The sequence below is a fragment of the Pelmatolapia mariae genome, linkage group LG20 (genome assembly GCF_036321145.2).
Source record: "Pelmatolapia mariae isolate MD_Pm_ZW linkage group LG20, Pm_UMD_F_2, whole genome shotgun sequence".
NCBI lineage: Eukaryota > Metazoa > Chordata > Actinopteri > Cichliformes > Cichlidae > Pelmatolapia > Pelmatolapia mariae.
In genome coordinates this window covers 5,597,506-5,885,863 of record NC_086244.1, presented here as the reverse complement: position 1 = coordinate 5,885,863, position 288,358 = coordinate 5,597,506, and the positions used below count along the sequence as shown (strand labels likewise).

The 288,358-nt window shown below is 40.2% G+C and overlaps 5 protein-coding genes and 3 long non-coding RNA genes across 10 annotated transcripts; 5 read left to right on the top strand and 3 right to left on the bottom strand.

Annotated features, from left to right (window-relative positions):
• Positions 1-39,505: 39,505 nt before the first annotated feature.
• On the top strand, positions 39,506-40,170 carry LOC134619004 (uncharacterized). The gene is made up of 3 exons (XR_010091950.1): positions 39,506-39,578; positions 39,973-39,998; positions 40,081-40,170. It is a non-coding gene; the product is annotated as an uncharacterized LOC134619004 (long non-coding RNA).
• A 4,202-nt stretch (positions 40,171-44,372) lies between these two features.
• LOC134618358 (uncharacterized) lies at positions 44,373-46,883 on the top strand. Its single transcript, XM_063463723.1, has 6 exons — positions 44,373-44,487; positions 44,715-44,861; positions 45,251-45,352; positions 45,768-45,793; positions 45,876-46,031; positions 46,704-46,883. Exons 1-6 carry the CDS (start codon positions 44,373-44,375, stop codon positions 46,881-46,883), a joined length of 726 nt encoding a protein of 241 aa, XP_063319793.1.
• A 1,939-nt stretch (positions 46,884-48,822) lies between these two features.
• LOC134619600 (uncharacterized) lies at positions 48,823-54,586 on the top strand. Of its 2 annotated transcripts, none has more exons than XM_063465538.2 (7): positions 48,823-48,907; positions 49,914-50,261; positions 50,489-50,635; positions 51,025-51,126; positions 51,636-51,661; positions 51,744-51,899; positions 52,030-54,586. In XM_063465538.2, exons 1-7 carry the CDS (start codon positions 48,874-48,876, stop codon positions 52,213-52,215), a joined length of 999 nt encoding a protein of 332 aa, XP_063321608.1. In that variant the 5' UTR covers positions 48,823-48,873; the 3' UTR covers positions 52,216-54,586. The 2 variants fall into 2 exon arrangements, with proteins under 2 accessions (XP_063321608.1, XP_063321607.1); XM_063465537.2 differs by having other exon boundaries at positions 48,850-48,907; positions 49,911-50,261.
• Positions 54,587-54,589: 3 nt separating this feature from the next.
• cables2b (Cdk5 and Abl enzyme substrate 2b) lies at positions 54,590-106,049 on the bottom strand. Its single transcript, XM_063465536.1, has 10 exons — positions 105,328-106,049; positions 77,051-77,146; positions 71,553-71,630; positions 68,721-68,829; positions 68,435-68,603; positions 65,878-65,975; positions 61,887-61,993; positions 61,526-61,645; positions 60,618-60,702; positions 54,590-58,441 (listed from the first exon to the last, which is right to left on the bottom strand). The coding sequence occupies exons 1-10, from the start codon at positions 105,933-105,935 to the stop codon at positions 58,295-58,297; spliced, it is 1,617 nt and encodes a 538-aa protein (XP_063321606.1). The 5' UTR covers positions 105,936-106,049; the 3' UTR covers positions 54,590-58,294.
• A 4,168-nt stretch (positions 106,050-110,217) lies between these two features.
• ccm2l (CCM2 like scaffold protein) lies at positions 110,218-123,179 on the bottom strand. Of its 2 annotated transcripts, none has more exons than XM_063463998.1 (11): positions 122,916-123,179; positions 119,664-119,831; positions 119,477-119,560; positions 119,164-119,347; positions 117,758-118,386; positions 115,048-115,177; positions 114,699-114,762; positions 113,672-113,828; positions 113,080-113,218; positions 110,983-111,130; positions 110,218-110,859 (listed from the first exon to the last, which is right to left on the bottom strand). In XM_063463998.1, the coding sequence occupies exons 1-11, from the start codon at positions 122,943-122,945 to the stop codon at positions 110,724-110,726; spliced, it is 1,869 nt and encodes a 622-aa protein (XP_063320068.1). In that variant the 5' UTR covers positions 122,946-123,179; the 3' UTR covers positions 110,218-110,723. The 2 variants fall into 2 exon arrangements, with proteins under 2 accessions (XP_063320068.1, XP_063320069.1); XM_063463999.1 differs by having other exon boundaries at positions 110,218-110,856.
• Positions 123,180-131,427: 8,248 nt separating this feature from the next.
• Positions 131,428-237,008, bottom strand: LOC134618878 (XK-related protein 7-like). The gene is made up of 4 exons (XM_063464478.1): positions 236,410-237,008; positions 147,501-147,700; positions 139,523-139,742; positions 131,428-136,960 (listed from the first exon to the last, which is right to left on the bottom strand). The coding sequence occupies exons 1-4, from the start codon at positions 237,006-237,008 to the stop codon at positions 136,147-136,149; spliced, it is 1,833 nt and encodes a 610-aa protein (XP_063320548.1). The 3' UTR covers positions 131,428-136,146.
• Positions 237,009-281,275: 44,267 nt separating this feature from the next.
• On the top strand, positions 281,276-282,660 carry LOC134619362 (uncharacterized). The gene is made up of 3 exons (XR_010091969.1): positions 281,276-281,525; positions 282,346-282,393; positions 282,555-282,660. It is a non-coding gene; the product is annotated as an uncharacterized LOC134619362 (long non-coding RNA).
• Positions 282,661-282,805: 145 nt separating this feature from the next.
• Positions 282,806-284,541, top strand: LOC134618997 (uncharacterized). The gene is made up of 4 exons (XR_010091949.2): positions 282,806-283,055; positions 283,876-283,923; positions 284,085-284,147; positions 284,529-284,541. It is a non-coding gene; the product is annotated as an uncharacterized LOC134618997 (long non-coding RNA).
• Positions 284,542-288,358: the final 3,817 nt, after the last annotated feature.

Sequence of the window (288,358 nt, the reverse complement as noted above, 5' to 3'; positions counted from 1 at the left end):
TACTGATGAAACAAACACTCTGTGTTTCATTTCTTTTTGAACTGAAACGTTTGGATGTTTAGCAGCAGATCTAAAACACTCATTTCACATGCAAACATAGAAACAGATGATGATGATGTCATCAAAGATTAACAATAATAAATAATAACAAATCTTTTCCACAACCTTAAACTCTGAATCTTCCACATCAGATGCTTTGTGTTTGTGTATAAAACAGGAAGTTTGATGTTTGCAAATAAAAACAGAAAAGTGAAGTTAACTGAACTTCTGTGATCAGTTCAAATTAATAATCATCTGTCACATTTAATCTATAGAGCCAGTTATGTAGCTATTTGGTGGTTACGTGTTTTGATATTTACATGTTTACACATTTGAATGTTTACACATGCATGTTCAAAGCAGTAATAAGTGTTATATCTACCTAGTTGTTTTCCCTGCATTGATCTGAGTATAAGATTTCCTGGCTTCTGAGGGGCCAGTGAAGTATTCATGAGGGTGGTACACAGGAAGTGTTGGTTTTTGTTGGGGCTGTGTGCTGAGGGTAAAGAGGCTGCTAAGAAAGTTATGTCTCCATGTTGCTGTTCCTAATTATTCAGAGAGATTCCAACAATCTAGTGAACCCTCACGTTACATCTTTTTCACAACCTTAAACTCTGAATCTTCCCCATCAGATGCTTTGTGTTCACATATAAAACAGGAAGTTTGCTGTAAAATGAAAACAGAAAAGTGAAGTTAACTGAACTTCTGTGATCAGTTAAAATTAAAAATCATAATTAAAATTTTTAAAAAACATTTAATCTACAGTAAGATTGTAACTAATAATTGTTCATCCTTTCAGCCGCACTTCAGGATGGAAACACTGGTTTGGTAAAAGCACAAACTCTCACCCACAGAGCAGAGGAAGGAGGAAACATCACAGTTAAATGCAGGTTTGATTCCTCAGGAAGGAGGAAACTCTTCTGTAAGAAAAAATGTGAAAAAGGAAACATTCTTGTTGAAACATCTGATGATGCAGCTCAGAACAGCAGATACAGCATTAAATATGAAAACAAAGGCTTTAACCCATTTACTCTGTATGTGAGCATCACACAGCTGAAACAGTCTGACTCAGGACGGTACAGGTGCTCTTTGGACAGAGCCTGGAGGCTAGATCCAAACTATGATTTTGAGCTGATTGTCACAGAAGGTGAGTTTCTGCTAACAGTCGTGTTTGTCTTTGAAGGTGTGACAGAAGTTTCACGTCTCAAAGGCAGCTACTTTTCTTTCAAATCACCTACAGATGTTATATTTATCTGAAACATCAAGTTTCATCAGTTCTGCTGTCAAACAGCTCATAACCACGTCAGTCACATGCAGATATATAAACTGCTTCAAGTGGTCTTATTATGACTCTGATGCTTTCATTGTTCACAGCTTCAACCACTTCAACACCAAACGGGACTCTGAGACCTTTTTCAGCTTCAGTGTTTCTCTCATCAGCCTCCACACCACCAACAACAAAGAGTTTAAGCTCAACTTCAGGAAGCTCCACACCTTCATCAGCCTCCTCTGGAAGTTCAGGTACATTATAGATTTTTATATACACCATATTCCAAATTTTTATGCAAATTGTGTTTAAGTGTCATAAAGATTAAATAAGTTGTTTTTCAATTAAACCCATGGATGGAATTGTGTCTCAGGGCTCTTTGCATGACTGAAATCAATCTCGGACACCTATGATCATTAGTTTGCCAGGTGAGCCCAATTAAAGGAAAAACTACTAAAGAAGGATGTTCCGCATTATTAGCACACCACCATTTTCAAGCAATATAGGAAGGAAAAATGATCTCTGCTGCTGAGAAGCATGAAATAGTTGAATGCCTTGGACATGTAATGAAAAACTCAGCTATTTCACAAAAACTTAAGCGTGATCACCATGTTAAGAGATTTTTGGCTTAGTCAGAGCACACACGTGTTTGTGCAGATAAAGGTACAATGATGAAGGTTTCTACCAGACAAATACATCCGATTAAGAGAGCAGCTGCTAAAAGGCCATTAAAAAGCAGCAAACACATATATGAAGCTGCTGGTGCCTCTGGAGCCCTGCGAACATCAAGGTGTAGGATCCTCCAGAGACTTGCAGTTGTGCATAAACCTTATATTCGGCCACCCCTAACCAATGCTCACAAGCAGAAACGGCTGCAGTGGGCCCAGAACTATATGAAGACTAATTTTCAAACAGTCCTGTTCACTGATGAGTGCAGTGCAACCCTGGATGGTCCAGATGGATGCAGTGGTGGATGGTTGGTGGACGGACACCATGTCCCAACAAGGCTGCAACGTCAGCAGGGAGGTGGTGGAGTCATGTTTTGAGCTGGAATCACGGGGAAGGAGCTGGTCAGTCCCTTTAGGGTCCCTGAAGGTGTGAAAATGACCTCTGCAAAGTATGTGGAGTTTCTGACTGGCCACTTTCTTCCATGGTACAAAGAGAAGAATGGTGCCTTCCACAACAAAACCATCTTAATGCAAGACAATGCACCATCTCATGCTACAAGGAATACCTCTGCATCATTGGCTGCTATCGGCATAAAAGGAGAGGAACTCATGGTGTGGGTCCCATTCTTCCCTGACTTCAATCCTATTGAGAACCTTTGGAGCATCCTCAAGCAAAAAATATGAGGTTGGAAGGCAGATCACATCCAAACAGCAGCTCTGGGAGGCTATTCTGACATCCTGCAAAAACATTCAAGTAGAAACTTTCCAAGTTCCATGGATACAAGAATTGTAAAACTGCTATCAAATAAGGGCTCCTATGTTAATATTTAACTTGACCTGTTAAGATGTTTTTGATTAAATAGCTTTTGATTTCAGTAAAATTGATCTACTAGTGCTGCAAATTCTACAAATGACCATTTAGAGTTCTTTACAACATATAAAACTTTTGAAACTCTGTCTGCGTAATAATTTGGAACAGTGCGTTTTAAGTTTTTTATTTTTGAAAAAGATACTGTTTTCATGGGAGTTTTGTTCAGTAACATTTTAATGATACTCTAATGGTTGCCGACTGTCATTTGAATCGACTACTTGGGAAAATTAGAGGAAAATGTAATTTGCATAATAATTTGGAACGCGGTGTATATGTACATTTATATGTGTTGAAGATCCATTAATGAGTGAACGATACAAGAATGACACATTAAGAGCTGTGGAAGAATCACTCTGATCTTTTAGTGACGCAAAAGAGAAAAACTGTAGAAATAAATGACAAATAAGTTTCCACCACAGCAGCTGAGAGAGAACATGGCTGACTTCCTCAGAGCAGCACTACATGAGATCTGTGCTAGATGACAGATATAGACTGTGATCAGCACATTTCTGCCTTCTGCAGCACAACTTGTTACTCTGTATGTGCACAACTTTACTGCTACATGAACAGACCTGGAGGCCACATGTTTACACTGTGAGTAAAAGAAATCTTCTCTGTTAAACTCCTGCAGAAGTGCTGATTTATGTGGGTCTGATTCTGGTCGTTATGATCGTCGTCTTATCAGCAGCTCTGCTGATTTTCTACACGAAGAGCAGGACCACTAAACCCAGAGGTAAGGCACAGATTTAATATTCTGTCAAACAATAGAAATGTCAACACTCAGCATGTACGCTATAATCTGCTGCCTTATTCAGTGTGTTGGTAAAAAATCTGCCTTTAAAAGGTGTTTATGATGACAAAGTATTAATTTTTTTTATCACCATTTAAACAAAACAACCAAATAGAAAAGATTTTTTCTCTTCCACAGTTTTCCACCTTTTGTTGTATAAAATCAGTGTAACTCTGATCCAGTCACCACGATGAGAGTGTGTCTACGTCATGTTAACACCAGATAATCTCAGAGCTGCTGTGAAAACAGACCGTTGGACTGAACGGTGTTACTGATCTGATGGTGACGATCACCAAGACAGAGTCTCACTTGGATATGTTCAAAAATAATCCTTCAAAATTACAGTTTTATCAAATAACCATAAAACACACAGGAAAACATGGCACCATGGTTGATCTGTCTCAGCTCAGAATGTCCCAGTTTGCATGAATTAAGTCAGGTGTGACGTTTCTGTCGCGCTGTTTCCACCTTTGAAGTTCAGTCTGTTTGTAAAAAGAGCACCGAATGTTTATTTATGACAACAGAATCTGACTGATATAGTTTTGATTCTTTATCAGTCATGTGTCTTATCTAACTGTAGTTCATGTGTAGTTCTTCATATTGTTCCTGAGTTTAGTTCCTCAGGTTCTTCTTCCTGTAATGTGTCTTAAAGACAGACGTTTATTTTCTGACCTGCATGTTTTTCAGGACCTCCTGTGGAAACAGACACAGAGGTGAGTTTTAGGACCTGTGACACACATCAGCTTCATTATTGTTTGCTTTGTATCTGTCAGCTGGTTTGTTCTCCTGCTGCAGGTCAACAGGTTGTATGAAGAGATCAGAGAGTGTGACATAGCGAGCAGGTCACCTCCTGTAGAAGTGTCTTCAGTTTATGATCACCCCAAAGGCCCCCGTTCAGGTGAAGATGAAAGCGGAGGCATCTACAGCCTCGTCACCTCTGCTCAGAACAACGTGAGTAAAACTGTGGTGTGATTCTAAGCTGAGGTCATAAACCAGGTAACTGTTTGTGTAGTGAAGTAATTCATCTGTTCTCAGACACAAAGATCAGTTTTGAAAGTTTTTAAATGTTCCACCGACAGACCGAAGAAATAAAAGTTCTTCTTTTGTTTAAAATAAAATATTTTAAAGGGAGAAAAAGACTTATCAGGTCCTTTTCAATACTTAATTTTGTATTTCTTTCATAAATATGAGCTTAAAAAAACCCAAAAGAAAAATCACATTTATGGTGGAAAGTTGATCAAAATTTAATATTCATCTAGATTTATTTATAATGCCGTTTCATTTCTACCTGTCAGCCAATAGTAATGCTCAGAAGTGCTGGATAGTGATAACCTGCTCTTGTTCCACTGTATTAGGTACAGCAAGTTAACACAGTCCAGTAAATGGACTGGTTCCTACAGAGTGCTTTTCTACTAAAGTGCTTTACACAACTTCCCTGTACCTGTGCCGGAGTTCTGACAGGCAGGCCAATGATTTTAGAGCACACTGATGCAGTGTGCTGCAGTCTGTTCTTGTTCTGAAGGCTGGAACCACCAGGTGATGGAGGTCATGATGCTTTTCAGGAAGGCATAGTAAAAAGTCATCATGATGGGTGTGCTGACTCCAAAGGAGTTGAGTTTCCTAAGGAGGTATAGCCGTTGCTGACACCTCCTGAGAATCTCCTCTGTGTTGGCAGAGAATTTCAGGAGGTTGTCAAAGGTGGTTCCCAGGTATTTGTACTCCTCAACTACCTCCACTGGCTTCCCGTGGATGGTGGTGGTGACTGAAGCAGCCAGATCCCTCTGCCTACTGGAGAAGTTCATCTCTTTGGTTTTGCTCATGTTCAATTCAAGTTTGGAGCTGTCATACCACTGTACAAACTCCTGAAGAGTGGACCCGTGGTGTTGTGAGGGGCCTGACAGCAGTGACAGGAGAAGTGTGCCATCAGCATATTTAACCAGGTGACAGTTGGGCTGTGTGGATCTGCAGTCATCAGTGTAGAGGATGAAGAGCAGGGGGGAGAGCACACAGCCCTGGGGGGAGCCAGTGGAGGAGGAACAGAGACCAGAGAGAGAGTTGTTGACCCGAACTTTCTGAGTCCTGTTGGTTAAAAAGTCCAATATCCACAGGATTAGCTGATCATCCAGGTGAAATTGGGAGGAAAGTTTAGTGGCCAGTATATGAGGCTGCAGAGTGTTGAACGCTGATGAGCAATCAGCAAACAGAAGTCTGGCAGAGGAGTCAGGGAGCTCCAGATGTTTGTGGATGGAGTCCAAGATGAAGATTATTGCATCATCGACACCTCTGTGTGCATGGTAAGCAAACTGGAGTGGGTCCATCAGGGGGTCAGTTGCTCTTACGATGTGCTGTTTTATGATCTTCTCCATGGCCTTCATCACCAGGGAGGTGAGGGCCACAGGACAAAGATCATTCAGAGACTTTGGGTTGTTTCTTTTGGGGATGGGGATGACTGTGGAGTGTTTCCATAGCTGGGGGACGGTGTGACTGTCAACTGAGTGTTGAAATAGAGTCCGGAACACACTTCCTAGTTGCCCTGCACAGTGCCTCAGAACTCGACTGCTGATGTTGTCAGGGCCGGGTGAGCTCCTCTCCCTGGTCCTCCTGAAGGCTCTCACCACGTCCTCAGTCCTGAAGGTGAGTGCAGAGCTGCCAGGTTTGAGTGAGGATCTGGACACCTCAAGCTGGACCATGTTGTCCGTCTCAAACCTGGTGTAGAAAGCATTGAGGTCGTCAGGGAGGGAGGAGGGGTTGCTGCCCTCCACCTGGATGGTTCTGGGGGTGGTTTGATTGATATACCTTTATTAGTCCCACAAGGGGAAATTTCATGTTATGGCTGCCGACCTATTGCACGCAATGCCGGCGCCATCTTACCCTCCGACCATACATACATTACACAAAAACATCACATGGGGAAGACAGGTCAGAGGGGTATAACAATGGAAAAAGCACCACATGAGGAAAGATAAGGAGAAAAAAAAAAACTCCCCCCAGACTGAGCTCCAGCAGGGAGATCAGTTTGAGAACAGAAAAAAACACCTCTGCACATAGCACATGAAAAAACTCTTAATACACCAAAGAAACACATGACAAGCAACAGGGATGGGTAAAGGGTGAGAGACAGCCAATGTAGACAGTACATCCGGGCCTGCAGCCTATGTGCTGGTCTCCATGATCCACCGTCAGCATCGGAAGGGAATAAGCGTCGAAGGCGTTTGGAGGGGGGAGGGGGGATGAGTGTATATCTGCATGTGTATATGTCTGTGTGCGTGTATGTGTGTATGTGTCCAGAGTTCAGCTGAGACAGTGTCCTTCGCCCTGCCAGGCTAAGTAAACAGTCTTCCAGCCAACCCAGGTGGCCTTGACAGAATGGGAAGAACAGTCTCAACACAGTCATTATCAGGGTGTTTTGTTCAGCTCCAGCCTTGAGACCGCAGCTGGCGCCGAAGGGGTCTCCGCATGAAGTGATGGTGGTTTTAACTTTACTGCGAACAACTCATATGAATTTCAAAGCTGTTCTAACAGTCCAACACTGGTCTCTCAATCTCCCATTGGAGAGCCGCGAGCTTCTCCATGATGTTATCAGACTTACGCTCCGTGATGTTGTCATTCTTGTGCTCAAAGAGCCGATTTCTGAGAACTCACGACCGCAGTGCGCTTCCCAAGATGTGATCCAATTTGCGCTCAGAGGTGTTATTCCGAGCGAGCCCCTCCAAGATGTAATCCAGAGGTCTTGTTCTGAGTATTCACGGCAGCCGTAAGCTTCTCCAAGATCTTATCCGTGCTGCACTCAATGAGCCCATTTCGAGAAACTCACGCCTCGTCCCATCGTTTCAATCCCAGCCGGGGAGCCTTTGTGGGGGTTTGAACAGCCGGTTCCGCTTCCTTAATTCTTCGATAAGCCAGGGCCAAGCCAGCTCCGATCAGCAAGAACCCTGTTATCATGGTTCCGAATAGGTAGATATCTTCAGCACTCAGGCTCACCCGAGCCCAAACTTCTCGTTGAGAAAGGGGTGTCAATTGCATTCAGAGACCAGTTGATCAAATCCATAATTCCTCTTTTAGGTTTTAGAGAACAGACTGTGAGAGAGTGTTCCAGGGAAAAGTAATACAAAAAACACGAGACTAGACAAGGACACAAGAGGCTAAGCAGGGAAGCTAAGGGAGGAGAGGAGAGGAGAAAAGTGCGACCGCCTTCGTCAAGAGCAAGAGCATTAAATGTGACCGCAGTATTCACAGAGGCCATGGTTTTGAGGCCCTGCCAGGCTGAGTGGAGTTCCCCTGTGGTGAATTTTTTTTCAACTGTGTTTTTATACTCCAGTTTAGCAGTTTCTATGGCCCTCTTCACCTCCCTGTTGACCTCCTTTTTGTCCAGTGCAGAGCCGGTGAAGAAAATCCTCTTTTTTTATTAAGGATTTTCTTAAGTTCCTTGGTGATAAAGGGTTTGTTGTTGGGGTAGATGGAGACTGTTTTTGAGGGGATAATGTTGTCAACGCAGAAGGAGATGTACGATGTGACCGTGTTGACTTGTTCGTCAATGTCATCAGAAGGAGAAAGAAGGCTGTCCCAGTCAGTGGCTTTGAAACATCCTTGTAGGGTGAGGATACTTTCCTCTGTCCACTCCTTGATGTTTTTGGTGACCTTTTTAATCCTCTTGATGACTGCATTTAAAGCGAGGGCTTTAAATGCTTCTGGTACAGAGCCATAGCATTTATCCAGAGTCTTCCCCTGACGTGTGCTGCATGTAACATACTGTTGGTATCCTTTAAGTAACTTGTCAGGGGTTGAAATCACCCAGGATGAACTTGGGAGAGTCCGATGATAATTGTTCCAGTTTGTACAGAGTGTTGGTGAAGTACCCTGTGGCTTTAGCTGCATCAGCTCTGGGGTGATGTAAACCAAGATGATGAAAAGCTGTGGGAATTCCCTGGGGAGGTAGTAGGGGCTTCCTGGTGCGTTCGCGGTCTCTGTCCAGACGAAGAGGTGGTGAAAAGCCATCAATGTGCAGCGTGCTGTCGTCGTCGCTGTTGTTTTTCCACGATTCCTTGAATGCCGGAACGGAGGCAGTTCTGTACTCATCCAGGTGGTTGACGCAGGCTTGCAGCTCGTCCAGCGTGGAGCAGAGAGACCGCACGTTAGCGAGGATAATGGACAGGAGCGCTCGTTGTTTGTCTCCCTCTTGAGTCTGGCTCTCACCCCACTCTTCTTTAATTCCCTTCCTGGTTACCTTGTTATTGTGAGTTTTTCGATTTCCGTTTCCACAGAGTATTTCCTTGGGAAAGTAGTCCATGGAAGCAGAGCGGAAAAGCCGGAGGCCGGGCTGCAGCTGCGGCCGCAGCTGGATGAGGGAGTCCCTGGTGTAGGTGAGCCTTGGGGTCATGTCGAGTGTCGGAAACAAGTCCAAAAAATCACAAAAATGAGGAAAAGGAAAAGAATACAAATATACCGAGTAGATGATGAAATACAACAACGAAAAGAGCATTAAAGTTAGAAAAAGAACGCAAAACTGCTCAGCTGACTGGCCGGTCGACCGCACGAGCAGCTACCCGGAACCGGATAACCTGTGCCAGAGTCTGGCACAAGTTTTCAGCCAACAGGCCCTTAGACAGGCAGCCAAAATCATCAACGACCCCTCTCACATTCTTCACCCCGCATTTCAATGGCTCCCCTCTGGATGACGCCTCCGCTGCATTTCCTGCAGGACTGAGAGGAGGAGAGCCACCTTTGTCCCCAAAGCCACTCTGCACCAGCCGATAAGACCATTTCCCACACCCATAAACATAAACTACACTCTTTTTATACTACCGAAACTTTATTCACCTTTCAGTCACTTTAATTTTAAAACTGTGTAATTTTAAAACTGTATATACTGTATATTCTGTGTATTTATTATTCTCACTCTTATTGCCTGTTCTTATTGTCCTTATCTTCAAAGTTATGCTGCTCTGTTGTATGTTAATTGCCCCTTGGGGATAAATAAAGTCTTCTGATTCTGATACTGATTCCCTCATTTACCCTCTAACACCCATTCATACAAGCACTCTTATTCTTTGCTTCTTCTACACAAGTGCTTTCACTGTCACACATTTGTGCTCTGATGAATGCATCAGAGAGCAACTTGGGGTTTGTATGTTGCTCAAGGATATTTGGCACACAGAGTGGAGCAGACAGGCATCAGAGTCTAAAGTTTGATCTCACTTTTTATCTCAGGTTGAAGACAACTCACTTAGTCTCTGTTACTCTGAGGTGGATTTTTCCCACAGTCCTGACACAAACGGCGCCCCCTGTGGTAACTCAGCTGATGCTGTCTACTCCACGTCTTCAGCAGACCTCAGCACCACCAACCACACCAAAGATGCTTCACCTCCTCTGTACTCTACTGTTACTTAAGCTATGGATGAAATCTTAACTCTCTCAGTGAACAACAGCTACAGCTGAAAATGGTGCATTTTTAAAAGACTTGCAGCCTCCTGTACTCGTCTCTGGAGTCGTCCATCATTGCATTAAACAGCTAACTTGGCAGAAAGTTATTGTACAGACTGCTGTGTGAGGATGAATGTGCAGAGTGATTATTTCAGTCTGGAAGTTTCACCTCTTTCAGATGACATTTAGCTGAGAAAAGCCACAGCATTCAGTCACATGCAGATAAATAAACTGCTTCATGTGGTGTTATTATGAGAGACAAATAGAATCAGGCAAAAGATAATTTAACATTGAAATAATTTCTGTGAAGATAAACACTTGGTAAATGTTTCCCTTCACAGCTCAAGTGTCAGAAGAGACTGGATGAAGGTCTGAAAACCAAAAGATTCAAGTTGTGATCAGAATAAATTTAAAAGAAGTCTGAAATATTTTATTTGTCAGAAAAAAATGATAAATATTTGATACAATAACGTAAATATAATGTCAATGAGAGCTGGGTTTGGCCTGTGGTCATGATTGTTTAGTTATTCTGGATTTATCAGTTCTGCTCTTTTATTGTGTCAACAAAAGCTTAATATTTGCTTATGATCAAATCTTTTTTGTGAATTTATATCTTGAACCAATAAAATCTTCCATTAAAACAGGAACTGTTTCTTTGTGTTCCTGTGATCACAGACAGTCTCCCATCCCCGAGTCTTCCTTTGTTGCTGCTGAATTTTAATTTCAAAAACACATCATGATGAACTTTTTATCTGTTTCTCACTTTTTCTGCAAATATCTGATTAATTAATCCAATCCAACTTTATTTATAGAGCACTTTAAAAACAACATGGTTGACGAAAGTGCTTTCCAATAAAAAACAGAGATAAAAGTTTAGAAACCATACATTAAACAGACAAAGAAAGTTAAATAACAATAAAATAAATACAGAAATGAAAAAATCAGTCAATATTATAATGATTATAATACAACATGAGTATTTTATTTATACAATAAATGAAATTAACAAAGTAAAAAAGATTGAGAGAGGCCAAAGCAAACTAAAACTTACTACAAGCTGACTCGTAAAACACCTTGGACAAAAGGTACATTTTTAAAAGAAATGTAAATATTTCAAGTGTTGGGGCCAGCCTAATATGGAGGGGCAGCTGATTCCATAAATTGGGGGCCACAACAGCTAAAGCTCGCAGGACTGACAGCCATTGTATTATAACTAACACCTCTTATAACCATGCTGGTCTATACATACTGGTCTTCGAAAAACAATTTTATCTGCACTAGATGGATCCTTCCAGCGTGACCTCCAGGATCCAGACCTGCACACACACTCAGACTGCGGGGATGTATCTGCCTTGTAGGAGGATCGCATCACTCACCCCGACTGGTGAGAGAGCAGGAGTGTGTGTGTGTGTGTGTGTGTGTGTGTGTGGTTTGAAGGCGTGACCTCATCATTAAGAGAAGTAAGAAGTTCCTGGTTTGAAGTGAAGAAGAAGAGAAGCAGCATTAAACCATCAGAGCTCTGAGATGAAACACACTTTGGTCTGCTTCATCTTCCTCACTGAGTAAATTCTCTTCTTATTTCTGTCACTTTCTCTCTTCTAAGTTGTATTTGTCTCCATTTTATTTTCATTGTAGGTAATCACTCAGTTTTACAACTCGCTTCTTTATTTCTTTGTTCTCTCTCATAGTTAATGGTAAATGGCCTTTACTAGTCCCTAAGGACCCCAAAGTGCTTTACACAACCAGTCATCCACCCATTCACACACACATTCACACGCTGGTGATGGCAAGCTACATTGTAGCCACAGCCACCCTGGGGCGCACTGACAGAGGCGAGGCTGCCGGACACTGGCGCCACCGGGCCCTCTGACCACCACCAGTAGGCAACGGGTGAAGCGTCTTGCCCAAGGACACAACGACCGAGACTGTCCAAGCCGGGGCTCGAACCGGCAACCTTCCGATTACAAGGCGAACTCCCAACTCTTGAGACATTCATTTCCTGGAGTCTAATACTCAATGAACAAGTTTTAATAGTAAACATTTAGGAATACACATTGTAGGAAATTACTCATAATGTCACAGTGGAAACAGATTTATGTGCCAACAACGGGAGTCTGACAAGAAAAATGCAAAGAAAATGCCTGAAATCAGCTTCTGTCTGTCAACAGATGCAGTTTATTTAGTAGGAAAAATATCATTATGATCAGATTATTTACAGAAAAGCCAAACAGAGCATGGCACAGAGATTCTTCCTCAACAAAATAATCACAGTTTGTATAAAGTTTGTCTAATTCTCCTGTAACAGACAACCTGATAAAAGTCTGTCCATCAAGATTATGAGAGCTAACTAAAACTAAACTAAAAGCTTAAACTAGTGAACTCTGAAAAAGTGAAATTAACTAAAATGATATTTAATAAAGTCAAATAAAAATATACAGGAACTGTTCTTAGTTTGCTGTTATTGTGGTTCATATTGGCGGCACATACATCAGTAACTGATTACTGCCAGTTATCATCGTTGATCCTGAGTTTCATCCTCAGGTTCTACTTGGTGGAACACGTCTTAAAGACAGATGTTTATCTTCTGATCTGCATGTTTTTCAGGACCTCCTGTGGAATCTGAGCGTGCTGACATCACACAGGTGAGTTTTAGGAATTGTGAGACACCTGAGCTTCATCACAGCTTGATTTGTATCAATCAGCTGGTTTGATCTCCTTCTGCAGGACAACCAGTTGTATGAAGAGATCAGAGAAGAGGACAGACAGAGCAGCTCACCTCCTGCAGGAGTGTCTTCAGTGTACGCTACACCAAAAGCCTCCAACCAGATGGAGATGAAATCATAGACCTCTGCAGCCTCTCCACCTCTGCTCACAACAAAGTAAAACTGTGGTCTGATTTTAAGCTCTTTGATTTTTACTATAGCATCTCTTTCTACCAGCTATTATTAATGATGAGGAATGCACAAAGTCAATGTGGACTCTCTGGTTCCAGTTTATTAGGTACAGATAGTTAAAAACAGTCCAATAATAAAATCTTTAATTTGTTATTAAGTATTATTTTTAGAGATGATGATGATGATGATTGTTATTTGTGGTACAGTTGATTTGCTTTGCATTAGTGTTTTGGATATTTTCATTATTTTGTTCATTTCTGCTTCATGCACAGGCTGAGGGAAACTTTATCATTTAATTTAGAGTCTGAAGTTTGATGTCAGGCTAATACAGAGCCCCTCTGATGACATGGTCCAAAAAATAAATAAATTGTGGCCACAAAATACTACTTTGTGCGCACGAAATGCTAATTTGTGGGCACGAAACACTTGACCATTAACCGTGATCCTTCCCAGGCCCTTGCAGTTGTTTGACAATAAAATCTATCCCGGTGTCCAGGTCATACTTACGGCTGTAAAGCAACTGGGCTCTCAATATCCTGTTTAAATGTCTCTCCGTAATAATGGTTCCTTGCATTGCCAGGCTTTTCAAAATGCATTTGTAGCTCATTTCCAGCCTAAAATAAAACTCAGTCATACTGTCTGTCCATGGTGTATAGGTTTAGCCTACTCTTATGCTTATGTCTCTACGCAGCTGTCCGGGAATTGTATCAATATGATGTGCGCACGTTATCTATTTCGTTGCCACAAATGCGTAATTCGTTGCCACGTTATACCCAATTCGTGCCCACAAAATGTGGGCACGTTATACTATTTCGAGGGCACGAAGTAGTATTTTGTGGCCACAATTTATTTATTTTTTGGACCATGTCATCAGAGGGGCTCCGTAGTACGGCTATCGATGACATGAATGAAGTTGATGACACTGAAGTGGACTTCCCATATTCCCACCACCAACAGCGCCCCCCAGTGGTGATGCAGCTGATGTCGTCTCCTCCAGGCTTTCAGGCACATGCCAGCCCTGCCAACTGGGGCTGGGTATCGTCACTGATTTATAGAACCGATTAGATTCCGATTCACAAGGTCCTGAATCGATTTGATCCACGATTCGATTCAATTTGATTCGATTCAATTAAATTTGAATCTGGGAAATTTTGCCTCAGACAGTCAGAAATATTATAATTCAGATCAGTACATTTACATATTTTTGTATCTATAAAAAGGAAGCTGACACTCGCAAGACTTTATCAAAGGTGTGAGCGTCACAGCAGATGCCTTTGTGTCAAAGTAGCTGAAGATAAAACACAGAAGAACATGAAGGTTTTCCTGGCCTGGGATTTTATAAAAAATATTCTGCAGTACATCAAAAACGAAAGAAAACCATTAATCAACATATAAACATTACTTCTGAAGTTACAGAGGTTTTATTAGAGACACAGCTAAGCGTTTTGCATTTTGCATAATTTAAAAAGTTTAAATTTGTTCAGTAGCCTATTGAACGGCAGAAATTAGGTTTTCTGTTCAGAAGTAAGTAAAAGGGGAAAAAAACAGCGGCCGACAGCGCTGTAAACAACAGTAGACTTGTGCGTAACAAGCAAGCGAATAATGCAGAAAACAGATTTTTAGACGGGAAACTGTTCTTGAAGTACAGAGAGAGAGAGAGAGAGAGAGAGAGAGAGAGAGCTGTGCATGAAATGTGATTGTATCCTGTAGGAAGCAAAACAGCGAAAGTCAGAGGGAATTCATGACGACGTTTATGTTAAGCGTAGTTTGGATTTTCTTTTGCTGCTGCTTCAGTCAATATTGTTTGGAGAGAGATAAAACTAACAGCTTTAGAATCAGCGCAAGAAGGACTAAACACAAAGCGCGGACCCGCCGAAACATCAGAATCAGCGAGCTGTCGGCTTTCAGCCCCGACCGTGTCCGTGCCGTCGGGTGAGAAAGGCGACATCTCACTGATTCTGTTCCGCTGTGTGTTTACGTCTTTGTGCAGAATCCGTGTACCTGCTCTCATTTACTGTCTAAGCTGTTTGGTGGTTGTTGATATTTTGTGAGGTTTAACCTGAGATTCTGGCGTTTTGGGCAAAATAAATTTATATTAAAAAATCGATTCAGGATTTTAATGAATCGATATCACGTTTTCCAAGCCAGAATCGATTTTAATCGATAAATCTATTATCAAAACCCAGCCCTGCCAACCACACCACAGATCTCCTCTGCTGCTGAAAAACATCAGCAGTGATGCTGTTGATGGAACCTCAGTGACTAAAACAGTTTATGACATTTATCACATACAGACAAACAATTAGCCTCAGTTTAAAGCTTTTTTATTACAGCTACTTATAATTTAGTTTAACAGATAATTGATTCTGTTTTTCATTTTCTCAAACTGGAATATTTCCCAGTTTGAAAAACTATTCTTGCTATTGTGATTCTGTCGGACAGATTCAGAGCTGCACAAAATGATGCATATAGGAGGGAGTATGGAGAGTTATTAGATCAGCCAGCAGGTAGGCTGTTCTTGGAGGGAGGTCCTTAGATGTAGTCATCAAAAACGCTCCAGGTGGCTGACTTTGCATGAGCTCAACTATTTATGATGATGTGTATTTAAACTAAACCACTGGAACTCAGCTAACTGCTGTGTCACCTGTCTGTGTTGTCAAATCAGACACAAAGAATTTAACATGGAAATAATTTCTAATATAAAAACAATAAAGTGAAGATAAACACTTGGTAAATGTTTCCCTTCACAGCTCAAGTGTCAGAAGAGACTGGATGAAGGTCTGAAAACCAAAAGATTCAAGTTGTGATCAGAATAAATTTAAAAGAAGTCTGAAACATTTTACTTGCCAGAAAAAAAATATAAATATTTGATACAATAAAGTAAATATAATATGAACGAGAGCTGGGTTTGGCCTGTGGTCATGATTGTTTAGTTATTCTGGATTTATCAGTTCTGCTCTTTTATTGTGTCAACAAAAGCTTAATATTTGCTTATGATCAAATCTTTTTTGTGAATTTATATCTTGAACCAATAAAATCTTCCATTAAAACAGGAACTGTTTCTTTGTGTTCCTGTGATCACAGACAGTCTCCCATCCCCGAGTCTTCATTTGTTGCTGCTCAGTTTTAATTTCAAAAGCACATCATGATGGACTTTTCATCTGTTTCTCACTTTTCCTACAAATATCTGATTAATTAATCCAATCCAACTTTATTTATAGAGCACTTTAAAAACAACATGGTTGACGAAAGTGCTTTCCAATAAAAAACAGAGATAAAAGTTTAGAAACCATACATGAAACAGACAAAGAAAGTTAAATAACAATAAAATAAATACAGAAATGAAAAAATCAGTCAATATTAAAATGATTATAATACAACATGAGTATTTTATTTATACAATAAATGAAATTAACAAAGTAAAAAAGATTGAGAGAGGCCAAAGCAAACTAAAACTTACTACAAGCTGACTCGTAAAACACCTTGGAGAAAAGGTACATTTTTAAAAGAAATGTAAATATTTCAAGTGTTGGGGCCAGCCTAATATGGAGGGGCAGCTTATTCCATAAATTGGGGGCCACAATAGCGAAAGCTCGGTCCCCCCCAGTGTTTCAGTCTCCACATGGGGACAGCTAGGAGTGACTGGTCAGTTGATCTGAGAGACCTTTGTGGAGTGTTTGGGTGTAGAAGGTCTGACAGGTAAATAGGAGCCAGGCCAGCAAACAATAACATTTTTTGCTTTTCTACATTTAATAAAACAAATGTAGGTGAAGAACTTTTATGTTGATTTTTAGAAAAGTTCCAGAAATAACTGTAAAACAACTTTTTGAAGATCAGATGTAGAAAATAGTCTTTAGTAGGATTGTAGTGTTCTGTTTGATCTGCAGGACTGGAAACAGGCTGGCTTAAATAAATAGTTATTCGTTAATTCCATTTATTTCCATTTAAATATACATACTGGTCTTCTAAAAAGAGTTTTATCTAGTGCACTTCCTGCAAAATCAAACAGGAGCCTTTATTTTGGAAATTTATAGGAAGTTCTGCGTCACGTTGTTCCAAGTAACTTGACATGCTCGCGATTAGAGACAGAAACTGTCTCGTCTGCTGCAGTTTAGCTCCATCAAAGTTGTCCTTGAGTCAGAGCTGTTGAAGTTTATCAGCTGGCCCCTAACAGTCAGATGAATGTTCGGGAGAAGCCGCTAAAATCGCACAAGTTCCGGTTTCATGAGATCAACGATGCTCCGTGTCTCTGTCAGCTGTTTTACTGAACCATGAGCTCCATGAAGAGAGTCCAGTGGTCCCACTAGATCAGGGGTGTCAAACTCAAATACACAGTGGGCCAAAATTCAAAACTGGAACAAAGTCCCGGGCTAACATTAATATTTATTGAAAAAAAAATCTTCCTCCAGATATAAGAATTAATCTTTTCTTATGGACTCAAACAAGTTTTGCTGAAAAACTGAATATGGAACAAGCAAAGCTTAATACTAAACGATATATATATTAGCTGTATAATACCAGTAGGCCAGCTCTAATAGGAATTTGGTATGGCTTCGCGGGCCAGAGTTTGACACCTATGCACTAGATGGATCCTTCCAGCGTGACCTCCAGGATCCAGACCTGCACACACACTCAGACTGCGGGGATTTAGGATCACATCACTCACCCTCGACTGGTGAGAGAGGATGTGTGTGTGTGTGTGTGTGTGTGTGTGTGTGTGTGTGTGTGTGTGTGTGTGTGCGTGTGTGTGTGTGTGGTTTGAAGGCGTGACCTCATCATTAAGAGAAGTAAGAAGTTCCTGGTTTGAAGTGAAGAAGAAGAGAAGCAGCATTAAACCATCAGAGCTCTGAGATGAAACACACTTTGGTCTGCTTCATCTTCCTCAGTGAGTAAATTCTCTTCTTATTTCTGTCACTTTCTCTCTTCTAAGTCTTATTTGTCTCCATTTTATTTTTTTTAATTTTGCAACTTCCTTCTTCATTTCTTTGTTCTCTCTCATAGTTACTGGTTTCTGTGGTTAATCATAGTGTGAAGTTTGGAAATGAGTCACTCAAACATGCAGGTTATTGAAAGCATAAGAAAATCTGTGAAATATATCCAGTTTGAAATATATAAACCTGTGTGGAATTTAAATCTTTTCACAAACTTTTTTGTAATTTGCAAATTATTTTTAGTTTCAAACCAGTTTGATCCCCAGAAAATTTCTACTTTTTATTGGACACTGAATCTGTAATCAAATACTTTTCCTCTACTCTTCTTTGAGAGACAAACTTATAATAGTAGAGCTGATGAAACAACACTCTGTGTTTCCTCTCTTAATGAGCTGAAGAACAACAGCAGAGTGAGCGGTGTCAAAGTGAGAACTGGATCTTTAGCAGCACGTCTAAAACGCTCATTTCACATACAAATATATAAATAGTTGCTGCCGATGATGATGATGATGATGATGTCATCAAAGATACAAAAATGAATTTTGACATTTATTTATCTTTTTCACAACCTTAAACTCTGAATCTTCCACATCAGATGCTTTGTGTTTGTGTATAAAACAGGAAGTTTGCTGTTTGCAAAGTCAAATAAAAACAGAAAAATAAAGTTAACTGAACTTCTGTGATCAGTTCAAATTAATAATCACCTGTCACATTTAAACTATAGTAAGATTGTAACTAATGATTGTTCATCCTTTCAGCAGCACTTCAGGATGGAAACACTGGTTTGGTCAAAGTACAAACTCTCACCCACAGAGCAGAGGAAGCAGGAAACATCACAGTTGCATGCAGGTTTTATTTGTCTGGAAGCAGGAAACTCTTCTGTAAGGAAAAATGTGAAAAAGGAAACATTCTTGTTGAAACATCTGATGATGCAGCTCAGAACGGCAGATACAGCATTAAATATGTAAAAACATATATTGCCTCATATCCTGTTCTGTTTGTGAGCATCACACAGCTGAAACAGTCTGACTCAGGACGGTACAGGTGCTCTTTGGACAGAGCCTGGAGGCTAGATCCAAACTATGATTTTGAGCTGATTGTCACAGAAGGTGAGTTTCTGCTAACAGTCGTGTTTGTCTTTGAAGGTGTGACAGAAGTTTCACGTCTCAAAGGCAGCTACTTTTCTTTCAAATCACCTACTGATGTTATATTTATCTGAAACATCAAGTTTCATCAGTTCTGCTGTCAAACAGCCCATAACCACGTCAGTCACATGCAGATATATAAACTGCTTCAAGTGGTCTTATTATGACTCTGATGCTTTCATTGTTCACTGCTTCAACCACTTCAACACCAAACGGGACTCTGAGACCTTTTTCAGCTTCAGTGTTTCTCTCATCAGCCTCCACACCACCAACAACACAGAGTTTAAGCTCAACTTCAGGAAGCTCCACACCTTCATCAGCCTCCTCTGGAAGTTCAGGTACGTTATAGATTTTTATATGTATGCAGATTTACATGTGGTGAAGATCCATTAATGAGTGAACTACACAAGAATAACAAAGTAAGAGCTGTGGAAGAATCACTCTGATCTGTTAGTGAAGGAAAACAGAGAAACTGTAGAAATAAAGAAAAATAAGTTTCCATCACAGCAGGTCAGCAGCTGAGAGAAAACATGGCTGACTTCCTCAGAGCAGCACTACATGAGATCTGTGCTAGATGACAGATATAGACTGTGATTAGTCACTGTTTGGTTTCAGAGCTTTTTCACAAGTGTCAGTGTAACAGACACAGAGAGAGTAAAGCATTGTGGGAGCTGTAGTTGTTACTGAGTGTTTGAAGCAGAAAGAGGAGCTGCTCAAGTTTTACCAGAAAGTACAACAGCAAACTTGGTGAAACTATAAATAATTTCTATGCTTCTGAGTAACTACTTCATTCAATAATTTCATGCACAATAAAAAATTAAAAAGACAACAACTCAGTACTCAACAGCAGTGACACGATGATGACCGCGCACACTGCCTCAAATGGCCCAACAGCCCAGCTTTTCCTCTTTATATGCCCCGCCCACAATTATGAGAGGAAACACCTGAGGTCAGAGTGAGGAGGACAAATCCTGTAGAGGAGGAGGAGCCACACACACACTCACACCATCACTGCTGTAACAGCTGTTTACACTGTGAGTAAAAGAAATCTTCTCTGTTAAGCTCTTGCAGATGTGCTGCTTTATGTGTGTCTGAGTCTGGTCGTTGTCATCAGCATCTTTTTGGCATCTTTGCTGATGAAGAGGAGAGCCATTAAACCCAGAGGTGAGGCTACAGGAAACACATGACAACAAATGGCCTGGTAAATGGCCTGTATTTGTATAGCGCTTTGCTAATCCCTAAGGACCCCAAAGCGCTTTACACATCCAGTCATCCACCCATTCACGCACACATTCACACACTGGTGATGGCTACATTGTAGCCACAGCCACCCTGGGGCGCACTGACAGAGGCGAGGCTGCCGGACACTGGCGCCACCGGGCCCTCTGACCACCACCAGTAGGCAATGGGTGAAGTGTCTTGCCCAAGGACACAACGACAGAGACTGTCCAAGCCGGGGCTCGAACCGGCAATCTTCCGATTACAAGGCGAGCTCCCAACTCTTGAGCCACGATCGACAACAGTGTTTTCATCACTTCAGAGCTCATCACACTAATGCACATTCATTTCCTGAGGACTAAACCTGATTAAACAAGTTTTAATAGTAAACATTTAGGAGTACACATTGTAGGAAATTACTCATAATGTCACAGTGGAAACAGATTTATGTGCCAACAACGGGAGTCAGTCAAGAAAAATGCAAAGAAAATGCCTGAAATCAGCTTCTGTCTGTCAACAGATGCAGTTTATTTAGTAGGAAAAATCTCATTTTCATCAGATTATTTACAGAAAAGCCAAACAGAGCATGGCACAGAGATTCTTCCTCAACAAAATAATCACAGTTTGTACAAAGTTAGTCTAATTCTCCTGTAACAGACAACCTGATAGAAGTGTGTCCATCAAGGTTATGAGAGCTAACTAAAACTCAACTAAAAGCTTAAACTAGTGAACTTTGAAAAAGTGAAATTAACTAAAATTATATTTAATAAGATCAAATAAAAATATACAGGAACTGTTCTTAGTTTGCTGTTATTGTGATTCATATTGGCGGCACATACGTCAGTAACTGATTACTGCCAGTTATCATCGTTGATCCTGAGTTTACTTCCTCACGTTCTGCTTGGTGGAACACGTCTTAAAGACAGATGTTTATCTTCTGATCTTCATGTTTTTCAGGACCTCCTGTGGAATCTGAGCGTGCTGACATCACACAGGTGAGTTTTAGGAATTGTGAGACACCTGAGCTTCATCACAGCTTGATTTGTATCAATCAGCTGGTTTGATCTCCTTCTGCAGGACAACCAGTTGTATGAAGAGATCAGAGAGGAGGACAGACAGAGCAGTTCACCTCCTGCGGGAGTGTCTTCAGTGTACGCTACACCAAAAGCCTCCAACCAGATGGAGATGTAAACACAGACGTCTGCAGCCTCTCCACCTCTGCTCACAACAAAGTAAAACTGTGGTCTGATTTTAAGCTCTTTGATTTTTACTATAGCATCTCTTTCTACCAGCTATTATTAATGATGAGGAATGCACAAAGTCAATGTGGACTCTCTGGTTCCAGTTTATTAGGTACAGCTAGTTTGGAACAGTCCAGTAATACATTTTTCATTTGTTATTAAGCAATATTTTTAGAGATTATTATTATTATTATTATTTGTGTCCAAAAGTTGATTCTGTTCATCTGGACGTAGCGTTTTGAGGAAGAAACGTTTCGTCACTCATCCAGGTGACTTCTTCAGTCTCAGCTGACTGCAGGTTTCAATCTTATAAACAGTACATTTGCATAATGACTGAAACCAGCCCACTGAAGGAACAATGGGCTGGGAGGTCAGTTCCTTCATCACGATTATGCAAATTCTCATGGCCATTGATCAACAACCACTGATCAATAGCCATGAGTACCATTCACAGAGAGTTGGGGAATGGCTGCAATCACAGCATTGTAAGATGGTGAAAGATGTACCCTTAGGCCCCCTCCTCGATTCAGAGATGGTCTTTCCCTTTTCATGTAAATGGCCTCCTTGACTCCGCGCTCAAACCAGTGTTCCTCCCTGTCCAGGATGTGTACATCCTCATCCTTGAAAGATTGTCCACTGGCCTGTAGGTGTAAATAGACTGCAGAGTCCTGGCCTGACGAGGTAGCTCTTCTGTGTTGTGCCATCCTCGTAGCCAGACTCATTTTTGGTGCATTGGTTTTGAAGTTTAAAAGCCACAGAGACGCGGTGTTTAGAAAAAATGCGTCTCAACTGCTCAGATACTCCTGACAGATACAGGATCACTATGGGTTTTCGCTTAGTCAGCGGTTGTCCTTCTCTCCTGGATCGGCTGGAGCTTATTTTGGCGCCTTCCCAGCTTTGACAAATGTCCAGCTGGGATAACCACATTTACTCACCACCTTCTTGATGTGCTGTTCTTCTGCTTCCCTGGCTGCTGTGTCTGTGGGGATGGTGTTCGCTCTGTGTTGTAGCTTCCTGATGACACCCATTTTATGCTGCAGTGGATGATGAGAGTCAAACCTTAAATACTGATCCGTTTGCGTAGGTTTCTGGTACACATAGCTTTTAGATGTCCCCCATTACCAGTGTTGGGCAAGTTACTTTGAAAAAGTAATTAATTATAGTTACTAGTTACTTCTTCAAAAAAGTAACTGAGTTAGTAACTGAGTTACAATATTCTAAAAGTAATTAATTACTTGAAAAGTAACTATTGCATTACTTAAAAAAAAAAAGTTTAACCCTCTGGGGTCCAGGGTATAATTGGCCATTTTTCACTGTTTTTGATTTTCCCTCCACATTTCACCTTTAAAAACTAAATCAGACAAAAAACATAAAATCACAGTAGAAAAAGTTATATTTTTACTGTAACAACCACAAACATGTTTAATGAATCATGTTTCATAACTTTAAATGCAAATATTAATTGTCAGTTTTAAAATCATATGCACAAGTTTTGCAAACAATAAAGTTATTTGCATCCATTTACCTTTTACCCTTTTTTAAAATAACCATTTCAAACTATTTACAGAACAATCAGCTGTTCTTCAATAAGATGCCACAAATTATTTGTGCCACTCCAAAAACATAATGTCTGTCCACTATAAAGGAGAACATCACAGCCTGATACCTGCAGGTCTGACAGCAGCAGGTGTATCACTGCTGTTTCTACCTGGAGACAGCAGTCGCCTCATTGTTCTGACACACAACACAAAACTATCCACAACACTACACACTAACTACACAAGACAACACATTAACTACACACTCCAAACACGCTAAACGTCACAAATCTCTCACATCTCAAAACTCGCTCTCTCTCTTTTTCTGCTCTCTCTCTCTCTCTCTCTCTCGCCGTCACTCTTATCATGACTCTGGTTTTACGTGGCCTATCAACACAATTTAAAAACTTCTTGCTTTGTCTTTAAGTGGTCATGTGATTCTTCCTCAGTCAAACAGCAGCACTCATGCGATTGTTTTGCCCCCTTAGCTCCAGGTGTTGTGCTAGACAGTGATCGTGATTACCGTCCACGGGAGCGCGCAGCTGCTTAAAGCTGTAGCGTCCAGATTACTTACGTAGTCAGCTACTTCCGTGCAACTGATATAAGATGCAGTAAGCTGAACACAGCTTCAACCGTCTGTTTGTTGAAAAATAGTAACGGACCGTGTTTTCTTGTTAGTAACTGTAATGGTAACGATAGGAATAGTAATTAGTTAGATTACTCGTTACTGAAAAAAGTAACGCCGTTAGTAACGCCGTTATTCCCATCACTGCTCATTACTGATGGAAATCTCACAGAAGGCAAACCTGCCACTTTTCATATACTCCTGGTGAATTCAATGTGTCGGTCCACCGAGTTAATGTGATCAGTGAATTGTGGTACATCCTGAGATTTGATTTTCACCCAGGTGTCATCCACATATCTGAACCAGTGACTTGGAAGAAGTGGAAAAGAGGTCTTTGTTATCCTACCCTGGAACAACACCATGTACAAAGTGGTTCTCATGGCCATTGATCAGTGGTCTTTAATCAACTGTCATGAGAATTTGCATAATCGTGATGAAGGAACTGACCTCCCAGCCCATTGTTCCTTCAGTGGGCTGGTTTCAGTCATTATGCAAATGTACTGTTTATAAGGTTTGGGGAAACCTGCAGTCAGCTGAGACTGAAGAAGTCACTTGGATGAGTGACGAAACGTTTCTCCCACAAAACGCTACGTCCAGATGAACAGAATCAACTTTTGGAGATTTACTTACCTGGATGATTGAGAATGCATCAAGATATTACAATTTGTGCTGCTGTTGATTTGTTTTGCATTAGTGTTTTAATTTTTTTTTTTTAGAAATTTTAATTATTTTGTTCATTTCTGCTTCATCAACACACTGAGGGTAACTTTATCATTTAATTTAAGAGTCTGAAGTTTGACGTCACTTTTCTTTCAGTCTAAAGATGACATGAATGGAGTTGATTACGCTGAAGTGAATTTCCCATATCCCCACCACCAACAGCGCCCCCCAGTGGTGATGCAGCTGATATCGTCTCCTCCAGGCTTCAGGCACATGCCAGCCCTGCCAACCACACCACAGATCTCCTCTGCTGCTGAAAAACATCAGCAGTGATGCTGTTGATGGAACCTCAGTGACTAACAGATGAACACCGTTCATAAAACAGTTTATGACATTTATCACATACAGACAAACAATTAGCCTCAGTTTAAAGCTTTTTTATTACAGCTACTTATAATTTAGTTTAACAGATAATTGATTCTGTTTTTCATTTTCTCAAACTGGAATATTTCCCAGTTTGAAAAACTATTCTTGCTATTGTGATTCTGTCGGACAGATTCAGAGCTGCACAAAATGATGCATATAGGAGGGAGTATGGAGAGTTATTAGATCAGCCAGCAGGTAGGCGGTTCTTGGAGGGAGGTCCTTAGATGTAGTCATCAAAAAGGCTCCAGGTGGCTGACTTTGCATGAGCTCAACTATTTATGATGATGTGTATTTAAACTTAAACACTGGAACTCAGCTAAACTGCTGTGTCACCTGTCTGTGTTGTCAAATCAGACACAAAGAATTTAACATGGAAATAATTTCTAATGTAAAAACAATAAAGTGAAGATAAACACTTGGTAAATGTTTCCCTTCACAGCTCAAGTGTCAGAAGAGACTGGATGAAGGTCTGAAAACCAAAAGATTCAACTTATGATCAGAATAAATGTAAAAGAAGTCTGAAACATTTTACTTGCCACAAAAGATAAATTGATAAATATTTGATACAATAACGTAAATATAATGTGAATGAGAGCTGGGATAGGCCTGTGGTCATGAATGTTTATACTTATTCTGGATTTATCAGTTTTGCTCTTTTATTGTGTCGACAAAAGCTTAATATTTGCTTATGATCAAATGTTTTTTGTTAAATAATATCTTGAAGCAATAAAACCTTCCATTAAAACAGGAACTGTTTCTTTGTCTTCCTGTGATCACAGACAGTCTCCCATCCCCGACTCTGCCTTTATTGCTGCTCAGTTTTAATTTCAAAAGCACGTCATGATGGACTTTTCATCTGTTTGTCACTGTTTCTACAAATATCTGATTAATACAGTTTTCTCAGGAAAACTGTACAAACTCTAGTAATACAGAAGATATTTACAGGGATCTGTTTTTTCTTGAAAAACAAAACAAAACAAAAAAAACAAAGAGAGTGAGCACTGTAGTAAGAGCAATGGATCAAGTCCAGCGTTGGCACGCCTCTAAATGTCAGGGTCTACGCTTCCATCAAGTACTTTAACGGTGTAACTCCACAGTCCTGCAGGATGTTGGGATGACATCACTGCTTCCATGTTTGGTCGTCTCAGATCGTCTCATGGTGGTCGGTGACTCAACAGTCAGTGATGCACATCAACCATCAATCTTACTTTATTTATAGAGCACTTTAAAAACAACATGGTTGACCAAAATGCCTTCTGATAAAAAACAGAGATAAAAGTTTCAAAACCATACGTTAAACAGACGAAGAAAGTTAAAAGATTAAAACAATAAAAATCAGTAAATATTAAATATTAAAACATTAGTAAAATACAACATGAGTATTTATTATTTATACAATAAACAACATTAACAAAGTAAAAAAGAATTAAACTTACTACAAGCTGACTCTGGTAATACTCCTAAAACACCTTGGAGAAAATGTGTTTTTAAAAGAGATTTAAAAATGTCAAGTGTTGGGGCCAGCCTAATATGGAGGGGAGGCTTATTCCATAAATTGGGGGCCACAATAGCGAAAACTCGGTCCCCCCCCAGTGTTTCGGTCTCCACATGGGGACAGCAAGGAGTGACTGGTGAGTTGATCTGAGAGACCTTTGTGGAGTGTATGGGTGTAGAAGGTCTGACATATAGAGCCAAGCCATTTAAGACTTTAAAAGCAAACAATAACATTTTTACTTTTCTACATTTAATAAAACAAATGTAGGTGAAGAACTTTTATGTTGATTTTTAGAAAAGTTCCAGAATAACTTTAAAAGAACTTTTTGAAGATCAGATGTAGAAAATAGTCTTTAGTAGGATTGTAGTGTTCTGTTTGATCTGCAGGACTGACGGCCATTGTATTATAACTAACACCTCTTATAACCATGCTGGTCTATACATACTGGTCTTCGAAAAACAATTTTATCTGCTCCACTTCCTAAATCGAGCAGGAACCTTTATTTTGGAAATTTACAGGAAGTACTGTGTAACTTGACATGCTCGTGATTAGAGACAGAAACTGTCTCGTCTGCTGCAGTTTAGCTCCATCAAAGTTGTCCTTGAGTCAGAGCTGTTGAAGTTTATCAGCTGGCCCCTAACAGTCAGATGAATGTTCGGGAGAAGCCGCTAAAATCGCACAATTTCCGGTTTCATGTGATCAACGATGCTCCGTGTCTCTGTCAGCTGTTTTACTGAGCCATGAGCTCCATGAAGAGAGTCCAGTGATTCCACTAGATGGATCCTTCCAGCGTGACCTCCAGGATCCAGACCTGCACACACACTCAGACTGCGGGGATTTAAGATCGCATCACTCACCCCGACTGGTGAGAGAGCATGAGCGTGTGTGTGTGTGTGTGTGTGTGTGTGTGTGGTTTGAAGGCGTGACGTCATCATTAAGAGAAGTAAGAAGTTCCTGGTTTGAAGTGAAGAAGAAGAGAAGCAGCATTAAACCATCAGAGCTCTGAGATGAAACACACTTTGGTCTGCTTCATCTTCCTCAGTGAGTAAATTCTCTTCTTATTTCTGTCACTTTCTCTCTTCTAAGTTTTATTTGTCTCCATTTTATTTTTTTTAATTTTGCAACTTCCTTCTTCATTTCTTTGTTCTCTCTCATAGTTACTGGTTTCTGTGGTTAATCATAGTGTGAAGTTTGGAAATGAGTCACTCAAACATGCAGGTTATTAAAAGCATAAGAAAATCTGTGAAATATATCCAGTTTGAAATATATAAACCTGTGTGGAATTTAAATCTTTTCACAAACTTTTTTGTAATTTGCAAATTATTTTTAGTTTCAAACCAGTTTGATCCCCAGAAAATTTCTACTTTTTATTGGACACTGAATCTGTAATCAAATACTTTTCCTCTACTCTTCTTTGAGAGACAAACTTATAATAGTAGAGCTGATGAAACAACACTCTGTGTTTCCTCTCTTAATGAGCTGAAAAGCAACAGCAGAGTGAGCGGTGTCAAAGTGAGAACTGGATCTTTAGCAGCACGTCTAAAACGCTCATTTCACATACAAATATATAAATAGTTGCTGCCGATGATGATGATGATGATGTCATCAAAGATACAAAAATGAATTTTGACTTTTATTTATCTTTTTCACAACCTTAAACTCTGAATCTTCCACATCAGATGCTTTGTGTTCGTGTATAAAACAGGAAGTTTGCTGTTTGCAAAGTCAAATAAAAACAGAAAAATGAAGTTAACTGAACTTCTGTGATCAGTTCAAATTAATAATCACCTGTCACATTTAAACTATAGTAAGATTGTAACTAATGATTGTTCATCCTTTCAGCCGCACTTCAGGATGGAAACACTGGTTTGGTCAAAGCACAAACTCTCACCCACAGAGCAGAGGAAGGAGGAAACATCACAGTTGCATGCAGGTTTTATTTCTCTGGAAGCAGGAAACTCTTCTGTAAGGAAAAATGTGAAAATGGAAACATTCTTGTTGAAACATCTGATGATGCAGCTCAGAACGGCAGATACAGCATTAAATATGAAAACAAAGGTGTTACCTATGATATTATGTATGTGAGCATCACACAGCTGAAACAGTCTGACTCAGGACGGTACAGGTGCTCTTTGGACAGAGCCTGGAGGCTAGAGCCAAACGATGATTTTGAGCTGATTGTCACAGAAGGTGAGTTTCTGCTAACAGTCGTGTTTGTCTTTGAAGGTGTGACAGAAGTTTCACGTCTCAAAGGCAGCTACTTTTCTTTCAAATCACCTACAGATGTTATATTTATCTGAAACATCAAGTTTCATCAGTTCTGCTGTCAAACAGCCCATAACCACGTCAGTCACATGCAGATATATAAACTGCTTCAAGTGGTCTTATTATGACTCTGATGCTTTCATTGTTCACTGCTTCAACCACTTCAACACCAAACGGGACTCTGAGACCTTTTTCAGCTTCAGTGTTTCTCTCATCAGCCTCCACACCACCAACAACACAGAGTTTAAGCTCAACTTCAGGAAGCTCCACACCTTCATCAGCCTCCTCTGGAAGTTCAGGTACATTATAGATTTTTATATGTATGCAGATTTACATGTGGTGAAGATCCATTAATGAGTGAACTACACAAGAATGACACATTAAGAGCTGTGGAAGAATCACTCTGATCTTTTAGTGAAGTAAAACCGAAAAACTGTAGAAATAAAGAAAAATAAGTTTCCACCACAGCAGGTCAGCAGCTGAGAGAGAACATGGCTGACTTCCTCAGAGCAGCACTACATGAGATCTGTGCTAGATGACAGATATAGACTGTGGTCAGGACATTTCTGCCTTCTGCAGCACAACTTGTTACTCTGTATGTGCACAACTTTACTGCTAAATGAACAGACCTGGAGGCCACATGTTTACACTGTGAGTAAAAGAAATCTTCTCTGTTAAACTCCTGCAGATGTGCTGATTTATGTGCGTCTGATTCTGGTCGTTGTCATCAGCATCTTTTTAGCAACTTTACTGATTTTCTGTATGAGGAAGAGGACTGCTAAACCCAGAGGTGAGGCTACAGAAACACACACGATGGTGTTTTTAATTATTTAGATGACTCATCTCATTAAACAGTAAAATTTAGAAGTGCATATCATAAGGAACTGATTTCTGTCCAGAAAATATTAATGTGCTGACAACACTGATACAATTCATCAGATTTTAAACACAAACTTTAAATAGAACACATAGATTACATCAAATGTTTAAGCTGAGAAAATGTACCATTTACAGAAAACTATTAGCTTATCCTTAATTTGATGGCGCACCGTGTAGCGTCCCCTCGTCTTTAACAACATCTGGAAACATCTGGAGACTGAGGAGACTAGCTGTTAGGAATGTCGTCCTGTTCTTGTCTGTTAGAGGATTCTTGCTGCTCAGCAGTCCTGGGTCTTCTCTGTCATGTTTTTGGTTTCATGATGCTCCAAACAGCTGGTCAAAGGTCTGGACTGCAGGCAGTGAAGCCAGGCTGTTGTAGTAGATACAGAATGCAGTTTAATATTGTGTTGATGAAATATACCTATATATAAGAGCTTCCCTTAAAAAGACGTCTGGATGGGAGTACACCTTCCAGCATTGATGGCGCCTTTTCAGGTGTTTAAGCTTCCAATTCCACAGATACTGATGCACCCCCGTACCATCAGAGGTGCAGATGAGTCCAGCAGATGCAACATTGAAGAGAATATCAGCTTTCAATTCATCTCACCACAGAAGAGTTTTCCACTTTGCTTCAGTCCATTTAACTCTTTAACCGAGAGAAGACGGCTGCGTTTCTGGATAATGTTCAGACTCGACTTCTTCTTTGCACGATGGACTTTTAACCTGCATTTGTGGGTGGCACGATGAACTGTGTCTGCACAGTGATTTCTGGAGGTGTTCCTGAGCCCATGCTGTGATTTCTATGACAGAATCATTCCTGTTTTTAATGCAGTTCCTCCTGAACTCATAAGATCATCCAGGCATCCAGTACTGATATTCAGCTTTCCCATGGACAGAGATTTCTCCAGATTGTTGAAATCTTTTGATATTATTTTCTGTAGACAATGAAATATTCAAACTCTTTGCAATTTTACTGTTTTGTTGCCCTAATACCAACTTTTTTGAGACAGTTTTCTGACATCAAATTCAAAATGAGCTTTCATGACATTGTAAAAAAATTTCAAATTTTTAAAAATGTTTTTTTTTTCTGTTTTCTAATGAAGAAAATATCAGTTTAAGAGATTTGCAAATCATTACAATTTACACATGCCAACCATTATTGATATTGCTTTTGAAAACTAAATTGAAAATAGAATTTAAAACAGAGTCTATCCAGTCTAATCAGTCTACCCTTCCTTCTTTGTCAACACCGTCAGTTCTTCATTAGAAACTAAGAACAATGACTTGTTGAATTGTCATTATTGATAGGCATGCTCCATTTTCTTTAGTATTAATCCCTCGTTGGTCCTCTTTGTCTGATCCTTTCAGTTGTTCAGATGTAGTTCCTCTGGTTAATGACAGATGTTTATCTTCTGATGTTTTTCAGGACCTCCTGTAGAATCTGAGCGTGCTGACATCACACAGGTGAGTTTTAGGAATTGTGAGACACCTGAGCTTCATCACAGCTTGATTTGTATCAGTCAGCTGTTTTGTTTTTTGTTTTTTGCAGGACAACCAGATGTGTGAAGAGATCAGAGAGGAGGACAGACAGAGCAGCTCACCTCCTGCAGGAGTGTCTTCAGTGTACGCTACACCAAACGCCTCCAACCAGATGGAGATGAAAACAATAGATCTCTAAAACAAGGAAAACAATAGAGCTCTACAGCCTCTCCAACTCTCCGACAAAGTAGTTTATCAGTTATCCTTGATAGATATTTTATGCCATTGCCAGTATTGATGCTTAAAATGCTGCTATTGATTTCTTGATGCATTCTCAATCCTCCAGGTAAATAAATCTCCAAAGGTTGATTCTGTTCATCTGGACGTAGCATTTTCAGTGGGAGAAACGTTTCATCACTCATCCACCAACATCAACAACCACTGATCAAAGCCCACTGATCAATAGCCATGAGTACCATTCACAGAGAGTTGGGGAATGGCTGCAATCACAGCATTGTAAGATGGTGAAAGATGTACCCTTAGGCCCCCTCCTCGAGTCAGAGATGGTCTTTCCCTTTTCACGTAAATGGCCTCCTTGACTCCGCGCTCAAACCAGCGTTCCTCCCTGTCCAGGATGTGTACATCCTCATCCTTGAAAGATTGTCCACTGGCCTGTAGGTGTAAATAGACTGCAGAGTCCTGGCCTGACGAGGTAGCTCTTCTGTGTTGTGCCATCCTCTTCACCAGAGGTTGTTTGGTTTCCCTGATGTATAATCGGGGATCAGTGGTTGTTGGTCAATGGTCATGAGAATTTGCATAATCATGATGAAGGAACTGACCTCCCAGCCCATTGTTCATTCACTGGGCTGGTTTCAGTCATTATGCAAATGTACTGTTTATAAGATTTGGGGAAACCTGCAGTCAGCTGAGACTGAAGAAGTCACTTGGATGAGTGACGAAACGTTTCTCCCACTGAAAATGCTACGAACAGATGAACAGAATCAACTTTTGGAGCTGCTATTGATTTTATTTTATTTTTTTTAATTTTTGTGCTTTTGTTCAACAGATATTTTAGTTATTATGTTAACTCTTAATTTATTAACAAGCGGAGGGCAACTGTTTTTCCCCTTTTTTTTAAGATTTCATACATAAATTTTTCTTGTAAACACATTTTATCTTCTCTCATTGTGTATCTGTATTTTTTTCATTTACATGATATTTTCAGAGACTGAAGTTTGATTCCTTTAGGACTGAAGATGACATAAATGCAGTTGATTACACTGAAGTGGATTTCTCCCACTATCAGTCCACCAACAGCGCCCCCTGTGATAATGCAGTTAATGTTTGTACTTCATCCCCAGGTACATGCCAGCCCTGCCGACCACACCACAGATGCTTCACCTCCTCATCTGTCCAAAAACATCAGTAGTGATGCTGCTGATGAAAACTCGGTGGCTAACAGATGAACAGAATCCATACAACAGTATATTTCTGTTTATGACCATCTTTATAACTTGCTGTCAAACAGTTACGCTGAAAGTTGTCTTCATTACAGTTACTTTTACTTTAACAGATAAATGATTAGGCTGTTTCAAAACTTCACTGTGTCCCATTAATGTTCCTGTTTTGATTTTATGGGACAGATTCAATGAAAAAGTTGCATAAAATGATGCCTTCTGAAATGACTCTGCCATGTTTGTCAACTTGGTAGTAAGCCAGTGCATCTAGGGCAGTCAGTGTGGGAGCTTGCAGTTACTAGATCATCCAGGTGGTAGGCTGTTCCTGGAGCAAAAAGGCTCCAGGTGGCAAACTTCATCTATTTTATGTTAAAAAACAGAAAAGAAATTTAAAAATACCTACACTTGTTAATATTTAACTTTACAGCATTACAGTGCTCAAGTTTCAACAGAGACTGGATGAAGGTCTGAACACCAGTTTGAAGTTATGATGCACAATATAAAAGAAAAGTCTTAAACATTTTATCCATTCATTCCCTTCCATTTAACTAAATCAGGGTCACAAGAGGGCTGGAGCCTTTTTCTTGGCTGCCGTAAAGTGTGAGGCAGAGCACAACCTGGACAGGTCACCAGCCTGTCGCAGGGCTGACACCGAGAGACAGACAACCATTCACACGTCTGTGTAGCTTCTCAGCCATGCAGGTCATTATGATCTAAGGAGCTCTGAAAGAAAGCAAGTGGACTTATTTAAGTTTGGTGAAGACGGTTCATCTCTCATCCGAGAGGCTTGTTCAGTTCTACAATCAGATGGTGAAGAGCCCCAGGTATTTAAATCCTGGTGGGCGTTGTTGCTTAATGGGATTGTCCGATAAGACAGCGGTCCCCAACCTTTTTTGCGCCACGGACCGGTTTATGTCCGACAATATTTTCACAGACCGCCCTTTAAGGTGTCGCGGATAAATACAACAAAATAAAACCAGTACGGTACCAAAAAAAAAAAAAAAAACGTTTAAAAAGCGATTAAAAACCCTGAGAACCAGCAACTTCACACTCGAGCCTCAACTCTCGCGGCCCGGTACCAAACAACTCACGTACCGGTCCGTGGCCTGGGGGTTGGGGACCGCTGCTATAAGATATATTACATAAAGTAAAGTCAATATGATGTGAGTGACAGCTGACATGACAGGCTTGTGCTCATGATTGTTTGTAGTTTCAATTTTGTCCTTTTATTGTCTTTGTCTGTGTCTATGAAAGCTTAAAATTCACTTATAATAAAATCTGTTTTGTAAATTAATATCTTGAACCAATAAAACTTTTTATTTAATGAAGAATTTTGTTTTTCTGTGTATTCACAAGCATGATTTGTACATGTTTTGTACATGGATTGTGCAAAACATGTATGTGGATTCTCCTTCAGTCAAAAAGCTACAGTTCACAAACAGTTAGCTGTAGCCAACAGCTGAAAGAAAATGACCCTCACTTAACATTACACAGGATTATATATGGAATTGTGCTTCTATCTGATTGGTCAAAACTGTTAGGGAGAGGCTGTGGTTTAGACTTGGCCTCCCCTCATTGGTGGACAGGCTGGTCACAACCTCTTTGCAAACCTCTTTCCCTCCTGTGACATCAGGTCACATCTGGGTTAGCAACCTGCCTCTGCTATTTCTGTATGATGACTTTTACCCTGGTTACACGTCCCCGTCTCTGTTCTCAATCTGACCCTCCCCCAGTCTTTACTTCCCCATTTCTATACCGCCCTGCACTCTGGTCTGCACAAAAAACTAGCATGGCCAAATATGTGTATGCAAGCTTTATACTCGTGATATGTGCAAAACCATAATATGCATAACCTTCAAAGATGTGTGAAATCTAACTATGTGTATGTGCAGAATCAAACTATGAGCAACGGTAACAGTGGCCTGCACACCTTCTTTGAGGCTTCATCACTGCTCATCAAGCTGCAGGCAAAATCTCAAAAATCCACATAAAGTAAGATTTATAAAAATGCTCGACCTCACAGATCGCATCACTCACTCTGACTGGTTACAGAGCAGGTCGGTCGGTCGGCGTGACCTCATCATTAAGGTGGTTTAAAGAGAAGCAGCATTAAACCATCAGAGCTCTGAGATGAAACACACTTTGGTCTGCTTCATCTTCCTCAGTGAGTAAATTCTCTTCTTATTTCTGTCACTTTCTCTCATCTAAGTCTTATTTGTCTCCATTTTATTTTCATTTGTAGCTTGTTATTGTACGCTGAATCTGTAATCAAATGCTTTTCCTCTACTCTTCTTTGAAAGACAAACTTATAATAGTAGAGCTGATGAAACAATACTCTGTGTTTCATTTCATCTTTTAAAAACTGGATGAGTAACAGCACAGTGAGCGGTGACAACCTGAAAACTGAACTAAAAATGGAAACATTCTTGTTGAAACGTCTGATGATGCAGCACAGGGCGGCAGATACATGTGGGTCTGATTCTGGTCGTTATGATCGTCGTCTTATCAGCAGCTCTGCTGATTTTCTACATGAAGAGCAGGACCACTAAACCCAGAGATGAGGCTACAGGAAACAAACACACGGTGTTTTCATCACATTCTTTAGTCTAAAATTAAAAATTATTTTTTCAAGGTGTGTTTTTAAAAGAGATTTAAAAATTTCAAGTGTTTTGGCCAGCCTAATATGGAGGGGGCAGCTTATTCCATAATCTGGGGCCCACAACAGCGAAAAGCTCGGTCCCCCCAGTGTTTCAGTGTGGAGTGTACAGGTCCTTCTCAAAAAATTAGCATATTGTGATAAAGTTCATTATTTCCTGTAATGTACTGATAAACATTAGACTTTCATATATTTTAGATTCATTACACACAACTGAAGTAGTTCAAGCCTTTCATTGTTTTAATATTGATGATTTTGGCATACATAACTCATGAAAACCCAAAATTCCTGTCTCAAAAAATTAGCGTATTTCATCCGACCAATAAAAGAAAAGTGTTTTTAATACAAAAAAAGTCAGCCTTCAAATAATTATGTTCAGTTATGCACTCAATACATGGTCGGGAATCCTTTTGCAGAAATGACTGCTTCAATGCGGCGTGGCATGGAGGCAATCAGCCTGTGGCACTGCTGAGGTGTTATGGAGGCCCAGGATGCTTCGATAGCGGCCTTAAGCTCATCCAGAGTGTTGGGTCTTGCGTCTCTCAACTTTCTCTTCACAATATCCCACAGATTCTCTATGGGGTTCAGGTCAGGAGAGTTGGCAGGCCAATTGAGCACAGTAATACCATGGTCAGTAAACCATTTACCAGTGGTTTTGGCACTGTGAGCAGGTGCCAGGTCGTGCTGAAAAATGAAATCCCCATCTCCATAAAGCTTTTCAGCAGATGGAAGCATGAAGTGCTCCAAAATCTCCTGATAGCTAGCTGCATTGACCCTGCCCTTGATAAAACACAGTGGACCAACACCAGCAGCTGACATGGCACCCCAGACCATCACTGACTGTGGGTACTTGACACTGGACTTCAGGCATTTTGGCATTTCCCTCTCCCCAGTCTTCCTGGCACCTTGATTTCCGAATGACATGCAAAAGTTGCTTTCATCCGAAAAAAGTACTTTGGACCACTGAGCAACAGTCCAGTGCTGCTTCTCTGTAGCCCAGGTCAGGCGCTTCTGCCGCTGTTTCTGGTTCAAAAGTGGCTTGACCTGGGGAATGCGGCACCTGTAGCCCATTTCCTGCACACGCCTGTACACGGTGGCTCTGGATGTTTCTACTCCAGACTCAGTCCACTTCTTCCACAGGTCCCCCAAGGTCTGGAATCGGTTCTTCTCCACAATCTTCCTCAGGGTCCGGTCACATCTTCTCGTTGTGCAGCGTTTTCTGCCACACTTTTTCCTTCCCACAGACTTCCCACTGAGGTGCCTTGATACAGCACTCTGGGAACAGCCTATTCGTTCAGAAATTTCTTTCTGTGTCTTACCCTCTTGCTTGAGGGTGTCAATGATGGCCTTCTGGACAGCAGTCAGGTCGGCAGTCTTACCCATGATTGCGGTTTTGAGTAATGAACCAGGCTGGGAGTTTTTAAAAGCCTCAGGAACCTTTTGCAGGTGTTTAGAGTTAATTCGTTGATTCAGATGGTTAGGTTAATAGCTCGTTTAGAGAACCTTTTCATGATATGCTAATTTTTTGAGATAGGAATTTTGGGTTTTCATGAGTTATGTATGCCAAAATCATCAATATTAAAACAATGAAAGGCTTGAACTACTTCAGTTGTGTGTAATGAATCTAAAATGTATGAAAGTCTAATGTTTATCAGTAAATTACAGGAAATAATGAACTTTATCACAATATGCTAATTTTTTGAGAAGGACCTGTATAGGTGTAGAAGGTCTGACAGGTCAATAGGAGCCAGGCCATTTAAGACTTTAAACGCAAACAACATTTTTCTTGCTTTTCTACATTTAGTTGAACAAATGTAGGTGAAGAACTTTTATGTCGATTTTTAGAAAAGTTCCAGAAAAATCTTTAAAACAACTTTTTGAAGATCAGATGTAGAAAATAGTCTTTAGTAGGATTGTAGTGTTCTGTTTGATCTGCAGGACTGAAAGTCATTGTATTATAACTAAAACCTCTTATAACCATGCTGGAAACAGGCTGGCTTAAATAACTATTTATTCTTTTTTTTTCATTTATTTCCATTTAAATATACATACTGGTAATCTACAAATAATTTTATTTGTTACACTTCCGGTTAAATCGAACAGGAGCCTTTATTTCTGAATATTTACAGGAAGTTCTGTGTCACGTTGTTCCAAGTAACTTGACATGCTCGTGATTAGAGACAGAAACTGTCTCGTCTGCTGAAGTTTAGCTCCATCAAAGTTGTCCTTGAGTCAGAGCTGTTGAAGTTTATCAGCTGGCCCCTAACAGTCAGATGAATGTTCGGGAGAAGCCGCTAAAATCGCACAAGTTCCGGTTTCATGTGATCAACGATGCTCCGTGTCTCTGTCAGCTGTTTTACTGAGCCATGAGCTCCATGAAGAGAGTCCAGTGATTCCACTAGATGGATCCTTCCAGCGTGACCTCCAGGATCCAGACCTGCACACACACTCAGACTGCGGGGATGTATCTGCCTTGTAGGAGGATCGCATCACTCACCCGACTGGTGAGAGAGCAGGAGTGTGTGTGTGTGTGTGTGTGTGTGTGTGTGGTTTCAAGGCGTGACCTCATCATTAAGAGAAGTAAGAAGTTCCTGGTTTAAAGTGAAGAAGAAGAGAAGCAGCATTAAACCATCAGAGCTCTGAGATGAAACACACTTTGGTCTGCTTCATCTTCCTCAGTGAGTAAATTCTCTTCTTATTATCTTATTTTTCTCCATGTTATTTTCATTGTAGGTAATCACTCAGTTTTACAACTCCCTTCTTTATTTCTTTGTTCTCTCTCATAGTTACTGGTTTCTGTGGTTAAACATAGTGTGAAGTTTGGAAATGAGTCACTCAAACATGCAGCTTATTGAAAGCATAAGAAAACTCCTTGAAATATATCAACATGAGTGGAACTTAAATGTTTCTGCAAACTTGTTTCTTGCAGTTTGCAAAGTATTTTTTGTTTCACATCAGTTTGATCCCCAAAATTTCTACTTTTTATTGTATATTGAATCTGTAATCAAATACTTTTCCTCTGTTCTTCTTTGAAAAACAAACTTGAGCTGAACAAACAACGCTCTGTGTTTCATTTCTTTTTGAACTGAAAGTTTTGGATGTTTAGCAGCAGATCTAAAACACTCATTTCACATGCAAAAACATAGAAACAGGTGATGATAATGTCACCAAATAAAAATAAAAGTCAAAACTAATTTTTGTATCTTTTTCACATCTTTAAACTCTGAATCTTCCACATCAGATGTTTTGTGTTCGTGTATAAAACAGGAAGTTTGATGTTTGCAAATAAAAACAAAAAAATGAAGTTAACTGAACTTCTGTGATCAGTTCAAATTAATAATCACCTGTCACATTTAATCTATAGTAAGATTGTAACTAATGATTGTTTATCCTTTCAGCAGCACTTCAGGATGGAAACACTGGTTTGGTCAAAGCACAAACTCTCACCCACAGAGCAGAGGAAGGAGGAAACATCACAGTTGCATGCAGGTTTTATTTCTCTGGAAGCAGGAAACTCTTCTGTAAGGAAAAATGTGAAAATGGAAACATTCTTGTTGAAACATCTGATGATGCAGCTCAGAACAGCAGATACAGCATTAAATATGAACAAACATATATTACCTCATATCCTACTCTGTATGTGAGCATCACACAGCTGAATCAGTCTGACTCAGGACGGTACAGGTGCTCTTTGGACAGAGCCTGGAGGCTAGATCCAAACGATGATTTTGAGCTGATTGTCACAGAAGGTGAGTTTCTGTTAACAGTCGTGTTTGTCTTTGAAGGTGTGACAGAAGTTTCACGTCTCAAAGGCAGCTACTTTTCTTTCAAATCACCTACAGATGTTATATTTATCTGAAACATCAAGTTTCATCAGTTCTGCTGTCAAACAGCCCAGAACCACGTCAGTCACATGCAGATATATAAACTGCTTCAAGTGGTCTTATTATGACTCTGATGCTTTCATTGTTCACAGCTTCAACCACTTCAACACCAAACGGGACTCTGAGACCTTTTTCAGCTTCAGTGTTTCTCTCATCAGCCTCCACACCACCAACAACACAGAGTTTAAGCTCAACTTCAGGAAGCTCCACACCTTCATCAGCCTCCTCTGGAAGTTCAGGTACGTTATAGATTTTTATATGTATGCAGATTTACATGTGGTGAAGATCCATTAATGAGTGAACTACACAAGAATGTCACATTAAGAGCTGTGGAAGAATCACTCTGATCTTTTAGTGACGTAAAACAGAAAAACTGTAGAAATAAAGAAAAATAAGTTTCCATCACAGCAGGTCAGCAGCTGAGAGAGAACATGGCTGACTTCCTCAGAGCAGCACTACATGAGATCTGTGCTAGATGACAGATATAGACTGTGATCAGCACATTTCTGCCTTCTGCAGCACAACTTGTTACTCTGTATGTGCACAACTTTACTGCTACATGAACAGACCTGGAGGCCACAAGTTTAAACTGTGATCAAAAGAAATCTTCTCTGTTAAACTCCTGCAGATGTGCTGATTTATGTGGGTCTGTTTCTGGTCGTTATGATCGTCGTCTTATCAGCAGCTCTGCTGATTTTCTACATGAAGAGCAGGACCACTAAACCCAGAGGTGAGGCACAGATTTAATATTCTGTCAAAGAACAGAAATTTAAACCCTCAGCATGTACAGTATAATATACTCCCTTATTCAGTGTATTGCCTACATAAACAGCTCAGCTCAGAATGTCCCAGTTTGCATGAATTAAGTCAGGTGTGACGTTTCTGTCGCGCTGTTTTCACCTTTGAAGTTCAGTCTGTTTGTAAAAAGAGCACCGAATGTTCATTCATGAGTCACAACAGAAACTGATTGTAGCAGATTTGATTGATATGATTTTGATTCTTTATCAGTCATGTGTCTAACTGTATAGTTCTTCATATTGTTCCTGAGTTTAGTTCCTCAGGTTCTTCTTCCTGTAATGTGTCTTAAAGACAGACGTTTATTTTCTGACCTGCATGTTTTTCAGGACCTCCTGTGGAAACAGACACAGAGGTGAGTTTTAGGACCTGTGACACACATCAGCTTCATTATTGTTTGCTTTGTATCTGTCAGCTGGTTTGTTCTCCTGCTGCAGGTCAACAGGTTGTATGAAGAGATCAGAGAGTGTGACATAGCGAGCAGGTCACCTCCTGTAGAAGTGTCTTCAGTTTATGATCACCCCAAAGGTCCCCGTTCAGGTGGAGATGAAAGCGGAGGCATCTACAGCCTCGTCACATCTGCTCAGAACAACGTGAGTAAAACTGTGGTGTGATTCTAAGCTGAGGTCATAAACCAGGTAACTGTTTGTGTAGTGAAGTAATTCATCTGTTCTCAGACACAAAGATCAAAGTTTGGAAAGTTTTTAAATGTTCCACTGACAGACCGAAGAAATAAAAGTTCTTCTTTTGTTTAAAATAAAATATTTTAAAGGGAGAAAAAGACTGTTAAGAATCTTTTCATTAATTAAATTTATATTTCTTTCACTAATATGAGTTTAAAAAAACAAAAGAAAAATCACCTTTATGGTGGAACATTGATTAAAATTTAATATTCATCCAGATCTATTTATAATGCTGTTTCATTTCTACCTGTCAGCCAATAGTAATGCTCAGAAGTGCTGGATAGTGATACAGCTGCTCTTGTTCCACATTATTAGGTAAAGCAAGTTAACACAGTAAGTGGACTGGTTCATACAAAGTGCTTTTGTACTCAAAGTGCTTTACACAACTTCCCTCATTTACCCTCTAACACCCATTCATACAAGCACTCTTATTCTGTGCTTCTTCTACACAAGTGCTTTCAATGTCACACATTTGTGCTCTGACGAATGCATCAGAGAGCAACTTGGGGTTGGTATGTTGCTCAAGGATATTTGGCACACAGAGTGGAGCAGACAGGCATCAGAGTCTAAAGTTTGATCTCACTTTTGTATCTCAGGTTGAAGACAACTCACTTTGTCTCTGTTACTCTGAGGTGGATTTTTCCCACAGTCCTGACACAAACGGCGCCCCCTGTGGTAACTCAGCTGATGCTGTCCACTCCACGTCTTCAGAGGACCTCAGCACCACCAACCACACCAAAGATGCTTCACCTCCTCTGTACTCTACTGTTACTTAAGCTATGGATGAAATCTTAACTCTAAATGGTAAATAAAAAGTGAACAACAGCTACAGGAGAAAGTGGTGCCTTTTGAAAAGACTCGCAGCCTCCTGTACTCGTCTCTGGAGTCGTCCATCATTGCATTCAGCAGCTGACTTGGCAGAAAGTTATTGTACAGACTGCTGTGTGAGGATGAATGTGCAGAGTGATTATTTCAGTCTGGAAGTTTCACCTCTTTCAGATGACATTTAGCTGAGAAAACCCACAACATGTCAGTCACAAACAGATAAATAAACTGCTTCAGGTGGTGTTATTATGAGAGACAAATAGAATCAGGCAAAAATAATTTAACATTGAAATAATATCTAATGTAAAAACAATAAAGTGAAGATAAACACTTGGTAAATATTTCCCTTCACAGCTCAAGTGTCAGAAGAGACTGGATGAAGGTCTGAATGTCAAAAGATTCAAGTTATGATCAGAATACATTTAAAAGAAGTCTGAAACATTTTACTCGCCAGAAAAAAAATAAGTGAATAAATATTTGATATAATACAGTAAATATAATGTGAATGAGAGCTGGGATTGGCCTGTGGTCATGATTGTTTAGTTATTCAGGATTTATCAGTTCTGCTCTTTTATTGTGTCGACAAAAGCTTAATATTTGCTTATGATCAAATCTGTTTGGTGAATTAATATCTTGAAGCAATAAAACCTTCCATTAAAACAGAAACTGTTTCTTTGTCTTCCTATCTGATTAATAAAAATTAATTAATTAATCCAATCCAACTTTATTTATAGAGCACTTTAAAAACAACATGGTTGAGGTAGAAGATTAAAAACCATACATTAAACAGACAAAGAAAGTTAAATAACAATAAAATAAATAAATGAAAAAACATCAGTAAATATTAAAATGATTAAAATACAAAATGAGTATTTCATTTATATAATAAATAAAATTAACAAAGTAAAAAAGATTGAGAGAGTCTAAAAGCGAACTATAGCTAAAGCTCAGTCCCCCCCAGTGTTTCAGTCTCGACATGGGGACAGCAAGGAGTGACTGGTCAGTTGATCTGAGAGACCTTTGTGGAGTGTTTGGGTGTAGAAGGTCTGACAGGTAAATAGGAGCCAAGCCAGCAAACAATAACATTTTTTTTGTTTTTCTACATTTAATTAAACAAATGTAGGTGAAGAACTTTTATGTTGATTTTTAGAAAGGTTCCAGAAAAAACTTTAAAACAACTTTTTGAAGATCAGATGTAGAAAATAGTCTTTAGTAGGATTGTAGTGTTCTGTTTGATCTGCAGGACTGACGGCCATTGTATTATAACTAATACCTCTTATAACCATGCTGGAAACAGGCTGGCTTAAATGACTAGCTATTCTTTATTTCCATTTAAATATACATACTGTTCTTCTAAAAAGAGTTTTATCAGCTCCACTTCCTGCTTAATCGTACAGGAGCCTTTATTTTGGAAATTTACAGGAAGTTCTGTGTCACGTTGTTCCAAGTAACTTGACACGGTCGTGATTAGAGACAGAAACTGTCTCGTCTGCTGAAGTTTAGCTCCATCAAAGTTGTCCTTGAGTCAGAGCTGTTGAAGTTTATCAGCTGGCCCCTAACAGTCAGATGAATGTTCGGGAGAAGCCGCTAAAATCGCACAAGTTCCGGTTTCATGTGATCAACGATGCTCCGTGTCTCTGTCAGCTGTTTTACTGAGCCATGAGCTCCATGAAGAGAGTCCAGTGGTTCCACTAGATGGATCCTTCCAGCGTGACCTCCAGGATCCAGACCTGCACACACACTCAGACTGCGGGGATTTATCTGCCTTGTAGTAGGATCGCATCCCTCACCCCGACTGGTGAGAGAGCAGGAGTGTGTGTGTGTGTGTGTGTGTGTGTGTGTGTGTGTGTGGTTTGAAGGCGTGACCTCATCATTAAGAGAAGTAAGAAGTTCCTGGTTTGAAGTGAAGAAGAAGAGAAGCAGCATTAAACCATCAGAGCTCTGAGATGAAACACACTTTGGTCTGCTTCATCTTCCTCAGTGAGTAAATTCTCTTCTTATTTCTGTCACTTTCTCTCTTCTAAGTCTTATTTGTCTCCATTTTATTTTCATTTGTAGGTAATCACTCAGTTTTTGCTACTTCCTTCTTCATTTCTTTGTTCTCTCTCATGGTCACTGATTAGGGAAGGGGAGGGATAGCTCAGTAGGTAGAGTGGTGGCCACATGATCAGAAGGTCGGGGGTTCGATTCTCCTGAACAGCTATCCTGAGGTACCCCCGAGCAAGGTACCGTCCCTACACACTGCTCCCTGGGCGCCCAATGGCTGCCCACTGCTTCACTGAGTGAATGGGTTAAATGCAGAGAGGAATTTCCCCACAGGGATCAATAAAGTACACTTTCTTTCTTTCTGTAGTTAAAGATTGTGTGAAGTTTGGAAATGAGTCACTCAAACATGCAGCTTATTGAAAGCATAAGAAAACTCCTTGAAATAGATAAATATATGTGGAATTTAAATGTTTATACAAACCTTTTTTTTTCACAACTGCAGTTTGCAAATTAATTGGAGATTCACATCAGTTTGAATGCCCATAGATTTCTACTTTTTGTTGTACACTGAACCTGTAATCAAATACTTTTCCTCTACTCTTCTTTGAAAGCAAAACTTATAACAGTAGAGCTGATGAAACAAACACTCTGTGTTTAATTTCTTCTCTTAATCACCTGAAGAGCAACAGCACAGTGAGCGGTGACAAAGTGAGAACTAGCTCATTTCACATGATAGCACAGAAACAGATGATGATGATGATGATGTCATCAAAGATAAATAAAAGTCAAATTTCATTTTTGTATCTTTTTCACAACCTTAAACTCTGAATCTTCCACATCAGATGCTTTGTGTTTGTGTATAAAACAGGAAGTTTGCTGTTTGCAAATAAAAACAGAAAAATAAAGTTAACTGAACTTCTGTGATCAGTTCAAATTAATAATCACCTGTCACATTTAATCTATAGTAAGATTGTAACTAATGATTGTTCATCCTTTCAGCAGCACTTCAGGATGGAAACACTGGTTTGGTCAAAGCACAAACTCTCACCCACAGAGCAGAGGAAGCAGGAAACATCACAGTTAAATGCAGGTTTAAATCCTCAGGAAGGAGAAAACTCTTCTGTAAGGAAAAATGTGAAAATGGAAACATTCTTGTTGAAACATCTGATGATGCAGCTCAGAACAGCAGATACAGCATTAAATATGAAAACAAAGGTGTTACCTCATATGATATTATGTATGTGAGCATCACACAGCTGAAACAGTCTGACTCAGGACGGTACAGGTGCTCTTTGGACAGAGCCTGGAGGCTAGATCCAAACGATGATTTTGAGCTGATTGTCACAGAAGGTGAGTTTCTGCTAACAGTCGTGTTTGTCTTTGAAGGTGTGACAGAAGTTTCACGTCTCAAAGGCAGCTACTTTTCTTTCAAATCACCTACAGATGTTATATTTATCTGAAACATCAAGTTTCATCAGTTCTGCTGTCAAACAGCCCATAACCACGTCAGTCACATGCAGATATATAAACTGCTTCAAGTGGTCTTATTATGACTCTGATGCTTTCATTGTTCACAGCTTCAACCACTTCAACACCAAACGGGACTCTGAGACCTTTTTCAGCTTCAGTGTTTCTCTCATCAGCCTCCACACCACCAACAACACAGAGTTTAAGCTCAACTTCAGGAAGCTCCACACCTTCATCAGCCTCCTCTGGAAGTTCAGGTACGTTATAGATTTTTATATGTATGTAGATTTACATGTGGTGAAGATCCATTAATGAGTGAACTACACAAGAATGTCACATTAAGAGCTGTGGAAGAATCACTCTGATCTTTGAGTGACGTAAAATAGAAAAACTGTAGAAATAAAGAAAAATAAGTTTCCACCACAGCAGGTCAGCAGCTGAGAGAGAACATGGCTGACTTCCTCAGAGCAGCACTACATGAGATCTGTGCTAGATGACAGATATAGACTGTGATCAGCACATTTCTGCCTTCTGCAGCACAACTTGTTACTCTGTATGTGCACAACTTTACTGCTAAATGAACAGACCTGGAGGCCACATGTTTACACTGTGAGTAAAAGAAATCTTCTCTGTTAAACTCCTGCAGATGTGCTGATTTATGTGGGTCTGATTCTGGTCGTTATGATCGTCGTCTTATCAGCAGCTCTGCTGATTTTCTACATGAAGAGCAGGACCACTAAACCCAGAGGTGAGGCTGCAGGCACAGATTTAATATTCTGTCAAAGAACGGAAATTTAAACCCTCAGCATGTACAGTATAATATACTCCCTTATTCAGTGTATTGCCTACATAAACAGCTCAGCTCAGAATGTCCCAGTTTGCATGAATTAAGTCAGGTGTGACGTTTCTGTCGCGCTGTTTTCACCTTTGAAGTTCAGTCTGTTTGTAAAAAGAGCACCGAATGTTCATTCATGAGTCACAACAGAAACTGATTGTAGCAGATTTGATTGATCTGGTTTTGATTCTTTATCAGTCATGTGTCTTATCTAACTGTAGTTCATTTGTAGTTCTTCATATTGTTCCTGAGTTTAGTTCCTCAGGTTCTTCTTCCTGTAATATGTCTTAAAGACAGACGTTTATTTTCTGACCTGCATGTTTTTCAGGACCTCCTGTGGAAACAGACACAGAGGTGAGTTTTAGGACCTGTGACACACATCAGCTTCATTATTGTTTGCTTTGTATCTGTCAGCTGGTTTGTTCTCCTGCTGCAGGTCAACAGGTTGTATGAAGAGATCAGAGAGTGTGACATAGCGAGCAGGTCACCTCCTGTAGAAGTGTCTTCAGTTTATGATCACCCCAAAGGTCCCCGTTCAGGTGGAGATGAAAGCGGAGGCATCTACAGCCTCGTCACCTCTGCTCAGAACAACGTGAGTAAAACTGTGGTGTGATTCTAAGCTGAGGTCATAAACCAGGTAACTGTTTGTGTAGTGAAGTAATTCATCTGTTCTCAGACACAAAGATCAAAGATTTGGAAAGTTTTTAAATGTTCCACTGATAGACCGAAGAAATAAAAGTTCTTCTTTTGTTTAGAGCAGAGAAAAAATTTTAAAGGGAGAAAAAGACTGTTAAGAATCCTGTCATTAATTAAATTTATATTTCTTTCACTAATATGAGTTTAAAAAAACAAAAGAAAAATCACCTTTATGGTGGAAAGTTTATCATAATTTAATATTCATGCAGGTCTATGTATAATGCTGTTTCATTTCTACCTGTCAGCCAATAGTAATGCTCAGAAGTGCTGGATAGTGATACAGCTGCTGTTGTTCCACATTATTAGGTACAGCTAGTTAACACAGTAAATGGACTGGTTCCTACAAAGTGCTTTTGTACTCAAAGTGCTTTACACAACTTCCCTCATTTACCCTCTAACACCCATTCATTGTTTGGGTGCTTTCTATCTAACACTCAGACACATTTGTGCTCTGACGAATGCATCAGAGAGCAACTTGGGGTTGGTATGTTGCTCAAGGCTGTTTGGCACACAGAGTGGAGCAGACAGGCATCAGAGTCTAAAGTTTGATCTCACTTTTGTATCTCAGGTTGAAGACAACTCACTTTGTCTCTGTTACTCTGAGGTGGATTTTTCCCACAGTCCTGACACAAACGGCGCCCCCTGTGGTAACTCAGCTGATGCTGTCCACTCCACGTCTTCAGAGGACCTCAGCACCACCAACCACACCAAAGATGCTTCACCTCCTCTGTACTCTACTGTTACTTAAGCTATGGATGAAATCTTAACTCTAAATGGTAAATAAAAAGTGAACAACAGCTACAGGAGAAAGTGGTGCCTTTTGAAAAGACTCGCAGCCTCCTGTACTCGTCTCTGGAGTCGTCCATCATTGCATTCAGCAGCTGACTTGGCAGAAAGTTATTGTACAGACTGCTGTGTGAGGATGAATGTGCAGAGTGATTATTTCAGTCTGGAAGTTTCACCTCTTTCAGATGACATTTAGCTGAGAAAACCCACAACATGTCAGTCACAAACAGATAAATAAACTGCTTCAGGTGGTGTTATTATGAGAGACAAATAGAATCAGGCAAAAATAATTTAACATGGAAATAATATCTAATGTAAAAACAATAAAGTGAAGATAAACACTTGGTAAATATTTCCCTTCACAGCTCAAGTGTCAGAAGAGACTGGATGAAGGTCTGAATGTCAAAAGATTCAAGTTATGATCAGAATACATTTAAAAGAAGTCTGAAACATTTTACTCGCCAGAAAAAAAATAAGTGAATAAATATTTGATATAATACGGTAAATATAATGTGAATGAGAGCTGGGATTGGCCTGTGGTCATGATTGTTTAGTTATTCAGGATTTATCAGTTCTGCTCTTTTATTGTGTCGACAAAAGCTTAATATTTGCTTATGATCAAATCTGTTTGGTGAATTAATATCTTGAAGCAATAAAACCTTCCATTAAAACAGAAACTGTTTCTTTGTCTTCCTATCTGATTAATAAAAATTAATTAATTAATCCAATCCAACTTTATTTATAGAGCACTTTAAAAACAACATGGTTGAGGTAGAAGATTAAAAACCATACATTAAACAGACAAAGAAAGTTAAATAACAATAAAATAAATAAATGAAAAAAACAGTAAATATTAAAATGATTAAAATACAACATGAGTATTTCATTTATATAATAAATAAAATTAACAAAGTAAAAAAGATTGAGAGAGTCTAAAAGCGAACTATAGCTAAAGCTCGGTCCCCCCCAGTGTTTCAGTCTCAACATGGGGACAGCAAGGAGTGACTGGTCAGTTGATCTGAGAGACCTTTGTGGAGTGTTTGGGTGTAGAAGGTCTGACAGGTAAATAGGAGCCAGGCCAGCAAACAATAACATTTTTTTTGTTTTTCTACATTTAATAAAACAAATGTAGGTGAAGAACTTTTATGTTGATTTTTAGAAAGGTTCCAGAAAAAACTTTAAAACAACTTTTTGAAGATCAGATGTAGAAAATAGTCTTTAGTAAGATCGTAGTGTTCTGTTTGATCTGCAGGACTGACGGCCATTGTATTATAACTAATACCTCTTATAACCATGCTGGAAACAGGCTGGCTTAAATGACTAGCTATTCTTTATTTCCATTTAAATATACATACTGGTCTTCTAAAAAGAGTTTTATCAGCTCCACTTCCTGCTAAATCGAACAGGAGCCTTTATTTTGGAAATGTACAGGAAGTTCTGTGTCACGTTGTTCCAAGTAACTTGACATGCTCGTGATTAGAGACAGAAACGGTCTCGTCTGCTGCAGTTTAGCTCCATCAAAGTTGTCCTTGAGTCAGAGCTGTTGAAGTTTATCAGCTGGCCCCTAACAGTCAGATGAATGTTCGGGAGAAGCCGCTAAAATCGCACAAGTTCCGGTTTCATGTGATCAACGATGCTCCGTGTCTCTGTCAGCTGTTTTACTGAGCCATGAGCTCCATGAAGAGAGTCCAGTGGTCCCACTAGATGGATCCTTCCAGCGTGACCTCCAGGATCCAGACCTGCACACACACTCAGACTGCGGGGATTTATCTGCCTTGTAGGAGGATCGCATCACTCACCCGACTGGTGAGAGAGCAGGAGTGTGTGTGTGTGTGTGTGTGTGTGTGTGTGTGTGTGGTTTGAGGGCGTGACCTCATCATTAAGAGAAGTAAGAATTTCCTGGTTTGAAGTGAAGAAGAAGAGAAGCAGCATTAAACCATCAGAGCTCTGAGATGAAACACACTTTGTTCTGCTTCATCTTCCTCAGTGAGTAAATTCTCTTCTTATTTCTGTCACTTTCTCTCTTCTAAGTCTTATTTGTCTCCATTTTATTTTCATTTGTAGGTAATCACTCAGTTTTTGCTACTTCCTTCTTCATTTCTTTGTTCTCTCTCATGGTCACTGATTAGGGAAGGGGAGGGATAGCTCAGTAGGTAGAGTGGTGGCCACATGATCAGAAGGTCGGGGGTTCGATTCTCCTGAACAGCTATCCTGAGGTACCCCCGAGCAAGGTACCGTCCCTACACACTGCTCCCCGGGCGCCCAATGGCTGCCCACTGCTTCACTGAGTGAATGGGTTAAATGCAGAGAGGAATTTCCCCACAGGGATCAATAAAGTACACTTTCTTTCTTTCTGTAGTTAAAGATTGTGTGAAGTTTGGAAATGAGTCACTCAAACATGCAGCTTATTGAAAGCATAAGAAAACTCCTTGAAATAGATAAATATATGTGGAATTTAAATGTTTATACAAACCTTTTTTTCACAACTGCAGTTTGCAAATTAATTGGAGATTCACATCAGTTTGAATGCCCATAGATTTCTACTTTTTATTGTACACTGAATCTGTAATCAAATACTTTTCCTCTACTCTTCTTTGAAAGCAAAACTTATAACAGTAGAGCTGATGAAACAAACACTCTGTGTTTAATTTCTTCTCTTAATCACCTGAAGAGCAACAGCACAGTGAGCGGTGACAAAGTGAGAACTAGCTCATTTCACATGATAGCACAGAAACAGATGATGATGATGATGATGTCATCAAAGATAAATAAAAGTCAAAACTCATTTTTGTATCTTTTTCACATCTTTAAACTCTGAATCTTCCACATCAGATGGTTTGTGTTCGTGTATAAAACAGGAAGTTTGCTGTTTGCAAATAAAAACAGAAAAATGAAGTTAACTGAACTTCTGTGATCAGTTCAAATTAATAATCACCTGTCACATTTAATCTATAGTAAGATTGTAACTAATGATTGTTCATCCTTTCAGCAGCACTTCAGGATGGAAACACTGGTTTGGTCAAAGCACAAACTCTCCTTCGTACAGAAAAGGAAGGAGGAAACATCACAGTTGCATGCAACTTTTATTTGTCTGGAAGCAGGAAACTCTTCTGTAAGGAAAAATGTGAAAATGGAAACATTCTTGTGGAAACATCTGATGATGCAGCTCAGAACGGCAGATACAGCATTAAATATGAAAACAAAGGTGTTACCTCATCTGATATTATGTATGTGAGCATCACACAGCTGAAACAGTCTGACTCAGGACGGTACAGGTGCTCTTTGGACAGAGTCTTGTTGACAGATGGAAACGATGATTTTGAGCTGATTGTCACAGAAGGTGAGTTTCTGCTAACAGTCGTGTTTGTCTTTGAAGGTGTGACAGAAGTTTCACGTCTCAAAGGCAGCTACTTTTCTTTCAAATCACCTACAGATGTTATATTTATCTGAAACATCAAGTTTCATCAGTTCTGCTGTCAAACAGCCCAGAACCACGTCAGTCACATGCAGATATATAAACTGCTTCAAGTGGTCTTATTATGACTCTGATGGTTTCATTGTTCACAGCTTCAACCACTTCAACACCAAACGGGACTCTGAGACCTTTTTCAGCTTCAGTGTTTCTCTCATCAGCCTCCACACCACCAACAACACAGAGTTTAAGCTCAACTTCAGGAAGCTCCACACCTTCATCAGCCTCCTCTGGAAGTTCAGGTACGTTATAGATTTTTATATGTATGCAGATTTACATGTGGTGAAGATCCATTAATGAGTGAACGATACAAGAATGAGACATTAAGAGCTGTGGAAGAATCACTCTGATCTTTGAGTGAAGTAAAAGAGAAAAACTGTAGAAATAAAGAAAAATAAGTTTCCACCACAGCAGGTCAGCAGCTGAGAGAGAACATGACTGACTTCCTCAGAGCAGCACTACATGAGATCTGTGCTAGATGACAGATATAGACTGTGATCAGCACATTTCTGCTTTCTGCAGCACAACTTGTTACTCTGTATGTGCACAACTTTACTGCTACATGAACAGACCTGGAGGCCACATGTTTACACTGTGAGTAAAAGAAATCTTCTCTGTTAAACTCCTGCAGATGTGCTGATTTATGTGGGTCTGATTCTGGTCGTTATGATCATCGTCTTATCAGCAGCTCTGCTGATTTTCTACATGAAGAGCAGGACCACTAAACCCAGAGGTGAGTCTTAAAGCAGATTATTGATGTAAGTGTAATTCTCATTTAGATTTTTACAGGAAGACCAAATAGAAAAGATTGTTTCTCTTCCACAGTTTTCCACCTTTTGTTGTATAAAATCAGTGTAACTCTGATCCAGTCACCACGATGAGAGTGTGTCTACGTCATGTTAACACCAGATAATCTCAGACTGACAGAGCTGCTGTGAAAACAGACCGTTGGACTGAAAGGTGTTACTGATCTGATGGTGACGATCACCAAGACAGAGTCTCACTTGGATATGTTCAAAAATAATCCTTCAAAATTACAGTTTTATCAAATAACCATAAAACACACAGGAAAACATGGCACCATGGTTGATCTGGTTTTGATTCTTTATCAGTCATGTGTCTTATCTAACTGTAGTTCATTTGTAGTTCTTCATATTGTTCCTGAGTTTAGTTCCTCAGGTTCTTCTTCCTGTAATGTGTCTTAAAGACAGACGTTTATTTTCTGACCTGCATGTTTTTCAGGACCTCCTGTGGAAACAGACACAGAGGTGAGTTTTAGGACCTGTGACACACATCAGCTTCATTATTGTTTGCTTTGTATCTGTCAGCTGGTTTGTTCTCCTGCTGCAGGTCAACAGGTTGTATGAAGAGATCAGAGAGTGTGACATAGCGAGCAGGTCACCTCCTGTAGAAGTGTCTTCAGTTTATGATCACCCCAAAGGCCCCCGTTCAGGTGGAGATGAAAGCGGAGGCATCTACAGCCTCGTCACCTCTGCTCAGAACAACGTGAGTAAAACTGTGGTGTGATTCTAAGCTGAGGCCATAAACCAGGTAACTGTTTGTGTAGTGAAGTAATTCATCTGTTCTCAGACAGCAAACTCAGATTCTAAAGTTTGATCTTACCTTTTTATCTCAGGTTGAAGACAGCTCACAAAGTCTCTGTTACTCTGAGGTGGATTTTTCCCACAGTCCTGACACAAACGGCGCCCCCTGTGGTAAGACAGCTGATGTTGTCTACTCCACGTCTTCAGAGGACCTCAGCACCACCAACCACACCGAAGATGCTTCACCTCCTCTGTACTCTACTGTTACATCAGTATGAACTACATCAGTACTTAAGCTATGGATGAAGTCTTAACTCTCTCAGTGGACAACAGCTCAACACAACTGATACAAAAGCTTATTTATTTTTCTGCTTTTGACATATTTTTAAGTTAAACGTGGAGTCAGCTCAGGATAAAGTGACTTTTATTTTAGCTTAACATTCAACTAAAGAATGTTGCAATACCACAGTTAAAATAGCAGATGTTAGCATTATGGTATGATGCTACAGCACAGATTCAGTAAAAAGAGAACTGTGCATTTTGGAAAGACTTCCAGCCTCCTGTACTCGTCTCTGGAGTATTCCATCATTGCATTTAGCAGTTGACTTGGCAGAAAGTTATTGTACAGACCGCTGTGTGAGGATTAATGTGCAGAGTGATTAGGTCAGCCCGGAAGTTTCACCTCTTTCAGATGACGTTTAGCTGAGAAAAACCACAGCATGCAGATAAATAAACTACTTCATGTGGTGTTATTATGACTGATTGTTTCACTCTTCACAAGTCAATCATAGCAGACCCAAATATAGCAGAAATAGATTTTCAGCCTTCTGTACAGAGGACAAAAATGGGTTATTATAGCTAATTTTTCATGCATGACAGAATAGTTTTATATTGTGCCCTCATTTCCATTCCGAAGCTTAAAAATCACACAAAGTTGAAAAAACAACTGGATATACGGCGGGCGGTCCTCTACCAGAGGCCTCGGAGCTTGAGGGTCCTACGCAGATCCATCTTTGCTGTTTCAGGACCGCGCTCTTCTGGACAGAGATCTCAGATGTTGTTCCTGGGATCTGGTGGAGCCACTCCTAGCTTGGGAGTCACTGCACAGAGCGCTCCGATTACCACTGGGACCACTGTTACCTTCACCCGCCACATCTTCTCGAGCTCTTCTCTGAGCCCTTAATACTTCTCCAGCTTTTTGTGTTCCTTCTTCCTGATGTTGCTGTGATATTGCTATATCACTATGGCCGTCTTTCTCTGCTTGTCCACCACTTTTCTGTCCGGCCATCCCCATTTGTCTGTCTGTATCTGGAAATCCCACAGGATCTTAGCTCGGTCATTCTCCACCACCCTAGGGGGGCATCTTCCATTTTGACCTCAGGACTTTCAGGCCATACAGATGTTCCTGTATACTATTCCGGTCACTTGGTTATGGCATTCCATGTATTCCCTTCCTGCTAGCATCTTGCACCCTGCTGTTATGTGCTGGATTGTCTCAGGGGCATCTTTACACAGCCTGCACCTGGGCTCTTGCCTGGTGTGATTGTTCCTGTGCTGCTCTAGTGCCTCTGTGCTGTCTTTCAGTCCAGCTTTGTCCAGCCACTGGTTGCATGTCAGCCACTTCCTCTATCTGCTGGTGGTACATACCGTGCAGGGCCCTATCCTGCCAAGATGGTCCCTCCTGTTCCTTGGGTTTCTGCTGCCTGAGGTGTTCACTGAGCATGTGGTCAGTTGGCTCCTTTGGCCAGCTTATTATACCAGCTGGGTACCTGATCACGGGCAGGGCGTAGGTGTTGATAGCCCGGATCTTGTTCTTACCGTTCAGCTGACTCCTCAGGACTTGCCCGACCCTCTGCAGGTACCTGGTGGTTGCAGCTTCCCTAGCGGCCTCTCCATTGTATCCATTTGGTTGTGGGATTCCCAAATACTTGTAGCTGTCCTCGATGTTTGCAGTGTTGCCCTCTGGTAGTGCTTCAGTGAATCGATGTCTCATCCACTCATACAGCTTGATGTTATCCAGGTAGAGGATGTGCTGACGATTGCTCCATTCTGTAGTCGGTATCCGTAGCCAGTCTTGTCAATGATCTCACTGAGGGGGTTCAGGCCTATGCAGAACAGCAGTGGGGACAGAGTATTTCCTTGGTAGACCCCACACTTGATGGTGACATGCTATTGGCTTGAAGTAGGCCTCCAGTGTTGTACGCCACATCCCCACTGAGTTCCTGTTGATCTTGTACAATTCTAGGCATTCCAGGATCCAGGTGTGGGGCATCCAGTCATAGGCCTTCTTGTAGTTAATGGGGGCAGTGCACAGGTTGGTGAGCCTGGTCTTGCAGTCTTGGGCGACTGTTCTGTCTACCAGTAACTGCTGTTTCACTTCTCTGGTATACTTGCCAAGTCATTTCTGTGCCCCGCTCATGTTAGCCACTGTGACGCCTGACAGGAGCTTCCATGTAGTAGTCGGAGATATATACTGAAATATTTAGCTGCCGTGGAATCACAATGTATATAGTTATTGTGTCACATGTATCAGAGTGTTTTGATTGTTTTTCCTTTACATACTTGTTGTTTAAATATTAAACTGCAACAAACTAGCATTCACTTTATTCCCCAACCCAACCCCCCCCCAAAAAAAACAAAAAAGAAGAGATGCAGTAATTTACATATTTTAATGAAAATAAACATAAACATTGGCATTTTAACAGTGTATGGTCTTTATCTTTTACAAAATATCTTATAAATATTACAATACACACATTTCCTTCACTTGTGCAGTGGAAGTATTTGAGCTCAGCTTCCTCATACAAAGAATATTTACCTTAGTTGCAAATTAATTCAATGCAACACGTCTTAACTAGTTTCGCCTCTTTATTTCAACTGTGTTGGATCATTAAATGTATTTATGCAAAAGTAGCAACAGAAATATTTCTGTGGCTTTAACTTATGTGACACTCCGACTGCAACGCTGCTGAACTGCTGCGTGCTTCGTCTGTGTTGTCAACAAAAATTAACATTTTTTTAAGTTAACAGAGAACTTAGAAGGTAAAAAAGGTAAGTATAAACCAAAAACAAACACTTGGTAAATATTTCCCTTTACAGCACTGCAGTGCTCAAAGAATAATAAAATAATAGTAAGCACTCGATACAACAAACTAAATACAAAATGTTAATGTGACATTCAAATAACAGTGACAGGTAAAAAATTAAATTGTGGCACATTACAGGTAAACACACGGAGGAGGAGGAGGATGAAGGTCAGCTGACAGAATAAAAGCTGCATAGAGTCAATATCACAAATCTCTAATGTAGAGAAGACGATTTTGGAAGCTCGCGTGCCGTTTCTACTCTCAAGCAGATTCTTATCTTTAAGTTGACCGAAGTTTTGAAATTTTTCTGACTTTATCAGTGCTGCGTTTACTGCTGTGTTCCACATCCTGTTAGGTACGTATGAAGAATTGAAGCATGTCAGAGCAAATCACTGAGTGTAGATTCTTCCTCACTGTCTGTAAAACATCATGTAAAACACGTCTTCACTGGAGCAGTCCAATGTTAAATTATACATCTTAATGCTTTTGCTGGTTAAACTCAATGAGCAGACTGATTTTATTTGTGTAGTTTGTCACAGTGAACGTCACATTGGTTCCATGTTGGTCTAAGTTGACTCCAGGCTCATGTGTGAAATAATTCTTCATATAAAAATAAACACATTTAACCCTCACTTGATGCTACTCCAGATTTCAAAGTGTTGTTTACATCCTGTTTGTAAATTAATTAAAATATGATGGATTGAAATGTAAAATGTAAAATACTCAAAGATTTCAAATTGAATTAACAAGCAGCATTCACTGCTTCTTCTTTGTTACAATAACGCAGCACACTGGCTGTGCAGTCTGTCTGCCCACAGCTCTTCACATGTGTACTAAACACACACACGACATGCACGGCTGCAGTGACACACCTCACTTACACATGATATTAACATGAAGCCTCTGGGATCAGATCAATCTTATTAGAAAAATAACATTTAAAGGTGAACGCAGTCTTAAAAGCACATGAACTTCGAGTTAGAAAGACAAACTTTGGCTAATTCAGGACAACAAGAGCTACGGGTAGAAGCAGATAACGTTTTAGGCTTTTCCAAAAACCAAACGGATCATATCCAAAGTCTGAGAAGTTCACTGGGACTCTTTGGGGTCTTATAGCAGAACCCTGGTCCAAACTCATTCGGCTCTCCTGCTCTGGCATCTACAAAACTCGAGTCCATAAACACACAAAGGAAAATAAGATAAGTGGAAGAACGTGGAAGTCAAATCTCAGGATGAACAATCATGTTTCCAACGTTATCTGGTGAGAGGATAAAACACCTGCAGGTTCAAAACTCAAAGAGGAGACATGATTCTTCATCCACAGGATTATTAGTAATAAATTATTATCAGGCAGTTTTTAAATACACATCATTACAATAAGTTACTTTAAAAGTAGAAAAATATTATATACCGTTGGTACTTGGTGATAAAGTCTGAGGACTGTGATGCTAAAAGGCAAAGTGCAAAAACAACTGAGGCTCAACAGGAAGTGTTTCTGAAGCCTCCTTTCAACAAAGGCTGGAAAAGGGACATGAAGTCCACATGAATGACTCTCCTATAAATCTTCCACTGGTGTCCTGACACCAGACACAAACGTCCTGTTGGAGGCCTCAGTTTGGTTAAATATCTGTCCCTTTATGATACAATGAAAAGAAAACTACTGAGCGATGTGTGTTTCTAAGGTATTTCATAAGCAGAAACTCAGGAGCTGCAGTGTTAATAGTGCAGAAAAAGGAAGTCGGTAGCCACAGCGAGTTCCTTCTGTTAACATCATGAATGTGTTTGCACTTCACTTTAAACAGACGCTCAAGTTTCAGTTTCCAGAAATATCTGTGCTAAAAATGTAAATGATCATTGCAGAACTGCAACTTAACAACATTTTAAGTATCTGTTAATGCTCCATGTTTAGTGTGACAGAAAAATTCTGATGTCCTTTCTGTAAACTGCAGTCTTACACTCAGCGCTTCATGTTTCTTCCTATTATTAACCAGATCAGTGTCGTCTGTGGTTTGTAGTTGTGTTGCTGCTCGTTTCAGATAATGCAGCCCATGAACATGCAGAGCGTGCATAAGAGATAAAGTGTTTTCCTTTCTGACACGTTTTATTCCAAAAACTGGAGCGAATGCAAAAACTGCAATCCTCAGAGTGAGACAGCCTTTAACTGCAGTCATAACAAACAGAAGCAAACCAGCTGGAGATGAGTGAGCATCACAGCAGTGTTTGTCTCATATGTTATAGAGGCTCTGTGTACCAACACTAACCCCCATCACAGCTTCGTTTAAAAGGACGTCTGCACTCTCTGAATGGCATGAAGTCAAATTAGAGATCGCTGCATGTAAAGCTGGCTGATGCTTAGAAACTACACAGAAACTGAGAGTGTGAGAGCAAATATCCTGGTAACAGGGCAGGATAAACCTTACAAAGCAAATGCAGGCTGATAACTCGAAAGCAGCCAGATGTTCAGGCTTGAAGAAAAATTTTGACTTCATGAAATAAATTTATTGCATGAAGTCATGAGCATAAAGGATAAAGCAGAAGCAAAGCAGAAAAGAAACCACAGTGCTGCTCTTCTTAAAAACAGAACTCACAGCCTGTTTCAGTCACTGGCAGCGTCCTCGTAACGGTTTGTATCTGAGCTACAGTCGCTGAAAACACTCAGCACTATTTTCAGGCATAAAAAATATGATTATCTGATGCATGTGTGTCAGTGTTACTCGTAATATTTCTAATAAAGCTAAAATAAAGAACCTAAAAAACAGAGTTTAGAGAAAGACTTCTTCAAAGTCAGACAGTTCTGGTTTTGTTTAAAGTAAATTTCTCCCTCTGCCTTTTTTTTGTTTTTCATCTTTTGGTTTTTGTTTTTCAAGGTGCACAGTCCAGTTTTTCTTTTTCTTTTTACATGTACAAGTTTTGCACATTTTTAAAACCCACAGTTATGATGGCCTACACTATAAAAATAATGCTGGAGGAAGAAAACCTGAATTTTCCTGATTTTGATTTGACCTCCAGTGATTGAACTGTCAGTCACAGTGTGTGATCACTTTGGTTTTTCACGGAGGAAAGGAAGTGAACTTTTTCTCTGAAGTGACGTCTTTGAGCCGTTTGCTGCCACGACAGCATGGCTGAAGTCTGATGTAGTGCGCAGGGAGGAGGAGGAGGATTTCTGGGTGGCGTCTGAGCCTTTGAGCCAGGCATCATGAGAACTGATCCATCACAGTGCTGGAGCTCGAAGGTGCTGAGGTGTGCTGCAGTGCTGCTGAGCCAGGCACTGCTATACCTGCTGCTGCTGCACCAACCGTCTGTAATGTGGCATGACTTTGCTCTCTGGGAGGTACAGCGCCATCTCCAGGGCGACCAGGATGGTGAACTCGAATGATATGAGCTCCCTCCTGCTGATCCTGAAACGCTCCTCCAGCTTCTGCAGAATCAGACAAACCAGCATGTGAGAGAGAACAAATACTTTCTGACGACACAAACGGTTTCATGTCTGACTCCACGTCTGTGGGAGTTTTAAATCTTGAAATTAAAATAAACATGGTATCTTTTGACATTTTTATATTGGCTGTTCTTTTTAACTAAACTTCTGTAAAAAAAAGTATTTACCCCATTTCCTGATTTATTTATTTTTTAATTTACTAGCCAAAGAGAACCCAATTAAATAAAAACTGCAGTTTTTAAATCATTATTTTAATCTATTGAGGGTTCTTGGCAGCAAGAATTGCAATCAAGTGTTTGCATAAGTGCCAATGAGTCTTTCACATTGCTGTGGAGGATTTTTGTCGCGCTGTTCTTTACAGAATTGTTTTAATTCAGCCACATGGAGGGTTTCTGAGCAGGAACAGCCTGTTTAAGGTCACAGCATCTCAATCCTATTTGAGTCTGGACTTTAATGAGGCCACTTCAAAACTTTCACTTTTTGAAGCGGCAAAGCAGCCCCAGAGCTTCCACACCGCCACCACCATGTTTGATTACTGGTTTGATGTTCTTTCTGAAATGCTTTGTTACTTTTTAACGGGTCTCGGGTCTTTCAGAAAGTTCAGCTTTTGTCCACAGAACATTTCCCTCAAAGTCGTGGGAATCATCAAGATGTTGTTTGGCAAATGTGTGATGAGTGTGATTTTTGGTCACAGTGGTTTTCTCTTTAGAGCTGACCAATGGCCATGCCATGAACTCTGACCTTAACTGAGGCAAGTGAAGCCTGCAGTTCTTTAGATGTTGTTCTAAGGTCTTTTGTCACCTCCTGGATGAGTTGTTCATGTGTTCTTGGAGTATTTTTGGTCGGCCGGCCACTCCTGAGAACTGTTCACAGTTTTCTCCATTTGTGGGTATTCATACTCTCCCCATGCCTTAGAAATGGCTTCGTAATCCTTTCATTGATAGATGTCAATGACTGTTAAAATCACAGTTCTAAACCCTTTTCCAACTTCACTCCACCAGCATGCATCGTATCCTGTCAATTTGTGGGGCACATCCAGCTTTTTTTTTTTTTTTTTTTTTTTACCTCATTACCAACAAGCTGAGAACAAAGTACCTGTGAGTTAGGACGACTCGCTTATCGTAATTTTAGGAGCATGATAACACCGTGAGTTAGTTTGGTCCATAACTATGATTGTTGGTTCTTATTTAAATGTATATAAAAAAAAATCATCCATCCATTAATCCACGCATTCACCCTCCATCTGTTAAATCTACTAAATCAGCATTATTGTAATAAACCACATCAGATGTTCTGTGAGCCACATCACAAACTTCAGTGTCATTTTTTCTGACCACTTCTCAGCTGTTTCTTTAGATCGTGGCATGATGTGTCGCTTTATGAGATCTTTTAATTTGTTTCACTTTGTCAGACAACTTCTATTTTAGTGATTTCTTGATTAAACATGTATAACAGTAATAAGGCCCAAGTGCGTTTAGTGTAACTGAACTCAGCTTTATAAAAACTGTCGTTAATCACATTTAATAATTTAACAAGGGGGGAATTACTCTTTCACACAGGGCCAGGTATGTAAATACATTTAATCACCAGTTTAGTTACTCAGGTTATCTTTGCCTTTTTTTGATTATCTGAAAAATAAAGTGTGACAAATGAGCAAAAATAAATAAAGAAATCAGGAAAAGGGACAAATAGTTTTTCACAGCACTGTATTTGTAATCAGTGTTTCATTAGATATGTTAATGAGGTAAAACTAAAAAGATCCATAACTCCATAAAAACTAAAGAAATGTGCAACGTTCGTCTGCTTGGTAGTAATATGCAGGGCTTTTGTTTTGGTGGTCACAGAACTGAAACAATTAAAATAAATATTTTTGAGCCATGAAAAAAGTGAATATGCAGCATAAAAACAGTACACTGATAATGCAGGACTCAATCAGACCTCAGGGATTCTCTCCTACATGGTCTCAACACACGACTATAAAGGACATTAACAGCCTCTAGTCCTGCAGCTCGAACACTCAGCAGGTCGTTTTCCACCTGCTCAGGTAGATCAGCCTCAGAGGCTCTGAGCAAGAGGAACATGATCTGACTGACAAGGCAGATTTTTTCACTGACACTGACACTGTGCGTGTGTGTGTGTGTGTGTGTGTGTTACATACGTCAATTAGATGTTTGACTTCCTGTTTCTTGAGGTCACTGCTGATCTTAGCTGCCAATAGGATGCATGCAGCTGAGACCAACTTCCTGTGAACAACATCAACAGTTACGTAAGTGACAGGACATCAGGCCACAGAGTAAAAGCAGAGTAACAGTCGTACTTTGGTCATTAGAGCTCCTCATAACAATGCAGACTGCTCACTCTCCGGACAACATTTATTCTTAAAGGAATTATTGTCTTAGTTTGAAATAATGTATCAAGTCTTTATGTGGTGTTTTCTATGCGTTAACAATCAGTTTCTAATTATAAGACTTGTTGTCAGTTTTTGACTGAATCATTACATCAGTCATCAGTTAGATATTAAAGACCTTGAGTTGGACGTAGACATACTCTATAAAATAACTATAAATGTCACTGTGATGATGCACACACTTCAATAATAATTTTCCAGGCAGTTAACAGAGACAGAGAGACAGGAGCTTTCCTTCATGTGGTTTATGGGACAGTGAGGACTTCAGTGCATCACAATCAAAGAATACAAACCATCAGCAACAGTGAAAAGTTTTTCTTTTAAACTGAGCTTACTGAAAATAAACACAAGGGGGAGCCACTTCCACATCTCACACTGTGGACTCGACACAGAAAACTGCAGCACATCCACCTTTTAAGCTATCAAACAAATCTTGTTTTACGCTTTCTAACAGGAACACAACGTGATGAAGTCTTCAACCAATCAGATTTTTGACCTGAGACTAATTATGGTGCAGAATTACTTATGATAACAGTAAACAGAGCTAAACAGTCACACGCGAGCCATAGTCGTCATTAACCAGCACTTCAAGCAGAGTGTGAAGCCTATGAACGAAACCGATGACGAGCTGTTTACATGTGGACGACAGTCGAACAAACCTGTTCTGCTTGTTGAGGCGCCCCTGCAGCACCAGCTTTTCAAAGTAGACGTATGCCATCGCAAGGGTGACGGGCTGCAGGCCGCAGTCCTCCCCGACTATTCTCATCTCTCTCTTTAGGCTGGAAAAGAAATAAAGCATGTTCTAATCATTTAATACTCCCTTTTAATATATCTGTGTAGGTTCTTAGTCATCCAGGTCTTGGTAATCTAAGGAGCGACTGGACTTCTTTAAGTTTCTTTAAGATGTTTCATGTCTCATCCCATGAGCTTCTTCAGCTCTAAGACCAAGTGGTGATCCAGTCGCCCCTTTTCACATTACTGTGCTGAAATCCTTTCGTTAGCTGAAATGAGAAACTTTACCTTCGGATTTTGCTGAGGGTGAGTTTAATGTGAGGAAACTTTTCCTTAAAAGTCTCGTTCATATCTTTCTTCAGATCAGACGGTTTGACATATTCTATAACTGTCGTCTGCAGGATAAAAGAACAAAGAGGAAAACAGCATAAGAAAATGAACCAAACCAGAACAAAAAGGAGTAGAAGAATGCATAAACAGAGCACAGAACACATTTAACTGTAAGCAGAGACAATGAGAAGTCAAACAGTTGTCAGTGAATGTAAATAATCTGATGAGGATGTAAACACCGACGGGTAAATATTTCTCTCTGTGACTCATTTATTGTTGCAAAGATCACACTATTTCTCTCGCAGGGAAACTCATTCATGCTTTAGTTTACAATCTTTCCAGGTATTGTGATGACTGTTCGCAGGAGTATCCAATAACCTCATCAAATCTGTTTCAAAAAAGCTGCACTGACTTTACACACTAAATAAAGTCAAACTCCCCTGCTGATTATTTTTAAATCTAACAATGACGCGGGCTTTGGTTCCACCGAGTCGGTCCGTCTCTGTGTCTGTCCTGTTATGGACAGATCACCTGGTAGTGTGTAGCCTAAATCGACAGTCTGCAGCCCCACCCCAGCTGATTTGTTTAAGCAGTTAAGAAAATGGATTGACGGCTCAATAGTTTAGGTATTAGATCACATTGATCTTATAGAAATCTAATATTGCCACAACATCCCTGCTCATTGATCTGCTAAATTTTTCCCTAATAGTCTCAAACACTCAAAGGCAGCTCTGCTCTTTCTCCAATGGGTTTGTTTTATTTTGCAAACTTAAGACGGCCGCCTTCATTTGCATTGAGATCTCCTTTAACCACATGTTGCAGGTTTACAACACAACTCTAACCTTTCACCTGCAAAACTTAAGTGAAGAAACAGACACACCTTTCTGTGAAACAGCCTTTAAGTCACCAGCATTAGGCCATGAAAGAGGAGGTGACAGTGAAGAGCTGCAGGTTCCTCAACAGTTTCTTTACAGCTCAACTCAGTTTAGGCCTTAATCCTGATATTTAGTCACATACACGCTCATGTCAACACTTCCAAGGCCTAATTTAATGGAGAGAAGCCTGCGAGATAATCCTGGTAGACAGTCTGATCTAAACCTTATCATATGCAGGTAACATGCACCGTTTCCATGTAAAGCACCAAACTGGTGTGGGTGGGGGGGTGGGGGGTGTTTTGTAGTTTAGGCGACACTGACAGTAGGTGGTGAAATCACACTGTGTAATACTAACACACACACACACGTTTGCTCACAGTAAGCTCAGTGAAAAGCAGCCCACCTCAGCTGTAATCGTCTCATGAATTAAACACTGTGATACAGTGTGTGTTTGTACCTGTTTAGACATCTTTGTGGGACCAAAAATTGGAATATTATACTTGTGGGGACCAACAGTCACTTATGAGGACAAAAGTGCCGTCCTCACAAGTTTGAAGGCATTTCTCAGGCTCAAAATGTGGTCTTAGTGTCAGGGTTACAATTAGGTTATGGTAGGTTTAGGCTGAGGGTCACGATTAGGCAGTCATTTTTAATGGTTGGGGTTAGGGTGAGCGGCTAGGGAATGCATTAAACGAGAATGTGTGTGTGTGTTTGTCTATAGAGGGATCAAACTAAGCCGCAGCCTATAGGACAGTGAAAAAGAAAAGAGAATGTGTGCTCTGATTACTCTTAGTTCTCGGAGATTTACAATCATCTGTTTTATTCACCCTGTTTGTCTCTCCTTCAGTTTTATTCCTGTTTATTAGAACATGGGAAATTAAAATTCGGGTTTAATGTGATCAATTTACACTTTTAATCTCCCCAAAGCACAGATGTTATTGTCTGACTCAACATTATAATTAAAATGTGTAAAAAAAAAATAGCCAAATACAGAAATCCTGCCAGTCACCAGAGATTAGTGAGTATCTGACTTGGATGATGCATTAATTCATGTGATGATATTAAATGGATTAGATACCACCTACTGGTGTGATCAGCATAGTTTTTACTGAACCTGTTATTCATATGAGTCACACACCAGTGAGCCAAAAACACTATGACCCTGTACATGGTGAATAAGGTTGATTATTTCTCATCAGTGTTGTTGTCACCACTATAAGACAGTAAATGCAGAGCTGAGTGTTGCAGTCATCCTAAAAACAGCAGCAGGGTCAGGTGTAAAGTCACGGGTGTTACAGCCAGATGAGTCTGAGTCAGAGCCGCCCCGAAACATCGAGGCTTGTTGGACGCTTCCTGTGAGCTGACGATTACCTTCAAACAGTCATCTGAGGAGGGACCAACAGTGAAACACCAAGAGGGTGTTGGAGGATGTGCTGGAATAACTATGATGCACAGTGGCTCCAAATCTTACAGGACTAATAGGATCTGCTCTTAATGTCTTGGAGCCTTCAGACATCCTGCTGAATCCCCGCTGTGGCAGGTCGGAGCTTGTTTTGGTGGTACAAGAACCACCGAGAGCAAATTAGATCAGAGTGGTCGTGTTGTTTTGGCTGTCGTTATGATGAATTCTTTTAATTAATTTAGAAACCACAGCTCTTTAATAGCTCACATGTGTTTCAGTAAGATTTCTGCTCGTGTTCAGAGAGGCGCTGGACCCAGCTGAAATCTGATTGGCCTCTGAGATGCGCCATCCCGTCACTAATCACTGGACGGAGTGTGCAGGACTTCACTGGTTGGATCTTTACAGATGCATAAACATCACAGACATCAAACACTTGTGGTAAGCATGATGTTGATGTCGATTTCATGGGGGAGGGCTGGTGATGACAGGAAAGATTACAATGTTTACAAGTTCAAAGAAGCGTATTTATAAGATGGAAATTGGTCATCAGTATAAGTTTGATGGGACTTGAACGTAGCATGAGCGTGCTGCGATGCACAGACAGCTCAACAGTGGTGCTTAGCATTTCATGGCCACAAAGCTTCATCGTAACTCGTTATTCTGGACTTTAGTTTGTGTTAATCTGTGAATCTGTGAATGACTGCTTATTTTAAGCATTAGTTAGCAGCTAGTTCACAACTATAGTGGAATTAAACTAGCATCTTGTGTGTGAAATAATATTTTAGTCATGCTACTCTCATTGCTCGCAAATGAAAGTGATGCAGTTACAAACATTTCTTATTCTATTTTCCTTCATATTCATTCACATTTTAAATCTTATTTACAGAATTGATCGATGCAGATGTGAACTCAGGAGTTACATTACAAACAAGAGGTGTGCTCAACCCTGAAACACTCCATCTGCTGCAGAGTCCTAAGAAATATGAAAACAACAGAATCTGAATGGAAATCTTCCAACGCCAAAGCTTTCAGTGCAGATCTCCTGAGATTTGAACTTTTCTTTTTCATGTTATTGTTTTTTTACTAAACTTGATTTATTTAACTCAACATTAACATTTTTGGTCAACAGACTGAGGCAAGCTACAAATATTAGACCTAATAAGAGCAGCTCCTCAGAATAAGCCCATATTAGATCTGTTCTTGTTATCAGGCAGGAAAATTTGGGAATGCTGTCTCTAAATCGCTGCCATACCAGGCCGCAGCTTTATGATGAAGGCTGTTAATCCTGATGATGCAGAAGAAAGAAAATCTGATTTAGATTAAGGCTGGAGGCTCCGAATTCAGGAAGTTACTGCCAAAATGACTGATTAAAATCTGTCTTGCTGAGGTCACTTAAACCCAAAAATGTGCCCATTTTTAGAACTTCGATAAGATAACACACAAACACAGCCTAGTGAGGGCCACAGCACCAGGTTCGCAGTGCTACAGACCCCAAAGTGTATTAGTTTACTGAAACCATCTGTCCTCTCACAAAGCTCATTAAAGGTGTCAAACAGCCTGCGGAGCTCTGGACGTGGTGTGAAGGAGACGCACAGCTGTCAGCGATTTGCTCCGTGTGGGCGTCCTCAAAAGTAAACAACTATATTTCAAACCATCTGCAGTGTTTTCTTACCATGTAAGAGGCGAAGATCAGCACTCGTTTGTGTTTGCCGCAAGGCCACTGGGGGTCACTGAGCAGGTTGGGGTCATAATCCATCACATCCTCCACACCTGGACAACAATACACATCGATTCAGAAATAATGTCAAAAGAGCAAAACTGAGGTGAGGCGAGCAACACGAGGTGTGATCAACAAGTTCTCTGACTCACAACAAAAACATTTAGTGCATCTAAGCACGATCTGTCTGCATACAGTTAAGGAAAAGAGAATTTTATCCATTTTCCTGTTACTCAGATCAAGTCCCAATAATTTGTCTTTGAGGGAAAGGGAAACCTCTTTGATGCAACATTACCAGCTTGAAATGTGGCTTCTATCCTACTCCAGCTCACTCCTTTGTGCACCTCTTAACTGCTTTCAGCTCAACCACTACTTTTTTTTTTTAACCCCCAGGACATTTGCCCTTCTGCCATGAACCTCACAGAGACTACAGACATCAACTTTAGACTGACAGGGTCCCACTCAGTGATCATTATTGGTGACAACAGTTAGGTTCACGTAAAGAGGAAACAGCAGTTTATGCTGAGAAGTCCACGGTGTCACAGCCTGAAAGTGGACATCAGGTCAGGAGCGTGTGACTGTGAGACTGCGGTTGTGGTGTTATTCAACATTTGAGGGACTGAACTGTGAATTCATTCCCTCAGGTTCAGGATGTCAATGCAGAGCTCTACTACAACATCCTGAGACATTTAACATTCGTTTCAAACCGTTAAGGTAGAGGTGTCGAACTTAGTTTAGCTCATGGGACACGGGAGTTGATTTTAAGAGGGCCATTAAAATAAATTTATTGCACAAAAACTTATAAAAGCTAATTTATTAAACTGTTAACAAAGTTTATGCACAGTTGGGAGACATTCACATTCAGAATAAATCTCAGTTTTTCCTCATTCGGTCAGTGTAAAGTCATTACAAACAAACTGTACCATTAGAAAATTACAGAATCCCATCAGCATGGCTCCTGGGGCTCCACCTTATTCTGGTTCTTTATCAGTGAAAGTGACTCAGTACAAACAACCACACTTATGGCAGGACTGATTCTTAAGGAGCTGCAATACAGTGCTTCCTGTTGAAAAGTCTAAATTGTTTGTCCTTCATCTCAGCAAGTCTGAACTCTGCAAAGTCATCCAGCTGGCTGGATTGAAACTCCTGGGCATCTATGCACATTTGGCATCCCAACTATGGCACAGAGTATTGTGCTTTTCTTTTTTTTTGGCTACGCCAAACACATTGCTCCCTAACAACCTCCCCGATCATCAGAATTCAAAGAGATTTTTGTCCTCTTTCCCCAAAATGAAATTGCAGTGGTGGAGATCCAGCCCATAACCGCCGCTGTGCAGGTTCTAGTGATCGAAAAAGAGCTTACTTGGTGTGATCTGAAAATGGCAGCAGCACCAAAATCTATCATTCTGACATCTGCAGAGATTGTCTTGTTTTTTTTTCCTCTGGAATCAAAAGACAAAATGGATTTGAGAACCACCTGTGCACTTTACCAAGCCTTCATCTGGTTTCATATTATGGACTAAAGAGCATTTCATCATTAAATCACCATTTCGTCCAGTGTTGTTAGTGTTGTCACCAACTGTGAATCAACAGAAGGCGCCCAGGCTTTCTTTCATAGTGCTACCAGTGGTCCAAGCATCTATGCACAGGTACAAGAGCAGCTCTGTACTAATCAACAGCTAAAAACATTATGCCATTTATAACTCTGAGTAAACGAGTCTTTGGTGTTTCTGTCACTACTTAACAAATAAGGTGCAATTATGTCAGTCTTAAGAGCTGCGAGTCTAAAGAAAAACGTCACAAGAGGACTAAAAATATCGAACCTGCTGCGCACGGCCTCGCGCTCACACGCAGCTGTATTGTGTTAATGAAAGGTTGTGGATTAGAAAGAGGGGTTTAGAGGCTAATTCAGGGCTCTGTCACTGTGGATGTGTGTGTTTACAGACGCAGGATGTGAGGACATGCTCATACACATGTGTTTAAAATATAAAGAGGATGATGCTCCAGCACAGCTGCAGCAACTCTCGTTTGCTCTCTTCATCCCGGCATCCTGTGTTTGTTTTCTCTTCCTCACGTTACAGCCTTCTTTAGCATTTCAATCCAGAATTGTTTGAGCAGTTACAGTTCAGCGTCTTTGCCTCGAATTTCTTGATTAACCTTTTCTGAAATCCCATAATTCAAGGAAACAGATCAGTCATATCACTCAGAGTCCTAATGCACCATGACTGTGGTCAGAGGGTTAAATTTACAGCTTTCACAGTTTGAACCATAAACAGACTGTATTTTTGTTGTTCCCTGTAACATGATAAAATCCTTTAACTGTATCTGTGGCTTAATGTCAGTAATTATCTACATTACATCTAATAAATGGCCACATCTTTGGTGAAATTTATTTTTAACAGTTTTAAACTGTTGTTTTTGAAAAACTGTAAAAGACAGAAAAAAAGAATCATTATTATTTTTAGGAGAAGAAAACGTGCACACTGTGACTGAGCTCGGTTCCATTTCTTACCCAGATCCAGTCCCACGGTGCTGCTCAGCCGGCTGGGCGGGTAGCTCCTGCCCGGAATGCTGTGTGTGCTCCTGGAAACGGGAATCTGCAGCGTCAGGTCGCTGGCAGACGACGGCTTCTGCCTCACCAGCGCGTTAGTGGGGTACAGGAACTGTGCGTATGACACAGACTGACACAGAAAGAGAAAGATTTTTTTAAACTGAGATATGATATGAGATCTGACCACAAGAAACTGTTTTGGATCATAAAATGACGTATCCATGTGAAGTAGGTCCACATTTTCTACCCTGCCATAGGTGTCCAGGTGAAAACCCTCTAGCCCCGGCAGCATTTCCAGGGTGGTAGAGATGTTTCCAGACGAGTGTCTCCTCCTGGGGTGATTTAACGTAGGATCACTGGAAAAAAAAGGCATCAAGAAAACAAAGAGAGAGAGAATTATTGACAAAATGTTGGTAAACAGCCTGCCTGTAAACACACAGCAGACGGCTGCACTGTCATACAGTAGGAATATTTGGTTCCCAGTTCTTCCAACTCGTGTCCTAGCTGAAACCAATCCAAACATCTGCTGCATCTGGAGCAGAAACCCCTCAGTGCAGCCGGTTTACCTACAGGAAATTAAATTAAGGGCAACAGCAATCAAGGATTTACAACACCAAAAAACAGATTCAGAAGACAGCAGCAGCTTCAGTTTGCCACAAGCCATCAGCTAGCATCGTAAAAAAACTGCGTTTCAGACGGGTCACGCTGTGGTTTTGTTTCTCTAATAATCACAGTTCAGCCTCGTATCGCTCCAAGACACGACAGACACTGAAAATGAATCAATGAATTAATCATTTATGACAGAGCAGTTCATCACAGCCTGAGCACAACTGAAATTACACAAAAATACAACTTTGTTTTGCAATTATCACTTTTTTACTGCAGACTTAATTTCAAACTGATGGATTTTCATGATTTATGGAAAATGAATCCAAATAAATTTCTTTCTGGAACCGTTACAACAAAACATCTTTATTCACACTGAAAAACCTACCTCATTAAATCTAATCTTACCCTTTGTGTAATACTAGATGTACACAGTATACCCTTTCACTGTACATTACCAGTTCATTTCACAGGTTTAATTTTTTCCTTTTCCTTCTATGATCTGACTGTACTTTAACCTCAGAGTTGTATATGATCCACCCAGCGCAGGTCTTCATTTCATAGTGATTGTGTGCTTTCCAGATGCAACACCTAATTCCCAGACTTCCTGGATTTAGTTTTTTATATTTTAACGTGTCCCACAGAGAACCACCTGCGTGATAAGGAGCCATGCAGTGCTTCCCTCCTCCTCTGCAGAATCGCATGTTGGCCTGAATAAGATTTCAAACTAAACAGATAATCGTTTACGGGATGAACGACACAAAAATGCTGAAACTCTGAAGTATAACACGTTGCTTTTTACAAACTCTAATTTTAAAAAACAACATTGATTCAATTAAAATGGTTGATATTTAATATATTTTCCATTGATTTTTTCTTACCTAATTTGTCTGTAATTCAGTAAGTTTCCTCTGGCACCATCTGAAATGGTTTTTTGAATTGTTCTGCTTTTTTATATCTAGGCACTGCTTTTGGAGCCATCTATAAATTTTCTGACTATTTATATTTTATTGCTGCAAGCACTGATAAATAAGCATTATTCAGCTTTTGGTTCACAGGCGTTTGCTAGAAGGGTCAAAAAGGTCAGCGATCACCATGACGCCATGCACTGAGCTTCACAGCTTTTACCATCAGCTGCTTGTAAAAATGAGAGTTTTGAGCTCACTTTCGGGTGAAAATTACTCATTCTGCCTCATAGCATATGGTGTGTGTGTGTAGGTGTGTAGGTGTGTGTAGGTGTGTGTGTGTAGGTGTGTGTGTGTGTATGTGTGTGTGTATCCAACACCGAAACAAAGAGGGAACTGAGAATGTGTTTATGTGCGTACATTACATGCGCCATGGTGCGAGTGTGACATGACACAACATGCACTCAGACTTCTCAGAATTTCAGCTGAGAAAAAAATGTGTGTTTGTGTGAACACAAAGAGAAAAAGGAGATTAGGATAACTTGTCTATTGGAGAGAACAGCACAGGTGTGTGTTCTGCTCCCTGCTTATCCATTATTGTTTCTTCTTGTTGTTACTGTGAGATGTTTGTGTGTGATCATGGTGTTTGTATGAGTCATCAGCCACTCAGACCTAAGGTCAGGTCAGAGGGCTCTGATGCACATGGGAAAAATCAACCCCCTCCGAACAAACAGCTCTTCCCCTCATACTCCTCCGCATCATCCCCTCTTCTACTCTCATGTTCCTTTGTCTCACAATGAAGAAACGAGACCTCAACTACTTCTACTTTCCTACCTCTACTTCTCGTAAGTGTCCAAGCATTGTTCCCTCTAGTGATTTTCTGGGCCCCTTGTACATTTCCTAGAAACTTGTGTATTTATTGTCTTTGTTGCTGTGCAGGATGAACCAGCAGTGTATGGGAACAGCTGAAAAGCTCACGCTTCTTCATGTTTAAAAGTCCATCTAATAAAGGTCTCTGATTTTTACAGTGATGAGAGCTGCAGGACAAACATTTCCTTTCACTCCACTTGGTTAACTCTCTTAGTTACGGTGAACAGCGACAGGGGTAGTTACTGGTCATACTTGGTTACTGATCGTTTTGTTGAGAAAAACAGAAGCTGCTTGGGCTAAATCTCTGAAAACTTTTTATTCACATGCTTCTAAATTCATTTGACGGTCTCCATGCACCTATTTTTGCCATCACCAGCATCACCTGCCAGTAGAACAGCCTCTTTATCTCAGCAACCTCAAACATTTCCTTTCATGTGAAAACAGCTACTGGCAGGAAGAAGATAACTATTTACTTGTAAGGGTTTCCTTCAGCCAGCTTGCTTCAGGTGAACTTAGGCCAGCGATGACCAGTTCAGTCAATAACAGTGTTAAATAAGCCAGCAGTGTTTAAATCAACTTTCCACAAATACTTTTTCCCCCTGCCATCAGCCCATTGGCTATGTCGAACCCTGTCTCTTGATTTCATCATGAGAGGCAGAAGATGGGAGTACATAAGCAGATGTGTCTGTACGGATTACCTGAGGTAGAAGCTCTCTCCGTAGGGAAGAACAGAAAAGGCAGCACACAGAGACCTCTTAGCACAGATGAGCACGATTCTGAAACACAAACAAAAACACACATCAGTGGTTATCGTGTTTTGACATCTGTCCAGCTGAATTACTTTTCTCCATCTGAGGCATTTTGCTGACTAAACACACACAAAAACAGACAAAGTTTCAAACTGAAGACGCTAACTCTGCATCTTTGTGGTGAAATGAAGAGATCCACACATGAAGCTAAATCCCAGGGTAAAAGTTAAAATTTAAGGATTGAAAGTTTAAAGGATCATATTGCTCCTCAGCATGGCGTAATATTTACTCACTGTTAAAGAGCAAAACACACAAAACCACACTTGACACTAACTTAATTGAGTTAGAGGCTCTAGCTGCGTCCTTACCCTCAATTCTGCTCAACTATGACATGATATAATAGAGTTTCATTATGGAGAACACAGTGTGTGCGTGCACGTGCATGTCCGTGTTTGTTTTTTTATTGCAGCTCCTCTGAGTATAAACCCATCTGGAGCAGAGTCTACAGCTTGCTGGCCTGGTTTTGGTCTCAAGAGGAAAATGTTTGCAGTCATTATATTTGGCTCAGGAACCAAGAGACTAAAAGATTATTCACTATGTGTGAAAACATAAACACACTTAGCTCCGAGCTGAACAGATACTTGTCCAATATGCAGCTTCTTGGACAGTTAGAACAACTTTGTCTGTCAAGGCAACACAAGGTCAGCGTTTCAAGGTCTCCGAGTAACTGAAGCAAATGTTCCCAATTTAGCCAAGGCACGAACCGGCTCTATAGTTCATCAGGATGCTGGCAGACGGAGCAGTAAATTTATCAAAGTAGTTATATAACCTGGATTAAACAATATTGGCAAGCCAGCAGCACCGGCAAAGAGTCGAGCACACACACACACACACACACACACACACACACACACTCATAGCCACATGCTAGCATGTCATTAGCATGTCATTAGCCCGTTGCCAGAATAAACTGTTGAGGGGGGCGGTACCATGAATACATTTGTAGTAACAAACTTAATCATACATTTAAATCACCTTCATCCAACCAAACATGGATATTTTGAAAAAAAACAACAAAGTGGCTAAAGCTAAACCTATCCAGAGCTCAGATCCAGCCAGAAGTCCGCGGCCTTGGTATGAGCAAAGGATCAAAGCAGTTATGACGAAAATTTTGGAAACGTATGAAAAAGAGAAAAGGGTGGATGTTCTATTATATGATGAATTTATAAACATACTGGAGAATAACATAAGTGTCTGATTTATCTTGTTATATAAATCTGCTGCACCTACTTTTCTTTGGTAAGAGAGCACAATCATTTTCATTTAATTACTCTCCAGTAGCAGAGCACTTTATTTTCAGCTGTTTAATCGAGAGCAGATCCTGTAACTTAGTGCAGTTTGGGGGAAGCTGTGAAGTTTAATAATTTATTTTTATTATGACCGTAATATTTAGGTTTAGGAGTGTTTATGAGAATTTTTGACCATTCTTCCAGAAAAACATTTGTAAGGTCAGACAGCGATGTTGGACGAGAAGGCCTGGCTCACAGTCTCTGCTCTAATTCCAATAGGTGTTTTATCGGGTTGAGGTCAGGACTCTGTGCAGGCCAGTCAACTTCTTCCACACCAAACTCGCCCATGTCTTTATGGACCTTGCTTTGTGCACTGGTGTGCAGTTGGAACAGGAAGAGGCCATCCCCAAACTGTTCCAATAAAGTTGGGAGCATGAAATTATCCAAAGTTATAAAGCATTAGAGTTCCTTTCACTGGACATTGCTTTGCACCTGTACACTTGACAAATGCAGCGTGCTCACTATGCTTACTAGAATTATCACTCCACCATCTGATGTAACTGCGATCACTTTTGGCTTCAAAACAAAACAAAAAAAACCAAACAAACAAACAAAAAAAGCTCACGGTAGCCAAAATGCTGATGTGCAGAAGCCAGAGGGCAATATCACGTAGCTACACATATACACTTCACACTGACCGTTTCATCTGACTCCAGGCTTGAATCACAGATTATATAAATGATGCCAGTCTAGAAAACTGTTACCAAACAATATAAATTTATCTTTAATTATCCATTTAATTTATGATGTGTAGTAACTCGTTTTTATTTCTCTTCACATTGGTCTTTGGCATCAGACTGAGGAACTGTTATGTAGTGGACTTGTATACACTGTTCTTTGTTTAGAAAGTCACTGTGGGATAAACATATGAAGAAGGAAGCCAGTTAATCCAAACACTGTGGTTTTTCTTACAGAGAAGACATGATCCCGGTCAAACACTCAGCACATCTTAATGAGGATCCAACTGGGTAAATAATTCAGTAGACTTTAACCTTAGGATCAATAGAGACACGCAGTTTTAACCCATGTTTGCTAATTATGGTTTGGGATGTAAAACTGTATTACAGTACTAAGTGATTTATCATTTAAAGGGGATGAAAACAGACTAAAGGGAGCCCAGCAGTTCAAAGTTTAATTCTTTAGGAAGCTAAATACGCAGCAGCGTGATGGAAAATTCAACATTAAAGGTCATTAAAGCATGAATCATTACTCGTTCAATTTAGACACGAGGCTGCTCCTCCTTCCCTTCTGATCATCCCTCGAGACAGATTATGAGTTTGAATTTGTCGTTGTTGGTTGTGTGAGCCGGAGACACAAAAATACACACAGGCAGCGTACACAAAGCTCGTTCCCTGTGATGCATGGGAAAGTCAAGAGCAGGAAGTCACCAGGGAGCTCAGTGGAAACAGCAGAGACATCGCAACACAGCTGCTGGAAACGTGACTGTGCTGGGGAGTCTGTCCCCTGCACCCATCCATTTATTACGACACATTTCACAACACTGGGGGCACATTATTCCATAATCACCTTCAAGAAAAACAGACAATGTTCCCACTGAGGACCGAACCACTGACCCAGAGCTTTGTCTATGTAGCTACACCGACAACAGAAAAACAAAGGGAATTTATAGATAAAAAAAATAAAACGACAAAACATTTAGCATTTTTTTGTATGTTTCAAATCAAATGTAGACAGCAGTATGTTCAAATTAAGCTTCATCAATGAAATGTATGCGTAGTGGAAGGTTTAATGTCATTTACAATTATGCTTTTTAATAAATGATATGCAACAGCAGAAAATTTTCATCTTGCTGGGAACTAACTAGAGCAGAGAGCTCTCCATTTCATCATTTTCCCCAAAAACAAAACAAAAAATAAACTAAAAAAAATTATAAATATAATTAGTTAACAAATTTGATTTTAAAAACCATAACAAGAACTTTTACAATTCTTGGCTGGATCTTGGTGGATATTCTACACTGTAAAAGGTCACCTACTTTGCTCACCTGTCACTTAAACTAATTACTAATATTTTACTGTTTAAGTACAAAAACCTAAGTACCTGCTGGTTCAAAGATATCATGACACCGAGCACCACTGACTGGAGCTGCACCCAGGCGGCTGCGCCCCTCTTTTCATCTGACTTAAAGTTGTAAACAAGTGAGGTGGAAAACAAGCAGATGACATCTGTTTGATTTCCATCACTTTGATGTGCAAAATGAGAGTTGACATGTCAGCAGTATCAGAGTAAACTGATATATAAACAATCGACTGAAGCAGCATCTAACCACATTCTGCACACGCGTAGCTGCTAGCTTGCGGTATGATAAAAGTACCACACTCCCCCTGCACTCAGTTAATTCTCTGCAGTAGTTTATGTTTTGTCCATTTTCTTTATGCTTTCTTTTGGTCTCTTCACTTTCCACTCATCACTCAACTTGTTGCAAGAAATGGCTTGTCCCTCCCTGAGGTCTCGTCCTGTTAAAAGGGAGGTCTTTCTCCCCACTCTCACCAAATTCAAGGTTTAAAAACTGGTTTAAATAAAAATCAAGAAAATCATCTAGGACATCAAAATGATATAATGACAGTATATATCAGGAGAAATTGCACGCAGCTGGAAGTAAACAAGCAATTTTTACAGGTGACCTCAAGGTGAACCATTTAAAGTCTCCCAGGACGACCCAAACAAGGATCATGGGACACAACAGCCCATTCTGAGGGAAGACAGCTCTAACATTTCCTGTTCTCTGTGACAACATGGTGACTTAGCTGAATTACAAACAGCACTGGTGCTCTTTACTGGATCTATTTTAAAACAATTACCCCTCAGTCAGTCTGTTATTATCTGATGAGCAGCCCTGTGGGCCCTTTTGACCCAGAGTTCTAATTTATACACTCCACAAGGAAGGACACGAATAGAATACAATAGAAGACTTAAGCAGAACAGAATGACACTGTCCAGGCTTCTCTGGTTCCTCTCCTGCTGTAAAGGCGACACACTTCTGCAAGTCAGCAGCGTATGTAGGGCTTAGTTCTGACAGAGACTTAACAATAACGGAAAGATCAGTGTTGTGACCTCTGTACACTGTCACAAAGGACTGCCCCAATGAGAAAGAAGCAGGAAAGCCTCAACCAGTCCTCGAGTTATGCGCTACAAAACGTACCACACAGTTTTCATTGCGATTCCTGAGCGGTCAATGTAGGAGGAACTGTTTGAAAAAGAGCCAGAGTACTTGCCATTGTAGCCTCTCCTGATAGCGGACCTCTACATAAAGCTTTCAGAGACCTCCACAAGCCTCAACCCGCTGCCCCGACCTTGTTCCACATGCTGGGGGACATTAGGGATCAACATGCCTCTAAATACAGTCTACACCTTGGCTGAAGCAGCTGAATGACGTGTGCTATGTTTTCATTTTTACATTCAAACTCAAATATAGTTAAGGGAACAACTTCAGACTCACTGTGGAGCCAAACCTGGGCAAAACATTTTTTTAATTTGAAGATTTGTTGTTTTTCAGAGTTCAAGACCAAAGATTCTGCTGAAGATGCTTTGATAATTCAAAAAGCTAAATTAAAAGACACCAAATATAAAATGTATACAAAAATGGGATATAAACATCACCAGCACTTTATACAGACCTTACAAGAAAAATAAGACTTATATTTAACGATAGAATTATAACATAATGATACATTATACACACTGAGAAACTTTTTTTTTAAGGGGGTAGTAGATGTTTATATTCCTCAAAAAGGTTATTTTATCCTGTTGCTAGGGAACTCGATGGCATCATACCATGTCCTGTATAATTAAACCTTTGTAGATAGAAATGAGATGTGATTGTCATTAAATTAAAATGATGGGATACTTTTATTAGGTGTTATAGATGCTTATATGCTAAAACCTGATTATTTCAGCTCTTTGCTTGGTGATTGCTAGGCAACATAATGACATCATAATATTTGATATAGATATGAACCTTGAGGGTCCTGGTATGTACCTGTGTATTACAGATTCTGTGTATTAAAGTAAGTAGTTTGTATTACTGCTCATTGTTAAATCTGATGGTACAGGATTGTGGGAGTCTGTGTGGCTCACCTGCTGCCTCTTGTGTCGTACTGTTTCATATTTTTGATGAAGTGAATCTTCTTGGTGTGTCGAGGTCTGGGAGAACCACCGGAGAGGTTACGAGTTCTGCAGAGAGAGAGCGAGACAGAAAAAAAACATGAATATTAATAAGGGCATTTGCTCTCAAATCTGTAAACAAGAAAGAGGTTGCCAGTAGACACAGTTTCCACTTAAAAGACACGCACACACACTCTCACAGAGTCACAGAATTAAGCCTAAAAATGCCTCAAGATGGAACGTTACCAAAGCTTCTTGAGCAAAACACATATTTTTTCCATCTTTACAACAAATTAAAACATTCAAAATAAATATACAGCACAGGTTTAGGGGTCACAAAAATAAATAAATTCTTCTTACAGTTCACATCTCTGAGTTCTAAAAACCTCCCGAGTTTGTGTGTCTGCCTGGTGAAGGTCAAGTTCTGAGCCAGGTTGTATCACTGTGCCGACCTCATGGATTAAAACAACAGATCTCGACATGAAAGCGGGCCAAGAAGCTCAGCTCCGTGACATCACAGCAGTTACATAACGTTACTGACATCAGCATTAGTCTCACACACGTACGGCACCTACACGAGCTGAAACTGCATGTTATTGCACCGCGGTCATTTACGTCGTCTCATGATGAACATCATGTCACGATGCAGCACATTCTCCACACGGGCCCTTCAGCACAATCATGCACATACATTTCTGCAAACACATACAGAAACTTCTTCAGTCAGGGTTGCTCCTCATCTTACATCTTAAATGTAAGAAAAAACAAGAAAAAGTCCCATATTTCATTTATACTCAGAGGACCAGCATGCAGTGCTGCAGTCAGATCAGGTCACACAATGCTTTGAACAAAGCCAATAAACTGGCCACAAATAGAAACTCACATTTATAATGCTCTTGCTATTATTGGTTGGTGATGAATATTTCTCCTATAACTCTACACTAGATCATAAATACAGGATTATGCAACTGGATAAATACATCTGCCTCTCGGGTTGGTTTCTGTTCTTTTCTTCGGGGGGAGTTTGTTGTTTTTTCTTGTTATATTTTGCTGATTTAGTGTTCTGTGTTCTTGAGAATTGAAAACTACTGCTGTGTCCAAAATCCTCCACTCATTCACAATAGATAATATAAAATATAATAAATACTTAGTGACCACAGTAAAATTAAACAGGTGGAGGATCAACTAATAATGTTTGAACCTCTACATGTTTCTCAGAAGTTAAAACGGGCAGAAGTTTACCTAACTGGAAAAAAATATGCCTACATATTGTTTCAGAATAATGTTCCATAAAATAAAACATTGCATCTGCAGTGCATAATGTTTTCCAAAAACTTCCAGGAATCTGGAGAAATCTCTGTGCGCAAAAAACAAAGCCAATAAAATCAACATTGGATGCCTTTGACTTTTGGGCTCTCATGATTCTGTCATGGAAAACACTGCCTGAGCTCGGGAGCACTTTCAGAAATCACTGTGCATGAACACAGTTCAAAGTCCCATCCACAAAATGCAGGTTAAATATCACATCTTTGGAAGAAGAGAAGATTGTATTAGTGCATTAGAATAGACAGCTTACACATCTTGAAAAGCGCCATCAATGCTTAAAGGTATTTACAGATTTCAGAGCAACACATGCGCCCATCCAGATGACTTCTTTTCAAGGAAGGAATTGTATAATTTTTAAACAGCATAGCTTTACAGAAGAGTCTGCGTGCTGAACCGGCCTGTCTGTAGTCCAGGTAGACCATCCATCCATCCTCTTCTGCTAAAACAATCCAGGGTCAGTGGCCCAGCCACAATAAAGCATGAGGCTGGGTATACCTCAGACAGGTTGCCGTCCTGCCGCAGGGACAACACATACAGACAGACAACCATTCACACACACAGAATTACCAATTAAATTAACGCCACTAAGTGCACGTCTTTGGATTGTGGGTTGAAGCAAGAGGACCCAGAGAGAGAGAACCCACGCAAACATAGGAAGATCATGCAAACTCCACACAGAAAGGCCTCGGCTACATGGTGGATTTGAAGCTTCTTGCAGTAAGAGGAGTTAGGATGCTGCACTGGCCTGTCTGTGGTCCGGACCTTTTACCAACTGAAAACATGTGAAGCACCATGAAATTAAATATATAGCAAGGGAGACCCAAGACGGCCGAGCAGCCAAATTTTTAGCAACTGGTCTCCTCATGTTAAAGAGCAAATATTAGCACATATTATTCTAAAATGGTACAGTTTCTCACTTTAAATATTTTATACATACTATTGTACTTTAAATAAAGATGATATTTATAAAATATGCAAACCATTGCATTCAGTTTCTATTTGCAACCCAAGCTGGTTTGTAAAAACAATTTATATCGTGATGTGGCTCCGTACTTCCTATCGTTCATTTGTCAGTTTTTACAATAGTTGGTTAGCGACTTTCCTAAACAGGTGATTTTAAATGGGTTCTCCACCAAGTAACAGTGTGCATGACTATAATCAGGAGTCATTGGTAGGAAACATAGAAGCCAACCTTACTGTGCATTTTATAAATGCCTTTTGTTTCATACATCAATCATTTTTATTTTGAGAAACAACATTACAAAAAGTCTGAAGAAAATGATAAACATGTTATAAACACATGCAGAAAAAATATCCAATCTCTTCCTACAATTTTAAAGCCATCATTCAATACAGTCCCTAACATTTGCGTGAAGGACAATATAACATATTTTTAAGCAGAACATTTTATAAACACTCTCACAGGAGCCAATGGAGATTTGATCTGCAAGCCCATAGAGAGATGGCTGTCTGCTGGGAAACATAACGCTTACACAACTATGAATTCACATACATACATGAACACACACCCTCACACAGACACACACACACACACACACACACACACAGCATCTGCTACTGTTTTTTTATGGTCGGCTTGCTGATCCCACACCACATGGAGTCTAAATCACTGTTATCACTGCTGCTCACTGTCTGACTCAGTAATACATGACTGGGAGATGAGAGCTGCTGTGTGTGTGTGCATGTGTGTGTTTGTGTGCATGTGTGTTATGCAGTTATAACATCTGGGTTGTGACATCTGAATGTGAGGCTTTAAGAGGATTTTTGCCTTCTGCTGGTCAACAAATACCCGACCAAAAACACAATTCACATATTGACAAAGGAATTTAAATTGATTCAAACAGCAGTGTATCACCTCCTAAATAATTTCTGGCCACATTTATTGGTTGAACACTTCATTAAAATGATATTATGATGGTGCAGCGGTGCTGTGATTCATTACATTTTTATGTCCCTGAAAACCTATTAAATGTTTCACTCTTTTCCCATGAATCGTTTTTGACTGCCTGCCTGGTGCCATTTCAGAACCACTGCGGCACTTCGTTTACAATACTTTGGTCACGTCTGCAACAGAGTTTTAATAATAAGCATCCTTCTTTTCTTTAACTTCATTGGCTCATTAATTAATTAGTTAGTTCTATGTCAGATCCACTGGAGTCAGTATCTTCCCCAACATGCTACTTCAACGTGCAGACTGAACTTGAACTCGGCACCGCCAACCTCAAACACATCACGTCACTAGCTGCACAGTACAGAAGTTCACAATTTCATTTAGCCTTATGGATCGTTTTCCTCCTGTGGATATAAATAAAGATTTAAAATAAAAATAGCCACGAAAGCCCTCTAAGCTGTCACGCCTCATTTATTATCAATCCCAAACATTCTATCTTTGGTAGCCAAACTCACGTGACGGAATCTTCTCAGGATTCCATTTCCAAGGGAACCATCAGTGAGCGGCATACTGGAATGTTGTGGAATGTTTCCATTGTGTGGGAAGGGAAAGAGCCCACTGGATGAAGTTAATGGTAAGGAATATGACGAAGATGATGGTGCTCAGTGTTTAAGATAAAGACAAATAAAGACATATCTGCTTTTACAAGAGCAAACACTTGCTCTACTTAAGTGTCTTTGAGCAGGACACTACTCCACTTGGATGGTTGTCATGGGGACAAGTTGATGTTTGGAAGCAAAAGTAAAACAAAGAAAGATGACAAAGTTATCATAAAATGAAATGAAAGCCAGTCAAATACTCATTCAGACACGTTTGGGGATGCTAGATAAAATGAGGTTTTTCTTTTAGTCCTTCAGACAGAAGAAGGCCTTTTAGGTTCCAATCCATCCCAAACAAGTGTAAATAAAAATGAAAAAAAAATAAATAAATTTTTACATGATACATGAAATTTCATATAAAAGTATCGACAACGCTAGTCAAAACAACACGTAACAACACTCTCCGTTTACGGTCCACAGTGCGTGCAATAACTAGAGCGACAGCTTCAGATGATGATTTAGTCTCTATACAGGGAGATAATTTAACAACCTTCAACAAAGCACAACACTTTTGCCTTAATCAGCTGCTGAAAAAGCTCAACCCAAGATGCAACTTTCTAAAAAGAAAAGAATTTGAAATTACATGTTAGGACACGTGAAAATACTGTCCTGAAGAGTTACAATGTTAATCACTTTAGTTAACATTAAACTAAAGTGTTAAGCAGTTATTTTATACTTTCACTTATCATTTCGGGGATAATTCTACCTAGGCTACTTTTGTAGTCACATTTGACTTAGGAAAAGGATGAAAAACACCCTTTATTTACACGTATACCTTATAAATGCTACTGCCTGAAAGCGCTAAGAAAACTGTATTTTTTTTCTATATGGTCAGAAATATCATTATTAATATCATTACTGCAAATTTTCTTTATATTTCCCATCCTTAAACCCACACAGAGCATTTTCAGTTATTGGGACATATCCAATATGGATAATCTCCTGAGAAAGGCCAACTTACCTGGACCTTTTTCTTCCAACATCATCTACAGATGGAAGTCATACAGAATATGTTCCAATATGAGGCTAAGCTAAATTAGCAAGAACAAGTAAAGAAAGTCCGTGCTACTTTTGGTACTCAGACTTTGACTTTATGACACTGACAAAAAAAGATTTGAGGTTTGTCGCCCAGCCCTTCTTACTAACGTGGGTGAATAATATGCAGCGCACTGCAGTAATGACAGTAACTCATCTCATGAGTGGCAGCTACAAATAACAATTTGGCTTTAACAACCTGTTTGGATAGACCACAATCAGACACCCAAACACAATTATCATAAAATTCCTCAGCTGGAGTGTGACTGACATTTAACAGAATGGCTTTATTGCACTGTCATGATAAACAGCCCTGTCAGTTATCTTGAAATTATTTTCTCAGCTTGGAGGGTTCAGTGAGGAAACGCTGTAGGAATAAACATCAACAATATCTGCAAAGAGAGAGATAGCTGACGCCACCACTCTCCCAGTCTAAATCTGTCCCAGTGTCTGAGCTGTGGATCAGCAGGCTCGTGATTACAACGCTCTGACCAGCAGCCCATTTTCATGAGAACCAGCCAGCTTCATCTGTCTGGGATGCTGTGGAAAATTCCCATTCCGTGGGAACGGAAAGATCCAGTGATAATTCCCTTGCTGCTACTAAGGAAGATGATTGCTGGTGATCAGATAAAGACATACTGGTGGCAATATCCTGAGGGTACAACCACGTGAGGTGCTATTATCTTGTTTACCACTGATATTGTTTTTCATAACTTCCTTCTTACAGAGGATGTTTAGCCAAAAGCAAACTCTAATGTCGTCTTTCGCTTATATTCAAATACAAATCAGAAATGTTAAAACTAATTTTACATCACGGGCCACACTTTGATTTTAAGTGGGCTGAACTGGTGAAAATCCCTTTTCTCTCAGTGTAAAGAAGTTTAACTGCATAGTTAATGCTGTATCTCACTATAAGAAGAAGAGCAATTTCAATAGTATGTCTCAGTTTTTCTACATGATAAAGAAATGCTGCTGTAGCAAAAGAAGTCAGTCGGCACAGTTCACTGCACTTCAATCATAGGAAATAAATGCACAACATTACAGAAAGTGTTCTGGTAACTCGTTGCACAAACTGTTAAGTTTTGTTAATTAATTTAGTATGAATGACTCTGGCAAAGTAGGACAAGATGTAAACTTTATGAAAATACAATTAAAAGTCCAAAAGTTATTACCACCACAATCACATTTTCCAAAGACATCCAGTGGGCCGGATTGGGCTGACTCTGGCCCCCGAGGCCTTATTTGTGACACCCCTGCTTTACATCGATTTCTTTGCCAATTTGATATACCAGAACTTTTACAACTGATATTATGACATTAATGGAGGCCACAGTTTTAACTGAATGATAGATACAGTGACACTATACTGCAGAATAAGTAGAATAATAATAAACATATCCTTCCTACTTTTAAGTGGTATTTTTTCTCCTTCAGTAATACAGATATAATGATGTATTTCATGTTGTAGATTATTGTTTGTACTGACTGTCACATTATTACTATATCATAATTGCTGTGTGAAATGATCTACTGTGGGTGCATCCTGTTGTGATTTACTTGAAAGTTGGAAATGGACTGGTTTTAATGGTTATTCTACCCTACAGAGACATATTCATGCATTCACACACAGCTTTGTTCTGTACACTTTTTACCTGTCAGGCAGACATTCACACTCTGATGGTTACATTGGGGGAAATTTTGATTTCAAGGACATACGTACCTTTGGAGGGGGCAGTCAGCACACTCAAATGGCAGTTTGTGGAACAGTCACAGCCTCCAATGTATTGATTTGTGGTTTTGGAAATTAAATTAAGCTTCTTTTCGTGTTCCTCGATACAAATTTTCAACTCCAAATTTCATGTCACTGAACGTGACTCTTTATCTGTCCCACATGAACAGTACTGATTCATGTCCATGTGCACAAAATGAACATTTTCTTATTTTGAAAAGCCAAAAACAGTTTGCATTTCAAGGTTGGGAGTTGATGGTTTTTCACTTACACCACATATCACAGTTCCAGTTAACGTTATTAATTAGATTTAGACATTCACACCGATTGGCTTCAGTTAATACAGCAGCTGCCATTTTTTAAGGCTCATAAGTACTACAGACACTAAATATATTGGTTTCAAAGTTGTGCTGAGTGTCACAGAAAAACACAACAATTTGTGACTTTGGTGATTATTTTACAATTTTTTCTAATACTGTCCGGAATTAGAAGATGACCTGAGCCATAGCTACTCACTGCAGCTGTAAGAAAGGTGATTTAGGGTCATTTTATTGGGGGTTTGAACATTTGAGCTCCCAGGTTGTTCTCTATACTCACACTAAGCCAAACCAAACACTTTGTTGCTGCAGAGTACATTAATGAAAAACTATGATTTTACAAACAAAACCATTAAACTGAGTGAAACTCAAATGATGATTCAAGTTAATAATATTTATGTCGACCCATTAGGATTTGAATGAATAGTGTTTAAGTGCATTTTTTAGAAATAAAATAACCTTCAGGAAACAGCGAGTGAGCAGTGAGCAGGTCCGGTTCTGGAGTCAGTTCTACTCCTGTTTTTAGGAACCGCAGTGATGAATTTGTCTGGGTCGGAGTCATTTTGTTTAGTTTGAGTCATGATCACCAGAGTCACACTAATAATAGCTCGAGTTGTTTTAGCCTAAAATAAACTGGTACAAGCCAGCTGGATATGATTATTGGATATTTTTACACTGCACTTTATTGACCTGATCTCCACATCCATTTGTCTACCTCACTGAAACGTGTTTTCTTTTCTTCAGTCACTCGCTTTATTTTCTCCCAGCTTAGTCACATACAGTCACTGCATCCCCTTCTCACACACCCTGTCACACAAAAGAAGCTTTTATTATTATTACTATTATTACTTGTGAAATGGGAATGTGTATTTTTTACTTACTGTCATATTTTAGTCAGTTGGTCTTTGCATTCTTTGGGTTGAGGTTTGAACCTCCTCTTTAAGTATAGGCCATGTGGTGACAGGCTGTTTTCTGAAGGTGGCCGGTTTCACTATAATTTTTTTCTCACTTAGACTGCCATTATCATAGATCCTGTAGAAGCTCCTGTCATAGACTGATGGTTACACTTACACTCAAGTTATCATAAAAAAACCAAACGCTTCCTAACATTTAAGATACAGACACCAACATATCTCAGACAAGATACTGTCATAATAATTTAGTTATGGAGCTATTTGGAGGTCTCTTCATTTAAGTGTCTGGACAAAAACAATGACTAACATGTAGTTGAAGTTAAACTGAGCACCGACACTCTTTTTTCTACATGCTTTCACCTCTTTCTCTCGTTGTGCGATGAGAGCTATTGAGACCAGACAGATCCATTGAAAAGTCAGTCACAGCACAACAAAGGAGATGTCACGTTATCCATGAAGCCTGAAAAACAGCTATAATCTTCTCCTCTACACCAGAGCTACTTTTAGCTCCTCACTACTTTTCGTTGCCTTCATCTCTCTCAGTCCTTTATGCTGGTCCAAAAATATCCGCTTTCATTCTAATATTACACTTCAGTTCATCACAGTACATTTAAGAGTAACTTCATACACTCAAACACCAGGACACAATTATTTGGTATTCTTTGGTGATAAACTGAGGCTGGATGAAAACTGAAAAATGACCTGTACTACTGGTTTACCACATCAGTACATGCATTCAGGGCTAATAATGCACTTTTAATGAAGCTAATTAATTAGGAAGCAGGCTGTTTGGTTATGGAAAAAAAAAATCATAATCACAATTACTTTGTTTAATAATTATTGTCATAATTTTCTAACAATATTAAATGTTAATGCCCTATGATTCTCATCTGTGATAGAGCTGCAAGATCATGTCAAAAATCAATCACAATCAACTGGATTGATGTTTAACAATTATTTATCAGGATGATCCATCGATTTTGGTGACACTGCTTGTGTTGCGCTGTCATGTAAACATGTAAACACTGCAGCAAAATAAAACTGGTCCTCGTTATTCACATAAATTCTGTGCTTTAACACACTGAAAATGTTTTTTTTCAAGATTTAGATTGAATATCTGTCTGAACTGGACTGGATGAGCTGAACAGGGTGTTCAAAACAGGCAAATCTGTTCAGTCAGTTTTTATTCTTAGTTTCTTTACATTTTATATGACAAAGTCATGAGACTCCTAGTCTAAGTAAAAATGAAGAAACGTGATAATAACTCCACACTGGTGTCAGAGCACTATTTAGTATCAGCAGATACCCAAACCCAAGTACCAAGTATCAACTCAGGAGTGGAAAAGTTGTTCATGTTAGGAGCTAAAATCATAATTAAAATTACAAATCTAATTAGGTGCAGCCAACATTCGAACATTTGGTTTTGGACAAAGTCAAAATTCCTCTCATGAGAAAAACAAGTTGTTAAAAAGGCAACACAGATAATAGGTACCTACATCAACTATTATAAGAAACCTGTAAGGCCTATTATAGTCCATTTCTCCCGTATGTCTTACTCTGCACAGATGATTTTTGTTCATAGTTTCATGTTGGGAAAAACTTATTTTTTAAGTCTTATTTTAAATATGGACGCACCAATACTGACCTTGTTAAAGTCATCTCATATCAGCCAGAAAGAACCAAACCACAAGCAGCTCATTACTCTGAACCATCTGTTTGTATGTCTGCACGTCTACTACTAAATCAACACAATTAAAAAATACACAAACCAGAGAAGGATGTCATGATTGACCTCACTTAGAGTTAGGTCAGTTAACATAGTTAGGTTTAGGAAACCTGCATCTGTCACTCTAATTCCATCCATTCTCTTCTGCTTATCCAATTGAGGGTCGCGGGTGGAGGTGGGGGGCTGGAGCCTATCCCAGCTGTCATAGGGCAAGAGGCAGGGCACACCCCAGACAGGTCGAAAGTCTGCCGCAGGACTAACATTCGCAACCACTCGCACTAACATTCACACCTATGGGCAATTTGGAATCATTAATCAGCCTGACCCTGTGGGAGGAAGTTGGAGTACCCAGAGACAACCCACGCAAACACGGGAAGAACATGTGAAGTCCACACAGAAAGACCCTGGAATGATGGTGGAAGTGAACTTAGGACCTATGTGCTATGAGGCAACAGTCATTAATAATAATAATAATAACAATAATAATAATAATAATAATAATACCTGTCTCAGTCATTAATAATGATTATTTGCATCATTACCTTTATAGGTTCACTGGTGACGTTCAAAGATACGCTTTGCTGCACATCAGTGTAACTGGTTTGAATAAGGCGGGGACTATGGACTAAAATAAGAACAGTCATGTAAAAAAAAAAAAAAGAAAAAAAAAAGGAAGTAAATGGCAAGTGAAATTCTAAACACTCTGCTCTCATACCATCACTTTGTCTTTACTTGTCTGCATGAGCGTGTGTGAATGCTTTAAAGTGTCCCTCCCTCTCTCTGTCTGTCTCACACACACACACACACACACACACACACACACACAGCATTACTTAAATGCTAAATCCTGAGCAAACATTCACATTTTAGCACTAAAAAAACCAAACAAACCACAAACCATAGATTAAATGTTGTTCTTAAATCTCCATCCTACACACAAACAGACACACACAGCAGTGTATAAGGACAGTGTCCACACTTCTGACACTGACTGACAGACAGCGGACACCACACGGATTACACTGCATGGACGTCTGACTGAGCAACACACACACACAAGACTACCCAGCAGGCCTGCTGTGCATCTTACGTCACCGGATTAACAAACGCCTTCTGCTTCGCCTTCAGCCTGATCCCCCGGGTCCAAAAAACAAAAACTTTATTTCTTATCATTCTTCTCTCACTCCTCTTTTTTCTCAAAAAACCCAAAACGTAACATTTCTTGGTTATCTTTTGGATTCCTAGAAAAATGTTTCCTGTCCTCTCGTTTCTTACAAATCTTTCAAAATCAAAGGTGTTTTTGTTAAAGTGTTTAACAAATCTGTGGTTACTGATTCTCCCTGTGCAGTATGTCTGTGTCCAGACCAGACCAGGGTTGTGATGCTCATGTCAGGGATCAACAATGGTAAAAGGTTATGGCAATAACTCGCTGTGATTTTTAACCAATATCCTCATGACGCATTACATTACATTGTCATTGGGCTGATATTCATAATAAACAGAATCTGCAAAGTCATTGTTTCATCCAAATATGACTGACACATGCAGCACAGATGTCTCTGGGCACGCACAGGCAAGTTTATATATGTAAGTTCATGCATGTGTGTTTGTGTAGCAGCTATAAGGAGCCATAATAATCATCACCAAACGAGAGAAAACAGGAGGAGGGTTTTTCTGACTGCTGGATTGATTTTTAAATCCAAGCACGATTGTATCTGCGGAAATGCTCATTTATCTCGTCTCTGTAACCTTGTTCCAGCGCGCATTTTTCCCTGTGAAAAACTCTGCTGTGAGGGAGAGGTGACCCGTGAAGAGCACAACAAAAACATTTATTATTATTGTTGTTGTTATTGTCGTCTTTGTCATCGTCCTTGTCGTCGCTGTTGTTGTTATTATTATCGTTAGTATTAAACTATGAAGCAAATCACCCAATCCTAACACAGGCAGCTACAAAACAAAATAAACTAAGATTTTGGGCAGTCTGAAGCCAGACATGTTGGCTGACAGGTTTCTTACATATACACTGGCCTAACTATTTGGCTATGTTTAGTACAAACATTCAGAACAATCACAGAAACAAAAATAAATGAATGAGAAAATAGAAAAATAAGTATAAGAGGTCTACTTTCAGAGACATAAAACTAAGCTGTGGTTGTTTTGAGGGTTTTTGTTTTAGATACTCTGACATTACTAACAAGGCTTTAACAGCACAAAGTAAACAGTAAAGCAGAAGCATGTGAGAGGAAATGACCCTTTATCAGCCTACTGAGGAGCCTAAACTGTTGCAGAACTTTGTTCTCTAGAAAACTGGATGTGACTGATAAGACTCGGTGGGTTTGTGGGAGGAGTGCACTGATGAGCATCTCTCCTCTAATCTAAGCATGAATGACACATTATTATTAGCAGAAGAATTTGTCCCCACATGTGGGCATGTGTGAGATTTCACTTTTACATTTTCTGCAAACAAAGTAACAAGTCATGTGTAACATATCACTTTGTTAAGAAAAGATTTAAAATACTCTGAAGTAGCATGAGTGAGTCATGGTAGGCTGATACAAATAAGAGTACATGGTTATATTTTTATGGTGCAGAGAGTGTAAAAAAATAAGAACCCAGATGCCAAGGGAGTATATTTCAATGTCAAAGTAAGTAATTTATGCAGCTACTGATAGGTGAGTGTGGTAAATAAGAGACATGTAGGACGTCTTCCTCATTCTTCTACAAGAGAAGTCACCCACACAAAGAGCTAATTCAAAATGCTTCCTCTATAAAGCTTACTAGTCAGTACTATGCCTCACCTCGCCTAGTTCCTACCATCCAATAATCCTTTTTAAACTAAGCGTCCTGCCAATCAGCATCCTACTAAATGATCTGTTATGATACATGAAGGGAAATGTATGCAGAGTTGGTGAAAGTGCCAGTGAGTGAAGGCAATAAGCAGAATGACCGTGGAAATGAGGCACACTGTTCATGGGAATGTCGCTCTGGATCGTTTTTCCTCGGAAGTATTTCTAAAATTTCTGATCTGTGACTTCAGAGTTTGTATCAGAACCATCTGAATAGTTAGGCTGATGTGAAAGGAAAAACTCATCTCCTAATTGGCAGAAGATATAATTGACTATGTGCACGTTAGCATATGCTACTTCCGGTGCGGAAACTCCTGTGGGGAGCTTTGTTTCCGGTGTCCTATTCGCGCCCTGTTTACGGTCCAAAACAAGTTAAGCAAATGAATAAATCAAGCGGCGATTTACATTTCTATAGATGTCTTGGGCATTTACCCAATATATCTGTAAATGATGTTCATCGACTTGTCGATATTTTTTCCCCAGCGCCTCTCTTTTTCTCAAAAGAGAAAAGGGATTCAAATGTTATATTTCTCAGTATCTGTAAACAGCGGTCCCTCGTTTATCGCGGGTGCTATGTTCTAAAAATAACCAGCGATAGGTGAAATCAAGTAGCCAGTTTTATTATTTGAGGCATGGACATCGTGGACATACAGTACTGCACTTCAGAGTCACACTGCTAGCGATAGATGCAGCGATTGTGTACTGTACAGGAGAGACGTCACGGAGGAGATCGTCTGCAGCGATCAGGACGCAGGACACAATGTGATGTTAAAAAAAAAAAAAAAAAAAAGCATGCAAACTTGCACTAAAAAAAATCTGCAAAACAGCGAGGTGAAAGGTGAACTGCGTTATAGCGAGGGACCACTGTAATTCTGAAGGTAAGTCACAACATACCCTTCGTAAATACTAATGTATAGAAACCCTTACCAGCAATCATTCATTTTTTGTGTGGCTTTTTTTCACGGTTTGTTAACATGCTGTGTAGGTGTGTACTTGACTAGCTGATATCGACATAAAGGGGAAACGTCTGGTTTGACTATTCTTCACCTGTAGTTTGAATGCTGAACATTTGCCTGTTTAAATCATAAGACCAGTCACTATACAGAGATGTGCTTCTGAATGTGGACGATGTGTCTTCTGATTCTGTAATGCAGTTCTGCTTGTGTTGAGTGATGTAAACAACTGATCGATCTAAACTCTTTAAACGTCAAAATTGATCATTAGATTTTTTATGACACAACAGTGGTGAGTGTTCCCACCTTCTGCTCTTTGTAACTTAACGCGATCTTTCCGTTTTCGAGTTTTGGACATGATTTTGGAGCATATCTTCGCAGTAGCAATTGACCGCAAAGTAAAGCTACCGGAAATGTACAACCCCACATCCGGTCTCAAACCAGGAAGTTAGCATTTTCTCGTGCACATAGTCAATTTACCACAGGGTTAAAAGTTACTGTCATTTCCAGTGCTGGAGAATAGTGTAGACCGAAGCGAGAAAGTGTGTTTGTGCGTTGCGTGTGCTAAGGGTGTGGATGGGAGTGGGGTTTCATTTGGTTTCATTGGACAGGTGTGCATGTTTAGACAAACACAAACACTGTAAGACACACAGATGTTGTCAGTCAGATTCCAGGTCCCTTTGTTTATTCTCACAGTTCAGTGTGTGTGTGTGTGTGTGTGTGTGTGTGTGTGTGTGTGTGTGTGTGTGTGTGTGTGTGTGTGTGTGTGTGTGTCAGAGTCTGTACTAATCAGCTTTCCAGTTGAATCTGATAAGTTTACTCCTTCAGGCAACAAATTCTGCAACACTTTTGGTATGTGCAGACAGAGAGCGAGAGGCAGGGAAAATATCCAACATATCCAAAATATATCAGTTGCCTGAGTGCTGACTGATATTCCACACTGATTTTGCTTTTACGGTACAAAACATATCTCCTTCACAGTAAGCAGACAGGTACTGTAGTAGAGGCAGAAGCAGCAACAGTTATTTTTGGGTAGTTTAAAGTTATTTTAGGATGAAAAGTGTTCAGTTTTGTTGATAAGGAGATTTTCAACGGATTCTGACATTTCTCTGAAACCACACTTAGTTCATATCTCAGTTTTCCTTGAAGGAGGTGAATAAAAATGCTCAGTCTTTTGCACATTTCTATTGCACTGTTGTGCCTGCATCGTTCTGTTCTGTCTGCTGTTGCACTGTCTTTGTTTTGGTTTTTGCAATTTTTTCACATTGCACTTTATGTAGTCCTGTGTAGATTGTCTGCTATATGTCATATGTAGCACCACGGTCTTGGAGAAACGTTGTCTCGCTTCACTGTGTAGTGTACCAGTGCACATGTTTGGAATGACAAAGCCAACTGACTTGACTAAAAAAATAACAGTAAACAAACTCTATTAGTCTGAATCATTTCCAGCTAATTTATTACATGAACAGTCTTTAAACCTTGCTGCTTTCACCACACTAACATGCAATAACTACGTGTTAAGAGCCACATACAGGCATCACGAAACAGGAACATGGAATTGCAACATGACACCATGTATGTCTGGCAACATACAAACAACCACAAAAAATATAGTATGACGAGAAAAAACAAAACAAAAACAAAAACAGGAAGATAAAGTGAAGAAAAAGAAACTCAAAACAATCAACTCCTAAAGAAAATGGACTTCGAAAAATGATACAGTTATCTTCCATTCGACCCCCATCATAGCTTTTTCCTAATGTTGAAACGACTGCTGTGACTGTGCCTTTTATGGCCATTTAAAAGCTATAAAGAATTAAATAAGGGTGTAACTGTCCAATATATTTGGATATCAGTCCAATCGTGACCCAAAAAGCCTGTTTGGATAACGGTAATGGGCCGATGTATTCAATTAAATGTTATATTTTTCTGTCTTTACTACACCACAGCAGCAGCAGCCTGCAGGAAGCTAATAGCAAAGACTCAACAGTTTGGAGGTATGTCTTATCTGCTGTTTGTTTGTTTAGAGTAGGTTTTCATTTAACCGCAAAGTTTGGACAAGTGAGCTGACATGACTAAATGCCTCACCCTCGCTTTCTCATTTTCATAATGTGCGGCCTAACACATGCTAGGCAGCTTTTATTGTAGTCAGGGTAACATTAACGTTATCTCCTCTTTGTCTGTGCCTCGTCCAACCCACTTCCTTGCCCATAAATGGCAACTCAAAAACGTTCTCATGAGAACAAATGAAAAGTAGAATAAATAATTAGGCCAATGACTAACATACATATTTTTTTATTTATCTTTGCCCTGTTATGTATTATGTTACTAATAAATACAAGTATAGTAACTTTATATAGTTAGATGTATTGTTAACATGTTTATTTTGCAAAGTTCAACCTTGATGTCTTCCACATAAAAGCAAGAACACCAACACTGGTATCAAACTCGTACTCGGTATCGGGAGCAAACTAAAGCAAAGGAATCTGTACCAGTATCAGAAGAGAAACGTTTGATTGGTCCATTTTAAAGCCGCACTTATTTGGCGACTGTTGGGATGTTCAGAGATTTAAGTGCCTCCTTTCAATTCTGAGGTCATAAAATGCACATTAATCATTCAAGGACTGCTGTTCCTGGTATTTTACATCATTAAAGTGATGCTGGATCTATATTGGTGTCTCACAGCCAGTAAAAGGTAATGATCTGGTTTAAAAGGATGCGATTAAATTAACACGAATGTCCTGATAATTACACCCAGATCACAGCTTCCTCTGTAAAACAGCGCTTGTGTGAACACCACTTCACTCTTTCATGCGGTTCCACTGAGAAGATTAGTGTTGACCTTCAGTGGCTCTTCCTCTTCTGTATTCCAGTTTTCTCAGCCACTAACTGCTTACAAACTCCTGGCAATAAAAGACTGTTTAATGAACACTGATGCAATGATCCTAAAACATATCCATGCAAATGAGCTCAGCGAGTCTTTTCAGCCTGATGTCACAAGTGGAAAATCTCCATTTAAACAAGGAACCACCCTCTTTAGTCAGTCTGAATTAGATGTCAGTGACTCCATGAAGTCATTCAGGGAACACCTGAACCTCCAGGGGAAGTTCAGCCAAAGAGGCCTGACTGAGTGGCTGCCTAATAGGTAGGTCAGGAGAGATTTAGTGTTTCCCCTGGCACAAAAACTGATCTGCTGTGTCAGTCTTGGAAGAAAAAAGAAAAAAGAAAGAAAGAAAACTAAAAGTCTTCAGGTGTTTTCTGCTAAGGCTAAAAAATACTGCGTTTGGCACAAACATGTTTTTTCTTGATGTTAGACCTACACTGTGCACTAAATGCATACATTTACAATCAGATGTTCCATTCCCTACATTTTCCAGTTCCTCCTGTGGGAATTCCAAGGGAAGAGCAGATAAATAATGTCTCCAGCAAATTTTAGGTCTGCCTGAGGTTGTTATTATTGCTAAGCATGCCTCAAAAACCTCTAAAGGGAGGCATCAAGGAGGCATCCTGATCAGATGCCCAAACAACTTCATCTCCTCCACCGAGTTCGCTCCGGATGTTTTAGTTCTTCTCTCGAAGGCCATGTTACAGAGGAAACTCATGTCAGCTGCTTGCATCCACAGCCTTGTTCTGTCAGTCATGACCCAGAGTTCATGACCATAGGTGAGGGTTAAAATGTAGGTCAACTCACACCTGAGCTTTGCTTTCCGGCTCAGCTCTCTCTTCACCACAACAGTCCTTCAAAACTTTAATTGAATTCAAGTCAGAAAGGAGGAGAATGAAGCCGAGTGTGTCTCAGCATGTGACTGACAATTCAGTAAGCCACAAACATGCAGCATTTATGGACTTTTCAGTCAAATCTGGCCCTTGCTCTACTGTCGAACAGCTGGATGGAAACAACTCAGCTTGAAGGTTCAAAATGGGACTTACTAACCAAGTATGATGTCAGCGGTGGCTGTACTTAAAAACAGAGTCAGCGGCAGTAGTCACAATCAGATATAAGCATTGACATTTGCCCACATACAGCCACAGCATGTATAGATATGCAGGGTATTCCCCTGTATATTTAGCTGAGGCGATAAGGCACACAGACATCAACATATTTCCTTTGGGTTGATTTTTTTTTTGCAGAGTTCCTAGAAGTATCACTATTAAATTTTCATATCTATGAATTGAGGGCAGCCAAGATCCTGTTAAGTAACCTAGAAAAGCAGCGTGCACTGATGAGACTGCTCACAGGTGTGATTAATCCTGCAAAGTTCACACACAGGCTGATTACTGTGAACACGGCTTGACTCAACTTAATTAGTGGCTGTCTGCAAAGCAAAGCCTGATCAGCAGGTACAAGAAGACTGAAAAAGACAAGACCTTGTGACCTCGACCTTGAGATCAGGGCGGGGTGGTGACAATATCATCAGACTTTTACAGCTGAGGGGTGAAAAGTAGGACACGAAGGCTGATTCTGAGACAAACTGACAGCTGAGTTTAAGGATTTGGTAGCAACTCCTCATCAGTGCAACATCAACCTAAAAGATTGGTTTGTTTGTTTTTTTCATTTTGAGTCTGCTGTAGAAGTACGACGCTGAATTGGTGGAGTACTTTTGAATCTTGTGGAAAAATGCAGAAAAAAAATCATAACCAGTCCCTAAGTGACAAGGCACCTCTCCCTGCAAAATGAGCCAATAGTTAAAAGGTGAAACATAAAAGCACTTGTTATTATGTAGATCTGCTATCAAAGTAAAGGATTAGAAACCAAATCCAGGTTGATATTAAAAGTAAATGCTTCAGTTGTAGTCATTCAGCGATGACACCTACTTAGTTTTTACTGCCAAAGAACCTCTAACAATGTGTGTATGTGTAGGTAATTAGGCCTGTCACAATAAGTCCTTATGCTGGATGATCTCTTTCCCCCAACATAATTATTATAAACAATATTGTTGTAATATTAGGTCCATTTCATGCCACTGATTTAATAATAACCTACATTTTTTGACATTAGGCAACATTAAGATCAGGAAAAATGGTTGAGGTCATGTCCAAATATCACGGAGTGTGCTGATAATATAATTACTGTGACAGGCCTTTAGATACGCAAACACATGCACCCACACAACATAACTGACACCCAGCCAAACTCGCACAGACAGGATACTCCAGCACCCTACGAAAAAGCACCATCACCTCGTTTTTAATGCTCCTCAGCAGCACAAAATTCTAGGTAGGCTGACACGCTCACTTTAAATTACCTACAAAAACCCTTTGGTGACTTTGCTCAGTCAGTGCTCTGTAAGTCTCTGCTCCTTTTTTCTCCTTCAGACAGAGGAATTCTTCCAGGACAGCTGGAGAGCGATATAAAGAAATGTAAAACCTAAGGTTTAGATTAGAGCTCAGTTAAATTTAAGCATGAATTAGATTATATCATTACGTGCTTTACGCCCTTTCAGGCTGTGTCCTGATAACTGTTGTTTTGGTTTAGTTTAGTTGAAACATCACACTGTCCTAAATTCCAAAAAAAGAAGCAATAAAACTGTAAAAAAAAAAAAAAAAAAATCCTTTATGCCTTCTGAACTGAATTATCTTGTTTCATTTTCAAGCTCAAACATAAAATCATTATGTAATATAATCAAAACTAAGAAGCTGGATATCAGCTGAACTGTTTTCGTGCTCTGTTGTGCAGTAAATGCATTATTCAAAAACTGATTGATGCATCCAATTTCAAAATATCACATACATGCATTTATTCATCCATCTGTCATACGCTCATAAAAGAGCAACAAGCATTTTCATAATACTGCAAAATTACAGCTACTAGAACAGAGAAGATCCACAAGGAGAGCATCAAGTAGGGTTGACTGATCTGATCCATAATTACATGGATCAAAACCACGATATGTTCACACACTGGATGCAGTACACATCCTCATTTTGCCATTTATTTCGTAAACAGAAACCAGCATGGTGCTCTTTTCTGATCAGAAATTTCACAATCGAATCAGAGTGAAAACAATGCAAGACGGGTCCTTTAGGCTGAAAAAACATGGTTTGTACCCAGAAACTAGAAGAATATACAAACATCCATACCAGAACAGGGACACCTGCTGAACCAGAAACAAGCAGACCACAAGCATTAAAAAGGCTTACACAAAGCTCCTCTCCAATTCTGTCCATTTCTTGCACCGCAATTGAGTAACTGTGCCGAAAACCTTGTGGTGAAATGAGTAAGTAAAATTGGAGCTGTGTGAGTGGCAATTATTAACCATTTGTTACTTCGTTTTAACTAAATTTGTGGAGAGATTTGAGATACAGACAATGAAGTGTAATTCTGCCCTAAAAGTAGGGCTGCACGATTTTGCATAAAATGAGAATCACGATTTTTTTTCTTAGAATTGAGATCACGATTCTCTCACGATTTTCTTTTCCAATATAAATATTTATTGCACTTATTAACTGCACATCAACTTCGTAACAGTTGAAACTGAACATAAAAACAATAAATAAACATAAAAACAATAAATGCCTCACATTTTGTTGTTGCCGCAAAATGTTGTACTGCTTGAAATTCCGTCTCCACCGTTGCTCGACACTGCGTGTACAGAGCAGGTAGTGCAACAACAGAAAAATAGTTGCGGGACGGCACTGTGTAGCGTTTGTCTAGGGCAGGGGTCAGCAACCTTTAACACCCAAAGAGCCATTTGGACGCGATTTCCACGCAAAAGCAAACTCTGGGAGCCGCAAATACTTTTTGACATCTAAAATGAACATAACACTGTATATATTGTTTGTTTTTTTTTTACCTTTATGCTTTGTGTGAACAACTAAGGTGTGTTGCCTAAATGCATGAAGTGCTACAGAGAAAATTACATTTTATTTATGTAATTAACACATTTTGAACTTTGCAAAATTCCGCCTAAGTATGTATTTTACCTGGTTAATGTGTGTGGCGGGGCGTGGACTGCAGCGCCGCTGCAGGGGAGGCGGACGCACCTTAGCGGTACCCGCAATCACGCCTCGCCGCCTTAACATCTGTGCCACCTATGCTGTTGTGTTGGTGTGTGTCGGGCTGCGAGCTTTAACACCGGCTGTATGCGTAAAGCAACCGTGTGTGAAAAGTGGTCAATAAAAAGATGCTGAAAAGCGTGTTCATGGAACCATAGTCGGGTCTGCCGTGATATGTTTACAATGGGACTTCCGCTCCTGAACCTCTGCGCACAGCGTCTGCTGTACGATCGGGGTCACTTTCATCTTTACGCAGGACTGTAAGCTGTCGTCTGTGAGGCGTGAACGTGTTTGTTTTTGGAGAACAGCTGCTGACATAATGTGGATCCGAAGATCCATAATTGGCCTTCCTGGGGTTGAAAGTCTCGCACGGCGTTTCGGCGGGTATATCGGCTTCCGCAAGTGTGACGTTTATTTTGATCGATCAAAAACTAATACAATATAATTTTATATTTATATTTCAATATCACAATAATCTTCCAATTTAGAACTACGAGTTAAAAAAGAACTAACATAAATAAAGTAGACTTTAGCTAATTACTTACAAAAAATTATTTATTTCCCCAAACCACGCGGAGCCGTAGAAGGACTAAAGATCCGCATGCGGCTCCGGAGCCGCAGGTTGCCGACCCCTGGTCTAGGGTGTTGATCATTTTCCTAAATCCCTTGTTTTGCACAGTGTTGATGGGAGCCATATCTTTGGTCAGGTGATAAGTAAGTAATTTCTTTGTGCCTGCGGGAGTTCGACGTGTATAGGGAAGCGCTGTATAAGGTTCCCGTTATTGATGTTTGGGTGGTTGACCGGGACAGATTTTCTCCTGTCACTTTCTCGTCACCCCTGACGTGCTCTCCGTTGTTTTTTTCCTGCCAATTTGAGCATCACGGCACAGCTTCTGTATCACGTGGTATAAGGCTCCGCCCTTGTCATTTGTTGAGCAGGAAGAGTGAGCGCTTGTTTTCATGCAGATTACGTCCCGGATCAAAATGCGATACAATCGTCGTCGTCTTTCTTTCTTTCTTTTTTTTTTTTAAATCGTTGTCATTTGGAAATGAGATCGCACATAAGTATGAATCGAGATCGCGATTTTCTAACGATTAATCGTGCAGCCCTACCTAAAAGACTGTCATATAATCTCAAGATATTGCCCACTGCTGACCCAATGTTAATTTTTTTCTGTGTATTTTATTTCCTCCCAGAAACCCTTAGTTTCCACATAAAAATAGGTGTATTGCATGTATTACACATCACAAAGCAACCACTCCAGATATAGACATCATAAACCAGAGCTTGTTACTTCTGTTTGTGTTTGTTATGCACCATTTCCTGACCAAAAACAGGCAAACGGCTGTTGATATAACAACTGCAGTGCGATAAACTGCATACTACCAAGTACAGTGGGAGTATAACAAACCTTGCCACTTACTTGCAATGGAGACACCGGCAAAACGGAGGACAAAGCGACAGTGACAGGCAGTCGCATGAAATTAGCTGCGGGAGCAGACAGTTTGAGAAAAGCAAAAGTGCTAGTGAGTGCACTGCCAGATAACTCCAGTTTGCTGTAACCAGCCTATCTGCAAACATTACAATAAGCACCTCCAAGTCTAAGGTCATGGCTCTTAAGCAGAAAAGTGTGTTTACGAAGAATCTCCGGGCCGCCGTTCACAAGCAGAGGACAGGAAAGAGTGACTGCAGCAGCGTCTGCAGAGATGTGGATGTATTACCATTGTGTTTTGGTGAAGAGAGAGCTGAGTGGGAAGGTGAAGCTGTTGTTTTACTGGTTAACACAAAACAGGTGCCGATTCTCCACATTGAAGGAAGGTGCTTTCAGAATCTGACAAAGATGCTTCCTGGACACCTCCTAGGTAAGCTCTTTCAGGTATGTCCAAAAATCACTTGTTTTGAAATATGGCCTGTGCATATGCATCATGTGTGAAAGATATGGATCAAACCATGTGCAAGCAGTGATACACAGCCCCACCAACCATGCATGAAAGCCTGTTAAAACTAGTCTTCAATATCATGCACACATGACTGGAAACTCACTGTCAGAAAGAAAGAAAGATGCTTAAGTTCCTCCAGATATCAAATATCAAATAGCTCCTTGAACAGAGTAAAGGTGTATCAAAACAGCAGCAGTGAAAGCGTGTTACCTAACAGCTAAGTGTCCTTACTCACTTTGTAACAGAGTGTCAGTTTCACAGCTAAACTGTTTGTTCACTCAGCAGGCAAATGAAGTGGTTGGCTAGCTGGTTAGCTGGCTGGCAGCACTTCACACACACTGAACCTCAAGGCTAAACAGAGCGTGACTGATGGTCATGTCTGACGATGGCCAACTTCATCACACCAGGAAGAGTCTAGGTGAGAAGGAGCCTGTGTTTAAAACCAGGCCCAGCAACCAGTCAACACAGGAAACTCAACATTTGTTGTGTTCAGCAGCTCTTTGAGCCCCAAATCTGCAGAACAGTTTCCCTCCTAAACCAGCGAGTGGATTATTGGTGGGAATCGGATCAAAGTTTAATGACTTACATGGGGAACTGGGTTCCTGCTGCAGCGAGCGAGTGAGCAGCGCTACAGCCCGAGTGTAGAAAGTGTTTCAGCATTAATAAATGATTACTGCACTAATTTAAAGACATGGTTACAGTAACAAGCTAAGTGCTTTGTTGCACTGTTAGGGGGCACTGTTCTACGAATAGAGCTAAAGGTTGCAGACGAAAGGTTGAAAGGCCTCAAAGAGTGCTTGAAAATATGAGACATAAAATAAAAATTGGAAATGTGGCACTAACTATGAAAACACCACTTGTTTCTTAATACAATATTTATGGCATATGGCACATATGACAAAATGGGAATTTTATGCATGATGTTATATCTGCTGATATAAAGTTATAAACAGGCATGACTGATCATTCCTTTCTGACAATGAATAATAGACTAAAATAAATAATAAAGTAATAATGAAATCTGATTGATTTTTTTAATAATCAGAACCAGTCCACCAAAAATGAAAATAATGTGGTCAAATCAAATCAAATGGAGTTTATCCTCACATCGCAGACTCTTGGCGTCATAGACCAATATTAGGTGTGTAAATTTTACTCATTAATATTATTGACAGCCCACTTGCTGGGAAAAATAATAAAACACTGTAAGTGCATCATCACAGTAAATTAATCAAATCCTCACACAACAGGAGCTGCAGCTGATGGCTGGTGCAGCAGTCTGACTGATGAGCTGTTATCTGCTGGTAATTTCCCAGCCTGTTGTTAGGTGTAAATAGGTTAAGCGGTGTTTATCGCTGCATGGCTGACATTCTCTGGGTTTGAAGCGCTGCCAACATGATGACGATGCTGATCCATCCATCAGCACTCACACAGGATCAGCGTGTATGAACTGCTGCCAGGTGAGAATGCATCATAAACGCACAAACTCCCTGTCACTCAAGAAAAAATTAAATAACTAAATAAAAAACACAGACAGGCTTTTTGTTAAGAAATTCATCCCTCACTTCCATTGCTGCTGCATCTTTCTTTTTATCCAGCTTCATTTTCATCTGTTTTTGTAGACATGTCTGAATTTCCCCCTCTTTCAGGAAGAGAAACACAAGTAGAGCAGTAAACACCTCACTGAAACCGACTGGGGGTTACTGTGGTACAGAAGGCAGCTCGTCTTCGGCGTGTCTGTTGGTGGTTTTAACCGTTTCTGGGTTCATATCCTGCCTACAAAGCCGCTGGCTTCTACAGCTGGCTACCCTACCACAGTTATCCGAGTCAACTAAAACGAGCCAGGGGTGAAAAATAAAAGCCAAGTGAAAAATAAAAAATACACATTTAAAACTAAAACTCTAAAAAGAAATAAAAACCAACTAATAAAACAAAGAGTACATTACCAGTCAAAAATTTTGGAACACCCCAATTTTTCCAGTTTTTTATGAAAATTATGCAGTTTAATGTCTCATTGCACTCTGAAAAAAAGCATAATACAAATAAGCAGTTAAAAAATAACTCATGGAATCAATTTATAGACCAAAATGTATTCTAAACCTTTGACTCATCAAAGTAGTCACCTTTGGCAGATATAACAGCTTGCTCCTTCTTCCTGAGGTAGTTCTGGTATAGCCTGGTTATGTTTTGGGTCATTACCGCTCTACCACCTGAGCTGTAGGTGGTAGAGCTACAGCTCACTCTACAGCTCACTACAGCTCAGGTGGTAGAGTGGGTCACCTACTCACTGGAAGGTCGGTGGTTCGATCCCAGGCTCCAGTCTACATGCCAAATATCCTTGGGCAAGATACTAACCCCATGTTTGCCTACTGGTGGTGGTCAGAGGCGCCGGTGTCCGGCAGCCTCGCCTCTATCAGTGCGCCCCAGCTGTGGCTACAATGTAGCTTGCCATTACTAGTGTGTAATGGGTGACTGAATGTAGTGTAAAGCGCTTTGGGGTCCTTAGGGACTAAGTAAAGCGCTATACAAAATACAGGCCATTTACCATTTATCTTGCTGTAGCATGAACCCCTGACCAACCAGGCACATACCTGAGGCACATGGCACATTTTTGTTCAGGGTGTCTCTCGCTCTGTGCAAGTCACCGACCCTGGATCCAGCAAAACAGCCCCACACCATCACACTTCCTCCTCCATGTTTAAAAGTTGATGCCACACACTGTGGAAGCATCCTTTCGCCTACTCGACAGCGTACAAAGATCCTGTGTGATGAACCAAAGATTTCAAATTTTCATTCATCAGTCCATAATACCTTCCTCCAGTCTTCAGTAGTTCAGTGACGGTGTTTCATTACCCAGGCAAGCCTCTTTGTCTTATTCTGACGTCTTAGCAATGGCTTTCTTGCTGCAACTCATCCTGTCAAACCTGCAGCTCAAAGTCTTCTCTTCACAGCTGAAACTGAGACTTGCTTACTACGACCACTATTAAGCTGTGCTTGAAGCTTTTGTCCTGTGAGCTACCTAGCTTTGGGTCTCCCAGACCTCTTCCTGTCAGAGTTTGCCCTAGTTTCTGAGCACCTTTTGATGGTGAAGGAAACTGTAGGAAAGACCTACATTCTTAAGTGTTCTTCTCGCAATTTTTGTAGCAACACACTTCTTTCTGCAGTTCACAACACTGTTCAACTAATGCTCATGAGGGTATGGTAACACAGTGTGTACCAACACTGCTTTTATGCAGACAGAGAGAGTTGTAAGTCCAGAAATTAGGAATTAGTAGCACCTGTTTTCAAAGCGCAATCCACCTCCATTGGTACAGCTTTAAAGTGTTAACCCATTTTGTGGTTCCTGAAAAAGGCCTTTGTGTATAATTCTGAAATGTACATTATTTTTCAGTTTTGGGTAACCTTACCTTTTTTAACCTCTGCCAGTTCACAGCTTATCGTTGTACCATTTCAAGGTATTCATTGGACTTGAATGACTTGAAGTGCAACAAATAACTAGAAAATTGGGGTGTTCTAAAACTTTGGACCGGTAGTGTATAAAAGACATTACTTTAGCTTTAGGCTTTGCTAATAGAGTAAAATTTGCCAACACACGAAGAAAATTCTTGGTAATTACGCTTTAGCGCGTTACACAATGCAGGTCCTCTTGAAGCTAACCACAGACCCTCTTTATTCTTTTCAAGTAGTAGATCAACTTAAAACATAGGTCGGCATGAGGAAAGTGCACTTATTTGGTTTAATTTTATCATAAATAAACTTTCTCAATGCAAGTAATTTATCTTCTACAGTTTGTTCACCTATGGTGTACCACAAGGTTCAATTTTAGGTCATATTTGATTCGCTACACCCAAAATGCAAGGATAAACAAGAAGCACTCAAGACAAACCTTCGTCAAGGCAGCGCACTCTTAGTACACGATTTAATTTTAGGGAAATAGTTTTGTAATTTGTATATATTTATTTTGTTTTTGTTGTTCTTTTTAAAATGTACTTTAAGAAGTTTATTGTGCAGTAAAAAATTTAGGCTATTTTTATTTGGCCTGTTTTCCAAAAAATAATACTTATTATAAAGTATTCAAATTGTTAGTTGATAACCATATAAATACATGTTACTGTAGTGTACATAACAATGTCATAATAAAATTATTCAACTAGACTCAAAACGTATCCCGTGCCAACATGTTCTTGTCAGTCTTAAAACTTATTGTCACTTTAAATAGTTACAGTATTATTATCATCATCACTTTGACCTTCAGAGAAATGTTATCCTTGAAGTTGAGGTCAGAGGTCAAATGTGACATGATGTTGTAAATCTTTATTTTCAACATTCAGAAAGTACTGTATAAACACCACAAGTGTGAGAATGATAGTTTCTAAGTTATAAAGCTTCCTGTCCATTTTCTGCCAGTTCAAGCTGATTTTGAAGACAAATATTAATGGACTGCTGATATGGCCCCACTCTGCACCTCTACAAAGTTTTATCAGAATTCAATCAATACTTTTTGAGCCATGTTTACAGACTGAAAAACATACACACAAACCCTACCAAAAACATAACCTTCTCAAGGGAGAAAAAAACCCAGATAAACCTGCCCATAAAACCTGGTGAACAACACATAAAAAACCAAAAACAAAACGACGATCTTGAGAATAAAAACAGTACTTTCACACTAAGACCTTGAGGCTTGATTATAGCACCTTGAACAGGTTACTCTCACGACTTTGATTAGTTCAGAACACAGCAGTGCAGCTTTTTCCTGGTTTTAGCAAACATCGCATCACTCAAGTCTTGGCTTCCTGCACTTTTTAGAATTGATTTTAAGATTTTGCCCTTCCCATTTAAACCACAGATCTGGGTCTAGGCCCAGGCTACACTGCAGTGCCACCCTTACAGCTCCAAAGTCCAGACTTAAATCTAAAGGTGACCACGCTTTTTTCACCAGGACCCTTTGGCCTTTTAACTAACTGCCCGGGGAGATAAGGGTCAAGAAGTCAGTAACCTTCTTTAAATCGCTTCTTAAAACACATTTTGTTTATAAGTCTTTTTTAGGTATAGGTTTTATTTTATAGGTTATCAACTTTCAATTTGTTTTGTTTATTATCTGTGTTGCTGGCTCTTGGGTACCCTAACTGGGATGTCTGCATGAGAGTGAGTCAAGAGTTTGTTACACCTATGTTGGAATAGTTAAAAAGACAAAACCTTACTCTGTTACTCTGGTAACTAACTGAAACTAAATTAAACAGAAACCAAAAATAGGAAACAAAATAAGAACAAAAGCTCGTTTTTAAATGCCAGCTGTTTCCCACGCAATGCAACCTAGTTAAAGACATAAACAACACTGTTACCACATGTCTTGTTTCTTCTAGGAAAGGATATTACGCCACTAAATGAAAAAATGCAAGCGTGAGTCTGATGTCATTAAATGCTGGTGGTATTTGGGTTTTCAGTAGTTTGCGTCCCAAATTCAGCTGCTATGAGTCATGTACTACACAAGCTCTTGCTCTGAGTTCACTGTTACCTCCAGGCAGCAACACTAACCGTGAATTTGTTGCATCGTGACCGCTGACACGTTCTAAAACGTCCTTAAATGTCTGAGGAGTGAGTGGACCGGAGCAAAACTAGCTGAACTCACACATCAACTCTGGGATCACCAGCTCACATTCAGCATGAAATGTCGGTGCCTCCGTTTGTAAACAAGAAAGACTGTTTCGAGTCAAAGTCAAACTAAACTACTCCGGCTACAGTCTACCTGCCGAGCTGGTCTCCAATGTTAACTTTCAGGTGTTGTTTAAAGGGGAATACCGACGACAAACATGCAAATTCATGCCTGAAAGCCAGGCTCAGATGACACCGCTCACCCGATTAGAGAACAGAAACGCCGCCGTATATATCTCACCTTTGTCGCGGCTCTGAGGACACCGAGTTACAGCTTTGAACCGACAGCAAAGTGGACGACTTCCGCGGTCCCACCGGCGACGGCAGCAGGCTGGTGTTGGACGGGGACGCCGAGAGCAGGTTACTGTTCCCGGAGGAAGGAAACGAGCCTCTGCGACACTCCAGCAACACCTCGGTGCTCCCCACATCGTTGAAGCCCGTGTCCGACGGCAGGACGAGAATCGGCGGCACGGTGGTGAGTCCCGTTCTCGGTGCTGCGGAATAAGTGACTGTCCCGCTGCTTACGGAAGCTGGTACATTAGAGAATGTACCGTAGCTACTACTGTTGCCGGTATCCGGACACAAACCGGCTGCAGCCCCCGCCGCAGAGCTGGAGTCTGCTCCCTCCGAGTCGTTGTGTTTGTGGTGGCGGGTTCCTTGATTTTCAGCGGAATTACTCTGGACTGGCCGTCCGTCCAGGGATATGTTACTGAGAAACAAAAGAGCCGCTTGTCTCCGTCGAGAGTTCTCACGGTTCCTCCGGCTATGTTCTCTGTTAGCATGCGGTTTTTTGCCGCTAACGGTGGCGGTAGTGACAGCGGTGTGCTGGCTGCAGGCAGCCGCCGCCATCGTCTCTGTCTCGGCCCCACTGAGGAAGTCAACTGAAGGATCAGCTAGAGACCTGCTACTGTCAAATCCCTTTTACCCGGCGCCAGACCGCTTTACGCCCTCCTGCGCTCTCATTGGTCCAGCTGGGGGAATACGTAATGACGTTTTGAGGCACGCTGTAAACAACAACATACTGTTGGTTAATAATGTGACGATACTGACCATAAAAGGCTTGATGTACAACTGCAAAACAACAATAATAACAAAAGAAATTGCATGTTTTGAGACATTAGCTCTACATGCTGGGTTAAAAAAGTTCCAAAAGTATTTAAGTTACTTCTTAAGGTCTGTTTGCAATGATCAAATATTTATTTTAGACTAATTAATCTACATTAATTAATTGTAAATTCTGCTTTGTTCATGTTAAATAACCTATAAAATAAAAAGTACACCTGTAACCCTTGTTACAATCCAAAGAAACCCAACAAATATTTGTACAATTAAAAGCAGGATGTTGTTTTAATTTCCTCAATTTTGTCCTTGCTCCTTTTCTTTTAGGTAACATAACTATTTCCTGCAGCATCTATGTAATTCTTCTACACATCACTGCACATATGAGGGCTGCTGAGGCACTAACTGAGCTGTCAATGCAGCATTGCCTGACTGCAGCTTTGATTGGCTGTTGGCACTTTGTTGTGAAACCTCAGTGGATTTTCTTTGCACTGATCCCTGCAGTGACACCACCACTGGGCTAAGTGAACTTGGTCGGTGTGGCAGGACAACCACACTGTGAAGCATGACTGGTACCCTGCTAAATATAACCTGTAGGGCACAGGACACTGTAATCCTCACAGGCTTGGAGTTTGTCATCGTACACTAACCCTCCTGATCCCCTACATCTGCAGAGCAACCGATGAACTGCAACCGACCTTCCAGCTGAGTTAGAACAATAACAGGATGGAGATCCAAAGCTGATGTCATTTTAACTCATTCCATTTCGCTGGAAATTCTTGTTGCAATTGCATGATGTCATGCTATGTATTAAGGTGCATGGTTTTGCTTACGTGGAACAGATGGAACAGACGGGGCCTAAACTACAGCAAATAGAAAAGACAAAAACAATTATCCGAAACTCTAAAGCTTCACATTAGGGCTTGTAACAAAGACCAAAATATGCTGTAAGTTTGTTTATGATAGGGCGTGCACTAAACTGCAGTGTACAGCGTTGTTTTTCAGTGTCTCCTTTAAAGTGTTCTTTCTATTCTTATGTGTCTGCACAAACAGGTGACAAATTAAAGAACTAATATACAGGGTTTTAATGTGTGCCACGAGTGCTTCAGTGGGTCTTGGAATTGATTCTCTTTACATTCTTAGGACTGATGGAAATAAAACAATGTAAAAGTCGAGATGCTGGTGGTGAGTTTTGTGTAATATGTTCAAAATCTTCCTTAGGTCTTCAGCTGGGTTGAGATATGATTACAGTGATGGCCTTAGCAGATAATTCACATCCTTTTCTTGCTTGTCAAACTATTCTGTGATGGCTCATTCCATATAGATCGAGACACTGTTATCCTGGAATGGACCACATCAGGAGAGAGATCTTTCATCATAAAGGTGAACAGTTTTGCATTGATTTACAGAGTACCTTCCTTCTAAGGGACAAGTGGCTCAAAATTATACAGCAAAACTTCTTCAGCAGCAAACTAGAGCCACCAGATCACCTTACTGCATTTTTAAAGTAAAATCAAAAATAAATATGAACCTTATTGAGCTATATTTTATTTTCATCCATACAGCAATTTAAGATGTTTGTATAATAAAATTATTACTATTATAAAATTATCTCAGTGAAGATCTAACAGAATTGTAGATGTATATACGTTTGAAGGTCTTTTGAAGCCGTTCATAAACAACTGCAGATCATCAGTTTTATCAAGTACACAAAATACAACATATTCAGATGTGTCACCAGTTTGCAGAGGTCTGAAAGAAGACCTAAACTGTCACCATCAGATGAGTGAAAACTGGTTAGAGGTAATCCAGATTTTCAGCTACCCGCATGGACAAGCCAAATGTTCTCTGGAGAAAGATTTTATGGTCAGATGAGACAAATATGGAAATATTTGGCCACAATGACAGGAGGTATGTTTAGAGGAGTCAGGGTGAGACTTTCAAACCTCAGAACACTCTACCAGATGTCAGCTGTTTAGCCGCCAGTGTCACTGATGCACTGCACAAAAAGGATGAAATAATAAAAAAGGATGACAACGTCCTCCAAAATATGCAACTTCACCTCCGATTAGTTAGTTAGACAGTGAAAACTTGGACACTGTTGGGTGTTCTAACAGAACAATGATCCCTTACACACATCAAAACTGGATGGATAAAGCAGGCTATCATTAAGCTGCTGGGATGGACCTCCCAAATCCCAGAATTCAGCCCTATTTTAAATTTCCAAATGATAAAATCCACCAAACAAACCAATTTAAATAAAGTTTATCAGGAAGAGTGTTTAAATATAAAGCCGGAATTATTCCAGAATCTTGTTGATGGCTACTAAAAGCATCTGGTGGAGGGAATTTAACCAAATATTAATGTGCGTGTCCGTAAATGTGTGGATTAGATAAAAGTAACTTTGAAATGTAACTTTAATGTTGATATTTCTTCAACACAATACACAGGTATTTTGGACATAAGGTTCAGCAGTTGTTTCTAAAGCCTGTCTTGATAGCTTCAATGAATTTTGGTTATTAATTTATATTAATGCAATATCATCAAAGTGGCACATATTTAGTTTAAATAAGACAAATAGATAAAACAGCTGTTTCAAAAACTAATAATAAATTGGGCCTTTAAATTAATAATTTAACATGAAATCCTTTTTTTTAAGCCAGCAAATTTAGTTACTAACAAAAACTTAAACACATCTTTTGGATTTGAGGGACTCGTCTATAGTTAGGAAAACACGAACCCAGGATTACCCAGTGTTTTTTCATATGACACTGGAAGAGGGATTTTGTGTGTGTGTGTGTGTGTGTGTGTGTGTGTGTGTGTGTGTGTGTGTGTGTGTGTGTGTGTGTGTGTGTGTGTGTGTGTGTGGCATTGTATAAACTCAATCCTCATCATCAGATTACAGCTCTGTAATCTCTGGAATCATCCATGTGGTAACGTTTACTAACATATCATAATGTCATCTTTCTTTCTACACACACACACACACACACACACACACACACACACACACACACACACACACACACACACACACACTTTACTTTGCCTTGCATTTATTTCCTACAGGCTTAGCTCAACATAATTTATCTTCAGTTCTCATAATAGAACTGAACATTATCTAATTGCTTTTCCTGGTATCATCTTCGCATGCCAAATTAAGTTTCAAGACACAAAAACTGTAATCTCGACCTCTGACTTTAGATGTGGGTCAAGAAGTAACTGGAAAATGAAGGACGAGCTTGGAAAAGCTTACATGAACAGAAAAGAAAGCCTTTCATTATTTGTCAGTTTTGTAAAGTGTGAAAAAGCTTAGTCACAAGGTATTTTGTGGGGTTTTTCTATATTAAATGGAAAACTGTAAAAATCTCTAGTTCAGCCATTTTCTCCTCTCTGCTTCTATAACACCCAGTACTCTCCATGAATTCATATTTTTAAAGCACTTTCTGCAGAGCCGTTCGCAGCGCCTCTCTTCCATTTGTTCATTCTCAAGAGATTAAAACCAGCCTTTTGGCTAACAATGATGCATTTAGAGGACTGTGTATCGCTTCTGATGAAAATAAAGTTACAAATAAATGCAGGCAGCTTTGTTCTCTTACATAATGAGACTAAGTGACTCGGGTGAGGCTCATGGGTGTACTGACTCTCTTGGGCTCTGATGCTAAGTGAGGCTGGCATAGAGGGCTGGAGGGGAGAGAAGCAGTGTACCATGGGAAGGTCATGATGCTGCTGCCATGATGATGGGTCAATGCACCGTTGGGACGGAGACAAATCTATCTGTTTCTATCTATTTGAGATCCAGTGATGTAAATCAAGTTTTTTCTTTTTGAATCCTGCCATGCCTCCCTGTGGTGACATGTGGATATTACACTCCCATCGGAAAATAATACTACAGTCTCTTTGTGTAAAGAATGGTGACTGATATGATTGAATGCTAAATATTACATTTTTTAAAAAGGAAAAATGATATTTTTTCAATGTTTTGTTTCCATTTTGATTTTCCATCTAAGCTTTCACAGGGCAACACAGCTCAAATGATGTTTTATTACTTATATGTTTTATTTAACCATTCTTGTCAAGTTATTGAGTGTGTGAAAATAAAAACATACAACGCACATGCTCACACCTTTAACCTCTGTGATTATGTTGTAATATAATGCATTTGTACTTGTACTTGACTCTTTTATTGAAATATGTGTCACTTGTGCTTCAAAATGACAATTTCAAAACCAGACAGTGGCTATGTGCATTGTTTTGCAAGGAAGCACACTCCATTGGTTGAAAACACATTAGTGCCAAACAAAATTTAAAGGAAAAATAATAATAAAATAATTAATTGTTGAGTTTCTTATTCTGAATTAAGGATTTCAGTTAACAAACTGTGCATTTCTCTCATGTTTTTTACTCTTTTTTTCAGTCCTCAGAGCTTGAATTTCAATCGAAAACATGAAAATAAAAAAGGCAGGTACTGTCAGACTATTTATATTTATAGTCTATGGATGTGTTGAGCTTGCTATGAGGCAGTAGGGTGGAGTCACAGTTAAAAGATTGTCTAAATTCCTTCGGTTTGTCGCTCCATCAGAGGTAGTAGTCTTCCTCCTCAATGTCATCGTGTGTGTCCTGGAAACCGAGTGCTTCGATGTCATGGGTGATGTCAGTGATACGTCGGTTGAATTCCTGAGATCCTGAGGCTAGAGAGCAATTATCATACCTGCTGGGAAAAACAGAAAACAAACAGAAAAGGCCTGAAAAACTCACATTTATGTTTTGACTGTAATTTTATATGATAAAATCATGTGTTGAGATCATATCAGTCTACACTACCACATCTACATACCCTCTCACGGCGGTGGCAGACATGTTGCTCATGCTGCGTTTGATACGTCCAAAGCTGTCGGTTAAAATCCCGCCCTCCCGGATCCCAATGCTTTCCAGGAAACTCTCAAATGCCCCGACATCCTTGTCTGGGATAAATGGACGCATACCTGGAACACAAAGGACAAAAAATAAAATGACGGACTCTGAGGAAACACAATAGGCCTATACCAACTACACAATATTGCAAAATACAGCAGTTTTTTTTTTAACGTAGTGTGCTGGCAAATTATTATTTTTAAAAATGTTACAAATTTTCAGATTTCTTTGATTTCTACAGAGCAAAGGCAGCTAAACGGTAGCTGGAATCTGTCTTTGGTCTACAAACCTTCTGAGGACATTAGAATTCAGGGTTTTTGTAATGTTTCAGGAGTAAATTGTTACTTTGTTCCCAAAACATTCTCTAACAATTAGATAACAACCTTCAAAAACATTATAAAAGTGTTTCATGATAACCCTTTTCACATGCTTTGCGATTACAATCCTGCAAATTTATGTCATTCTTATTTATTTAGTTATTTTAATGTTCTCACAGTTTTATTGTGGTTTTATAAGTTGGTTACTCTTTATCAGGCTCGTGGGACCTTTGGACAAAACACAGGGTAGATGGTCATTGTCCCGAGTCTAATTTACAATCACCAATTAAAATTCCAAAAATGTTTTTGGGAGAAAGTTGGAGTACCTGGAAAGAAACAAGTTTTACCCTTGAACCTTTAGTACTAACCACAGTGCCACTGTGCAGTATTGCATGTCAGAATCTTGGCCTAGCTTAAGTTTAAACTGATGTTTCCTTGCTACACTGGCTGTGAGCACCACACCCTGTATTGCACCAGCCCAACATAGTGCATTATTGTAATCTTCCCCACAGAACTGCAAATTAACCAGTAAAAGAAAAGAACTAACCAGTGTAAGAAGTAAAAGTAATAAGTTGTCAAAAAAATGTAAATTTTTTTTTTGAAATTTGAAAAAAAAAAAAAAAATACCCAAGTAAATCACAGGTACTGGAAAATTCTACTTAAGTACAGTAATGAAGTATTTGTACTTCATTAATTCACACCTCTAATCCTGTTGCATGACCCAGTTCTGGCCAAGCTTAAGCCGTCAGACAGATGGCATCCCGCATGGCTTGAGAATACTTTGTTATACAGAGAGGAGTTCATAGTTGATTCAATGACTGTAAAAAAAAAAAGCCCAGATCATCACCCCTCCACCACCGTGCTGGACAGCTGGCGTGAGCTTTTTACACCCACAGCAACAGATTATCATAGTAAAAGTAATCTTTATATTTAAATATATTACTGTGTATAAAAAATGTCCGTAACTCCTGAAGAGTAAATGCAAAACTTTGGTTTAACCTCCTGAATCAAAGCTGAAAGTCTGCACTTCAATCAATTGTTTAGTCAAAATTAAAGTCTGTCCAACAAATTATGGACCTCACTGTAGCTATATTATATTTTACTCTTCTTTGCATGTTTTAATGGATGTAGAAGAGCAGAGTTCATATCAGGATTATCTGAATTTACTATTTTTTATGTAAAAATGTATCAGATGCACAAGTAAATGATCTTTTAGATGTTATCTTAAATTCATAAACTCTCGCAATTAATTCATATTATTAATAGTTAATAACTATTTATTAATATTAAACACAGTAGAGTTCAATAGAAACAGCTTCTCTACGTTATTTAAAATGCAGGCGTGATGACTCCTCAGCCAGTTTTCATTTTGTCGGATTTCTTCTTCTGCCACCACTAAATCTTTCATAATGATGATTATACAGCACGCTGAGGATTAACAGGGTGTGTGGAGGAAAACATCATACTATCCTCCTTTCTCTCTCACTCAGAAACAGGAAGCTGTGGTTTACACAGACTGCAGTAAACACACACCAAGAGTGCTCACACATGCACACACACACATGAATATACAGACTCTGCTTCCCCTGCAACACTACCACAAACATAGTATGGATAGTAGGTTGTGGTATGCCACAGGGTTTCAGTAAGTTAATGAGCTCTCTCTCTCTCTCTCTGTTCCACTCTATCTGTACATCTCTCACCCAGCAGCAGGAACTTGCGGTTGTCTCCGTACAGTTGCAGCAACTCAGAGCAGAAGTAGTCAATGTTTGATCCCAGTCTGTATTCTCTCAGCAACACCGCAAACTTCTGCAGCTCCGCTGGAGCCAGCTTGTTACGCAGCTACACACACACATAAAAGGAGACTAAGATGATGATGCAAACAAGCAGATAACATTTCTTGTTCGTTGAATTTTCCCATTTGTGGCAATAATGCAGTGTAATCACAACCTCTTCTAAGTACTTTGTTAATAATTTTACATCTAGTTTCATTGCTCTAAAAATGACCTGTTACATATCTGCTTACACACTGTAATGATAGAGAGGAATAATATCTACACACTGTCCTGTCTGCAGCACATCCGTGTATGAACAGGAGAATCCATTTGACTTGTGCAAACACAATTATTTTATTGCAATGTTCAGACTTCTCATTCAAAAGTTTGATTAGTTTATATAGTGTCGTGTGGCATAATGGAAACCAAATTCAAAATATATAAATCTATTCCACTATGAAGAGCCAGTTTCACGTGCTGTGGGTGAGACTGCTGAACAGCAGTCACTACAAACACTCACAGTGATCATGTACTCCTGCATGAGCAGCAGGCCAGGGTTACTGTCTCCTGCATCACTGACTGATGCCAGACTACGATGGGAGTCCTGCAGAGAGATGGATGAACTCTCGCTGTATGTCTCGCTGTAGTAGAGATCGAAGGCATCTTGGGAACCATCACTGAAAGACAGAAGAAGAGCGAGCGAGCGAGAGAGGGAGAGGATTACTGATAAACAATAATCACACCACAGCAGCTACTGATAAGCTGCCAATTGTTCACTGAGTTGATGCGATGCTTCTGTGCCTGTTATAGTTCACACCAAAGCATCTAATAACCATTCTTCCATAGTAGCTATTTATAAAACTTAGTGTCTATAAAGCATAATTCTTATGGGATTCTAGCTCATTAAATTAATTTAGTTTTCTGGGCTTTTAATGGAGTTGACAGTAAGATGTTTTTTTTAATTTATTTTCATGTTAGACATTGTAAACCAACACAGTACCATTCAACATTACAAGGCTTATAACTGGTAGTCCACATAGCAAAGAGTCCTCAAGACACTGAACCCCAAATACTGTCCCCATTGCATCCATCCATGTGCGTTTGACACAAAGTACTTAATCTATAAAGAATAAAGTGCTATAAGAATGCATGCTGGATGAAGCGAATTTAAATATGAATACTAAAATACAATGTTTTTCTTTTCAGATTTAAACTATTTAAACCAATTATTTTCTTCATCACTTATCCAGTTCAGGGTCACAGGGACGATGGCGTCCACCTCAGCCATCACAGGCCGACAGGTGGGGTACACCCTGGGCAGGTCATCAGTCTGTCATTGTTCGGTTTGTATTTAGGACATCAGGATAAAACCTCTCGTAAAAAACCCAGACCTGCTGTCCTGAAAACCGTGTGATAATCACGACTGAAAACGTTAACTGCAGGAGTGTGAATATTTTACCTGGTAAAAGTAGTTTTTAAAAACTTTTTGACTTTGTGAGGTTAAATCACTCTGCGGCACAGAAACAGTGGTGCAGCATGTTACTTACTATGAGCTGCAGCAGCTAAACTCTGGATCATAACTGTAAGACATGTCCGTCAGACAGCTGTCACCTGTGCAGAGACAAAGAAGCATTTAATAAGCTTTCTACTATTCACTTGCCCAAGACAGTAGTTAGCCTTTAAATCTCCACAGAGGCTGCAGTGTTTATCAATAAATTCAAAAAATAACCAAAAGAAAAAAGCAAATAAAACAGTACTAATTATGTTTTACTCAAATCCTGAAAACGGTGATTAAAATCATAATGGTTCATCCTCTGGGGAGGAAGAAAATTAGCAAATTTATGGGGAGATGGGTACATATACAGTACAGGAGATTTATATAGCAGCATTACTTACTCCTTTGCAGCCAATAGCGGTCCGGCATGGTGTAGTGAAAGCCCGCCCTGTCAACACATTCGATGGTCTGATGGCCGTAAATGATCTGGAACATCTGACAGATGAGGGAACAGTACTCCTCTGCAGCATCCTGCACGCACATTCAAACACACAGAGGCCGCTGTCAGGCTGAATTAGCAGACACATCAATCAAACACATCATCTTTTAAACCTTGAGTTACCCTTAAATCACTTTTGCGCACAGCAAATTCCAGTTTCAGTGCAGCAGTCACATAAGTGAGTGTGTTCAAATGCACACAAGTGTCAGGATATAAACCAGCAACCACTGAAAGCAGAGCCAGGAGTCCACTGATGTGATGAAACACGGCTGGAGGCTGTTGGCTTCATTTGAGCCAGTTAAACAATGACACCCTGCTGCTGCCGAGGCAAAACAAATTATTACTCAGGAGAAGAGGTTAACAGTGACAGAGGAACCCTGTCACCGCACACACACATGCAATGACAAAGCAATTCTGCTGTAAGTGTGATGTAATGATCCAGGTTATGTAAGACTGCAGAGTCTCACTATCACTGTTTGTGTGTGTGCCGATGAATGTGTATCATCATCAGTGTCGCCCTACTTTCCACTGTTTCAGGCAAATGATTAGAGACCCCTAATTAAACAATGCTTTGCATTTCATTTGCTTTTCATTTTATTTCCTGTCAAAGCTTCTTTGATTTTTCGCCTCCCATGCTAGACTAACATGTTTTGGCTTGTTGGTTTTATTAGCGTCATAATAAAACCAGCCATATAAATATACACACACACTGGCAGGGTTGGCTTGAGCATGGGGGAGCGGTGAGGGGCATTAAATTTCATACATTCTTATGATTTTTTTCTATTAATTGAGGCTCTCTTCAATTTGTTTCACAAAATTATTATAGCTTCTTATGACATTCCTTTCATGATTTACTCCTTCATCTTCTTTTGTGTTTGCCTGGGTCAGGCCCTCATAGCCGGAGTTTAAGGAATGATGATTCTCCCGGGCAGCTTTTGTGTCTTTTGTTTGGGGAAGATGTGGTTTGGGATGACTTGTAAGAATCATGTTCATCTCAGGTGTATGACCCGAGGTGGGCTGAAAACAAGAAGAGCAGGCAAACTAAACTCAAACCACTAAACTCAAAAAGCACAGTGGCCCACAGCTTTCAGAAAGAAGAACCCGGGTGGATTATTCAGTGGGCATTTTGGGTATTTGACCGCAGCTGAGGGTCCATCATAAAGGCAAATGAAACAAAATGCCAGAATTTTATTGTCTCAAACTAGATCACGGTAAATTGATTGGTTCTTGTATAGCACGTTTGTACTCTGAGCACTCAAAGCACGTTACACAACTTCTACATTCACACCAGCACTTTTTTCTACGTGCTTCCTATCACACTCCGATGGATGACTTACTGTGATCAAACCACCAACCTTCTGGTTAGTAGGTGACCTGCTCTACCACCTGAGCTACAGGCACCATGAAGCTATACATTTTTGATAGGAATATCAACAACACATCACCAGTACCCTTGACAACTCATATTGTATTTCACCTAACCCTTTTCCCCCTGCACAACTTTGGGTAGTAGTCTATCACCAACTCAGCTGGCAGTACGGGCAAAATGAATGAAACCAGATGAGGTGAGCAGAAGAAAACAGGGAAAAATAATGTACTTTTTATTTATTTAAATTTTTTGTATGTATTTATTCATTTTGTATGTATTTTTTATGTTTTTTGTTTCATTGTATTTACCTTTAAATTGGTTGAGATGGCCTTCAGCAAGATCCCAAGCTAGCTAATCTGGAGGTTAGCTGCAGTGGCAATCATAAACTCAGCTTTTTGTTTTATAACCTGAAATCGTTGTTCAATCAAAATTCACCATCAGTGGCAGACACCCAGCAGCAGAGAGACCCACTCATCTGCTATCATTTTAATAAGAGTGAAATTTCCATAAATTGATTCACTCTCCACTGGAAATATTTATTATTATTATTATTATTATTATTATTATTATTATTATTATTATTATTATTATTATTATTATTATTATTACTGACAGTGGATTTTTTTAAAGTCTGTATTCTTTTTCTAACGGGTCACAGTGTGATTGTGAGAAAAGCTCATTGAGCTCTGCTTGGGTATGAATCATTGCTTCTGCGCTCTGCTGCAAGAGCAACAGATAAATGGAGAGAAGAGGTCCTGACAGGTGTTCAAAGGAAGAAACAGTCAAGACAACAGGTGTGGGTGTGTGCGTGTGCACACTTGTGTGTTTTAAACCTTTAAATGTGATGTTATCCTTGTAAAATATGAAAATGCGCTGGCTGTTTCGTTTTATTCAGTTATTTTATAGCTGTAAGAGAGTTCTTTTTAGAGCGGTTCTGTGTGCATGTGCGTTGACATTTATGTATGCTACGTCTAATTATTGATGAAAGACCCTGATAATCAAATGAACTTGGCCAGGTCCCACCAAACAGGTGTCCAGGTGTCTGTAATTTGATGATCCAGTCATGGAGGGACTTTAACTCGCACATTAACTCACAGACAGCCAGGTGACGCATGCCCCGGCCTTGTAAGTCAAACACAGATTATAAAAAAATCATAAAACGAGGTCACCAAGCACAACTTCTGAAAGCTGTAATTTAAATTAAGTCAAGTATTTCTCATTTTTTGAAGCGCGTCTGACCCACCCTGTTCTCCACAGCCAGGATGACCAGGTTGCAGTAGGCGTCGGGGCAGGGCGTGGGCTCCAGCGGGTTGTGGTTCCTCCTCTCCCAGCTGCCGTAGCTCTTCCCCCTTTCCCAGCTCCCCGTGCACGCTTGCCTCCGTTCCCAGCTCCCCGCACCACCTCCACCAACCCCTCCCCTTCTCTCCCAGCTCCCTCCTCCACCACCACCTCCACCCCCTCCTCCGTGCCTCCTCTCCCAGCTCCCACCACCACCTCCACCTACTCCCACCCCCCAGTTCCCGCTCATGGGTCTTGCCCTGCGGTTCTCCCAGCTCCCTCCTGTTTTACATGTTGGCTGCCTCCTCTCCCAGCTCCCTCCGACTCTCTTCCTCTCTAAACTCCCTCCACCTCCCCTCTCCCCACCTCCTCCACCACCCCCTCCTCTCTCCACATTCTGGTTTTTATCATGGTTACTCCTGGACAGTGACGGCCTCCAGTCAACTCCACAGATGGTGTGTCGCCTCTCCATCGTACCCCCGGCAGGTCGGGGGTCAGCATTGCAGCTCATGGTCTGACGTCGCCCGTCGATGCCAGTTGGCTTTTTCCTGTCCAGGCTGTCATCCCCAGCAACCACAGTGTCCACATTTAGACCTGTGAGATGTGGAATTACACAAAACATATAGATCACAAAATCTGACATTTTCAGCACCTGAGGCCCCATCTCCTCTGTTTTCACAGGACTTTCTTTAGATTATAGTATGAGACATATCAGCGTTTTGAACGTGCAGTAAGGATATGAGGGGCAAAATGTAACACAGCTATAAATCACCTTAATTTTAAAATAGCCAGCCCAGTTCCTGCAGCATTCCTCTGTTTATAGTCTCCTGCTCCTCATAACATAATAAGGAAAACAAATGTGTTTTTGTAATCCTAAATTATTTGAGAGGGGAAAGAAAAAAGAGGAGAAAGTTTGTCCAGTGGAGATAAAAAAAATGCAGAAAGCCGAATATTTTCATTATGAGATTCTCTAACACACTGTATAAATAAAAGTCAAGAAAACAAACTTTTCAGTTCAATTGTATTTTATTTATACAGTGCCAACTCAAAACAACAGTCGCCTCAAGGCACTTTATATTATAAGATAGACCCTACAATAATACATAAAGAGAAAAACCCAACAATCATATGACCCCCTATGATCGAGCACTCTGGTGACAGTGGGAAGGAAAAACTCCCTTTTAACAGGAAGAAACCTCCGGCAGAACCAGGCTCAGGGAGGGGCAAACAAAGTCTGTTTCCAATATGTGATGATAATTCCCCAAATGCTTTAATGCCAAGTGTTTTGCTTAATTTAACTAAAAACTGAAAGCATCATTTAAAAAGTTTTATTGTTGTTCCACTTCATTCAGTAACCACCTTTGGTCTCACCTGTCTTGAGGACCAGGAGGTGCAGTGCATCATCTCTCAGGTAGGAGGCAGCAGCGATCTCATGTGTGGGGATTCTCATCAGCAGCTTCTCGTTGTCTCTCCAGGTGAGCAGCAGACAGCGAGCAGACAGGCTCAGGATACAGTCCTGGTCCACGCTGGTCTTCAGCGGCAGCACCTTCAGCTGCTACTGACAAACACACAGGAACATGTGTTTGTAGATTATCCACGAACGAGTCAGACGACAGTGTCATTGTCTTATCAGAGCGTACGCAGTTTAACTCTGTCACCTTGACAGTATCCAATCTTTACTAACCCTGGCTGTGTCCAGTAGCTGTAGCAGCTCATCTCGACTGGAGGGGTTCAGTGAAACTGAGACCCATGTCAGGTGACCAAGGAACTACAAGCAGAGATCAAAAGAAAAGCAATTTGTCATGGCGTATTCAAGTATATTATTATTTTTTCTTGTATTTTAGTCTCTCCTGGCCTATTCATGGCCCTACCTTGACCTCCTTCTCCACATAGTCAAAGATGAGTCTCTCGGGGTGTATGAGGTAGTCGGGTGGGTAGAGGGGGAGGGTGTGCAGCGGGCGGCGATAAATGTTTCCTCGATCAACTTGTCTACGACCAGATTTGGACCAGACCAGTCGCTTAATGGGAGAGACAAAAGCCTAAAGGAGAGGAAAACAAGGATGCTAAATATTGAAGAGTCCCTCGACAGCCATTGAGTGCAGAGGATATTCTAATACTAATACTAGAAGGCCAAACCTGCCACTTAACAAACACCTGATTGATTGATTGGTCCAATATTTTCTTCATGTCAAGTTTCCAGATGATGAAACTTGACTTGTGAGTTTGGTGATCGCCAGCCTTTTCTTGTAGCACCACCGTTGTGATTCTTACTGAAATGTCTCAACAAGTTTTAGATGGATTGCCATGATTTTTGGTAAGCATGTTGATGTTTCCTGGATCTTTACTGAGCAGCAAAAAGGTCAACATATTATATAGCTCAATGCTTCACGAAGAGATACGAAAGCTGAGGCTTTTGTGAGAGTTTTAGGTCTTATTTTTACGTCTGCAAATGCACAAAAGCAAATGTTAGCATGTTAGAATGAGATAAACAAAAAAGATCTCAGTTCACAACATAAGTCATCTCAGGGCACTTCATTCTCTATTAGCTACCACGTGGCATCAACAGGGAGAAAACCTCCAGAAAAAGCAAGCTCACTAATTCTTGTCAGCTTCCTCGATTTATTGGAGTGCTTCCATCCTTTCTTATAGTCTCTCAGTATTAGCATTTAGCTCAAGGTGAAGTGCAGCTGCCTTGTATTACTAACAAGACTTTACCTTGTGTCTCATTTTGTGGTCCTTATGCATCAAACGCAGATGTTTACTGTATGTTTAGAGCAACGGATTCAGAGTTTATTGGCCAATATTTATGATTACGAGAGGATAGATCCTGTTTATTTAATGACCGTTCTTCTAGCATTATCCACAAGGATCTGTACAACGTAAGCTACATCCCAGTTTCTGTGTATTTAGAATTAGCTCTAACTTTAAACACTTTGGAGAAAGTTAAATATATTTTATGAAAAAAAAGTTTTTGATGTGAATTAGATTAAAAATGCTAAAACTATGGTAAAGGTACTTTTCTTTGTTGATGATGATTTAGACCTAATGGCAATTAAAAATAGCTGAATCATCAACAAAGTGTTTATTTAGTGAGAAAATGAGTGTTGTGATTCTAATTACCAGAGCACAGTCCAGTGACTGATGGTGTCTTGAGTTTGAATTTGAGCTGCAGCCACTGAGAAGGTTAATTTGTGTGTAAATGCATGCCTCGGTATAATTGCGTGTGTGTTTATGCGTGTGTGTTACTGCACTATGTGCCTTGGGCTGTTCCAGCAGTGATTGACAGGTGAGCAGTGATCTCTGACAGCTCATCGCTGAGACTCACTGACAACACAGCGCACACTGTTAGACACACACACAAACACACATTAACTGTAGCTAGAAGGCATAAGGAGAGTGGACAATACAACACAGAGACACACACTGAACAGAGAGAGGACATTAGCTTGTCTTAGAGTCAGAAACCTGTCTTGTCTCTCTCTGTGAATTATAACAAGCGCAGATCTCTGTGTAGGCAGATTTCTGATGAACATCTCTTTTGTCAGCTGAATTTAACAAGAAAGACAGAGGATGCTTATAATGAGTTTTGTTCTTTTTCTGGTTCCAATGTGTCTTTGAGGAGACAAAAAGAAGGGAAATAATTGGATTTGTAATGAATGTGTTCAATCTAACAACGTGCCTGGGTCACAGCAGGGATTAATTTTCCACCTAGCTTTAGAGGCTTTTTGATTTCACGTAGTATTTTTCCAAACTTTTCATTTTAAATAAACATATTTTTCTCTCTCTAATGTCTTATTTCAGGCTTTAGAAAACTTTGTAATGAGAACATGTTTTTAAAAAATGATTCCAGCCAAATCAAGAACTTTTGGCTTTCATGTCACAGTCAGATGGCCCCATTACACCAAATTGGTTTAGAGAAACATCATTACTGAGTGGCGGTAGTATGGATATACGAGCTAGGGATGAATGCAACAGATGGTAGAATAGAAGAAGAAGGAGACTATCCTCACAAGAGAATTCAAATAGCATCTGTATATTTCTATGAGGTCGGATCATGGCTTTTGCCTTGTGTCAGGCCCACACAATCAGGGGGATGTGTAGAGGAGGGGCATGGGGTGGTATGTTTTGATTGTGCTGTACAAATTACTGCACTATTAGGCCACTTAAGTACTCAAGGAAAAATCTGTGCCAACAAGTGCCCTTGTGCCAGCCAGCTGAACTTGCAAACACCATGGCTCACATTGTTTACCGTCTAATGTGCCAAAAGCGGCTCAGATGATCCCCAGATGTGTTTGCCATCTGGGCATAGGTCATTGATGAGGTGTCAAACATTTAGGCCTTTAGGGGGAACTCCTCTGGGTTTTCCATATGTTAGCAGACTAACTGGTTTTGAATTGCAAATTCTATTTGCAAAAAATGAATAAAAAAAAGGAAGGAAGACCCAGCACCTTTCCTTGGTTTAGTGTCAGTGACGTACGGATTAACAGTTGTGCGTGGCCAAGATACTGACAACCCAGCAACCAAACCTAGCACCACGATCATGGATCAAGGATATCTTTATAATCAACAAGGGGCAACTGGTTGCACAGTCAGCAGAAATCACACAACTTTAAAGCAACAGTTTTTTAATTTATATATAAAAAAATAACCAGCAGGAGAAAATGTTTTCACAATAAGTGATATAATGTCAAAAACCAAAAAATCAGTCCTGACTGCAGTGGTGAGTTTTTGATCTTTACATTTGGATGCGTGTCACTACAAAAAAGTTCCTTGTCTTTTATCACTTCTTTTTCATCTTTAGGAGGACATAAGCTTGATAAGCTTGATAAGCTTGATAAGCTTGATAAGCGAGGATAGTTTGCTGTTGATTGATGGCAGACAAGGTCAAACTACCAAACCAGCCGACTCGTGTCTGTGACTCATTTGAAATCAGCTGACTTTAAGCTTGTGCTTGTGAAGATGCCTAATTAAAGGGAGACTTGAAAGGACTTTTGGTTTGCATAAACATAAACGCCAGTGGCTTTTGAAAATATGTGACAAAATGAGCTTAAGTCATCAACATCCAAATGACACAAAAACAATGAAAAGACAAAAACTGAAATGTGGAAGAGGCGCTACAATACCTTCTTGGATTTCTTTGGTTCATAATCCATAGTCGTTCAGTCTTTCTCTGTGCTGATCCTGTGGTGGGTCAGTCCTGGTCCAGGTCACACTCTTCCTGAATTTATTTTTTGCTTCACTTTGCCTTTTTTGTCATTGCTTCTTTCTTTCCGTCGGTTTTTCAATTATTCCTTAAGTGTCTCTGCCTCTCTGAGTTATTTTAGCTTCTGATACAGCTGCTTCATTCCTGTTCTTTCTCTTTCTACACTGATTGTTCTTTTGAGACTTCTCCTGGGACCACACACACACACACACACACACACACACACACACACACACACACACACACACACACACACGCACACACACACACAGGAGAGGCGAACAGGAAGCAGAGGAAGCCCACTTCCTGTCCGAGAGGAAACTCCACCAGGGACTGATAACATCCATTCTTTCAGTGCTCACACACACACACACACACACACACACACACACACACACACACACACACACACACACACACACACACACACACACACATACACACACACAATTTACCTTTAATTAAGCTGGGCTTTTTTGACATGTTTTCCATTTCAATGATACATTTTTTCCAACTTCAATTTGTATGTTTTCAAACTAAACTGGAAAATAAACAACGTGGATGATCAAGCAGCTTTGACCTCACATACCTTTTTTCCTTCCCACTGTCGCCAAAGTGCTGCTCATAGGGGGTCATATGATTGTTGGGTTTTTCTCTGTATGTATTATTGTAGGATCTATCTTACAGTATAAAGCACCTTGAGGCGACTGTTGTTGTGATTTTGCGCTGTATAAATAAAATTGAACTGAACTGATACCTACCAATAGCACTCTTGTCAGTCTTTATCATTAAAGCTATTTAAATCATTCAAAATCTTTTCTACTTCTGATCCAGAACACAACTGCAAATAGATTTTTAATGTTCACTCTTGATATAGAAAGTAGGAGATGTACCTTTGTAATATGAGTGTTACAGCTTCTGGTCACTAGGGGCTTTGGGTGTTCTTCCCAGGATAACAGACTTGAGATTCTCCTTGAATTATACAATTTATGCTATTTTCTGTATGTCTTCCAAGTCTTTTTGTCTCTTTCCCTTTTTTCCTAAAACACTTTTTGACATTCTCCAAAAGTTGAATCTGTTCATCTGGACGTAGCGTTTTGTGGGAGAAACGTTTCGTCACTCATCCAAGTGACTTCTTCAGTCTCAGCTGACTGCAGGTTTCCCCAAATCTTATAAACAGTACATTTGCATAATGACTGAAACCAGCCCACTGAAGGAATAATGGGCTGGGAGGTCAGTTCCTCAGGTTGTTGATCAATGGTCATGAGAATTTGCATAATCGTGATGAAGGAACTGACCTCCCAGCCCATTATTCCTTCAGTGGGCTGGTTTCAGTCATTATGCAAATGTACTGTTTATAAGATTTGGGGAAACCTGCAGTCAGCTGAGACTGAAGAAGTCACTTGGATGAGTGACGAAACGTTTCTCCCACAAAACGCTACGTCCAGATGAACAGATTCAACTTTTTGAGATTTACTTTCCTGGATGATTGAGAATGCATCAAGACGACTTTTTAACATTAGAATAAATGCAGCTTTATGTTGTTAAGTTGCTTTTCAACAGTCTTTGGTCATTTTGTCTTCTCAGCATTTTACCAGCTGTTTATTATGATGGTGTAGTTTAGATTTAAGAGTGAGTATTCATGTCCTGTCTTTCGTTGTCATCGTGTTAAGTATGACTCAGTGTTAACTTTCACAACTCCTTTGTGTTTCGCTGTAAGGCTGCTGGTGAAGGACTTTAATTACCAGCAAAAACACATCTGCGTCTTTTGTGTTGATGATGACAGAATTTTCATTTGGGAGAAAACAGCCTTTTGGAAAAGATACTACAGTCCTGTTTTTGATCAATAAGCATCTTATTATATGTATATATATAAAAACACCCAGCACGCCCCTACGGGTGGTTTATCCTTCAAGCTCGGGTCCTCTACCAGAGGCCTGGGAGCTTGAGGGTCCTGCGCAGTATCTCAGCTGTTCCCAGGCCTGCGCTCTTCTGGACAGAGATCTCCGATGTTGTTCCCGGGATCTGCTGGAGCCACTCGCCTAGCTTGGGAGTCACCGCACCTAGTGCTCCGATTACCACGGGGACCACCGTTACCTATATATATATATATATATATATATATATATAGATATATAGATATATAGATATAGATAGATAGATAGATAGATAGATAGAAAAAACATTTCTATTTTGACATATTGATGGCTTTATCCATCCTTTCCTGTGCGGTGAGAGGGAACTCTGGGTATATTTGCTTAGACTGTTGTCCCCAGAACCCAAACCCAGACAAGCAGCAGAAAATGGATGGATGATCAAAACACTTAAGGAGGGAAGATGTTTTGGCCTTTCCACCCTTACAATTATAGGCTACGTTCACACTGCAGGTCTTAATGCTCAATTCCGATTTTTTGATCAAATCCGATTTTTTGTCTGCTTGTTCACACTACAAATAAAATGCGACAGCAAACGCGCTCTAGTGTGAACACACAACGCGCTCTGTTTAGACCCAGAGCAAACAATATTGTTTGACTGATGGCCCTTAATATAAAGACTTCGGACTTTACGTTTCCCAATTTTTGCTTTAAGTTATTTTGTTATTTACATAATAATGTAAATAACCTAATAATTATCCTTATCGCTGTTTTTAGAGAGGAGCGGTGCTTCAAAGGATAGTTGCAGATTTCTGTCAGAATCTGCAGATTATACAGTACAAATAAAATGTTCACGTTGTCTTCCCAACAGTTTCACTAACATCTACACTGGATGGCCAGGAAGCGTTCGCGATGTCTTCTCGGGCGCTTCTCCGGCGCTGATAATTGGCGTCTGTCTTGTGTCAGTGACGTAAAAGACGAATTTAATGCGACATGACCATTCAAACAGCAGTCGCTTTCTAAAACATCAGATATGTATCGGATTCAGTACCACATACGAAAGTGACCCAGATCCGATTTGAAAATATCGGATTTGTGCCGTTCACACTGTCATACCATGATCGGATATGGGTCGCATAGGGTCAAAAAAGTCGGATTTGATGCGCTTTCACCTGCAGTGTGAACGTAGCCATAGAGATTTTGATAACAAATTAAAATGTTAAGCTAGAAGAAATCATAAGGATGTTAGATTTTTCCTTTAAAAAAATACATTTTTGACCAAATAAAAAGAATAGTAACATGGAAAACACAGCAGGCGTGTTACTCATTTTACAAGGTTTCCTTAAACAAAATAAAACACATGCTGTGATATCGCTGGGCTTCCCGATGCCCAGCTGATGAACAGTTTGAAACCAAACATTAAAGAATAATTTGTTGCAGTGAGCAGATTTGGCCTGAAGGAGGCAGCACTGTGACAAAGACTAACTGATTGAGGAGGACGGGGAGCAAAGGAGGGTGGGAGGGACTTTATTGTCCTAATCTGGACACTGATGGAGGCAGAAGAGGAAACATCAAACCTGTGACCTTTCTGAGAAAGAGGGACACACACACACACAGAGAAGCACACATGCGTGCAAGCGTGTCACACGGCCACATGCTGATGGTAAATACTACTTGAGTGTATGATCTGAAATGGACACACAAACACACACAGACCTCATGTGCGCACAGCTATTGTCAGGGTAACTACTCCATGGTGACTGGAGGGCTTAACGATCGTCCAGTTACCTAGGTAACGGGAGACAAAGATGGGGCATTTATCTTTTGAGTTTCTTTTTTTTTTTCTTGTCCTGATCTCTCTCTTTCTCTCTGAAATTTAAACTCCTCCTTGTCTTTTAAACCAAACCACAAAGCTTTCCTAAAACTCACCAGGTAGGTTTTGGTGCCTGAACTTTACCAGCAAGTGAAAACCAAAGTAAAAGAGCAAATGCTTGCAAAGTGAAGCAAATACCTTCACGCTGCAAATAACAGGACATGAACTGTGGTCTTCTGGCTGTAAAGTCTGTGACTTTCTCCGTTACCACCGTTTCAGCCTCCAAGTGTGGACTTTGTTGTGCTTAAAAGGGCGACATTGCCTCTCAGGGTAAGCGAGAAATGTTAAGCCAATAATACTATGGGTTCAGGCAAAATAGCTACTTAGTCAGGCGAAGGGAAAATATCTTTTTAAAAATAACTCCACTTGCAAAATTTACACACATTAATTTCACATTTTCTAGGTTGCTCTACATTTGGCTCGATCTGCAGGTGATATAAATTTTGCATGAGCTTATTCACGTGGCTGCTAGAGGTCACATAACTTTCAAATGTAATAAGGTTTCATAATATCATCTGAAATTAGCATTTTAAAATTAGCTAGAACAACAATGACTAAAACTCTTATTTTCCTTTGGTAGCAAAATAAGAGGATGGATGAACTTTGTGGCCCTTTGGGAGCCATTAGAGGAAGAGCAATGTTCGGCACTTCGAAGTTGGTTTCATTTATTGGCCTTTGATTCTTTGTGTTTTAATTTTCTTTTCCAGTATCAAACAGTCAGAAGCATTGATATTCAAGGAGATATACACCTGTAGGCTTCAATGCTGACAACAGAACTGCAAATAATGGCTGCTAGTGCCACACAGGACAATCTGAGTATTGCAGAAACTACTGATTTACTACGATTTCCCCATACAGCCATATCTACAGTTTACAAAGAATGGTCCAAAAATGGGAAAACATCCAGTGAGCAGTAGATCTGTGGATGAAAATCCCTTGTTGATGCCAGAGATCAGAGGAAAATGGCCAGACTGCTTCTAGCTGATAGGAAGGCACCAGTAACTCAGTTACTTTGGGATACGTTGTCTGCAACTACTTGTTGCAACCAACGTACCCTAAAGAGCATGCTGGAGGCACATGTTGAACCTTGAAACAGATGGGATACAGCAGCAGAAGACCACACCAGATGTCAGCCCTGTCAGCTAAGAACAGCAACGTGAGGCTACAGTTTGTCTGTTCTATGAGTCTTGATTTCCATTCCAACATTCAGAAACTAAGGTCAAAATCTGGATAAACTCCCTCATGGTGGAATGATGTGGGGATTTTTTGTTGTTATTTGCTTTGTTCTTACATATTTTGGGCCCCTTAGTAACAGTTTAGTTTAAATACTACGGCCGATCTGAGTATTGTCGCTGATCATGTCCATCTCTTTGTGCCTATCGGACGGCTGCAGGATTCTAGCAGGTAACACAATGTCTCAAACCTCAGATCATCTCAGACTAGTTTCTTGTACTTGGCAGTGCATTCACTGGACTCAAATGGCCTCCACCAAACAGTCACCAGATATTAATTCAATAGAGCATTTTGGATGGGATTTCTCATGTGATCATGTCAATATGGAACAAATCCTCTGCAGAATGACTACAGCACCTTGTTAAATCCATGCCATGAAGAATCCAGGATGTTCTCATGGCAAATAAGTGGGACAGTGTAACTAATGAAATGCTGCTTAGTGTAGATTCAGCATCCTTATCAAGCAGCAGTTTCAAGGATTTGACAATAACAGTCCAATATGAGCAATAAACACAAAGTTACCTCGTGTGCCCTCACAAATTTGTGAGTGAAATAAAAACTCACATCCGCATGGATTCACCTCCTCTTGACACACACACACACACACACACACACACACACACACACACACACACACACACACACACACACACACACACACACACACACACACACACACACACACATCAATCATGCAGCTGTAATCTTCAAACCTTAAAATGTTTTGGCACTGCATCAATGGTATATCTCAGACTGTGTGTCTTTGTGTGTGTGAGTTTGTGCATCGGGTGCAATCCACGTAAATGTGTTCATGTACATCTGTGTGAATGTGTGTGCAAGCGAAATCAAAGAAGCGGCATCCTTACAAGACCCAACACTTCACAAACATGAAGTCTGACGCAAGAAGAGAAGAAAAAAAGGGGCAAAAATTGCACGAAGGACGAGACGGGAGGAAGAGGAAGGAAAAAAGGATGAAAGAGAGAAGGATGAAATGGATGATGGTGGAGAGTCACATAAAAGAGGACAACAATTTAAAGTAAGAGGAAGGTGGGAGGGTAGCTGAAGAGCAAGAAAGTAAAGGGAGTGGGCAGATAGATGAGGACCAACAGGAAGGAGCAGTGAATTAAGTTGTAAGAGAAAGGTGGCAAGATAAAAAACAAGGTCATTGACAGAAAGAGGGTAAGAAGAGAAGCAGAGAGAAAGAATGAAGGAAATAAATCAGTAAAGATAGAAGGAGGTGAAGGAGAAAGGTACAAGGGTTAAAACAGTATAGAAAAATGACTAATAGGGTGAATAAAGGAGGTTGGAAGAACATAAGAAGAGAAATCAAAAGGAATAAATGAATAAAAACAGAAAGAAAAATTATGGACATATAGAAAACTGAAAACAGAGAAGTAGAAACTAGACAGAAATCAGCAAAGAAGGAAAGGAGAAAACAAGGTGAAATAAGAGATCAAATGAATAAGAAGTAGAAAGAATACTCATCTATGTACACAATATGTTTTCTTCTAAGTAAATAAAAAGAAGAAAAAGATAAGAAAACACAGACAACAAAGAAAATAAAAAAGACACAAACAGTTTGGTCGCCGGTCCTCCAGAGATGCCAACCAAATAAACAACAAATCCTCGGGATGTAGGGATGCCGATGCGAGAGAGATGGAGAGATCAAAGTATGTCTTTCCTCCTCGAGAGGAAAGACGGAGTAGAGCCGAGAGGAAATGAGAGAAAGAAGGCGGGACCATTCGGGAGAATGAGGTTGGTGGAGCGCCAGCTTCGCTTTCAGCTCCGCCTCGCTCTGGAAAATCCTCGTTAGACGATTAAAGACTGAGCTCTGTTTGCAACTTATTTAATACAAGGAAATAGGTTTGAAATAAGACTTTGGAAATGTGGTGCAGCATTTATTGTGTCTGTAAGAATGTTTATAATAAACAAATAATCAAATATTTTACTTTCAATTCTTTGACTGGCTTCTCTGCTCTCTGTTCTTTACATTGTGTTGGAATTTTAAGAGGTTTTAAGTCAAATTTATGTAGAAATAACTTTGAGGTTCACAATCTTGTGTACCAATCAGTCACACATGCCCCTAAATATAACACAGTTTAAATCTAATAAATAAAATATAATGCTCTTATGTGTCTATGCAGTCAAGCACAGGTAGTTATAAACACAGTAAGTCAACTTAGGGTTTCTCAATCATGTAAAAGTGGCAGAGAAACAGAGAAAGTCTCAGTAGAACGGCTGATCTTACAAAGGTAAAGCTATAAACATATAACACAGGTTGAACGCATCCCAGTTGCAGCAGATTGTGAGTTTGTGTGAGAGCAAAGCATGAATGTGTGTGTCCTTTGCATTGGTCAGTCACACGTGTAAAGCCTGGCCTATTCAAAGGCAGAAAGGAAAGCAGGTGAGAATACTGACTGTTAATGGACTTTGTAAGTATCACAGCTCATTAAGACATGAGAGGATTTGACAGAAGACAGTTTTAGCCTCATTCTTTCAGCTGCAGCACCTGTGTGGTTTAATGCTCTGAGAACAAGTCTAAAGGACAAATATTTTTTTTAAATCAAATGTGGTCATCGTCAGCTTCTTTTTCTTTTGGCTCGTCTCTTTATGGGTTGCCATGGCAGATCCTCTGTCACACCACACCTCTGCAGTCCTCCTTCATCGATGAATCTTCTCTGTGGTCTTCCTCTTTTCCTCCTACCTGGCAGCTTCCTATTCAGCATCCTTTATCCAGTATATGCACCATCTCTAAACCATACTTAGGCCTCACTATCATCTTGTAAACCTGCCCTTTCACTACAAATCCCCCCTGACACTCATCTCCACCCCCTCCACCCAGCCTGCACTCTCTTCTTCAATCTGTTGCTTTGGATGGTTGACCTCAGGTATTTAAACCTCCACTGCTTGCAGGTTTACAGTTACACCTGTCTCCCTGTCATTCTGTTTTGCTTTTGTTCCTCCACTCTCCAGAGCATACCTCCACCTCTCTCTTCTCTATTCTCTCAATCAACACTCTTAAAGCAAACATTGTAGTAGTAGGAGTAGTACGATTACAGATGCAGAGTCTATATGTGCAAATATGATATAAGTACAGCAAAAAAGTACATATAGGTCCACTGTGTATCAAGACTTACATAACAATCGAACCGTTGTACATTTATCACTGATGCTCATCGAGGGAAGACTTCACATCCTCCTGAAAAATGATGATGTCCTCCAGAACTAGTGACGCTATTTTCCAGAGAAGTGATTGGTCAGTAGATGATTTCATACCTGCTCTAGAACATAATCTGGCCCTGAGCAGGTTAGGTCTGCAGCAGAAGTTATCATGGTAATGTACACTGAGCTGCAGATCAATGTAAAATCTTGAGTTTATTATATTTTGAGCAAATATAGATGTAACCTGTAAAGGGAGACGAGAAAAGAAGACACAAGCACACATGGGGAGCTTATTTTGCTGGCCGTTCAGCCATGTTTACTACAGTATTGTTCCCATCTACAGTTATCAGCACAGCTTGTTGAGTTCTTTTTTAACATCGTCATAGATATTTTCACCACTGGTTTATTTTCTGCTCGTTCACTCAGAGGATGTTTAAGCAGCATTATCAAAAAAAAAAAAAACTAAGAGCACATCCTTACAGACATACTGTACATACGACACATACAAACCAAAGCACACGTACTCATACACGCACGTCTTAGAATAGCATCACTCTGATATATACAGATATAGAGAATGAGTAAAAAAAAACAAGAAAAAAAAAGAAAAACTATTTTCAGTTTTTACATCTCAATATAAGAGTCATACCAAAGACATGGCCACCAAGTGAGTAAACAATAGATAAATAGATATAAAACAAATACAAAAATAAATAAACATAAATACTTGCATTAATTGATAAAAGATGATTTGAGTTTTTTAACTCACTGTTTACTTTTAAACATGTTTTTTGTTCAAGTCTATATATAATCAGCGCACCACTATTAACTGATATTTTTACCTCAACAACAAAGTACTGGTTCATTACCCAATCGGAGAACGCGAAAGCCCGCCCCTCAGCCCCGTGACTGGGTGGTTGACGTATGTATCGTCTGTACATTAGCCGTTAACATCATGTTCGACATGACATGATCACGTGTGACAGAGAGTCATTGTTTTCAGCACCATTAACATCGCCATGACTGTCACCATTGTACCAACATCCACAACTTCAGGTAGGACACAGAACTGTCCAGATAAGAAAACTGTAATTATCAAGACTTTTTTTGTTGTTGTTTTTTCTTTTTTTCTTTAAACATTTGCTTTCCTGAATTTTTCGGACCACCAACGGCTGTGGTGTTAAAAACACGTAACAGTTTTTTAGCATACCTGCAAACCTTGTTAGCATCAGAGCACTGCTATACTTTAAACTGGCTACTACACACATCCCTATGACGCCTTCGAGGACTGGTTGTTTGCAGTGGAATTTTAGGGGTGAGCTTGCAGAGCCCCTCAAGTTTAGTTGTATGACACTTTCACATTAGCATATTATGGTGGCTCTCGTGCACATGTGACTTCAAGGGCTCCGGGGGAATTGGCAAAACCATAGACTGCATATGAAAGATGGAGAAGGAAGTCTGCATTCATTCTAAAGCAGCCGACCGAAGCGAACCGCCAAGTCCTTGGACCAGTTTCCCATAAGACAGATGTACCGTGGCGCAAAAGGCAAAGATGACGACAGCCATCCATTTTTTATACACAGTCTTATAGTCGCAGCACATCCACAAGATCCAAACAAACATTGTGTGGTAGTGAAGTACGAGTAGCAGCAGATTAAACAGACCACAGCAAAAGCTTAGAGAAACTGGGTGTGCTAGAGGATGTTATTCAGGTACTGGCCAGGGATGATTTGGCTCTTATTTGTCTACTACAGGATATGTAACCACAAAGTACATCATTAACCATGATTGCTAAAAAGCAAGTATATAAGCTGCTCGTAGCGATTTGCTCTACCAACTGACCTAAAGTACACAAGAGACTGTAATTTTTCCCACACTTATCCCTTCAAGATCTTACAATAAACTTGTGTACAATCGGCATACAGTTGAATTGAAGCCACACTGGATACAGAAGCAGGAAGAAACTCCAAAAGTAAAAAGCTCACTGCTCCCGTCTACTTGTAATCTAATTACAAGTTATGTTTTCCGAATATAATCTGTCAGGTGAACTTTTTGAAGGACTACAGTCTAAATGTTGGCACAAATTCGTGGCTGTTTAATGTGATTTTTACTGTGACATTTGTGCCATACAAGTAGTTTTTTGTGCTTGTGGCTGTTAGCCATAAATGTAGATCCCCTGAAGACTTGTTTGTGCACTTGCTCTGGTTTGACATCTATGGGGTTTATGTTTAATTTCTTCCGAGGATTTTACACTATGGCTTGTATTTGGTGTGAAGTTGACGAATCACGTGTTCGTTAGACTCTGATGAAGACTTAAAGTCAACACATATTGTCTGACTTTGCCAGAAATCTTGTAGAATAAATCATTGTTGTACTTGAAAACAGAGTGCCTTGGTTTTGTTTTGTTTTGTTTTGTTTTGTACCATCGCCAGTCAATATCTAGCATCACTTCATAAATTGTATTATTATTTTATTTAAAGATCTTCAATTCCAAGTCCTAAGGTTAATAAATCAGTTAAACTGGCATCATGAGCCGCTAGTCTTCATCACTGCATGTTACACTAAATGCATTTTGAAAAGCGCTTTCATCAACATACTTCTTAAGATGCATCTGGGTCACATAATGTAATGTTTTCTACATCAGCTATGCTTAAAATAAAACCACAGCATAGGGTTGAAGTGTTTCTGGGATGGCCATAAAGATCAGATCACCTTAAATGCACAGACTAACCCTAAAGGCTTTTAAGTAAAAGGAGAAAGAACGTCTTTGAAAAGAACTTCAAAGAGAGGCTGCCGGAGAGAAAGCTGTTGTGTAAAATGCAAGAGGACAAATGCTGGCTTTGATGCAAGTATTTTTTTAACTGTTCTTCCTTTGGGTGGTGTTGCTGACCCTGCGTGATTCTTTCAGCATCCAGCAGCTTCTAATTAATAGTAACACTCATCCACACCTGGGAGCAGCAGCATTTAAACTTCGACCTCTGAAGCTGCTTACTGATCAGCTCTGCTGGATATGTTCAAGGTGTACCTTCCTGCTGCAGGTCATCGCAACAAGAGTTTAAAGGTGCAGAGAGGATTTCTTTGCCAATCTGCTTTTCCTTTCTATTCAACAAACGTACTGCAAATCTATCAGCCTTTGGGGGCAGGGGTGCATAAGGATATCCAGAGCAGCAGCTAATGGATATCTAAGCCAGGTTTTCCTGCTCTGTCCAGAAGTCTTTGTTTACTATTGCAGATTAATTTTAGAACTGATTGTTTTGAGATTGCATTTGCCAAAATTCAATCCCTTATTTGCTCTCTGGACAGACTGTTTACCTGTATGCAACCAAGGCCCTGTGCTAATTTAATAGAAGACCAACAGGACTACAAATTGACTACGAACAGAAAACAAAAGCATCTGCTTCCAGATATCAGATTCTTCTTATTCTTATGCAGACATCAGTCTGAATTCAAATCTTCAGAAATCTTTAAATCAAAGACCTGATTGTGGATTTATTTTGTAAACAGCGCCACCTTTCACTCGACCCTTGCCAACATCTTGTTTCTGAGAAGAAACAGCACCTAATGCTGACTAGCTAGCTTACTAAAACATGAAGGTGCTTTGCATCTTTAATTGTTCGTATTCAGTTTGCTTTGAGCAAATGTCTGTTATTCACTGTTAAATGTATTCAGCAAACCAGTGTTGATACCGTACAGAGTAATTTCTCACTGTTTTCTTTGAAAAATGTTGTTCGTGGAAACCTTCATATTCTACATGTTACGACTTCTGAAAAACTTTGGATGAGATTTAGAATTTCACAAGAAAATGAAGCTTTTTCACTCAAAAGTCATTCGTCTAACTACAGCTTATTATAACAGCTTATATCTGACATCTGTATTTATTCAACTGTACATCACAGGCCTGTTTGTGGTGAGTTACAGCATGCCATATGGTGGGAGCCATGGCAGAAGTTGCCCACTTTCACATCCTCACATTTAGTCCTGATTTATTTTTTCAAGACGAGTCCTTTCTCGTGTCGGGCATTGACAGCGCAGCTGGGATGTAAACAGGGAGACTTTTGCTATGGCTGCTATCATAACACATATGGATGAGTGAATATATCACATGTAGATGTCAGGCCTACATTTCCATCATCGTGGTCGCATGAGATCGGAGCCAAGCGTACATGATTACGTTTCTTGTGGGACACGACTGACGGATGGTTGTGAGGGACATGCAACCTTTTGGTGTCATGATTGGAAACAAATTAGCAAAAATTGTTGTGTTTTATTCTTGCTAAAAGAAATGCACGACTTTATATGCATGTGTTCTTTGATGTCACTGTGATTCTTGAAGTATGAAACATAACAAGTTCGCAATGAGTTGGTCATTGCGATGTTAAAAAAATGTCTATTTTTTGGATGCAAAGCAAGATATCTTTGTTACCAAATGTCTGACAAAGGACTGGAAAATGACTTTTTTCAATTTGAGTGCCGACTTTACCAAACCAAACCACACCAAACCAAACTGATTGCATGTCCCATGCATTTTCTAGTTTCCTAAACATTCCTCGGAAAGTCTCTGTTGTCTTTCATGGGTCAAAGGCTCAAGTTCATGCAGCCGACCGCTTCTCAATTATCTCAAACTTCACAACTTAATTTCTTGCAAATTATTTTACTTCTTGTACTGACCGTGCAGGATAAAACAAAATCTAACACACCTTGGTCCCAGGATGAGGGATATATTCCTTCCCTCAAAACTTTTAGAAAAAAAAAATCGAAGATTATCCCAGTTCAGCATTACTCCGCTGACTTCCCATGGCTCATTCATGCTACTTACTCCCGGACTGCTTTGGTCCCAGATTGCGCTTCACATTTTACAATCAAGTTTTGACAACCTCTCAAAGAGCTGCCCGACACACAGCATCATCTTTTCATGCTTCTCTTGGTGTAGATAGTCCTGGGATGAGAACTGATCTCAGGCTGAGCCTTGGTCCCAGACTGCATTTATAAGTTTAAAAGCCACTGTTGGCTTAAACAGTTGTCTCATATTCCAATACCTCTTTGCTGCCCATCATGCTGCTCCTGTACTGTATCCGGGGGCTGATGCCTGATGTGGTCTCCAGAAGCAGAATGGTCTTGCGCAGACGTCGATCGATAAAGTGCGCATCCCATGCTGGGTATCGCTTTCTCGGGAGGTCGATCCGGATCACGGGTCCCTCATGTGCACGAGATGACGAGGAGGTCCTGTGAAGGAGTGCAGGAGAGGAGGATGGGGAGGGACGTACCTGGAAGACAGGCAGGCAACTGTCTCTGTCCCTCTCCCTGTCCCTTTCTCGCTCCCCGGGAACTGGCTCCCCTGTGTCTTTAGTCCTGGGCAGAGTCCTTGGAGGACTGGTAATGACTATATCCGTTTGGGATCCTTGTGATGGAGTAAGGCAAGCATCAATCACTCCCGCCACCCCTCCTGAACCTACCACGCCCTCGTCAACACATCCTCCCCACTGTGAGCCTAGAACAGGCCCATCTGGGTGCAGCCAGCAGTAGTACACCAACATGAAGAAGGTTCCCAGGGCAAAGCTGCAGGCCACCAGACATACAACCACCAGGGCAGAAGAATCGGCCGTTTGTGGGTCACGGTAGGTGTACCAGGCGGCAGTCAGCGCCACATTCTCAGCCAGTGTCACAGAGTAGTAGACAGTCATACGGAAACGGCTGGGGCCCTCTTTGACATTGAACCAGCAGAAAATGTAAATGATGCCCACCACCATGTTGTAGATGATCTCCTCCCACTTGGACATGCAGAAGTCAGTCTCACCTTGGATAATCCAAAAGGTCATGACACACCTGAAAAGACAACACAACAATACAGCTAGTCTCAACAACAATGCGCATGGGCCTTATAATAAGATATGATATGATATACAGATTATTTTGCAAAATTTCAATCAGGTTGTAATAGTTTTTTATAACTTTGCACTCTTTGAAAAGGAAAATAGATTAGCCCAGAATATGCTTCAGAACGCCAACAAAGTGGCATAAAATGTTTCTATGTCAAAAGATTATTTTAGGACCCTACAGTCAGCTGTTAGAAAGCTAATGCTAGCCTATGTGTTAATAAGCTACTGTAGATAACAGATGTACATAAGGAATCTGCAAACACAACACATTTCTTAACCTATAGACACTGACATTTGCAGTCAGTTTTGTAGGAACTGAGTTTCAGTTTATTTGTCTTCATTGCCCAAGTTTTAAAATTGAAGACAGTCATAATTCCTACTGGAAGATTGCTAAAGATGCTTGTGATCCCTCACACTTTTCCTCTAGCTCCCCCAGCAGTACCAATTATGAAATCATACAAAACATAAGAATCTAGAAGACTGGCATGAGATTCAGTGTTCTCCAGATAATGCCCCAGTCAAACAGCCCTAGAGACCATCTGGCAACCACTGGTCACAAGAGATATATAGTGAAGCCATGAAAACTAGCAGGTTGCCATTGTTGTCAGTAAACACCAACTGGTCAGCAAACAATTGTGAACTACTCGCCATGCAGTAGTGTCTGAAAAATGTGCCACAAACTGGAAACAGAGACTGTTCGCCTTCAAAATAAAAGTTCCTGATTTTGATGTTGGTTGCACAACTTTTACTTTCAAGAGGAACATTTACTGTCTCTATTTTCCATCAAAGTTTTACAACAGTTCTGAGAGTAAATGGCAAATGTTTGCAGACATGATGATGTCCTCCATGCAAACTACAGGTAAAGCACCCTGTTTGAAACCAATTTCACAACTGCCAACAAACTCCAGCAACCACTCACAAACTGGTTGCCGATTAGTCTCTAGGTCTGCATAGCTGAGGGCTTAGCAACCTTTTTGGCGAGCTTCTCTGTTTTCTCTGTTTACATGTTTACGAGTGGCAAATACTTGTAATTCTAATGACCAATTAACCTTCAATTAACATCACTGTCAGGATATACTTTGTTTATAGAACCAGTATTGGAAAGACTCAAAATCACCAGAGCTGTCAAAATACTAATGAGATATTTTTGGACTGTTTTTTACTGTAAACTTTGTTTGTGAGGCCAATAGAAGTGAAATTAACTCAGCTGTTGACATAATTCAACAGAAATCCACAGAATTTTGTCTTTGCCTTAGAATTGCAAATTACTGTATCCAAGTGATGCGAGCGAACAACATGCCAGATTTATTTAAGCCTGCAACAGCTGATTTTCTGGACAAGCTTGCAGCTGTTACCGAGCACTATTTTGTTTCATTTGAGCGATTTCTCCATAGTCCACAAACCAGTGTCTGACATCACAGAGGCTATGTTCATCTATTAAATAAAATCTGCGCACTTCACAAACATCTGAGGGAAATAAAAGGTCTCTTCAAAAGCTGACTGCTTCTCAGTGTACACCAGCTAATTGCAAACTCTGACTGCATGCTGTTTGGTGCTGAGCAGGATGTGAAGAGAGGATATTTAAAGCTTTGTTACTGAAAAAAGCTGTGAGAACAATCACAGTATGAGAGCAGTAAAAATGAACCAGTAAAGTCGTGAGCTGAGCAGCCAAACAATGTGATGCAGCTCGCTACAACGCCCCGAAAACCGAGGGAGTTGCACATTCAGGTGATAGTGCTCTGTAGGGTCTTCACCACAAGTAGCACCTTTCACATTGTGCCATTGTTTTCACATTTGATTTATATCAGTAATATAAAAATATTGATTATAGCTGCCTTGAGAACAGGAAGTCACAAATGAACACTAAGACAAAGGGGCAATACAAGACAGATAACATAAATCTCTCAGTTGTGCCTCAAAGTACATCCCTAAACACAAAGCGATAATATCAGGCAATCCATTTCTAGAGATTTTAATGAATGCTCTGGGCACAGAATATCACATCTAAGTCGTTTAAAGTAGCGCGAACACATACAGAAGTGCCCGAATGCAAATCATCGCTGGGCACGAGACAAAACGTTAAGACTGACCTTCTCCCTATAGAAGGCTACATTCTTTCAGCACCAATTTGCTAAACCTGCTGTATGAATAATTACAATTAACACTGAAAGTATTTTATAAATTAGCCCCTGCTAAATGTCCCTGCTTGGGGGAAGAACCTGTAAAGTGTGTAGGAAGCTGTTTTCTGTGATTTAACAAGCAAGAATGAGCAGATTAAAAAGGTTTATGTAAAAAAGGAATATATTTACCAAACTTGCTCTTTATATATTGTATTACATGACTTTCTTTAGTTTGATTTTTGTCTACCTGCTGTTGGAATGCAATTTGACTAATATTACTGGAACAGAGAGTATAGATTTCTCTCTATAACAACAAAAAAAATGCAGCAGATGTCTAATTCTTCCCATTTGGGGCCCAGATTCTTAACATCAGGTCACATATGGCGCACCAGTGGCTGACGATGAATATGCCGAAGTAGAGCTGGAAGACGGAGGCGAAGAGAGCAAAGGCCACAGTCCTCGCCCCAATCGTGAAGAAGTGCCACAGCATCTGGGCGATCACGGCCTTGTAGGACATGGGCAGCTTGTCGTCGCGGGAGTCACGGAGGACCTTCTGGTAGGAGGCGATCATCCAGGCCAGTGAGACCAAGGAGGCCGAGGCAGATAGACCTGGACGGGGGACATAAGAGGACTATAGTTATTAACTTGACTGAATAGCTCATAATAAGAAACACCAGTGATATTGTTAAATAGAATTATAAAGCTACCCGAGCAGGGAGATTACATCCTGCATAGTGGTAGAAAAGAGAAAAAAACACTAAAAGCGGCATTTCAATTTTGGCCTTGGAAAGAGAAACTTTAAACTGCATCTTAAATTTGGATGTCACAGTGTGTAGATTGTGTGGCGTGCGGATGCAAAAAAGAGTTTGAGATGTCAAATAAAAGGTGAGCCGTTTATCAGGCTTTCAGAATCCAAACAAAATCAAAAACGCAAGCAAATTGAAATCCAATAGTCACAGGAGCATCCCGGGAATAACACGAGGAAACTCAGACAGCCAAAGTACGCTGACTAAACAGATGACACAACAAAGGGAAGCCCGAGGCTACACGCAGAAGGCTGACGGGGGTCTGAACACAGGAGGGTAACGAGACAGCTGAACATAATCAAGAGACACGATGTACAACTCACATCGAGATGCAGCTAACTAGCAAAGGAGAGTAATACTGACGAGAAATTCACAGATTGAGGCATGAACAGTGAATAAGGCAAAGGAAGGACGACAACAAACACAAACAACTAAACGGAGAGGGGAGGCTAGAACTCAGAGAATGAATCACACAACTAAAAGTCTTCACTACACTGGACTAAGAAACACAGACAGCACAAGATCAACTTACAACAAAGGATCAAAATCACTATCAGGGATTCTTCAATTTTAACTAACAGAGTTAGTTTAAATTGCCCTGTGTGGCTCAGTAATGTGGTCAAGTAATTGTAAGCTGATTTATTGCTTGTATTATAAAATGTTGTGTGTCTGAGATGTAGTCCGTGAGTTCTGTAACTAAGAAAAAATGTACTTGATAAAAATGTGCCTTCTTTTCTTATCAAGGTCTTCTTTTAGTAATGCTGCTCTATTAGGCGTCTGCTTGGGAGTCCAATTTTGACCGTTGTCAACTGAAAGCACACTGAATCTCTCCCGGTGGGTCAAGAGTCAGATCAAATAACTTCCAGCTTTTAACTTGAATTTAAGTTTAGGGGAGAAAAACAAAGTCCCAGCGATCCAAATTGGCAAACGTGGAGACCCAAGACTGCAGCTACAAGCACTCAGCTTCGGTGTGAATTCGTGGTGCGCACTCTTGTGAATGTAAATGTAAATCTGCTCCTCAGTGACCTGCTAAGCAGTGAGGAAAAATGCAGTTTAGTCTGTGTGGAGCAGCCAACTTCTCATCACCAGTACTGATCCTTGAGATCTTTGGTGAAATCAGAGATAATCACATACATGTGCTGAGAACAATGAGCCATCTATAGACAGCTGCACTGTTTAAACTGATCCGGAGGAGCACAACCAGAAGACCTCACAGGGTAGGTTGCCCATTTTAAAGTATGGTTTTGCCTTTTTTTATTTGGAGTCACAAAACTTTAGTCCCAGCTTTAATCCTTCAGGTGGGAATACATGTGAAGTACTAAGAACCATCTCACCCTGAAGCAGTATGGCTTTCGTTTTTTGAACATGCTCCTACATTTTTCTCTTTTTTCCACGCTTGTTCCCCGAGCTTAAAATGTGTTTATTTATTTCCCGTCGTGCTGAGTGGAGGCCTGCTGGAGCATTTCCTGTTGTTTTTTTATTTTAAGAACTCTGTCATCTTCTAAAGTCAGTTCTTTTTTCTCATTTTGATTTAGGCAAAGGTAAAATGTGTTTTATAACTACTAAGTCTACTAGTGATCTCAATCCATTCCCACAGTGAGTCCTATAATCCTGAGGATGGACAAAGGAAGTCCTGACGTCTGGGATCTCTTCATGAGTCTACTGTATGAGGAAAGGAACACTCCCAGGTTGCTAACAGAAACAGGAAGCTTAGAAAGTCTGGGATTACTCCAGGATTCAGAGCTGGAGTTGTTCAAGTGATCATCTTAAGGAATGTGAGAGGTTTGGACAATAATAAGGATGAGATTGGTGAACTTACTGGGAATATGGCTGAAACCTTTCTCTGACATCTGGTTTAACTCCACTGACACAAGGACAAACACCACCTCATGCCACCATCACTCATGTTATTCTTCTTATTGCATATTAATTGCATTTTAATTGATTGCATTCCTTTCCTTTTTGAATTTCTTGGTTGCTGTAATGTAGAGATTTCCAAATATACCATTTTTACCATATATATATATATATATACATATATATATATATATATTTTACTATGGTAAAAAAAAAGGGTTAGGGTTGTCAAATTTATCTGGACTTGAACCAGTTTCTACTGAAGTCAAATAATCATTAGCCCGCACATGTAACTTTCAGGCCTGCCGCGAACCGCCCAGAGCACAGTTTAGCATATTAAATATTCATGCGTGTTAATCATGCAGTCTTGTCTCAAATTAGCCGTGAATCACACTGAGAAGGCATTAAAATGTGAGCAGAGAAAGAGCGGCACCGACTTTGCATTTGATTAATCTGAAGATTTTTCTAAAATATTTCTCTTAAAAACTGAGATCAACCTTAAAAAGAAACTTTAAAGTCGACTCGGAGGTGCAGAGTTTGAACTGGTCTTCAGCTGGAGAGTGCCATTTTTTCATAAGTCAGAAAACTTATTGTGTTTAAAATCTCTTTTTACTTTTTCACTTTTATTTAATTTAAATGCTGTTGCACATGTAAGATTTTCCTAGCACAGCAGGGACACAGTGCTAGGCACATATTTTTGTTTAAATGTGACATGTTTCTTTGGTATTTAATATACTTTTCTCTTTTTGTCTTCAGTTTTGCAGTGTTTGTAGTTTGTCTCCTTATTTCTAAACTTGGCTCTCTTTATGCATCAGCTTGTTTCGTCTAACACGAATGGAAATGGGGGGAAATGGCTGAAACTATTAAAACAACATCAAGCGTTGCGAACAGAAAATGAAACATTCTCGGCGTCTGTGCGGCTTGGTTGGAAAATATCGTGACAAAACAGCAACGGTTTTGTTCCATATTTGAACAAAAACAATTTAACACAGACCAGTGGCAGGCCAGAGAAACCACAGAGTGTTTCCTTAATGAGGTCTGATTAAAGGAGGGAGCCGTCACTCCTTTACTGTACAGCCTGCTTGAAACAATATGTCTCAAGAGGATTCAGCAGCATTAAGAAGAGAGAAAATTATGGGCTGCCTTCACCAGACAAATGCTATATATGTATTAATAAAGCAAAGGGAGTTCTTTAAACTTCAAACCTCTGTCTACTTTGATTTGATATATGAGTCATTCCCCTTAAGCTGCTTTAATTTTGGAAAGGAAATGATCTCCACAGAATTTCACAGAAACTGAAACATCTGGTATTGCATGAACTGAACTCAGACTATTTGGGTTTTTACATCTGTGCTATTTGATGTCTTTGATATCATTCAGCTGCTTCAGCTGAGAGGATCTCGTCCCAAGTTTATTCGCACTTCCAGTCGACCATCTTGGACCACAGCTGGCAACAGCAGTCTTTGTTCTGTGGTGGAGATCCACTCTAACACGGACTCATTTAGAACTGCTTTATATGTTTCAGCCTCTCAAGATTACTCAAGATAACTTGAGTCCAAGACTGTGGATGAGAGACTCGCTGGAGATGCAGCAGATCATATCGTTCAGTTATTTTACTTTACAGCACTTTTCCTGATGGGAGGAAACTACTTTTCTCAGCTGGCTGGGTAACATTTCAATAACGTCCTGAAAAAGTCGGATGTTTTGGGATGATTGCAGCCACCATGACCCTGACCTGGAAGAAAACCAATGACAGGATTCGTTTTTTCAAATTCTAAGATGTTGGAGGAATGTTTAAGCGTTCTTTATTCTATGTAGTTTTTGTTGTTTTTAAAGCGTCATCAATGTGATGGAATATTTTATGATTGTGCCCTTCTCTGCGTGAAGCTGGCCTTACTGATGTGTCCATCGCATCATGTTTCGTCTTTATACAGTCTTTATAAGATCGTAATAAGTCAACTGTACAAGCCGTCTTTGAATGGAAGGCTCTGACTCGATCCTTTGACCATGGCGAGTTTCTATAAATGGTTCTATTATTTGTTGTCAAAAGCCATGCTGCCATGTTCTTTATTTGTTCTTTTACCCCTTTGCAAATTAAAACTGCAAAAAAACAACAACCTGTTTGTGTGTAAATCGATTTGTTTCAGATTTTAGTAACAATGTGGTGTCAGTGATCAGTAGGTTCATTTAGTTAATGTGGATTCTGGGATCCAAACAGTGTCTCTAATCTCTAAAAGTTGAGAGATGAGAGAGCCAAACGTTTGACCCCAGACCATCTCCCCCGGGATTTCAAGGAACGGATGATGTTGTCTATAAACAATGAGAGATCTGCAATGAATCGCCTAGTGGATGGGGATGCAAAAAAAAGAAGGAAAAACAGGAAAATGATTGTTTCCTGGGATAAAATCACAGGGAATTGCTTTCAAAGGGTGAAAGCAATTCTGGATCGAGTCTTCTTCGCTCTCCGGACTGCCCCGGTAATTGTGGCCAAGAAAATGGTTTGGAGTAGAGATTAAGCACAGCAGATTTTGCGAGCATGAAAAACAAGTCTGATAAAGAAAACCCCCAATCTGAGTGGAGTGGTACATTTCATATTAAGGGAAAATATGGAGATGGAGCTATCAGTGTAATGTTCTGGAGGAGGAACATTGATCATGTTAGAGTTACTGTAGCTGGAAGAGAAATAGATTAGAAAATAAAAGCAAAAATAAATAAATAAGTAAATGGAAAATCACCTTTTCAAGATAACCTGTCTACAAACTGAGATGAACTTAATCCAACCGCAGCCTGTTCTCCCAATCAACAACTGCCTCCATTACTGTAGCTGATAAATCACAACCAAATTTATAAATCAGGTTAGCAACACAACAACTATCCTGAGAAAATACACCAAAATATCCTTGCAATAAATGAACCCAAAACAAAGGGAATTGTGACTAAACAGTGACAGATGCAGTTTGTTACGCTTGGAAAGCTCGGCATTTGGAGAAACTGGGACCAGCGAATGTTTGGGATTTGTCCTTAACAGATGACTTGAATGATTAATTGGCTACACCGACACTCGATTCGTGTGACAGATAAAATGATAATGGCTAATGATAGTGCAATGATGGTGAATCTTCTCAGCTCTTCAGTACTGCCGGCACTGCAGGAGCGTATGTATGAGTGCCCACATTAAAAAACATGAATGCTTTTTAACAGATGGTAGGTCAAAGTAGACAGGGATATTTGTGTGTGAGAGCTCGGACACGTTTATCTCTGAGAGGAGTTTCGTTTTTAGACTATGAGATAAAGGATGTTTGGTAAGGAGGGACACAAAGGACGGTTCGAGGTTAAAAAGCATCTATTATACATTTCCCAGTTTTTTCACACATACTGCTCAAAATGTTAAAGCTCTCATAATAAACCTAAATAAACCCACAAATAATGCAGGTGTGTGTATGAATAATGCCTGAAAGCCAAAAGGTTTGTTTTTTCACAGTTCTTCCTCATCCTTAATATGAATGATGTCATAAAGAGTGGTTAAACCTAATACGGTCATCTCAGTGTGCACAGCTCTGGCTGTGAGCACAGAAGCCACGCCCACTCACCTCTTTTTTTAGGGGGCAGCCAATCAGAAGAAAGTTGTCTTAAAGAGAGGAAGATGGGAGCTACCACAGCTCGTTTAATGAGAGCCCCTCAGCTTCCTAGGTCACACACCTATGGCATAAATTTCAGAATGCTGGGTGATTTGCAGGAAAAGTGACGTCTTACATGGTCAAGGTCACCGGGATTAAAACTTGTGAGAGTAAATGGTAAATGGACTTGTTCTTATATAGCGCTTTTCTACTCTATCTGAGCACTCAAAGCGCTTTATACAACTAATTCATTCACGCAATCACACATGCACTTTTTTCTGACCTAAGTGCTAAGTAGTCTACCATTCATACACATTCACACTCCGATGGATGCATCGGAGAGCAACATGGGGTTAGTATCTTGCCCAAGGATATTTGGCATGCAGACTGGAGCAGCCAAGGCTCGAACCACCGACCTTCTGGTTAGTGGCTGACCTGCTTGGCCACCTGAGCTACAGCCACCCCAAAAACCCCAGAGTTTTAATAGATGCTCCTATTTTAAGAATTTGAAAATCCTACATCGCCTGATTCTCGAGTAACTGCATTCACACACTTCAGTGTCCACGCCGCCTGCCTGGCATCCTGCCTGGGGGGATGACAACAACACCCTATCAGCCTTTTATGACTGATTATTATGTAGTGACTTATGCAAAGCTACTGTAGCTACTGCACACAATAGGTTCCCTATAAAAACATGCTTTCAAAGGCTAAATTGTACTGTAATCAGGTATATTTACTCAGGAAGAGTACTTAAGTAGTAAATTGAGGTACTTGTTAATCACTTGAATATTTTATTGTGATGAGGCTTTCTTCTTCTGGTGCACATCATCTCTTTGTGTCTCTAGTCTGGTCAGCTCCGGTGCTTCTTATTATTTTGATGTAGTTTCATGTTTTTATGCCATCACTGTTCAGCAGTTTTTATTATTTTTAGCTGTTATTAACTTACAGTTTTTTTCCTAATAACTACTTTCTGCACTCGATCCACTTTTTAAACTTTACAGAACAAATCACGGGATTTTATTTTGTTAAATATGCCATTTCTTATTAACTGATGACTTCATTATGATTTTCTGAACGAGTGTAATCTGTGAGCTCACCAGTTAAGCATAACAATCTAAACTGTGATATTCACAAAACCTGCATTAGAAGACTTGATTATATTACTGATCTTTGACTGTACGGATTTAAACATTTTTGTTTTTTTTAACATGAAATATTAAAATAACACAGTGTTACACTCTCAAAGGGCCGTAAGTCGTCTTCTAATGGATGTCAAAGCAGATGTACTATGTTTCCTGCAGAGACGCAGACTCTGTGTTGTCACTGCAGCCATGCACGTCGATATCGCTGCTACACTGAGCACAGTCGGTGTGCCCTGCGTCCACCGCAGCCACGGCTGTGCCTCGCACAGATGTTTGCCCTCCACTCATCTGCAACTGAACACAGTCCTAGCAGGAGAGTAAAGGTGAACTTTAAAGATATTCAAATGCAGGAAGTTAGTTTTTTTGGATTCTGCAGACTAGATGTGTGCGTTGTGGGTTTTATGAGTCAGCTGTGTGTTTTGTACTATTTAAATATGTTTCTGACACTTGTCTTCTGCTGCTGCTGGTGCCCGCCAGGTGTGTGTGAACACGGAGTGTGAAAAGTACTGAAGTGAACACACACACACACACACACACACAGAGAGAGAGAGACTGTTTTGTTTTATTCATCAAAGGCCAATCTGCTTCTTGTAAGAGGTGCATGAATAAAGCATAGATTCTCCTAGTGATATCACACACTCACACATTCACACACACAGAATAAGTTTGCTTTATTACAGTTTGGTTCTTATTTCTTAGCTCAAATCAAGTAGGTTTATAGACTGATTTCCTCCTTTTACTTTGACCCTCTGCTTCTTCGTCTATGACATGCGTTGGTCTTTGCAGCAATAGTGCTGTTTGCCCAAGCAGAAAACTTTGCCCAGTCTTATGATAGCCACTGGTAATGATGGCTAAAAAAAAGCAAAATAAAGCTGTATATCATTTATTCTAAGAACAAGAATTTTAAAAATCTTTGAAAAAGGAGAAGACGGCTGAATGCGTCACCTTGCAGAGGCAGAACACCGCTTTCATGGACCATGATGCTCAGCTGCAGAACGAGCTGTGGAGCCGACTTCAGGAAGGCCTCCAGGAGGCGGAGCATGGTGATGTCAGCGCTCTCAAACATCAGCCTCCAGTGGAACTGGCGGCGGGGCCCGTTGCTGTTCCAGCGGCTCTTGGCACCCAGGTAGAGGGCGTGGATGTATCTGAGGGTGAGAGAAAGAGGTTTAAGGGTGGTGATTTATCCCATTAAACATCAGCCTTTGTTTTTAGTTACCACCTGAAAGTCAACCCAAAAATAAACCAATAATAACTTTAAAAACTGCAGTGGCAAAGTAAAAGCTTGGGCTTTATGGATGAACATACATGACATCTTCACCAAGCAAGTCTGGAAAATGTTTGGGAAAAACTGGGAAAAAATGACTGATGAAAACTGGATAAACTGATGAAAATGAAACTGTGTCTCTGAGATATGTTATCAGAGCAATTCAGATTTCTACTGACTAAAATTAGAAGTCACACACTGTTCTTCTGCTCTGCTGTGCACTGGCTTCATCGAGCAGTGACCTCGAGCTTGAACTGGGGCATTTGCAGCTGACTGAAAAGGCATCGGGGATGAGAGTGAAAGCCTCCTAGTCTGGGTCTGTGGCTCTCAGCCAGAAAAAGGTGGACTGCCTGTTCACAGCTGGGGATGAGCTGGCGCCTCAGCTGAAGGCGTTCAAAAATCTGGTAGTCTTGTTCACAAGTGTGAAGCAAGAGATTGAGAGACGGTTTGGGGAATTTGTCTGCAGTGAATCTGAAGCATCCTTCTGACCCCCACCGAAAGCCATGGGTGGTGACCGAAAAGAAAATGAGTGTAGATACAAACAGCGGCTATAAAATTGTCTGAGCTCACTCTCAGAGACAGAGTCAGCAGGTCTGGCATCTAGAAGTAGAGCCATTGCTCCTCTGCTCTCAAAAGGAACTGAGGTGGTTCCAGCATATGATTAGGATGCCTTCTGGGGGCGTCTAGGTGAGGTGTTTCAGGCATGGGAGGAGACCCCGGGGCAAACCCAGGAGAAGTTATGTCTCTTGGCTAAGTTGAATGCCACACAGAGACTGCAGCAGAGTGACCCAGAAGTAGATTAGTGGTAGAAAATAGAAGAATTTTCTGATAAATGAAATCAGGTGAACAAACTCAAGAGCTTCTGTCAGGGGTCAACAAGTGAAATACGTAAGAGTATTAGAGCCAGACGTGACCTCTTTGGGATTCTGCTAACACACAAACACACTGGCCCTGGTTATATTTGGCTCTGTTCCCACCAGAGTATAAAAAAGAATAGATTTCAAAAGCTCAACAGCAAAAAACTTCCAGTAAATCCTAGCAGTTATAACAGAAATCAATACCATGATGGGCTTGAACTTGGCCCCTGATTTCATTGTGTTTTATCTATGGGATTTACCCCAAGGAGTGCGGAAATCTGACAAATATCTTTAATTAATATTATTGGCTGGTGCAAAGAAAGCCATAACTCGCAAATGGCTAAACGTGGATCCACCGTCATTTTTGGACTGGAAATTTACACAATGGAGAGACTGACTTTTTCATTAAGACTTGCTGCTGATAAATTTGAGAAGTACTGGAAAAAATGGGACCTTTACCTGAATGAAATGAAAAATATTATAAATTTTGGTACCAAATGTATCATTGCTGTAATTCCTATTTTGATTTGATTGTACCTTAAATGAATGTATCTTTTTTTTAATGCGTCTCTGCTAGCCTAGATGCTCTGTACTTGTTAAGGGTCTGAATGTTTTGTAAAAAAAACAAAAAACAAAAACAAAACTTCCAATAAAAATAAAGTGTTAAAAAGAAAAGTTCCAGTAAATCCACCCTGCATGGATCTCTAATCAACAGAAAAACACCACTAAAATTTATCTGTAATTTGAGTGAATGGTTCCTTTTTCATTCGTATTCTAAAATAAAGACTTTCTCCTGTCTTTATTCTCCTGAAAAAGATTTCACAATAGATTTTATAACTTGATGTAAACATTTTATTTCCCACTTATTTTGGCGTCTCTAGCAAATGTGAATAATCTGATTTGCAGCTCTGTGCATGAACATAGTGAGAAGCAGACTGTAGCGTACAGCAGGGATAAAAGCTGAATTACATCTTTCAGAAAATGTGAAACCTCAACGTGCCGCTCTCCCGAGAGGACAAAAACACCTCAGAGGAAAACATCTTCATCCTCAGCTGTCACTGCTCAGCTCTGACGTCCTGCTGTTGTTTGTTTGCCTTCAGTGACAGTTTTGGTTACAATGGTTCAAATGGTCTATACAGGTGAGCAGTATTATTTTTATTTAGTGACAAGTAACGATATGAAATCTGATATTTTTCACCTGTGGTGCAAAATAAAGTCTGTGTTAAAGTGATGATGTATTAGCAAAGAAAAAAACAGGCTAACTTTATGGAAAACAGACGGGAGGCACTACAATGATTTTAAACTGTAGTTTTAGGAGACACAGTATTGTTATAGCACCTGTAGTCATTTATATCCAGGTGTACAGCTCTGTGGTGTGGCAACTGCAAGATCTCCTCATTAAAACAGGAGAGAAACATCACTGACGGTGGACACAACACTGGTTAAATCACACGCGTACAATGAGCTGATAGGTGGGTTGCAAAGTGGTTTGCAGGTGTACAGCAACTGTGGCCTGTTAAAGTAGCTGAAATAACACAATCAAAGGCCTGATTTAGACTTCTGCAGTGAATGTTTGTAGAGTCTACAATGTACTCTTTGTAAAAGGCTGATGTCATTCGTAGCATTTATGCTTGTGCTGGTGCATTAAGTATAAATTACCCAGCGTTTTATAATGCAACCTCTGGGTGCCCTCCCTTTGTTGCTATCAGTATCGTGGGAGGTGAGGACAAAGATTTTTGTCCACTTCTTTGTACATTCCTTCACATCCATTCCAATAGTTTCATTTTCCTCAAGGAATTTTCTGACATTTGTGAGTCCTTATATGTATGCTATGATTATTATTCCCCATACTGAAGCTGTGATTGTTATTCCCTGTACTGATAAATTCAAAAGCTGCAGTGAAAAAGGCGTTAGGTCAGATGAAGCTGTGGCTTCATTTCTGATGCTAACTTTACAAGATCTACCTCTGCTGTAGATATTTAAATAAATAAGGAGGCAAAAAGCAAAAATTACTTTCGCAAGAATCACTTTAAACATCTGTTTTCACCTAAACACAAAAATTTGACATCTGAAACATTCATGTTGCTCACTGTGTTAGAAATCTGCACTCAGAGGAAACTTGGCCGCTGTCCTAATCATCCAACATATTCATAATCATCAGAGATGAAAACAAAATAATCTGTATATTTGTATGAAATATATTTTCCTTAAGCTACAGTTTGTGGTTTTCACCTAATTTTTCTGGTGTGAGATGAGTCATCATCGGCTACAGATACAAGTGAATTTTCTTTAAATGGTTTTTGGGTGTACATGAATTTCATCTCTGTCTCTGTATATAGGAGGCGGCCCTGATGCATCATGGGAGAAGAGGATGGCAGACAGTGGTAGTAGTACAACAAGCAGACGGGATGTGGAGGAGAAGCGAAGCTCGCTTGGAGGAAAAGTGAGACGACACTCACTTCCTGTGCTTCTGCATCCCCAAGCAGATTTTAAATGGAAGGGTAAAAATAACCTGGGAGTGTATGCACATGCAAACACACGCACACGCACGCACACACACACGTCAGCATATGTGGTGATGTTCAAGCCTGCCTAGCACAGACAAGCACGGATGCACATGTGTACGTGGTCGACACACCTCAACACACAAGCCCCCTTAGAAACACGCACACACACACACACACACACACACACACACACACACACACACACACACAGGGTGACAGACATGCAGGAAGGCCAACAAGGCAGCCTGGAAATCTGTAGCTCTGCAAATAATTTGCTGGCCAAGCACTGCCGGCATTTCTTTATTCACTCTCTATGTCTCTCTGTCTCTCCCTCTCTCTCTCCTTCACCTCTAAATCTCTGTTTGTCTTTCACACCTTTTTTTCTTTTAGATTTAATTCTTAAATTTATTCAGTTTCTTGCTTTTTTTAAAGTCACACTTGGTGGATCAGTCAGTTCATAATGCTTTATTAATTCACATATATATATTTTTATTTATGTCTCTATTCATTTCTATATGACAGAAACCATGCAAATGTTATCATACCTGTGAAGTGACAATAAATAATATTCTATTTTCTGTCGTGTTTTCTTTCTTTCCTTTAAAAACTGTTTTTCCACGTTCCCTCTTTCCTGCTTCGTCCTCGTCTCTTTCATCCTCTACCCTTTTCCAGATTTTCTTTCCTGTCTCTCTTTCTGCCTTCTGTCCTCTGCTTGTTATCTCTCATTTTGTTTCTCTCTCAATCCAATTTCATGCAGCTATTGTCTTTCTCTCCCATTTCTTTCCCTACCTCTCTTGCTCACTCTCACTCTCTCTCTCCATCCAATTTATTTTGCTCTTCCCTCAGGTGTTCTCTCGGCCTCAAGCTTCCAATCTATCAAATCTATATGAATCCTCTCCTCTTCCTCTCCTTCATCTCTGTTACTGCTCTCCTCTCCTCCCTAGTAGCCTCTCCTCTTCCTCCAGTTAGAGACCCTGAACTTGTGTGTGTGTGTGTGTGTGTGTGTGTGTGTGTGTGTGTGTGTGTGTGTGTGTGTGTGTGTGTGTGTGTGTGTGTGTGTGTGTGTGTGTGTGTGGTGTAAGAGAAATGCTGCTAAGTGTAATGCTGAACCAAGAATGAACCCTAGAGGGAAGCTTACACACAGAGAAATTAAACTGTTATACTCACTTCATTTAAATCATTTTTAAATGAATATTACAGGTCAAGGAGTGAAGCGCAGAGATCAGCAGCCCACAAGGAGACAGAGGATAAGATTTGCAATTTAACGGTACACTTTTAACATTAGTTCAGCCCCGTCTGGATGTGGTGGAAATTACTGAGATTATGATGTAGTATTTGGAAAAGTAAGAAAAGTAGGGATTCAAAGTTTGTCCTCCTGGAGTCTTTTTTTTAAGCGGTAAAAACAATAAAAAGATTAAAAAATAAACAGCATTTTAAAAGTGAATTGATTATTTGGTGAACTAGCTGTGTATGAACCACACACCGCTGAAGACTTTTTCTGAATTTCGGTTTTAAGAGAGTGCTTGAGGGGTAGAGAGAGTTTGTTGAGGTTTGTATGAGTGGAGCTGGTTGATAGCGTTATAAAACCTTGAACTAATGCCGAGAAGTCGACGGGTGAAACTGCAAGAACCGCAAGAAAATGGGCTTCTTGAAGTGTATGCTTGTGGCAAACAATCCAGGATTGGGTTATGTTTTCTTAAACTCTTCATTCTTTTTTATATTACACTCCAAACTCCTCACAGCTACCAGCAGTGACACGAGAGGCAGTAATACAGTATCAGATTTAGCAGTGGAAGCAGACTAGAAGCATAGACTGTAAAAGATGGATTCGGTTGCTGAGCATGTCCTCCTTCGTGCCTTTAATTGGGGGCACTGTTTACAAAATGAACCTTGTGTTGTCTTTAATATAAGCCCAAACAGATACTGAGACCAAGAAAGTGTCCACTGAGGTCACAGAGCAAGTTTCTCATTGGTTGCTTGGCTGTTACAGTAGCCAGTGCCTGCTGGCCATTACAAGGAATGCAGGTGTAAGGCATTTCAACACCAGCTTCACTTTGTGGACTCGGAAGATGCATCCATCTTTTATGTACAGTCTACCACCACAAGTTCCTGTGCTACTAATACGGTGAGTGTTGGGGGCAGCACATCACGAAGTAATGTTTTTACTCATGTTACATAAGTTCTTCAATAGCTGCATGATGTGCAGACAGAAAAAAATATCATCAATCAAGCCTTTTTCATGAGCACCTGCACAACAAATGGTTGACTTCAGTTCACACAGAGCAGTCTGTAACTTTTAACAGGTAGAGATCACTTTTAGTTTGTTACACAAAAGAAGAGGAGAGTCATCATAAAATGCAAATATCAGGATGGGGATGTGTATATGCAACTTTTAATCTTGTACAGGTAACTGTCAAGTTCACTGCTGTGATCTCAGGGGATGTTGAACAGTAATATAAAGCAAATGAATTATTTCTATGTTTCTTGGCAACAATTAGCAGCTGTCTGTGTTTATGTGGTGCTTGCATAAACTTTACAGTTGAAGCTTGCTATCCCTAACCACGTTCATCCAAATAAGGTCACGTTTTTAGTGCATGTTGTTAAAATCAAATCTAAACCAATGGATGACGTCGTGTCCAGCTTTAATATACAATACATGATTGTAGCTTCAAAATCCATAAAGAAATAGCTGTGTTAAAACCTTAAAACGCCACCCAACAGCTTTTGGATGAACTGCAAGCCGGCACTTATCATCTGAACACCCAAGGATGGAGCTCACTGGTGCTGCGGTGGTTAAATGGGAGCAAGCTCCTAAATCTGATGCAAAGTCTGAAACCAGAAAAACAGTGATGGCAGGTATAACCGCCTGTGGTTTTGATGGAGAATGCGATCCGACTGTATCCTGGCACGTGGCTCGCGCATCACGCTGTCAGAGAGTCGTGAACATTTCTGTTTTTGTAATTATAAACATTATTCTAATAACTGTCACCTCATCAGTTCTCATGCCACGAATTTCTCATCATTACGCCTCATTGACTTGAAATTGATCAGCAGATGCACATTCGGGACACATTTCGAAGCTAGAAACAGGAAACAGATATTAGAGTTAGTAGTAATTAATGATTTGTTTTCCTCAAAGAGCAAATTACACTAATAATAATGACACTACGAGGCTGTTATCTCCAATCACTTAATCATTTTCTAATGATTAATGTTATTCTAGTGTTTACAAGACTAATGACACCTTAGTATTGTTCCTGATGGCATAAGTCTGCATGCTGGCTACAGTGACATAAGTGATAGTCAAGCCATCACTCTAAATTATCCATAAAAGAGAAAAAGCAGTGCGCAGGAACGACAGAATGGAGAGAAGAAAGAAAAGGTTTATTAATAACTCACTCCTGCAGTCGATCAAAGACTGGACTCAACTTCTGACCCTCCCCTTTGTCAGTCTCCACGGCGATAAATTGGTACCAGGACCAGGCTTTTAACAAGCGGCTGATCTATTAGCTCTTTCTCACACACACACAGAGCAGCAAATTTCTGTATATCCTGCAAATCTTTCAGGAGGCAGAGAGAGAGAGAGAGAGAGAGAGCTCTTTAACCTTCATCACTTGTCTGAAGTGATTCTCAACCTGCCCATTATCACGCCAGCAATCAGTGACATTTATTGCCTCTCAACACACACACACACACACACACACTGCATGATCAAATGCCTCTTCTGATACACACGGTGCTGGTTCTCATGTCTGATTGGCTGGGTCACATTGGTTTGGAAGCTTGTGTCCAGCTGACGGGAGGTTCGAGGGTTTGGTTTGACCTCGTTCCCTCAGAATGTGTCTTCAAACTTGAAGATAGGTCTAAAGTTTTATGATGTGTTCGAGCTGCTAACCTGTAAAAAAAATAACATGTAAAAAATATTTGTATTCTCACACTTTTACGCTTTTTTGAGCTGTATAGTATCATCTTAAGTAAGCTAAGTAATTCTTTCATATAGTGTATCAAATGTGAAAGAGGTCAGTCGTGGTGATAAACCTGCAGAGAGTTATGACGCTGCAGCTCTGCTTCACTCTCACGGGTTTTACAAGGTGCTTCATCTCATTGCTAAGCGGTCTGCTTTGTAACTTTACTGTTTTGGCTCACTCTCGCTGCTTCCATCGTATCATCTTTGGCAGCAGCAGGGGTTTTCAGTAGAAAAGCTCTGATACACTATTGAACCAGCTGCAGTGCAGACTTGATGGTCACTAACTGGAGACACTCTAGGCAGCCCAGTATCACGGCAAAACGTGTAGCAATGCCCCAGGAAATCTGAAGGTTGGTGATTTTTATGCACTGTATGCGTCGGGCGAGTTGCTGTCGTTCCTGCACGCTTTTACTTTGTAATAAAACAACTTGCATTTGATCGAGGAACATACCGACTTCCTGCAACGATGGCATCCTATCACAGGAGCATGCTCAAGTTCACTGAGCTCTTTAGAATGACCCTGTTTCACAAATGTTTGTAAAGGCAGGTTGTCATGGCTACATGCTTGAGTTTATGCACCTGTGCCATTGCGACCACATGAATTCAAAGATTAAGAGCATGGCTGAGAACTTTTGTCCATTTAGTGTAATTTCCTAAGCAAAATAGACGGGAAAGAAGGCTAAGAGGAGGAGATAATAAATGTGAATTAAACATTTATTAGCTACAGCTAAAATCCAAGTTAAAAATGATGCTTATCAATAAATGCTGGATGTATAATATGTATAAACTGTACACAAAGAATGGATGTAGCTAGCATAACATGACCCACTGGGTTGTGAACTCCCTTAAAAGAAGATAACAACAACACTGAGTTAAGTATTATCTTGGTCGACTTTTTGGAGTGACCACACATGAGCAGCAGGGTGGAGTAATCTAGGTAGTTTGGTAAGAAAGGTGCATAAATAGAGAGTATAACTTCACACAGACATCTGTAATATTCAAATAAATATTATAATCTCCCTTCTTGGAAAAAAGTAGAATAGACACTCTTTGCATGAATAATGACACAATATTATTTGTCAAAAAAAATGCATTAAAAATATTCCAGATCAGCCTGTGTGGGGCTAGCATGTCCAACGTGTGTCTGTTTGGGTTTCCACCACATATACTTGCTTCCTTCCACAGTCCAAGAACATTCAGGTTAGGTTAGCTGGTATTTCTGAATTGGCCTTGGATGTGAGGTAGAAGTAGCTTGTTTTAGAGAACAAAACAGGAAGTTCTTGTGCCAAGTTGTAAAGTTGATCTATGTTAGAGAGCTGGGCATTTTTAACACGGGCCTCTTTGGGCTTTGACTCGTTTGTAGAAATGTGGCATGCAGCTGCTTTGTTGTTATAGTATAAGAATGTATTCTTAGGTAATCGCCACAAATATAAATATGTTTTCTTTGTGGTGCTTGATGGTAGGTAATGGAAAACAACATGCTACAGACTGTGAAATGTATCAACACTACCTGTAAAGTGTTTGTTTGGGGGGGGGGGTTAAAGAAGATTCTAGTCTCTGGATCTGCTTTTTCAAACTTTGAGCTGAAGACTTTGCTGTATTTCGGCTCAGTTTTGTTTAAGCAAGATGTCATTAGCTCAAAGCACAGAGCTGCACCAAACTGACACTAGTTTGTTAAATTGTTGAGCATGCTTAGCACAAGGTAAGAGTAGATTTAAACAAATACTTCTTAAATTATGGCGTATTTTTAGTTAAAAACTCAAAACAATGGCCAGGAGGCTTAAACCAGGACGGTCAGATGAATTCTGTTCAAAATAACCTGCAAGTCAACGTTTATCTATCAGTTTTTGTGCTCTTTTATATGTGTAAGTGCAGGCCCTCAGCACAGCTTTGGGACAGTAGTGGAGTATTAGCACATTACTGCAGGCTCAAAGCCACTGATCTAAAAAGGATACATTGATGGATCACATCATGTTTCATGATGGTGGCAACAAAGTAGCCTGACACAGACAAATTAGACAAATTTGCAGCATCTGAAGTAGTGAGACCGGGGTGCGTTTGCAGCCTCGCTTTGTCATTTGCAGTTTGTTTGTTTTCATAAACTGCTACACAAAGCAGTTTTGGAGTATTGAATTTTTAAAAAATGCAGCGGTGATACTGAGCCACACAGGCATACGTTACTGTGACAGCGTCGTGGCAGAGCACGAGCAGTTTCCCCCCCAGCAGAGATGAAAAGCCCCCTGCAGTGGGTGGATGGAGGTTAGAACAGTCAGCCTGCTGCTAGTCTGTGAATAATGCAGCTGTCAAAAAGCTCAAAATTAAACACATTGAATAGAGGCAGGACAGCCCTGGGCTCTGCTCCACTCTGCAGCACACACACGGTGACAGACATATATGTACACTGCGTACACACAAACAACACACACACACGGGTAACCATAACACCATGCAGGCACATTTACAGTACAAACACGCTGCATTCATGCACACTGAGATATCCAAACTAGTATATATGATAAAAACGAACTGATTTTCATCTTCGTTAGAAAACTTTATTAACACTCAAGAAAGATCAATTTAATATTCAATGTTTCATCAAATGTGAAATCCATTTATATTTGTGGCTGTGACTCACATAAAAAGCATAACAAATTCACAAACGTCATAATCCTGTGGTCTTTAAAATGAATAATGGTGCTAGCTAATTCATTAAAATCCAGTTCTTTAGAGAAGCAATGGATTCATTAATTCATACAAACAATGATGTGAGTTTTACTTGCAGTAATCATCCCTCCTGGTCACACTAAGCCCTTTTCTTTTGTGTATTTATGCTTCACTTCTGTTTCCATGCACACGTGTTGATAGAAGAGTGATCGTTGAGTCAGGGCAGGTCAGGAAATGCTGCAGATTTAGACCTTGAGTGGCCATTTAGGAGCTGCAGAATTCGGCTCTTTCACAGAGCTCTATATAGTCCTGTGAAAAACTAATTACACCCTATGATTCAGTAGCTTTTAGAACCACCTTTAGCAGCAATAACTTCAAGTAACTGTTCTCTGAAAGACTTTATCAGTCTCTTACAATGTGGAGGCCCACTCCTCTTTCCATTGTTGCTTTAGCTCATTGATGCTTGCGGGTTTTTGCACAGCTCTCTTAAGATCATTGCAATTCCTTGGTTTCAGCTCATCTGTTGTAGATTTGCTGCTGTACTCAGGATCATTGTCCTGTTATATGACACAGCTTGGGCAATGCTTTAGCTGTCTCACATTTGATCCTTGAATATTAGATCAGTACAAAGAGGAGTTCATGGTTGACTCGATGACTGCAAGGTGCCCCAGCCGTGTAAGCCCAAATCGTCACCCCTCCTTCACCGTGCTAACAGTTAGCACGAGGTAAACATGAGGTGTGCTGATTCGTGTGGTTTGGACGCTGTACATTATGGCCAAGCATCTCCATCTTGGTCTTATCTGTCTGAAGGGCATTGTTCCAAACATCTTGTGCTTTATGTGCTTGTGCTGTTATAAGAGAGTTTTTCCTTCCCACTGTCACCAAGTGCATCTGATTGTTGGTGTCATCTTATTGTAGGCTCTTTACCTTACAATATAAAATGCCCTGAGGCATCAGTTGTCGTGATTTGGCACTATAAAAATAAAACTGAATGGAGTTTATTCAGATGCAACTTTGCAAAGTGAAGCCATGCTGTCGTGTTCTGTTTAGAGATAATTGGCTTTCTTTGGCAGCCTTTCCAACCAAGCCATACTTGTTCAATGTTTCTATAATTGTACTGTCAAGGCCTTTAACATTTAACATGCTAACTGAGGCCTGTAGAGTCTAAGATGTAGCTATGGGGTTTTAGGGAGGTTTTTTTGCAATTTCTTTGAGTCTTGCACGGTCTGACCTTGGGGTAAATTTGTTGAGATGTCTTGAACACTTTCTCACTGTAGAATGATGGACTTTAATGGCCTTAAAACTCTTCATAGATGGAAACAGAGCAACAAGAAAGCTGATCACTGATGTGCTTCCTCCTTGATGTGTTTACACCTCTGAATGCTCCACAACAGCAAACTGTCAAAACTTCTGCTTTTATACAGGTACTCACGCTGACTGGTGAGCAGCTAATCAAATGCATTTCATAAGCCAATGAACCCTTTTAATTCCAATCCAGTCTTTAAATGATGACGTATGAACTCTGCTTCCGGGTCCAAACTACTCTTTGTGTATTAAGGCTGTTGAGTTTTTAATGTGTTTTAATGCTTTGTATCTTGTTGTATTTAATCAGAACAAGCCCCTAATAAAAGGCAGTGATCACTGTCGGCCTCTCTCGGTTTTTATTATCACTTTTCATTTTGAAGCTCAGTTTTTAAAACCTTACGATGTAACTACAGCCCAGCCCATGCAGCAGAAAATAATTACTAACTTCATATTGTGGATGGATTATCTCAGTTGTTCTCCTGACTGAAGTTTGGTCCGTTTAGTGGAAAAAACTTAGCGTTCATCCTACAGCTTCTGTCTCCTATTGTGTTTATATTATGCTAACCATAGCTGTGTAGCTAGCCACCACGTAGCACATCATTATATACCAGCTAGCCCAACTTCAGTAACCCTACAAACATCACTGCTGTTTAGTTTTCTGTCTTCATTTATGTTGGAAGTGATAGCAGAGCTATAAATTCTGTTTTCATGGATGCCTGGATTTTAAACTTAATTGATACACCTGGTAAAGCAGCCACACTGATCATTTTGTTAAACATGAGGTAATTTAGACAGTTTTTAACTCTCAGTGATGCCACAGTGTTCGTTTGACTTTGGGACCTGAAGCGGAGTTTAGACCCGGAAACGGCTAATGACGTCAGACTTAAAGACCGGATGGAACCAATAAGAAGAATAAAGGTGTATTTAATTTTATTTTTCTTGTCTTCTCCACTGTTATTCTCTCACAACATATTAAACCTCAGCCTGCGTATGATTAATAGAAGCTTTAAGTACAGATTTAAATAAAATGTCATCCATTTTGCATCTTATTTTGAAGGTCTCAAGTCTGAATGAACAATTAACTCATCTTAAAGGTTTGTGTTAGTTGGCTGTTACTTATTATTTGACTAAGCTGCTAAAAAGCGTGACACTTGAGTTTAAGAGTAGCTTTTGCATGTGGATGCTGTAGATGTGACACCACGACACGTGTTACAAGTAAAAAAGATCATGTTTTTTTTATTTTGGAAGATGTATTCTGTTTTTCTAGTGATTGCAGTTTGTTATTTCTGAATTTGAGTTTTTCTGTTATTAGTTTTTGTTTTTATTTCATTGTCGTTCTAGCAATTCATTAGTTCTTTTTGCATTGTTTTAATTTTGGTCATTGTTTAGTTTCTTTGGAGCTTAAAATACCAGCTTAGATTGTTTTCCTGTTCTTCTATTAGTTTAGAATTTCAGGTTTGTATTAAACCACAGTTACTATTTTGACTTCCTTCTTTCGTGTGTGTTTACTGTAGTTCCTTCAGTGCTTCCTCGTTTCGGTTCTGTGTCACTTTTATTTCGTGTCTTTCAGCTCTGCCTCAGTCTTCACCTGTCCTCTGTTCACCAGTCAGCTCTATGTCTTTAGCCATCTTTTTGTTATTTCAGGCTTCCTTCTGCTTCCTCCCTCTAGACAGCTAGTACTGGGTTTCAGAAACCAAACAAATCCGTCAGAGTGATAAGAGAAGACATTAGGACCAGATTAATTAACATGTTGACACAGTCAAAGAAAAAAAATGGGGGTGACTTTGACGTAAAAAGGCCTGGAGGTCCACGGAGGAGAACAGTGGTTGATGATCGTGGGATCTTTTCAGTGGTGAAGAAGAAAAGCTTCCGGCCAAGTGAAGAACACTCTCCAGGCAGCTGATACATCATTATACGCTCACTGGCCACTTTGCTAGCTACACCTGTTCAATTGCTCATTCGCTCAAATCAGCAACTCACACGGCAGCAACTGCATTTAGTCATGCAGACACGGTCATGACGATCAAACTGAGCATCAGAATGAAGAAAAGTCCACTTTGATTGTGGAATGATTGTTGGTGCTATAGAAGCTGCTTTGTTTCATAATTTCATAATGTTGCCACACGTGGCTTCCAGTGGCATTGGTTCACTAGTGTTTACTGATGAAGGCAGAAACAGGATGAATTCTAAAGTAGAGGCTCAAAAGTAATCAAATGCTTCCCGGTGCAGATTAACAACGGCAAACTAGTTAACATAAGCATTTCTTAATTATTATTACGTGATTTTTTCCCCTGATTTAGTTCCATAAAAACAGAGAACTGTTTATAAAAACAGTTAATATTATAATTCTGTTCTAACTTCCAAATTAAAGCTGAGCGTCTGCAGCTTCAGGTCACATCCATAATATAACCAAACCTTCAGAAAGTTTAGAATGCAGCTTAAATGAAAAGCAGTGTGTCAGTGACCATGCAGAGGCTACATTTACATGGTCCACACTGTAGGTGACAAATAAATGCAACTCCACACATCCCCTGACAAATGCTAGTGGGTCCCAGCAAAATTTTGCATGTGTCAAGAGCTGCAGAGTTCACACTGAACTGGTGCCGAGGGAGACTCCAAAGCATGGACCTGTTACCCAGTTCATGTCACTCTCTGGTTTTAGTGTGGCCATACAGGAGATATGAGGCTGAGCCACAAACAGTGAGTGAGTGATTGTATAGAGGCCCACACAGAGCAGAAATAATGTCTCCTCTCTGTCTGTGTAGAGCTCAGCTGTCAACACCGACCTACTTAGACTGCCACACTGAGACTGAGAAACCCAGCCCAGAGAGGAGAGGATGTGAGATTATGGGCGAGTATAAGGAGGGAAGAGAAAGGAAAAAGGAGGAAAAGCAGCAGAAGGGAAGAAGAAGACAAAGATGAAGAAAAATGAGACAAAATGAGGGAGAAGAATGCCGTGTGAGATTATGTGAGTGACAGAAAAATGCAAAAGCATGCAAAGATCATGGGAAGAAGGATAAAGTGAAAGAGACATGCAGAGAATGACACAGCTCGACAGGACATGATGTCTGTGTGTGTGTGTGTGTGTGTGTGTGTGTGTGTGTGTGTGTGTGTGTGTGTGTGTGTGTGTGTGTGTGTGTGTGTGTGTGCTCTGCACATGTGTGTATTTACATGCGTGCGTGTGCATAACGGAGGTGAGCGAGCATTGATCGGCGCTGCCAAATCTGCCAAGCTGCTGATCAGATACGATCATGCCGAGCACTGAAGTGTTTAATTGGGAATTGTGTGTGTGAAGCGGATGATGTTATCATTTAACTCAAGGGCTCGAGCTTGATCTTTTATCTCTCCGCTGCTCTGCCTTCCTCGCTCTCGCTCTCTCACTCGTGCATCCGTCACTCAGGAGTTGCAAAATTCAAAGATGTCATTCTGCTGTGAAATGACTTCAAGGGGAAGATGAGGAGGAGGAGAGGAAAGGCAGATATACAGGTTATAGGGGAAAGTAATAGGAAAAGGTTAATGAGGAGGAAAGAAAGGAGAAGGTGAGAAAGGAAAAGACAAAGGAAATAAAACCCACACTGGAGGAGGAGGTGATAGAAGGAAAGGAAGGGGAAGAGTAGAGGAATGAGAAACATAAAATCCTAAGAAAAACAGGAATAATTTGATATTTTAAGCAAAAAAAAGAATGAACAATCAAGAAGATAAGGGGAGACTGGAAAATAAAAGCAAACCAAACAAAAAAGGAAATAGAGGAGAAAAAGAAAAGCCACAAGGTGAAACCAACCAAGGCTAAAAAAAAGGGGTAATGGAAGAAAACAAAAGTAAAAGGATACCTGGAAAAACTGCAGAAATAACACGATAAACGAAGAAGCCTTGAGAGAGGGAACGAGCGAGAAAAGGGGCACCAAGAAAAGGTGAGGAGGTGATAAAGAAAGGTGAGAAGAGGTGAAGAGGAGCAGCAGGGAGAGGAGGGGAGGACAGGTGTGGAGATTTATGACGTGAAGAAAAGGTAATGAAGGGAGAGAAGAAAAGGTAATGAAGGGAGAGAAGAAAAGAGGGATGGAGGAGGAGATGATCGGTGAGCTGCTGCCGCTGCTGATCAATCACTGTTTATGGAACAATCAGATAGAAAGAGAGAGATAGGGAGTGGAGGATGGATGGGTGGATGAAGGAGAAGGAAAGATATTTATTTTCCAGAGGGAGAAATAAATAATAATGGAACAGCGAAAGAGAGATGGATGCTGAGAGTCAAATCCTTAATTCTTTTTCTGTCCCTCTTTCTGTTTTCCTTCTTTGTTGTTTTCTTTTCCCTCCACTGAATCCTTAATTCCTCCCTGCTCTCCTCTTCTTTCCATCTGTTCGTCGGACCTCTGAATGTGATTCAAACAGGTCTGGTGTGGTGCTAATTGACAGCCACCCCCCTGATAGATAAAAAAAACGAGCCAATGGAGTTCTGTAGGCGGGATTAAAAAGCCAAAGACGTCATCTTCCTACTTCAAGGAGACAAAAATGGCAACAAGTGTGGAAGTGGATGACTCAGCTATACAGCTATTACGGAAGTATCACAGCCTGATATCAGACAGAATTGTCAGCTTGTTACACTCCATTTCCATCTTCAGTCTGACATTGCTTCTACTCTAATAGAGTGGATCTGTGTCAAATTAAAAGCTGCTGCAGCGAATTAGATTGTTCCCATTGGAAGCACATAACAACGTCAGAATGTCAAAATCAAAGATTTACTCTCTTTGAAGGCGAGCCTGATTTTCAATAGTCCTTGACGTGGAGAAACAGGGGAAAGGCGATTAAGATCAGCAACTTTTCATGTTGCACGGTGTCAGTCTCAGCCAAAGACTGTATATAGAAGATGCAGAAGTTCCTTAAACCTGCATTCACTGTCAGGTTCTGGTTATATTGAAAGTTTTGTTCTGTGGCCTCAGTAAACACTTTTGTAGATTAAACTCTAGTTTCAGGTCATAGTAAATAGAAGAGTACATCTTTTTTTGTAATTATGGTCATAATTTGAGCCAAAAGGATTATTTGCTAAGGACTGTCAATCACAAGTTATTAGCCAGTGAGGATGAGGTGTCCTTGACTTCTAAGTCGGATCCATCCAACGATCTTCATGTCTGGTTTTAAAATGCACAGCTTGAGGCTACAAAAACAGGGTTTTACTAACTAACAGGTGACATCACAGTGGCCACGTCTACATTTGACACCGTTTATAATCTTAATGCCCAGCTCAGAAGCTAGCCCACATTGGCAAGTCCAACAAAACGGGTGAAAGGATGTTGTATTGTTTTAACTGCTTCACGCTGCTGCCTCCATGCATACACAAACAAACAGATTATCTTTTGAATATTACATTAAAAAATATAGTTTAACTATTTAATGTCTTAAAATTTAATTTTATTACTGGCGCATGAAACTATGTGATGTTGTTATTTAGCTTGCATGCAGTAATGCACGTAGAAACTGTTTGCTAACCACGGTTAGTAAACAAAAATCTTAGACTCTCGACTGATGAACCACTTTTGGTAAAATTATCTGTCCAGGTGAAACTAGCATGTAGCAAGTCTACCACAGCTATGCATTATTGTAGAGCGTATAATATATAGCATCTTTTATGCAACTGCTGTTGAGATTTGTTGATATAATAATAAAATCGAATAAAATTATTTGAGAATGATCTTCAAATAACAGTTGTATAACAAATATTGGGGTATTTTTCTCTACAAATGCATCCTTTATATAATCTGTATAGTGTGTGTAAGCGTGCAGTGATTTCACGGCATAAAAGTGATGTTATCAGTGAGGTGTAAACTGTTTTAGAGCCTCAACTTTACTGCCGTATTTTAAGTGCAGTGAGGTGCAGTCATGATTGCTGTGAACAGGCGGAGGAGAGGATTTGTATCCATCTGACAACAGTGAAATTTCAAGTTGACAGCAATGCACATCCATGTCAACATACTGGATGTGATGGTGTTACAAGGGTGTAGCAGAGTGACAAGACAAGCAAACACTGGCTATTTAAAATATCCCTACTGATGTGAAGAGCTTGACCCCCCCATGGTCAGCTCAGTGTGGAGCCAAACAAACCAAGCATGTCTTCAACCAACAAAATCAGAATTTTAAAAAGACCTTGAGATGTAATGATTTTAATATTCTGTCAAAGTTTCGGTCCTATACTCCACTGATCTAATGGACCATGTCATCAACGAACATAAGTGTTCCTGCGTGAAAGAACCGAGTCTCCTGAATGTTCCTCCTGCGTGAGAAACCTGGTATTACAACATTTCCCACGCCATTCTCTTCATATCATTTTGACAAAATGCCATTTTTCAGGCAACACACAGTTCCGGCAAACAGTAAAAAGTGAATAAAAACTGCCATTATAAATTTTTACTCGTAGCAAAAAGAATTCATAGTACTGATAATACTGCAGCAATGGTTTTTTTAATGCTTAAAATGCTCCGTTTTAGTCCTTGCAGTGCTTTGTGGATCAAAAGAGGGAATGCGAACGTAGTACTCATCATCAAATAGCAAAAGAATGCAAAATCTAAATGCACATAAAATATTATGAAGCTAGAACAAAAACCAGGGAGAGAAGATTGTGAGCTTTATGTGAGTAAATGTCACGGAAATCCTTTACAAAACTGCTGCGACACAAACCCGCTAAACTTGACGCTAAATGAAACCTCAAAGCATCGCCATGGAAATGAGAAAACACCGTGTTGGAACTATTGTTGTCTGTGAAAAAATGGTTCATAAAGTAGCTCTTTAGATGTTTAACAACCTTGACCCGCTGGTGGCATTGGAAAGAAAAACCAAAGTCAGATGTAAAAGTCGGTAAAATGAATCTAATAGCTGCTGAGCTTTTTAACCAGGGCCAAAAAAGTCGTCAGAGAAACGTTTCCTCCAGCTTCTAGTTTGAGCATCACCAAATGTTTAAACAGTTATTGGCAATCATGAATAAATGAATAAGGATAAATATGAGAAACGAAATGAATCCAATTATCAAAAATCGTTTTTCTTTGTTTTCATGCCTCTCTGTTATTTCTTTCGCTGGTTATTTATTTCTGTATGTTCTTCGTGTTTTTCTTTACTTTTCTAATTCTGATACATGGCGGCATTGGAGCAAGGCACTACCCCTTTCTCCTCCCCTCCTCCTGCTCTTTGCAGTGTCTCCACAGATTTTGAAGGTCGTTATTCTCAGAACATTTAATCACAGCAGAAAGTGGCGATTCTGCCCAGCCTCCTGCTACCGAGGGTCAGCCCCCTCGATCTCCTCCCCAAAAAATTCAACAATCATTCCCAGTTTTCCACAGTTTAAATTAATCCCACTCCTGTTAATCCCATCCAGCCTTCTCCTGAAACCCGCTGAGCGGAGCAAGGCAGTACCACGGCTCGAGTTGAGGGTTCACTTCCTGCTGCAGGTCACTGAGATTTTAAATTTAAACTGATTTCTTTTCAATTCAGTCTGTTTTTCTAAAATCTGATTGTGAATATTTTTTCACTATATGAAAACAGCAGGAATGGGGGGAAGAATTCATTATATTCATTTTAAAGAGGTGTAAATAAAAAGATTTTTAAAAATTTAATGAAAGCTGAAATCAGTTATTTATGAAGAACTTCACAAATTCATGCTCCTGAGGTGGCCAATCTTCTCTTTGTTTTCTGATTACAAAATTATAGCGATCATACAGGTATGCTGTTAGTACACTGTTAGTGTTATTGAACATATGATGTGTGCAGTTGTTGCAGAAACATAGAAAAAGATCAAATAATGTAGCTCTAAGAAAAATGAACCAAGCAAAGATCAAACTGCTTTTATTTCATTGCTTGAAGAAATGCGTTTTCCAACATCCAACTCATCAACCTCATTGCAACTTTTGCTAAATTCTTCTGTAGTGATTAAAAAACAGTCAGTATAAAAAAAATTCTAGACTACTAATCAATTTATTTTCACCTTATATAAGGCATCCCAGCAGTATAAGTGATTTGTACATACTTACGCTGCAATCTAAAAGAAACTGGTGAACCAGAAGGGGAAAGGATGGAGGGGGAGGGAGCAGCAGCGGGAACAGATCCAATTAGTGGTGCAATATTGAATGTTACCGTGTGACCGTGAAGTAAATTAGAGCACAATACATCAAGGATATGATCAGATTGGACTACCTCATTACAAGAAATGGAATGGACAGCAAGTCTATTGCATAATGCATCTAATGTGTCTTTGCCTTTGTCGGGGTGGGACTGTACTTAATGAACACAACAACACTAGATTCTCACGTCAGACAGTCTAAATGATGCCTTTTTGATTTAAATTTTTAACAAACACAGAAAACAGAGGCAGACAGGCAAAGGTGGGACACAAAATGAGGATCAAGTGATTGAGACATGGATATGTTTTGTGCTCTTCTGTCATCTTACTGACTGAAAAAAAATAGTTACAGATAATCCGAGTTAGTGGTGAGCTAAATAGCAGGACATCAGGATATTTAAGGAACATGATGCATCCTGCCACCGAGTCATTTCCGGTGTGTAGCGATGGGAATCGAGTGGTCCAGTTTCTTGGAATTGTTAGTCTGCTTGCCTATCGATCCTGCTTATGGGTTCCACTTGCACTTGTTCTACAGTCAGCTGATTTTAGGTTGTGTGTTAGGGGAAAATAGTGGTGCGTGGAAATGGACATTTCTTTTGTTTTTGTTTCACAAAACGACAGTGAAGTGGAAACTGCATCCAGAACAGAAACAGCTGCATGATGCTGCTAACACAACTACAGCTCTTTGGAAGCAATTGCATGCTAACTCTAAGCTAGCCAGACAGCACGCTAACGCTAAGCTAGCCAAGTGATAATAAAAGCAAGTGAATGCCAACCCCCGCCCAGCAGCCAGACCCTGAACTTCAACAAACTGATGAGCAGTCAAGCTGCAGCCTCCATTTTTACCTGTTCAAAATCACCATGGCGATCACTTTAAAGTCTCTTTGTGCTGGTTTTCATCTTTGCTTCGTGTTGTGGACTTTGTGTTCATACCTAAATACTAAGAGAAAGATCATATGTGTGTCCTCATTAAGATAGAGATTTGTGTTGGTGTGTAGAACTGTAGCCTGAGATTCATGTCGTTAGCTAGTAATTATGATACAGTGTGTTTCCGCTGTTTTACAAAGTAACATGACAGTAATGTAACTGGTAGTATAGTGCGTTATTTTCTCCTGGTTAAGTAAAGTACTGTATTACTTTTAACAAAAGCGTTCTGTGTAATATGTGTAATACATTACTGTTTTTGTGTAATGACTGTGACACTGATCACCGAAAAAGAGGGGAAATGCCTTCAACATGCACAAACATTTGACCACAGCATGCAATTCATTTGCACAAATGTAATCAAAGGAGTTTGCGAAGAAAAGCGTCTGGACTTCTTTAAGTTGCTTGAAGACGTTTCACCTCTCATCCGAGAAGCTTCTTCAGTTCTAAGGTCAAATGGCAGAGTCCCAGATTTAAACCCAGTGGGAGTGTCCCCCCAAAGAGGGACAAAGGACCCCCTGGTGATCCTCTAATCACATGAGCCAAGGTGTGAAAGTGGGTGTGGGACCTAATCAGCCAGGGTTTCGGGTGAGCTCATTGTGAAACCTGGCCCCACCCTGTCATGTGAATTCCTGAGGTCAGATGGCCCAGGATGTGAGTGGGCATTAAGGCGTCTGGAGAGGGAACTCAAAACTGGATTATAGATGGCAGACAGTTGGTGTCGTAAACCACCGCCTCTGTTCAAAGATGGTCGCTCACAGTGGACATAGATGGCCTCTTTCACTCCTCTTTCAAACCATCTGTCCTCTCTGTCCAAAATGTGAACATTGGCATCCTCGAAAGAGTTTTTGCCCACTCACATCCTGGGCCATCTGACCTCAGGAATTCACATGACAAGGTGGGGCCAGGTTTCACAATGAGCTCACCCGAAACCCTGGCTGATTAGGTCCCACACCCGCTTTCACACCTTGGCTCATGTGATTAGAGGATCACCAGGGGGTCCTTTGTCCCTCTTTGGGGGGACACTCCCACTGGGTTTAAATCTGGGACTCTCGGCCATTTGACCTTAGAACTGAAGAAGCTTCTCGGATGAGAGGTGAAACGTCTTCAAGCAACTTAAAGAAGTCCAGACGCTTTTCTTCGCAAACTCCTTTGACTACGATGACCTGGATGACTGAGAACCTTCACAGACATATTGCACAAATGTAATGTTTTTGATATGCTGCCGGGCGATGATGGTGACTCTCAAAGCGGAGTCAGTGAGAATCGATGAGAATCGATAATAGATTTGATTTTCATCCCTTTGGTGAATGTTGGCGGTACTCAGACATATTCAGCAGCTACAGTCGAAGTTTTCATTGACACTAAATGTTTTAAACATTCAAACAGCAAACAACACTTTTGTCATTTGGTGAAAACAATAAATTCCTTAGGACATGGTGGAAGTGTATTCTGAAATGATTAAAAAGCTTTTGAGGTTGTTGAGTCTAATGTTCTGTTTCACAAAGAGTGACAAATTGGCTAATTTTACTGTCAGTCCAGCGCTGACAGATAGCGTACAGGCACTTAAGAGCAATGCATTGTTTTTTTTTTACTGCAGTGCAACAGACATTTCATCAGGCCTCGTGTCTGAGATGTCAGCTCGTTGCATTGGTAAATCTTCTTGATATAAACAGTTAGGTTATTGATTACATAAGCAATGTTTGTTATTAATATTGGTTAATCGTGCAACATCTGTCATGCAAACACAGACTACATGGGTTTTGTAGACTTGGTTTGTCCTGTGGGGAGTGCTTTGGTAGTATGGTGTCGCTGCTCTCATTGGGATTTTGTTCAGGCCTGGTGAGAGTTTGATTTGCATTACCGGCAATAAGTCAGCCTTGTTCCCTGTGGGTGCTGGACCAGCAGAGCAGCCCTTTGTCACCGGTTCTGTTCTTAACTTTGATGGATAGAATAACAATGTGCCGCCAACGGGCAGAGGGTGTAAAGTTATCTGCTTGTTGCAGATGATGTGGTTCATCTAATGACGACCTCTTACTTAACTCAGGGCAGATGAGAGAATACTGGGACATCGGTGCAGCAAAGACAGTGCTGCCGATGTTGTAGTATTGCTCTGCTGTGGTGAAAAGAAAGCTGAGTGTGAAAGGGATTGATCTACATTCCTACCCTCACCTAAGGCCATGACCTGTTGCAACCTGCTTCCTCCAAGGGTTTTCCCTTTGAATAGGGCAACGACCTCAGTCATACAGGAGGAAATAGAGCCGATACTTCTCCACATCACAAGGAATAATTTGAAATGGTTCGGGCATCTGACTACGATGACTCCTGGACGTCTCCTAGGATTAGATATTTTGGGGGTGTCCATCTGCGAGGAGACTCTGGAGCAGATCAAAGATATGCTGAAGAGATTACATCTCTTGAGTAGCTTAGAAAAGCTATGGTGACCCCACCTCCTAGAAGAGCTGGAGGACATGGCTGGAGAGAGAGACGTCTGGGTATCTCTTTTTAGACTACCAAGTATTAAATAAATATTTTAACAATCTGGCAAACTGACCAAACTGCTGTTTTGGTTTATTAAATCAGTCTCTCATCTTGTCCACAACATCAAATTTCTGTTTGGCAATGTGGTCATACCAAGTGACCAAAAGGGTGACTGGGATAATCCTTCAAGTCAACCTCGGCACGTGAATCAGTTTTGGTGTAATTGGTCATCATTGCTCTTTAGAAACAGTCCAGTACTGAGGGAGCCGGAGCATCAAAGCACTGATGCCCAAAGACAGCAAGCACATATCAGTCTGACGGAAGCGTTACATGACAGAACAGCAGTATTACTCTTGGGTATCCTAGTAGTACCTGAGGATGAGAATGTGGGGATACTTTCTCTTGTCTTTTCTTTTCTTCAGTGACCATTAGAATAACTTGTATACATTTAACAAATAATTATGCCATCCAGTTGTGGTCCGTATTAAGCTATATTAAAACATTAGCTTAGCATAAAATAAACTGCTGGTTGCAGCAGTTTATCTGAAGGTGACACAGACCTGCGTGTGCGTGTGGTGCCTAAGACTCGCTGTCCAATACAGCTTTTCCCACCACACCGCTGCCATGGTTACACGGGGAAATGAGACGCCGCAGAAACAAACGGTGACTTTTGAGCATGCTCACTGCGGACCACCTGGCTGTTATTCTCTCTCACACATAAACACAGACTCAAACACACACAGGTACGTTTACAAGTGGCACACCATTACAGGATTATAAAGACAGACACGCACACACATCCACCAGCATACAGCAAATTTACAGCCATTATGAAGTCAGCACCAATCACCTACTGTCACACACACACACGTGCTATAAATATCCATGTGCCACTCAAAGTGAATCAGTTGTCTATCCCCAAGCTGCTGTCCCACATAGCCATTCAACTGAGCTGTGTGTGTGTGTGGAGAAGTGTTATTTTAAGCCTCGTGTTTGAACGACAGAGAGAGGGGTAGAAATCCAGGGAGAAGAAGAAAGGGAGTGCATCAGAGGAAGTGTGTGTGTGTTTTGAGGTTGTGATGTGCGTGCACACACGCGCACCCGCACATGTGTGTGTGAGAATAAACATTTTTGTCCCATGCGAACGATGTAGGCAGCCTATGGGCCAACCAGTAACGAGTAAACAAACGCAGTGCACCCCTCAGGCCAATCAGAGCTGCCTTAGAAGAGCCAGAAGGAAATCAGAACGAGGCTGAAGTTTGTGATAAACTGCTAAACGTTACGGCAATGAACAGATTATTGTGGCGCCCCCTCAGGCCAATCAGTGCAATATTTGAAAACACTGGTATGGGTGGAAGAAAATAGCATCACAACCTGGAGAATTAAGCCCAAAATGATGAAAATATTGAAGAATAAGTGAACAGAGAAAATGTTTCCCTGCTAGAGAATATGGTTAATTGCCTGAATCTCTTTTTCTGAAAGTAAAAACATCCCATCAAAAGAGGAAAAAAACAAGAATGGGTACTGAGGGATAATTGCTCTTCGTTGGCTTTATTTTCTGTGGCCAATTTGTTCATATTGAAGAAGATAACCATTTAAAAGAATTTGCAAATAGCTAGTGTCTTTGCACAGAAGGGCTCAGTGATTTCCTAAAACAGCTTGCTATTTTATTTTAGAAAGTGGAACTCCATTGGGGAAAATAATAAATCAGTTAGTGACTACTCTTTGCAGTGGATAACTAATATCAGCCATCTAAGAAATTACATTTACATGCATGCATCCCAATTTTCTTATACTATTTATCTGTATTAATTACATTTTTCTGCAAGTTGCAAAAACACCAATATTCTAATATTAATCATATCAGTAAAATTACGATTGCGGTCAACATAACCACCAGTTACTAGGCAAAAATGTGACCGGTTGGCACGTGGAAGGAGGAAGCTGTTTGCAGTGTTCAGTCTGTTTAAATCAAACTCTGTTTGATTTCTCCCTTTGTGCCGTTCTTTGGGCAGAAGTAATCAGACTTGGGTGCAGACTAAAACATCCACACCAAGACCATTTGGAGGATGGGGTCTCAGTCCAGTTCCAAATGAACTCCAGAGCAGTTTGTTTAAAGTTAGAATGTGATCTGACACAACCACCAGGTGTACTTTGCAAGTTTGAGCTAAATACTTTCCAATAAGCATGTTTGCTTTGCTTTCTGTGATGTTTCAGGGGGCCATAGTTGTGCAAAGGTCAGTAAGGGCTATCAACTAGCCATAAAATGAGAGTGCTCCAGTAGTGCAGAACACAGCACCTTCTTCCTGTATTTGCTTTTGATGGTCCTGCCCGGCACACATCTGGCCAATAAGCGGACTAAATGGTTTATGTGGTTTATAGTGAATTATTCTGGTTAAATTTGAGATTTTACCAGAAAAAAAAAAGTTTGACAAAGCTACACGTTTACAGAGTAAATTAACTTCAAGCATAAGAAGCCTCAGTTTCAGACAGCTGCTCAAATCTTGGCTTCACTAACCTGCTGTTTAAACCCTTTGTTTACAAGGGCATGAGTTAAAAATGATCCCAGACTTGCGTCTCCTTGTTTAATGAGCTTAGTCCACCATAAATGTTCTCAGTGTTTTAATATGTCAACCTTCAGTAGGTCACTGACGACCAGCTCAGGGTTAATGAGTTAGGTTAACATTTGCCCCATTTTATAAAATGCTTGCTTTAAAAAAGTACTCCACATCAAGATAATAGCATAACTGTCAACACATGAATAAATGTATACATGAAAGTGTGTTAGACGGAAATTGGAATAACTTAAAACATGTTCATAAATTAGCGCTTGTTAGATTCATTCAATAAAAAAAATGTATCTGTGAACATAAATTGGGCATTTTTCAGCATTTGTTGGAGAAAATATTTCATATTTTTGTTAATGCAGAAATATATATCACTTTCAGGACAGACGGCTGCTTGCACGTGGGGAAGCTGGTACACAGGACTGACTCAGTGATCGACTGGGTTTGTTCAGCATGATGAAGGAGAATGTCTCACAGTGCAGGAGCATGGCCCTTTAGCTTTCAGACAACACTGGAGTTCTAGGATAAATGCATCAGAAACGACACAATATTTGTCAGTGAGATTCATTTATTGTTGAGCTTGATTTTTAGTGGGATTTAATGACAGTAAAGAAAATATAGATTACATTCAAACTAATCCTTCAAAGAGCATAAATAAACAAAAAGCACTCAACCGGCTCTATCTAGATCAAAAAGCTGTGTCCGGAAGCTTAATTAGAACCAGTTCATAATCCACGTTTAGCATCTCCGCTCTGCTTGTCTGCTTATTTTAGAATTTACTTTAAGGTTTCATTGATTACCTTTAAGTCACTGAATGCCCAGACTCAAGATCACATTTCAGGAGATGCTTTGTGTCCTCCACTCTTTACTCCCTTTAGGTTGTAAAACATCCACCGCCTGCATTACTGGTCGATCACAGACTAAGACTCTAAACAGAAATGAGAATGCAGCTAGTCTGAAAACAACTTGGCTTCAGGTTTGGCATATTCATATCGAAATATTGGTTTATACTGCAATTAGGTAGACCCTCCAATTTACATTTTACTGGAAACTCATCAAATTTACATTTAAAAATTATAGAAATGACATCTACACATTCCCCTTCACTGAAAGCTCCCTGCTTTATCCATCTTCCTGACCTCTTATCCAAGTCAGTGTGCTGTAGAGAGGCAGGTTATACCCTGGACAGCACCAGGTTACAACATCACAAGGTGCTTTTTATTATAAGGTAAAGATTATAGTCGCGAGAGAACCCCAGCAAACAGATGATCCATTAGGAGCAAGGTGACTGTGGGACAGAGGAACCCCTGTTTAACTGGCATTGACAGCACCAGGCTCAGTGGGGGGCAGGCAAAGTAACAGAGATACAACCAGCAAACATGACAAAAGACAAACTACAGGACAGAGTATACAAAAAGTTAACGACATACAAACACGAATATACAACGCATCTTCCACAAGTTTCCACCTCACACCCTCGAGCTGTTAGTTCCTGTTTGAAACTATAAATACCAACCCAGAACTGTAGTCTAAGAAGCTTGGAAAGAAAAGTGTCTGAACTCTTTAAGTTTCCTTGAAGATGTTTCACCTCTCATCAGAGAAGCTTATTCAGTTCTACAAGCAATTGGTGGAGAGTCCCAGATTTTAGGCCCTTTATGTGTCCCAAAAAGGGTCATGAACCTCCTATGGATCCTCTGCCTAATCACACGAGCCAAGGTGGGAAAACGGGTGTCCACAGTCAGCCAAGGTTTCAAGTGAACCCTTTGTCAAACCTGGCCCCACCCTATCATGTGATTTCCTGAGGTCAAAAGGCCCAGGATGTGAGTGGGCGTTAAGGCGCCTGGGAAGGATCTCAAAACTGGATTATAGATGGCAGACAGTTGGTGTCGTAAACCACCGCCTCTGTTCAAAGATGGTCGTTCATAGTGGACATAGATGGCATCTTTCACTCCTCTTTCAAACCATCTGTCCTCTCTGTCCAAAATGTGAACATTGGCATCCTTGAAAGAGTGACCTTTGACCTTTAGATGCAGATGGACAGCTGAGTCTTGTCCTGTCGTCGTGGCTCTTCTATGTTGTTCCATGCGTTTATGAATTGTCTGTTTGGTCTCTCCTCACGGTACTGTACAGCATACACTGCATTGTGTTTAGGAGTTTTATCTTAATGGTCATTGAAACACGCACACACACAAAAAAAATTTGAATAAAAAACTTTTTAAACAGTTTTCTGACTTTTTCCAAAGAAATGTTTTAAAAATCTGGTTTTCCCCCCAGAAGTTATACCCCTACCACCTGATTTACTACTGCAGGGCCCACACGTAGATTTCTATTCAGGTTTCTTTTCATGTCTCTTAGTTAAAGCAACTCTATGCCAGATGATAACGTGTACTGCAGTAACTACAACCTGAGGGTTATCACATTATCAGATCAGCTAAAACCCATATGTTTAGCTTTCACTCTTAATATAAATAGCTCACTTGTGAAGAAAAGTCGCACACATGGCAATTCTCTACTATAAGTTAGTGGAAACAAATCTCTACGGACCATACTTTTACAGCTATCACCAAACATTTTAACCCTGTGGAGCTGTGTGTGGTGCCTTCATGTGCTGAGGGAAATATCAAAACCCTATGAACCTGGTCCTTCTGAGACGCACTGTGTTAATGTGCTAGCCCCTTTGGGCGATTCAAAGGAAACTTTCAACAGTCCAACAGGTGTCGGCTACAATCTCACGTCGAGCCTGAAGCAGATTTTCACAAGATATGTAATAATAGAGATAAAACTTGAAAACACTGGTGGGAGACTGAAATGAGGTTTTAAAAGACGAAGAAGAAGAGGAAACAGTGAATTTATCTTTGGAAGCCGCGAGCTCAGCAGCACCGAAGGGAGGCACTTTGAAAGCAGATGGATGATGTGTTAAATATAAGTATTCTTTTAATAAGTATACACTCAGCAAGACTGTAGTATTGAAGCGGTAGTCATATTTTCTGCTTCAGAACATTTTTCCTGGCACATTTCCATAGTGTTCATCTACAGAAACACAAATCTCCTTTGCCGAGATAAGTCACTGTTGAAGATGTCTGAAATAAAGTGAGGCAATGAAACACAACTGATCACACACACACACACACACACACACACACACACACACACACACACTGGTATTTGGAAAAGGCAGAAATATTCACACACACTGAGAACACGACTTGCACCCAGCATTCAGCACGAAACACTTGAAGCACCACGAAATGTCGGTTACGTCTCCTCAAACAGTCACTATGGATACTGACCCACATTTCAGTCATCGTGGAGATGTGCTTCTCATTTACATTCACCTCAAATAAATCCTCAAGCCCCCAACGTGCATCGTCAGGCCTTTTTAGAATAAAAGCTAAAGTCTGAAATGTCAGAAAAGATGATAATAAGATTTTTATCTTCCCTTTGAATCTTGGGCTAAAGTGACCTTGTTTCAGTGGGTTTTCTTCTCCTGATTCCACTTATTGCAGCTTTGTTTCTGTCTGCAGACTTGTTGCTGACAGTGCAGACACTTAAGACCGGCTGCACTTCACTGATTATTTTAACCGACCTCGTAATGTTTCACGCGTTTCCTTAAAATTTTTAATTAAGAAGGATTTGTGTGTGTGTGTGTCTGTGTAGCGCACACAGAGATGTTAATTCAGAATGAAGGCCCGTGTGGCTTCAGTGCAAAGCTGGTGGGTTAATGATTTATATTAAAGCAGAAAGTCAAACATATTTAAAATGAAAAGCGTAATAAGAAGATATGAAGTGTGCAGCGACAACAGCTCTGTGGAGCTTTGAGAGCCTCTGCATGCTGCTTTCAGTGACCTGATTTAGCAGGTAATACTGTGTCTGCCATGGTGAAAATGTTACTTTAGCCTGATGGCATGCTAATATTTGCTAAGCCCCACCAAGCAGTAACATTAAAACAAATGAAGCCAACAAACCCACGCTCTCACCTCCCCACGGCAAAGTACCCACCCTCAGAGAAGCATACATGTTCACACCCTAGTACTGAAATATTTTGGCATCTATGCTTTCCCCCTTCATAACACTTGTGCAGTCGTTCCCAGTTTTATTAAGCTGTACAGTTCTGCTTCGAGGACCAAGGTAGATAGTGATCGGTTGGTGTTTTGTGCAGCGTTTTCATGTCATTATGTGAAAAATAATATGGCTGGCTGAGTTTTTGCAGCATACTAACAGACAATCCAAGAAGTCTCCAGCTTTGGTGAGTGAAATTCTAATATTTTCTTTGTGTTTTATTAAACACTAATGAGCAGGTGTCTGTGTGTGTCTAATCTCCCACACAGTCTAGTGTCAGCAGACAGCTGCTGCCTCTCCTTCTTCTTCTTTTGGCTGCTCCCTGCAGGGGTCGCCACAGCGGCTCATCTGCCTCCATCTCACCCGATTACTAACATCTTTCTCTGTCACATGAACCCTCCTTCACTTCATCCATGACACTTCTCTGTGATTTTCTTCTTTTCTTCCTGCCCTGCAGCTCCATATTAACATCCTTTGTCGAGTATATCCATTATCCCTCCTCTGCACATGTCCAAACCCTCTCAGCCTTGCCAACCTGAGCTGTCCCTCTGATGCACTCATTTTTTAATTTTGTCCATCCTAGTCGCTCCAACAGGGGTCAAAGTCCTCAGAGGTCAAAGTCTTAAGATCCTTAACTCTACCACTTCCAGTTCCACCCCCTGTCTTTTTGTGAGTGTCATCATCTCCACACCATACATCATCGCAGGTTACTACCATCTTGTAAACCTTTCACGCTTGCCGCTGTCCTTCTGTCATAAATCGCCCCTGACACTTGTCTCCACCCTCTCCACTCTCCTCTTCACCTCTCCTGTTCGCTGTCCGTTGCTTTGGCTGGTTGACCCCAGGTATTTAAACTCATCCACCTTTACTATCTCTGCTCCTTGCATGTTCACCTTTCCACCCGTCTCCGTCACACACGTATTCTATTTTGCTTCTTGTGACATTCAGGTCAACAGGTAATTTGTTCAATTCAAGGCAACAAAATAGAGGTTCACAGGGCTATGGCCAGCACTCAGTTTTGTTACCCATCAGTCATTGCTTGATGAACTGGGAACAATCGCCTGTGAATTAGTCATCAGCTATCTGGGCCGCCTGTTCTGTCCGTTTGTCATGATTTACTAAAGGAGACACTTTAAAAATAGATAAATCATACGGTGGTGTGGTGGCCATCATTATCACATCACATATGGATGTCCTTATACAGTATAGTTCACTTGGTAATAAAAGTCACATAGAGCTGTGCTTAGCTGCTACCAATGTGGGATTTTTGGAAAATAAGAGAGGCGGCTGCACGCCATTTGGCAGCAGTGTGTTTTGGCCTTAAATCACTCAAATCATTTATTTTATTTAAAGGTCATCTGCAGATTTTTTTGGTAAAAACACAAAAGAAATGTTCAGCATGATTCATCAGCTTATTATGTGTATCCTTTAGCTCTAGAAAAGTGCACTTCCTCAAGTCATTTCCAAAGCTGGGTTATAAATGCAGTATTGTTTACATAATGTTTTCTGCATCTTCTCTAACTTTGCTGTTGTACTGTTCCACATCCTCGTGCGTTACTCCATCCTGTAGATAAATGTAATACTGTAAATACTGTAATTCATTGGCAGGATGATAATGTGCATGTGTATACTTTGGCTAGAGGAAAACACATAAAAACAAACAGCAGACGAGAGTGCAATCTTCCTCCAAGGTAGTATTTTTCATACGCACATATATATTTTAATTTCGTTTTATTTGTTCTTTGCAAAGGTACATTAAGAAGTTTGTAGTGCAGTAAAAATAAGTGCAAAGTGCAGCTTTTGTCAAATGGGACATGATATACAAACTATATTGTGATATTTAGAATTATCATCATCACTTATCATCACTATATGTTTATACGTTGTCAGTACAAAGAATGGAAATAAAAAACACAGTTTGAAATGCTAGATTTAGCATTATTTTCACTGACCTTCTGATCTTGAAGGTCAGAGGTCAAATGTGACATTATTTTAAATATTTGAGGTCTACGTTTTGTATGTTGACAATACACACCACTATTGGAAGAGTCATAGTTTCTACGTTTATGAGGCTATTTGTCAAATTTCCAGTTGTTTCCAGTTTTCCAGTTCCAGTTTAAGTTGATCTTGAAGACCTTACTGGATGTAAGCCAAACTGTAATGAATTGGTCACATGACCCCACTCTACACCCCTACAAAGTTTTACCAGAATTCACTCAAAATTGTTCAAGCTATCGTGTTTACAGACAGACTGACAGGCATGCAAATGCTAGCAAAAGCACAACTTCCCCGGTAATGGCGCTATAGGGCTTTGGAGCGTGATGTCATGGGAGGGGGCGTGACCACCAAGGCGCCATTTTAGCAGGCCAAACAAAGGGCTAAAGGAGCGAAAGCATCAGCAATGGTCCGCCCTTGCTGTGTTGTCGGATGTTAGATCGCACGATCGGGAAGGGAATAAGCTGGAAAATGGGCTCTCTTTTTATTCTTTCCCCACCTGGAAGCAACGTGAGGGAGCTCATAGAGCACATCTAAAGGGATGTTACCAAAAGAAGGCGTCTAGCCTGGACAGCAGCTTTGAGACGAGTGGATATCCAGTTCATCCACAGATATCTGTTGGTGTGCTCCAGACATTTTCATTCAGGTAAGTTCTAAATAAGTTCATATTACTCTTTATAGCCTATTAGTTTTATTGTCAATGCGCTCTGAGGTCATAGCAAATTAGAACAAACATCCTAATGAGTGATTTTGTAGAACTACGTCCTATTTATAGAGTTGCTAATTGTTTTTCATTATTGCCAGCAAACAAGCCTATGAAATGGATGAAACAAATCCCAACTGGGTTCCAATGCTACACACGGGGCACTACGAAATCCCTGCTTCAAACCACATGCTACATACCACCATGCCAGTCAGATTACTTCTTCCATGTGAGGGTGAAGAGGTGACCCTTCTGGATAAGATGGTGAAGGTTTGCTTTGTTTTGGTGAACACGTGCCCCAGTGTGGTAGTAAAACCAGGGAAAAATGCTCTTGTTAAATACTCTTAAAAGTCTTGTGCTGTATATGTAGTGATAAGTTTTCAAAAGAGACAGTAAATTACAGAATGCTAGTTGTGGGTGATATTATTTAAATGCTGTCGTGATTTTATGTGAACATTTTGTCATTTGTAAACTATACATGACATTGATTCTACATTGTAACTGATGTGATGTTCTACAAAGTGGTTTTAATTTAAAAAAGGCAAAAATGTGTTTGTTTCTTTATTCAACTTTTGAACAGTGGTACTTAGTAAGTACATATTCAGAAAATACAAATTATTTACATGGCAATGCACTTCAGGCACAAATGTAGACCCCCTAAATAAAACATTATGGTTGTTCAGAACAGAACTATGCTTGGAGAAATATTTTCCCATCAGTTGAGACAACTCCTCCACAGTAGCAGGTGGAATTTCTTTTTTGAGGACGGCTTCTTTTACCTGTCACTACGGATGGTCTGTTCTGTTCATTCAGTCTTTGAGAGTGCAGTACCTGAAACACACACAGACAAAGAACTTTAATGAGCCAAGGCCGACACAAATGTGTTTTATCTACTTTAAAATCCATTTATCATAAATGTAACAAATAAAGTGTTTAGAAAGTTGGCACATACATGTAATTTTTTATCTTTTTATGTATCCATCTAAAGAACGCTGCATGTTATATTCTAAATCTGTCTCTTTTTTTGTTTTGTTTTTTAATCTGCCAGCAAAAAATGAACCTAAAGTATGTAATGCAAGGATGTAATCACTTTCAAGATGGAGAAAGCATAAAGTTCGACTTTTATGAATCACTTAATATGATATGGAGATTCTGCAGGTCATTAATCAATGTATAAAACCAAAATAGAATGTATTTTTAGTTACACAGGACATAAACACAGAAGCAAGGTGTATAATTAATTTAATTAGTGCAATTTCTTTAACCATAAAGAATAACTAAATCCTTCAGGACAATGTCACATCAGTGCACTGAACTCACTATGTTATCCCTCTAACAGAGCCTCCACATGTTCTCATTGTAATTTTCCCCTCATGAATGAATTTATGCTGCACTAATCTGAATGTTCGGGGGAAAATCAAACGCATTTCACTCGCAGTACTGAAGCTGACTTACCTTTGTTTGAATGACGGCGAATTCACAACGTGGAGGCTTTAAAAAAAGCCAAATCTTGTACCCAGTCCTTGGTGAAGTGGATGTGCGCCTCCAGACATTTATAATTCCGAAATTGGTTCGCTGTGTACGCGCTGACTCCACAGACAAGGTATGAAAATATTTTAGGCTAAGTCAATAGCGGTTAGTCTTCAGGGTTTCTACTCCACTGCCGTTATTTCATACGGGTCCACATTTCCAATGCACGCTATTTTTTGCAAGTACCGCCTCTTTGCATCCGGATGCAACCTGTCTCTATACCGTCCTTTTTCTTTTGAGCTTCTTTTAAGTGTGGTTCGTAGCAATCTTCCTTCCAACACAGTGTGTTTGTTTTGATTCGTGGCCTGCTAAAATGGTGCCGCGCTCCCACAATGCATTGCGGCGTGACGTCAACTCCAAAGCCCTATAGCGCTAAAGGTCACACAGAGTTTATCTCACAAAACTGAGGAAAACAACTTTTTCTCATTTCTTGCATAATTTCTAAAAACCGAGCATCGCCTGGCATCAGTGTCGCTGACATGCACAGATCAAAATGTATTCACCCCCACTGATGTTTTTAATGGTTTCTCATTTTTTACAAGACAGAATCAAAGTACTATTTTGATTTCTCTATTTATGAAAACAAAACTGTCAAAATGAAAACATATCTGAGTGTCACAAAGAGATAAATCAGCTGTGCCATCTATTTTTTGCTGCTCTTAGGAGGTTTGAAGTGTGTGTTTACTTTGTTGTGCTCTGTTTGCACGACTGTAATTTTGTAGATTCTTCAATAGATTTGAAAAACTATTTGACTTGGCTGTGAAGTTTATACTTATATGCCTCTGTTAGTTATTTCCAGAGCCTTAAGACCTGCACACAGGTTACATCTGTATCTTCTGTGAAATCCCTTCTTAAACAACTGGTTAATAAGAAGCCTTGATATTTACTTACTGTTCTCTGTGGTGTTATATTTTCATCTTTATGTTCTCTATTCACTATATTCTCCCCATTTTGCCCTTTTCTATTTTCATTTACATTTATGATTACCTTTTCAAACACTTCTAAGAAAAGTGCTACACAAACAAAGTTTCTCGTATTCATTTCTTTTGAAAGTGAATATGGTGTTACAATATTTTATTTATTTTAACGTTTTAACAGGTGTTGCTTTCTTTCAAAGAGTGTGGATTTCATTTTGGAAACAAACTTGTGAAATGTTCAGCCAAGATTCATGGAGGCGTTCTGGTGCTTTCACAGACTGGTTTGTGTGTTAAAAACGGAAAAATGAGCTACACGAGTGGCTGAAGAGAGACCGGAGACTAACTGAGATGAAACGAGAAGCTGCGTATTTGAGAAACATGTTTAGATGTCTGAAGTCTGCTGTTTTTCACTTACCTCTGGAGTAAAACACACATGCAGGCACATTATAATGAGCTATCTCGGCTACAGCGCTAAACACAGTGTAGTGATACAAGATGTCATTAAACCATTAACAGCCCGCTGATATCTGTGTTCATCTGTGTTTTGTTTCAGACTGAATGTTTTTCCTCTAAGAGTTGGAAATTCTGCATATTCTGCTTCACCAGCATGGGCGTGTCAGTAACTGATCAAACTACTTTTTAGGTTTGTAGAGTTTTTCACACCCCAGATAATCTGCAGCCATCAGAAAATTGTTTTATGTGATCAAAAAGTTCAATGACTCGCTTCCACTTCAAGATCATCTTCTCCTGCCCCTCTGAGAGTTTCTTGGCCACACAAAATCTTCACTAACCCCCTGCCTAACCACCAGATTTGTGTTCTACTACATCGTCTTCCTCAAAAGAAATTTCAAGCTAAAGTATCGACAGCGGAGGAGATTCAGTGCGCATCACAGGCACAAACTCAACGGGAGTGATCGCTGCTTCCAGAGAGCGATCTATAAATAGCAGCTGTGCTGAAAGCGGTCTGGGTGTGCACGGGAAGATCATCTGCCAAATTTAAATCCAGTAAGGTTTTTGGATTTTTATGGGTCAATTCCCAGAACTCTTTAGTCATATCTTGATCGGTATCTTCGTGCACACATCTGGATCACTTCCAGTGCCGGGGCTATTTTTAGGCCAACTTTAACCAGCTTTCATGTTAAGAATCATCACTCTTGACCAGAACCAAAGACTAAACAGCAGCTTTGAGTCGAAGATCCACGGTGTCCAAACCTGTGGTAGTGGGTCAGGGGAGCCACATGCGTGGCAGTGGCACTTTCATTCATTCATGGAGTTGTGCATTCGTCCGAGCACGGTAAGACTGTCAATGAAGTGACTGAGGGAGATATTCAGCACTAACCACCTGAACTGTGCAGATGCCATCATGCACCATCATGAGGATCTTGGCTTCATCTAAATTCATCAAAATTAGTTTTAAGATTTGGCATTTTGACAAAGCAAAGGAGATCCAGCAGACAAGTGCAAGAACAAAACCTAAGACTCAGGCTACGTCCACATGTACATGAGTATTTTTGAAAACACAGGTTTTTCTATGCGTTAGGGCCTGCACTACTGTAAATGCTGTATAGAAAATCATACTGTACAAGACAATAATTATAGTCCTACAACTGTTTATTACTACTCGCAATTGTATATCTATAATCTGCTATAGCTTTTCATATTTATAACCATACGTATAACTTGTTCATAGCCTGCACATAGCTTGTACACTCACTACAGTTATAGCCTGCACATACTTATAGTTATAATATATTCATAACATACCTTCATACCGTGTACATTGTAACACATCTATAATAGATCTATATTCTGTAATATATCTATATTATTGCTAAAGCACTTCTGGATGGATGCAAACTGCATTTCGTTGCCTTGTACTTGTGACATGTGCAATGACAATAAGGTTGAATTCTATTCTATTCTATTCCTTCGTCCACACGTAAATGGCGTTTTGGATCACTGAAAATGGCATTTTTGAAAACTCTTTTTTGGCGTTTATATTTGGACGAGAAAAACTGAGATTTAGTCACAGAACATCAAAGGTGTGCGTCACATTATTGTTTGCATGACATGAATTTGTACAATGGCGGACAGAGACAAAATACTGTTGCTGTTAACCTTACTATCTGCAGTTTTTACACTCTTACATATACACATGCAGTTAGTGTCCCTCCATTTAGAAAGACGGCTTCTATGCGCCATGTTTGGCCACTTCTGATTGGCCAACATTTCTACACGGTTAGGATTATTTCGCCATCTGTTGCTTTGGCGTGTTCTCGACAGCGTTTGACTTCATTTTTTGGGCTTACATGTGGACGAGATGGGGGTTTTTTTTAAACGTTTACAAAAATACCCGTGTACGTGTGGACGTAGCCTCAGTGTCAAAAACAGTCCACCCTAGGAGTTGACCTTCATGGGAAACCAAAGAGACAAATGAAACCAGCGGATGAAAGCATCGTTGGTCCACCTCGTGATTTTTTATGGGCGGAGTCACAGAACTTTGGTGCCTTTTATAATTCTTCAAATGCAGCCGTCTTATATCGTCTTATTCGTTACTGACTAATTTGTTTTCACTATTCTTACATCTTTGAATTATGACCTTAAACTTAGGTTTTCTGAAACTCACATCAAATTATGGGATTCCGATCATTTCTACTTAGAAACAATGTTTTTAATCTCCACTATAACAAAAGAGACCAATTTTAATGACAAAAAAAAGACTGGACGACAGGTAGGCCATAATTAAAGTTGTGTTGCTAGGCAACCCCCTCAAAAAATCCTGACAAAACACAAATTCATGTGTGTTTGCAGCTTACGCACAACCACGAGGCTGTCTGTGCTACAGTCCAAATCTGGCCAGATCTCAGCTGGAGGTAAATGCCGTCTCTACAGAATCAGATTTTTACAAGGAGAAATAAACGGACGGATGAGACGAGGATGGAAGACAGGAAGAGAAGAAAGGAGGGGAGATGGAGAATGAGGCACGTGTCTGAAGGAAGGAGTGAAGCGTTGGAGTGAGGAGACCGGAGGAGGTGAAGGAGGGGAGGGTTTCTAATTTGAGAGGTGAAATGAACGGGAAATGATCGTGCAGAGAAACAGGTGAAGAAAATGTAATGAGAAGATGACTCGGTGGGGGGAAAAAGACAGGCGACAGATGCAGAGGAATGTGAGAGGAAGCGCGAATGAACCATATGCGTGAAGCACCGTCCTCACTCCCCTTTCTCTTCCTTTTTTTTTTTTTTTTTTTTTTTTTTTTTTTTTTTTACACACAGACTCCATTTTCCTTCACATATTCTCACACACCTTTTTTTCCCTCTTTTTCTTTCCATACAGGCACTTGTGTACAAAAAATACCCTTAAACTCATCCATCTCCAACACAAAAAAGCACAGACAAACACACACATCCATGCACAAAACGCGCACTCACACGGGTGAGTGAATGAGCTGAAAAGAGTCCTTATCACTGCAGCAGCTGCCAGTCCATTCATATCATTATAATAACTCTGAATGACACTAATGAGGAATACACACCATGAATAGACCAGGATGAGACTTACTGTGTGTGTGTGTGTGTGTGTGTGTGTGTGTGTGTGTGTGTGTGTGTGTGTGTGTGTGTGTGTGTGTGTGTGTGTGTGTGTGTGTGTGTGTGTGTGTATAATAACTAGTACACATAATAAATGGGCCAGAATGAAATGCTTTAAATATATGTTTGTGCAAGTGTGTGCGTGTGTGTGTGTGTGTTTTCCTGTATGAATAAACACAATAAGTAATCAGAGAGAGACAGAAAGGGAACGACTAAAATGAAAATGGGCAGGAGAAAGGGAAATATGCCAAAATTAACTTCACAGGAAATCCATTTTAACTCAGAAAGTAAAGAAAAGTAAATACCAGAAGCACTTATTGATTCAAAACTGAAAAAAATAATTGACCTGTTATGTAAGAGACCATTTAAAACTATGAATGCAAAGATGAATAATAGAGAAGTGACAAAATAAGCGATCAGGGGGGAAAAAAACCCTCATTATCCAACTCCTGCTTAAATTCTAGGGTTACATAATCAGCACCAAAACTTTAAAAAAAATACCACAATCATCAACCAGTTGTCACTATAAACCGTATTTGAAAGATGGAAGTAGCTTAAAGGTTAAATCACTGCTCAAGTGCCCTAAACATGCATTCTTTCTAATGACAACCAGAGGTTAGCCCTTCTGGTTTCAAATATTAGTCAAGATGCTAGAAAGTCTATTAGAAACAAATCTACTGAGATCATCAATTGAGCGCTAAACACTATCCCGATGAGTTTATGGATGCATTTGCTAGTTTTAGTGTTGCTTAATCCAAAATGCTTATTCTATAAATTGTTATCTCCACTGGCTCAAAAAGGAAGATAAAGCAGGGTATGTTCTGCAGCACTGTGCAAAAGTCTTGGGACACCCCTCATTTGTTTGCATTGTGCTTGCAAGCAGGCAGACTTTCATGTACGTTTTTCCCAAGCTGCCTTGAGTGAGAGTGAGAGGCTTTCTGAAGGCCTTCCAAAGTTTTTGTTGAACATTGGCTGCTTTTTCATTCATTTTCAGTCCAGTTCTTGTACCTGACTGTTTTCAGGTGAAAGGATGAAGCCGTGTTGTTTCTACACATCTTCTGTTTGCTCATCGGAAATGGTTTCAATGGAAATGTGTCTGTCAAGAAGCCATTCTTAAGGAAGGAAGATAGAGATAAAAGGCAGAGACATCCCAAATTACACAAGAACTGGACTAATGTTCAGTGGCACCAAGTTGCGTCGGGTGATGAGTCCAAATTTGGACATTTTTGGTTCAAATTGTCATCAGTATGTACGGAGGAGATCAGGAGAGAGAACAGCGAGTCTCTACAGCATCTGTAAAACATAGTGGAACATAGTGTCGGGTTGGCAAAGGCATTTTTCACCGTGCCAGCAATCCCAAACACTCTGCCAATGCATACCAAAGCATACCTGAACTAAAAACATACAGTGCAGCACTATAAGTCATGGACTGGGCTCCCCAGTCCTCAGATCTCAACATCACTGAGGAAGGGTGGGATCGATTTGATTTTGAACATGAAACAAAAGGCAGCCAACATCCAAAGATGATCACTCACAGAACCTCAGACCACTACAGTTTCAATTATACATTCATACAGCACTTAATTCCATGCAGTTAAAGAACTTTAGCTATTTTACATCCATGGCCAATTTAGCATCACTAATTAATTTAACATGAATGTCTTTGGGTTTGCTAGAGTCCCCAGAGGAAAGAGAGAACATGCAATCTCCACAGAGAAAGGCCCAAACCAGAGTTCAACCGACCTCTTTCTTGCTGATAATCATTGCGCTGCCCATTTGAGACAGAAAATCTGGGACAGTACTAGGGAAAAAGTGGTTTGCTATAGGTTTGGCCTCAGTATTAGTCTGAGTTGAGTTGTGTTGAAAAACACAATATCCTGGCCCTTACTGAATCAATACAAGAGAAAATTTTGTTCAATATTTTGGTACACATATCTAACAATATAAAGATGGCGTGTTAAGATGGATTGTAGCAGAAGTGAGGATTCAAATGCAAAGATGCAGAGAGTCAAACAAAAGGTGAGCCATTTATTACTGTCTGTTAACCGTTTAGGTCCATACAAAACTCCAAACAGGGGAAAACACAGAATCCAACAGAGCACAAAGTAAATTAGGAACATTAAGAGCAATCTAGGACTTTAACTATGAATTAAGGCACATGAACAGGGATAAGCAGAAAGAACAAGATAGTACAACACAACACAGAACATGAGGAAACTGAGACTTTAAATACCCACAGACACAGAGGGGAGTTAGACAGAGTGGAAACACGGGGGCAACAAGAAACAGCTGAAACTCATCGAGGGTAATGAGACAGGTGAAGTAGGTGAAGTAAAAACCTAGAAACATGACACAGAAGACAAACAGCTATCAAGGTAAAACAGGAAGTGACTGACTATACAGAGCACATACCTTTAAAGTTAATACAGAAAGCATAAGAGAGAAAGCCCCTAACCCCCAACCAGAATACGAAGTTAAATGGACAAGAACTGAAACAAAAAACTAAAGGCTCAAGATACAAACTCAAACATAAACAATAAAACTAAGATTTAAACAGAACATCAAATGAGAAACAAGAATTCAAAGTCCTAAAACTCAGAACTCCAGGTCCAGGACTGGGGACCATGATAGATGGGTCCTTCCTTACTTCCTTCCTCATTTGGCCTACTTGCACATCCAGTGGACAGATGTAGCTACAGCTTCATACAGTAGCAAGAAAACAGCAAAGTTAATCCTATTAGTGAAATTAAGCTGGGGAGGTGGGACTCTGTACTGTAGTTAACTGTGTTCCCAATATGTAACTGTATACTGGTGAGATACAATCTCACTGTCCTTATCATATCTGTAAATGACATTAGCAAAAGCCTTTGTAGAACCAACCAAGATCTCTGGGAAAACAGGGGTGATCTACCTGAATATTTAAAGAAACGCCATCCAACCAGGTTGGAAGATGAAATTAATTGTTCCCAATTGTTCCCAATTCAGGTGTACTAGAGAGGCTTGAGACACCTTCAACTTTGTTGATTAAGCGTTTTCCTTTTTCCGTTAACACTCGGTCCATCCCTCGTGTGTTGGCTCGTGTGCTTTGTATTGTGCTTATATTGTGTAAAAGCATCAACGAGCTTTGCCAGCAGGAAAATAAGCTCCTGGTAGGGACACCCACAAAAGGTACAGGAAAGGCAGTTTTGGACCACCTCTTTCAGAGGCTGAAGGGCTAGGAGGCTAACACAACCAGACTGAAAAAAGCAAAACTGTTACACAAACATTGAAGGCAAAGTCAAAGCAAATAGACCTGAGCACGGAAGGGCTTTCCCCATGAAGGAGCATGACGTGCTGCAGGAAAAGCCTGACACATGGTGCAGGGTCACTGAAACAGAAATGCAGTGAAACTGATACTCCCAGAGGGATTTGGGGAAGATTGCCCAGAGCCAAGTGCACTGGCGAGGAGCTGTCAGTGGCCTATATGCTCCACGTGGGCCAAAGATGCTTAGAATAGAAATTTACCTTATTCCCTGACCCCTTTACAATAGTGGATAGTCAAATAGGACGAAAGGTCCAATTAATGAGGTCACTGTTGGCAGTTTGAATCAATTCATTTGGGTTATGAATGTGTAAAATTGATGTGACTATTTCTGTTACAAATTATGTAAAAAGAAATGTAAATATCACAAATATTTATATTTGTTTTTATATGACAAATATATCCAATAAACCTAAGATAGCATAACAGCATTCTTCCAAAACAGTTTTCTTTTTTTGTCTTCATCATGTAAAAGCATTGGTCTATGTCAGTACTTTTTTGGCCTTCAGCTGGTAGGTAGTTTTTAACTTTTCCTCCCAAAGGCCTTTCCTTTTTCTGTAGTGGGTGTGAAATGTGCTGTAAACAGCCAGACACAGAGAGAAATTCTTAACACCGTGAATCAAAGCTGACCACAGCTGATCTCCACCTGTAGACATGGTGGCTCTAGAAAGTTTGCTTCCTGCCTTTTCACAGAGGACAGCAGATGCAGTCAGCCTGAATTCAAAGCAGCAACAATGCACAGCACTGGCACCCAAGAATAAAGGCAAAACCAGGCATAAAAACCTCAAGCTGAACCTGCAGCATCATCTAAATACCCACTGTTGATTCACTGTTGGTTAATAAAGGGTGTATTTCTTGGTAAAGCTAGGATTGCAGGTTTAAATGTTTTTTAAATCTGTGTTTTTGCTCTTTTGTTGGAATTTGTTGATGCTTTTTACACCTGGTATCTTTCTGTTCTTCCTTGGCAAGATGAATTCCCTGCAGAAATCTCAACCAGGCTTCTGACAGCTGCTGTCCACAAGAACTTCTGCTGTGGACAACTTTTCTGAGCCTCCATCTTCACACAGTTTCCTCTCATTCCTCAGCTTATTAGGCAACAAACAGACTCACAGCACATGAGTTATGTGTTAACGTTAATGTGGGTTTTAACTTTCACCTGGCTGAAAAAACACCCCACAGAACGTCAGGGAAGAAGACTAATACCTGTGTGCCACTCGCAGGGTGATGCAAACTGAGAGAAAGAACACACGGGAAACCCAGCAGGTTAACAGACAAAAGTAAAGAAAGTGCTGAAAACTTTGTGGTAAATACGTTAATAAGAACAGCTTTCATCAGCTTGAATCGGAGCAAATTCATCCAAACAGCAAACATTAAATTCCTCGTTGAATCTATGTGTGTATATGTGTGTGTTAAGCATTTGTCTGGCTGTGTTCCCAGGAAACAAACTGTGGTCAAACGAAGGTAATTAAAAAGAAAAACTCATTAAGAGCGAGACACGCCCACCACATTTCAGCCTCCCCGTCTCGCTCACATGCACACACACACACACTTCTGCCTCACTTTGCAGTTCTCCATCTGTCATATGCACTTGTATGGCTGCAACATGTCTCTCTCTTGCACACACACACACACACACACACACACACACACACACAGTTCATTGATTTTCATTGTTTCATCCATCCATCTTTCTGACAGTTACTCCTCCCCTCCTATGACTCAACTCCCCGAGTTTGTGTGTGTGTGTGTGTGTGTGTGTGTGTGTGTGTGTGTGTGTGTGTGTGTGTGTGTGTGTGTGTGTGCACATTTGTATATCTGAGGCGTCCTGTTTGTTCAGAGTTCTCTGCAGACATTTTTAACACAGTGAAGTGGGATGAATTTCTTTGTGATAACTGACAGTTTGATGGGCGGTTGGTGTGTGAGGAGCTGCATTTTGACTAAAGCTGCACTTGAATCTGAGTAAACTTGTTTATGATGTGGTGAAATGGAACAATGTTGATCACACAGAAAAGAACGTAGTGGTTCATGGCTCGAACAATCAATACGTTTTTCTTGTTTTTGTTTTATTCTATCCACCGAATTAAATGTCAAAGGTTTTTACACATTTAATATCAACTCAGGAGTGAGCAGATTTCGGGTCATAGTATTTGTTATTTGGTCCTTTCGGTCCAGCCACTTCATCCACATTTCAAACTGAAAAAGCTGATAAACTAATGCTACAGTCACACTTGAGAAAACCGTGGTTGGAGACGGCAGCATGACCAAAATTACTGCGGCTGTGTGAAATAAACTTGGAATTGCTTTGCCTTTGAAATGTTTGCTCCTGAAGATGGGGACCAAGTTGCTGTCTTCAAAGCAGTTTGGTGCATCTACACAGCGATTAAACGACAGTGAGACACATCAACCCCTACATTCAGTTGAGCGATGAGCTTTTAGTTCTGAAACAGGTGAGATATTAGCTTTAGGATAGTTATTTAACTGTAAAATGATATGGGCTCTCAGCAAACTTGCTTGTATATGGAAATACAACCAGAACACAATCAGTTGAGTCTTACAGAGATGCATCACAGATTCATTTTGCAGACTGGCTCAAATAGATTGCAAAGTGTTGGCATTCTGCTTCTCTTTATAAATTAGACTATTATTATTTGCAGACTTTTCTCAGTCTGTCTGAGAGTGATTGCAGTCGGTCCAAGTCAGAATGCCATTGTTTGGATACAGGCTGCCCTCCCCTCAGGCAACCTGTGCAATCGCTTTGCAGTCAAAAGCAGTAATGCAGAAGTTGAGGGTGTTGCATGTTCAACCTCTAAGTCGACCGCAACTTAGAGGTTGAACATGCAAACAGTTGGCGTCAAGAGAAATTAATTATTTTGCAATCAGTTGCCGAATGCAAAAAAAAAGTCAATGCAATCACCGCATGGAGGTTACCATTCTCCTGAATTAGGCCTTATCTAAAACTAAGGCAAAAAAGAAGTGTGAATACTGATTATCATGGTATCAAGTGTTCACAAACATAACTCCAACGAGCATTCACTGCATCAAATCATTGCTAGAGTAAAGGTTTCAAATTGTGCACAGCACACCGTGCAGAAACAGGATCAGCGGTATCCAAAGCATGATCAGGTGAAACAAAAGTGACCACCAGAAAAATCAATGCATCGGCTTTCTCTCAGCGAGGGAAAGAAAAATAACTTAATCACACAAAAACTCCTGCCAAAAGAAAGCTGTGTAGTAGCGGTCCCAGAGGACGCGCAGTGCATCTAAACCACTCCTCAGGAGGGGAAACAAGGCCAAACACTTGAGTTGGGCTAAAACATACCAGCACGATGGAAACAGGCATTTTGACTGATGATTGTCACTGTTACAGAAAGAGAACGATACCGCAGTGTATCAAACCCACTGTGAAGAATGGCAGTGGGAATATTCAAGTCAAGTGGGACACAAGCACAGAATATTATAGTGAGGAGAAGCAGCACTGCATTTTCCATTTTCTGTTTCTTTTATCTTTGTGGACATGGATTCATCCTGCAACAGCATAACGAGCTCAAACCTCAAAGTTTTGACTACCTAAAGACCAAATACAGCCGACTGTCACAGTGTGTCTTTCTACCACCTGACCTGAACCCTGTCAGGCATTTGCAGGGCACTTTAAGACTTGGAAGACTAAACCTTCCTGATGACGTAGCCAGAAGCTCTTTGGAGCATTGTCTGCGAGGGTATCACTCCAACAGAAGAAAAATGCTCCATAAAAACACGTCAATAAGAATTAATCAGAAAAACAAAACATCAGAACACATTTAAAATTTAAGTCAGTTTCAGATGAGTGGAAGTAATGATTTCATAAATTAATCAGTAGGAATATTATACCATGTAAATGATTTAATATTCTTTCTTTCCAAAACTAGTTGTTTCCAAACTAAAGACGTCCACTCCAGAAAGTGTGTTTCTAGCAAAACTCGACAACAACACTAAACCCTAAACAGGTGATAGAGATCTATATTGAGGTAGCTGATGCAACTTGTGTCAAAGAGATAAGATCGGTGTTGAGAAGGACAAACGCATCACATTTATGCTCGACAAACTATTGTTATGATTCAGTGTTATCAGTGTTTGTTTTATGTGTGTCTCCTCCCACCAGAGGATGTCTGGGGGTTTTTTCCTTTTCTTTTTTAGGGGGTGGACACCTGCGCGTGCCTGCGGGTTGTTGGATGGAGTTTGTTCCTGTCCTGGGACTGGATAATTGGTTGATCACCTCCAGTATTTAACCACCAGATGACAACCACCTGGCCCCTCTCTCCTAGCCGCCACCATCCAACAAAGAGCCTGTGTTTTTGATTTGTTGTTACATAGAGTGTTTTTGCCAATTGGTTCGCAAGTTTAACCTCGTGTGTGTGTCTGGCGTTAGAGCCTTGGTCTTGTAAATAGATTTGTAAAGTAACATTTGTGTACCTTTTTTTCACCGTGTATATATTGTTCACTGCAGCAGCCTGGTAGGCGTGAGAAGCCATTTGGGGAGTTTTGTTTATTATTTTGGCATTGCTCACTGCTGAAGCAAATAAACGGCTGCGTAGCACTTTAAAAGGTACTCCTGTTTTTGCTCTTTCTTGGGTGGTGCGTGAGTGGGGGCCAATTTCTTGTTGCATTCAATGCACGCCTAGACTTAAAACGTAACACTATTATTGATTATGTCAATGTGCATCAGCGCAACTAAACACCAAATGGTTGATCCAAAAATGAGAATGACTTCAGTGGAATAAAATGGGTGCATCTAACTGCAGCCAGTGTCTGATGATGCCGTAAGACCTCAAAACAAGTGCAAAATGGATCAGAGTTCATTGGTGGGCACCGATTTTTATATACACAGTGTCTCTGATGAAGGGAAGCAGATAAATGTTAGTACATTCCATTCAGGCAGACAGAAGGCCGGCCGTTGTAACAGTCTAGCAGACAAAGATAGTAAAAAAAGAAAATATGCAATGAAAAATTATAGTCAGACACATACAATTTACATACCATCTACGTGCTGCCACGCCCCCATTTCTCTATATAAGGAAATACGTTTAGAAGGTCAAGTCTCAAGGTGAACGGGAGGAAGCAAAGTCCAACTGAAGAAACTAAAAAAGGCAGAGCTTTAAAAACCTGTATTAAGCATTTATTAACTATTTAACTTTTATTAATCATTGTCACCATGGGTAAAAAGAAAGGCAAAGTTAAGGCTTAAATGACAGAAGATCTAAATACCATTTACCCTGAGACGTTTACTGTGCCGCATGTTAAAGAAAGGTTTGACATCAGAGATGACAACAACGTTAAAAAAAACTGAACAAGGCAGTTACTGAAAATGATCCACCTTCTCCAGCCATCTGTGAGATAGTGCCAAGAAATAAGACTGTACGGGATGACGACCAATTGTTTTTAGTCGGAGTAGTCATCAGTCTAAAGATGTATGTTTACAAAACCTCTGCATAGCTATCACTTTTTCATACGCATGATCTGAGGCATTTTAAATGGCTCTAACTGTTTGTCTTTGTCATGGTCCTGGGTCATGTGACCCAGTGTTTCTGAGTTCCATGTTATTTTGTCATTTCATCTATACTGTAGTTTCTTTTCAGTCATGCCTAGTTTACAGTTTTAGTTCATGGTTTATCAGGTTCACCTTGTGTCATCATCCCTGTGTTAAAGTTCCCCTTGTTGCTGCGTGTGTCTTATCTGTCATGTTTCAGGTCTGCATGGTTGATGTTGTCAAGTTCGTGTCGTGTCTACTTCCCGTCATGTTTTCCTGTTTATTTTGAATGTCTGGTTTCCATGTCATTGTGTTTAGATTTACGTTTTTCAGTGCGTCATTATGTTCATTCTAGTCAGCTGTTTCCTCATGTGTCTCCACTCCCCCCGATCACCTCATGTGTGTATTTAAGTCCTCCGTCTTCTTCTGTTCAGCATCACGTCGTCTGTGTTACTTCACTCCATGTTTTCATAGTCTTCAGAGTTATCATAGTTATCTCAGTTTTCATAGTTTCGCAGCTCATGATCACCAGCCACAATAAAAGGCTCGCTTTTTGTTCAAAGTTAATTCAGTCTCCTGTGACTGCACCTGGGTCCTCTAAACACCCCACATGGTCTGCACCCACAGATCGTGACAGTCTTGTACAAATAAATTCAGAATTGGCAACAAAGTCATAAAATAGATTTAAAAAATATCAAAATCTTGGAGGCATGCAAACACTAGAGGCAAGCCCCAAAGAAGAGGAGCTTGGGTTGAGGAGGGGTTGCAAAGTGGAGAGCAGATGGTTCTTTCGATGATGTATAAGGATGTCACGTAACTTTAAGACGAGATGCTATCAAGTCAGCTGATTTGGTGGAATTAGGGCTCAGCTTACTTTTGTAACACAACGCTTGATTAAATACATATAATTTATAATGACGTTTAAAAGGTAGCAGCAAAGCAATACTAACAGCACAAAGGGACAAAGTTCAGTTAAATCTTCGGATAACTCGGAAGAGATGTCAAGAAATCTGTCTCTTTAGCTGCTAAACGCTTCCCTTTTTTCCCCAGCTACAGTACTTACTAACTTTGTGTGGGCAGGCAGTGTGCAGTGGGTTTTTAGAGCATTTTAACTAAATACAGCTGCCTGCTGCTGCTGCTGCACGAAGTGAAAACTAAACCAGTGATCCAAAAAATTTTAAAAGGCTGTCTAGAGCTGAGGGGAATTACTGTCGGGCGATAATTCTCTCCAAGTTTATAATTTACAAGTGAGACCTTTTAAATTACTCTTAGTCTTTCAATTGGTTGTTAATATAAAAATTATGGCTCCAACTACAAATTACCTGCACTTTGTGACTGCTGGTCATTTCAAACTGATTTGCTTTGCTTTCATGAATCGGAAGCTTGCAGCTACAATCAGCTGATCAGCATTCAATCACATTCAGTTTGTGGTTTCAAAATGATGCCTTGAATTCAATTTTAATTTTTGTGGAAAAACCCTTTACAGTGTGATGCAATCCAAAAGAGCAGATGTTAATACACACCCACTGCTTTATTCTTTAGGGAGTATTCTGAGTGTAGGTGTGTGTGTGTGGATGTCAAGTTCACATCTATATAGTATATGACTGTGTGCAGTGTGTGTATAGTCTGTGTGTGCGTGCATTTCAGGGTTAAACTGTGACATTTTCAGAGAGTGTGTGACTCCTGGGTACAGATACGCTACTGTCAGCAGTATTTTACACACACACACACACACACACACACACACACACACACACTCAACTCTACTATTAACCATATATTTTATTTACCTCTTTTTTATATACTCACACTCTTCTGTACACTCATCACTTCTTTATAGCCAATCTTCCTTGCTCTACGTTCCCTTCCCTCACTTCCTCCCTCCATCCCTCTTGTCACTCGTCCATCTCTCCGCTTCCTTTTTTTATGTCAGTCGGTGAATCACGTACGCTCGCTTCCCGTCTCCCTGTCTTTTTATTCATCTTCCCGTTTGATCTTCTGCTTTGTATTCCGGCTGTATCTCCTCGTCGGTCTCTCTTTCACTATGTTCTCTCCATCCCCCACCCTCTCACGCTCTTCTCACTTTTTCTCCTTTTTCCACTGTTATTTTATTCCTCATCTTCATCATCTCGTCCTCTCTGCCTCACCCTTCCTCTCATCAGCGAGCAGACGGCTGGGTTTGATGAGGGAAATGTAAATGTCAGGTCGTGTTTCTGCCGGGGAAAATGGGCTTCAGAGCGAACATGACAATACTGGCTTTAATAAAGCCTCAGGTCGGAATCAAAGGGGTTTCCCTCGGCTCCTCTCAGGGCCTCCTCGGAAAGAGGAGAGTCGCATCGTTTCAGCGCATGAACTACTTTTTGTCTGATATACTTATTTTTCCCGCCATCATCTAAAGAGTGAGATGACTGAGGAACCTGTACTTCAAAAGAAATTCAAAAATGATACATTTTTAATGTGACAGCCCACCTCACAAAGCCTTCCCTTACAAAAAGCACTCATCACATACCGTCGCTCCACTACGACATTTAAGTACATAAATAAAAGCAGACGTTTATGTTTCGTTCATGTGAATATCAATACCATACACAAGACTTGGGATTTCTTACACAGCAGTCATAAAAAAACATGCAAAACATAACGCCAGTGTTATTGTTTAACAGCTTCTGATTGAACCCAGACTAATTCTTTAGTTTGAAAAGTGTCTTAAGCAGACAGAGTCACAAAGAATTATCGGACTTCGTTTTAGACACGCTTCTTCAGGACTTCTTGTTCTTCTTTTGAGAAGAACAAGAAGTCCTGGAAGATTGTGCAGCTGTCACAGAGCTCAGATCTCAGCGTTATGGAGAACAAGAAGAGGCAGGGAAGGCTGAGAGAGCCTGAATCCACAAAACAACTGCAGCAAGTCAAGTTCTCTGATATTTGGAACAACAAATACCTAAAAAAATGATTTTACAATGAATTTTTGTCTTTTTTATTTCTCTTGGTTTCATAGATTCATTTTGGTTTTAACTGTGAGATATGCTTCAGTGAGAGCTGCAGCTGTAGACCCTTATTTGCTCTCCACACAGACGGCTTACCTGCACAGAACCAAATCCTGCATATGGATTTATAACGATTCCCTCTGAAGTTACCTGGATGAACCTCAGATGAACGTATTTTCACAGAGCACTGTTAATACCTTTCCCAAAGATGTGAGGGTTGGTAACTTGGTTGGTTTGTTTGTCTGTTTCTTAGCAGGATTAAAGTTATGAGCGCGTGAACAGCCGACCAGATTTGGGGCTTCAGTTAACGTCGATGCGACGGATCCAGGAATTTTTGGAAGTATTCTGTACAACTGTGAGGTATCCTCACAAACACCTACAAGACTGAAACAAAATAAATTGGATGTTGGATCATATTGATGTTGAAAGAAATTGCCAAAAACTAATTTAGATCCAGATGTCCGTCTGCAATTATACTTTAATAATTACTCCTGTTTTTAATAAGTCAAAACACCTCTCAATTTATTATCTTATTTATTTACAACATTTCAAGAACCCCCCAAAAAATTCCATGGATAAAATTCTTAATTTCTGTTTATCCTCTTTTTTAAACACCCAATCTTTCGTTTTCATTTCGTTTCATTGGGCTTTCATTAATCTGTCACAAAGAACGGAAGGTGAATTTACACGAGAGCCATCAAATAAAAGTGATCTGATTTACAGTTCACTGTAGACAAAATCATGTAAACCATTCCTAGAATCTCAGTTTAGTTCTACTGAGTGGAAAAATAACACATTCAGTTCATTCTCTTCAAACTGAAAGTTGCAGTTGGCACCTCGTTTGAGGTGGATCAGCAAAAGTGGTGAGATCCCATGACCTGCCGCCGATGGTGCTGTAACGACTCACTGATACAGAACGTGGGTGTTAGTGAGGTGGGAACTACAGAAGAAGAAGACGGAATAGCTAAGACACATCCAGAGAAACAACTTTTAGCTGTGAAGGTGTTTTTGACCCCGAGAGTCCAAAGAGAGAAAGATGATGAAAAAGAGAAAGAGGCTTAAAACAGAGTGAAAGAGACGCTTCCTGAATCTCTGATCATGTGTCTGTGTTGCATCAGGACAGGTGAACATGAGTGTGTGTGTGTGACTGTGTTTAGATGTCTTTGTGGGGACTAAAAGCCCTTATGGGGACAAAATCCAAGTCCCCATAAGGCACAGGTGTCAAACTCCAGTCCTCGAGGGCCGGTGTCCTGAAACATTTCCATGTGTCCCTGCTGCAACACACCTGAATAAACCGAGTAGGTCATTAGCAAGAGTCTAGAACTTGACTGCATGCTGAGGTGGCGATTCAGCCTTTTGATTCATGTTACAGCAGCTCATGAGTGAACATGGTGCAATAAAAGTACTTTCAGAAGTACATTTTATTTAAATGTACTTGAGTAGGGTTAGGGGTTGCAGTCTATAAAATAAGTTCTAAAGAGCGTTTCTAATGACCTACTCATTGTATTCAGGTGTGTTCCAGCAGGGACACATGGAAAGGTTTCAGGACACCGGCCCTCGAGGACTGGAGTTTGACACCGGTGGCATTAGGGCTGTTGAAGGCATTTATTGAAACTCAAAATGTGGTTGAAGTGTCAGGGTTAGGTTAGGCTAAGGTTCAGGATTTGGTATTCATTTTCTGATGGTTAGGGTAAGTGGCTAGGAAAGTATTATGTCAATTAGACGTCCCCACAAAGATATGAAAACACAGCATGTGTGTGTGTGTGTGTGTGTGTGTGTGTGTGTGTGTGTGTGTGTGTGTGTGTGTGTGTGTGTGTGTGTGTGTGTGTGTGTGTCTCAGAGATGTAAAAGTGCTTAAACAGCAAACAGCAGTGGACAGAGCTCAATTGGGGGGGTTGCGATGTCAGGAACTATGCTTCTGTGACTGTTTCTGTTAAAGTGTGTGTGTTGAATGCAGCTTAAAAGACTAAACCCACCTTTAGTGCCCCCCATGCAGTGTTGGGAAGGTTACTTTTAAAATGTATTCCACTACAGATTACAGAATACATGCCCCAAAATGTATTTTGTAACGTATTCCATTACGTTACTCAATGAGAGTAACGTATTCTGAATACTTTGGATTACTTAATATATTATCATGCTGTTTACAACTACGTGAATGTACTATTGCTGTGTGACTTATTACTTTTACTGAAGGTTATTTGCCATACCAATACCAACTAGATTTTAAATCTTAATATAAAATGAGTAACAGTAGGGTGGACATTAGGTAAGGCTGCACTTTTTGCAGCGATCTCGTATAGAAAACTATTCTGCACCTGTAAAACAGGTTCGCGGCTCCGAACCGTAAAGGGACCTCTGGCTAATACGTCGGGCTCCGTGTCGGGCTCGTAGCCGAAAACTAGCTTTACTTTGTTGTCTGAGTCAACTTTGCTTGCGAGAGACAGAGAGAGGCATTGAAAGGCTGCTCCAACGGAACTTATTGTTTCGGAGGAAAACACGAACACAGCGTACAGTCGAGTCTTAATAGCTTACTTACAACTTGGCTTGTCAGGCACTCTTCTTGGCTGCAGTGGTTATTATTATATTTACATGCTTCCATCTCCCGTTTCTGCTCGGTGACAACTCGTACTTTTCTACTCTTTTTCTCCCTCCCTGGTGCTCACAGACGCATAACGGGTATGGCAGTCCATTCTCCCTGCAGCACGGACTACACTGCCCATAAGGCTACATTCTTTAAGGCAATGCCTGTAACACTCTGCCTATTGCCTTCATATTAAATAATTTTTGTGAATAATTTTTTAAAATATTTCTTCACGTCATTATGCGGGCCACAAGTAGAGGTGACATGGGCCGCGAGATTGAGACACAGACATTAGAGCCTCTTAATGCGTGTTTTGTTTGGGTTTCCACCGGCGTGGAAACTAAAAATAGAGAGGGCATAGCCTAACATATGAAATGGAAAAATACTGCCGTGTAATCCATTCATTTCAACAAAGTAACTGTATTCTGAATACCACCTTTTTAAACGGTAACTGTAACGGAATACAGTTACTCATATTTTGTATTTTAAATACGTAAATGCGGTACATGTATTCCGTTACTCCCCAACACTGCCCCCATGAATAGTAATTACATGGTGTACAAAGCAGCCGAACTCGAACACATCTGAACAGGATTATATTGGCACCTCCAGGTAGTGATGGTAAATTCGATTCTTTTTACTGAATCAAGTTTTAATGAGTCACTCACCAAAGTGAATCGGGTTTCTTGAGTCATTTGAGTCACTGAGTCAGTTGACCAGAGAGTGCAAAAATGTATATTTTCACTCAAACTTAATTTGTTTATCTTTTAATGTAAACCCTACTGCTAAGATGAATGATTGTAAAAGAAAACAACTATTTTCTTTCGAGCAAAAAAAATTCTAAAGGGAACATTTATTTATTTTTATTTTATTTTATTGGTATTTTCCTTAAATGTGTCAAATATATATTTTCTCATCTAAATGTCCACTGAGCTGTGAGCCAGGGGGCGGTAAAGTGCCTTAACATTGGTGGCCAACCAAGAAGAAGAAGCTGTGAGCCAGGAGGGAGGGGGTGAGTGAGTGAGTGATTCGTAACAGGAAGGGAGGGGGTGAGTCAGTGAGTCAGTGATTCGTTCAACTCGTTTGAGCTGTGAGCCAGAAGGGAGGGGGTTAGTGAGTCCTGAGTGATTCGCCTTACACTATGATTCAGCACAGCCAGGGAGGGGGTGAGTACCCCAAATGTGCTGTTAGCATGCTAGCTGAGCGATGCTACTGTGAACCGAGGAGCTATTGTCTTGATGTGAGCTTCTACTCAGGGTTTTTTCTTCCAGTTCAGAGCAGAAATGTTTTTGTTAATAAACTGGCTGTTGTTTTTTCCCCCCACAATTTTAATTATAAGCTAGATATATTTCTACTAATGGAATTAGTTTGCTAACAGCAACAGGGATGAGTCAGTGAGTCAGTTGCGCTTGTGAATCATGATTCACGGAGTCAGTAAAGTGATTCTCGAGTATTGAACGATTCGTTCACGAATCGAGCATCACTACCTCCAGGGCATCTGTAACTCTGGCAGGCTGAACTTGGGTTTAGCTATTCTTACATCAGCTTGTTGTCCAAATACATTCACATGGTCGGAGTTAAAAAAAAAACTCAAGGGCTGGAAAATGAAGTTAAAACAAAAGTGCCACAAACTGTGGTTGTGGATGTGTCTCTCGAGTCAGACTCCCCGGTTTAGATGCCCAACTGAACGGTCAAAGACAACTACACTCAGCAAAAATCATTCCTTCAAAGTCCAGACTTGGTTTGTACTTGATCTGAAAGCCATCAGTTTACAGATGCAGCTTAAACTCTAACTTTTGGTTCAAAACACCAGACAAGATGGTCCCCAGAACAAGAACTGAGGCTCCAAAATACAAGTAAAAACCACAGGGTGGTGTCATGGTGGTTATGGCCATCTTTTATATACAGTTTGTGGTTTACAGCTAAAATAGCATTTGTTTAGATGAGTTAAATGGCAAAAAAATATTATTTTTTGATATTCAAATGTCTTTTTTAAGTGGAAATCATGAATGGACTTCATTTCCAGAGCCTTATAATTATTATTATTAATTTTGAACTCTACTAGAGTATCTTTGCATTATTTAGAGAGAGTTTAAGCCGAGTTTACCTTTAAGAATACGAGCCTCTGACATGCATGCAGCAACAGGCATGTCACATATGAAACCATCTCTTTCACAACAGTAATGTGAAAAAACATTTTACATGTGATCAATTTCCATAAAATATGTTGATATGGGCATATATGATATGGGGAGTGCTTTGCATGTCTCATTTTCATTTATTTAAATAAGACTTTTGCCTGATTTTTTTTTCTTGTCCACACACTCTAGTATTAAAGTTTAAGGTCCACACAAGTAAGAACTGAAATTTGAACGACTGCTTTGGCATTGACAACTGAGCAAAGTGCACAGGCTAAGAAAGGCCACATCTGTATGCTTTCAATTTCTGGAACAAATTCTAAATAGACCTTGAGGTGAGACTGTCAGTTTAACAAGGAGTCTGAGGTTACTCTACGCGTCTTGCTTTTCAAAATCTCCTGAAACTGGCTTCTAAATGCTGTCAGTTACCCAGCAATGTAAGAGTATGTCATGATGAAACTGAGCTGGAATCATTTCACGAAGCAGTAAATCCTCTGCATCGTAAATATTCAGTAATTTCTATTTGAGCTTAAAAACACACCTTTAGCCAGAGCATTTATAGATGTGACATTTCAAGGAACGGTTTCAGCAGCTGACAAAAAGTGATTAGATTCACTTCAGTAAAAATAACAAGGGGACACATTTTTATGTATGTACACTGGCAGAAGCCATTTCTCTCCTTGTATTCATGCAGAGTGAGATTTTATGACCCATTTCGCTGAACGATGGGAGTATTTCTTACCAAAGACGCACAACCGAAAAAGACAACTGACAACATTTGGTCTGATCTCATGTCTGCGAAGCTGAATAACCCAAAATCCAACATCACTTTAATTGTCTTTCTCTGGGGCTGTTATCCTGCGTTAGTCATTGTTCTTCACAGCACCGCTCTGAGGATTTGAACCTTTGACCTTGACCTTTGGGCTGCTGTCACCCCCAGTTCCTGGCTACAGGCTCAGCCTGCCTGCTGCTCTGTTATCTCTGCTCTGAGTGCACAGAGCAAAGAGAAGAAATGGGAACATTGTGACCAGCAGCACAGCCACCAAAGTCTTATTGGCTCATATTGCTCTGTGGGCACTTACAACTGCAAGGGATTATGGGAAATTGGGACATTTTATTGTTTCTGCTCCAATCGCCTCCTTATCTGTCTGCCTTCCTCAGCCTCCTGTCCTCACTCTTGTTTTCTCTTCCTCTTTAATCCCTCTCATCTTCCATCTTTTCTTCATCTCCAATCCATCCTTCAACCCCGATTTTAATTATTTCCCATTTACACGTCTCTCTGCCATCCTCTCTTTCCTTCATCTGCCTCATTCACCTCCTCATCGTCACCCCTTGCCTTCCACCTTAATTGCTCTGCTCTTCCTACAGGAGGACAGAGTCAGACTGGACTCCCTGACGGCTATATTGTCTCCACCAGTTTTATTGAAAGGAGTGTATATAACAAAAGAACAGAGCAGAAGGGAAAAAAGAGGAAATTGTGGAGACCTTTGTTTCTTTGTCAGTGTACTCTCTCAGCGGGGTTCAGTAATACCAACAGCTACTGCAGCGAGGAAATCAAAGACACTCTGCTTAATGCCTCCCATTTTGGATGCTGTCATTTAAAGGATGTGACACATTCAACACATAAAAGCAGCAGGTGTTACACGGTCGGGGACATGTGGTGACACTTTGATTGCGAAGCACAAATTGCAAAGAAATTTTTATGACAAAACGCATCAGAAGATGAAAATGTAAAAAAAGACAATTTAAATCTCTCGGTGCAGATGGAGTAAGAGCTCTGTGTCCATCTCAGGTGTCTCCCTAAAGGTGTAAATCGCACTGTTGATGTTCGATGTGCATCAGAACACACAACCCTTTTGTTTTCACGCCCTCTTCGACCGCACCGGTGTCAAGTCGCGTGTCATAACAGACGACACTCAAGACATGCCACCGTCCTGCCTCCAAGACTTGATGAAGGTTGACAGAAAAGAAAAAAAAATATTAGCGCTTCTCTTTATGGTGTGTCAAACAGATCATGTGCACAGTGTTGAATCATGTGCGTAGCTGATGTCATCCTCCACAAAAGTGTAACTACAGCTGCCACTGATACCATGTGGAGACAGCACACAGTGGCTGATCAGCCTAGGATGCTTCAGAGGGACTAAGAAACTTTTTATTCATATTATTTTATAATAGAGAAGATGGTTGACAAGCAGTACTGTACAGCTTCACAAATGGAGGAATTTTGTTTTTTTACTGTTTCTAAAATGAAAAACTCAAAAAAACAGACTAAAACAAGGTAGGTTACAATTCTGCTATGCCATGATCAGTCCATCCAGGGTTAGGGTCACGGGGTAAACAACATAAGCTGATGCCCCGCCCTCCCTCTACCTCCCTGGGGGACACTGAACCATTCCCGGAATAAGATATTATCTCCAGGGTGTCCTGGTTCTTCCCCCAGGCTTCCTCTCAGTTGGACATGGCTGGCACACTTCATCTAGATGACGAGGAGGTATCCTAGTCAAATACCCAAACCACATCAGCTGGTTCCTGAGAGATGTGGAGGAGTAGCAACTCTACTCTGTCTCTCCAAAATGACTGAGCTCCTACCGCTAAGGCTGAGCACAGAAATCGTCTAATCTCCACTACTTATATCGGAGACGTCATTCTTCTGGTCACTACCCACAGCTCATGGCTGTAGGTGTAGGCAAAAATGGAGACTGACCAGCAATTCTACAGCTTTTCCTGTTCAGCTCTCACTTTACCACAACAGGGAGTTAATGCATCCACATTAGCACAGATGCTACACCAATCTGTCAATTTCCTGCTTCACTCTCCCGCTAATTGTGAACATAACTTCAAGCCTGGACTCCTCCACAATTAATTCGGGGCACTTCAGCCTGTTCCATCAGACTTCTACTGCATCTCAACAAGATCCACCCATCCAGTAAATGTTTGTTTACTTTCTCTTTGTTTGTTTGTCATGGTCTCTATTCTTTCCATTTCGTTACCCTTACTCCTTCCTGGTTCTGCAGGAGTCTCCTTCCTGTTAAAATGGAGTTCTTTTTCCCCACTGTTTCCAAGTGCATGATCCTAAAGGATCAGAAGTGACAGAACTTTACAGAAGCAAACATTCTGGGGAAAAATGATGATGTTTATTTTAACTCAAGTGTCTGAATAGCATGTAGCTACAAGTGGGTCTATCACAGTTCCTGTGGTCTGTATATTGTTGCTGTTTGGTTAAATTTGTATAGATCGAAGGCTGATTCTAGTTGCTGACCAACTGATCAGTGCAAAAATACACATTTGCTCAAATTCTCTTGAAAACTGGTTCATCAACAGACTTCAGAGGAGTCTTTTGTGTTTTCCACTTTATTAACTGCACCTGATTTCTTTTTCCCCAATCGAGGGATTTGTGCTCTGCTGTCAATTAACATGTTGCTTTTTAGCTTCTTTCAGTTTATTATTCTTTACGGCTTTTAGCGGTAATTGTTTGCAGTACTTTGAGATAAAAATCCACGTGCAGAGCTCTATTAAGTTTTCCCAAAGACGTGTTGATATAATGTTCTGTGGTTTTTAATCTTCTTGGTGTTTTTCCACCTTTTTGATTGTTTGTCTTTGTATTCACTGTACTTATTTTCATTGCAGTTGCATACCAGGCTGTTTTCAGGTTTATAGAACACCCAAAGCTTTGTTTGTTTGTTTGAATGAAGAATTGAGCCCTTAATTCATTAAGCACCTGTCTCTGTTGGTGTTATAATTGGATTTGGTGGATTACAGGATTGTGTGTTTGCTGGTCTGTATTCATGAAACTTGCAGCGTTACAGGTCAGTAGGTTTGCATTAACCTGTGTGTGTGTGTGTGTGTGTGTGTGTTTCCCTTTTCTGCATGGATCAGTGAGCATATGCATTCAGGGGTACTTTAATGTAATTGGCTTTTTTCTGTGTGCATGTGTGTATGTCGTGGACTGACCACATCTAAATTTAAAATTTACTTTGAATAGTTCAGTGAGTAGCAGATGTCTGTAATAGTTTTTTTTTTTATATATAGCAACAAATGAAAAAGTTTAAGCACACAAAAACATTTCCACTGCAGGCCTCATTTAGCTTGTCAGGCTTGTGGCTCACTATAAGAAAGACCAGTTAACACCCCCACACACACACACACACACACACACACACACACACAAACACTCGTCAGCTTTGGACCCCTATAAAATGTAGCCTAATGCTCTACAATAAGTAGCACAGTCAACTGGAGGTCAAGTTGGGGTCTGAAAGGTCATGAAAACTTTCTGATATCTTCTCATAGGACTTCTATGAATTCAAATCAAAACCCGGTTGGAAACATGTCCTGTTGTCTGATGAACATAAAACATAACAGCAACGGGTAAAGGATTTTTTGGTGTCTCTTTTTGTTGTTGTTGATGGTGAAGAGTGCTACAGCCGGTGGCATGAAGAAAGATTTCACAGGTAGAGGGAAAAAAATTGATTCAGTTCAGAAAATTCTAGTAGCAAATATCAGCATCTGTTACAAAGCTGTTGATGAAAAGAGGATGCTTCTAAAACTGGGTCCTAAAAACACTTCAAAATCCACAAGGAGCCACACGGTTCCTGAAGAGAAGAGAGCAGAAGGTTTTGCCACGTCTCTCGCGGTGTGCTGACCTAAACGTCGCTGAAAGCAGTGCACGAATGGGCCAAAATACCGAAAGCAGGACTTGAAAGACTCTTAGCTGCTCAAAAGCCTTCACAAGCTGCCAAACAGAGTTTTACCAAGTACAGAGCAGAAGGTGTCTAAACATTTGCTTCACATCCTTTATCTTTTTTGTTGTTTGTAAACTATACAAGCTGTAAAAATGTAATCTTGCCCCATAAAGAAATGCACAGTCTCTGAATTTATATCTTTCACTCCTCTATTTGCAGTGATTCTGACTTTTGCATGCCAATGCACTACCACACTCAGGATGACACTTCCTCTCAAATACAGTATGTTTCTGTGCGAATAGCCCTGCAGACAGGAGTAAAAACAAGGAGACCCAACAAGACCAAAACAAATAAACCAAAAAGAGCAGATATGAAATATTGATGTAACCGGGGAAGCAGGAGGAGAAGAAGAGGTGAGAAGAGTAAGAGGGAGCCAACCTTTTTCTTCTTGTGTTTTTGTCCCTGAAGAGAGAAGAGGTGGAGGGAGGGAAAGGACAAAAAGAAAAAGAAATGAATTGAAAAGGCCAAGAAATATTGAAGCTGTCTGAGCAGACGGACACAAATGACAAAGAGAGGAGGAACTGGAGGAAGGAGGGGAGGAATGACAATAAGGTGCAACGTTTAAATGAATCTATAGATCTAAAAGTAACTTTTGTTGGAACAAGGTATTTGACTGTAACTGAGCATGTGCAAAGACAATAATCAGGAACGTTTCAGATTTTAAAATCCTAGCAAACGTCCAACAAACCGTGTCATTGAATGTTTCAGTAAAATGCTCACTGACACATTTATTTGCTTTCCCACTATAAGTTATCACCCTATATTAGTTATATCTTTTATACTTTTAAATAAAATAAAAACTGAAGGCCTCATCTTCCCAGTATAAACATACAGACACCACTGCAGGTGTAGAAACTCAAAGCCAGGCTGTGTGAGACTCAGACAGACATCCTCCTCTCAACTCCAGTGCCTTTTCTTTTTAAACCTCATATATCTTCTATTAAATCCCTACAGAGAGGAGGAGACAGAGATGAATATGCATTGGGACGAGTCACAAGGAGGTTAAGCTCTCATTTAAGCCATATTGTCCTCTTTCTTATTAGCCTTCTGTCTTCTGTTTCAGATCCTTAAATTTCTTTTTTCTTTTCTTACTTCTATCATGAATCACAGAATTTAGGACCAAAACGCAGACACGTGGAAACAGAAACAAAAAGGGAGTCTTTATTTTGGTAGGCAACGCTCACCAGAACCACAAATAGCACCCAAACCTGACTGGGAGGTTAACAGACATGCTGACAGGACGACTCACACACCCAGGGCTGATGGGGATTAGACACAGCTGGGAGGAAACAGGTGCACACAATCAACACAATCACAGGGGAGGAAGAAAAACTGAAGACACATAAGACACCTCACTAACAAAGTTTGTATGAATAACTAAACAGAGAAACTCAAACACAAAAGAAAACTTAAACTGGGAAAAGATAGAGAGGGGAACACTGAGTGTTACGCCTGCAACCCTTAGTCCCACTGCAGTGGAGGCGCAAGAGTCTCTCAGTGTTGCCGAGGCTTAATTGCCAATTGTGAACACCTGACAAGGTGTAGCTGGGAGCATGGCTGAAGATGGTTTGCCTTAATGTTCCCTTAAGTAAGTGAAAATATTACTTTTTCTGCAAACTGGTGTCGGTCTCTATTTTATGTTGTGCATTTCGAGCCTGGTCCTTTCACTGAGGGAACTAATAAACTCGATTACAGTAACAGTAACTGGAACCACAAAGAGGAAGATGAAAATATAAAGTAACAGACAACTAAGAATCAAAAAGACAAAATGTAATATTGAAGCTTGAACCACGAGGTAACTGCAAGAAAATTCTATTGTTTTTTTTAACTGAACCTTCTGATAAATTCAATATAAATTTGGGTAAATAAATTTTTAATTTTCATCATTTTTGCATTTTATTCCTCCCAGTTTGTCTCAAACTTTATAAACCAGACACGTAAATTTCCTGCAGATAATGTGTGCATTATTCTTAACGCAACCGTTCACACCCACGAACAGGACAAATTTACAGATCAAGCTCGATTTATCAGATTTTTGCATGTGGATAAACACACGTGACCAATCAGATCATTGCATTTAAAAGCCAATAGTGAATATGCAATGATAATGATATAGTAGAATAATACTATTTTACCTCAGATGCACGGATAGATGCTTCTCCAGGTCAATCAGCTTTCTGAAGTTATTTCTCTGTGCCCGCTCAGAGTTGGTCCCAACTCTGCCAACAAGATCTCAAACTGCCCCACTGACATGCTGAAATATGCACGACAGCAGGCGTGACACAGATTCAACTCCTGGATCAAACCATGAACCATCTCCCTGCTGCTGCCTGGTCGTGGATGAACCCAGAATCTCAGTTTCTTCTTCTTATGGTTTAGAAACATCAGGACCAGCTCATCATCACATGATGTCAACTCCAGCTGCGTAGCTTATTTTTTTAAGAACCTATTTATTACAAACTCACAATGTTTTTGGTCTGTATATACATTAAATGACACGAAAAACTGAGAATTTCATGTATCTAAGATGATATGCTTGTCGTTACCAAGATGAACCAAATTTTTTAATTATTTAAGGGAAAAAAAATCAAACATCCATCCACTATCTTTTTTTACCTTCTACTTTTTAAAAAATTATTTTCTTCTTTTTATTTCATTGTGGGCATTTTCTCCTGTTGTTCGCCCTCATCTACAAACCCTTTGCACAGGTCTTGATTAGTGAGACGTTCATGGACAGTTGTTTCTTTCCGTCCTCTAAATAAAGGGACACATACACACACTCCCTCACGAGGATATCCCAGCAGAAGTATTTTGTCTGTCAAACGCAGACATGTCTCTCTCTGTCTCTCTCAGTCAGAGAAGCACAAAACACGAGGGAACAAAGAGAAAAGCTGAGAGGGAGGAAGAGGTGAAAGAGAGGGAGAGACAGAGGGAAACATGGCAGATTGAAAATGTCAGATTTGATGTTATTGTCTGCATGTCAGGCTTTCCAATCTACAGTCGGTTTGATTGGCAGGAGGGGAGGGCAAAACTTGGTGTTTAAGAGCCGAAACAATAGGAGCTACAAAGCAGAGCGCTCATCCGCTACAGAGACTGCACAATCCTTCAAAATCCATTAAATTCAAAAATATTTTTAATCTGCATCTAAATATGTTGTTAAATGTACAATTTAAGGCTGTTATGATGAGGACACCTGAATCTCGAACTTCATGTTTCTGCTTTAACAGTCTTGGGGTATCAAGTCTTTTAGATTTTGGAAACTGTCAGAAGAGATTTGCTCCCATTAAGCCTCCAGAGCATCACTGAGGTCCAACACATGCTTGGTGATAGGCTCTGGCTCTTATTCTCCCTTCCAGTTCCAGTAGTTTGGGGTTTAAAGCCGAGGTCCACTTGGGGAGAGACAAAAAAGGGAAAGAATTTGGGCCTCATGGTCCTGTAAAGTAAGTTTTACTGTACACACTGCTGGTGCTTCAAAATCCCCCTCAGTGTGGCCCCTGAAGATAAATGGACTGGTTCTTAGAAAGCACTTTCTACTCGATTTGAACAACCAAAGTGCTCTGTACAACATGCCTGATCCACTCATATTTGTTCAGACTTACAGGATATTTATGCTTCTGTGTTAAATCTAACCATAGGTGCATCGTAACTGCAAACTCCTGAAACCATAAATGCACCTCCTTACAAATGTAACTACACGTCTCTGTTGATGTAGCCCAGGTATAAATACGTTGTTGGCTCTACATAGATTTAGTGCACCAGTATAAGTTGCACGTTAGGGCATCGACCACGGGGTGCCTCTGGCCCCCTAGAGTCCAGAGTAAGGAGTGTTTTATGATACCACAGTTGTATCTGTTTTTGTGGGTATTTGCTTATGACGAGCCTACAGAGAGGGGTTTTCAACGTTGTCAAATGTGCTCACATGCAATCTTCCAAAAAAGTGCATCACTCGTTTGTGCGCAGGTCGAATGCTGATTGGTTGACAAGAGGGTGGGAGTTCATCAGCAGCAGAAATCATCAGTGATCAAAAGGTAAAGTATTTAAAGGACAGAGAGAGTGTGCAGTGATACCTTTTATTGTTTTTAACACTCTGTTTTACTTCGACTCTTCGTGTTGTAATGGACCAACAACAACAACACAAGTGAGAGTGGCCGACACGCCGGTTGGACCGCATACTCTGGACACTGCCTCCATCTGGCAACAGACGCTCTCCGCAGGTAGACGGGCTGTCCGAAGCCCCCCGCAGATTGAAAACACGCCGCAAATGGAGAACTATATTTGGCCCATAAGGTGAGGGCTCTTAGCACAGTTAAATTCTTTCACACCAAACTGAGATAAACATATGCTGATGCACCTGGCTTTATCAAGATTAATTTAAGGAGGGCATAGTAGCTCCCTTTTCAGTCAAACTGTATACCCACGATCATCAGTACTCATCGGTACGACGACTCCAGACAATGAAAGCTGAGCAAGAAAAAGACTTAAAAATGTTATGTTTCTGTTTGAGCTGACAAAAACTGGAAGGGGGGAAACTAAACCTCCAAATGCTTGTGGGAAACATCGGGACAGACTAATAAATGAAAAAATATATACTTTTTTCTTATAGTCGAGCTGAAGGCAAACAGCAAGCAGGCTGAAGGCTGGCAAGTTGAGTCCATTGAGGATGGAACAACAGCAGAACAGAGCACAGGCTCCGAACTGTGGGTAGGCCGGTGATTGATTTATCATACTTGTTCCCTCAGAGCGCTATTTCTCACTGCAAACAGGAGAGGGTTGATCAGACACGTAAATCACCGACACAGACTCAACAATGTACAGTTTACATCACCGTGGACTGAAAAGGCTGCACTTAAAACACTATTTATTTTCAGTAGCACCTCATTCATTTTATTTCATGCCATCCATATTGTCATGATCAGCACTTCTGACTTGTTCGCAAGTTTAAATGTTGCTGTTCCCCTGACTAGAAAGGCAACCAATCCAGTGTAATCTAATCTTTGCAAGCGGACAAAAAACAGAATGTTCTTCTTGCTCTGGTTTATTCATGAGCGACGGCAAGAAAAACAAGCCCGCAAAAGCAACGAAAACAACAAGCTTGGATGATGATTGATGCAGTTGTATGGGTCGATGTATGCCAATTTACAAAAGATAACTTTTTCAATTGCATGATAAATGCTACGTTAACTTCTCCCAGCTACTTTCCCCACATTATGCAGGCCAAGTGAAAATGACACAAGTTCACTCCAGCTGATTGTTAGCTGTTGACTGAAGAAATAAATCAAACATTATGAAGGCTACACATGGAAAAATGGGGGGAAACAACTAACTACACTGATGAGCCACATCATTAAAACCATCATTAAAAAGTGAAGAGAAAAGCCTTTTCTTGAAGTCCATGTTCTGCTGTTTAGCTCCACATCGTCATGCTAGCACTACTGTTAGTTTTGCAGGCACTCCTTATAAGAGTTTGCCTTCTGTTATCTTCTCATATGTATTCATTTATTTGATAACAGACGAAAAAGAGAAACCCAACATTGCTAATGTGCTAAATGAGCTCAGGATTGTTGATAATGGAGTGACCTCGAGCTAGCGAGTTAGCAACTGTTATTGCTCTACAAATCTATTTGCAATGTAACATTACTCAGAAGATGCAGGCAGAAAGCCAAGAAGATATGAAGCCTATCAATAAAGGATTTGATTTGCTCTTGTTTAAATTATATTCTCAAGATAGTTTAAAAATGTGCACACGGTGGATACAGGAGCTGCTGTCACCACTCAACAAGTCTACGGTGTTGACCCGACTTCCAAACAAACCAGAATCAAGTGTGACTGACGTTTGCAGGATGCACCACAGAAGTAAATGATACATGATGACATTTTTCTGCTCTTACAGACACACTACAGTCCACAGTTACACACAGTGATTTCTTCTGTGTCTTTAGATGCCTTTTACCTGTAATATACACACACACAGACTCACACTCATTTTCATATCTTAGTGAGGACATCTCATTGACATAATGCTTTCCCTAGCTACCTACCCTAACCCTAACCATCAAAAATGAATGCCTAATCCTAACCCTCAGCCTAAACCTAACCATAACCTAATTGTAACCCTGACACCAAAACCACATTTTGAGCCTCAAGCATGCCTTCAAACTTGTGGAGATGGTCATTTTGTCCCCATAAGAGACTGTTGGTCCCCACAAGTATAGTAGTATGCCAAATTTCTGTCCTCAGAAAGATGTCTAAACATGTATACGCACACACACACACACACACACACACACACACACACACACACACACACACACACACACACACACACACACTGAGTTTCATCAAAGGGCAATTTCAAGTTTAGCATGTCGAAGTGGTCTTGCTGAAGGCCTGCAGCTCGAACTTCAGATTAGCAAACGACCTCTTGCTCCTGAGTCACAACCAATCAGCACCGGACACCCGAGAGGTCCAACATCCATACCGAGACTGACCAAAGCTGTTTTGGTGGTAGGAAGTCTTATTGTTGGGGCTGTTAATGTTCCTGTTATGAGAACCCTGATGTCACTGTCAATTTTACAACAGATCTCAAAACATTTTACTGAAAAGTCCACTAAACAGTTGGTGCTACAGGGAAACTCCCTGGTCTTCATCATCTGAGGACCGCAAATGGCACACATTTGATTGGATGTTTCACTGGAGAGTCATTTTTTTTTATTTTTCCGTCCCTCTGGGGGGAAAACCACTCTTATTTTGACAGATCAGTTGCTGCTAATCTGCTAGCACAGTCATACCAATCTCCTGTGTTCTCTACCAGTGTTGTGGCACTCCTTAATATCATTAGCTGCTTCCTCAGTGAGATTCTCATGAACATCCTCCAAAGTCTCTGTCCTCGACTGCAGCTGGTGACGGTAGTTGTTGTTCTAAACCAGCAGCAGTTGGAGAAGTGGTCCACATGCTGCTACATCAAACTCTCAGAGGCTGCAAAGCAAAACAACTTCTCTCCAAGACAGCAGAGTTGCATATAAAAAGGAGAATTAGAGTCACTGAAGACTCATTGCTAACTTTTATGAGTCCCTTCCCCATCACAAACATTAGCTAAACCCTTATGAGACACTGTCATAGCCTCCTGGGTTAAAGTTACTGAGATATTTCAGTCAAAAACCAACTAACAGGTCAGCATCGCTCTTCTTAGATCCATATTCCAAATGTGTCTAAATATTTAAGTTCATCTTTTACAGTCTGCCTCTGTCAAACACAATCACCATTTTACTCTCTTACACCGCGGCTGTCGTAGGAAACCTTGAAATCATTCATTCAGTCCGTTACATTCAGATCTGAACACATTACCTCCAATAAAGCCGAGAAACGTCTGCGAATATCTACCGCGAGATGCAACAGCTGATTCATTATCTCAGGAGACCGAGGTCAGTTACAGCAGATATACTCTGCTTCCTTTATTCTTCACTATGATACAGTTGATATGCAAAATTAAATCAACACTTTATACAACTGTTTCTCTGTGAAGCGAGGCTGTCTAGACTGTTAGGACTATGCTCAAAGACTCGGGGCCAAACACAGCAGTTGCTGGTAGCATTACATCAGATCTCTCTCATGTTTTATTTCAGTAACATGAGCTCATGAGTTCTAATAGATGATTCGGGGTTGCACAGGTTAAGCTTAACAGTATTATTATAACTCTATTATTTCTCAGTCTGCGCCACTGTTGAACAAAAAGAAGGTCACAGTGGGCCAAGAGCAATGGGCAATTAGCCAGAAAACGCAACACGGTGGTTGAAAATGTGATAAAGCTGCTGTGATTAAGGTTACTGTGTGTGGAGATGGTGCCTGAAATGATCCTGAGACGCTCCAGTCGTGTATGCATCGCGTGTGGATATGTATGTGCCTCACATCAGCGAGCATTTTATACTTTTTCATATTACATAATGATTAAACTAGAGCAGGGCGATATGACCAAAAATATTTATCACAATATACATTTGAAAATTTGCGATAACGATATAACTGACGATATAATTGACACTAGACAAAATACTTTACAACTCCACAACTTTATTAGTGCAAAAAAAAAAAAACCATCAATGTATTTTCACTTAAACAAGCAGCTGTTTTTTTTTTATGCGCATTAAAGTTATATAAAAATTTAACAGTGCAAATGCAAATTCCTTGCTGACAGTTTAACCAAAAGGCATTTCCAGTGGAAATTGGCCGACATATCCTCAGCATAACCATGTATAATATCCACAAAACTTAAAGAGGTTATACACACACAATACGGTAATATTATGTTGAAGCACAGTACGTATCACTCCGCGAGGCTCCTGCCTACGATAGCCGTAATGCTCCGACAATCCATCAAGCGGTGCGGGTTCGTAGCTTAGCAAAGTCGTACTAAAACATTTGACAGATTTTCGAGCGCCGTGTAGCACATAAAATCGTTTCGAGGTCAGTAAACACAACCAGAATTCATACATAAGGCACACGGGATTATAAGGGGCACTGTCGATTTTCAGAAAAATCAAAGGATTGATTTTAAGTGTGCCGTATTTTCCAAAAAACACGGTAATAACGACGGCCCGCTAGCATGCTCTACCAAAATAGTGCTTTGTTGTGTATCTGACGGATGAAAGCTAAACCAGTTCCACACCATTAAAGTTGCAGCACTTTTACAAACCAATTCTGGTTCATCAGTTTCATTCAACGATCCGCTTTCGCTCTCCTCATTCTCCGTCGCCATGCTTTTTCCGCCATGTGCGTATGAAAACAAAGGCACTGCGCATGCGCGTTTTACCCATATTCTATCGCCATATTTCATTTTCTTATCGTTGCCAAACATTATGCCGGTTTTACCGTGAACGGTATGATATGGCCCAGCCCTAGACTGAACTGTTCAGATTATTTAAAGACATGACAAGCTTTCTTATACTGACGCATGATGACAGAATAACAAACCAACAGGCATCAGTATGGAACTCGAATAGCAAGCTTACGTAATCTGTAAGTTGTTTTTTCAGCTCACACAGACTTCAGTCTAACTGTTTTGCTCGACTCTACCCTACAGCCGTGTTGCACTACCTCATTTAGCACGCAATCGATAAAGAGAAATCAAAAACTAGGTATGAAGTATTGTAGCAACCCGGGAATAACGGACAGTCGCCATGATTCATTTAGAAGTGCTGTGTTTTTGTTTTTTTCCATTTATGTTTTAGATTTTGTTTATTGTGGATGTGCGATCTGGCTTCCAGTGTTTGTGTGGCACAGAGGCAAAGAACAGTATTAAAGTGTAGCCACCAATAATCCTGTGGTGATTAATGACTTTTGGCCAGCATTCGTCTTCAAGTTGGTTGTTAATGTTGAATACAATCCCTTTAGTGGGCACGCAGTAGTCGGAAAGGTCATAGCGGGGAAAATATGATCCCCTGTTATAGTGACAGAAGGAGGAAGAAGGCTAAACTTGGGTTATATGGGAAAATGCACCTATATTTTATAGACATAGTTCTACAGCATGTAGGAAAACAACAAAACTGTTTATAGAGATGAAGTAACAGTATAATAGCATGTGTGTCTGTTCCTGTTCTGTCACCACAGAGGATGAATCCTCATATTTGCTTTGGCACAGATTTTACACCAGATCCCTTTCCTGGTACAACCCTCCCATTTATCCAGGACTGGGACCAGCACTGGCCTGAGGCTGGGAGATCGGTCACATTTAAGGCAAATGTGTTAACAGCTGTAACAACCACACAGTAGCTCAGAATCCACAACTCACAGGTGACTGTAATGGGTGAAGTACAGAACTTTTTGGCTGTACTGGATAAACTAATGAGAATAAAATCCACTGAGTAAAACAAATGTGAGCTGCACAGTTTGGGTGAGGTGATCATTGTGTGCATGTTTCACAGAATGGCTCTAGGAGGAGTAGGGATTCTTATGAAAGCAGAAAAGTATCAATGAGATGATAAAAAAAACAGGTGACGGTACAGGTTAAAGGGGCAGACGCCTTGCCATGAGGTCGCTGTCCTTCAGCACGATCAGCTAAACAGCAGGTGCACTGTACAGTAACTTTGAGGGTATCGCACTGTTGAAGCAGCGCCACGAGCCGATTTAACGCAACCTCACACTGCGCACGTGCAAACACAGAAATGGAAATGAGAAAGACAGAGCAGCACGGCAGTGCAGCGTGTGATCTGGACATAAGCGATGGAGGCCCAACTTGTAGAACTTTGGCAAGCTCATCCGAGCCTTTTCGATGTGGCCTCACAAAATTATCACGACGCTGGATGGACACTGCTGCACAGTGTGAGCACTCAGGTCGCATCAGAGCTGTATAGTGTGAGACCATGCGTCGTGACCTACGAACTTCAGCAGTTTAAGCAGGAGCTGAATAACGCGACTGAAAAAAATTGCACAGTGTATGCCCAGCTTTAGACATATTCCACCTGAATCAGGTTTCCTTCAGTCTCTCCTAATGTTAGTGTTACAGGTACCAACACACTCCCACATGAGTCAACCAATGGGAAATAAAGTTGCTAATTTCACAGTGTTGTGTATTTGTGCTCTTCCAAATCATTAAGAACCAAGTGAGAAATATCAAATATTTAAAAAATGTCTCAGTTTTAAAAACAACTTGAATAGTTAACATGTAGCTTCACTGCTAGTTGCAAACTTTGGGTAACATCAGTGACCATGTCAGTGTGGAAGCAAGGAGAGCTGGTGGCAGAATTTTTAGACAAAAAAAAGTTTTACCTTCCTCTTCTTCTATTACTTTAGCAAGAGTAGACCAGAAGAATGCAGGTTCACAAGAAAGCTTGATCAAGAACAAAGTGCATCATGTGCTAGATTTTCCATTTCTAAAGATGGAGTCAAAACACTAAATGCATCGCTTCTGAGAGGAAAGTGGTTACTAACCTGGGAGCATAACAGGATCAAATGCAAATCCTTCAGTGCATACAAACAGAATTATTACTGTCATTAAAGTGTTCAATGAGAAGCAAAATGAAAACTTGATAAAATGTCAAAAATTGAATTCGGAACTGATTGAAGCCCAAAAATGGTCTCTGGCAAGACAAAAGGTCCTCACATTCCTCTCGAACGCGAATACACAGCCGCGCAGAGGAAAATCCGGAGAGACAGATCAGAGAGTGTGCGAGTTCAGAGAGCTCAGAAAGAGAAAACTAGAATCCACAGCGATACAACTGTTCCTCTGGGCTTTGAACATAAAGTTCACACACTCGAGGAGAACGTGTCTGAATGTGTTTGTATGAACGAAGGAAAGGGAGAGACCAAAAGTGAAAGAAAAATCTGTGTGTCTATGTGCGTGCGTGCGCGTGTGTGTGCACCTGCAGGGTACACGCTAATAACATGCACCACTGAAGCGCACGCAGAGAAGAACTAACAAACCCTGTGCAGGCCCGAGTCCATGTCCTGTCCCAGATTACACCATCTATCTGCATATATAGATAGGCGCCCATTTATCTATATGCATCCTCCCATTTGTCCGTGCATCGATCATCGGTTTTGGGCTGTTAAGCCACGCTGACACAATAAAGAGAAGCAGGGATGTTCACATTAAAACAGCAGATCCGACAAGCAGACAACAAAAGATGGACAGGAGGATGTTTTGAGCTCATGGCTAAATTTAGTGCTTCAGTAATTCGTTGATGACATTTGGAGTTCAGCTGCTATTTACCTGATGATACATCTGCGTTTCAGTTTAACAGAATGTATTATTGTTAAATAATTACACTCTTTTTCTTCCTTCCAAAAAAAACGTGTGCGTAAACATGCTTATATTCATGTTTATGAGAAACATCCAGTAGCTGTAGGAAATATGACTATTATCTGTTTGGGGTAAACAAAAACAGATAAGCATGAGATCAAAGAAGGTCAACTCAGTTCTGAAATGTTAATTAATTTCACTAATTCTACATTTTGGTGCTTACCAGGGGAATTTCCAGCACTTTTCACTATATAACATAAAACCATAAAAAGTGCCTTAAACCTGCATTTATTCTAGTGGCCAACAGGGGGCAACGCAAAAGACTCCTTCATAACGTTTGGTTTCCAAGCACCAAAACGCCAAGAGTCACAATGCTGAACTTGAGGTTTCGTAACGGGCGACATCACTGTGGCTACATGCACCTCCACACTCATGTCTATGCTTTCATCATAGCTTGTACATCAGGGATGGGGAACTCCAGGCCTCAAGGGCCAGTGTCCTGCAGATATCACCCTGGGTCAACACACCTGAATCCAATGATTAGTTCATTACCAGGCCTCTGGAGAACCTCAAGACATGTTGAAGAGGTAATTTAGCCATTTAAATCAGCTGTGTTGGATCAAGGACACATCTAAAACCTGCAGGACACCGGGCCCTTGAGGCCTGGAGTTGGACACCCCTGCTGTACATGATGCAAATGGCCATAAAACATGATGACATCACTTATAGGTCTGGGGTCTCGAACTCCAGTCCTCGAGGGCCGGTGTCCTGAAACTTTTCCATGTGTCCCTGTTGCAACACACCTGAATAAAATGAGTAGGTCATTAGCAAGACTCTATAGAACTTGACTGCATGCTGAGGTTGCAATTCAGCCATTTGATTCATGTTACAGCAGCTCATGAGTGAATGAACATGGTGCAATAAAAATACTTTTGGAAGTACATTTTTCCAAACACTTACATTTACTTAAATTTACTTGAGTAAGGTTAGGGGTTGCCACTTCAGCATGCAGTCAAGTTCTATACTCTTGCTAATGACCTACTAATTTTATTCAGGTGTGCTGCACCAGGGACACATGGAAAAGTTTCAGGACACCGGCCCTCGAGGATTGGAGTTCAAGATCCCTGACCTATAGGTCTGCCAAGCACCTTGCTGCCACCTCAGTTCTAGTACTTTGGCCTTCACCATCTTGGTTTTAAGAGCTGAAAGTGACCACATATTCAGTTTTACTTATATAAATGTATTATATCACAACAACAGTTGCCTCATGGTGATTTATATTGTAAATATACAATAATTTACATAAAATATATGGGAAGTAATATATTACATGCAAACCACTCAGGAAAACTGGAGGACAGACGTATTTGATGGCTTGTTGGTGTAAGTAATATCATTAACGTGATATTTGCACTAAAAAGGCTCCATAAGACACCAACACCGCAAACACGAATGAGAAGGTCCAGTTCAGAGACTTAAAGAGAGGTGACGTTGAAACCTGCAGACGTCTGCGTCGGCATTCTTAACTTTAAGCTTTATTGCAGTTCAAGTGGGTGAGTCATAAAAATTCACCCACGTCACTTGTCACAAAGGGGAAAATGGCCAAAGCTTTTTTTTTGTCCCGGCCTGTAAATTATTCTGCTCTAATGGACGATATTTTTAACATGGGAGTATATAGGGGGACAGTTTTTGGCACTTATATGCCGGCTTCATTTTTCAGCCCCGGAGGTTTCCACTTCCATTTCATAGATTAAATGAAGCCCTAATGCCAAGTTTTTTTCTTTCTGGCTCTAAATGTTGACGCTAAATGTAAATTATTAGGTTCAATATGAACATAATTCCAAGTGATAATGTTCCCTTTACTCCACATGTATATATCCTAAAAAAATGTAACCCAGCGTGAAGCAGATTAAAGAAATTGCCTTTGAGATATATACTGTTTTAAGTGTTCACCAACAGAGTCCAAGCATTGGTCAGAAAGATTAAAGGCCGCTAAGCAAGGCTTGTTGATGCAGCCATAAAGCTCACAAGGGAGACGTGTACTCCCCAACAGTCGGGCTTAAACTGACTCAAACTATAAACCCTCCAGTGTCTTGCAAAAAAACGAAGGAAAAAAAGATAAAATACAGTCTGCCTTTCCCAGTCTATCAGCCGATAAAGATCCTATTCAAACACTAAAGTGGAGATATTCTGGCTGAGCCGTTAATTTACAGCAAAAGGCTGTAAAACTAGATGAACTTTTGTGATCCCTGAGGAGAAACTGGGTCATTACAGCAGCTCTGAGGCTCAGAGCAAGCAGCGAGATAGTTCACTGTTCAGTAAGCTGAAAACTCTGCCCGCGACGTTATTACACTGAACTCTGTGGTCGATTCGATCGTAAAGAATTGCAATAATGTGAATTTGACATCTGTTGTGCCTATATATCATTATTTTTGTTGTTTTTGTTCTGCCCAAAAATGTCATGAAAGTCATAAGTCCAGCAGTGAAATGATCATCCTGCTAGTTTTTCCCTACAATCTCAAATAACCCATCTACTTGTTCCTGAAACACATGCAGCAAACTGCAGTTCCTCTTCTCGCCACTTGAGGAACGCTCCAAACATTAGTCGTTTCTTATGAACTTCAATATTAAAATGTAAACTTATTTACAGCCTGCTTGCAAACAATTAAGTTTCTACACCTGATGTATGGAGCTGGAACATATTCATAGCTCACAAATTTCATTAAGGCTTAAAGTTATTAAAGCTAAAGGCGTGACCGCTCTGAATGACAGGGGAATGCTGAAACAGGCTCTGTAGCTGGTATCTGTCTCATAGGCCTCACCTCAGCCAATTCCAGTCACTGAGCCGGAGCGCTTAATTGTGCTTATGGTCAATAATATGCAATTATCTGACAAAACATGGCTTGCTGTGTGGTTAATTAACAGCCTGTCCAAGAAATATGTGATCCAGTTTTGCTGAGTTCAATTTTATTTGTATTTCACTTAGCACTAATTAGCAACTCTCTGTGTCTGTGTGATGCACTCGTAGAGTTTATGGATGCAGTGTGCTAAATAAGCTGCCTCCCATTAGCCGCTAATTTAGCATTCCATGCTTTTGTCCAAATGTTGTCACTTCTGGGTTTGAGAATAATCACCAAAAATCTGAAAATAGAGGCTTCAATTTGTGGTGTTCGGCTAAAGGACCAACAACTTGTATAGTAGGAAGCAGGCCCGTTGTGGTGATATGAACATGCTGTTGGCTGAAAGCTTGGGCTGAATTTTGGGAGAAATTTCTGGTTTGATTAAGGGACAAAAATCATTTGTTGGGGTTATTAAAGGTCATGAAACACACCGCTTTACAATATTTAATACATGTTTGAACATTTCCTTCTCCAGGTTTCCAACTAGTAGAGACACTGGTGCACATTTTACGTGCAGCTGTTTCAGTTTTAAAGCAAGTGGTTGGTTTAAAACTGAAATACTCGTTTTTTAGGAGAGACCAAGCTCGACTATGCATGTTTCAACACTAACGACTACACAAAGTTAAGATTTAAAAAGGGTTTTTTCTAAATAAAAATCGGTTATTTTTCAGCATCTAAGAAATAAAAATCCACTGTATATCCATGCACTTCTGTGCAGTCTGATTCTTGCAAATTAAATGTTTCCATCAATGTTTTAAACTTGAGATTATAGACAAAAACAGAGGTTTTATTCATTGAAGAAGGTACACAACCAGCCTGAATTCTCAGTGTGTTTTGGACACAAGTCTGGGTTTGCTTGGTTTAAAATTGATTTTCAACATTTTGGCTGTTTTCACCGATCATTTCCCTCAGCTACAAATCCATCATCTGCTTCTTCTGCAACCCTAACGTGGCATCTCCCTTCATCTGCTCAGTGCTTCTTGTGGTTTTGCAGGGTTACAGATGAACATGTTGCATGTCACAAATGTTCATCAGAAAAAGCCCAAAAAACTAATAAATTAAGTGCGGCATGTAGGCTGCTGTTTGTAATTCCTTCGATATTTCCTCGCCACTGCCGGGATGTCAGAATCTGTCAATAAGAGCGTGCAGGTTTGGTTTGAAAGTGAGGAGACGTTAGCTGGTTGCAGAATTAGTGGTGTAAATATATTTATATGAGAGATGGTATACAGTGTGTTTGTGAGCATGCTTTCATTTAACGTCGGAATTCATTATACATACATATTCTTCACATTCTTCATGCATCCATACCTGCAGGGCACACGGTAACGGCATGCATCACCGCAGCACACGCTCACAGAGCATGCGCTAACTACATGTGCTGTCCCAGATATGCAAACACACTCGGAGGACGATTAGGAAGGGGTGAAAAACATGTGTAAGATCTTGTGAACTTTAAATGCAACCCCTCGTCCAGCTTCTTCCCACATCTGTGTGGATTTTAGGGGAACAATTAAAAGTTAAAGCAGAAACAGCGTGAAGAGAGAAAGGGAAGACTGCAAGTGACAGAGGGGGATCGGGTGACAGGGGCATCTATCAGGAAATGCAAGATTTCTTGACACATACATACACAGACACTGGAAATGTGATTGGCAGCTCCCTCAAGGGCTGTAGTGAATTATTCAGCACAGTGTGACGGACCGACAGACAGGAAAGCATACAGAGAGACAGAGCATCCGTCAGAGACACGCACTGAGAGGGAGACAGACAGACGGACAGACAGGCACGCAGAAGGCTGTGGATCATCAAAACTTCCCTCCAGGCACATTTTTATTCATAATCAATAACTCTATTAAATTTTACATCAGCCTACGCGCATTCATAGTCCTGGGACTCTAAATTCTTAAAGAGACATGTTTTGAAATTCGGTGCCTTCCTTCAGCTGCTGCTGACCACCGTGAAGGAAACCAGTTTCTGCATGCAAACATTTTTTTAAAACCCAGCCTGCGGTTATCACATCACAATCAACAGCAAAGCCTGGCCAATCAGCTCACAGTTTGCCGTGCATGTTAGCCCAGGACGATGTGTCTCATTTCAATCAAGTCTTCTGGCTAGACTGCTACAGCCTAATGACTTATACCTCGTATCGAAGTTTGTGCAGAAACGGGAAAAACAGATTATGATATCTGCGTTTTTACATGATATAAACAGGAAAACTAAGCAGCAAGTGCGCCGTCAGACTGGATATCACAGTGTGGCTTTGGAATTACAAACACAAGCAGCAAAATATTTTACTAAGAAGAGATCTTTCTAGAGATAACTTACTAATTTTTTAATCCTGCAAACTCCGAGCCATGAAATGATTGCCAGAAAATTCAAATGTTTTTTTTTTAAACTGGTCGTTTATTGAAACGTATGATCAATTAAATAAAATATGAGTTTTAATTTGTATCAGTTTTTGCTGTATCAATATTTTCTGCAGTTTATTTCCTCACAGTTTGTTTATCTTAAACAAATAAAAACATATAAGCGGGTTAGCACTGAAAAACCACACTGATGATGTCGAGGTCTGAAAAACTCATGCACAGGGCTGTGTGATATGACCAAAATCTCATATCCCGATATAAGACATTTATCGTCCCGACAACAATATATATCACAAAAATGTTACATTTTCTGTAAATTCTGTGAATCTCGGCCAACTCGACTTGCATGAAGTGCTTTCAGCTGGGCGTCGTGTACCTGGAGTCGAGTGTTTTGACTGATGCATGTAGCTACACATAGACATAAGTTAAAACGGCCGCCATTTTCTTTGTCAGTATTTATTACACGGCGTGCTGTGGGGAAAAGCGTTTTCTAAGGTTTATTTTTTAGCACCTGACGGCTCTTTTTTGCTTCTCATCAGTAAACATTCTGCATACTATTTAACGTGATTCATTTTATTTTTGAAAAATCTCAACAGGCTCTTCAGCTTTATTGTGAAAGGTTTATGTGGAAAACAAGTGGACGGCGGAGCCAGGTTGCTAACGACAACGCATAAAAGCAGTCGCTTGTCTGTCTGTAGCATGGTTATTTTAAATATAAGAGAAAGTGACAGTGACCATCAAAATGATTAAAAACATTGCTATTTTATATAGTCATCCGATATATTTCGTTATATCGAACAGCCCTACTCATGCATCTAACATGATACACTGGGTGTTAGAGGCTTAAGGTGTTTTAGATCAACACTGTTTAGGACGTGATTTTTAGTGGAGCCCATATTTAAATGATGTCCTGAAATCAGCAGCTCACACTGGAGGATCTTCCATTAAGGTTAGTAAGGTTCACCGGCTAACCTAAACCATATTTTATGCAGATATTTTCCTATAGAAACAGTGCCTGTGAATTTCATAGAAACCTTTGGCAAACCGCAAAATCAGGAAGATCATTTCCTCGAGGGTTTCGATCGTATTTTTTTATTATTATTTTATTATTAGTCCTTTATTTATCCAGGTAAAAAAATCTCATTGAGATTAAAAATCTCATTTTCAAGAGAGACCTGGCATCATGACAACAAAAGTCAAAATACGCATACCACATAAATATACAACGTTCAAAACAAATACAATATCCCATAACAACATGTGCAAAATATACAACAGCAGATCAAACCAGGAGTACATTAAAAACAATCACACTGAGTAAAAGAGCCACTCTCTCGTTCCTTTAAAACAGACTTAAACTCTCCCAAAGTAACCAATTCCGATAATCTCAGTTCCTTCTGCAGATCATTCCAGGAAGCAGGGGCAGCGTATTTAAAAGCCTTTTTCCCCAATTCTGTTCTGATCCTAGGGACAATCAACTGTATTGTATTGTGAGAACGAAGGCTGTATTGGTTGTGGTTTCTACACATATAAACACATTTTCAGTAGAGAAATATTCACTTGAGTTGAGCCACAGACCTGAGATCGAGATCGTGTTTTCAAATGTGTGGTTCGTACTTCTTAAAACACTCCTGTGCAGGTTCTGATCATTACGTCCATCTGTTTGGCTGCATTTCAGCCTGACTTTCATGGTTCTCTAGTTCTTTTCCCTACAGGCAGCTGGATGCTGCAGGATCACGCCCTAAGGGCAAAAGAAAATGCAGAAAAGCTGTGAAAAAATAAAAATAATTCCAGCACTGTCAGAGGAAATGACTTTACAGAGGAACCCCCAGGAAACCAGAGTAGAAAGCTAAAAGAGTAAAACAGAGCTCCAGCTGTCTAATCCATATGTTATTTATGGCGACACAGGCTTAAATTTACATGACAGCACATTGTCTTAAATTGCCCCGTCTCTCTCTGTCTCAGCAGAAATGAAAGAAACAGCTGCTATTTCTTGTTTACCATCCAATCAGCATATCAGAAGCTTCAAACAACAGAAGAGCTATCACTTCAAGTCATGTTCTTTTACTGGGTCAAGGAATAGCAAGAGACCTCAAAACTTCCTTTAAATCACAGATCAGACAAAGAAACTGAGACTGAACCTGAAAAACTTGCAGATGCGGAGAATCCTGAGAACCTTCAGGTTTTCTTGAAGTTAAATAAAGGATATTTTCTTTATAGTCGAAACTGGTGTGAACATGCTGTCAAAACATACGGTAGTAAGTCAGAAAAATTCTTCTTATCCCAGTTTAAATGAAGTTCTTCTTGGCTGTGGTTAAACACAGAAACAGGAGGACAACATGCAAATGCGTGTTCTACAAATTATTATTGTTATTCATTCATTTATTTTTTTGTGCGTAATATTACTTCATGCAGTCGAGCTCAACCACAATCCCACTGCAAGATCTGACAGCAGCTTATTTTAAAACCAGCTCACATCAGCTGATAGGTCATCTCCTAAACATTCAGCTGTCCTGCCCATGCCTGTAGCGTCTTCTGTAAGCTGCTTTGCAACCCGCCTACATAATAGCTCCTGTTCATGACATGTCAGAAATGCCGTCATTGTCTGCAGTGAAATGTTATTAAATTATATTAAATTAAATCATTATATTATATTATTTATTTGGAACAAAAAACATACGTTCAATCAGCTCCGTGAACATCTCTCATCTTTCAGCCCCAGTTTGTGCTCCTCTTAATTCCTTAGGGGTTTATGTTAAAAACAAATTCTCCACAGTGGACCAGTTTTAGCTCGAAAGCTCCCATTTTTGGAAAGATGAGTAGTGTAGGTTCCCACGCATTTGTGCCAAGACAGATTGCGTGTGGAGGAAGAACACAGACCAGAAAGGAATCAGATGAAATCTTTTACGTCGTATATTTTTTTTTTTTTCCTCATAGAGTTTATTAAGGCAGCCCTCCTAATTATTAATGGTGATTCATTGTAGTATTTCTTTTATTTTTATTATCCTTTTATCAAAGAAAACACCATCTGCAATTGATATACTGGCTGTTTTTATCATTCATTTGTTGCTGGCTGGCTAGCACCAGCACTTCCCATCCTTAGTTTCCTACCAACCAGATGACCGGGTCACTCCGCTCTCTTTGATTTGCTCCTGAAGTAAACTTCTGTCCAAGAGAGAGCTGATTATACCTCTAATATTTTAAATTTCATTTCATAACACAGCTATATATACATACCAAACACATGCCTCTCACTGATCCGTTCTTAAAAGCTGAAAATCAGCCCTGTGTTTTGAAGAACTTAAACATTTTTAAAGATTAAACTTTTTCTGAGATCTCACCACCACCCACAGCAATATTTAAATATTTCTAGCTGTGAGCTATAAAAGAAATGAGGCTTTTCTTCTGTGGCACGACTACGACCATTTAAAGCCAATTTAAAAATCAGGCTGATTTTCTATACATGCTGACTCTTGTTATGATGCTTTGTCCGGGAACTGCGGTACTCTGCACACAGAGCAAAATCAAAACCTGCTTAGAATTTGAGTTTGTAGGAGGAATTATTACAACACTGGGCCTCAGCTGCGAATCAAAACTCACAACTGTGAAAGCAAAGATTGGAAGAGAAAGTTCTGCACCAACGCACGCTTCTTTAGGAGGGTCGCCACCGTTCGGCTCAGCAACAGCTCAGGTTTGGGAAAGATCGCTGATCGGTGTTGAAGGGCTTCGTTAAATAAGGCGATGTTAGGATAAACACTAAAAAATAGGAGGACACGAAGCCTGAAACACTTCATCTGCTTCCACTTGTGTGAATGAAAGGCTGGCAAATAGCTTTGGGGTCTGAAAAATGCCAACTCATTTTTTCACAAGTACACAGAAGGCCACAGATTACAAAGCAAAAGACCCGACAGCTGGACCTGCTAACATCTTTTATTGACACTCTTCTTCTCTTGTTACCCTCTCCAACCAATGTGGAGTCCCTGAGTGACAGACCCTGAAATTAAAATGAAAAGTAAGAGCAATAATCACTGTGAGTCACTTCATTTGTGAATGAACAGTGAGGCAGCCCCTCCTCGAACGCTCACACACACAGATTTGAATGATTCAGCGTATTGAGCTACACTGCGGCTGCCAGTTAGTCACTCGGGCTGATTATCAGCCGCGTTCGTCCAGCCGTGGCCAGCAGTCACCTGAGCTGAGTGTCCATTTGGAACTGATTCAGTCACTTCTCTCTAGGATTGATTGATCCGGTCTGGCACAGACAGGAACCGATTGGATCGTCCTAAAAAACTGCAAGGCTTGCTGACTACTGAAATCAAAGCTGGACCAGAGCTGATGCTTCGTCAGTCTGTCCACAAATGTCAAGGCTCTTCATGTCTGATGGTACCTTTTGAAACCGTCAACACTTAAAATATGTCCTGCACTTTTCTTGATGACAGGTGCATAAGATCAGAAAGAAAATCACAAATTCCCTTTGAGGACAAAACATTTAGGACCTCAGACATTCAACAAGCAAACTGCATATGAACAAACAGCAAATAACACTCATCACATATTCATATATCTGTCATCTGCAGCTGTCCAGCTAAATTCAATCAGGAGACGTTAGAAACATCTCCTAATATGCATAAAAACTCATAATGACACTGGGTTCCTACAGTGCACGAGCAACAAGACATCAACAGACATGTACAACTGTACAACAGACACATGTGACACAATATAGCCCATAACTGAATATAAATGAGCAACCTCTGGGGCTGAAAGTGTCAATAACTGCACTTTCTTCAATGGCCACTTGGGGCAGGCTGCACGAGTGAGTCGATCTGTTTAACTTGTTTAAAAACATCTGGAGCTAATTTTCATCTTCACAGCAACTGTGAATGTGTTTGTTTTATAGCTCATTCACTTCTGTTATATAAAAGCTTAAATATACCCTAAGGGGTGTTTGGGGTTTTCAGCCCTGCATCTTGATTTTTGGACTTTCTACATCTATTTGTTGTTGAATCTTTATTTTTGGTTGTGTTATTGTTTATAGTATTTGGACTTTGTTTCCTTGCTGGTACTCTCTTGTTACTTTCTCTATGTTTCTCAATTGTTCTTAGTTTTAGTTTCACCTTCCTGCAGTCTTGTTTCTCTTCGTTCCCTATTTTGATTCCAGGAGCTTCAGCGTATCCCGGCCTTCCCTGTGTCTCCCGTTAACTCTCTGTCTCTGTTTTAGGTGATCTTTTGTAAGTTACTTCCTGTTTTCTTTTTGTAGTTCTGGTCGCCCGTGTCCTGTATTGAGTTTAACTTGACTTGTCTCATTACCCCTGATTTGTACTCTGTGTGTTTCCCACCTGTTTTCCTGGCCTCACTGCCTTGTGTATTTATTGTCAGCATCTCTCTTTGCCATGTGATCCCACTTTGCTGTGTGCTCCCCTGCTCTGTGTTCCTTGAATCCATGATTCCTAGTATTTAGTTTTCCTGGTCTCATTCCCGTGTGTGGGGTTTTTGGACGGCAATGAAGCTGCATTTTGAGTTTATGCCGTCTGCATGCTGCCTGCCACACAGCCCTCTGAGGGACAGGCAGCTACTTTTTCATCAGTCTTCAGGCATTGTGAAATATACCAAAAGGAGTCCGATGTTAGGTTTTAGCAGTAAGTACCACTGACTGCAGTTATCAGGAAGATGACTGTTTCAGTCCTCTCGTAGTGTTCATGATCAACTCCAAACATAAACAAACAAAATCCGAGTAAATTGTTGCAAAAGTGTTTCACGTCTTTCCAGCTTCAGTAGGAAATCCCCTGGAGTTCTAACAAACCCCCAGATAAAGAAATGTGACCTTGCTGCTTTCATCTGGATTTTAAATGTAGATGAGGGAAAAAAGATAAACAGCCAAGTCTCCACTTTAGAAAAGGTGAGTCAACCTTGATTCCAAACCTGACGTGTCTTTTTACTGAAAGGCATTGTGGGTTCTGGTCCGGCACTTGTAGCTGTCAATAGCGGTCTGTATCTCTTAAGAAGGATTTTCCCCCACACAGTTGTTGAACACCACGGGTAAATGACAGCCTGACCTACACCTCGTGTTTTAGGTCAATAAAAGCCTCTGCTTTCACTGTGCTGCTGCAAACATCTGTACAGTGAGATCAGGGTGATTCAGGAAGATGTCTAAAACTGGCTTCTGTTTTTCTATCAGTGTTTACACACATTTAGATGGATTCATCTTCTAATGACTGACAGTTAAACACAAAATGATACCAGTAAAGATAAAGGTCAGCAAAGCTGGGGATTGATCTTTGATTGGGCTTTATAAAATAAAATCCTAAGAACCAGGTAGATGTTTGCTCATAACTTCTCACAGAAATTTCATTAAAGGGCAGTTTGAGGAAATTAAACCGACTTGTACAAAGAGTCCATATGGCGCTCGCTATCAACAGGCAGAATTTAAAACTATACACAGAAGCACACCTCAGAGTGTTGAGGGTTAAATAGAGATTAGTGATGCATTTGATACTTCTGACCGTCTGTCAACTTTACTAAATCTAATTTACGCAGCAGGGACTGAGAAAAGCTTTGGTACCAAGATAATGATGAACTGTTGGATGGCTGTGATTGTTAGGGCAGCTTTTCCTCGAGACATGGAGCAGGTTTTCCACTAATTGGGATGTCGGATGTTCGATTTGCAGCTCCTGCAGGCAAAGGGACTTTGGGGCAGATACTGAACATCCCCCCCCAAAAAAAAGTGCTCGTAGTAGTCATGTAATAATATATAAACACACCATTTTTATCTGACAGTTTCTCAACCACTAGTTTGTTTAGCCTTTAACAGGACACTGTTATCTTTATCCTTATATGCTGTCATTGTGATGTGTAGTGAGAGTAGGGACCAAGAACAGGAGAGCCTGGAGAGGTGGAGGTGTGGACTGGAAAAAAGAGGAAGGGTGGTAACAAGGCTCGCTGTGACGTACGGTTCACAGAAGGTGGTGCTTAAAAAAAGACAGCATTCAGGACTGACAGTGTTAAGATTTTCATTCAGAGTGATGAAGATAGAGAAGATTACAGATGATTATGTAACAGAGTACGGAGACAGAGTTAGAAAACCAATAATCAAACGGAGATGGTTTGGACACATGCAGAGGAGAGATGGATGATATATTGGGAAAAGGATGCTGAATATGGAGCTCCCTGGCAGGAGGAAAAGAGGAAGATCACAGGGAAGAGGATGCTGGGATAGCATGAGATGGTCCACTGTGGCAAGCCCTAAAGAGAGCAGCCAGAAAATATATATGTGCATGTGGACACACCCTTTGGTGTCATCAATCATATATGTGCCACATAATCATGCAGGTACCTACTGATTCCTCCCTTAAACTGGTAATGCTGTTCCAGTGTGCTGCAAACTCAGTAACTTGCCTTTCCAGAGATTTGTATAAGTGGTCTAAAATGGGAAAATGTACAGACTGTCATCAAGGTTATGAGTGTAGCTAACAGGATGTCAGACACTTCTCACATTCAACCATCCAAACAAACTTACTCTAACATCTTTTTTTCCGAGACTGCTACAATAATATCACAACGATATCACGATCCGTTCAAATCTGACCACTGACTATGAAAACAATAAACAAATATTTTTCACCTGAGTGTTTTTTAATCTTTCATTTTCACAGAAAGAGATAAAAGTTGCATTTCTGCAGTGAAGGAAATCATAATGAGCAGTGAAAAGCCAAACTGGTGTAAATGTCCCAAATACCTGCGAGCTCCTGTGTGTTATTTGGACAGTGAATGTTACTTGCGGCCTATTATCTGCTGCCAAAGCCAAACTTCAGCCTGCCTGTGTAATTTCATCAGTTTTCCCCCAGAATGCCTGCGATGTTGACTTTCATTCTATCAAAATGCATTTCGCAGGCGTACGTTAGGTTTCATACTGCAATAATCAAATTCTAATAATCACACTGGAGGGAAAACATCTTGAATTCACTTCTGCCTTAGCTGAAGAAATCTCAGCTTCTCAAACGTAAACCTGCAGTCAGAGTCGAGTCATCGACACTGAGCCCAGCCCGACTCTCCCGGCAGCAACTACCCCATTAAAACCAACTCATTCTCATTCTCCAGCTCTCAGCATCTTATTGTTGTTCATTAATGCGGTTCATTACGGAGTCTGCATGTAATTATACTCATATGAATTCCCGCATGCTCTTTTTTTCCCCTGAATTAGTTGATGTTCTGTGAATCTTCATTTAATCTCGTGTTTTTCCGTGTTTGTCTACGGAGGTTCGGAGGCGAGCTGCCGCCCCGCGCCCTCGCCTAAAGGATGATTCAGTCGGCCCGTCTGAGTTAGCGGACCTTTCTGCTCAGTGAAAATCTAAGCAGCTATTTTCGATCTTTTTGGAAATTATGCAGTCACAATAAAATGTGTCTTTGAATAAGACTGGTCCGGTTCTTCAAAGTGTCAGATTTTTGTTATATGGGAGTAAATCAAAGGCACAGGCCGCTCGTCATGTACAAATTTCAGTTTGTTTTCCTGAAAGCTGAAATAAATTATGCAACAAGAACAAGCAAAAAATTGCTTTGTTGAATTGAGCCTTATTGTTGCTGGAAAATATCATTTTTCATTGTTGCACAACTGAGACGCTTTTCTGTAGAACAATGCAGCGAGTGTTTGTGCGCTTCTTTTAAATCCTTCTTTGTTACAGACAAATGTTTTTTGGGTTTTTTTACTACACTATTCAAGTCTTGGGTCTGACTTCAGGATATTTTTTCTATCATCTCAGTCATGTCTCGATCCAGCTGGTGTTTTGACTGTAACTTGCTTCACCCTCAGGTCTTTGCTTTCCCTTCAGTCTCTCCTTTTTTTTCGCCTTGATTTATCTGGCCAGCGTTACTTACTGCTCTTGGAACAGATGATACGAGTTGCTCTGCAGTCGGTAAAGAGGTTCTACTATTAAAAAAAAAAAGATCCCACTGGTAACCGGTTAAGCGGGTTATTATGACCCATAATTACTTCCTAGTGTGACTGGCGTCTCTAATGGCTGCAGTAATTATGAGGGAAGCATGCGGGTTAGGACTGCTGGTATTTCAAGGCAATTTCTGCAGGATTTTTGTTTCACTTTGCCAGTTTAGTGCACTTCCTTCTTAAGAATCAACATGGTAAACAATTAACTTGTGATAATGGTGCTGGCTTCGTGTTTTTGTGTTGACGTCGAGCTGAGAGTTGTACACTGATACGGGCTTACTGCTCAGACGGACCCTCAAAGCACTGAGAATAATTGTGCTGCATGCTCACATAGCTCTGGGTCTGTTGGTCTGACAGTGGAAACATATATTTAAAAAAAAAACAGAAAGAGAGCAATTCAGAAACCTCTATGATGAGTAAAATTACAAAGGGACCAAAGTACCAGGAGAAGGTTACCAAGGTAGGCACACCTGGGGGAGGTGTTTGAGGGAGAGTGCCTGGTAGCCGGGGCTTAGCACGTGGGGTCCAGCCGGGCACAGCCCAAAAAAGCAACATGGGCTCTCCCTCCTGTGGGCGCACTACCTGCAGGAGGCACCGTAGAGCTTCAGAGCCATATGGATTTGGTGGTGGAGCAGATGCCCTGGTGGTCTGATCACTAAAAAAGAACTGACTTCAGGGAGATTTCTTTGGCTCCTGTATTTTATACTTAGATACTTTTGTGTTTTGTGGTGTGCTGCATTGAGTAAAGGATTATGCTATATTTAAAAAGCTGTTTGAGAGACATGCACCTCAAATGAGACACACAGTAAATGGACTGGAGCTTATCTACTGCTTTTCTACTCTACTTGAGCACTCAGAGTACTTTCAGCAGCATGTCTCATTCACACAAGTGCTTTTTCACAACAGCCACACACATCCACACTTCAGCGATCGCATCTAAAGGAACCTGGGTTCAGTATCTTGCCCAGGGACCTTACAATACCTTACCTTACAATATGCAGTGCCTGGAGGTGACTGCGATTACGTGAGTGTAATCGAATTGAATCCAATTGAACTGAATTAAAATGTTCTAGTAAAAAAGTTCCTTCTACTCTACTAACTGGTAATGGTTGAGCTGGTTGTGGCAGAGCTACAGGAAGGTGCTTTAGTCCAGTTATCACCAGCTTAGAGATTTGAAGAGTCCAGAGTTTAACCTGTGATGTTTTATGATTAGCTGTAAAACAGTAAAGAAGGAAAATGTCTTTTATGTCTTTTTCAGACTTTTCTCTACACATTTATTTGTAATTCTTATTGTTTTTTGTATTTTCATCTGTTTGTCACTGTTTTTATTTATTGTACTTTGTCTCCATTGCAAAATTGGTCCCGTGTGTACTTTGCCTGACTTGATAAATATGTGGTAATACAACTGGGTTACTTAATTACAGCACTTTGTAATTGTCACCATACATAAATTTGTAAACATCTAAATGTCTTATGTTGTAATTAGAATTTATTTTATTTATTTAAAAGCTCATTTGAGATATTTCATTGTGACTCTGGCAGCGTTCACAAAAACTTGTTTCATAATGTTTTTTCACATTTGAAATGAACACACAACTTCATGTGTGAGTCTGATGTATTATATACACAGTGCTTCATGTTGTCTAATAAAAAAAAGTCTTTCATTTCTAGAGATTTAGGTTATGTGAAACTTCCATATTCGAGTCAACCCTTTTGCACCCAGCAAAAACTTCTTGAAAAGACGACTTTGTCAGATGTCTCGAGTACGTCGAGATTTGAAGAGCGAGAGGTGAAAAGACGTCTTTTCAGGTCAGTGAAAAGACACACCTTCACTTCTAAATTTAGTTAAAAGTGAAAAGACACCTCTTCTTTCTCAGCACATCTGCAGACTCCTCAGCCAACCATCAGACTGTAACCCGGAGCGTCCTGTGAGGCAGTGTGACTCCATGTTTCAGGTTTTGACTGTCCAACGGCACGTGCGAATAAGCTCACCATCCAACACTCAAAGAGACCCAACCCCATAAGATACTTGATTTACATACAGATATATGAACATTTATAAATATTTTTTTTATAGTTTAAAAAATGCTGCTTTGTAAAACTAGTCTGTGTAGCCACAGTGAAAAAAACTGTAGCTGTCTGATTGGTCGAAAAAAGGAGTTTACAAAGAAGGCAACTCGACTTCTTTCGGTTTGGTGAAGGTGTTTAACCTCTGATCCAAGAGGCTTCTTCAGTTCTAAAACTAATAACGTGCAGACTCCCAGGTATTTAAACCCTGGTGGATGCTGTGCCCACTATTAATGCTCCAAAGCTCCTAAGACTACCATGGGCTGGATGACTGAGAAGCTACACAGTCAATCAAATGTTGTGTTTAAAATATATAAATTCTACAACAAGGCTGGATGTGAGGTTGCTGAACATTCATCTTTTTAGACTTCTTTCTGGTATAATATCTATGTTTCATCTTTCACTTTTACTTTCAAACTTCTTTTGACTGGTTAACCAGATTTTTCAACATAAATGGACTTTCGGTGCATGATGGGTAAAGTCTAACAGAGTTAATGTAACAGGAAAGGAAATCAGTTTGAAATGTGTTGTGGGAATGTTCGTTTAAAGATTCAGCCCATACATTTTAACCATCCCAAACTACTCTGCTTGTAAAAGAAGGGAGAAAAAGATCCAGTGTGGAAATCACTAACATGACAAGCAGCCAGAGGAGAGCAGCAGCGAGGTCTAAACCACAGCGTCTTGATAATGTTCCTGTCAACATATCAGGACCATGACAGACGGAGGCATCGTGGGGCAGAAACTACATGTTGGAGCTGTATGCAGCCGTGCAGCTGCTGTCACAGGCGGGACTGGAGTGGCAGGTGGACCAAAAGGTTCAGTTCAGGGGAGCTCTTCGCATTTTTACGACTGTTTAAAGTTGTGCGTGAACGTGGATACTACACGGCAGCTTTGGAGGAAGGAGTCGCGCTGTCTTCGTTTATTTCTGCACATGGAAGAGAGAGGGAACATTTCGGACACATGCACATGCGATGACGCGCGCGCACACACATCGAGAGCCTAAACACACAGACACACTTTCTGGCACACACATGGAGATCTCCGTGCAGGATAGCGTTGAGAACGCATTGCCAGCGCACATATTACGCACACAGAAGTGCGCTTTGCACACACACACGCGCGCGCACATGCACGCAAGCACGCCCCTCTCGCTCCCCACGCCACTCCAGCGGTCCTACCTCCACACTTGCCCCAGGTGCAGGACGTGAAGCACGGTCTGAAAGACCCACATACAGACGGTGCAGCACCTCCGGGGGGTCCCGACTCTCCCCGCCGTCGCTGGCGGGGCAGAGGACGCGTACACCGGTGTAACATTCGCGGCGTTCACTGCCACCGCGCTCCCGCCGCGCTGGTCGCTGTCCTTGGTGCTTAGAGTGCCGTCTCCCGCCGCGGCTGCTCCGCCTGCCTCTGCTCCTCTCCCGCTGCAGCTCGCTGCTCCTCCTTCCCCGCCGCTCAGCTCCGCGTAGTCGTACACGAACCACCTGAAACTCAGCACCTGCACGACAGCCGAGGGCACCACGACAAAGACGAGCGTCAAGCCGAACCACCAGTTTTCGCCTCTCAGGTAGTAGTCGGCAGCCAGCCACAGGTCGGTCGCGCCGTCGGAGAAAAAGACGAGCAGGGCGCAGAGCACCCAGCAGCAGTCCAGCAGGGTGTAGGGCTTCCCGCCGGCGGCGGTGCAGCGGGGCCGGGCGGCGGGGTTCCCCGGCTCCGAGAGGCTCCTGGGCGTGTTGTCATCTTCCACAGACACCGCTGCTCCATCCGACTTAGCGGCCATGTTGGTTAGGATAGGAGAGAAAGACAGAGAAAGAGGTGGGGAAACGGGAGAGAGAGTGAGAGAAAGCGAGGGAGAGGGAGAAGGGAGGGGGCTGGCTGTTTGCAGGAGAGAGTGTGAGAGATTACATCATAACTAGCCTCATCATCAGCCAATTAATTGCGAGGCATCATTACTAAGAGCGCTTTTAACACCGTGACACCAGCGCGATGTTTTCGGGACATCCAGCGTGCAGGCAGACAGTCCCGCAAATAATTACGACCTGCGGGGTTGTGCTTTTAAACCTATTATCGAATCTGCCCTACCTCCGCAGCACCAGCGCACATGTTACACTCACATTAAGGTAATTTTGCATGCACCATATGAGTTAACGACTTAGCTGGCTACTGTCAGTGAAGGACTCAGCGTTTTTATGCACATTCAGTCTGCCTTCAGGCAGTAAATGTTAAATGTCCTGTGCTTTCACTCAAAAACCACGACCCCTTGATCATTAAGACACTGGGTGGCTTTGCACTCAGCGGTCTTTACGGCAGCAGTTCGACTGACATCATTTGGGTTTATCGTCGAGAGAAAGCAGAGCAGAGGAAGCTGCTTCACATTCAGACAGATGTTTAGGAGCTCTTAAGTAAAACTACAGTCTTGGCACAGTCTGGGACGGAAAGGTTAAAGGGTTACCCTCAGTTTTTTAAATAATTTTTGTCTGGGTTCTTCTCTGCATACACTCAGCAGCAGTTTCACAGGCTCGTTTTATCCTCTCAGAGTAACAAGCCACAGTCTGGATGATGATTTTTATTTGTATGAGGGACACAGTGACACACGTGTAATGACAATATGACAGACAATAGCAAGACCTGTTTTTGATTGCTTTAAAATAAGGTAACAGTGTAACTAATTGTGCATTTGCTGGCTGTTGGAATAAATAGAAGAGCAAAACAGAAAACTTGATTTTGGTACAAGGGTTGTTGCTATTATATATAAAAACACAGAAGCATGGTGGACTGAAGGAAATAGCCAAGGTTGGTTTCAATGCCTTCATTGCATGTGTTACATCTAATCTGTAATATGGTAATTAGGCTGTAATTACTAGTTGCTGTCAACATAGAAGAACCATAGACTGTATATAAAAGATGCACCTGTTTGGCTCGCAACAACTCAGTGCATAGGGCTTTGGAGCGTGATGTCACGGGAGCGGGGCCACGCCCCCTCCCGCCATGACAGTAGGCCAAGGAAAGCACACGGAAGCGTCAGCTATGGTTCGTACGTGCTGTGTTGCAACGTTAGATCACACGATAAGGAAGGCAAGAAGCTGGAAAATTGGCTCTCTTTTCATCGTTTCCCCTCCTGGAGGCAACGGGAGGGATCTCATGTATCCGATACTAAACGAAGACGTCAGGCTTGGATTGCAGCGGTCAGACGAGCGGATATCGAGTTCTCTGCCATCCCCAATTTTTTGTTGGTTTGCTCGCGGCATTTTCTTTCCGGTGAGTTCTAAATAAATTCATATCTCTCTTAATAGGCTTTTAGTGTTATTTTGAATGCACTGAGGTCATAGATAATTAGATAAAACATCCTAATGTGTGATGCTGCAGAACCACGTCATGTTGACGGAGTAGCGTATTATTTGGCATTATTGCAGGCAAACCAGCATATGAAATATGAAACAGAAAAGAAAAGTATGTTTATTTTTTTTATTCAAGATCTGTTGACATGTACTAAGCAAGTACATAGACATGAAATGCAAACTATTTACATGGCAACGCACAGCTGGCAACCTCTGGCTGTATCTTGGTCATATGGTCAACGTACTCACAACGTGGAGGCTTAAAACGGCCAAATCTTGTACCCAACCGTTTGTGAATTAGATGTGCGCCTCCAGGAATTTATAATTCCGAAAATGATTCGTCGTGTATGCGCTGACTCCACAGACAAGGTACGCGACGATATCGGGATAGGACAACGGCGGTAGGCCGTCTGGGTTTCCGCTCCACTGCCTTTTTTCATACGGGTCCACATTACCGATGCACGCTATTTTTTCCATGTACTGTTTCTTGGCGTCTGGGCGCAGTCGGTCGCGATACAGCCCTTTGTCTTTTGCGTTGATTTTAAGCGTGGTTCTGGCAGTCCTGCTTCCAACACAGTGTGTTTGTTTTGATTTGTGGCCTTCTGACATGGCGCCGCGATCCCACAATGCACTGCGGCGTGACGTCAACTCCAAAGCCCTATACACAGACACGGCCGACCTGCTGATGTTCAAACTGAGCATCAGTGACTCTGAATGTGACGTGGTCGTTGGTGCCAGACAGGCTGGTCTGAGTATTTCAGAAACTGCTTATCTGCTGGGATTTTCTCACACAAGCATCTCTAAGGTTTACAGAGAACGGTCCAGAAAAGAAAAAAAATATCCAGTGAGCAGCAGTTCTCTGGGTGAAAATGTCTTATTGATGCCAGAGATCAGAGGAGAAGGGCTAGACTGCTTTGAGCTGATAGAAAGGCAATAGTGACCAATTACAGTTAACGTATGCAGAAGAGCATCTCTGGACACACAAAATATTGAACCTTAAAGCAGATGGGTTACAGCAACAGAGCACCACACTGGGTCCCACTCCTGTCTCCTCCTTCAGTTCACACACGCTCAACAAAACGGGAAAATAGAAGATAAAAAATGTTGCCTGGTCCGATGAGTCTCAATTTCTACTACAGCATTTGGATGATAGGGTCAGAATCTGGTGTAAACATGAAAGCATTCATCTATCTTGCTTTGTATCAATGGTTCAGGCTTCTGGTGGTGGAGTGGGATATCTTCCTGACACACTTTGGATCTCTTGAAGATCACTTAAGTGCCACAGCCTACCCGTGTACTGTTGCTGAACATGTCCATCCCTTTATGATCAGAGTGTCTGCAGGTAAAATTGTGTCCAACCAGGTACGAGCAAGCTTTGATCCATTGCTACAGATCATGTGAGTGTTCATCCTGATTATCTTTTGTGATTATTTTCATGTTTCAAATCTTACTGAATACAACATGCTCTTTATTTTGTAAGTTATGGTTCTAGTTAAAGTCAAAAGGGAGAATAAACCTAGCGTGCTGCAGGGTGGCCTTACTGCAGCTGTGTGGATGTGCAATCAGTCGCAGCATGTCCAGCTTTGAAACACAGATATGGCAATGGCGAAAAAATCTTATTTGGTTTTGTTTGCAGACTATGAAATTAAAAAGAAGACTCGGGCAGCAGAGTATTAGCTAGGTCAGCTTTAAACTGCACACTGATGAGCAGCCACAAAGGGTGCACTACTTTGTATCGCTACATGCAAGGGAAATGGAGCATCTTCACCTTTTCTGGACCAGCGAGCCCACTTGTTTCTACTGAAGAATCCAATGTAATGCAATTTTTAATGTTTCTTATATATATGAAATATGTGTTAGATTGGAGAAAGTGCCTGTTTCTGTATTTTTTCTGATTTTAGCTGCTTGTGAGGAATCAGAGTAAAAAGAAGCTGTGTGTGATGTGTGATCAAAAAAAAAATACAAGATATTGACGGGTAATGAAAGAACGTGTCACCTGCTGCAACGACGTCTCCGTGATGTGTGATGTTGATGGGTTTTGGACAACAATGGAGCTCTAGGGCGCAGTGCAATGACACATATCAGGATTTGGATATGCTGACAGTATGAGTCGGTGGGATTAACTCACTTTTGGTTTTCTAATTGGATTTTTTGGCACCAAGAAATGAAATGGAAAAAAAATGTGAGACTCATCCCAGAAGATTTCATTAGCATCAGTTGTTGAAGGAGGTGTATTTATTTGGCAGCAATTCAGCCGTATCCATTTCCTAATATCCTCAGCTGGTCCCGGAGCAGCCACTCTCCAACCTCACAGGCAGCCTCTGTTTTAGCATCAGGGTCTTTAAAGTGCATTTGTCTGATTGTAATGAGGCAGTGATGCATAGAGCTGACAAGACACAGAGCAACTGGTCTGTTTACAGCAGTGACCATACTAATTGAAAAGATCCCATAAACTCTGAGCAGAATAGGCAATAAAACTCTTTGGTGAATTACTTCTCTGTGCTTCACTGCCCTCAATAAACTAATCAGCTGCCATGTTTCCACATCAGGACAGAGGAGGGCTTAAAGAGCCAAATTCAATCCAAAATGTCTGCGGATCCAGTCAAGTTCATTTGAAGCTTCCTTTCTGCAAATGGACTGCCTCGGTTTTCTTTCTTTTTCTTTTAAGATTCATTCAGACTCCAAACTCAGCTCATAAGGATGACTGTCACAACCACACAGCAGAAGATTCCCACAGTTCACACTATAATTCAGCATGTTGATGGCTGAGGAACTGAAACGTCTGACATATCACACTGGACCTCGTACTTTCACCCTGGGACTTTCACCTGGGGGTTCAGTTATGAGGAGTATTTTTTCACGTAGCTGAGTTGTTCAATTGTTTTTGTGTCAATATTTTAGTTCCAGTTACTCTTTGCTTGGTTTTAGGGAACTAAAACTACTTGGACAGGCATGATTGGTTTTTTATCTTGGGTTTTGGAAAAAGTCCAAATTTAGGCTGAAGCACACCCGTTTACCACCTTTTGGTAACTCCATATGTGCCATATAGAGTGCAGGTGTCCCAGGTACTTAATCCATGGAGAGGAATTCCCTTTGCAGGTGGTCCAGATAGGGACTGACTGACTCAGTCAAGACTGATCTCAAGACTGCACCATAGCCTAGATTCTACAATCTTCTATGGGTAAAACATAACTAACAGCAAAAGCTTTTCCCAGCTGTCATAGTGCGAGAGGCAAAGCAGACCCTGGACAGGTCAACGGTCCACTGCAGGGATCACACAGTGAGTGAGACGACCACACAATCACCAGTTAACTTAACATAAATGCTTATGGTTTTCAGTCCTAGACAACAGCCACGCAGGCACTACGAGGACACGTAAACTCGCCACAGAAAGGCCCCAGCTGACCACTGCACCACTGTGACATCATTTACCTTAAGACAGGGGTGTCAAACTCAAGGTCTCGAGGGCCGGTGTCCTGCAGGTTTTAGATCTCACTCTGGGTCAACACACCTGAATCAAATGATTAGTCCATTACCAGGCCTCTGGAGAAGACATGTTGAGGAGGTCATTTAGCCATTTAAATCAGCTGTGTTGGCTCAAGGACACATCTAAAACCTGCAGGACACCGGCCCTCGAGGTCTTGAGTTTGACACCCCTGTCTTAAGAAATAAATGGATGCAGACGTTCCTTTGTTTCATAGTTTACTCATAAATTCCCAGATCCACCACAAGTTATTACACACCATTGAAAAGATCCAAAGAAGGTCCAACAATTGTCAAACTGAGACAGTCATTGAGGATGTAGAGAAAAAGAAAGGTGTTTTATTTGTCAATCTCAGTTTTGAGGGAAGAAAACACTGAAGAAAAAAAAAGATGGGGAACAAACTCTCAGCTTGGAATTTCAGAGAAAAGCAAAACACAAGTTCACACAAGCACATCAGACGATTTGGCGAGACTTTTTATCATAGCACAGAAAAAATCATCATCATCAACTTGCTTATTTAACTTACTCATGGTTGAAAATATGAATGCGAGCCACATATTCTTCCTTTGTAAATGTCAGTTTTTGTGTGGGAAAAGGCATACACAGCTGGTATTTGGTGTTTAACAACTTCTAGAAGTTTAAAGATGATGCTGTAGCTGTTGCCAGTGGCGAAGAGATAATACGCACAATCCAAACTATTTAAAAAAAATTCTAATTAGGTAGCCTCAATTTATTAGAAAACGTCCTTAAATGTTCTGTAAGCCCACATATTTCACACATTTAAATACTCGGATCAACAGAGAATAAAAAAGATTTCCTAAATGAAGTTTCACAATCCCAAATGGTTTTTATTGGCTCAGTGCTGTATAATTCAAAGCTCGGAGTGTTCTGGTTTTTGTTTCACAGCATATTAGACATACACAGATTTGTCTGAATATTTTTTTTGATAAATGATGCCCATTATGAGTTTGAGACTAAGGGGAGCTAATTAGAGATCCCAGATCGTCACAGCTCTGTCTCTGACAGCCTTTTAAAAAAAATACAGCTTCTGAGTTTCTGCAGTGAGGACAAAACTCTCATCATACTTTCTTATCACAATTAACATAAATAAAAGTTTTTTGCAAAGTTTTCCATAAAATGTAAAACACAGAGAAATGGAATATTTTAGCCTGGTCTGACTTTAAGAGCGAATAAAAAGAAGGTGGACACCCGCTTTCATTTTTGACCTTTAGTAGTGTAATTATAGCAGTTTAATGAAAGGTCAGATTTTCAGATGTGATGTCTCGTAGGTCTGACTGAGAAGTAACTGGAGTGAAAAGACAAAGCCTGCTTTACTTTTTTCTAATTTAGATAGACTGTATATAAAAATGGGTGTGGTCAGCGACTTCACCCATTGGTTAGTGAAGCCCCACTGTGAAGCCTCAAGATGAGCATTTTCACTGTCGCCTGTTTAAGCCTTTAAGACCTACCATAGAACCAAGTCCACCAGAGCTTATCTTTATATTTTTACATGCTGTAGTCCCATTTTTGGGAGCATTTATATTTATATAGCCCAAATTCGCCCAAATTCTAATACTATGGACTTAATGCATACATATTAACTACATAAATTGCAAAAAAGTGCAATAAACTACAAAAAAATTTAAAGTCGTTTTTGTTTTTTTTAGATATATTTCTAGTTAGAGAAATTTAACAGGTTTATCCCTCAAAACTTTAAATACAAAAAAGTTGCACAAAATAGTTTCCAAGCACAAGAAATTTATTTTGAGTGTCTTCATAGTTTTATTTTTGAGATACGCCAATTTTTATGTACTGCAGGAAAGACGAAAATAAATATTATAATGCAAATTTGCAAAAAAAACCCAAAACAGCATGTGCATCAAAATAAACTATTTCCATCAGTGCAATTTGAGTTCTAAGCATCCCAAAAACTATACAGAAAAGCATAAAAGTTGAACATGACTTTTATCAAACTTACTAAATATCATGTTGTGTTGAACAGCCCAACAAACTGATGAGGAAACTGTTTGAGATCATAGATTACAGGAGTCAACCAGGAGTTGCCCACCTGCACCAGCTTCACTTTTCAGGCCTAGAAGCTCCAATCAAGTCAAGTCAAGCGGCACAGTGAAGCAAGACAACATTCCTCCAAGACCATGGTGCTGCATATAACACGTAACAGACAATCTACACAGGACTACGTAAAGTGCAAGTCTGCAAAAGTTGCACAACAAAACAAAACAAAGACAGAACAGAACGATACAGACCCAAATCAGTGCAATAGAAAAGTGCAACAATGACAGCGGGTTGTGCAAAAGACTGAGCATTGTGCAAATTTTGAATCAACTTTTGTGTACCATTTTATGACCTTTGCTGGAAGTCTACAGTTGCACGTGAGGTAACAGTCTTAGAAATCCACAAACCTAAATCAGAATTGCTTCAGCTCAGCAACAAATAGTTTCATTACAAGATTAAAGCAGTACAGAAAAGGAAAACACTGGTCCCAGCAACTAAACAATACAGTGGCCAAATGGCAAAGAAGCACTTGTTTAGCTGAGGCATTCAGGTGCAGTAGACCTCGAGTGCAAAGAGGTCATGTTCTTTTAACTAGAGGCCAAAAGGTGATCAGTTGTAACACACCTCCTATGGGATAGACCTGTTTGAGGGGGGAAAATGAATTTGCAAGTAGGACCTGGTCAAATTTCTTAAAAAATGTGCAATAATAAATCGTGAAAAACCAAACGACACAGTAAATTTTCTCTGATCTTTTGGGTTCGGAGGCCCCCCGGACCCTTTTTATCCTGATTAAAATCCAGCTTTGACGGACATGGTCAATAATAGATACTGTGCAGCCGTCCAACCGTGATTCACTGTTATTAGAGGATCAGAGTTTGCCAAGAAAATATTTCCACATCATACATTATCAGCTGCAGCCCAGACTGTTGACACAAGACAGTTTGAAACCACTAATTTGTGCTTCAGTCACCAAATTCTGAGGCTAACGTCTGCAGCCTCGGCACAAAGTGGAAATAATCAGACCAGGATACAATATTTAGTTTCTGTGCCTACTGCAGCTGCAGATTTCTGCTCCTGGCTGTCAGGAGTGGAACCAAAGGTGGTCTTATAGGTGCTCTCCCTCAAGGTTGGACATGTTGTGAATCTTGAGAAACCTTTCTGATCACTTTTAAAGAGTGGTTCTCTGAGTCCCACAGCCCTTCTGTCAGCTCTAACCTCTGTAGTCTCTTCAATTTGGCATTTCCATCTTGAGAACTCCCGCTCACTTGATATTTATTTTTAATGCACCAGTGTGTGTAAGCTGGACAGACTGTCGTGGTGAAAAGCTCGGGAAACCAGCTGGTCTGGCACCAACAGTCATGCTACCGTCAAACTCACTGATACGGATGTTTCCAACATGAGGAAAAAAACAAAAATCGTTAAAGTGCTTCACCATTAATAAAGCCGGTGTGAGCCCCGTCTCCAAACCAGCAGCAAACTATGCAGAATGAATTGTAATAAAACAAACAAATGATCATAAACAATTACCAGTGCATACATGGCTGAGGAGGCAAAGCAGATGGTCTATTAGTCACAGGTGGTTTGATCCTCAGCTTCTCCTGCACGCATGACAAAGTGTCCATGGGCAGGACCTCCAAATTGACGGATTGATGGATTGCATCTTGCATGGCAGGTGTCACTTAGCTGCCCCTGAAATGGTGAGTGAGAGTGAAACAGCAAAGCATGCTTTGGATACAAATGCATGCATTTACCATTCACCCCCAGCATAGACCATTTACAGACAGAGGACAGGAGGCATTAACCAAACATCCTTCCTATATGCAAAATGATTTACTCGTGAAGGTGGAACCTGTCAGATTTGTCTCATGCAAAATAATATTCACTTAGTGCTTATGAGTCATGCAAAGCGTTTACCATATGGCTTATCTATTATCCCCACATGGGATAAAGCTTTCATGTACCTCAAACTTGTGCTTCACAGCATGTGCAATTCCAGCACTGCTGCAAACATCTCTGCTTTTATTCAGTCGTTCAGTTCTTTCTGTGATAATCGGCGTTTTTTAAAGATGAATATGGCAGCTCCAGCTCGCTGTTTGTATTTCTGTAGTTTAGTGAGACACATTTGACACGAACATTTTAGAACATCAACATGATGCAAAGTCTTTTTAATGAAAATGTTTATGAAAAAAGAAAAAGTCTTTTTCAGGTTTCCTTAATTTGCAAACAATACTCGCTTTTTCTCTTCCTGCTCAGCTCCATCCACCAGTTATCTGCATGAGTATCTGGACATTTCTTCTGTGCAAGATACAGGAAGTGAAAGAAACCATCAGTGGAGTAAAAGGAAGGTGACATGGCTCTGGAAATCTGCAACAACAAGGTTCTGTTCTTGAAAGTATTGTTTACCAGAGAACCCATGCAGACAGAGGGAGAACATGCCAACAGATTCAAACCCAGAACCTTTTTGCTAAATGTGAGCATGTGCTGGTCTGTGTCTGTGTTATTCCTGCCATAGACTGGTGGCCTGCTCACCAGTCTAATAATACTTTATTAATCCCTAAGGAAATTATGTTATTATTGCAATTATTGTTGCCTACTTTTTAATACTCTATAATGATTTTACTCAACAATAGCATAAAACATAAAGTCTATCTTGTTAGTACCTTAAAATAAAACCTTCCCATGCAAACGATATTGTTTTCTAGAAAAATAGAAAATGTATTAAAATCATAGAAGTCAAATTTGGTAAATACCTTTTTTGTGAGGGGAAAAGGTATTCCTGCAAACTTTAAAACAAACCTAGTGCTGTGTCATGGCTAAAGACTGTAATATTTTTTAAAAATGCAGTAGATGAAGCTTCGGTTCTGAAATGCAAAGCAAGAGCAGTTTGCTTTAAAGCTACATTGTCCCTAACGGCCAGCAGGGGAGACTGTTCTGGATGGAAAAAAGACATTTGGTTATACAGACATCATGTGGTGTGTTTACAGCAAACTTAAAGTGAAGTTTCTCCTTGTGCTACTCATATTAATGCATTCACTCCACAAATATTTACCTTCAAAAGCTAACAGGAGAAGAAGTACAACCACCATAAACAGCTGGAATCAAATCTAAGCTTAGCGATCCAGTTTCACCTCTGCTCGTGTTGCCCATTTAAAGTCACATCAGTGTGTTTCTTTGAGCCTTCAGCTGCCTTGTCTCTGATCACAGCAAACACTTACTGAACTCTTAACTCTTGCTGAGTATGACAATGTTTATTTTATACATTAAAGTTCCCTTCATAGTCAAAAAAGGATGCTAAAGGAGGCCATGCCTTTGGTACGGCCTTGGTTTCTCATTCAGTCATCCTAGAATCTAGTTTTAAAAGACCAAAATCAAAATGGTGACAGTGGAAACACCCAGCTTGAGGCTTCATAATGGGTTTTCACTAACGAGTGGGTGGCTAGCATCCATTTTTCATATACAGGCCACTCCAGTTGTTCCTCAGTAAGACCTGTCTGCGATATCATGTCCAAATTAAATTTTGATCTTTCCAGTGTAAAAGAGAGAGTGCGGGCATCAAAATGCTCCCCTTCAGAGTCTGCTTCACCTTAAATCACATTCTGCCCGTGCATCACTCACAAGCTGCGCATTTCCTGACAAATGAGGGTCATTATGAGTTTGAGAGCGCAGGGAGCTAATTAGAGGTCTCAGATCAGTGGTGCCACTGCTGTGATACACTTTGGTGAATGCACACAGACTTCAAGCTTCAGAGGGACTTTTAAAAACATCTGTGCCAGTCCACTGTTTTTAGGATAATGATTTTTTACATTTCAGATTGCTTGTCAGTGAAGAGTGACAGGAAGGAGGGAAGCGAGATAATGAAGGAAAGCAAACAACCTAATTCTCCCATTGTCCTTTATGCCTCGTGATGCTAATGGCAGATATAATGTATTAGACAGAGAGTTTGACCAAGATTATTTTAACAATAAAAGCAATGTGTGGGCGTTATCTATCAATTTTTACCATTTGAATTAGTTTGCAGATGCAAAGTGAACATTATGAGAATCTGCTCGGCTCTTAACATCGGACGAGTCCCTGTCAACCTGTTAAGGTCAAGGCTAGAGCTCAGTTAACCTTTACCCTCTTTGTGGAATTGTTGTCTATTTGGCATAGCCAGATGGAAAAGTTTGTGATAGAAAAACTACACATTTAGGACTTCATTTGGAAAGAAAAAACTAGAGTCTATGAACATGTGCTTGTTTAGCAACACAAACGAAGCCCTAACCCTAAATGGGTCATCGGGGGGCAGCTTTGTAACAAGAACTGGCAAAGTTAACAAAAAGAAAGCAGAACACAGACGAGGCTCTGGGGTTGTTGACGGAGCTGAAGAATGCACCAGATGTTTCTCACAGAGTCGTAAGAAGGAAAGTGATAGCAGAGAGGAAGAGGTTTTTTTTGAGTGACTGAACAAGTAGGTTGTGTTTGGCTGGAGAATCTGGAGTGCACAAAGAATTGCAGGTTAGTAGCAGGAATAACAACGAGGACCAAAGCCAGAAACCATCAGCAGGGCCTGAATGTTGCTACCACAACTGTTGCTGTGACAATCTGTCAGAGAGTTGGTAAAAAAAAAAAAAGCCAGTCTTAGTGCAGGTGCCTGATTAAAAGATGATGTCTGAGTGTGCCGGCTAGGTGTCTAGTGGGAAGACAAGAAGCTACGCCTGTGAAGTGACACAGAAACACGGAAATATAAATACACAGGGAGGAAAGAAAGTGAGAAAAAGAAAAACCTGCAAGCTGGTGCTGGAGGCTATGCCCTGCACTGCTCACACGTGATTAGGCGATTGGATAATCACGTAAATAAGCAGGTGCACAGGTGTTTCAAATACAGCTTGGCAAAAACACTCGCTCTCATTTAGCACAGCAGCCGAATTGCCAACAGATGAGTTTCTGAGGTCAGATGAGCATGCCGTAGAGCGTGCACAACTCACTTTCAACATCAGTCAGAGGATTAAGACAAAATAGAAAGTGCCTCAGAGTCATTAAAGGAAAGGACGTCCACAAAACTCACTTCTTCAAAGTGATTTATTACATGGAGAATTACATGAAGCCTGCAGAGTATTCACTGATCTGAGAAATCCTCCAATACCCCAAAATGTCAAGCTTTTCACAAAAATCACTTCATTTTATATTTCAAACCACGGATGTTAAAAATCCCATCATCAATTTGGTGTGTTTAAATGCCTGTAGGGTCTGTGGGAACCATTTCAAACCAATCGCATCAAATCAAATCATGCTTTAAAGGAACGAGAGAGAAAACATCGCTGAATTGTCTGGAGGCACATGCAGATTTCCTGAGATTTTCCAGATAAGCACTGACGGTGAAGTTACCCATGTGTCCTTTTACACTTCATGGTTGTACTGTGATGGGACAGATCAGCCTCTAATGCCTTTTTTCAAGTATAGAAGTCGTTTCTCAGCTGGTGAGAGATAGAAACCTCTCACTAGCCGATGCTTCTCCCACTAATAATCATGTCCGGCTTCAAGAAGCATAACATGAGGTGAGCAGATGCAGATCCTTAATTAATTCATTAATTTGGACATTGTTTTATTAATATTAATACATTCATTGTTGTTTCAGTTCAGTAAATAATTAATTATAGGTTAATAGTGCCACACACTGCAGAGAACTTGTAACGCCTGTATGCTAAAGAACACCTTTGTTGACACTGGAAACACTGACCACAGAGAGATAATGGCCACCTATTTGGAGGCACAACACTGTATACCCACAATATTAGGCACGGCTGCGTCTTATTGTACTCTAGTATGATTATCCCCACTCCCTGCGCTCACCTGCGCTTACGCTGACATTAACAATCCAGGTCTCAGCGGGCGTCAGTTTACCTCAAATCTCCTCTCTCGTCTTTGAGGCATTTTTATGCAGTGAATTTTGTTGTTTGGAGACGGTGTTTATAGCTTTCAGGTTGGGGATTTCTTCACTTTTGTAATCATAGTTAGAACACTTATGGTTTAAGGATTAGGTTTTTGTGTTTCTTTGTGCTTCAGCCTCAGTTTGATTTCCCATTGTTTCCTGTTTTTATGCTCATACCACATTTTTAAGTCTCTTTGATTTTTAATATGATCTTTAATTTATTAAATAATTATTATTATTTCTTGTTAGTTTAATTCTCTCTATGTTCTCACTTTATTCTTTAATGATCTTTAGTCTTAGTTATTGCAGTTTTGAAATCTAATTTCTCTGTGGGGTTTTTTCTATATATCTGATTCCTTGTATTTTGCTTTATTTTACTAGCCTCGCAGTATGGCTCCATGTCAGGTGTGTTAGTACTTTGCTTCTGTGGGTTTTTTTTGTTTTGTTTTGTTTTTTTGTCTGTTTTACTTTATTTTATGTCTCTTGTGTCTTTCCTTCAGTTTTACTTCTTGTGTCATTACCCTGATTGTGATCAGCCATGCCTCGTTTCCCTCCTGTTTCCACTTTCCCTGATTATCTGGCGTGTATAAATAGTCCTGTCTTCCCTGTAGTCTTTGTCCTTCTTGTGTGCTACCTGCCTGCTGTTTGTGGTTTCCCTGTGGATTTTGTACACTGGACCTTTTGCTTGACCTGAATAAAAATATGTTATTTATTTATTTTTCAAGACTGTCCCTGAGTCCTGCATCTAGGTCTGCTCTCTGCTGAACATGGATCTGCAGGTAAATGCACTCCAGAAAAACATTCCTGCAGAGCACAAGTAACATGATTCTAAGTATTTTGTGCATGTACACAGTATACAAAGACCACATAACAAATAAACTGGACTTTATGGTTAAATGCACTCAGGCACAGCGTGGACAGCCTAGTGTGAATCCACTGTTAAAGATTTACAGGTCTGCAGTCAGGAAACAGTGGCTTGTGGCACATTTGGACTTTTTTTTTTATTATTTATTTTAACAGACAGGTTTATATTTATATTCTTTTGTTACTTTTGCTTTCTCGTTAGGTCAATAAAAACTACTTATAGACAGGAAAATAGTGTGGTTTTGGAAGTATACTAACAAATATAAAACCCTTCAACAGGAGCTATTAAACATAACTGACTACAGTGAAGAAACAAAGTAACAACGTGTTCACTTTAAATAGTCTAAATTCTACATAGGCCCTGGGTGAATGTGGGGTACAGAGTGAGGCTGAACGTTAGCTGTCCATTCACAGTTGCATTTACACAGATTCCTTTTTACTTTGCCTGGTGGATTTTTCAGTGTTGCATTATTTAAACTACTCTTTGGATCACCAACTAAATACCAAGTATTGACACAAGTGAGGATTAAGTCAGTGGTAATTGGCCTGCGTATATTAAACCTAACTTTTTTTTCCTTCTTCTCTACTGGCTGCTATTTCGTGCAGCTCTGCTCCTGAGTAGGTAACAGGTAACCATTGGAAACACTGGGAGGTACGGCTGAACATAGTAGAACTAACTTTCAAAGTAAAACTACAAGTAACTCTGGAAGTAAGACATTTTAAACCGAACCACGTGTATAGTTTATTGTAAACACTGAAATGCTGGTGAACTGATGTGAATATTCATCCACACACAGGCTGATGATGTACACATCTGGTAGTTCTGTTTTTTATTTTCTAAAAAATGATTGTAGAAGATAAATCCTCCATATTAACCTCCTAAGACCTGAACTCTTCCATGGCATGCATTTTAATTTCTCTTTGCTATATTTGAGCTGATTGGGACCTGATGGATGTAAAAACAAAGAATTATCTTTTTACCTGGTTTTGCCCTACAAGGGCCTCATATCCACATATGAGGACATTCGTTTTAAATTTTGATAGAACAATGGCAGTATAATGTCCTCATAAGTGGATATCAGACCCTTGTAGAGCAACATTTAGTATTGTGGTCTAGACAACCCAAAATGTGATGTCCACATATGTGGATGCCAGGTCCTGGGAGGTTAACTCATGACATAATTTGGTTCTTTAATTTTGGGGATAAAACAAGGTTAACTCTTTACTGGAGTAAAAAGGAAACAATGCTTTTTCATGTAAAGCCAGCAGCAACAACCAGTTTTAGAGCTGCATGATGTCCAGCTAGTAGCAGTCTGTGAATGGTGTATAAACTGCTGAGTGGAGAGCTGTCCATTAACTTGGCCTCATCAGCTTGCTTAGCTCTTTCGCTCTCATAAATCCTTTGCTTGGACTTTTCTGCCTCCTCATCAGTGAGCATCCAGTCTGAGAGAGCTGATGGCTTCAGGCTCCTCTACTTAAACACACATGCCTATTTATTATTTTCATAATATTAGCTTTTGTCTGACAAACACAACAGGTACTCACTTGTAGAATTCTTGCTGCTACGAATAGGGTCCTGTTTCGTTAATTTACTTCTTTTCTTTCTTTCCGAGTATCTTTTATTTTCCTAGGTAGATGGAAAAAAGTAGCTTTATTCCCAATTTGTAGATTTTCAAGTAGATTGAATTTTTGTTATGTAATTAAAATCTCGATTAAGAAACTCCTGGATATAGAAATGGTCTCTTGTTGCAAATTACATAAAATCTGTTACATTTTTGCCAAGAGTAAACACATACTGTGCTGCAATTGAATAAAATAAACTGGGTTTGGAGTCAAACTGAGAAAAATAATGAAGCATATTTGTAACAGCCAATGTTTACTAACACTAAACCATAACCTTTGCATTGGATGTGACTAGTCAGTATATATTATATAGTCTGTGTTCTACTACTTGTTTCCTGTCACTTTATTATAAAGGACAGAATCAGAAAGACTTTATTTATCCCCAAGGGGCAATTAAGACTGCTTACATAGCATCTTTCTACTCAGTTTGGCCACTCAAGGAATGTGTCTGTGATTTTCCCAGTCACATACACATTCATACTGTGCCTTTACTTATACCTAAGCATTTTTTTTTCAATCTAATATTCACACACATCGAGAGACTCACACTCCCAAGGATTCATCAGGGACAACTCAACATTGAGTATTTTGCTGTCTCTGGCACAAGGATCGACCGACGTTCTGATTTTTAGATGACACAATCTACCACTTGAGCCACAGCTGCTGGTTGATCTGGAAAATGTGGGAATTATAAAACTATACAGAAGCTGTTAGAATTGGCTGCACCTACTTTTTTGCTCAGATAGACTTAAGCAGACTGGACATTTTAAATCTTACTTTTTACTGAATGTAACACAGCAAAAAGACGTTGGAGAGATATATCAGCATCCCATTTCCCTGACTGCTGACATGAAGGTTCTGATTTTGATTGATGTTTAGAAATCATTGCAATTTGTTTCATTTTAGTAAAAGAGTGTGTGGGGAAAACCAAACAGTTACAAAATTGTAGCAATAATAAATCTGTACTACACTGTGTTAATTAAATGAATGTTTCTAAGTTTTGAATGCACACAGATTAACAAACTTTTAGATCGCGCAAGGAAAAGTACAACTACACTGCTTTCATCTGAGTATAAACAGCTTTTAAAGGCTGTGAAAATTAAACTGTAAATACTGATGCATAATTTAAATAAATTCTACATATCATATCTACTGGGACCCACACTGAGGGTTAACCTCTTTGACTTAATGTGACTGGAAAAACAATCACTATTGTACTTGACTCGACTGTCCAAGAGGCAATGCTGTTTAATTTTTAACACATTTATAAATATGATTTCTCACAGCAGAGGGCCGTAGGTGGATGAAACAACACAGGAAGATAGCAAACAACAGCGTGTGAAGACTGTCTGCAAGACTCAGAGGACAAGTAGAAGATGGAGGGAGGGATGGATGTGTGTAAATCTGTGATTGATTTCTCTGAAACTGGGGGATTCAGATGGATTTCAGAAATCTGTTCGCTCCCCACAAATGAATGTTCTTTCCCTCCTGTCACTAGTAAATACTCAATTCCAGCAGAACAGAATCCATTCAGCAAAATGAAAACTGAGAGTCCCACTGCTTACTGCTTTTTCAGTCTTTTTATTGTACAGTTTCAGCAATAAGGTGGAAAAAACAGGACTAGAGAGGACTCTTTGGCTCACCTATCACTCCTAAATATAATCATACAATATATATGTAGCAAGTAACTTTTATAAAACACGCTGGGAAAATAGGAAGTTACTTAAGCTGACTATATAAGAAATATGGCCATTTTTTGTGGCTATGGGGGAGTTCTTCATCAGCAGGAAAACCTGTAAACTTTTTTTTTAAAGTACAGTTAAGTCCAAAAATGTATGCCGTCCTTAACATTTTCCAAAGTCATCCGGTATTTGGAGTCTTTGCTAGAGCGATTCTGGGTCACGGGCCTTATGTTTACCACCCCTAGTCATGGGCCTACTTTGTTTCTTACCATCCATCCACTCTCCTGTATCATTAAACACCATCTAATAATTTTTAATGCTGTGGAGTTTGCTGTTGAATATAAAAATAAAATAATAGCAGAACACGAACACTAACAAAGAAAATTAAGTCCAGACTTTTCAATACTGTGTCATGCTTAACGACAGTGTTGCGTTTTCATGCTGTGTTAATGTATCGTTCCCCCATACAGCTGTTATGATAAGGTAAAGCAGATACAGAGAACAAAGCCCTGTTTGCACAAGGCTGTAAATGTATTTAATTGAATCCACTTGCTTTTGGAGCCAGCCTCAAGGGGCCCTTTAAGGACCTGCAGATTCTCAAACTTCTGCATTGACTTCATTAATTCCTGGGTGACGATGAAACAATTAAAACTAGAAAATGCATTTTCTGAAGAAACTGCAGTGTGAATGCTGATAGCTGAATGTTTTTGAGCTGAAATGAAATAATTGTTGAATGTTAAATTAAAAATGTTGAATGAGCTGAAAAATACAGAATTTTCCACCTGAAAACAAAAGTGCAGAAGTGTTGAAAGCTGACGTTCACACAGAAGAAGTTGAAAAGTAGCTGAACATGTTTAAAATGTAAATTTGAAAAAGCTGAGTAATGACAAAAGAAAATTCAGAGTAAGAAAACATCTGAATGAATATTAAAAGTTCATATTCTTTTAATCACTGAATGACTGAAATGTGGGAAAATCCGAGTTTTAATCATCCAGTCAGAAAAGATGATTCTAAAAGTCATCAACTGACTCCAACTACCCAGCTCTGAACCACCTGTGTGCAGAAGAGAAATCCACCAATGAACAATAAGCTTGAATTTAATGGGCCAATCAGAATCCAGTTGGCCTACACTAACTATTGATACTGTGTGCAAAACCTTATCAAATCTGCCTCGGTGCACCTGTTGAAAAACTGTTTCTAAATCAAGGACCCTAACTCCTGTTAAAATTATTTTTGAACTGTGAGGATCCCGAGGAGTTGTTCTACACAACAGTGTGTTCTTTATGTTCCTGTTGTCAGAAATGTGGCCACAGGAGCAATTTAAAAAGTGGGGTCATTCCTGCTGTTGAGACAAACTCCTGACTAAAAATACAGTGTGTCTCTATGGGTCAGTTAGAAGGTACTCCCTTCACTTGGATCCACACAGTTCAAAAAGTTTACATCTCTGAGCTTTGAAAGACACACTGTTGGAAAGAGAACAACGATGGCTACGTTTTGAGGGTAAAATGATAGCTGTAGAGCAAACGCTGTGGACACAGTAGAATTTGAAAGAGAAGTTTTTAAGATTAATCTTGGCAGAGTGACAGACAGAGCTCATTAAGCAGGCAGGTGTGAGCCTGGTTGCTATAGCGACTCCAGCCAGTGGCACCACACAGACACGCGCGCGCACACAGACACGCGCACACACAGACACACACAGACACACACAGACACGTGCCTCTCTTCTGCTGCTTTAAATAAAGAGAAAAGTGACCTCGAAACAAATGCTTCCCAAGAAAAAACTACAACTTGTATTGACAAAATTCTTTCACAGTGAGCGCCAGCAATGTCCAGTCTACAGAATCCTCCGTTTTCATGCCTGTTGAATTTGTTATATGAACGTGGTGACAGTTGATTTTCAGATGAATACATGGTAAATTTTTGTTGAATAAAGTTGAATAATTTAAAAAATCTAAAAAAAAAAAAATACAAGCAATAATGTCCAAAAGAAGAGGAATCTAATAGTGGTTGAATGGTTTTTCTAAGTTGAACGGTGTTGAAGTAATTAGAGTACAAAAAACGTACAGGATAGATAATAATATTTATAAAGAACATAGAATAAAGATTTGGAGAACAATACTGTGGATGCTTAATCAGCATCTACACTAATTAAGTTCAGATGTCAAAGTGTTGGGCTATGGTCAGGGAACTAAAGTGAGTAAAGTTAAAATGGCAACTTATTAATGTTAGTAGACCTCGGTCAACACTGTTATTAAGCAGCTGCGGTCATGCTAAAAGCCTGTCATGGTTTATTGACCCCATTCATTCACTGCATGCTCTTCACTTCATATTCCTTGGCTTCAATTATGATTACTACAGCTGCTAGAGAACTTAAGTATGTGATTCTGAGGCACTGGCTAAAACCACCAATACTATTTTACTTCCTGTGTCTCACTTTTTCCTCTAATATTTTTTTTTACTGTGGCTATTACATCTAAAAATTACAAAAATTTCCCTTGATAGAAAAATCAGCCCACTGAAAATAATCTCTGTGTTTATTCACCGTTTACCTCAGATGGGATTCTTCTTTCACCAGAAAGTTATTTTTCAATAAAATCACAGCTGTGAAGATATTCGTCACCATAACAGGGAGGATGCCTGGAGCAGGGATGGCACTCTACATTTCTACATTTTTCTGTGAAGTGACAGCTGCAGTCTTTCAATGCTCATTATGGTCGGCTGGAGATGAAAGGAGAACTGAAAGCCTGGTAAAGCAGTGTTTATGTTAAGGTTAGATGTGCCGGGTTAGGCAAGCTGAATGTACTCCATGGGCGTGTCCTCACAAGGATGCATTTTGTTCTCAGTGCAGAATGATTCTTGGTTATGGGTAATCAAACCAGCTGAGATGTACGCCTACCAAATCTTAACAAACAGGTGACTGGTTGATTCAGCTCCTGTTACGCTGAATGTCTGAACAATTAAAACATGAGTAAAAGTATGACATAGAAGTATAAAGGAAACAACCATGTGACAATGGCGCAACGCTTTTAGATGGAGTTGTGGGAGGTTTCCTGTGTGACCACAGCTGAGCTTTCCCACTGTGGCTGTTACTCACCAGAAATTCATTGAAATCATCTGCATAATTGTATTTAAGGACCAGCTATGTCAATGCTTTTCTGCCTGATCTTCCTATTTACTTGCTAACCTGGGTTGTCAGAGCTATATGTCAACATGCTTACCTGCCATCCTGCCTGGAGTGCAAGAGCCACTGCTGGATCAATGTTGGGATCATTACTCAAGAAAAATTAAAAAGGTGTGTTGCAATACTCGTTATATTTTCTGTAAGTATACTCTTTCTGTAAGTAATATGGCCTCAAACACATTGTCACATGATGACAAGTTACCAGTATAAACCTATAGACCCACCAAACCAGCCCAGAGAGACTTTGAAGCCGAGTGAATCCCACAAAGGTGGTGATGAGCAGTCACGCTACAGCCTCCGTTTCTAACTATTCATATTACTAAAGTAAAATCACTGTGGCCATCGCTTCAAAATCACTCTGGGGTTTCCACCTTTTTCCACATTCCCTCGCATCAATTCTGAAAAAGTAGCTGGAAATGCACAGGAGCTAACAGTGACAATACTGAACAGGCCACTTGCAATAGTTGTGGCTCCATCAATGCCACGTGTTGTTCCGTTTCTTGGGAGTTACGCGTCAGGTTGCACCGTATGTTATGCTGAAGAGTTTCAGGGAAGTTTATGGTTGTAGATTTCCAGCTGAAGCATAACTCCACAAATCGTGACAGAAAATTTTAGAATAATTTCCATTCACACACCTCTTTGTACACGAGGTTTGGTCAAGTGCGCTGCAAACCAGTTTGTTGACGAGTTTTTGCCTGGATTTTGTTGTTTTTTTGCTAATGTGACAGCCTGGCTCATCCAAAATTTAACTAGGTAGACATGCATTCGCTAAACAGGCAGAGATTCTCCCTCACACACATCTGCAAATATTCAACTGCAGACTGCTGATTGGTGGCCAATTTTAACATATTGCAGAGGTGTGGTAGTGATAGTGATGGTCTGCTGGAGATGCAAATTATTCTGATTTAAAATCTGAACAGTACCTTGCTCCCATATTGGCAGAACCCATCCAGAAAAATCACTTAGAACTGCTTTGATAGACCTGTTGGTAAAATGCTTTTATGGTCCTGGCTCTGTTTACAGAGTGAGTTTGAGTTTTTTGGACCTTGGTTTTTCTTTTTCTATTTAAATCTGTGGTTCTTGCTTTGCTTAGTGTTTATATCCTGATCTTCAACAGGTAACAAATGAAGTAATGAGCAGTGACATTGCTTTGAAGTCTCTTTGTGTTTTTTGGCTTTGTGTTCAAACTTAAACAGTAAAAGAAGCTCGTCAACCAACTAATCTTGTAAACAGAACAAATATAACTAAGCTAGCCTGCTAGCAAAGGTTTGTTTGGTTGTTTTCTTTTTTTGTTTCTTTGTTTTCTTGCTCAAGTAATTTATATTTATACATATTTATCTAAAACCTTTAAATGTAAAATGGACCTATTCTTATTTTCTGCCCTGAATTTGTATCCTTGGACTTTGCTAGAGTAGCTTTGCATGGGCGTAACTTTGTGCTGAACATTGGGTGGGTCAAGATCTCTGTCTAAATAAATAAATAAATCTGGGTAAATTCACAGATGATTAAACATGCAACTATTTTGCTGGTAATAACTGAAATGAGTAAAGAAAATCAACAGCCTATTTATGCAAGATAATTCATAATTTTATTGGGGGGGGGGGGGTTATATTGGCTGGGTCATACCCCCCCCCTCCCCCTGGAAATTAAACCCCTGTAGCTTTGCATGATTCACAGTTCAAAATAATCCTTACCTCAGACTGGGCCTTGGTGCAGCTTGAACCAAGCCATTTAGGACCCTTCTATCTCCACTGCTCTCTTCTCAAATCCAGCCCATCTGTGGGGCGGGGCTTCTGTGCTTGCAGGTATTGCTGTCCTGCGATGACCATATTAGAGCCAAGAGACCTCATTATTTGAATCTTCTTTAAATATAAACATCCAATCTATGTGAGAGAAAATAAGAAAAAGCATAAGAGGTCCACTTCGAGGCCATTTAACAGTTTTACACAATTCATGTCCGGAGCAATTAGTTAATTATAAAAATCCATCCCGACCATTTTACTATCAGTCCACTCACTGATTATTTGACCTGTCATTTGAGAACTTGTAATAGTTACATTCATCTTAAGGGTAATGAGGCCGGGGCTGTATTATGTCAGAGACGGTCCTCACAATATTAGAATTACATGCGTGTGAGAGTGTATGTGTATGGTTCGTCTAAGGAGTGGGAGTTTGTGCAGCATGGCAGCTGCCATGTTCACTTTCTGTTGTTTAGTCGCATGCTGCTCCGAGTGCGCACACACGCAAAATAAGCTCTTCAGCAGCACATACAATCACAGCAAACACAGAGAGAAATGTTCAAATACGATCACCTACTGTACAATCTGTACGTGCACTGTCTGGTAAAGGCATGCACACACACACACGTATATATATTTAAATACATCGTCTAGCTGACTGGCCCTCAAGAGCTCAATGTCTCAGTAACAGCGTGAAATAAGCACCAAAAACAAGAGATAAAGTGAGGTAGAGAAAGACATGCAAGGACAGAGAGAGAGAGAGACTTCCAGGGCAAGCTACAACTCTGAGTCCAGAGGGGGGGAAATGAAGGGAGGATGTGGGATCATTTTAATCTCATTATAACATTTATATTAAGAGGAGTAATTACCCAACCCTTCATTAGGATTTTTTTCTTCCTGAAACTCGCTGGAGGGCTGAGAGGACTAAAGAGCACAGCCACCGAGAGCCACTGAGAGGCTACAGCGATCTACTCAGACGAAACAACGCCTGTGTTTACACACTCAGGGAATTATAGATTTCTAAGCCTGGGTTTGTTTTACATTACGCAGCTTGGGCTCAGTGGTATTAATGCAAATGCTATACATTGTGCATGAAAACAAGTAATTCCACAGCAAAGAGGGGATTAGGGAGAAGAGACAAAGAAACTGGCAGCCTCATTACGATACATAATCATGTTTTTCCTCATTAACTCATGCTGCATGTCCCTGTGTTACCAACAACACATGACTTCTAAAGTCACACTGGACCATTGGATTGATCATTTGCACTGTTGTTACTCACACTGACCGTGAACACAGACTCCCGATCTGCTGTTCCATTAAAAATACACTTGATATTATAAGAGAGAGACATGGCACTCAAAAGAGTAGATAAACATTAATTCAGGACAACTGGTCAGAAACTTTTGTTTATTTGTTTTTTAAATAAGGTGTAATTCTACACATGCAATTCTTAAATCTCAATGGTAACTAAAGTTAATTTAGATAAGACTTATAAGTGTCCAGAAACATTACAAGATGTCTGGGGGGTGCAAGTAAATCCATCTAATATGGAAACCAGATTACCTGATTAGTTGCAGAATAATCATCAAAGTGGAGTCCCCAGTGCCACTGCAACTGCATTAACTTATTATCAGCTCATGAAGTATGAAACCAAAGGGTTTTGGATTGTTCAAGCATGTAAAATGTTTAACTTTCAATGTCACACTGTAATAACTGTATAGTAAAAATGTAGTGGCTCATTTGCAGTGGACCCTTCTGTTTAATGGGGCCTCAGGTGAGGTCAGACTTTCTGCTAGCCATCTTCAGCGCTGCCTGCATGTTTGTTTGCTAGTATGGGAGATTTTTAAGCTCAGTATGAGAAGAAAGAGTAAATGTAAAAAGAGGTATAAAGAAAACCCTCATGCATCCTGTGAGTTGTGCTCATACTTAAGTGTTTTTATATCCATGTTATATAACGTTCTCATAATAGTTCATCTTTATGTACTTCACATCTCGTGTCTTGTGAAAGAAGTTTTCATGCATGAGAAAAACCTGGTCTCATAAAATTTCCATAACACATAACAGCCTTAAAATTCCATCTTTAGTGACATACCTGAGGTCCTCGGGTGTTTCAGGCACTAAGGGCATGCAGGTGAGTCACGCTTGCCCCAGATTTGCTGGGACAAGTAGAATGTCACACACTGCTTAGACCAAGACCTTGATCCTCAGGGGTTGACTGTATCAGCAGAAGAAATCACTCGGTGTAAAATGAAAGGATTACTTGTGGTGTTGCTTATATTTGACAGTCTTTCTGTTCATTGTTTCACTTGGTGAGCTCACAGAATCATTTTCAGACTCCATATGTTGAATGAAAAACTATTGTTTTTGCAAACAATCAAAATGATCTAACAAGTCAGAAATTCTAACTTTACTGCTGAATACTTCCTGCAAACAAACATCTGACCCCATGGATGGAGCATCATTTAAACACTCTGAAAATGCTTAATCTTATATAAAGTGAGCAGTGAGGTTTTAATGTATGTCTGACAAGCTGACTAAAACCAGACATTCAGAGACTGATTGTTCACTAAAAATAGAGAACAATGTTCAACGTTCAAACTGAATATTTAAATTATATTTGGTTATTATACATAATACTGTTTTATAAACCACATCAACACTAAATGCTGATGTTGTCTTATTTCTATTTTCCATCTATCACACCTGAGCAGCTTTCTAACTCGTCTTTAAACTGTGACCATGTAGAAAACAAATCTATTTTATAAACATGACATTGCATTTGTTCACTAATTTGCAATAATCTAAGTTATCTCTGGCTTCTGATCTGCTCATTTATTGGTTACTAATGATGAATGCTAGAAATAATGTCTGAGGAATGTGATGCCAGAAAATCATTGCATTGCAGTGCTCGGAGACTACAACTTATATTTGTCTTTTTAAACGGTGTCTTGCCGCTCGTTGTTTACCATACAGTGTGGGAAATAAATTTTTGATGCTGAATTTGAAAGTTTGCTCACTTACAAAGAAATAAACAGTCTCTAATTGTTATGGTAGTTTTATTTTAATGGAGAGCTACAGAACATAAACCCAAAATCCAGAAAAAAACCACATTTGATAATAGTGTGTAAGTTATATGTCACTGAGTTAATAATTTGGTCCCCAAGCAAAGCATGAGGAAACCCTTGTTAGCAAGCACAGTGCTAAGACGTTTCTTGTAGCTGGTCACCAGCTTTGCACACATCTCAGGAGGGATTTTAGCCCTCTCCTCTTTACGTAAACTTTCTAAATCCTTTAGATTTCTTGGCTGCAACTTGGCAACTCCACAGATTTTCTATAGGATTGAAGTCTGGAGACTGGCAAGGCCACTCCATAACCTTAATGTGCTTCTTCTTTAGCCACCCCTTTGTTACCTTGGTCATTTTGGGTCACTGTCATGCTGAAAGACTTGTCCGTGACTCATCTTTAGTGTTCTGCCTAAAGCAAAGAGGTTCTCTCAACAGATTTTATGTTACATGCCCCTGTCCATTGGCCACTCAATGTGGTGAAGCCATCATGTAACCTTGTCACGGTTTGCCAGGGCAAGCCGTGTGGGTGTGGAAATTAGGACCCAAGATGCAGGCACGGCTGAGATGCGACTGAGCTTTATTTAATGTTGGTGAAACAAACAGCAACGGAGATGGCAAGGACCAGAACTAAGCAAAAACCTAAACTGGAAAAACTAACAGCACAGAACTAAAACTGGAATACAAATGAAGACACGAAGGAAGCACAGGGTGATGCAGGGAGGTAACACAGACGGACCGACAACGAGCACAGGTAAGCACACACTATATATACATACGGAGGGGAAACGAGGAATGCAAAACAGGAGGGAGGCACAGCTGATTCCAACTGACATGATGAGACGAGGGACACGGACCTTCGAAGTAAAACAGGAAACACAGAACACAGGGGAGCCGCATAACAAAACCTAGAACTAGAACTCAAGAAATACTAAAATACTAAGGAACTAGATGCCGTGAGAAAGAAACCAAAAACCAAAAGTACAAAACTCAAAAACACTGAGTCACCGACCCAGGACCGTGACAAACCTTAGCTGAAAAAAGGCCAAAGAGCATAATGTTTCCACCTCCATGCTTCACAGTGGAGATGGTCTTCTCTTTCTTCAAACATGGCAGCTCAAGTTGATGTCATAGAGCTCGATTTGGGTTTCATATGACCACAGCACTTTCCCCCAAACTTTCTCTGAATCATTCAGATGTTCTCTGACAAACACTGAACAGCCATGTGCCTATTTGAGCAGGGGGGGCTTGCAGCCATTCCAAGATTTCAATCCATTATGGCGTAGTGTGTTATCAATGGTGTGCTCGGTGAATGTGGTCCCAATTGCCTTCAGATTACTAACAAACTCTTTCCTCACTCCATGAGGCAAGATCTTACATGGAACACCACACCAGGGGCAACTGATGGTTATTTTATATTTCTTCCATTTCCAAATAATCGCACCAACAGTTGTCACCTTCTTCCCAACCTTCATGCTGATGGTCTTTCAGCCTTGTGCTGGTCCACAGTTTCTGACGTCCTTTGACAGCTCTTTGGTCTTGGCCATGGTATTGGAAAGGGTGACATGGAAGAAACTTATTATGTGGACAGGTGTGAAAATGGGATCCATTTACAGGAAAGTCTTTTCTTCTTGGGATGAGGAGAAATCAGGGTTGAGAGAGGCAGGAGGGATGTAGAAGAGAAACTAAGCAGGGGAATAGTTACTTGTACCTGTTAAAGAAAAGATTAACTCGCATTGTTCATAATGTTTTAAACTGAAACAAAAGAAGATCAAATATAGTGTTTTTCTCCAGTAACACCTTGCTTTACATTCATGCTCTCACACATTCAAACTTAGAAGCCTCCCATAACAATGCCTGATATCACACCTGACTTGCCAAAATATCTGTAGGTATGCATAGATGTAGGTGTCAATACAAGATGATATCAGATAAAACTGGAAGGAACACATTGCTTTTTAATTAATAGCAAGACTTATTTAATCGATTTAAGCAACGATTAGAATTATTTAACAATGCAAGGAATAAAACCTTTGAACCTTTTTATTGTACGCCTAAATCTTTAACCCACCCATGAAAGCCACTCTAATAAATCATAGTCTGTTCAGAATGATAGCCCACAAACCAGTGAGTGGCAGCACGGTGGATATGTCTACTCCTTTTATACTGTCTGCGACCAAGACCAATATTCTGTGCGATACCTTCATTCAGCTGAAGTGAAATGAGAGATTTGGGCATATATTCCCCAAACTTTTTGTCATAGCATCAATAAATCAAGGCTTGACTTGTCTGTCTAAACAGTCTAAGCTCTGAGTAAATCCATCATTCACTGTCTAAAGGCTGATTGATGTTTCCACCGGGGAACAATGTGATTGAGAGCCACCACTGGCTCACAGCACTGATCCCATATTAAGCTCTGCAGACTAGTTGTACTGCACCATAAATAATTTAAGTCTTGCTCCTTTATCTGCAGCACTTTGTTACCCCTTAAAATGAAATGAGATGTATGAAAAGATAGAGAATGATGAGACGGGCCAAAACACAACACTGATATAAACATGAGAGGCTTCTTAGTTGAAGCCAACATGAGGGTCCTTTGTGGACCTGCCAAGCACAAAATAGTCATCAAAATCAGGGAAAACAGGCTAAATCTGTACTGATTATTTCCTCTTTTAGGCATTGTGGATACGGTTGGTACTAGTTTGGCTGACTGGCTCGTGGCAGCATCACACACAGTGAGATAGAGAGCCAACGACAGCAGCAAAAAGCATTAGAGGTTCATATCATTAGGGTGGGCTCAACATCAATTGACTCGTCATATAGCTTAGTTTTTGCCAATGTATTTTACAATGCTAGTGTCATTGTCACTGTTTTGACAGACCAACCGTGGTTTATGTGCTAGCCTTTTTGTGTTTGGCATGTTGTTTAGCTCTTTTTACACTTACTGATTGCTCATTATTTATAATTTTATTTCATGGTGAGGTTTAAACACTAAAACTACTTGATTACAACCAGGAAAAAGTTGTATTGGTTATTCTGATTCAGTAAAAGGACTAGATGTTACAATCCCTGATAATCCATTGCTTTAAATGGAGGGAATCTTGAGGAATGGCTGTTATGAGGAAAGGCAGCCCAGAAACTTTACCAGCAGCACACTTCGTTGTGTGCCTCAACTTTCGGTCTTTTACCCAAGCTAATCTGGCATTTTTTTCTTCCTTGATTAGGTTTAGGGATTAATGATAAAACACACTGCAAAGGTGATCCTGCTTATTGCACAAATGCTATAACCCAATGCATCAGAGCCAGACAGCAACGTAAGAATAAAAGAACATGACAGTATTTCTGGTTCTAAATTAAGTGAGAAGAGAGCCATAGGCCATGTCCACACTAACATGTTTTCGTTTGAAAACACATCTTTTTCTCTCCGTTTTGGCCTTCCGTCCACACTGAGACGGCGTTTTTGGTCAAGGAAAACTGAGCTTTTTGAAAATGCTCTCCAAAGCAGATACATTTGAAAACGCTGTTTTCACGTCGTAGTGTAGACTGCGTAAACGGAGGCTTTCGGAAACGATGACGCATTTTAGTCATATGATGCAGTCATGTGACCAATTAAACTAAGATGGCAGAGGGCATTATACAGCAGTTGTCTTCTTTGCTCTCAATTTTGACAGCCCTATTAAAGATTAATATCAGTTTGTATATTGGTGGCTGTGGCTCAGGTGTTAGAGCAGATCAGCTACTGATTGGAAGGTTGGTGGTTCGATCCTTGGCTTCCCCAGTCTGCATGCCAAATATCCTTGGGCAAGATACTAACCCCAAGTTGCCCTCCGATGCGTTCATCGGAGCGTGAATGTAATTTAGTTTGCACTTGAGTTTAGAAGTGCTCGTGTGAATGAGGCATGTTGTATAGAGTGCTTTGAGTACTCCGGGAGAGTAGAAAAGCGCTATATAAGAATCAGTCCATTTACCATTTACATGCTTCAGATAGATTTTCTTCAAATTCTTTCATTCTCACTCGCTTTTGCAACTTTGTACTTTTGTGTTACTCGCAGCAACAACTCCACCTCATTGTCAGTCCATTTAAAAAACTCGGTGCTTTTCCTCGACATTTTGCCATGATGTTTCAAAGAGCCGGAAATTAAATAAACGGCAGACAGAAATGAGGCAGGTCGAATCGTCTTACGTTTCACGTATGCGCCGTACTGGAACGTAAACCTTTTCAGTCGTTTCAGTGCGGATCAACAACTGTTCAGAAATGATTAAAAACGATAGTGTGGACGCGGAGCGTTTTTAGAGGAAAACGCTGTTTTCAAATTTATCAGGATTAGTGTAGACGTAGCCATAGTTGCTATGCCTCATTGTTTTGGTTTGGGATGCCGGTGCTCTTGTGTGATGTGTTGAATTTTGCACCTTGAAGGTAAAAATTGCATTTTGATTACATGGTTGGTTTTCTAAACCACAGATTTCCCTTTTTTCCTGTGTTACTGAACATCGCCTCATTCTAGAGCATCAAACACTGTCATCCTATCAGATGATGCTGGCAAAAGATAAACATGTCAGTGTTTTGGTGCTCTGACACATCGGCCAGAGAAATAAAAACGGAAGGAACATATTGTCAGTCGTCTTTTGTGTTTTGTGTCATGCATTCCGTCCTGCTTCGTTTTTCCTCACTGATCAGTTTACTTTAGTTTTACTCACTTTTTATTTTCACTTTTACTGGTTAGTTGAGGCACATTTGGGTGTGTTTTCATATATTCTTCATTAAATTTGCCATAGAAGGACACTGCGTGCTTATCCATGCAATGCCAAAGCGTTTGACATAGCAATGGTATTTATTGCCCCAGGAATGAAAACAGTCTGTGTCCTATTGTAAGAAATAGTAGCGAATGATGTAGTTATTGTAATATTATAATGAATAAATTCCACCACAGTGGATCAACTCCAGCATCGTCTTCTGTCACACCAAGAATTACATTATGATTACATATCTGGCTTATCCTCCTTCATTACTTTCACAAATGTGTGGTCTTTCTCTTTTCGTCCTGCCTGACAGCTCCACATCCTTGGTCCAATATATCCACCAGCCCTCCTCTGTGCATGCCCAAACCATCTCAGCCTTGCGTCCCTGACTTTGTCTCCAAACTGCTCGACCTGAGCCTGTCCATCCTGGACATTCCCAATGAAAACCTTAACATCTCCAGCTCTGCCTCTGGTCTTTTTGTTAGCGACACTGTGTCCAAACCATGCATCATAGCAGGTCTCACTATCATCTTGTAAACCTTCTCCTTCACTCTTGTTGCTATTGTAGAGATTAGGAAATTATTTTACTGGTAATATTCATAACCATTATTGTTTCTGTTGCATCACTGATCATTTATCATTATTATTTCATCAGAGCATTTTTGAAGTTGTCGATGTTACATGAAATTCTCTATTTCAAGTCTGTATTTCAGGGGTTGTCATAATCACATGATGATCTTTTATTGCAGGTTTAACTGTATTCATGTTATCCATATTGCTTATTAGAGAGTTGTTAATTGAGGGTCTGAAGTTATGGGCAATTGAGAAAGTTAAGGTGACCCAAGCTACTAAAGGATTTCATATCTGCTTACAATACAACACATCACATATAATAACATCACAGCATGGAGCATAGAGATCTGTGGGCCCAGTAATCTGCTGCAGGGGAATCTGCCCGGCAACAGGTGACTCGGAGGGTCACGGAGGATAAAAGACACATAATGGGGCCTGCACACATACACACACAGTTTCTCAACTTGTTTTGCTCAAAACTGCTACGTGACTTGTCCAGTGTACTTGACTGTTTAGCAATAACAGAGAACATCTGGAGTAGGGAGTAAAGGGTGTCAAGGGTCCGATGTACTGGAGTGTTCTTAGATTACGAGAATTGATACTTAGATTTCCAGTAAATCCAACTGCTTTGACGCATAATGTTCGTCATCAACTGTTATATATACCACTCCTCATTTGTTGTTCTGGGGAGATCGGCTCTGGGAGTGTGATGATGCTCATCTTCCCCACATATATGTGTTTAATAAAATCACTATTTTGACATCTACTGGGACCTCCAGTCGTTTGTCCTCTCCTCAAAATACGAACCATGACACTATCCTTCTGTCACAAACCCCACAAACACCCCTGACACTCTACACCCCCCATTCCACCCACTCCACCCTGCCTACACTCTCTTCTTCATGTCTCTTGTGCACTTGCAGTTGCTTGGGATGACTGATCCCAGGTATTTTAACTGATCTACTTTCACAGCCTCTGCTCCTTGCAGCTTCACCTTTCAACCTGCTTCCCTCTCATTCACACACATGTATTCTGTCTAACTTCCTTTTCTCTTTACTCCAGAGCATACCTCCACCTGCTCCTTATTCTCATTACAGATCAAAGTGTCAACAGAGACTTTTGCATGACTTCATCTGTCAATCCGTCCATCACCACTGCAAACAATAAGGGGCTCAGAGCCAATGCTTGATCCCCCACCTTGAGCCCATCTGTCACTCCTACCACACTCTTCACCACTCTCTCTCTGTCCTCATACATGTCCTGCACCACCCTGACGTACTTCTCTGGTACTCCTGACGTCCCCATGCAGTATAACAGTTCCTCTCACAGTATGCTATCATATGCTTTCTCTAGAAAGACACAGTGCAACTCCCCTGGACCTCCTCTATACTTCTCCATCAGAACTCTCAAAGAAAACATCACATCTGTAGTGCTCACAGATCATTATCTCTCTTCTCAACCTAGCTTCAAAAACTCTTTCCCATTTCTTTATGTTATGCCTCATCAGCTTTACACCTCTAATGTTAAAGTCAATAAAGGGCCCACAACACTGGACACTGTAGGCAAGAATAGCAAACCAAGAGGTCTTTTTAATTTCAATTAAATGTGCAATTAAATGGTGGTGGGCGCAAAACACCAGAGGAATGGAGAATCAAGGACAAAAAAGTAATCAAGGGTGCCAAAAAGAAAATTTCAAAAGTACAAAGAGGACACAGTGAGGGTTTAGGCCAGGCACACGGGGAATCAGGTCAGTAATAGGACAAACCAACAATTAACAAAGGGCACACACTGCAAATGCATTTGGACTGTTATACCTTGCACAAAAGGTGCAACGAGTGAGGGTGGGGTAGACCATCAGCATGGAGGGAAACAGACAAAGGCACGATATAAAACCAGCCAAAACACCAAGAGAAAGTGACTACATTAATAAAACAGCAAATGACTAAAACAGAGACATGAACACAAACATGGAGAAACTGGGAAATGGTAGGTGCAAAAAGAAAACTGTACAGAGAACAAGCTCAGAGTTCTACCAAAACAAAACTTAGCTAGTCACTGGTTAACTCTTTCATGTCTGTTTAGTGTTAGTGACTGTGAACAGAAGCCAGCGATCTGAACCTCCAAAGTAATTCATCCTAATTCAGCCTGATTAAAATCCTAATACTCAGATTGGATACTGAGCACTGATTCAGTTCAGGAGCACAAGCGATTGGATTTAGAATGATCTTCCTTTAAGCAGATCATCTCCACACCATGTGGAAGACCGCTGCAGGGTAAACACAGGTATCACGTGCAGGCCACTTGTGCTGAACTGCCAAGTGGATTTCATCAAGCCTTTTCTAAGAAATGCATTTATTCTAAACCTTTGATCTTTCTCAGTAGCTGAATCTTCTTCCTTTAGTCTTCCATTTATATTTTAAGGCTTAACTGACATCTATATTGCACTGCAGAGTAAAATTTGATCACCTTATCATCATTTCAACCTGGATACGAACACAATAACCATGTTGAAGTCTGTAACTGCTGTGATTAGTTTTCAATGGATTGCACCGTTCTTTATTCCGTATAATTCCCTTCCAAACCTTTAGCAGTTATTGTTCATTTTGTGAAAACTCGACAGAAACTCCTCACACATAGGCTAAAACTTTGGCTACTAACAGATTGTGATTCAAAAATAAGTGTCTGTGATGAATAACAATGACTTTCCCCACCAAACTTCAGTAGCCTCTATCTCCCAAAGCCTTAGCTGCTTCAATTATTTAGCTTCAGCAATGAGGATGAATTACTTTTCCGATCTCGCTCTCCAAAAATGGCAACAGTCTCATTAGGATTTTAATGGGCCCCCTACAAGAAGAATGGGAGAAGAGAGGCAAATGATCGAGAACTGGATGGGTGAAAGGCAATTTTTACTGTCACACATTCGTCGCTATTTTAGGTGGAAGATATTTTTAGGTCTTTGGAGGATTTCTCATCGGTAGTTTTCTTTAAATTCACAGCATTTTAAGTATTTAAGAAAAAAATTAAATGCAATTCTTTTTTTCAAATACTACCAGGAGTTTTATTTTTCAGGTGTCAGGTTCCAAGTGAACATCCATGATATTTTAGTGTTGGTTTTACTTGTTACAGGTCTGCTGCTGCTGATCCCACAGTAAAAAAAGAGAGAGAGAGAGAATAACACAGCGTTATTAACTGGAACAACTGGGGAAATACTGTATGATGATAATGTGACGTCAGTTCAAATGTTATTTCTTGATTTTTATTTATTAGTTATGTAAAATATATTCTCTAGCTACAATGAAGCCATCTTGGAATTATTCAGCTGATTCTACATGATTAATTATCAGGGCCATCAGTTGTTAATTTGTGTGTGCCATGTTGTAAAAAGTTAGTCACTGATTAACACAAAGCCAGGATACAAAGCAGCTACACCCACCTTTACTCCCAGCTTCTTTCTGTCTTTATCTTTGCTCTCACTGCTCTACCTTTCCTTGTATCCTTCTCTCTGCATTGGTCAGTGCTCTCTTCCTTCCTAGAAGACTGGCTTTACATTTGCACCCTGGCTAACACACCTACTGCCTTATTTCTTTTTAAGTTTTGAATACTTACCTGCTCACTCTCAAGCAATGATCACTCTGAAATCTCTGACTTCTCTTTTACTGTTTTTTTCCACAACCACAGGGTAATTAACATATATTGCACCAGCCCAACTATAAATGACAGCAACAACGTCAACCGCTTACGTCGTAGGCTCTACAGAGACTCCCTGTTCAACTCTAAATCAGACCTTAGCAAGGCTGTCTGCTTGGTGCTGGTCCTGAGGGTCATTGATCCACTACTGATCATGTGAGTGACTCACATGGGAAGGAGCTGCTTGCCACCAAGTGGGGCAGGCAACTGCTTGGTGTCCAGAGCGGGGTCTCAACGCGCACTGACAACTTTAAACTACAGCTGTGGCAATGTGTAAAAACAGAAGGAAAAAGAGGAAGAGGGGGAAAAGGTAGACAGTCATGAGTAGATAGTAATAACTGTGGGGGATTACATTGTTTCTTTTGTTTACTTTGATGTTTAACATTATGCCTTAATAATAGTCTATTGTGGACATGGACACGGACACCTGGAGACCCAGTGGTTGAGTAGTCATTCCTTTAGTAGTCAATACCTTGTCAGCTCTAAGTTTGCTGTGGTATGTGTAGTAATTTGGACCACAGCAGACCTTGGCAGATTCATGGATGCAGAAAGTATAACTGAGGATTAGGCCAACTTAATTGGCTGTGCTGGTCATTATGACACTTGATCAAATGTGCATGGCCGAGAGTCAGACTCATGAATGTGAGGCCGCAAAGGACTCCAGAATCACTACTGGTCACATGGACTAAGGTGTGAAAGAAAGTATGGGTTGTTATCATCACAGGAGCCAAGATGTGAATCCTTTGTGAGACCACCTGTCATCATTTGAGCTATTGAGTTCACATGGGTCAAGGCGGGAGCTGAATTGCCTGGGAAAGGATATCAAGCCTGCAGTGTGAGCCGATGTCATCTGTCCTCTCAGTCAAAAAAGTGAGCATCCTCAAAAGAGTGTCCTTTTTCCTTTAAGAGCAGATGCATCTACACTCACCTTGATGTATCACACGCTTAGCTAACCAACTCATTCACTTCACCCCCATCTTACAATGTTCTACTAATTCCAATGTATTTCTGCATGATTGGCGCTCTTGAAAACACTGGAATTCCTGAGGAGGAAAATTAAAGTTACGGTAGCTTGTTTTAGGTATCACGTTGTCTTTTGTTTTTTGGGTTTTTTTGTGAAAACAGCCTGATTTTGAGGGTTCTAGATCTTAACAAGATTATTCGATAGTATTAAATCAAAAAAAGAAATTGTTTAGAAAAAAAACTGCGGTGCATTTTAAACAAGGCTTTGGCCTGAGCGTCACTGGCTATGAAAAGGATTTCCTAACACTGTCATTTTCTGAATTTGTGGGGTCAGAAGTGCTGCTCAGCCAGCGTCGGTTTAAAAACTCCTGACGACGTCTTTCCTCCTGCCAGTGCTCTGCCTGATAGTTTAATATCACTTACAGTTGTTTATTTACGACCCAGATCCCCATCTGTGTTCTTAGCTTAATTACTTCAGGGTTATGTGTAATCACTGATGGAGGGTCTGGAGACAGAGGGGGGAGATGAAGTGAGAGAAAATTAAGGTGAAGGGGGAAAAAAACTGGGAATAAATGTGAGAGGTGCATCTGGGTGGGTGAGAAGGAAATGAAGGAGAGACATAAATGTACATGAGGGTGAAAGAAACTCTGATTCAGCTATAAGAAGAACAAAAATGAAGTGCAGAGGAAAATGAAGAGGTATTAAAAGGCTTTTTTTAAGTGCAGCACAATCACATGGTCAGTGGATTATGATCATCATAATCACAGCATCATAACTGACACAGTGATTTAAAAATAGTGGTGGATTTGAGACGGTACAGCTGGTAGACAAGCATGATACTAACACTGGGTGTTTGATTAGGTTTCTTTGTGATACTGTGCAAGCTGTTTGTCTCCTTCAGATGGCCTAGAAAGGATTCATCATCATACATTTAAAATAACATTTTTATAACAAAAATCTCCCATTTGAAATGAACTGGAATGTAATGCTAACTTTGTAGCAGTCCACGCATTTTCCCATTTATTTTTATTCCCATTTATAGGGAGTGAAATTCTAGTATTTACCGTATTTTTCGGACCATAAGGTGCACTGGATTATCAGGTGCATTAAGCGAAACAAAACAGTCAGATAAGTCAAACTTGACTCAACTCATTCTTCTTGCTTCCTCCACTTCTGTACCATTGATTCATTAATGTTGAATTCTCTCGCAGCTGCTTTATTTCTATGTTGTTGCAGTATATTAATGACTAACCTCGTATGGTGGATGGATTATCTCAGTTGTTCTCCTGACTGAAGTTTGGTCCGTTTACAGCATCCTGCCATGCGATTGCATTTGTTCCTAACCATTGGGAACACTCACGTTAACTTTTATCAAGTGGGAAAAAGTTAGCGTTCATCCTCCAGCTTCACTGTGTTTGTTATGCTAACATAGCTGTGTTGCTAGCGATCACGTAGCACGTCATCATATCCCAGCTAGCCCAACTTCAGTAACCCTACAAACGTCACTGCTGTTTAGTTTTCTGTCTTCATTTATGTTGGAAGTGATAGCAGAGCTGTACGTCTTAATTTTGTCAGAAATCTCTCAGTCAGAACATGCTATATCATGTTTAGGTGGAAACTAGCGAGCTAACTTCCTGCTAACTTTTAACTCCGTTAAATTTCATAAATTCTGTTTTCATGGATGCCTGGATGTTAAACTTAATTGTTACATCTAAAAAAGCAGCAACGCTGATCATTTTGTTAAAGATGAAAGAATTTAGACAGTTTTTAACTCTCAGTGATGCCGCAGTGATCGTTTGACTTTGGGACCTGAAGCGGAGTTTTGGACCCAGATTACTCCCCGAGGCTCCTGACTACCGTAGCCGTAATGCTCCGACAATCCATCAAGCGGTGCGGCTTCGTAGCTTAGCAAAGTGGTACTAAAACATTTTTTAACCGATTTTTGAGCGCCGCGTACCACATAAAATCGGTTCGAGGTCAGTAAGCACAACCAGAATTCATACATAAGGTGCATCGGATTATAAGGCGCACTGTTGATTTTTGAGAAAATTAAAGGATTTTAAGTGCGCCTTATAGTCCAAAAAAATGGCATCAATTAGCAGTGCCTGTATCTATGCAAAGCACTCATGCAATCTAGCTTGGCTAGCATTAGCAGATAACTTAGCACTCCACCCTCCTATCCCGATTTGGTCACTTCTGGATCTAAAAACCAAGCTATCAGGGGGCAGAACACTAATGTAAAGGCTTCTAAATGCAAACTCTGAAAATCAACTTATGGTGGCTCCATCCGTCTTGTAAACAAAGCGAAATTAAGGCAACCTTCCACTGTGCTGCTACAAGTGGAAGGTTTTACTTTTTTCAAGCATTTATAGAGTCTGTACCTACAACAGACTGTGGCCGTTGAGAGCGAGAGGACAGAGTGTTATGGTTTCCCTGTTCAGGCGTTGTTTTCAGCTTTGACCTAAAATGGGTTCATTGGTGTCTAACAGAAATACAGATGGCTGTGTACCTCTGGTGCAGAAGTCGCTTGGACCTCCAGACTCCAGCAATAAGCAGGTGCCGCTTCATCCCGCCAAAGCAATAAGCTAAACGCGTCTCCCCTCGGAGCCTCATGCCTTAAAACAAATAAACCAAAAGCAAAGCATAATGAAATGGGCGATTCAGGGATAGCATAAGCCAGCGTCCACAATCAATACAGAGGACAGATGGTTTTTCTCCTGACTTAAGTATTTGAAGTCAGGGACTCTAAACTTTGGAAGAGCCTTTAAGAGGAAAAGTGACTGGGAAGAAGTGCACCTGCTTTTATAACTGCTTTTATTTGCATTTAAAGTAGTACTGTCACTTTTTGGTGATATTTTTCATTTTGTTTGCAGTTTTGCCACTGTGAGGGGGGGTGAGATGGGGTGGGGTGGTTCCAGTCATTGCTTCTTCTGCACTGAACCCTCTGGGGAATATTTCTCATATACTGTGGCTACGTCTCATGTCTTTTTTCTTTTCGCTTTTCAGATGATGTAGTTTTTGGTTAAGTAATTTGAAGGTTTTTTTCTGCAGTATTTTTTTTTTTTGTGCCTTATGTTGAGAACTTGCACTGTCATAGAATTTAACCCTTTGAGGTCTAAATCATCATCTTCGAGGATCCTGTTCTATCAGAATATGTAATTTTTGTTCTTTTTAAAAATGTTCTCACAAGTCTATTCTAATTGGCATACATCAAAATCTGTTAACTTTTTTTTTTAATGAACAAGTACTTCTTGCTTGTCTCCAACTCAAAAGTTTAGAGTTCCAGGCTACAGCTGGACACCAATGACAACTAAGACCTCAGTGTAGTAGTAGCTTTTTTAAAAGTCTAACAAATAATTCAGTGTAATTTAAAACACAAATAAACACAAACGTGTGAAACATGAGTTGGTATAAGATACAAATATCTTACTGTAGCTTTAAATTTGTCTCAAAACTATGGATGAATTAATTTTTTCTATTGTCATTATACAAACAAATTGTGAAGAACGGGTCACTCAAGAGCTCATTGAATTCCAGTGTGGTGCCAACAAGTCCATTCATGAAATACTAAATACTCCACAGTCAGTTGTTAGCAGTATAATAACAGTGGAAGCAATTAGAAACAACAGTAACTCAGACAGAATGAAATATGGGGATATGAAATGAGAAACTTTCACTTCTGCAACAGAGTATTTTTGCATTGTGTTAAAGCTAAAGTTATTCAGTAAATAGCCTGAATACTTAATTTGCAGCTTGATGTCAGTGATCTGCCAAATTAAATCTAGCCTTAAAACAGCTTGGTGGGTTATGTTTTTAGGCTAAATATTTTCTTTTATTACACTACAAAATGAAACCTGTTCTGTGGATTATAGTGCAGAAACATCAGCATTACACACACACTAAAATGTGCAAATAAAACACAATGAGGCAGAGAGATTAAACCTTCAGGTGGCCCGACAGTCATCCAACATCAGGTAGATTCTTTTTATCCAACTGTCTGAATGAAAACGAACATACAAACAGGCACACAGCTGAACTGCACGAGCACGATACTTACTATTATGTTCAGCTGCATAAAGTCAGTCATACAGACGATGAAAGTGCAATGATGCTGAAAGAGGTATCTCTTATTCCCAACGGCAGGTTTCTCTGTTATTTTCTGTTTATATAAGATTTTTTTTAAATACCATTAGCAACAAGTTGGACTGTGTTTAGATAGACAGTCTCTGCTGAATACACAACTACAGGGAGCTGGATCCCCCCACCCCCTCCAAAAAAAACCCACACACACACGTTTTCATTACCATTATGTGATTTGCCTTCATCGCCATTATGTTCAGAGCATTCTCATTCCCAACACGTAACATACCCACGATTTTTCATGGCCTGAGGCGTCTCAGGATGCAAAAGGTACCCTTCAGTGTCCTTATGAGACACTCCGGGTTTTCAATTGAATGCAACAGAATTCACATGCGTCGCTATGTTACGTGTTGGGATGAGAACGTGTTATGTTATAAATAATCAGACACCAACAACACCAGTCCTATAAAAAGAAACATAAAACATGACTCTAGAAATGGCAGAAATCATGTGTATTTTGTTAGCAATTTCCAAGACTATGCTGACTGTAACTAGCTTATACTTTAATACAGCTAGCTACTCTAACAAGCTGACAGCCAGTGACATGACTCAAACTCCCAGGTGTGCAAAATCGACTCATGATGCAGAGATGGACATGGCTTTACTTCTAGCTAAGCTAACTCAGCTAACTTCCACAAACTAAGCTAACTACTGTCAAAGTAAACAAATGAAATAATAGCTGTGTCCCAATTCCTAGGCCACATCCTTCAAAGGACCCGGCCTTCATGTTCTACGTGGGCGGGTCCTCTGAAGACAGAGAAGAGGCTGTGGAATGGGACGGTCTAGGCTTCAGATTTGCGTCACCAGCTGTCTCTGTGGAGTTTAATAAACTCGGCCGTCTGCTCCTTGCTATCTAATATATAACAGGACATTGGAGTAAATTCTCGACCATCTCACACTTCTGTTTATTCAGTTTTCTGTTTGATGTTTATTTAGCTGTGTAAAAACTATAACTTTAATCTCAGCCAAACCGATTTACTCAGGAACAAATAAAACACTGATAAAGCCAAACAATAACATTTTTAAGTTATCTAAGTGACTTATATATCATATTTAATTTAAGTAGCGAAAGACCGCGGGGGTCTGAAAACGATGTACCAGGAGTTCACTGTTCTCAACGGCTCTAGTGAGCCTTGAACTCCCGGCTAGCTATCGAGCTGGTGGGTAACAGACATCTCCGCATACGTCACAGCACTTTTGCAAATATGTGATGTCTTGATAAACCGAGCAGATATTTGAAGTTTACACAGCTACATTCTTGCCTGAAAATATGTTAAAAGCTTATTTTGTGACCCAGAAAGAGTAATAAGAGTAATATTAAAACTAACTAGCTTCTGCCATTGTTGGAAACTGGAATTGGCTGGGCCGCGCTGTGAATTCTGGGATAGGTTGGGCCACGATGGATACACCCGACCCATCCTTCAAATGAAGGATGCATTTGTCGGCCACATTTGAAGCAGCCTTTGAATTGGGAAAGCCTTCGTCGCCTGGCTGTGATGTAATCAGCCTTCAAATTCGGCCTCCGAGGGATCCGGCCTATTGGGGCACAGCCAATTTGTTGCTAGTGGAAGTTAGCTAAGATAATTTAGCTAACTCAGCTAACTTTTGCTAGTTGAGCTAACTAATGTCAAAGTAAACAAATGAAATAATTTGTTGCTGGTGGAAGTTGCCTCATTCAAGTATCTTCCCCCACATTTACAGCTAGACTAGCAGCATTTAGTTATTTATAATCACATTTATTTGTTATTATCTTCTCCACTCACCACTGTCATTCTTGTTCTTTCCTCTTTTTTGTTTTTTCATTTTTGACTTCTCTTTGGATTTATGTTTTATCATCGTCGATTTTGATGTTCACTTAATAAAAGGCTTATTTTATCTTGTTCCGCCTGCTTGGTGTCCTGCATTTGAGTCCAGATGTAAGATTTGCTCCCTGCACATCGTAACAATTTGTCAGATATCTGTATGCCAGTATAAGTGTGCTGTGGATGAGCAGGATACCATTGTACCAGGCCCCACTCCGCTCCTAAACCTACCTATGAAAAAACTGATGTGCAAAACACCAATTCTGAAGCCAACCACAGTTTCCTGGCTGACAAACATGCAATTTATGTCAATATCACTGCTCCAGTAACCACCTAATGTGAACTTTGTAGATCTCTAAAAGTAGAACGTTACATCCAGGCAGCCACTCTGTCAGGGCGCTGATGCCACAGCGGGAAGATGCAGAAAGCATCTGACAAAGCAGTTGCACTTGATGCCTTGGGAAAGGAACAAGTTGTGTTGTTTTGAATAGTAGGCTATCCACTCAAGATGACACTGTCAGTGGTGAAGACTATTAGTTCAATTGTCTTTCCAAGTTTCCATGGCGGACCCCTGAGCTGAAATGAAAAGGAAGACTTTTCTTGTCCGTGTGCGTGTGTTTGCATGTGTACAAATGCTGCATTTATCTAAATATAAACAGGCTTTAAAGCACAGATTTGAAAATATATCAGAGTCTCTGCTGCAGCACTGTAACCAATGGAAGAGAGAAACGAATAAAAAGACGACAGGCAGAGGAAGAAAAGAAGACAGATGAAGGAGATGCAGAGGAGAGTACAGAGAGGAAACAGAGGGAAAAGACGACAGTCTGAGGGAGAGAGAGAGAGATGCAGTGACATCACAGCAGAACAGTGAGGTAACGTCTGTGACACAGAAGCTGAACCCATAGAGCAGACTGTCATTTTTCACATCGATTAGAGCTGTTGATGCTGCAGCTCATGAATACTTAAAATGTTTTTATAAATATATTTAAAAATCTGACACCGGAATAAATTTTTTAAAGGAGCTGTTTACCAACTGAGAGTACTAGACTGTAATTTTGCAAGCCTGGGTTTTTCAAGGTCGATGCACTTTAAGGCTGCAGTAGGTAGAAGGAAATGAGGAGGAGGCAGAGGAAGTCACATACTAGGACATTTTTTCAAACACCTAAGATCTGAGTAAGAAGGTTAGAAGTGTTGTTGCTAGTTTGCTAAATAATCCTTAGACAGTGTTGCTTGACCTGTGGTTTTCAGTCAGCCTCAGTGATACAGCTGAGATGTGCACGTTCCTAAGAAGCAACCTAAAACACAGATTGTGTGCCATGTTGTGTGATGTGCAGGAAATCTTGGACAGAAATCATTCTGACACACTTCTGAGCTTTTAAGGTGGAGACAGTAGCCTGAAAACACAGAATTAAAAGCTTGTTATACCCTAACTCTTATGTCTGCACCCAGGCACAAGAGGACAGCAGAATACTTACTTTTGCATGAATAATATGACTTCTGTCTTTGTTTGTATCTTAAAACAGGTTCCCTTTCAGTTGGTACAACACACAGAGTGTGGAATATCACAACCCCACATGTCATCCCATACGCTGTATCTCAGTCCCACCTTCAGGGAACAGAAGTTATAGACATAACCTTTTATTGTTCTTTCGGTTAGCTCTAATGTTGCATGTACTTTTAGTTAACTGGAATAACCTTGTACCAGCCTCACTTTCTGAAACATTTTCTTTGTGAGATACCTCTCTGCTCTCTCGTTGTCTTTAAAAGTGTCGCATAAACACAGAACTTCAAATGTCTTCACAGTCCCTGCTTCACTTTTTAACCCGGCCATCCTCTGCCTTCCACATCTGATACCATGCTTCTGGCACAATCTTTGTCGCTGTCACTCCATCAGGATAGAAAAGCCTCTTAACAGCTTTGACACAGAAGCTGCATTCACAGCCCGCGTTCGGAAGAAACCATCTGAAAGCAGAGAGGGTTATGCTGACAGCTATAGTATTAAAGTAATGTGCTGGTGTGTCTGATCTATCAGCTTTACTTCTGTGTTCAGGGTGCCTATGCTGGCTTGATGGGAGACTGATGCTGTCTTGCTGCCATCTGCTGATTACAGTCTGTAATGACATCACAATCTGAGAAGATGAACCGATGCACTGAAGATCTAAAAAAAAAAAAAACATCAACTGTAAAAAAAAAAAAAAACTTTAATAGTAACTATTAATAGTTACTTTTCCTTAATTAGTAATAGTGACGGCACTGGCTAATTATTATTAACCACTGATTGCTCAGATGTTGCAAGTTAAAATGTTTTGATATCATAGAGCTAAACTTTCTTAAAGAGAATATGTATAATATAACATATAATTTGAATAAATAATCCATTATTGTAACAGGACATACATATGAAAGAAAATAAAGGAAGGCGTAATAGGTCCACTCTAACTTTGCTCTGCCCCCCTCTGCCTGCCTGTGTCTGTCAACTCTGAATTAGGACTAATATAGTCTTAGCATAGAGGCAATTTAAGATCCATCCACCCACTTATCCATCCTTTTCCACTTATCCACTCATGGAACCTGTCCCAGCAGTCACAGGACAAAAAGCAGGGTACACCCTGGACAGGTTACCAGTTTTGCCAGGGTAACATAGAAAGACTGACCACCTCATACAGTCACATTCACACCTGTGGCCAATTAAGAATTGCTAATTAGTCTAACCCATGTGGGAGGAAGCCTGGGTGCTCGAGAAAAGTCATGCAAGCATAGGAAGAAGTTGCAAATTCCATGCAGAAACAGTAATAATAACAATAAGCTCAGACAGTAAGCAAACTGATTTGGTAGTAAGATATCTGGTTATAAGTGTTATCATGGCACTTTGCAGTTGGTTCAAAAATCTTATAATTGAATCCAGCTTCACAGCTTGTCATATAATTCAGCTGGTTTGAATTCAGAGCTTCCAGCTGAAACCTTTAAATTATATAACTTTTAACTTGAATAAATTATGTTTTCTGTCTTTTTTGTTTCAAATGAAAAACATCTCTGCTCACAGTTTACGAGAGACTGCTGAGCTCTTATATAGAAAAAGACTTCAGCAGGTCATTCTGAAGTTTTTATCAAGGATGATGGTTTTTACACTGTAAAATGTAATATTGTGTTTAATTAAAAATATTAAATAGGTTGAACTCAATTTTTATCAATTTGTTATTAGAACTCAATTTAAATAACTTACCAGTACTTTTTATGCAAAAACGCTGATAAACTCGATTAATTTGAGTTGTCCTAACTTAGAAAAACTAAGTAAGCTGGAAGTTTTGCTTCTCTGGGCGGAAGGATGAAAGATGTGTTTTGAAAATGCCACGTGACTACCGTCCTCCTCCCTCACGGATCAGTCCGCATGTTCACGGTGCCAGCATTTGTTATGGAATATATTGAGCAAACCCGGAGAAGCGTCAGCTCAAGAGACTATTGTTGTCATTACTGTGGATCTTTACTGACTTGGTGAGTAAATGTTTACTCTTATTCAAACTGATTTTGTGGCTTCTCTTAGGTTAGCACCAGGTTTAAATCTTGCTAGCTAGTTAGTGTTAGCCTAGCATTGCTGCTGCCGCTGGGCTCATGTTACTTAAAAATTAACACCACAGCCTTAAAAACCTTACATAAAACTATGTCGGTGAAATTTTCTGTTGATCGTTTGAAATAAATAAGTGAGATAAGAGCCCAGACAAAATTCTTTGGGAGGTGCAGCCGTTAGGGGTGGGATAGGTGTGGGGGGTGGATAACAGAGCTCTCCGAAAACGTGGAAGCACTTTTGCAAATATGTGATATTTTGATAAATTAAGTAGATATTTGAGCATTACACAGCTACATTCTCGCCTGAAAATATCTTAAAAGGTTATTTTGTGATCCAGAAAGGGTAGTCTGGTGAAAAGGAGGATCGCATTTGTCGGCCATGGTTGTCGGAGCCTGTGCGTACTTGTAAGCGCGGCAATGGCGGAGGAGCACGGCTAAAAAACTTATTACTTTTTCTGGGTCACAAAATAAACTTTTAAGATATTTTCAGGCGAGAATGTAGCTGTGTAAAGTTCAAATATCTGCTCGATTTATCAAGACATCACATATTTGCAAAAATGCTCCGACGTTTTCATGCTTTGTGGCAGCTTTAGAACATCTGTGGCATCTATTAATGTCAAATCTAGCCTTTATTTAACAAAATAAGCAAACTCTATGTTACAGTGATTGCACAGCCATTAAAGATCAAATCAGTTTCTGAAAAATGTTCTGTTTTTTCTCCCTCTGCTTGCTTCTTACTGTCTTTGAGGCTCGGACCAGCACTCCTGTTGTTGGACAGAAAGACATCAACTCAGTGGTATTTTGGTTTTCCAATATATTAGCAACTGTCAGTGACATTTATATTAATCAGGCTGAACTTTAATCATACTTTAGATCAGCCTGTTTTACTTATTGTTTTATTTGTGCTTTGGTTTGGGGAAGTTGTTTCTTTACTGATCTTTTCCTGTCTGTTATTAGACTTGAGATATGACTGCACTATGCTGTTGCTGTGACTCCAGTTAATTCTACAAGACATGCTGTGTAAGTAAACAAACAACAACAGTTTGGTCTGCATTTCTTCAAACTTAGTTTAGAGGGTCTACACTGTATATACACTGTAAAATGTAATATTGTGTTTAATTAAAAATATTAAATAGGTTGAACTCAATTTTTATCAATTTGTTATTAGAACTCAATTTAAATAACTTACCAGTACTTTTTATGCAAAAACGCTGATAAACTCGATTAATTTGAGTTGTCCTAACTTAGAAAAACTAAGTAAGCTGGAAGTTTTGCTTCTCTGGGCGGAAGGATGAAAGATGTGTTTTGAAAATGCCACGTGACTACCGTCCTCCTCCCTCACGGATCAGTCCGCATGTTCACGGTGCCAGCATTTGTTATGGAATATATTGAGCAAACCCGGAGAAGCGTCAGCTCAAGAGACTATTGTTGTCATTACTGTGGATCTTTACTGACTTGGTGAGTAAATGTTTACTCTTATTCAAACTGATTTTGTGGCTTCTCTTAGGTTAGCACCAGGTTTAAATCTTGCTAGCTAGTTAGTGTTAGCCTAGCATTGCTGCTGCCGCTGGGCTCATGTTACTTAAAAATTAACACCACAGCCTTAAAAACCTTACATAAAACTATGTCGGTGAAATTTTCTGTTGATCGTTTGAAATAAATAAGTGAGATAAGAGCCCAGACAAAATTCTTTGGGAGGTGCAGCCGTTAGGGGTGGGATAGGTGTGGGGGGTGGATAACAGAGCTCTCCGAAAACGTGGAAGCACTTTTGCAAATATGTGATATTTTGATAAATTAAGTAGATATTTGAGCATTACACAGCTACATTCTCGCCTGAAAATATCTTAAAAGGTTATTTTGTGATCCAGAAAGGGTAGTCTGGTGAAAAGGAGGATCGCATTTGTCGGCCATGGTTGTCGGAGCCTGTGCGTACTTGTAAGCGCGGCAATGGCGGAGGAGCACGGCTAAAAAACTTATTACTTTTTCTGGGTCACAAAATAAACTTTTAAGATATTTTCAGGCGAGAATGTAGCTGTGTAAAGTTCAAATATCTGCTCGATTTATCAAGACATCACATATTTGCAAAAATGCTCCGACGTTTTCATGCTTTGTGGCAGCTTTAGAACATCTGTGGCATCTATTAATGTCAAATCTAGCCTTTATTTAACAAAATAAGCAAACTCTATGTTACAGTGATTGCACAGCCATTAAAGATCAAATCAGTTTCTGAAAAATGTTCTGTTTTTTCTCCCTCTGCTTGCTTCTTACTGTCTTTGAGGCTCGGACCAGCACTCCTGTTGTTGGACAGAAAGACATCAACTCAGTGGTATTTTGGTTTTCCAATATATTAGCAACTGTCAGTGACATTTATATTAATCAGGCTGAACTTTAATCATACTTTAGATCAGCCTGTTTTACTTATTGTTTTATTTGTGCTTTGGTTTGGGGAAGTTGTTTCTTTACTGATCTTTTCCTGTCTGTTATTAGACTTGAGATATGACTGCACTATGCTGTTGCTGTGACTCCAGTTAATTCTACAAGACATGCTGTGTAAGTAAACAAACAACAACAGTTTGGTCTGCATTTCTTCAAACTTAGTTTAGAGGGTCTACACTGTATATAGTGAAGTCTGCAAGTTTTCTAACAGCAAAATTTGTTTTGTGCCCAAATCATTTTGCACATCATTAGAATGAAAGTTATTGCCCATGTTTGCATAGCCCTTTTTAAAATGATGCTTTCATGACATTATTGTGTGTTGCGTGGTGGTCACGGCTATCCAGACTGACAATTGGGACATTGAATGTCATCTCTCCTGTGGGGAGGGAGCCTGAGATTGTCTAAATTGGAGTCTGTTTTATACCAAATGCAGAAAAAAATGTTTTAAGAAAGCAATTAAGTTCATGTTCCAAAAATATGATTGTTTGCTTGCAGGACAACAGGAGAGATGAGTCCTCCGTCACAGATGGTGTGGTCAGTGAAGATGGTCGCCTGCAGGTTCAAGCTCATTGCATCTCCAACCCACATCCACTGCCACTGTACTTAAGGGAAGTTAAAGACTTTCTTCTGCACCTACATTTGGATCACCTCGATCCATGACAGTCATTCAGGCAGTAATGCCTGGACTGGAAACAAGCCATCCTTAAAATATTACAACATTCCAGCTCCTGTGTTGGAATGAAAAACAAATGTGTTGTTTAAATTAGAGACTGCACTTGTGACAGAACAACAAATATTTTATTTTGATTATATAAGTAATGTAAGTACAAAACAAACTTGTGGTAGGCCTAAACTTATTTTCAGAATAATTACATCTGAGACTTTGTTTTATTGTAAGATTATAACAGTGATGGCAATATAATTTTTTGTTGTTCAGCAGAACAGTGTCCAGTATGTTGGCTGTTGTACTTTGTTGTGTTTGAAAATAAAAGTTGGGCTCATTTTAACATCATTACAAAAATTGTTGTTAATTATTTTTAATCATATTCAGGTTACCACAAATTGTTTTTTCATTTAGTTGAACTTGAAATGTTTGTCAGTAGGTTAACAATTAGTATTGCACAGTCAGAAATATCAAGTTATTCTTAATACTGCAGACTTGCAATGTATAAGTTGTCCTAACAGTCATCTTAAGTAAGCTTTACTTAGTTTTTTTGAGGCAACGAGTTTCCATAATTTTTTTGAGTTCTGGGAACTAACAAGGCTGTACAGTGTACTCAAAATGAGTAAGTTGCCCTAACTTGGTCATCTTACGTAAACTTGATCCAATTTTTTTGAGTTCTGGGAACAAATAAGCTTGTACAGAGTACTCAAAATAAATAAGTTGTCCTAACTTAGTCATTTTTAGCTAAGCTTTACTCAATTTTTTTGAGGCAACGAGTTTCCATAATTTTTTTGAGTTCTGGGAACTAATTAGATTTTACAGTGTAGTGAAGTCTGCAAGTTTTCTAACAGCAAAATTTGTTTTGTGCCCAAATCATTTTGCACATCATTAGAATGAAAGTTATTGCCCATGTTTGCATAGCCCTTTTTAAAATGATGCTTTCATGACATTATTGTGTGTTGCGTGGTGGTCACGGCTATCCAGACTGACAATTGGGACATTGAATGTCATCTCTCCTGTGGGGAGGGAGCCTGAGATTGTCTAAATTGGAGTCTGTTTTATACCAAATGCAGAAAAAAATGTTTTAAGAAAGCAATTAAGTTCATGTTCCAAAAATATGATTGTTTGCTTGCAGGACAACAGGAGAGATGAGTCCTCCGTCACAGATGGTGTGGTCAGTGAAGATGGTCGCCTGCAGGTTCAAGCTCATTGCATCTCCAACCCACATCCACTGCCACTGTACTTAAGGGAAGTTAAAGACTTTCTTCTGCACCTACATTTGGATCACCTCGATCCATGACAGTCATTCAGGCAGTAATGCCTGGACTGGAAACAAGCCATCCTTAAAATATTACAACATTCCAGCTCCTGTGTTGGAATGAAAAACAAATGTGTTGTTTAAATTAGAGACTGCACTTGTGACAGAACAACAAATATTTTATTTTGATTATATAAGTAATGTAAGTACAAAACAAACTTGTGGTAGGCCTAAACTTATTTTCAGAATAATTACATCTGAGACTTTGTTTTATTGTAAGATTATAACAGTGATGGCAATATAATTTTTTGTTGTTCAGCAGAACAGTGTCCAGTATGTTGGCTGTTGTACTTTGTTGTGTTTGAAAATAAAAGTTGGGCTCATTTTAACATCATTACAAAAATTGTTGTTAATTATTTTTAATCATATTCAGGTTACCACAAATTGTTTTTTCATTTAGTTGAACTTGAAATGTTTGTCAGTAGGTTAACAATTAGTATTGCACAGTCAGAAATATCAAGTTATTCTTAATACTGCAGACTTGCAATGTATAAGTTGTCCTAACAGTCATCTTAAGTAAGCTTTACTTAGTTTTTTTGAGGCAACGAGTTTCCATAATTTTTTTGAGTTCTGGGAACTAACAAGGCTGTACAGTGTACTCAAAATGAGTAAGTTGCCCTAACTTGGTCATCTTACGTAAACTTGATCCAATTTTTTTGAGTTCTGGGAACAAATAAGCTTGTACAGAGTACTCAAAATAAATAAGTTGTCCTAACTTAGTCATTTTTAGCTAAGCTTTACTCAATTTTTTTGAGGCAACGAGTTTCCATAATTTTTTTGAGTTCTGGGAACTAATTAGATTTTACAGTGTATCCAGTATTTCACTCTATCTTCCTCTGCTTGTCCATGCAATAACAAACTAACAGCCAGACAACATAAATCAAAACCTGCACCAGATCAACTGGAAAACTTTCACAGACACACAAAAAATAGTTTTGAGAGGATTTTTTTTAAAGGAAAACAAAAACCTAAAAAAAACAAAAAAATAAATCTGTGTTCAAGAAGAATAAAAATGTGAAACGGCCAAATTAAAACAAAGAACTTTATGAATTAGGCAGGAAAAACATAAAAACACAATCTTCAAATGAAGGTAAGTCATGCTGAACTTTTAACTGCATTGAATCAGGAAGCCGCGGGTTTAATGTGAATTTGTTGAATCCCAAACCGACTTCATCACAAACACTAAAAGAAAGAAAAGAAGACTAAGCACTCTCCAGCAGCCTATAAAAACAAAATCACTTTAGAAAAGAAGAGTGTGCTCAGACAGATAGCGCTGAATGTTCAGTCTCTCACGTCAGCAGCCCGCTCTTACACGTTTCATGTTTATGGAGAGAGAAGCTCAAATCTGCAGCAGCTTTTTGACTCCATTCTGGCAAAAAGCACCAATATCTTCATTTGTCTCTGCACAAAATTAATTCTGACGTATCAGCCCATTGTATGCAGTTTATCGGTTATCACTCTCACAAATGTTGCCTGTAGGAAGCCTCAACATGCAGACTCAGCAGGCTCAGAAAGACAGAAAGGGAAAATGAAGAGGACGTGGAGATAAAGAACGAGTGCAGTGGGCGGGAAAATGGCGAAGATAAGAACTATATAACTTGTAAATGACTTTAGTTTGATATATTGAGGGATGTCCTAGTTTCCTGTGGTTAGTATTCCACACCTGAGTTAGTGAAAGTGACTGACTTCACACAACATCTGTGTTTGAAAACATTCCCTAATTACATGTATCGATTACACCAACTTTACTGTGGAGTAGTTTGTACATAAAACAAATAGATACTGTCTGTAAGCGCTGCGTGAAGTTTCCTCACAAGTCAGATTCACTTCATTTATCTTCCATCCATCCTTCTAACAGCTTATCTGCCTGAGACTCACCTGGTAGCTGAAGCCTATCCCAGCTGTAAGGTCCAGCCTGTACATGTCAGACAGAGTCTATACTTTTTATGACCGCCTTTATTCTCAATTTCATTTGGTTTACAGATTAGGTTTGCTTGATTCACTGCACTCTTTTCTGTTTAAGAATATTTCATTCATTGAACACATCTGCCAAAGTTGTCTTTTTGTGACAGGCTTTTTTGTACACGGTCATTTAAGTTACTTTTCTTTCTGGTTTAGTTTTAGTTGCATTTTTATTTTTTCAAACTTACCCCTCTCTGTCTGCACCTTATCCAGGATTTCCACTTTACTCAGTCCTCCAGACAAACCTGTTTTAGCAGTTACTCTATATTTCCAAAGGATTTGCTTCTCTGCCTTCACACACATATGAACTTATCTCATTCTTAATCCACAGGTCTAATATTACGGCGGTCCAACCTTTGGGGCTATAACTGCTTCAACCTT

What these genes read in the sequence shown, in the direction of transcription:
- LOC134618358 (XM_063463723.1), top strand. Translation starts at nt 44,373, where the DNA reads ATGTATGTGAGCATCACACAGCTGAAACAGTCTGACTCAGGACGGTAC. An exon ending in TGAGCTGATTGTCACAGAAG is followed by an intron (nt 44,488 to 44,714) that starts GTGAGTTTCTGC and finishes CATTGTTCACAG; the next exon opens with CTTCAACCACTTCAACACCA. An exon ending in AGCCTCCTCTGGAAGTTCAG is followed by an intron (nt 44,862 to 45,250) that starts GTACGTTATAGA and finishes AAACTCCTGCAG; the next exon opens with ATGTGCTGATTTATGTGGGT.
- LOC134619600 (XM_063465537.2), top strand. Translation starts at nt 48,874, where the DNA reads ATGAAACACACTTTGTTCTGCTTCATCTTCCTCA. An exon ending in GTTCTGCTTCATCTTCCTCA is followed by an intron (nt 48,908 to 49,910) that starts GTGAGTAAATTC and finishes TCATCCTTTCAG; the next exon opens with CAGCACTTCAGGATGGAAAC. An exon ending in AGCCTCCTCTGGAAGTTCAG is followed by an intron (nt 50,636 to 51,024) that starts GTACGTTATAGA and finishes AAACTCCTGCAG; the next exon opens with ATGTGCTGATTTATGTGGGT.
- cables2b (XM_063465536.1), bottom strand. Translation starts at nt 105,935, where the DNA reads ATGGCGGCGGCTGCCTGCAGCCAGCACACCGCTGTCACTACCGCCACC. An exon ending in TACGACACAAGAGGCAGCAG is followed by an intron (nt 71,631 to 77,050) that starts GTGAGCCACACA and finishes TTTGTGTTTCAG; the next exon opens with AATCGTGCTCATCTGTGCTA. An exon ending in ACCCTCAGCAAAATCCGAAG is followed by an intron (nt 61,646 to 61,886) that starts GTAAAGTTTCTC and finishes TTTCTTTTCCAG; the next exon opens with CCTAAAGAGAGAGATGAGAA.
- ccm2l (XM_063463998.1), bottom strand. Translation starts at nt 122,945, where the DNA reads ATGGATTATGAACCAAAGAAATCCAAGAAG. An exon ending in TCCTGGCTGTGGAGAACAGG is followed by an intron (nt 115,178 to 117,757) that starts GTGGGTCAGACG and finishes ATGTGCGTGCAG; the next exon opens with GATGCTGCAGAGGAGTACTG. An exon ending in TTTAGCTGCTGCAGCTCATA is followed by an intron (nt 113,829 to 114,698) that starts GTAAGTAACATG and finishes TCTGTCTTTCAG; the next exon opens with TGATGGTTCCCAAGATGCCT.
- LOC134618878 (XM_063464478.1), bottom strand. Translation starts at nt 237,008, where the DNA reads ATGGCCGCTAAGTCGGATGGAGCAGCGGTGTCTGTGGAAGATGACAAC. An exon ending in CGGTGTTCTGCCTCTGCAAG is followed by an intron (nt 139,743 to 147,500) that starts GTGACGCATTCA and finishes TCCCCCGTCCAG; the next exon opens with GTCTATCTGCCTCGGCCTCC. An exon ending in ATATTCATCGTCAGCCACTG is followed by an intron (nt 136,961 to 139,522) that starts GTGCGCCATATG and finishes TTGTCTTTTCAG; the next exon opens with GTGTGTCATGACCTTTTGGA.